General features: G+C 41.0%; 1 protein-coding gene across 6 annotated transcripts; it reads left to right on the top strand.

Annotated features, from left to right (window-relative positions):
• The first annotated feature begins 13,778 nt into the window (after window positions 1-13,778).
• LOC105934128 (A-kinase anchor protein 13) lies at window positions 13,779-131,276 on the top strand. Of its 6 annotated transcripts, none has more exons than XM_036136243.1 (39): window positions 13,779-13,822; window positions 23,539-23,695; window positions 30,507-30,670; window positions 31,143-31,314; window positions 39,778-39,961; window positions 41,931-42,126; window positions 42,371-44,492; window positions 46,811-46,896; window positions 63,198-63,252; window positions 74,768-74,913; window positions 81,485-81,858; window positions 84,748-84,795; window positions 87,489-87,666; window positions 88,041-88,143; window positions 88,798-88,923; window positions 91,691-91,733; window positions 91,915-92,026; window positions 97,634-97,793; window positions 101,450-101,517; window positions 101,641-101,716; window positions 104,923-105,073; window positions 105,188-105,297; window positions 106,534-106,680; window positions 108,208-108,464; window positions 108,631-108,756; window positions 108,927-109,044; window positions 111,335-111,583; window positions 111,678-111,754; window positions 114,812-114,993; window positions 115,899-115,981; window positions 116,077-116,265; window positions 119,121-119,267; window positions 121,455-121,528; window positions 122,149-122,193; window positions 123,732-123,782; window positions 124,008-124,280; window positions 125,493-125,672; window positions 126,013-126,310; window positions 128,574-131,276. In XM_036136243.1, exons 1-39 carry the CDS (start codon window positions 13,790-13,792, stop codon window positions 128,624-128,626), a joined length of 7,413 nt encoding a protein of 2,470 aa, XP_035992136.1. In that variant the 5' UTR covers window positions 13,779-13,789; the 3' UTR covers window positions 128,627-131,276. The 6 variants fall into 6 exon arrangements, with proteins under 6 accessions (XP_035992136.1, XP_035992138.1, XP_035992139.1 ...); XM_036136245.1 differs by having other exon boundaries at window positions 123,735-123,782; XM_036136246.1 differs by having other exon boundaries at window positions 106,540-106,680.
• The last annotated feature ends 157,082 nt before the right edge of the window (window positions 131,277-288,358 follow it).

Consider the following 288,358-nt stretch of genomic DNA (forward strand, 5'->3'; position numbering starts at 1 on the left):
TCGAACCACTCCCAATTTCTTTTTGTTCAAATTAGGGAAGCAAACAAATAATACTTACAATTAATTGTCCAATAATGGTTTAGATTAAAATATGCTCTGTCCGATTAACTGATAATATTTACTCAGACCTTCTTTTAATGTTGTTGTATGGTCATCCAGAAGATGCCGCCGCTGGTCACCTTTAAGCCGAGACAGACGTGCCAGTTGTAGGAGGATAATAATGGCGGAGGCATGCCAGAAGTGGAACGTTAAACGGTCCTGACAAAGTCTGGTGCAGGATTATTTTGTTGTTCTGTTTATTAACGACAAGGATGCTAAAAGCACCTTATGCGGTTCTGTTTTTAAATATGAACATTTGACGAGCTCCTTATGTTATCACCTAGAGCGCCCATTCAGCCATGCCACATGGTGGAACAGGCTGCGTCAACTTCACTGTAAACAAGACTTGCACACGACTCATACTAGACCACGTAAAACCTGCTGCTTTTCTAAAACAGATTTATTAGGATCATACAAAGAGGAATCTCAGTTTTTATATGAGAGAGCCTGTTTGTGTTCTTGCTTAGTGTGTAGTTGCCAGTACTATTAATGTATTCTTACCCATCCCACGAATATGTTAAGTTGTTATTTTTATGGTTTGTTTTTGAGTTTACCGTTTACCTAAGTGTTACCTTGTCTATGATCATTTTACATCTCTCTGATTAAATGGATTGAGTGTTTCACATGTATTCTATTCATCCAATATTTTTCTATTCAGTAATCTCACAGGTTCCTGTTGTTATATTTTTATAAATATGCCTATGTTTGTGTAAGAAAAAAACACATTTTAGGTTTATTTAGTGAGTATTTAATATAGGTGGCATAAAATGTGTGATGAGGTTCCCTTTTTTTAACAATCAGATTATTGTAAAATAAAATAGCCCTTTGTGTTACTGAAAGACCCTCTTAATACAGAACAAAACTCTTGATAAGTAGACATTGGCTATTGTACTATTGCCAATGGCTACTTATCCATTACTTGTTAGACAATTGATAACATCAATCAACTTTAGATTAACTTAATAATTGATAACTTGCATTCCTAGTTCAAACCACTCTGACCGTTGTCTTTGATGTTATGGTGATCGCTTTATGGCGGTTTAAGATCCTCCAGACATTGCTTTGGTGTTCACCGGTACCCGTAAACTGCCTTCAATGGATTCTGTGACCAACCAGTGATGCCCTAGCCAATCAGTGTCTCTTCTAACGTTGGATTTTCAACTCGGCTCAGCTCACTTGGAAGTCCGGCCAAGTGGGTACTAAAAAGAGCTGGTACCAAGTAACCCTTACTAATGGAAAACCCTCGTAGAGGGTTGAGTAGGTATGTGGAAAAAAGAGCTTCAAAAATTATGGATCTTTATTGTTATGTAACCATAATGAAATTGTGGCGAGACACCGACTCAGAATTCACACAGATTCACACACAACAAACAGACACAAATAATACATGTAGTTCATGCACCGACAACACTTCCTGAGAAGCTAATAAACGCGTGCAAATAGACCTTAGCATCGGATGAATGTTTGAGTCAAAAAAGACAAATAGCAGCCACTTTACAATGTCAATTACTGAGCTATTGCATGAATGCATCTGACAAGACACCCCTTGAGAAGTTGAAAGTGTGCAAAGGGTTGGATGATATGGCCAGAACTTATATCTGAATATGTTTCTTAATTTCGTCAATAGAATATAATTACTAAAATAAAGGTATTGGAAAAACTGCCAAGAATGCCCAGAACAGATGCCTGTACAAACACTTATTTATCCATGTTTACAAAAATCCTCCAATAACATATTCAAAATATTTGCTTTAAAAAAAAACACACATAACACTACATAAAACCCGGAACGTCAGTCAGTGACGAGTTGTAATCATGGACTGTAATGTATTTTGAAATATCGGAAATTTCATATCACCGTAATTGAATGAAGTTTTATTGTGATTTATATTGACATTGAATTATTGTCTATCCCTAAGTTTGCAACTAGTCATTAGCAAAAATTGAAATGTTCAAGTTATTTGATACTCATGTGAAAAAGACAGGTAGCAGTCAGTTTACAGGATGATTTAGAATACTGTGCAATTTGCATGGATGTATTAGCCAGACTTTAGTCATTAGCATGTGAGAGAGAGTGTAAATAATCGAGATACCAATACCGATTATTTTGAGATCAGTCTAACCGATTTGTGCTGCAGATTTTTAACATTATTATTATTATTTTTGTAGGCCGATTCTTGAGGCCGATATTGTTCTTTTTCCTTCCTCCATATACATTATAGAAATGACAATGATGGCAAATGTTACACAAGTCTCAAAACTTGAGTTTAAGCCATCTAATACTGATGATGAGCTTCAGACCACAGTTTGAAAGGTACACAGAAAAAAACACGCATCACGGCTCTTGTGCCAGTGCTTTGCTCACACTTTATGAACACGTCACAGTAAGAAAAGAGCTTCTTTAGTTCAATGGAGAGAAGGAAGAGAAAAACCCTCACCTCCGCTGTAGGCTATGGACATTATTTTATGTAAAGTTAGATGCTGTACTCGTAGTGACTGGTAATTATTTGTATGTGGATACATGATTCTCCAAGGGAACACACACACAGCGGTGGCAGCTGGCCAGCTGGAGATCAGACGTGGGGTTTCAGACACAGAAACAGACACACATCGCGGTTACCTTCCGCTCACAGTGAGACAGGTATAGACTTTCAAAGGCCAGAAACAGCTAAGTTAGACAGTTAAAACTACATCAAAAGTTTAAAACATACCCTCGTTGTTGGCAGCCAGTCTTAGAACATTACCAGCCGTTCTCTGCCAGGGAGGGAGTGGCAATTTATGCGCTTCACAGCTGCTGAATGTACTAATGGATCGGCGAACACATCCGTGCATTGGCCGATACCGTTACAAAAAATAATACACAAATATCGTTCGAAAATATTGACCGGCCGATGTATCAGTCGATCTCTAGCAAATAATTGTTCATTGGTTCAAGAACCTGTGGAACCAGCAGCATGTTTGGAAACATGTAAACAGGCTATCAAATGGGCTGGTGGTTTATTTGATTCTCAGCAGGATATGATGGCCCTCACATCTTTTGTAAATAAGCTAAGTTTTTAAGTCTATTCGTTTTTCATTCAATCTTCCTGAATCGTTTTCCTAAAAGCTGCCAGTCAGCTGCCCTGTAACAGAGTCATAGCTTTTCTTTTGGTTATGTTGCTATAGGTGGACCTTTGAAACCTAGCTCTGTCAAAAAAAAAAAAACGGCTTTATATGCTACTTCATATTTTCAAGTAAGTATTTACCAAGAGTAGAGTGTTTTTGTTATGTGAGGACATACTTTTTGCAACCCTACAAAATATTTTGTCTTCAGGTTTTAAAACATGCCTGTGTTTTTCTACAATGGTGGATGAGTCACAATTTTAAAACATGGTAACTCAGTTTTAATACATCTTGGTTTCATTCCGAAGTTTACTTGAAGCTTTTTCAAATTCGGTAATTTATTCTGACATAAAACTCTTGATAATGTTACTAACACACTAATGGGGAAGCACCACTTATTTCTGTTTCCAAGGTAATGGCGTTTTGAAACAAATGTTCACAACAGCTTGTGAGCGTTAACATGTCTAAGATTAACCTTTTTATACTGCCGTCTTCAGTTTAGGATCAGATGGCTGCGAAGGCCTAACATTATGAACTAGGGATGTAAACAAAATATTTACGATCATTTGTCAGTTAATGGTTTAATAGATTAAAGCTTTGTCCTTCCAGTTAAATAATAACGTCCACTTTAGAGGACGTCTTACAGTGTTGTAGTACGGCCTACATCCAGAAGAGGGCCCTGCTCCTCACCTTTAAGAGGAGCCAGACCACAGTAGTTGTAAAAGAAGAAGAATCGTGGCGCAGGCAAGCCAGAAAAGGAGCGAGAAGGATTCCAAACAGAATTTGGTGTGGGATTATTTTACACAGGCTAATGACTGAAAGGATGCAAAATGCAATTTATGCCGTTCTGTTTTTAAATATAAACATTCAACAAGCTCCTTAAGTTGTCAAATAAAGCCCATTCTGCCGTGTCGCATGGCAGAGCGACACCAACTTCTCAACCAATACTTACTGAAGTGATCCGAAGTGATCATTTCAGTAAGCAAAAAATTGTAACATGATAGAAGACATTATGCTAAAAGCACGGTTAATGGCGAGGGCCATTGTGAGGATTTTAAGTGTTTCACATATTTTATTCTGTTCATTTTATTTGTTTCAATTCAGTGATCTAATATGTTCCTGTTTAGTTATATGTCAGAAATATGGGGAAGTTTACTAATGTGTGAGAAAACCACAATTTTCTTTTGTTTATTCAGTCAATGTTTTAAACAGATGGCACAAATCTGTTTTTTAATCTGTTTAAATTAAGCTTATTGTTAAAAATAAAGTCAGCTTCTCATGGTTTGGAAAGACCCTCTTGATATAAGAGAAAACTTTATCAATTAATTGTTAGCCAAAAAATAAGATCAAGCAACTTGAGATAAACTCATTCATCAATAACTTGCGTCTCTATTTTAGATAATAATTAATTTTGCTCCATTAGATCAATTAATGATACTTGGTAATTTGTTTTTCTTTAGGTCAGCCACCATTCTATAAAAAAACGATCTTGTGGTATGGCTGACAGTGCTGAGTTTAAAGAAAGAGTGATTGTCTAACAGACTTCTGTCTTCGTATCATATGTGACAGTTGAATATTTCCTTTCAAAAGAAATAGATTTCTCTTCACAAACAAAATATTTACTAAACTATAGTCAAATATTAGCTGCTAAACAGCCACAGAGTGTTTGCTCCATGTGGCTGTATTAGGAAATCCTCAGCTGATTATTAGGGAGGGTCAGGAGACAGTCCGATTAATGACTTGTGAAGCTAATCCTATTCATTGTCCCATTCATGCTGTAGTCACGTGGCTGGAACGGTTTATTTTGATAGCCCAGTGAACTGGGAAAGACCTAACAGGTCCATATTACCCCTCTTACTACCTAAATCCCCATTTTTCTCTTGATTTATTGACCCATTTCTCACGTTCAAGCATTTTGAGTGTGGCTGTGCCTTTGATGCTTTTAGCTACAGAGGAAGAAAACGCTGTTATAGTGGCTGTTCGTGCCATAATGGAGACTCGTAAGAGGCTTGGCTGAAAGCTGGCTGCGCCCAGCAGTTTAGATGGAGTTAATGGCTTGTGTAATCTCTGTAAGCAGGTGTTGGGTAGCCGTAGGGGGAGTTTTAGGGATATTATTTCTCAAGGTTCTTCTATTACCAAAGAATGACTTTGGATAAAAAAAAGTGTGTTTTTTCTTTTTCCCCCTTAATGTCCTTCTTCTGCCGTTTTGAGGAACCGGGAGGGCTGAGATAAAGAAGTATGTTTAATAGACCGCTTTGGCACGTTTTTTGCCAATTGTCATGCATTTCACAAAAAAGGTTTTCAGCAGCTCCTCTGTTTCTCAAAGTATTGATGACTGTGGGACATAAAGTTGTTGTATTCCTTCTTTCTTGTGGTTGCAACACAAAAAGTCAGTAGAAAGGCTAGTTTCAGAGGTTTTCTTTTCAGTTTCAGAAGATATTATCTTACAGGCAGACTGTAACTTGACATCAAAGTCGACGTATAAGCGACGGCAGCAGGGTGTCCTGTAGCAGCCAATTGTCTTGAACTTGTTCACCCCTTCGTATTCAGGCCAAAGCTTTTGCAGTTTTCTGCAATACAAATCAAATTTGCACACGTGTCTCTATTTTAAAAGACCCCTGTGCTGTTTTTGGATGATAGTTGCCCAAGAGGAACTGCTAGACCGGATGAACTGTCACACCCGCCCCGCTGCTTGGAGACAGAAAAAGTGTCTGTGGCACTCGACGAGCAGATGTTCAGCAAGCACTCGGGAACATTTTTCCATTCTTGTAACACAGAATCAAGCGAGCCGCTGTCCTTCAGCTGAAAGAAGCTGTTGTGGACGTCGACCCACAGAAACGGGCTTGCCCCTCTCTGTTGCCTAATTTAGCTCATTGCTGTAATTGGCTCCGATTTATTCTGTAGTTGATTTCAACTTCGAAGATGAAGAACCAGAGGTAATAGCAGGGGTAAGTAATACTTTGAGATAATGTGTACTGGTGATATCAGGTGATTTACAACCTTGTGATGACTGATCAGGCAGGTGACTCCCTAGCTTGTTAGCTTTTCCAATTAGCTACATTTGCCTGAGTTCTCCTGTTCCCTCGTCTCGTCACAGCTGGCATTGTGCCACCGACTGTTCTCCTCACTAGTTTGCTGTGCACTAAACAGCTGTGTCTGACTCACGTGGACTTACAGTTGGAAAACAAGATATACAGAACAGATTGCAGGGTTTGACCCGCTAATTGTGATGTTGGCCAATTTTAGTTTGTCTTGCAGAACTCTAACCTAAGAAGATAAATGAACAGCATTGAGATTTTCTATTTTTTTTAATAAGATATTTTATTATCTTAATGCAAAAACGTAACAATCAGTTTACATGTTACTTTCAAACCTTATTTTAGTGGTTAGAACGGCTTGTAAGGAAGCATTACAGAAAAGTTGTTTTTGGTTGTATTCCCTAGGGAATGCAGACCCATACTTTCACTTTTATTACCAGAAGTCTCCCAGAAATCAGTAATCCGTCATACCCCATGACAGATGGAGGTTGAAAGCTCGGATCAAAAGAAATTTTTTGTACTTTGTTCAACCTTCCTGTTATCTGTTCAAAGTTCCACACTCTCTCAATCTCTTGCAGCCTGATTGACCCCACAGTCACGCATAATCAAATGGTAAAAAAACACAAGATTTCTTTGGATAGAACCTTACTTCTCTCTGCTTCTTCAGACTTCATATTTAAACATTTCACGGATACAGGAAATTACTCAGACGAGGTTTTTTGTTGTCATTTTTACGTAATTGGGCCTATTATGGTGTGTTCTCTAAATGAAGAAAGGGGAAGTTTGGATATTACAAAAGGCTGGTCAGCTTTAGGTTGAAAATCCCCCAGTTGTGGTCAGGGGCCAATTTTATTATTTTTTTAATTGGAACCAGTGATGTCAGGCATTTGCTGCAGCACAATCCAACGGATGTAATCAGTGTCTACAACGGTCTTGACAAAAACTGCACATCAGCTCATATCTGGACCTCCTCATAACGCAGGGATTATTAGTTTCAGGACAAAATCTACGCTGTTCTGTGAATCCTTTGAATCTAGCTCAGTGTACATTCACTGATGTAGCAGCCAGGCGTTCCTACTCTTTCATTTAAGCACAGAGATTTTAAAATATACCCAACTTAGCTTTTGAGTGAAACCTCACCTTGGGTGTAATGGAGATTTCAATTTACAGCCACATGCTACATTGACCAATGAGAGTTTGAGCTGCATGAAGTCTGTTCTCTATGACATTATGTGCTCTGTGTCAACTGTGAATGACCTGTGAGAAATTGTGTCATCAGTCAAACTCTGCAAATGAAAATCTGCCCTGTACATGTGTACCATTGAGCCCTGGACAAAGCCAAAAGGCTGCAGCAGTGACGTGTCAGGAAATGTGATGAGCAACACTTGTGCAGAGCGCTACATTTGGAGTAGGGCTGCGATATACCGTCAGAAAAACATTGATTCATCTGTGGTGGTGTTGCCGCATTTGTCCGATGCTCCAGGGTGCGTCTTCGCACGCTTTCACCTTTTCAACTTTCAACGTACCCTTCTGCACGCATCTGGTTATCGGAGAAACTCGGATGGATACTCTTGCTCTTCTGTTCAAGCTTCTGTTTAATCCCAGTGATGGAGCGATTCTAACCTTTTTGGGGCTACAGTATAGGCCCAAGTGTTAGACCTGTATGCGAGCAAGTTTTCCCAAATTTTGCATGACTTGCAGTTACAAGGAGGCCTCTGGGAAAACACCTGGACAAAAATGCTAGTGTAGCAGCACGGTCACAATGGCCATCTCAGGTGGCAGGACATCTTTGGTACTCGGGGCTGACTGGGAAGGTTAGCTCAATAGTCACACCCAAGAGGAAGTTGGGAAACTACAGCTGTGCAATGGTGTAACATGTCTGGTGAAACCGGTGTGGCAATGAAATGTACACACAATGTAATAGAGCTCAGTCCGTTTCCTTTGATTCAATAAGGAAATAAAACCGAAGTAGCAGCAATGAAAAGAGATGAACGAGCAAATGTTCATCCAGGGGTTGGAGAAGGTGGCTTGTTTTTAAGTGGTCCTAAATCCATAATGTGTTTCTTGCTCAAGTGTGTTGAACATTAGTCATTTGGTTTTCACCTTTGCACTCTCCACTATTCTGTCAACTTTGTAGCAACTAAACTTAATGTGTCTCATTAATACATTTCCTCATAGTTTGACCAAATAAAATGTTTTTTTCCCCCACTTCCTCTCGAAAAAAGAAAAAAGAAAAAAAAAGACAATTACTCAGCCTTGCTGTCATTGAAACTAGACATGCACCAATTGGTCGGCTGATCCGTTTTCTCTTTATTGGCTCTTATCAATGATTGGGCATTAATACTAAAATGGCAATTTATTTCCCTTTATTCCCTGCATCGACAAAAACCTGGGATCTGCCACCATTGTTGGTGTATAAAAGCCTCAACAGCAGTAGGTGCTAGTGCTGGTAAATAAACCAACTCCAGTAAATTATTGAAAATAACAATAAGGGTTGGCTTTAAAATTCAATGCGTCAGACAACGTGTAGTGTAACAGGCAGGGCGTGGGGCAACCGTCAAACCTATTTTGCCAAAACAGAGAAGGCAAACAATGGCGTAAGCTTAATTTGCAAGTTATTTTGCTCGTACTCAAATATATTTGCAATTGTTGACATCAATATGTTGCAAGTTGAGGAAGTGTCATTCTTTGCTTGTTGCTTTCCAATCCTTAATGTCTTCCGTTTCTTAAAGTAGATGGGCATTCATTAAATGCTTGAAGATATATCCCATTAATTATTAACGTTTATCATAATTTACTACTTTCTGTTTATATTTAAACAGATATTGTCTTAAATAAAGGACTTTGACATTAAAATGAAATCTAGATGAATTATTGAAACCGATCAATACAGAAAAATATTCTAATACATTTTGTCCATATGGGTCATCTCCATCCTTTACTTGTCTGAGTTTAATAAAAATAAGATATATCTTTGGACTCCTACATGGAATCACTTCATAAGTCGTTCATTTTCTGTAGGATTTAACTTGCACCAAGAAACGGGCGTCAGCTGGGAAAAGGCCGGACTGCTGCATTAAAACCCGTAAATAAATGCAGCGGCAGGGAAAACGACGAGTGTGGACGGATGTTTGGGACGGCTCCTTGTTTTTTTGTTTTTTTTGATGGTGCTGCAGATTTACCCGGCCTTGCTGAGGAAACTCTTCTCCCTTAACAACCGTGAAGAAATGACCATTACACCGGCAGTCTGAGCTGTTGTGAGCAGCTGCCAGGTGTGAATATGTCGGGGATGTAAAACAGGACGGGGGCCGATGAAGGACGCAGGAGCCTTCCTCGGGTGAATAAATATCGTCGGCTCCATCGACAGCAGCGAATCCTGCCAATGTGACGGTGTGTCCTGTAAATGTTTTCCCCCTTGTGCTGCAGGCTGGGTCACTCTGTGGTCTCCTAGATGCTGTCAAAGTAAAACAACAAGGACAAGAGAACCAGCCGGCGACAGAGGGACTGAACTGTAAAAGCCGTAACAGAACCGGTGGACATGAGAGTCCTCTAAGTCAATATGGTGTGTGTAGTGAGCGAGCTGGTCCTTGGCCCAGTGCACTTAAGGCAAGAGGATTAGACTCCAGAGTATTATTAGAGCTGCTGATTATCCCCTTACCTGATCCGCCTAATTCGAGCTCAGGCCTGTATATTTAGCAGAAAATTGGAAAAATGTTTGGACTGGGCTGCAGAAAGTGATTTGGCTGGGCTGTGTTTTGCTCTGGTGCTCTGTTGACTCCAGCATTGACTCTCCCAGAGCTCTCCCTCTCTCTCTTTCTGCAGAACCCATTAGGTCCTGGCCTTTTGTCGCCGCCTCCCCCGCTGTGGGGTTGATGTGATTAATGCACCGCTAACCACCGAGGCCAGAAGCAAGGACTTGTTTTAGTGCCAGGGAACAGCAAACAAAAGAAAATTGTCTCTGCAAATAACAGAGGAGAACACGGGGGCTCGGCGCTGAACAGATCCTTGACTCTTCGATGAAGGCGAGCTCGCCAAGATCTCTTCAAGAGAGCTCAGCGGAAAGGTTTCCAATCCATTTGTCATCAAGTATATAGCTGTAACACCTTTTGTTTTCTAAATAATTAAACACCCACTACCTCTGACATTGTGTCCAGAAACTGGCTTTAGGGGCCTTCTTTCCAGACTGGGAGTAGAAGAATCAAACATGAGCTGTGTAGTCTTGCCAAGTGATCCCAGGGCTGTGTAAGCTCCTCTAGAAGAGGCAAGCTAGTGATTTTGTTGCTTTATCTCGACTCTGATTGCTGCCTGATGAACCAGTTGGTGACTGGAGAAGGCAGGAGATGTAGAGCCCCTAAAATGTTTCTGTAAAAGACCCCAGAAAAACACAGATAGGGGACTGACAGCATTGTTGGTGTGTGTGCACGTGTGAGAGAGTGTAGGCGGATGGGGTTTGCTCCCACTGTTTTGCACCCATGCTCTATTAACCCCCCTCCCCCCTGAGGAGAGTGGGGGATTTCTGCCAGGTGCGATCTTAGCTGTTCACCCAGCTGTACGTTCTGTGCACTCTCATACTGCTCATTTACAGAAATATCTGTTACAGTTTTAAAGAAAATAAAACTGAATTATTTAGTTTGCAGTTTAAAAAAAACACTCTATGTTAAATACCTGAGGGAGCTGATAGGTTGGATATTTTTAAAGTGTAACGCACCCCGTACCAGAGCCTTTTTATGCCCAATCTCATACTTCGAATGTGCCAAGAGGAGGTGGTGCCAGGCCGACCGGGAAGTAAGTGTGTGTGTGTGTGTGTGTGTGTGGGTGGGGGTGGGGGGGGGGGGGGGGATCAGGGCTACTAGTACAAGCTAAATAAATCGAGAATACTCACTTTTAGAAACTCCACCTCTCTACAGAGGTGTATGAGACAGAGCTGTTTTTATACCTCACAGCAGCAGCTCTACCAACATCAGTTCTTCTGGGTGACGTGGCTAAATCTCTTGAGCCAAGAACATAACTGATTCAAAATTTAATGCAAGACACTCGTTACACCAGGATTTCAACTCGTGCAGTAAATTGTCAAAGTAATGACCAGGATATGTAGACAGAATTGTAAGACATCCATGTTTACAGTTTATCAGCAAAAAAAGTACATTTGGAGGCGAGTTACCCTTTAAGTAGCAAACTCAAGATACATCCAGTCAGTTTGGCTTTTAGCTGAAATTTATGGGATATTGGTTTTATTACAATTTTGACTAGTGACTATTTTAGGAAGTTATGTATTCCCCATTTCTGGTTTATTATTTTATTTCTATGTTAATTATAAGCTGTTGCAGCAATCTGAATATTATTATTATTTATTATTATTATACCCAGATTTTTGTATGTTTACTGATTTTGTTTCTAGAAATGTTTTAGATTTATCTAACATGTATTTATTCACTTAATAATTTGCGGTGTGTGTGTGTGTGTGTGTGTTTGTAGACTTACTGTCTGTGTAAAGCATAGTGTGTTACATCTGGCTGTATGAAATGTGCTGAAATAAAAAGTTTGATTGAAGGTTCTTTGATGATATTTTCCCCATCATCCACTAAACGGGTAACAAAATGTGCAGTACTGCTGCAGCATTTCCTAGCTGCCTGGTTTTATTGATCTTATCTGTCTTTACTTCACAGTCACTCCCTGATAGATGAGTGTTTTGCACGTCCTGTTGTATCAATCTCACATCTGCATTTCATTTATTGCTTTGCTCCTGCAGATTTTGCTCTACTCGCTCAATTTCAAACCTTGGCAGAACTGGTGTCACACTCAGGAAAAACTCCAACCTTCCCCTGATTGTAATGCATCTAGAATGCTTAGGATCATCTGATATCTTGACGTCATGAGACGAGAAGTTATTGAAGTGTGAGTGTACAATCTGATAAAGCTGGGAACAGTGAAGCCATCTGTTGAATAATGCGCAGCGGCACATTACATTAAAAGTGTGGTTTTCTCTGCTGCTGAAAATATTTGCTGCTAGTGCTACAAAGTTGCTAATATCAAGTTAGCTGGACAGTTCTCAGACTCTCTTGTAGATTCCTGGGTGCTGTGTTCTTACTACTTAGCATCATACTGGAACTATCTTTGCTTCACTGTAGTATCAAAGAAATCTTTGATGTTTTTTTTTTTTTTAGGTTTTCTTCCTGTTATTTATTCCTTTTACTTGCAAGGACTTGAGTGTCTGAGCTCTGCATTCTATTGATTAAGCTCTTTCTACTGATCAGAAGGACAAAGCCTGTTCGGTGTAGCAGTTGCATACATATAAAGACATTTGTAGAAGATGGTAGTATTCAGACATTTCAATGTCGGTCAGGAAGAGCTTAACGTGTGTGTGTTTGTGATGCCACTGTTCCTGTGTATATAGAAAATATGCAGCGAAACATGATTGGTTTTGCTTGTTGAAGGACAAGTCTTCTTCCATTGGCTGCTGAAGAATCACTCGTCACTTGCCAAGCAAATCAGTGCAACTCTTTGGTCAGCGATGTCTCTCTTTCAGCCTGCATTCAGTCTCCGTGGTGACAGACTGCTGTATTGGATGGGGATGTCATATGGCATACTCTGAGCACAATAAATGACTATAAAGTGTTTAAAAGCAGAGAGACTACTGTTCAGAATTTTGTGTCACATCTTTGATGTGCCAGTATAGATTTTAGCCAATGCAGTTCCTCTTTAAGAGCTGTAACACAGAGAGAGAAATGAACAGCATTGCAAGTATATTCTTCAGGTCCATGTAGCTTCAGCTTGCACTTAGCCTTTCTACCTAGAAACTGAATGGTTGCCATGTGTATATTTCAGCCTCCTGGTTTCTGCTGGAAGTCTTGTGCTCCCTCGCAGTCTGTGTCGTGCCCCAACAAAAGATGAAACATCTTTTCCCCTTCAGTGACTTCCCACATCTTTGTTTCCTCTGGCCTGACACCTCACTGACACCAAGAGCAGATAGCTTTGAGTTAGTCATTAACAACGTCCACAACAAAGAGTGTTGCCATCGCGACCTGGTGGCACCCGAGTATGGTGCGTTCGCCGATAACGAAACAATTTCTTGTTCTCACAAAACTGTAGAATGAGAACGGGTTACGGCAAAACAAATATGTTGTTGAGGGGGGAAGATTACACATCTTACTTTAATTCTGTCTACATTGTGTGTTCGGCGGCCACTTTCAATGCCATGTCTGGATAACTGATAGCAAGTGTTACAGGAAAGGTGACTGACGTCCAAGTGACTGAATCGTTTTACCTTCTGAAATGAATAAAGGCACTGAATTTATTCCTATTTTGTCTCTCCTTGACTTTTAGAGCTGTGTTGATGTCAATCTAAAACTTTGAATAGTTTAACCAGAGAGAAGGCTCATTTTGTGCGTCAACAAAATGTACGAGGTGATAAAGGATGATACCGCCTTTGCAGCTCGATGCTTATTGATACTTGGAGAATTTCTGTTGTTTTGAAGCAGAACATGGACAATAACAAGAGTCCCACAACCACTAACCTATAATTTGCTCTTTTCTTTTCAGTGTCCAGGGACATGAAACTCAATCCACAGCAGGCTCCTTTGTATGTAAGTATCACCAATTACAATAGCTCTTGTGTGCTCTTGAGGCAGTTTGTCTAGTGCGCCCAGTCATTTTTCCTCCTCACACACAAATTAACAGCAGTTGTTTACGTATTTAAGTGCTTTCACTTTCCCGGCCAGCGCGGCTGCTGAGTAATGTGTGAATGGAAGCCTGTTTGCTGAACCTGTCCGGTCAGCGTAGCGTAAACCTTACCGGCTCTGCTTGTGTATTCAGCGTAATGACCTCCATTTTTCTCTGAGTAGCTTTGTGCAGCGACAGCGTGCAAACTAACAGGAATAACTGGAAGGTTTGTGGGGGTGCAGTGGAATTCCACCTGCAGTTTAATTTCACCTGACTGACATTTGTTGTGGGTTAAGAACTCAGGTGTAATTCAGTGCTCATATCCCAACATGTAAAGTTTATTCCTTTTAATCTATTTTCCCGTGACCTGTCCTGTGCCAGGGCAGCTTCGGTCTACAGAAAAGATGTTTGGAGATGGTTTTCTAATTGCTTGATTGACTTTATTAAATCAGAGCTGCAACTGACAGAGTGTTATGAAAAAATGTGAACTTGTGTTTGTATGATCTTCAAAATTTGGAGTTGCTTGGATGGGCGTGTCAGTGTGAACGTAGGTGTGAGCAATCAACTCCAACAGGAGCCAAGAATCGGTAGCCTCGGCTCATGGACGCTCCATCTGCCCCTGGCATACAGACACCAGGAATCCCCCACAGAGTAGCTTTACGGCCCACATGGGGGGGCAGGTTGGCAGCAGGGCACACGAGCAGCAGCCCCCACGATAGAGAACCACAGAGAGGGACACGGGGTTCCAAACCCCCCTACCAAACCCTGTCCCCATGTCCCCCAATGCAGCTTAAGCCTTCTACCCCACCGGCAGGGCAGGCATGGTCTATCCCAAGCAGCTGGGACTCAGAAAGACCAAAGGAATGTAGCATGTCATCCCACCTGATGGACAGCTACAGGGAGTTTAATGGAGCAGCACCCCTACCAGGGCCCAGCTCAATCCCCGCCGTGGCTCGGCCCTGGTCTCATTAGGGACACGGCCCGTATCCCAAAGAAACACAAACGTCCCTAATATTATTGCAGAAATGAACATAAAGACTGAAGATGAGAAAATGTAAGACCTAAGCTCCGGAACTCCATCCCCACCAAGAGCGAGGCTGTCGACACACCCTGGTAGTGCTTGTTGGTGTGTTTTGATATCAGAAATTAACAGATTAACACGATCAGCTTGTTACTTCTCAGGGTCGATCAAGCTGATAATTGGTCGCTTTCCTGCTCTGAATGGTGTAGAAGAAGAAATGTTCAATCACAATTTATCTCAGTTGGACAAGCTACCTGACTCGGTCAAACAGAATGTGGTGCAAACCCCGCAGAGTTTCTAATAGCCACTTACAGCCTGTTTTAGACTGCTAATTATTTTTGGTCACACATTTGGTGCCTTAGCTGTTCTTACATTCAGTGTTTTAGTTTGATCTCCTTACAAATTACTCCAAAATATATGCAGTTGCTCTTGTGGCTCCTGGATAATTTGATACATATTTAATGATTTATGTGTGTGTGCGCGCGCATGTGTGCATATATTTGTGCTTGCAGCTGAGAGAACATATTTTTCATATTTTTACCACCGAAGTGAGGACTTTGATGTAAAGGGAGGACTTCTTTTTGGTCCTCACTTTTTTGAGCTAGGGGTTAAGTTTAGGAATAAGGTGCCAAATGGATTTAGGTTTAGGCCATAGAAAGGGTTGGAAATGAATGGAAGTCAATTGTAGTTAAGGCAAGTAAGTATTTAAAACAAGTATTTGTGCGCACACGCGCGTGTGTGTTTGTGTGTGTACTTGAGTGTAAAAGATCTTTTCCTCATTTTACTAGTAAAGTGAGGACTTTGATAGGTTAGGTTTAGTACTAAGGTGGCAATTAGGTTTAGGGTTTGGGTGACGTCATAGAAAGGGTTGAAAATGAATGGAAGTCAAGGAGCGGCTCTCAGTACTTATTTTAAACAAGGGTGTGTGTGTGTGTGTGTGTGTGTGTGTGTGTGTGTGTGTGTGTGTGTGTACGAGGGATCAGGGCCTTTGTGGTTCCACTGCTCTCCTTATCACTAGCAGGGAGAAAAAGGTACACACCGGAAGCAGATTTAGGTTATGGAAGTGTGTGTGTCAGTACTTAAAGCGTTGACTTGCTATCTCATTTACCAGCCAGATAACCTTATCTCTGATTTACAATCGGACTCTTCGTTGAGACCAGGCAGATGGTTAGGCCTCATTAGGCATGCCATTTTTAGCAACTTATGGTGTTTGACAATGAGATGACTATCTGTGGTCTGTCTGTCTGTATGTATCTCCGTTAAAACCAAAAATCAAAGGATTTATTCATCTAAATTTAGGGAAGATGGACCTCTGCATGCTGAGTATGTTCTTGTTTTCTAATTGTTGAAGCGAGCAGTTTTTAAAAGGTTATGGGTCAGGACCTTAATGCTGTTTGGTTGTTACTTTAGCCGCAGACGGGATTTTAGATAGTCAGTGACAATGGATTCTGAAACGGCGTTAAGGCTTGAGTTTATGTATTCAAGGAAAATAATGTGCTTCCCTAAGCGAGGGAAGACCTGAAGAAAAAGGGGTTGTTTTCAGTGGCGAGAGCTGCTGCTGTTCTTGGCTTTCATTAAACATGTTGTTTACATTGTCGGCATTCAGTGGATACTTTCCAGAGTTTAATGAGCAGGTAGGGAAACACAGCCTCCTGCATGACTGCAGGCATGCAGGAGGCGTGTGCTTACAGGGCCTGGCGCTGCATTTGTGTTGAATCAACACGTCGGAGAAGCACTTTTTGCTGCGGTTGGAGCTGCAGGTCTACAGCGCAGTTAGACTGAGAACGTCTGGAATATTGTTGTCCAAACTAACCCCGTGCTCCTTGGTCTTCACAATGCTGTTTGTTCACCGGTCCTCTGAAGCCAGAACCAGAACAGCTGGATTTAGACAGATTAAATAACACAGAGACACTATGTTTACTAAGTGGGAACTTCTGGAGGCAAATTGTTGCGCTGGATTTTTAAAAGTATATCAGAATAAAGGTGGCCTGAAGACATAGGCGCATCATACTTTTCCCACAGCTTCACAGTTCTGCACACCTGTGTGTTGGTCTGTCTCGCATGAAATCCTAAATAGAATACATAAAAATGTGTGGCTGTAATTTTAGAAAAGGTGAAAAAGCTCAAGAAGCACGAATAATATCACACTCTATATAAACTGTGAACGTTGCAGGGACCGTCCATTTACTGCATTGACAGGTGATTCAGGGTGTGATTAAAACTGGTCTCTAGCGGGTTCTGAATTGATTTTCTAATCCCAGGGTGCTAAAACACACAGCAGACTTCACAGTGTCCCTAATTATTCGGTTTACTCACTTAGCATTTCAGGTCTTTAAAGTTATTGTCAGGAAAATGTAACGCTAGATGAAAAAGTTTGGTAGTTTGGATCTCTGTCAGAGAAGCATTGCTGCACAATTCAGACGGCACAGTTTACAGGGTTGTACCTAGACCTCTTGAACAAGGTTGTTCAGAGAGATGAACTCAAAGTACAGATGTTTTAACCAGGATTTGCAGCAGCAGGTCTGGTGTAACGCAAATGTTCGCTGCACACTGTCATGCACGGCGGTGGAGGGATGATGGTTTTAGCTAGATCCGCCGAGTCGTTGAACTGACAAGGAGCTTTTGGGGACAGCGTGAGATCGTCTGTGTGAGAGCTAGATCTGGGAACACCCCGTGTCATCGGTCTCCAACAGAATGGCTGGAAAAAGCAAAGGGTATTCAGTGGCCTAGTCAAAGTCTAGACCTCAGCGTGAGGAGAGCTGTTCACAAAGCAACGCCTCCACCACACAGGCCCAAAGAGTCTCAGAGAAAACCTCTATTTCAAATGTAATTAGTGGTTTTAGCACCGACACCATTTCCACTATGGCTTCATCTCTGTAATAAATGAGTTTGTAATCTGTTATTTACATTTTTTTCCCCATTCGATGAATTAGAGTGGACCGTACCCTGATGCTGTGTAGGTTCAGCTCACACCGTTAATCCTGAATGAATTCATGTTCAGAGTTCGGAGTTACATTCGCAGGCAGCTTGTTTATCAGCCATAATATTAAGTATTTGAAACATGAATTTTAAACATGTCTAGGTCATGATGTCATGTGCCTGTTAGCATTTTAATGATATTATCAGCTAGCATTTTCTCTTCTGCTTTCATCACAGAACCAGGATTCCTGTCTGGCCCGAATTCTCAATAAATCTGTTCTGATTTGCATATTTCTTTTGCTTTAGTAGTCAGAAAACTGCATGAGGTTGAAATTTAGGTCAACATGTACCTATTATTAAGGCTGTGTTGCGACCTTGTACAGTGCACTGTGAGCTCTTTGACTACCTTGTGTTTAAACAGCAGACGAGCTCATCTGCTATGGAAATGAAAGCGAATGTTTGTGCTGCCGTTTCAGCTCCACCGGTAGAGAAGAGCCAAAAGTGACGGGACGCATTAAGCCGCTGCCTTAATCCTCTCCTGGTCTCTGCCGTAGCTGCAGACCCAGAGGTGAACCCCCCCTGGGTCTGCAGGGACATGGCCGCCAGCAGGCTCCCCCACATTTACAGAGACAGGTTGCAGCCACGGTTTGGCCTAATCTAGGAGATCTGTTGGATATGAGCTGTGAGTCCGTATCAAGTGTAAAATAAGTGGGTCATAGATGTGTGTGCTTACCTGCCTGAACCTCACCTGGACACCACACACCAGTCACCAAGCTCTTATCTTCAACGGGAAACGCTGCAAGTCTTTTCTACATAACACGCCACCGTTTGGCCTGAAACCTTCTCGGTTTACTCTCCCACGTAGCGCTCCGCTTAACGCGGCCTGGGAGAGCTGCTCTCAGTTCCAGTCTGGGTGTAAAACCTGCTTGAGGTTGACGCCGCACATGAACACGCTTATTTGAACGCATGCTTGCACAGCACCGGTCATTTTTACCAGCACTTTTTACACAAACATTTGGAATAAATGACGGTGTACTTTCTGTTGTCTATGACTGTATTATTATTTCTATGTAACCATCAGCTGGGTCAGCTTTTATAACACGCTAGACTAGGGCTGAATGATTTTGGAAAATAATCTTATTGCGATTTTGTATCTCAATAATGCGATTTAATGCCATTTTCTTTCGGTTTAATTTATGTCTTTTTAAACCTATACAAATAACAAATCAATCTGTTTCATCGCTGTGCAGATTAGGTGCTAAAAGATCCGCTACGTCTCAACTCTGATTGTGTTCTGCCTACCATATATTTCAACCAAAATTGCAATTTGATTGACTTTTCCCTGCATTAACCACAAGCAACAACAATGGCCTCTAGATAAAGATGTTTGTAAACAAGGACTATTTAGAACAAGAACTTATAGTGTTTTTATTAATCACAATATCATTCAAGAGAGCAGCTTTTAATTGATTAGGACATCAATCCTTGTTGAATATAAAGTACAACCAACAAGCAAGTCTATGTATTAAACTGATTGACCGGTACTTAATGCTATGGTGAGATTCCTGAAAGTTTCTGGTAAAACAGCATGATTATATAAACTCTAAAACAAGTAATAAAATTAGTTTATCTCACTGCTGCAACTGTCTTCTCTTCTATGTGGAGGCAAACCCACTTTAAACATATTACGGACACCTAAAGGACGCGTCTGATTCACTAATTGTTACATAGCCAAAAATTGCATACCTCTGCGATTTGGAAATTGCATTTTTTTTATTTATTTATTTTCTTTTACTTTTTTTTTAGGTATCACATTACACATGTCAGCTTAAATAATAATACATATGGTTTAGCAATGGTATCAAGGTGTTACACGATTGTATCTGTTGCTTTATGTCTGTTGGTTGTGCTGTTCTTTTTGTGTCTCTTTCCAGGTGATGGAGCAAACAGAGGAAGTTTTATCATTCTCTTCCTTTTATCTCTTCTTTCTTTCACCTCTTCTTTCTCTTTTTTTTTTCTCTTCTTGTTTTTCTTTTATTCTCCTACTTTCCCATTGTAGTGTCCATATAATTTGAAATTCTCCCTGCAGGAATCACAATAAAGCTATTTACACGCACAAATCAAGCTGAGCATTATGGTGAAAGCTGTTTGCTCCACTTGTGAAAGTAAAATCTGTCGAGCTCTATTTGGCATTAAGATATCAATTTTTATTGCCACATTGCTAGACAGGACACTGGGAGAAAAAAAAAAAAGAAAAAAAAAAAAAAAGGAAATTGCATTTTTTCAAATTGCGATTGTATTGCAAATGCGATTAATTGTTCAGCCCTACGCTAGACTGGAAAAAGGAAACCTTACTGAGCTTCCCCACCGGCACGCTGACTGCCCGGTTAACGTGGGTCACAGCACCGGATTGCCGGTATTCTATCAAAAGTCAGTTTGTGTGCTGATGATTTAAACTCCACCTCCAGCTCACCTGGACACACGGCAGCTGGATGTTGGGGGAAACGGCTCGGCTCATACACGCATACTTCAGAAGCGGGGTGGGTTGGCTTTGTGGCGTCCAGCTGTGCTTTTCATGTTGCCAAAGAGCTGCTTGCTTCTTGCTGAAGCTTCATGATTAGCGGGTCAATACCTCAGCAGGTCACCTCGCTCTCCGCTGCTTTGGAAGTACTTAACACGGTAATGCACACATCCGTTTACACACACGTGGGCTTTGCACAGCGTGTGAACTTATTCCGTTTGTTTCGATCAAGCTCGAAAATGGACTCGTTAAAAGGTTCTTTTCTGCCCATTGGTTATTGCTGTTTAGATATGGTAGTGCGCGTGTGCTGGTTTGCATGTTTTGCAAAGATGGCTGCGTATGGAGCTCTGTTTCCTGCCGTCTGCAGCAGATGTTTCACATCTCTTGACTCTTGGCCTCCACCCGTACGCCTGCCAACGCGTTTGCCTCCAAAAGGTCCCTCAACGATCGGATTCAGCTGACTTTCCTTTCTGCTTTCACTTCTGTTTCCTTCAGCTCCAGCCGAGGCCCAGCTCTTCTTACCCAATATTGATTTCGTGAACGTTACTTGTTGAATCGGTTTTCACGTGTTTCCCTGGCAGAGAGAATTCCTGCGCGGCGTTTATTTATCACGGGTCAGTGGTGATTTGGACGAAAGGCGAGACTATTGAGTCGCCGCAAGAGGTGCGAGCAGCCATTGCGCCAGGAGGTAACGAGTGAGTCGGTATTCTGTCTGAAGTGATTTGGCATGCACTTTGAGCGGAAGGGAGAAAATCATTTCTCCTTTTGCTTCTCCTTTGTTCGTGGCAAAAATGTGGAACTTATTTCACACCAATGTATTTTCATTTTCCTACGGAGCGCAAAACTGCCAAAGTCACTGAGGGAGCAATTCACTCTGAAGCAGCAAGCTCTAATTTCCAGTCGGAGCTAAGGATAAGAGATGAGTTTTTAATAGAGAGAATGTCATGCCTGCTGGCTTCCACCGGGCCACAACTCATTTACTCCAGTTCCTCATCTCTCCTTGTTAAAGCCGACACGCTCGGAGCACTGCTAAACATGCACCTCCATGCTGCAAGTGGGTTTTCACCGTGCCGGCTCTCTGAAGGTTACTCCAGGCTGCCTCTCTGTCCGTGGCCCCTGGCTCCACTTTGAACACGTTTCCTCCACTCTCAAACTGTTCAGCGGCATTTCTGGCTCGCCAGAGAGAGAGAGAGAGAGAGAAAGAGAGAGAGAGGGAGAGAGAGAGAGGCCTGCAGCTCCCAAGGCTGCTGGTTAGCCTCGCTGCTGTCTGCAGACTGTACTCCCCCTGTAAGAAACAAGGCCCTGAAGCTAGCACTTTATGAGAGGAGGGAGCACCTTTAACCCCCTGTAGCCCAGGCCGCCTTGTCGAGCTGCTCATGTCGGGGGTAAAAAGTTGCAACTGAGCTCAGAGCAAGCGGTGAGACATGTCCCAAGCTGTTGTCCCTCCACTGGGGGGAAAAAAGCTAATTTGATCAATATCTCCAGTTTTCAGTCCTCCACTCCGTCCATGTCTGTCCCCAGATGACACCACCTCATTCCGCTTATTGTGCAACCTCCGCCTGGGCCTTTGTCACTCGAGAAATAAAGCGGGCAGCATTAATGCATAATTATGCTTTGGAATATTTGCACTCTGGCAATTCAACTATTATCTCGTTCATAGGATTTAACTGAACGTAGCTGAAATTCCTGCTGTTAAAGTGTTCCTGTTGTGCCCCAGACGCTCTTTATGCAGATGCACTCAGACAAATTAAGTAACTGGCTGTTCACTGCTATTCTAAATAGCCATCACTTCTATGGTGCCTGTTTAAAATGTATATGCTTTGTGTGGGTGTGAATGAACGTGGTGTCCACAAAGAGCTCTTTTTTTTTAATTAATTTTATTTTTATACTCTTAAGTCTAATTCTGGACTTTTTCATTGTGATCACACAACAACAAAAAAAGAAAACATAGGAATGGGATCAAGTGCTCTGCCCATGGAAACACTTTGAGGAGGGGCTGGGGAATAAATAAGGTTGTATTTGGAGGAAATGACCAAGAAAATAATTAAGAAAATTTTGTATATTTTTTTTTTTATCTTTTAACTTTACAGAATGTTCAAAAGCGTTTCTATTGCTGTTGTACGCTGAAGAATAATTAAAAGAATAGTAAACAAAATATTTCCTGGGTTTAGGGTGTCTTTTGTTTTGATGGGCCAGTATGGCAGTCAGCTGAGACTGTGCCATACACACTCTGGTAGCGAGGCTGTCAGACTTTTTCGACTCAAATATTGCAGGAATTACTTATTAAAGACATCATTAAAGCTCTAGCTGGGATTTGATCACATTCTGTTGGGTTCTGTTAATTACATTGTCGTGTTTTCAATGGACTGCAGATTTGGGTCTTTTTCTGGATACGACGTCGTCACATTTTGACGCAGTGCTCCATCATCCTGAAAAATTGGAAGATTGGAAAACTGGAATCAGAATCAAACAGTTTTCCCTAAATGGCTCTGATCAGTGATCAGCACGGCAGATAGTGAAATCCCCCCCCCCCCCCTAATTTTTAAATGACATCCAAACTTTGTAACTAAATCCAGTCATCCATCCCTCATCTAACACGTCTAACCCTTGTGGGATCGTGAGGGGTGCTGGTGTCTATCTCAAGCTGTCGATGGGCGAGAGGCGGGGTACACCCTGGACAGGTCGCCAGTCTATCACAGGACATTAATCCAGTCATGTTCTGTCTAACTTGGCTGGGTTAAGCTAAGATGAGTAAACTGACCTCTTGCATCAGAAAACAATCTGGCAAAACCCAAATCTGCATTCTTTTTTCATGTATTCCTTCAGCATCCATACCATTTTCTCTGCTTTGGTTTATTACCAGTAAAATATTAGCATTTTTAATTTAAGGGAATCGTTTATTTTCTGTTACAAACAATAGAGTTGTAAAGAGTATTAAAGGCCATACAGAACTTTCTACAATTCAGACCCGGTACCCAGTCGGTAACCAGATCAGGTATTAAAAGGATGCTGTGCACACCTGGGCCCACACCTGCCGTGGTCTTATTCTAACAACATAGTGTCATTTTCTTTGTTCTAATGTGAGGGAATATAATGAATTAAAATGTCAAATACATGTTTTTTTTTTTCTTCCTGTAATCCTCAGCTCATCCTTTCACCTTCTGTCCCATTTGTCTCAGCAGGGTCGATGTGTTGTCACGGTGCAGCTTTCCGATGAAGAGCTGGCTGCAGATGATAAAGGCCTGGACTACTTTCTGCTCTTTGCCGGCAGCACACAGAGACATCTAACCAGCACCCTAAGGAGCAGCCATGACACCTTGCAGGCATTGTGTCCCGGTGAGCCACCTCCGCAGCGATGTCTCCTGTTGCCGACATTCCTCGTTTTAATTGAGAAAACCTCCTTTGCTGCAGAATCATTTAGACACAATCGGTTTGGATGAAAATAAAACTGAACGGAGGATTATATGAAAGGATTTTTTTCAATATTCAATTTCCCTTGCATTGGAAAAAGTATTCACATGCTTAAAGCATTCTTATAATTTTGTCTCACCACAAAACCTTGATGTATTTTTTGGGGGATTTCATGTCACACAGGTAGTGGGTGGTTGCTAAATGAACAAAAGATTATACATAGTTTTCAGAAAGAAAATCTGAATTAAAATGTGAGGTGCATGTGAATTAAGCCCCCTTTACTGGGATGCCCCTGACTGCGGTCATTTGAAAATAACCATAATGTAAACCTACCAAGATTTAGCCCTCCACCTAAAATAATCTCTCAAGGACAAGGTGCATTTATGGATGAGTTGCAAAAACAAATTAATTGATCAAAGGAAACCATACGGCGACTTGCACGATGTCGGCCGCGATCCATGTAACACAGCAAACACGGTAGGAGGTGCTCTGGTCAGATGAGAGCAAAGTTCTCAAATCCTGCGTGGCTGCAAACAAACGGTGCATATCACCCTGAACGCACCACACCCGTGTTGGAGCGAGGTGGTAGGAGCTGCACCTGCAGCTGTGAGAAGGAAGGTTGTCAGTGTTTATAGGAAGATGGACGGAACTAAATGCAGGGCAACGGCAAAAGATGTGAGACATGGGAGGAGGTTCACCTTCTTCACCTAGCCAGAGCGAGAATGAAATGGTTTATATCACAATCAGGTTTTCTGGTTGTTTTTTTTTTTTTTTTTGTAAATTTTGAAAAGTATCCCTTTCCTTCCACTATCTACTATGCAATTCTAGTCTTTTTTTTTTTTACTATAAAATTTAAATACAAAGCATACTTCCATAAGATGCGTTGCAGTTTGTGGTTTGCAGCTTGATGATATGTAAAAGACATTAAACAATTAAAAATACATTTGCACAACTCCTTAAAAATCTTTAAAAGATATCTCTTCTCTACCAATCCCCTTTCTGAACATAAAACCTAACTTTACAGCAGACAAGTTGCATCATCTTTGATTGCAAAATCTACATTTAAATTATAATCACTAAAAAAACCTTAGTGTTATGTACTGTTTTATAGTGCAAGAAAATAATTAATAATATGGGTAGTATGGGATCACATTAGTTTGCCCTTATATTTTATTCCCACCAAACCATATTTCTAAGTTATTACGATAAAGGAAACAATCAGATATTTTCCACTATTGTCTTATTATTAGCTTCTGCTGGAATTAAGTAGGAAGTGAAATTTGCTCCTTTTCAGAGATCTCACAAATGAATTACCTCTGGCTGAGCCTATATTGAGTAAATCCGGCCAAAGTTTGTTTGAGCTACTGACTGCAGAGTCAGTCAATGATCAAGTTTTAAACAACACCCAGATCAAGGGGCAAAGTTCACTGTGCACACGAGAACTTGTCAAGGATGTGTTGTCTCTTCTTTTTAAGTAACAGGAGGTATGTTTTCCTGCGCATATTAACCAGGTTTCCTGATTGAAAAAGGGCAGATTCCTTTTTTCCCCCTACATGTCCAGTCTGGCTGTGTAACACTAAGAGTCGCTGTCTTAACGCCACAGAGAGCTAAACAGATTTACTTTCACAAGTGGAGCATTACTGCTTTTGCTATAGTGTTCAGCTTGATATATATGCAAAAAGCTTTATTGGACATTATTTTGGGATTGTTTCAAAGCAAGAAAGGAAGAGGGCGAGCCAGCCAACCAGAGACCACCCCATAAACCTGGAGGCAGGGGGGGTGGAGGCTTGACCACCTGGTCATCTCCACATGGCACACCCCTGCCACGAAGGCCGCACGCCACTCAACCCACCCCTCCATGGCAGAACCTCACACCCCAATCCCGGGGAGAGTAGAAGCCCCAATTGACCCACGAGACCCAACCCCAGCCCAGACCCCGGCTAGATGGCCTGCTCCTCTACTGGGCCTCAAATTCCAGATGGCAATCAGAGGACAAGGGTGGGAAAAGACCCCGAGCCTGCGTCTGCCTCCTCCAATATCATGTTGTTGTATGTTGATCTCAAGTGTATTTAAGACTGGGAGGGCTGAAAAGGGCAGATTACTAACACTGATGCACAGCCATTTTCCCTTTAGGTAGATCAGGATATCTTGGAATATTTCTACCATTGTTCCGATGTCGTCCCATCAGACATGGTCAACCGGTGCTCTTACAAAGTGTCCAACTAATATTTTTTCCCCTCACTTTTCTTCTAATCATTCCTGGATTCAATACACATATAAAAAAATACTGAATGTGACAAGAAACAAAACTGAAAAATCGTGAGTGGCAAAATGTGTGCAGCTGAGAAGAAAAAGGATGAAGGGGTTGTCTATAAAAAGGTTAACCTTTAAAAGTTATGTAGAAGCTGCTTAGTCTGGCATACTGGTTGTCAACTACTGGCATAAATCTGCTGACTGGGCTCTTCATTTTAGCACCATCTCCTCCCTATCCACTCTGCCTGCAGCTCTTTCAGAGGAAATAATAGTTTCTAATCAACATAATTTAACCAGTTGTACGGTAGCGTCTTTCTGGCTGGTGTCCATGTTAAGAAAAATATATATTTTTTTTACTTTTTTGCCCATCCAACCCATCTCTCTGAAGTGTTCAGTTATGTGCAGCTGAATTTGCTTTCCTCTGTCGCTCTTCCTGACAGGTGAAAAATAAATAAATAAACTGCGTTATCTTATTAAGAGCTCAGCTGAATTACAGCCGTCTGTTGGGGGGGTGAAGAGGTGTTACTTTCTTTTCACAGATTAGCTCCGCTGCGCCGCTTTTCCTCCGTCAGGCCGCTCTGGACTACAAAGGGCCGAGCTTGGAACTGGCTAGAATGTTGCTGGATAGATTTCCCAGACGTCTTGAAGAAAAATTGTTATGGATCCAGTGAATTTCTACTATTTAAACGCCCTTGAGCAAGGCAATAACACAAACCTGGCTTGGCGACAGCCACCTGAGTTTGTTTTGATGAGCGGTGAAGGTCTGACATGATAAATCATGCAGAGGAATTATTCTCTGCTGAGGCGCTCCTATATGTGATTACTATATAACAGAAAGAGGAAATCTGTCAGGATTGATGTATTTAAACTATTCCTGTATAAGAGCTGTCAGAAATGTCTTTGAAAAAAAAAAAAGGACTCTCCACTGCAGCGGGTGTTTTCTAACATATCTGGACATATTCAGTCTTATTTAACAACGCTGAGAAATGCAGGTAATGATAAAAACCAACAATCAAAACAGAGCAACAAAATCTAAGTATGAGGATTTTCTCGGTGTAACCTCCACCGTGACCGTATCAGGCCATCCCAGGATATTCAGCCTGAGTTCAGCCTGAGAGTAAGATTCCCAAAAATCCTAAGATTTCCTCACAGAAACTACAGCAAGTTGTTGCTATGAGAGTCCAGATTTGTTGGGAGAACTTTCAGATTGTCCTGGGAGTGGATTGGGCCAACAAAGCGCAAATGGCAAGGGCGAAGTGAGGGGGACATGTTTATTATTGTTTAAGGGTCAAATTCAATTATTCAAAGTAATTTGCAAAAAGGATGACCATCTTTTAATACGACAAATGAGCAAAACCCTTTTTTAATTTTACCTTTGTATCTACAATGATTTGACCAATTTATTTAATTAAAATTATCATATTTTATAGAGCAGGTAAAAAAAATTTACATAATTATTGTCTTGGTTTAAAATCTATTTATACATTTTCTGGCCCCTGTGTTCTTTTTGACTTGACAATTTTGGACCATGTTCTGAAAAGTTTGGACACCTCTAACGTAGACAAAGACCACGACCAGACAAGATTTCACATCTTCAGCTAAAATACTCATTTTGGTTGATATTGTTTGTCTAATGTGTAAAAAGAGATAACAACTTTTGTCTTGACCTGTAATCAGTTCACTTTTCTTGAGATAAATAAAAAAAGGATTAGGTGTTATGTGAACGTTTCGTTTGATATAACTATTTAATGGGATTTCCTAACATTTCATGCAACTCTAAGTCATTTCCATACACTGCAGTCCTTGTTTATTCCATTGTTGTGATAATTGTGCACTCATTTACATAAGCAGCATTTAACTGATAGCTCGGTACATCGTTAATTGGCTGGAGCCTGTTTGATTTGTCGGTGAAGAGGATTCATTTAAATTAGACAAATGTTTCTGTAAGATAAATAGTACTATAGTAATAATAGCACTATTTGTTTGATTATTTGTGACATTGGATTTCGTATTGAATAGTACAATTTAAATGGATAAAATGTTCCTCACATTGAGCTTGCAGAGTTTGCACGTTTCGTCTGTGCCTTTCTTTTTAGTTTTCTTCTATGTGCTCAGGTTTCCTCCACACAGCCTGGGAAAACGCGCGTCAGGTTAATCTGTGATACTGAGTGTCTTTAGGTTGACAAATCACATTAATAAGCTGACGTCGGTCGTCACTGGAACTGCACAAGTGTTGCCATCAAGGAAATGACTAAAGCATCCCTGAGAGCCCTGCGAGTGTGACAGGGAAGCAGCCTGAAACTGAGGCGCAGAGCTGTTTAATGAAAATCATCAGAGGATGTCATAAATTCAGTTTGATTCCCCTAATGTTTCCACATTTTGTCGACTAGCGTTATTGTAGAGGGAAATAAAGCAGGGTTGCTGCTTTACTATACCTTAAATCGGTGTCTACCTCATGTTCATCACTTTCATAACAATATAAAGCTGCAAATTCTAAAGGCTGCATAAAACGCACCGGCTTTCAGGAAAAAAAAATTCTTGTGATAGTACTCTTAAAAGTGCTGATGGCTGAAAGATTCCCATAGGGTCCAGTTTGTGTAAACTCATCATTGGAAGAAATTTCCTTGGCCCCTCTAACCCATTTCTCATCATTGTGGCCAGGTTGCTCAATCTGTCTCATCTAACCATAAACCGTTTCTTCTTCAGAGGACTTGTGGCTTGCATGTGTGCTGAAATGCAAATTTCAGCCCTGCTGGGGTTTTAGTTTTAAGCCAAGGTCTGTTTTTTAGAACCCTCTCAGGCCATGGTGACACAAATGGACTCTTCCCGTTTAAGACCATGCTCGAGCAGCAGGTTCATGGACTGTTCCTGATAGCCTCAGGCTACCTTCACACTGCAGGTCTTGATGCTCAATTCTGATTTTTTTTTATTTTTATTTTTCTTCTCGGTGTGGCCGTTCATATTAATGTTAAATACAACCACTATCAGACTTCTGTCTGAAAGATTCAAGATGGCAAAGTGACCCGCATGCACAGATAACAGGAGGAGACGGCACAGAGCAGGACACTGTTAATGGAAATAATGGTGAATTGAAGTGTTTCTAGAAGTGTTTAATAAAGATTTGTTAAAAAAAAACAACAACTACCTAAAAAAACCCACGGATACTTGCTGGCATCTCTCCTAGCAATCAGTAGAAAGTGTTGAGCAACAAGAGCTGACAATATTAAGACTACATAATAGCGAGACTAAATAAGAAGAAAGCACAGCTACTAATGGTCTTCTATGGAGCGCTAACTACTACTACTGTGTGTAGATGTAGTGAGAGACAGGAGAGAGACGTGAAAGACAGATAAAATGCGACATGACCGTTCAGACTGCAGACATGTATATCTGATATGTATCCGACTTAGTACCACATGGTAGTCGCACAGATCGGATTTATTTGGGGGTGAAAAGATCAGAATTGGGCCGTTCACACTGGCGCGGAAAAGACAGATATGGGCAAAAAGATCGGATTTGGGTCGCATTTCCCAGCGGTGTGAACGTGGCCTTAGATAATTTTTACACATCTCAAGGTGAAAGCGTGGGTGGGATGGTTAAAATTTGGACGTTCCAAAACACATCTAAACTGGTTTTGCAATGCATAAAGCGGGCTGGCGTTACGTCTCTGAAATAGCCTCAACCTCAGCCCTATGTAAGTCGTGAATTATGTTAAACAGCCAGGTCTGTGCCATGAGATCACCAAATATGGATGAGCTCTACCATTTCTGATAAGAAGAGTGGTCAAATCTCCAGCTAGAATTATGCCAGCAGCCTGTTGTGATTTCATCTGCATTTAAACAAATGTTAGCAGAAGTTTATATAAAGCCTAATATATAGTCTATAAACATCCTTTTTCATAAACATTTTGATCATGTGGTGAGTGAAAAGTAACCCCTCTTTGTGCACTTGGTCTGCTCTGTGTACAGACAGCGGACTGGCTTGTGAGAATTGATGTATGAGTGCAAACACAGAGGTTGAAGTCCATCATTAAAAACCCAGAACCAAACGCATGCATGCCCATAATAGGACTACATAAACGTCTGAACAGAACTGCCTATACGGACACAATATTTACATCCCTTGATGTTTTTTAATGTTGTTCAATTGCATCTTATAATTTCAAATGATTTTTTTTTTAGGGTTTCCATGTAAGGAGAATTAGGATGATTGTGCATAAAATGGCCAAAAGGACTAAAAATGAAGGTTCAGTTGGCTAGGTTTGCTTTAACAATAAAATTATTTTAAAATGCTGTAGATCAAATGTTTATAATTGTATTCCCAGCTGGAGGGGAAAAACAATAGAAAGAGTGGAGTTTTTCTAAGATATGTGGCAGATTTGATCCTGAATGATATCGATACAGTGGTGTAAAGGCCTCTCCAGGCTCGTCCTCTGTCCACTTTTCCCCTCTGATCCCTCTGTTTCTCTCTCCTTGTATTATAGCTCATGACTGCTGTGAGGTGGTGTTGGTCACCTTGTGTTCAGCCACCCAGACTACCTCTGGGGACTCGGAGGACACGCCGTCCTGCCTGGGTTGCGTGGCTCTAGTGGCCGAGCAGCGGTTCAGCTTTGTCCAGGATTTGGCTTTTGACATGGCCCAGTTCTTGGTGAGCATTCCTTTTAACTCCATAAAAGTAACTTGTGCAGCATTCTTAGCTCGGGACAGGGAATCCAAATAGTACATTTCTTTGTTGCTGCCTGTCTGACGTTAATATTCAGTTACTGGATTATTTTTTTGTTTGTTTGTTCAGTTCAGAGTCATGTCGTAATGGGTGTATTTTCACTGAAAAGAGGAGGACATCTTATTCGGATTTCAGCTTTCATGCACCTCTAATGGAGCAGCATTTGTCTTTACTTCTGAACATTTTCAAAGCAGAACCCAGTTTGTTTTTTAATAACACCACTGCAGCTCCAAACGGCACTTCTGATGCAAATATGACTCCCTACTTTTACATGCTCCATTATTTATCGCCGTGTGGTTAATGCTCTTATGCTCAACATTTTCAAAGGAGCTGAATTAAAGCTCAGTTCTCTCCCCTGCTAAAACTCGACTCATATCTGTATTCACCCGCCGTACAGGTGAGCACAGCGGGCCGGGCCGATGGCCTGGACGGGGCCCTGATCCTGGATGAGTGTCAGATTCCCCTGCAAGAGTGTGAGCGCTTGGATGAGAGCCTCGCGCTGGCCCTCCACCACCTCACGTTGCCTTCGGGATGGAGCCTACTGGGAAGCAATCCGGCCAACAGCCCCGGTGAGCCCGCAATACCATTACATTAAGAGCCTTACTAAAGAATTTATTTATCTGTTTTACTTTTTTTGATGTTTGAAGCACAAAGCATCTTATTAGACTTTTGTAGTAAACCAACAAAGTTTTGTGCATGGTCGATGTACGGTCTTCCAAAAGCGTTGCAGATAGAAATCGGTTTGATGTGCATATATATATATGTATACATTCAGCCCCCCTGAATATCGCTGCAATAAGATCTGCAAAACAAACTTTAGGATTATGTCTATCAGATTTGGACAACTAGGGCCTGATATTATAGCATATTTGCTTAATTGTTTAAAAGTGAGATTGGAATTGAAACGATCTGTCTTTGACTAAGTCATCCTTAGACGTGAATCGGCTTTGATCTAGGCGCCAGCCGTTTTCAGCCTGGATTGTTCTCTTTGGCTCATTCCATTTTTTTCCATAATCTCTAAACATGATACCTGTCCCTGCAGATGAAAAGCACCCCCACAAAGGGATGCTGCCATCACCACAGTACACCAGGAGATGGCAGGTTTAGGTTGATATGCAGCAAACATGTTAAAAACCACATGTCGCCTTCTCTCCAATCAACATGTACTATCTACTTCCTCTTGGTCTAGCTCTAATAAAACACTTTGAAGTGTATGGTTGGGCAGTTCAACACATTTCGTTGCTATGTATTGTCTCAGTGTGTGTGATGATTTACAGTGTGGTCTGTTTGAAGGAATTCCCATTTAGCTTCCAGCTTTATGAAAGAATGTGGCTGTTCATTTACAGATTGCACTCTCACTCACAAGCACCATTGCTGTAGTAGCAGAAGGATTTTAAACTATTTGATGTTACAGCAGCCAGAGCAAGGATGTCTGGGTTAATTCTTGCCTGAATGGGCTTGCATGCATTTATATATATATATATATATATATATATATATATATATATATATATATATATATATATATATATATATATATATATATATATATATATATATATATATATATAAAAATTATTAGATCTAATCAATTAGAAACCTGTGTTCTCTCCAAAAAACAAACATCCACTTTACATGCAAAGTCTATGGTGGATGCGCCTTGGGGGAATTCGAGAGGTCATGCGCATGTTATGCCACGTGTTTTGAAGCTTTCGGGGCGTTTTGTGCTGCAAATTGTGTTTGACGAGTGTTGAGCGCCTGTAGAGCTGAAGCTGAAGTGGAGCGCCTGTATTTGGTGTCCTGGTAGTAGACGCGGACACCAATTCCGGGTCAGCAGGTTGTCCCACCGGGCTGGGCTGGGGGAGAATAAATAGCACTGACAGCGACTCTTGCCAGCGCGCAGGTCCTGCATTAGTTGGTGAAACTCGCCAAACTCAAAACGCCTCTGAGTTATCTGGTGAATTCAGACATGGCGCAGATTATATTATTTTATTCAGCCAATCAGAAAGAGAGGTGAGGGATTCCCCGAGAGAGGAAAAAAAAAAACAACTCACCTCCATTTCACAGTGCAGCAAGCGTAGAGCCCCTGTCTTTGCTTCTTTAACCAACACCTTTTCTTTTTGTAATGTTTTTTTTTCTCTGTTAAAATTAGACCACAGACTATCAGCATTATTCTTCCTGGTCTTCCATGTTCATTTACTCTGAATTCACGTTTGATCTTAAGAGGATTGGCAAGATTTCCCATCTATGTGACTGATCTTAAGTGAAATCTATTCGTATGTGGTGTATTGTGCTTGCCGTCTGACCGAACACCACAAACTGCACAGATTTATGTTTTATCTAGGATTTTTTATTTTTACGTCTGGTGTCTCTCAGGCTTTGAAAATCGGCCAACTATTTTAAAATCCTGCCGTGTGGACCAGCCTTTAGCAGTAATGCCACACTTAAAAACAGATGTATTTTTTTAGCCAAGTATTCTCTGTCTTTTTTGGCCCACTATTTGCAATGTGATCACGCTTAAAAAAAGATATGCAGGCTGCTACGTTAGTACTGGATCTAAAGGGTTTTGCTCTAGTAATTTTAGTGGGGGGCAGGTCGGTGACTAAAACTTATAGGCCAGGTCTATTTTAGACCATTAAAAGCAGATGGGAAATGTGCAACAACATAAAGATTGCTGTCAGTTCACATACTGTAACATGGATCACATGACTACATCGGCATTGAAGCTGGTCCAAACCCAAAACATCAGCTTTTATTTATTTTTCACAAACACTGAGGTTCGGTGTAATGCATAAGAAGCTGTAAAGTTTCCCAAAATGACAAGAGAAAAAGATGTGTGGAATTTACTGGAAGGAACCACTGGCAGAACAAAACCAGTACGCAGAGAGGATGCCTCAGAGCCAAACCCCATACAGTCTGTGTTCGGCTCCTGCATAGCTGACATGCTTCTCAGTAATGCAACTACAAAACAATGAGTCTACAGAGCTGCTGCACATGGGCAGGATGGTGCTAGAAGAAGGAGAATGCTGGCTGGAAAACCTAAAAAATATATTGTTCATGTTGTACCTAGTAGAGTAGCTGTCTTTTCTGAGCATCCGTGCTAGAGACCAGCAGTTGTTGATAGCTTAAGGTTTATATAGCTGATACAGGGTCAGTGAAAGGCTCCATTAGCAAGACGATTGTGCTAATTTTGAGCTTTTAAACATGCATTTATACAATTGTTTTAGGGGTGAAAGGATCAAGCACCAGACGCATTCAGTTCATTCTCAAAACAATAATTAGATTTGAATTTATTGTGAATTTTCTCTCATTCACAATATCAAAGACATTTGATATATGGAGAAAATTCCCTAGGATGATGCATAAAAACTCTGCCTTTCCTTGCTTATCAACATGATCCTGGTTTGATTCTAGCTGGATATTTAAACACTCTTCTAATAACCAGAGCTAAAGCTAATTAAAATAATTTGCTGACACAGACTTGGCTTTCATACATAGATGATATGTTTCATAGGGTGCAGTCCGTGCCATTCCAGAAGCTCATCGTTTGCCCTCTTGTTCTTATTCAAAGCCAGTTTTCATGTCCGTTTGGGACACAAAGATTGAACCACTGGGAATCTTTAGTGAATTCATGATTTGATTGAATTATTAAACAAAAGGCTATGATGCAATTATAAATTCAACATTGACATCATCTGACAGCCCAAACCCTCTCACCCATACACAAACAATCCCACCTTGAGATTAAATATCTCAGAATCTGAGAGTACTTTATTAATCCCCGTAGGGAAATTCTACTTGTCATAGCAAGCTTCAAAATCAAGAAGAAAACATCTCTTGGAGGAGAAGAAAAAAAATCAAATAAAATATAATTAAATTGAGACTAGAAAATAAACATCCATAGCAGTTGTAGGTGATTGTTGTCATCCAATTTTCATCTTCTTGTTCATCCAGCTTTTCCCTTTCAGGGGACACTACAGCAAATCATCTGTCTCCATCTAATCCCATCTTCTGTATCTTCTCTGAAATCAACTAGCTCCATGTCCTCTTTAACTCCTTCCACAAATCTCTTCTTTGGTCTTCCTCCAAGCCTCCTGCTTGGCAGTTCCAGCCTCAGCATCCTTGATAGTAAGTACATCCCACCGATGTACTTACTATCCCTCCCCTGTGTATGTCCACACCAGCTCAGTCTGGCCTCCCTGGCTTTATCTCCAATACATCTAACACAAGTTGTCCTTCTAATGTGCTCATTCCTGATCCTATCCATCTCCTGCTACCTCCAGGTCTGCCTCCTACCTCTTCCTCAGTGCCACTGTCTCTAACCTTTACGATATCGCTGGTCTCACCACTGTCTTGTACACCTTTTTTTTTTTTTAATTCTTACCAATACCCTTTTATCACACAACATACCCAATACTTTTCTCCATCTGTTCCAACCTGTTTGGACATGTTTCTTCACCTCTTTTCCAGACTCTCTGTTGCTCTGGACAGATGACCCTAAGTACTTAAAATCATCCACCTTTATTTCTGCTCCATGTAACCTCACAGTTGCACTTGGGTCCTTCTCATTCTGTCCTGCTACGACTAACCTTTCTTTCCTTTCCGGGGCAAACCTACATCTCTCTAGATTTTCCTCCACCTGTTCTCTGCTCTCACCACAGATCACGATATCATCCACAAACATCATAGTCCATGGAGATTCCAGTCTAACCTTGTCAACCTGTCCATCACCACAACAAACAAAAAGTGGCTCAGAGCTGATCCTTTATGCAGTCCCACCTCCACCATGAACTTCTCTGTCAGACCTACAGCACACCTCACCACTGTCTTACAGCTCTCATTCATGTCCTGCACCTCTCTAACCTACTTGTCAGCTACACCAGACTTCCTTATACAACACCGCAGCAAATACTGCATCTGTAGTACTTCTTATTGACATGAAACCACACCGCTGCTTACAGATGCTACATTCTGACTTCCGTCAAGTTTCTGCTACTCTTTTCCATAACTTCATTGTGTGTCTCATCAAATGTATTCCTCTGTAGTTGCCACAACTCTGCACATCTCCCTTGCTCTTGCAAATTAATACCAGCACACTTTTTCATTCCTCAGGATACATCCTTTAGATCTCCAAGCTCTCATTGAACAGCCTAGTCAAAAACTCTACCACTGTCACTCTTAGATACGTCCATACCTGCGCACAGGCACCATCAGGACCGACTGTCTTTCCACTTTTCATCCTTTTCAATTCCTTCCATACTTCACTTACTAATCTTTGCTACTTTCTGATCCACAATGGTTGTTTCTTCTGTTTTTTTATTCTCTCTCATGTTCCGCATTCAACGTACTGCTTCCATCTTCCTATCACACTTGTTGCCCCTGTCAGTACACTTCCATCTCGATCCTTAATCACCCCAACCTGCTTCCCTTCCCCTCTCTGTCTCTCTGCCTCGCCAACCTCTATAAATCCTTCTCTCCCTCCTTACTGGCCAACCTATCATACAAGTCACTGTCTGCACTATTTGGCCTTAGCTACCCCTACCTTCTCTTTACGCTGCATCTCTCTGTACTCCTGACAACTCCTCTGTGTCCCAATTCTTCTTGGCTGATTTCTTTCTCCAAACACACTCCTGTACTTTTTCACTCCACCACCAATTCTCCTAGTCCAATACATCCAATTTGTCTCCCATTAAAGTATGCGCAGTGCATCTCAATATCTCTTGAACTGTACATCGATGATAAAGATGAAAAATTCTTTTTCTCTGACCCTTAACCTCCTTGCCATCGCCCTCACATATTGCCTTGGAACAACTTTTACCAACATTATTTTGTTGCTGTGGAGGTGGCAGTAACTATGTAAAGCATCTAAAACACCTTTCTGTGTGAACCCTAATCTAACTTGTCATCTTCTCTGGGCCACAGGCAGCAGTTTGGCATGTGAGAAGTGGATGTATCAGCGCAAACTAAGACACAGTTTTATCGAAATGAAAGTGGCAATTTTCTCCGCCCGTTGACTCGTTTCACTTTAATCAGTTAAAGGAAGCTAAATGAGCTGATGTGGATGATAAACTCTGCGAGGTAATTGCTCTGTGTGAAGCAGCATAAATAAGACTTCTGGGAGTAGTTAGTGTGCTGCCTCTGCCTCTGGCTATTGCTAAGATAATATCTTATGGTTCAACTCAAATTCAGACATTGGACCAAGCCAAAAGAACCGGTAAAATATTTCAACATGACTGACAAAAATGGGCTGACACGACACAGGAAGTGCGCCGTTGGGATTGAGAGCCTACACACGTCTTAAAAGATTTTATTTGCTGTTGGTGTTCACTCAGAGAAATAAACTGATGACATTTTCAGTAATAGGTTTCCTCTCAATTAGATTAGATCCACTTGTTACTGTAATAAGTCCTTAGATTCTACAGCTGAACACACATAGACACACCCTCTCTCCTTTGCTTTGAAATCAATTGTCCCAGTTCGGATGTGGAAGGCTGCTTCCAGCTGTGGTGAGTGATGTGTGCTCTAATAGGCTTTGCTGCGCAATATGTCACCTCTTCAACACAAGACGTTCTGCAACGGTGAACCGCGGGGAGGGGAGAGGAGCGCAGCCCTGCTCTCCATTTATCAGATCTGTCAGATGATGGATAGCGACGGAATGTAGGTGGAGGTGACGGTGGTTTATCTCAGTCATCCTTCACGCTGTGGGCCCACAGCAGTCACTGATCTCACACCACCGCCAGCTATTTATTGTTGTCAGGGATGTTCATCTCACCTGGGAAATCTTGCATGTCATTAAAACTGTTAGCAGTTCCCAGTTTGCTCACCAGGTCTGAACAGGCTGCTGCAGCAAGGTTCAAATTATCTTTGGACAGTGAGTTACACATCACAACGAAATCAATATCAGTCTGAAGGATACGCAGCCTCACTCAACTTAGTGTTGTAAAGTTGATCTTGTACAATGTCTATGCTGTTCATAATACCAATACATATACGGGACAGACTGGTTTTGTGCTTCCAGTGGAAATATTGCTCTGTTTTTTAACACGAAGTAAAGTGCCGTGCTTTTATCAACATACTACTTTTTTTGGAGCAGCTGATTGTAGGGCTCATCAGCTTGTCTGTCCTATTTATGATACATGTATACAATACATATACAGGAGACTGAGACCTTACAACATCCGTATGGTCCAGGTATCGCCTCATGCTACCAGCAGTGACATTGTCGCTGGTCTGAAACGCATTCAAAACGAATGATGGAAAAAGGTTTGTGGCATCCACCTGCATTGCTGAACCATTCCTGTTTTTGGGGTCGTCTCGTTGTTTGCCCTTTTAGTGCCCCTGTTGTTAATTGCATTAACGCCAAAATAGCAGACACTGATTAACTACCCCTTCTACTACTGAACCGATTAGATAGTATAACTGACCTGACATTTATGCTGAATAAATGTTCCTTTTAATGTTTTTAATGTAAGGAAACCTTCTCATTTAATGTTTTGTCTTCATTTTTTACTACCTCTGGGAAGTCCTTCATGACTGATGGGAAATCGTTTCAGGTGACTAACCTCATGAAGCTCATTGAGAGAATGCCAAGTCTGTACAAAACGGTTATCTAAACTAAGGGGGACAGTTTTGAAGAATCTGAAACATAAAAGATTTTTTGAGTTATTTCAACATTTTCCATTTGCTTTATAATTCTATATACTTCTTGCTTGTTTTGTTGTCCTCACATGTGTATCTTTAATGTAGGAAGTAATAATCAAGGAAAACCATTGGCTGTTATATTTTTGATTCCTCCCTGACAGCCATTACTGCATGCGTTTCCACTGCCGTTCTCTCTGCCTGAAAATGGCATGGCTAAACCGCCAACAAACCCACCAGCCAAGAATTTCCTGCCGCTGTTTGGCATCTCACATTCCAGTCCGGCCCGGCTCGACCAACTGGAGCATTACATTTCGGCAATTATATTAAAAGTTCATCAGGGCAGGGTGGTTGGGACTGCCCAGGGTAAATGGACTGTAACCAGTCATCTGCAGACATTTCTGATTATATAGATGGTGCTTGATAATTATTCAGGTGCTGATAAGTTTCCCCTTTTTCTTGCCAAATTTGGTCTTATCTGGTCCCCTGAAGCCGAGCTACACGGTAACACGTTTCCTGTTTTTGTCACACAAATAAACACACAGATGAAGTGCAACAACTTCAATTATGTCTGGCAGGCTGGAACTCATGTCACAGAGGAGATTATTAAGAGGGCCTGGATTTTTCTTTTTAAAGTTTAGAACGCAGACGTGCGATCAGCTCCCTTTTTAGAAGCAGAACTGTTTTCATCACCCAAAGCGGGGAAATGGAGAGATGTTTATTTACTCAGACTCAGTATGACCTGGGTTGCGGTACAGCCAGTTTGGTCTTTAAGGCTGGAGGCAACCTTTCTCAGAACCTGTTGCCTTGGCACACATGGCGAGGTTTGTGTGCACATGTGCGTGGACATAAATCACCATTGTCTCTGTGGGAATTTAAAGGGAGCATCTCAGCACTTTCTGGTGTTATTAGGAGGTCGACGGAGGGCAGAGTGGGCTAAATTAAAACTGGGAATCTGGTGCACTTGGATGTGGTTCACCTCTGCTGAGATGAAACCGTGTGCAGAGGTTTAGTGGCTTCGGTGATTTTTATGTGCTGGTGGAGTTTCTCGTGTGACACACAGCGTCAGAGTGTTTTTCCACAGGCCGGATACTTCTCTCTTGCTTTTTCTTCTAACCTTTTCCCAGAAGAGGCTGCATCTGGATCAGTTCATTTAGGAGGAAAGCTGGAGAGCTGTGGCCTTATCATTGTGTAAATGTCCAAAGGTCCGCTGTTTACCAGGCCGCCGGTTTCACTTGGCAGAGTTTGTGTGTTGCCGAGCTGCTTCAGGTGATGCTATGTGGCTCCAACAAATGGCTTCCCTGGCTCGCTGCATGCGTTTCTGTGCCTCTCTTTGTTTTGTCGAGTTTGTATTTATTTGGGCATTTGTCATCTTCTTGTCTCTTCCTCTGCAGGCCTGAGCCCTCAGGAGACTCTACTGCATTTCTCAGCGCGCCGCGGCCTCTCTCGGGTGACACGCTTTCTGCTGCGGCAACCCGGAGCCAGGGAAGCTCTTCAGTTGGTCAACAGAGAAGGCCACACCCCAGCTGCTATAGCGGCACTGCGAGGACACAAACATCTCCTTGAGCTCCTCGAAAAGTGAGTCCGGTTTAGGCAGAGAGCCAGTAGGACATTTTCATGCTATCATAACCTTCAGGTAAAAATAGCAGTTTCTCTGTGTATACATAAATACTCAAAGCAAGGAAAGTATAACATGGTCAATTTATTCTTTTTAAAATCAAAATGCAATAATTATTCAAGCTGTATAAGTTCTTATTACAAAGACTATGCTGTTTATTTTTACCTGATACATCAAACTCTAATCTTTTACTGCTTGGTTAATTTTAATAATCCGATCCTTTTGAGTCACTCATAGAGCGCTGACATTTCATTTCCAGATAGTCATTTGGCCTGCCAGCTGGAATAAAGTAATCTACCTGGTTCTGATGCAGTTGAACTCTGTAATTTTCACACTATTGATCTCAGTCTAGATGTACTATTCACACAATTTGAAATCATTTATTGCAGATATATGACTCCCATAAATAATATCTACCAGCAGGGGCCACTGGGAGATTTGTTTTGTTTTGATAAGCAGCCCTAATCTGCCATATTCTATGGGATCAGTATCAAAATGAATAGGAAATAATAGAGTTTTCAGATAATAAACGCATTACTTAAAGGAGCAATAAGCAAAATTTCACCACTAGGTGGGCTGTTGAGTACTGTCCATCCATCATCTAACACGTCTGTCCCTTGTGGGGTCATGAGGGGGTGCTGGTGCCTGTCTGTCACCAGCTGTCAATGGGTGAGAGGCGGGGGCGCGCTCACCGGCATTATTTGCTCCTACGCTACACTGCTGTGGCGGTGGCATTTTATGGGCCGTGGCAACTTTTAAGATGGACGTACACGCACGCACTGCCGTCCCAGCTTTATAAACAAGAGACTGGAAAACAACACAGAGTGATGGTGGGTGACGTCATATCGTACTATGTCTATAAAGATACCTTTAGTTCTTCACATAAAACTATTTCTATCTAAAATCAATTTTACTTATTGCTCCTTTTAAACGATCTGTGAAACATAAAAATGTTTTACAACCATTTAACCCCCAACAATTATAGAAAAAAACTGATACACCATGGCTTAGGTGCACAGGTAATAATTGAACAAATCTATTTATGTGTACAAAATTGGTCAAATTAAGGTGGAAGGAGTGAATTGACAAAGAGTCCAACAACTGCAGCAGATCAGACATTCGGTGATCATCACTCTCTTCCCTGTGCAAACACGTGCATGCCAGCGTATCAGAAGGCGGATGATTTGGTTCCTCTGTCCTTTGTTGCCATGATGTCTGTTGTCTTCACCGAACAATGGAAGAATCCAAAGAACATGTCCACAAAGCCCCCGCTGCAAATGCTGCCTAACACGTTCAGCTGAGGGCATACAGTGGCCGTCCTCAGGCCCGTCCCAGTGACGGGAAATAGCTCGGGAATACTCAATGTGCTCTGTTTGAAAATAATACCTCCTTACTGAGAGACTAATAATGTCAAACTATGTCGTTCCTCTGTAGAAAATCATTGAAGTACAAATGGCAAGAATAAATAGACCGAGGTGCACCATATAGTGGGACGTCCTGCACCTTTTCTGGCTGTGTGTTTATGGCAGAAAAGGTTGCACTTAACTTAAAATGAGGATGCAGATAACTGACCAACAAACTGCCACTTAGAGAGCTTCCCTGTAGCCGGGTGTAGTTTTAAAGCCTCCAACCCTCCCGTTATGTGTTGATAATTACTATTGGCTCGTGAAAAGTGACTTCAGCTGGCGGGCCCCGGTGTTGATGCGATCCACCCAGGATTACGCAATCAGATCCGCCTGACAGGGAGGTGTTTCCCCCTTTACGGGAATTTTTCTGCCAGAGGAAAAAAAAAGCTGAACGTGTGCTAACCTTTAATACTTAAAAGCAAGCTTAAGAGAAGGATATGGGTTGTCATTGAAAGCCCATCAACCAGGAGTGGCCTTTTGAGTAAGTTATCACAGCCTTTCCACGGCGTTTATGTCACGGCAGGACAGAGACCGATGCAGGGACGGACGAGGCGTCTGAAGCTCTCCAGCTGGTGTCTGCGGACTGTCGAGTGTGCTGCAACTCCCCCACGTTGAACACACACACGCTGACGGTGAGCCTCCGTCCCGGCCGCAGCGCTCCAACCTTGCAGGAGAGCGTGGAGTATCTTCTTCACCTGTCAGGCCACCTCCACGCCAAGGTGAGTCGCCTTTATCTCCTGGCCGGCTGGTTCTGCTCCTGGTCATTGCTGTTTGTTTGTCTTTTGGCTGGCTTTGCTTTTTTTTTTTTTTTTTTTTTTTTTAACCTTTAGGCTGAGTTTGTTTAAGCAGCGGAACACCTTATGTAATCAGAGAGCTGCCTGCTGATAAGGGCGAGAGAGCTGTTCTGTTGCTTTCTCTACTAAAACTAAAAGCAGGAATGTAACGTTTTCCTCTGATCTGCAGGGACTCTCTGTATTGGAGCTAACGTTGGACTCTCTTCACACCGCCGCTGAATGTCGTGACGGCGAGAAAGCAGACTCAACCTGTCAGGAGCAAGTCCAGCAGCCCGCTTCAACGTCAGCGTCAGCGTGCCTGCTCGCAGAAACTGAAGGGAGCCAGGGAGAAAGCATCAAAGAGGAGGGCGGCTACTTTGTTTGTGAACTTGGCGAGGCTTGTGACTTGGAGAAAGACGAAAGTTTGCCTCCAGAGTCAGAAGTCCCTCCCCAGCAGCACGGCCTCGACCCCCAGGAGGACGGGGCGGGTCCCGATTCGAAATCTGAGGGCGAGGGCTGCCAAACGGACCAGGAGGGGAGGGTTGTTTCCAGTCCCAGTTTGAGTTTGTGTGACAGGAGTGAAAGGGCGCAGGGTGAGGCTGAAGGGGAAAACGTCACTGTGGGAAATGTCCCAGCAGAAGGCTGCCGTAAACAGGGAGAGGAAGCTGACACAGAGGACGCTGTGATCCGGGAAGAACCGCGGGCCGAGGAGGGAGAGGAGCAGCCTGAGCAGGAAGCAGGAGACGGCGCAGCCACGAGGAGGAAGAAGGAGGAGGAGGAGGAGGAGAGCACATCAGAGCTGACGGTCCCAACAACAGCCAGCGGAGACACGAACTCCTCCGTCATGGGCCAGTCTGCGTTGTCGGGGAGCTCTGAGCATTTAAACACCTGCGAGTCAGAAACCCAGCTGAGATCTCAGGAAGGACAGGGAGAACACCCAGAACCTACGCGGGACCTCTTTGACGGGCCAGATCCAGATAAGGAGGAGGTTGGGAGGGAAGAGTTAACAGAGCCCGTATCAACCCCAGGAGACCTTCCCAGCCCTGCGCTGATAGTCTGCGGTGATGTAATCGAGCAGCATGAGTCTGCTGTTCCATGTCTCGTGATAGAAGGCCTCCATGAGGGGGAACCTCCGCCAGACATAAACAGCCCAGAACAAAACCAGGAAACAGCTGGTGGGGATTATGTAGCCGAGCAGGAGCGGGGCTCAGCTCCAGAAGCTGCTCGTCATGCTGGGAATGGTGCTGGAGCCGCCAGCGACGAGGAGCCAGACGGCAAAGACGCAGCAGAACCCAGAGGCGTCGGTTCGGAAGAACCTGAGAATGTGGATTTTGGGGTCGTCACCTGCTCCAAAGAGGAAACCCAGATTGACCGCTTAGACTGTGAGGCGTCACTAGGAGACATGCTCACTAAAAGGAAGGCTGAGCAGGATTCAGGCGTGGTACGCCTCATCTCCAGCGATGACGAAGGCAGTTTTAGATCATTTGGAAGCTCTACAACGGAAATCTTTCACCCCGCTCGGGACAACGGCTCCATGGAGGAGGGAGAGTTACTTCAAACCATGACCACAGAAACGTCCTCTACCGGACCTGTGGAGGACCCAAGTGATCTGAAAGCCGGTGTAAGCCATGAACGTTCGTTAGGTGAAGACGCTGAGCTCCCTGTGGACCCTAACACTGCCACTTCCCTCCCTCCCCCAGAGGGCAGCGGAGATGGCACGGAGCCTGAACCCCAGCGGTTACTCATCCTCCAGACAATGGAGGGTGGGATTCCCGAGGGCAGCCAGGAACTGCTTCCAGAACCTCCTGAACAGGAGTCGGCGTTGGATCCAATTCTTTCATTTGGGGAGGACGCTCCAACAATGGAAGAGGGTGAAGGAGACATCAGGGAGTCCTGCAGCTCTGATGTGAATGCTGAGCCTGAGCCTGGTGCCACCATCCAGCCTGAATCAGGTCAGTCCGCTGGAGAGGAGAACAGAGTCAATGATCCTGTTGAAGATGATCACCAGACGGACGCCGATGATGGATTAGAGGCAGTAGCAGAAAGTGGGAATGTGCGTACAGAACCTGAGCAGGACGACTCAAAGAAGACTGTGGACAATGTCTCAGCTGAGAATCAGCTCGCCGCCTCGTCATCACAGGACGCCGGTCCACCGTCGCACACCCTGGATGTCAGCGCCTCGGACCTGGAACCCCCTGCTGCTGTCGCTGAGGCATCTCTGGGCCCGGGCACCGAGGAGCAGACGGCTGACAGCCCAAATGCCGGAGACGCTGTGGACGGAGCGCTGGGGAGCGGCGCTGCTGCAGACCGAGGTGGGAAACTGATTTATTTACTTTCCTCATCAGGGTTATTTCAGGATCGCAGCCTCATGCATCACAGGGTGACGTGTTTGTCAACGTCTCATTCCCAAGCTAATATTCCAGATCTGATTCAGTGCTTTTCTCGTGATTAATGGGAAAACTTCCGCTTCGTTAAATGCCATGTAGCTCACTTTAATTGTGGTCAGAGAGGGTTTTAGCTTTTCTCTGACATCTTGCTGATGTATTGCTGTTGCAAAGACCTGCTAGCCTTGCTTCTTGAGCTTCTCAGATCTAATCAGGCACCAGATGGAATGTAGCATCGAGGCCATATATTTAGTTTGACGGTTTGCTTTTAAAATTAGAGCAACTTTATGTAATCCAGGGTCTTGCCAAATCTTCAACACCCCTCAAACTTTCAACATTACAACCACAAACTCAAACATGTTTTATATGACCGACCAATTCAGAGTAGTGCAGAGCTCAGAAGTGGAGGAAAGGGGAAAAGAAAGGAAAAAGTCTGGTCTTTACGCTCTGATATGCCTAAATAAAGTCCAACGCACCCAGTTCCCTAAGAAGTCAGAGTCCATCTATATGTCATTTAATCTGGGGACAGTACCTCACACTAGTGAGTCCACCCCTCACTTAAATGTTTTCTTTTATCTTTTAATGGGACAACAGTGAAGATATGATGCAAAGTAGTCATTGAACAGCATCAGAGTAAATCTGCTGTCTCCTCAAAACAGCTCAACACACAGCCATTAGTGTCTAAACCACTGGCTACACCCCGACTGAAAATGTCCAGATTGTGCCCGAAGTGTCGATATTTTCCAGCTCTGCCTCAACCATCTTGGGCGTGGAGTTCACTTCCACTCCTCCATGACGGCATCACAGAGCCGCCGCCGATGTAAGGTTTCACAGAAAACGGTGAACTCACAACATCAGGAGAACAAGGAACGCACTGCACCACACACAGGATTGTCCCTGCGATACACGTTAATCAGAGAGGCAGGGCCATGGTGACTCTGGAGGAGCCGAGAGAGATCTACAAGTGAAAGAATCCATTGCCAGGACCACAATTAGTCGTGTCCTCCTCAAATCTGACCCTGATGGTGGTGGTGGTGGGGTAAGAATGGCATGGATGGAGCTAAACAGATTGAAATCCAATTGAGCATCTCTCTAGACTTTTCAGTGTTGTCATTTCTGTTTAGTTGTATCTCAAGTCTCCCCTCGTGTTGCTTTGCAGCCCTGGAGCATATCCATGTGCTGGAGTGAAGTCAAAGACCAGACCTAAATCAAATCGCCGACATTTTCCCAGACACCCGCCATCCCATGGGCCTGAGCTCGAGCTGTTCTGTGGACAAAATGGACAACAATTTCAGTCTCCAGCTGTGAAAAACTGCTGGAGACATACCCCAAAGGACCTAACGCTGTAGCTGCGAGGAATAGTGCTCCTACGAAGTTTTCCCCTTCCTCTTATGCGCGGCTTTGAGCTGCACTTCGTCAGCGAGGTGTCGCGTGTCACAAGCACATCGAAATGCTTGGTTGCTACGTTACAGAATGTTGAAAGGGCATCAATACTCTTGATGGACCCTGCGTTCACACGCTCCATATGCTTGTTTGAAGCGATTGCGTGCATGTTCTGCCTGCAGAGCGTCACCTATGTCAGCATGCAGCAGTCACATTAGCCCTGCACGTGACCAGCCAGGAGGCAGGCTTCTGCAGAGCAAACACTCCCAGGCCAGCTGGTCTGTGTGTGTGTGTGTGTGTGTGTGTGTGTGTGTGTGTGTGTGTGTGTGAGACTCTCCCATCTTGAGCTGAGCTTCCAACACTTCTCTCTCTTCAGTTTTCTCTCATGTGAAATAATTGTGTGGGCCCCAGGTTCAGTAAAGGTAGGCAGAGGGCACGGCTAGCACTGTGCTCCACTCCCACAGCGGCGTGTCGTCATGAAGCTGGAGGGTTTATTTCCTCCATGACAGCGGTCTCCGTGTCTTTTCAGACAGGTTTTCTGATTCTTCTCAGGCTGTATATCAGTGTGGAGACATCTGATTGTGGCCAGTTCCCCTTTTGGTTTTTACTTCCTCTTATATCACACCATGTTTACCTGTGGAATATGAGCAAAGGTTGTTTTTTTTTTGACCTTCTTATAAGCGTATTTTCTTTTCTAAATCTTTAGTCTTCCGTTTTACAGAAGAGTTTAATGTTTTTCTTAAATGAATAACTGCCAGAAATGTGCCCTTTTAGATGCTTTTTCCCTTTAAAACAAGCGCTCTCTGTGTGTATTTCGAAGATGTGCTGTAGGACTGATGCCGTGTTTGCGTGCTTTTCTCCAGAGGTGGACGCCGTCAGATCTGAAGACGCTGTAGGGAACGCGGCGGAGGAAGAAAATGGCCCAGCAGAGGGACCGGACTCCTCTACGGTACGATGAGAATCTTTGGTCTTTCTGCTTTGTCGTAAATGTGGATTTGATGATAAAGCGTCCTCGATGAGGCGGTGTTTGTCGAAGCTTTAAACGCATCAGGTAACATTTGGCAGCAGGATTTCTCTGAACAAAGCCTGAGTAAACATGCAGGGGAAGAAAAAAAAAAGTCAATTTATGCAAAGACAGCTGGTGTATTTATGTTGATTTGATAGGTTATTATTGGATAGGTGTTGAATAAACAAGCCAAGTTTATTGTAGTTGATTGTGTTTTATTCCTGTTTCTGTTGAGAATTTGCAGTTAATTGCTTATTATACATCAGTAAATGTAAAAGTTACAAATCCCTACACAGCTTATCGTCTACGTCGTTGGTTAAAGGTAACATCCAGTGGTGTGTTTTCTAACAACAAAGGCACAGCTACGTAATGAAATGCAGTTTTTTTTGTTTCTTTAAGATTTCATATAAACACTAAGTTTCTTAAAAGCTCCTCGAAGAAAGAAACGACTAAGTCTGCTTTGCGTGTATTTGGGCTCGACGTCTCAAGAGGCGCTAGAATTAGCTGGCATTGGTCAACGCTATCGTTAGCAGGTAGCGTTACTGAAACATCCAGAGCTGCCATTCTGCTAACAATCCAGTTTGAATTTGTCCGTCTCACAGCTTTTCTTTCTTATTTGCCAGTTGTGTAAAACGAGCCAATGCCGTATTCTGCTCTTATCACGGTAAATAGTTACCATGCCAGCGGCCCTGCTTGCAGTCTGACCTGCCCCTACATCAGCTTACCCCAGCAACTCTCTTTGTGACTGCAGAACGATGGGAAATCGCTCCTAATTCTTCCCACCGGCACTAACTGGAATGATGGAGATGGTATGGGGTGAACTGCTAGAGCAGACATGTTGGGGTCAGCTGGTACGGCAGGGCCAATTACCAGCCGTTCTGCCCGGTGGTCAGTTTCACTGGCTGTTGTGGGTTCCGGGTTTTTTTATTGCTCCCACATCCTGAAATGCATGCTGGGTTCTTAAATGTGGCTCAGATGTTCAGCTGCAGTCCTACGAAATACAAGGAAACACCTTTAAATGAGGAATTTAAGTCTAAGAATAGAAATAATTAAGAAGAAACAAGAAACGTTAAAAAAAAAGTTGGCTCATGTGACGTTACTGGAGACATGTGGGACTTGTTTCTGGAAGAGTGCAGCTCATCTCCATTAAATAACGATTTGCAGCAAAACAGCAGAACGAGCAGAAAGCGCGTTGTTCTCTAAGTGACAAACTATCTCTAAAGTGAGTTTGATTGATTTTACAGAGGAGTGAGGCTTGCCAGCTTTCCGTTCAGCCAGGCTCCATCATCAGGATCGCTGCGTGGAGTATGATTTCAGGAAGCTGAAGTGCTTATTACACTTTTTCTGCTTAAACGTCGACAACGTTTGGACTTGAGAAAAGTCAGAGTTTCCAACCTCTGGCCAGTGGAAAACCGAACACCAAATATTTGGGTGGGGGGAGAGAGAGAATCCGGAGCGTTCCTCAAGGTTGAGTTGTTCTCTGACTTGCATTAGCTTCTTGAAGCGTGTTGAAGACGCCTGTACGGCTGTTGGAGTTATCGTATGATCGTGGAGCTCTCCCCGCTCCGTCCGCTGAAACTGCTTCTCCCTTCCTGTCTGCTGCGCCTCCGAGCACATGGATGCAATCTTCAGTTAGACGAAGCTTTGCTCTGAAATGTTGCTGACTGACAGATTCCTCTGCAGCTATAGACTGGAGCGACTCTGCTTATTCCGGGGCTGTGGTCTGGGTCAGAGGCTTGTGCTGAATGCCAGATGTTTGGGGGAGAACCGAGGCGCGTGCAGGGTGGCGGGGTCGCCAGCAGAGGGAGATGTAACCTCAGTGGCAGAAGCTTCTCCCCATGATGGAGTTAACAAACAGCCATTTGATTTTGGACTGAATAACGAGCAGCAGAGCTGCAGGCACGTGGAGTTGGATCCAAGATTAATGCAGTAATCAAAAATCCTGCACAGTAAATTTGCCCTTAATGGATAGTCTCCCATTCTGATTTTTTTGCTTTTGTATTTGTCAACCTCTGTGTGTATCTGCATGCTTCCATCTCGCCTTTGGCTTTGCCGCTGGTCCACCAGAACGTCCCCACAGTGGAAAAATAAAGATCTAAATTTCTATTCCTACTCCTCTATTCTTAGCTTTGCTTAATTCAGCATGCCTAGCATTCTTGTGCGTGTGTGTGTGTGTCGTTGCTGAGGGGCAAAATCCCTGTCTCACCAGATTTAGTCATTTTTTGTTTTTATGTGAACATCAACTATATTGATCAGCGTCCACATCTGTCTGGGCTTTCGTTGATACATTTCCAGTTAAAGGATCAAGAAGAGCACGCACCTTTGAGCAAGCAGCGTGAATTTACATTTAGAAGCAAGAGGTCTTTTTTTTTCATGTCCTGAAAGGATCCATTTGGAAGATCCGTGGTTCGTGTCTGACGGCAGCAATATTAGATTTCAGGCTTTAGCTACTTGCAGTTTGCCAGTCTGCTGCTTACCCACACCTTGACCCGTAAAGCTTAACGCACGTTTTTATTACCAGCAGCGAGTCCCGCGGGACTGATGGATAAACCTGAGATAAATCCAGATCAGCTTTTTCAATGTGAGTTGCTTGGGAGGGGAGGGTTAGTGGGCGACTGTTAAAAGAACTAAGAATAAAATGTGGATGAGAGGGCAGCAGCTACTTAGGCTCTTTCCTCTATAGCTGGAAACTTAACAATCCAAAGAGCCGTTTTTGCTTTCACTCATACTAAAGCTGCAAAACCTGCTTGACCCTGTAGAAAAAGGAATGGAGAAGTTTTATAAATGTTTAATATGTAGCATTGTTTTCTGTAAGTGAGGAGCCACAGTTTCTTTTAATAAAAAGAGTGTAGTTAGCCAGAGGTTATGTTGCCACATTCTCACGCTATGATGACCTCCGGGGTAAAAGCACCCTGGAGAAGCCGGAAACATCATGTTCATTTTGTTTTTAGTTATACATTCAACTCTATTTTCATTATTGCTAAGCTTTGTTGTGCATTTCACAGGTATTTGCTACCTTTTCACTATAGCTTGATTTAAGCAAATTGTGTATACTGTCATATTTCGTGCAGAGTTGCCGGTCCTTTTATACTCATGGGCTCATTGTTTTGCACGGGAAGGTCAGTAGAAATCTTGTCATTCAGCGCCTCTTTTTAGTAATTTCAAGATCCTTTTAGTATAAATAAATATTTCACATTTTTATCTAAAATACTATTTTTTGGTCAGCTATATCTCTCGCTTCCTGTAAAACATTTTTTTGCCCAGATTAGTGCATATTTTCACATTCAAGCAAACAGGCTGCAGCTCCAACTGTTTCATACTCACCGCTGTATTTTTCGTTCAATTAGGGAAGAGTTGTGTTGAAACTGCACACCAGTCTGATGGATTCTAACTGTGACTACAAAATGTCTTTTGAGTGAAACGTAGTTGTTGTGATCCCTCAGAGATTTACCTGTCCAAAACAAAAAAGTCCCCTCTGAAAAATAATTATTGATCACATTTTAAACATTAAAATTATAGAAAAGAAAAATCCGGTATCAACTCCCTACTTGAATACCTTTTAGCTGCCTGTTAGTGGGCTACATGCTCTGGTCAAGCCTGCAATGGAAGCGCATGATGGAAAACTTTTGCCTTAGTATGCCTTGATATTGGTAACTAACCTAGCATATCTTTTCTGCTGAAAGATATGAAAGCAGTGGAAACAATATTCCTTTTACCAGTAGTACCATTCGGTTCTAGATATTATATGATAGAAAACTGTTTAATCATCAGCTTTAGTTGTCTGTTTTTCTACTTTTCTGTTAAAGAGTCATTGTGAAGGGTATTTTAGAGCCACATGTGTCCCTGGAGCTTCAATTCACAGACCCAGGCTGCATAATGAGAAAAAAGGGCTTAAAGTTTAAGAAATCCATCATGTCAAGTTAAGAACAGTGAAATAAAATGTCTGTTCAGTTATTTACATTTAAAAAAATTTTTTTATGGGTTCATTCAACAGAAAAAGGTGATGGTTTATTTAAATAAGCCTCAATCAAAATGTTTCTTGAATAACCAAAAAAATAAACAAAACACAGGATTATAACCGTCATTGTCTGCTGTCATAACAATATTGTGTGTTCTGAGTTTATGTATATAGGTTATAAGAAACAAAGTTATTTTTCACCAAAATGGGTTTTAGAAGGCAACTAAGCTAATACCGATCTGCACCTGCTCTGGGTCCCTCCTTTTTCCAATGCAAGATGGAAACCGTTTCTGCTAGTATGAAGGTAAAACATGGCTTCCATTAGGGCTGGACGATATAGGAAAAAAGCTTATCGATAAAAAAAAAATGCATATTGATCGATACCGATAATTATCAAAAAGATTTAAAACCTGGCTCTTATATTGCTAAATGACTTACTTTTAATAAAGAACACATAAACACTAAATCTCAATAAAATCCTTATTTAACCAACATTTTTACCCATAACTGATTTTTTTCAAGAAAAATAACTCAACTTAAGAGACCTGGGTGATGTTATTAAATACTGACAAAGAATAAACTAAAGTGACCAGTAAAATGACCAAAATAAATATAACAAATAATTAAATAGAATAGCCTATTTAGGTGGGAATAGTACACTAGTTACTCCTCAGGTTTCATTCTCTGTCTATATAGTTAATTGAGAGGCTGACGCAGGGCTGAGGTCTGAGGTTGTGGCGTGGGAAGACGCAGACTGCAGCTCATTTTGCACTGATTCTCTGCAGTAGTTGCACAATTTAGGGAGCGCTGTTGGAGAAAAACTTTATATCGCGGATCAAGAGTGGCGAGTAATTGTTTGAAGCCAGGTTTTTCATGTCCATCACTATGAAGCATTTTACTGCATGCGTGATGTCCTTATGCCGCCAGGATGCTTTGCCATTTTATCACAAAGAAGGGAGCCCAGTTTAGTTGCTATACCTGCTTTGTTTTGGAAGAACTTCCAGAAGATTCCTACGAAGACCCGCAGCAGCGCGGGGCTGACACAGCTCACGCTGCTGCGGGTGTGAGTGGCTTATGCGATGAAACAAGTTGGTTGCGTTACCAGACTTTGTTTTTAGCGGTTCCTTACAAGTTTTCCAAATCACTGGTTTATTTCTTTCAGACTGGCGAACTAGTAAAACCCCGTTTTGGGACCGTTTCCCCCGCCGCTCCGTGCTGCGACATATTCACGTGCTCTGTGTTGTGGTTTGAGAGGGCGGGGCTTTGTGACGGCGTGCCTGGGTCCGCGATTATGATTGGTCGAGAGGAAGTAGTGACTGTAGCATCAACTAATATGATAGGCTGAAAGGAAGGAAGGAAAACTGTCTCTATATCGAACTTTTATTGACCCTTTTTTTTTTATTCTATTGCACCACACGTCTGTCGATCGACATTGTTATTGAATTATCGTCCAGCCCTAGCTTCCATTACTGGTGGAGGTGATCTGTGATCAGTCCCTGCAGGCCACAGCCGAGCTGTTAAAGACGCAGCAGTGTGCTGTAGAGAGACGTTACCATCCGACAGCATGACAGCAGGTTATGTGATGAGACAGCTTTGTAATTGACTCTGATTCTTCTCGACCCCATGTCTTGGCTGTGTGCTGTTTATACTTGTTATATTTGGGAGTTTTGATACTCTGCTCGCGTGAAGTGTGTGTTCAGGTTCTTCTTACACATCATGAGGTGAAATTTATAGTATACATCGGACATTTACTGTTATCACGGTAACACAAAAAGGTCCGGTTTGAAAATGTACAAACATCTCTGTCACTGTCCAGAGCAAGCTGGAGCGCAGGGAGTTTGCTGTGGCTTCATCAAGCATCGATTTTAACAGCGCTGCCCCTCTCCCACCTGTTGCTAGGCACTGCTAGTGAGCTTGCTGAAAAAAAGTTCTTACACTTTTTCAACCTATAGAGCATTTTTTCACGTAGAGTCTGGGTATGGAATGTGTGTGTGTGTGTTGGTGAGTGTGACTGGGTGCTTTTTCTAGTGTGTATGACCAGAAAAGTGCTATATAAATTCAGTCTGTCAACGTATAAAAATCAATATGGAATATTTTGGCAGCATTAGTTGTAGTTGTTGCTTTTTTAATTTGACACAAATATGTTTAGACCATGTTTTTGTCCAAATTGTAAGAACTCAAGGCTATAACAAAATAAGAATCTCATACCAGACCATGTCTCCTGAAACGCAGTAGCTAGCTTGTCCAATATCAAGGTAGTTTTGTTTGAATGAATTCTATTTTTTTTTTTTTTTTTTTTTAGTTTTGTGTGTTGCGCATCCAGGCTCAATGTCTATCAAACTCAATGACATTTTCTTAGGTTTACAGAAAAATGGTAGGATGGTGAAGAGTGAAAAAAGGGGCTTTCCTAGGAAATAACTAGCATCTTTAAAAAAAAAACTGTAACTACTACTCCTCCCCTTCCAGGACCATACATTCTTCATCGTTGAAATCTGTCAGCTTCCTGATGCCTTCAGGGTCAGCTTTCACTATACACCTCTCAGTGATCATCGTTTTCTGTTATATTGTAATTCTGTCAAATGGGCAGAAGGAAGATGGAAAGAAAAACTCTCTCTCTCTCTCTCTCTCTCTCTCTCTCTCTCTCTCTCTCCATATATATATATATATATATATATATATATATATATATATATATATATATATATATATATATATATATATATTATATCTGTCTGACTTAAATAAATGAAAAAATTATGCTGTTTGTGTCATTTTAAATGGGGCCATATCTGTAAAGAAAATAATTTGTGGGTTGAGCTGCAGAGCCAGGGAAAACTTGCCCAGCCTTCTCTATGCCAGGGTTTTGGTGGAGGCAGTGTGATGGGATGGTGCCAATGATTTAAGTTTGGATTTTTATATATGATTTTCAAAAATGTATGGTAAATTTTTACCATTGCAGATTTGGGTCTGACAGGGGTCTCTTGTTGGCCTGGTAACGGGTTAGGGCTTTATAATTGTAGAGGAAGCGTTGAACGAGGGTGATTTAATCACATTAACTAAGTCAATAATGGCCTTTTGTAATCTGTCATAGGGTAACAATGCAGTACTTCTGATGGCTGCTTCACACGATGTGAGAGAGGCATTCACAGCCGCACTGAGCGAGAGAGAGCAAAGGCATGAGTCAGACAGTCTAGAGAAGTTGAGAGACGACAGTACGAGGGGAAAAAAAAAAAGGAGGGAAGAAAAGGAGGGTGGGACTGGAGCTGGAGTCTGGGTAGGAGGCTGCCTCTGTGGCAGCCAGAGGTGAGGCTTAGCAGACAGCTTCAGCTCTCCTCAAGAGTGTTCCTCCTGGATTTTTACACTTCGACCAGCAAACCCCTCTGTGGATATTTATAGGAAAATGTACGAACGACACAAGCGGCGGTACAGCCTCTGTGCTAAAGGAGAGCGAACACTAGACGTGGTTCTGATAAAGGTAGGCTACTTCTCCACACTCTCAAACAAAGTTGTTTGGTGTTATAATACAGCCAGTGCCCCAGTAATAACAGTCATTTGAGCCGAAGCTTTGAACACAGACCAGTGAAGTGCTGCAGACAGATAAAACGTAATGGCAAAAGCAATAAAAGGCAAGGCAGAAATTTGAAAGTGGGACCCAATTGGTAAAAGTGAACCATAAAAAAGGTCAGCGATGAGTAATGTTCATCATTACATTAAGTCAGTTTAATGGAGCTTCATGAAGTAAATTTGCACCTTTAGTTTCTGAGACCGGTTGCTATCACAGGCCTGGTAACACTAAGCCATAAAAGCTCTCCCAAAAAAAAAAAGAAAAAAGTTTCTCTCTTAAAGAAAGCATGACCAGAATTACCAAAAAATGCTTCATTGTGCTTAGACAAACCTGCGGGGGTCCACCATGGGTGTTTCAAGGGCTTTTGTTGCTGTGTTGGACACTGGAGCGTGATTGCATGTTTGTTGATAGTGGCCCTTCAGACACAGAGTGCTTATTATTTGGGGTGGAGTGTGGTTTCTTGCATGGAGGCGCATGGGTACGCTTTCTGTGACACCACGGCAGACGCCTGCTCTCTGTCCCATCTCTGTGGAGCAACTGTGCATAAAACTTAATGAGGCTGAGGCTGTAAAAGGTCTTCCCGGGGTTATTTGGTCAGCGCAGCGGGTACTTGTGTGACAAACTCCGCAGCTTAAACAGTGTATAAACTCTGAAAACGGTGGCCATACTGTAATTATATCCTCTCAAAGGGCCAGCTACTGAACTGTAATGATTTTATGTCAAATCAGTTGAAATGAGAGCTAAGTGGAGTCTTTGTAAATGGGGGTCTGTATGGCTCCCAAAAGGGGAATGCTATTTAAAGCCCAAATGGCTCCTTGTCAATACATATACTACATACACAGAGGTCTTTATAGCATGTTTCCACTGTGGACTTTTATTTGGCTCTGACCTTCCTTGATTGTTGGTCTAAAACTAGTTTAACATTAATCGCAATCCATTAATTTTCACAGCGCCGAACCTGCTCCAAGCCAGAATTTGATTTTGGGAGCATGTTGCATCGTTTGTGACAAACAAAGTCGTAGGAAAATCATCTGGTGATCCAAACAGGATGTTCCAGAGGATAATCCACCACCTGATTGAGTCGTAATACCGCTTTTACTCTCACTTAGCCTTGGAAAACCTGCCTGTCATCTGTTGTACAATGCTGGTCCCGACTGAAATCTAAACAAGCATATTTAGCTTCGATAAAATGTAGTCTGTAAAAGTGGCGTCAGACTCTTCCTCCCCAGGTCTGCAACAAAGTTACACTGAGCCCAAAGATCCAGTATAAAGTAAACTTATCTCAAGACTTTGGGTGACATACAGCATGTCCAGTGGGTTTTCTAAGTTGTTCTTGGCATATAAACTCAGTAAACCATGCATATGTTCAAGGTATGGTCTGATTTCTGTTTCAAGCTATACCAAGGTTTAAATCGTTATGGTTTCAAAACTGCCTCCATCTTCTGTCCTTGTTGCCCCACTCTTTAAAGCTCGTATGAGAGGATGTTAAAGAAAGGGGTTGTGTAAGTATAGTATTTTCTGGCTGTATGGGGCATAGGGTAATGCTGCACACCAGCTGTCAGCTGGCTGAAACACATTTTCTGTCATGCAAAATAAGACTGTCATGGTGTAGCAATCAAACAAACCTTCAGTCTGTCAATTTGCCCTGATAGATGCTGAGATTGGAGCTAAGATTGACCGAAGTGCTGATGGTACGGGCATAAAGTGGATTACGTCCTTCAGTAGTTACAACAACTATGAAATTATTCTTACATGGACGAAAAAAAAAATCCTCAAGTGGAAGTGTGTCAATAAATAGTTGAATATCCATCCGTCTCTCCCTGAAAGAGTGTTTCCCAGGCCAAAAGGACAATGTAGTCTCACCCAGTGACATGTGAGTCTCCTCCCACTTTAAGTTTAGCTAAGAAACTTCCTAAGGAAGAAGCTTAAAGGGAGCTGATCAGCCTCAAGTGTGTACTTTCGATATGGAGGAGCATCAGTTTGTTTTTCTGCTTCCCCCAGGGGAAGTGTCTCTTTACACTGTCTCCAAGGATGTGCTTGGCTGCCCTTCTTCAGCTGCTTGTTTCCAGGATCTCAGATACCAGGGATATCTGGTGTGAGAATCTTGTGGCATGGGATTGTTTTTCAGAGATGATGCACTTTGTTTTGCGTCTTCAAGCCATCACCTTCAGCAGACACTGGAGTGCTTTTCTTCTGAATGTGAATCAGGCAGGATGTGAGCGAGTTCCTGTTTGAGTTTCACAGCTGGAAGACGGTGGACAGCTCCCTCTGAGCTGGAGCTGATTCTCATTTCAACTAGCTGGGGGTTTCTGCTCACAAGTGATTGTAGGACCAGAGCAAGTTTGAAGTGGAGATCAGTTCAGATTAAGGTGATGTCTTCAAAGAAACAAGTACCCACACTTCTAATATTAAGAACCTTATATAAAGTGCACTTTAAGCAGTACTGGGCTTGTCTACATTAGCCTGATGCTGCTGGTTTTGACATTCATGAACACCACACAGCAAGGAGTATGAGGGCGTGTTTCCCTGCCATGAAAAAGTATTCACGCCCCGTGGCATTGTTCATGTTTTGTAGCCTCACAGTCTGGAGCCAAAGTGGGTTGTTTGAGAGTTTGCACCATTTCACTTACAGAACATGCCTGCAAGTTTGAAGATGTATTATTTTGTTGTTGTTGTGAAGCAAAAACGTCAGACAAAATAACAAAACTTCAACAAGCATAACCCTCAAAAATCAGTACTTTGTTGATCCTCCTTTTGCAGCAATTCTAACAACTAGTGGTTTTGGATCAGTCTCTCTGAGCTCACCACATCTTCCCTCTGGGATTTCTGTCCATTCTTCAAGGCTAAACTGCTCCAGCTCCTTCATGTTGGAGGGTTTTCACTTGTGAACAGTGATCTTTAAGTCTAATCACAGATTCTCAATTGGACTGAGGTCTGGACTTTGACTAGGCCATTCCAACCCATTTATATGTTTCCCCTTAAACCAGTGCAGTGTTGCTTCAGCAGTCTGCTTCAGGTCATTGTCCTGCTGGAAGGTGAACCTTCGTCCCAGTCTGAAATCACAGGCAGACTGAAAGGTTCTGCTCCAGACTATTCCTCTATCTAGTACCATCCATCTTTCCTTCAACTCAGACCAGTTCCCAGTCCCTGCTGTTGAAAAACATCCCACAGCATGATGCTGCCACCACCATGTTCCACTGTGGGGATGATGGGATGTGTTGAGTTTACGCCAGACAGAAGGTTTTCCTAGGTGGCCAAAAGGTTTTTATTTTAGTCTCATCTGACCAGAGCATCTTCCTCCATACATTGGGGAAGCTGCCCTCGTGCCCTTTGGCAAACTCAAAATGTGTCTTGTTGTTTTTAACACTAGGGCCCAGTCCACACAGAGACACGTGGAGATAATATATATTAGTTATTTTGTCATTTAGGCTGCGCCTCTACACAGGTCCGGCATTTTGGGCGGCCATAAACAGTGATTTATGAAACTGGGTCTCAGAGGGAAACATTTCAAATTTCTGTTTCCTTATATACATGCCAGTTGTGTCTTTTCTTAAACGATGATGCTGTAGCTTCATCTCTCTCTCTGTAACCCGCATACGCCTCACTCTCACAAAAAACAAACATGCCGCCAATGGATGTTGCACTTATGCTAAGGCAAATATTAGCTTTGTAATGACTGCTAGTAGCGTCCTTGGGTTCCTCCTTTAAGACAAGCCTGCTCTACACGGCATGTCTCCTGCATATGCATATAAAGGTTACGTTGAACATGTGTACGTTTGTGTCTGATCCACCGCCATCTTGCTGTGTTTGTGCACACGCCAGGTGTTTGTTGCATATTTCTGTGGGAGTGTCACAGTGCCACCAAAAGACCCGCCATACCTACTGCAGTGTGTTCAGTGGTGCCGACGCACATTTTTTCTTAGTCGTTGGTGAAAATTTCATCTTTAGCTAAGCTTAAGAAATGTCTTTATTCTGGCCACTCCTCCATAAAGCCCAGTATGGAGTGCACAGCTTATTGTGGTCCTATGGACAGATCCTCCAGTCTCTGCAGCTCCTTCATGGTTACCTCTGGTCTCTCTGCTGCCTCTCTGATCAATGCCGTCCTGGCCCGGTCAGTGAGTTCTGAGGAGGTCATTTAGGCATTTGAGTCAGGTAAGTTGGACCTGGACACTGGACCGCTTTTTTTTTACTTCACCAGCTAAAATTAATCTGTGTAGATCCATCACATGAAATAAGATTAAAATAATTTACAGGTTGGAATGTAGCAAAAACAGATCAATAGCCAAGGAGGGTGAATACTTTTGGAGAGCATTGTACATGTAACACCTCATGTTTTTCCGTTCTTGTCTTTCTGCATTTGTTCTGATATCCTGTTTTACAGCATGTAAAAAAAGCAATGTTTTGTGTGTCTGCGTGAGAGAGAAAGAGAGAGCAGGAGACAGACAGCAGGAACAGAGAGAAACAGGGAGATATGGTGGTGTGGGAAAAGGCAGTGGCTGGTTAGCGGCTTCCTCTGCCCTCGGATGGAAACAGGCGTTTGGCCAAATGACTTCATTCCAGCCAGCGTTTAACATCCCAGCGACTCTCCTGGCCGGGAGTCACAGAACACATCATTACTCCATTTACCAAGTACAGTCACCGTGAATGAGCCTTTATGCTCCACTAACTAACTGCACTACATTAATGTGTAAATATTACATGCAGGTCAATAGACACTGTAGATGGGAAAGGCCCAATAGGCTCGGAAAGCTATTCAGTAAATCTCCCTTTCCTTCTTTAGGCACTTATTTCCTGATAAACATTCCGTGTGTTAATATATATATATAAATATTTTTACTCCACTGGAAGGCAGGGATGTGTTGCTGCCGCCCGTTTAGTTTTAAATATAAAAAAAACGAAAAACAGAGCATGGACAAAATATTTCTCAACTTTCTTAACTGTCCCGTATTCGACATGACAAATTTAAGAATTTCTAAGAGAATTTGCTCTGGCGAGTGTGTTTTTTCCCCCCTGATGGTTTTTGAATTAAATAAGGACATAGAAGAGTCGTATTACTCTGACAGTGCGTCCATCCATCTCTCTGTTCTGTTTGTCCATCTGTCAGTCTTGGTAATGCTGATTGTTGTTGTTCATTTCAGAAAAAAAAAACAAATCTGCATAGAATAATTGAAATGCAAGTGGGTTTCCCAGGATCACCTGAGAAGAGCTGCATCGTCGGGCCTGCGGCTCGCCCGTCTCTCAGATCAAAGCGTGCCACGTAAACATGCCTGGCTGGGAACAGTCGTTCTGTCAGCCGTGGCATCCTTCAGTGCTGCACAACCTCTCTGGCTGCACGCCTGTTTGAAAACAAGGCAGCGGTCCAACTTCTTCATGCCCCGCCACACACACACACACACACACGCTCTCACTCAGCAGCCCGTCTTTTATTTTTAAACCAGATGTGTTTTTACTGGGTCCAGTTTAGATTCCCCCGATACTACAAATATGCACAGGACTTTTCAGAATCTGGGCTGGCAGCTCTCAGACGGGCTGATCGGCTCCACCACTGTCACGCCGACTGACTCACTAGTTCGCGGGCCTCACTGGCTTGCACCTACTGACTCTATTGATCAGAACTTCCTGAAAACAAGCATGTTTACCTCCCTCTTCTGTTTCTGATGGTTATTGCCAGATTCATGCTATGATTTAAGAAGTTCTATCCAAAGGAAAAGTAGCAATAACTGTGAAATCGGAGAGGCTCCATTTATTGCATTCTCAGCTTTATCCTTTAATTCTTCTTTCCGTCACCATCCATTATTTTTCCAGTAACGCAGCCAACACAGAGTGGCCTTATTTCTTGCTATTTCCACGCTCTGATCCGTTCGTAAGCGTCCCGTCTCTCCTGAGAGTTCAGGTCATTCAAACCTCAGTGTGAAAATGTTTGTTTGGTAAACGGCTTCTATTTGAGCTGGAAATTTGTCGTTTGTGTCGGTTTCTAACGTTCCACTGCCGCGTTCCCTGATGAGGTTAATGCAAGGTGGGCCCTTGTAAAAAAGATGCAACCAGAACCTGTGCAAGCATTTACAGTATGCCTTCACGTTTGTGTGTGTGTGTGTGTAAGGAAGCCCTCTGTGACCGGCTAATCTTTCCTCGTCAGCGTGTTTGTTCTCTCTCAGCGGGCCCGGTTTGATATCTGAACACAGCTGCGAGGGAGAGAAAAAGAGCATGCGTGCATCTGTATGTGTGGGATTTGTTGTGTGCACGCGAGACTCGATGAAGGAGCTCAGGCAACATAAGTAAGCGTTTATCATGTGGGTGCACGCATGGGGTTTTGCTGAATGCGTTTGGGCATGCAGGTAGCTGAGTTTTGGCTGGATCTGAAGCGAAGCTGGAGTGCACAGGCACAGCCACTCACTCCCAGGCATGGACAACAGAGCTCTGTGTTTCTCTGGGTCAGTGGGCTAGTCAATAGTGTGCGCTGGGAGAGCAGAGGGTTAGTTTCTTAAACCCCCGCTGGAGTTGACCCCGCTGGTGTTACGGAGTCTCTCATCCGATCTTGGGTATTTCCTGCATCTTGAGTTTTGCTTAGTTTTTTTTTTCCCTGCTGTTTTTAGTGCTAGCTGATGAAAGACTATCAGAGGTCCACGGCAAACCCTCTATAACATGAAAACCGCAGTTTATGCAATGCGATGTTAAAAGTAACCCTGTAAATAAGTCCTTGTCATCATTAGAAAAGACACTGTAAAGTAGGTTTGCAAACATAAGAATGTTTGAATAATTACACACAGTTCTCACACCATTACATAAACGTATTACTTTAAAGGCATTATGTTTTTTTTTTTTTTGGCACAAGTTGTGAAAAGAGCTTTTGTGCAATCAGTGTCTTGCCTGCAGCAGACAGCACTTGGAGCCAGCGAAGTCTTCCAAAACTGGAATATTTCTCATGGAAGAGAACATTTAGCGGCCGCTCATCTAAGAGCAGGTTTCTGCCATTCAAAGGTCTGTCGGTGGGGAAAAGCATGACAGCTGAACAGTATGCAGGTACATTAAATAAAGCATAGATTCAGAACTTAACTGGAAGACGGGCCCCCAATTAATCTCTTCTTCGGGGCCCTTGAACATCTAGGGCCGGCTGTGAATAAACACCAAAGAATCCATTAAAGTCCTTGGCAAGCCAACAGTCAGGGAGGGAAACTTGATCTGACACATGTTGGATCAACACCTTTGTTTTCCAGATGAAAACAGGACGCTGTCTTCAGATCATAAACCAGTTTCCGCCCACTCAGGGCTCCTTTTGCACTGATCTTACACAGCCAAGTTTAAAGGCTTGTTGATCTGGGCCAGAGTTAGCTTGGGCTTACTGGGGGTGGAAGTTAAATAGGGTGAAATAAGGAGGGGTGAGAACAAGCTAAAGAGAGACTGGAACAGAGCAAAGCGAAAACACCATAATAAACATAGAACACACGGTTAAAGGAGTCGCTCTTCTCAGATATCAGATTAGCAGGCCATGCTTTTGTTGTGTGGTTTCCAGCTCAACAACCTGCGGCGATGTGTCTTTTAATAAACCGAAAAAAGCCAGTTTCATATTTATTTGACGGAGAGGTGTAGAGGGGGAGCAGTTTTATCTCCGTCTCTTTGAAGGCCTTCGTTAAAACTCAGGGAGCTTCTCTGAGGCTCTGGCAGGTTCCCATCTGCACGGCTTCGGTCGAACTGGTGAGACTCTCTCTCTCTCTCTCTCTCTCTCTCTCTCTCTCTCTCTCTCTCTCATATGTTGGTGTACACATACAGTTGGGAGGACATTACATTGACATAGGGCTGGGCGATATGGCTTAAAAATATAATCTCCGATTTTACTTTACCAAATCCAATTAATCAATTTCTTTTTCCTCCTTTTCTTTTCATAAAAATAAATGAAAGAAATTAATTTAAAAACTTGCTTTTAAGAGCAGGCTTCACATCACTTGTGTAACTTCAACTTTAAGTTTAAAAAAATAAGTAAATGAGTAAATTAAAATGCCTCGCATTGCGGTAAAAAAAAAAGGTTTCCTTTTACACTATTTTGACAATATATTTTCCCAAACATATATTTAGCATTGCGTGCTGATTTCTTCACGGAAGCCCAATGATTAATTTGGAAAAATAAAATCCCGATTTTCCAAAAATTTATTCTTAAAAAAATGTAAACTCGAATTAATCGATTAAATCGATTTATCGCCCAGCCCTACATTGACATCCATTCATTTTCTGTTGATTTCTATGCCCTAAACCTAAGAATTAGCCCAATTTGCATTGTGAGGACCTTGCAAAATGTACTCACCACGCATAAAAATAGCTATACACACACACACACACAAGCAGCCTGTAAAGGTTGCGTGCTCGGCTCTGAACTCACAACACTGTTGCTCTGCTTCCTCTGTGGCCTAAATGTCTACACAACAGCTGTGTGTGTGTGTGTGTGTGTGTGTGTGTGTGTGTGTGTGTGTGTGTGTAGTCGTGTTTGAGTGGAGAACAAAGTTAGATCTTCTTAAGTAACTTCCTCTGTGGGCAAGAGATGAAGCCTGAGAGGAGCTCCAAATCCCCACAAACACTCCCAGCATTTACAGGAGCAGTCTTGTTGCTGCCTCTCGTTCTGGACTCGGACCAGCACGTCTTAACAGACATGTCGTTCTGCATCATTATTCCTCTGTGGGTGACGATCACATGTTGATGAGGCTGATTCAGTGTCTTCCTGTTTCTCTGCAGATCCACCGAGACAGAGAGGCGTCGTTCCATCAGACTTGTAACCCTCAGCACTCAGGTAAGAGATACCGGCAGCTGCTTCTCTGATCTGTGCCATCACGTCAGAAGGAGTGGGTATAGACAACGTTTTAGGATTGTTCTCCTTTGTTATGTGCTGGTTTGTTTATTGTGAAGCTTTAGATATATCTGTAAGCTGGCTGCTTACAGAAACAGAAGGTGTTTCTGCTCGGTGCTGTCTTATAATTCATCCTCTGAAACTCGGTGAACTGATGTCTGACGTGCATTTTTGAGTCTAGCAGGACTTTAACAAAGTAACAAACTAGTAACAAAGTGCTTTGTTTTAGAAAACAGCACCCGATCAACGCTTGCCTCAGCCTTTACTGAAAGAACAAAAAAACAAAATGAGAAGCCCCAGACTGTATGGCCATTTTTTTCATCTCAGAAGAGGAAATGAAGACGGTTAAATATAAAATAGATGTTCTGAAACCCTCAGTCGAGTCTTGGTTGTAATTTTCCCACGTCCTATTGTTTTCTGGATGCTTAAATCCCATGAATGCATCTCAGCTTTAACCTTTGAGCGAGTTAAACATCGAAAGATTGTCTGATGTGCACAGTTACGGAGATTGACTTGGGTTCTTTTTTTCGTGTGACTTGTAACCTCGCTACACCGCCTCGACGTTCTTAAACATCCGAACTGGACCTGGCTGCTAGTTTTTCTCTTCTAGCTGGCTGCAGATTTGGATAATCAGCGTTTGGTTTGTTTCTTCGTGTTTCGTAGCAGTGGAACGATACAGCCAACTCACAAGACAAGATCATATGTCATAGTGGGTTCATAGCAAGGAGATGGGACAAGACTTGAGAAATAATCTCAAAAATCAAGACATTCCCCACTATTTTGTTTCTACAAATCGTAGGAAGGGGTCAGAATTCACAAACCATCTTTTTAAAGAATCTGTTTAGCAGGTTCATGTAGCGTTTATGCTGATCTAATTCTAAACTAGTCTTAATAACATTGGATTTCTTTCCTTTTTTGTGTGTTTTGCAAATAGAATAAAGCTTTTAAAACTCTGTTCACCGTCGGTTTGATAAGACTAAGTATTTTACATCTTGGACTAGAGATGATGAAATGCAGTCCGAACCCCTAGAAAACAGGGGAAATAGGCCTTTAGTTAGCATCTGATGGTTAGCCAGTTGTACTACAACTCTTGGGTTTCTCAAGTCTGTCACCCTGGGTTTTGTTTTGCTGCAACATAAACTTTATATCAAATATGAATACGATACTATCAGCTAAAGTGGCGGCCTGTTCTGCCCTGCTTTGGTCACCACCTATTATCAGTTTTTAATTTATTTTACTTTATTCAACACAACTCAATAACTGCTTCCTTTCTTTTTGTCAAAATAAGAGTCCTAACCACAGATACAGGGTGTGAAGCTTAAAGCACCTAACTTCCTATCTGTGGTTTGTAGTACCAGCGCAGCCTTGGTTCACCAGACAGAATCATGTGCTGACAGGACTTAGACGCTATGAGTGTGAGGTATCCTTCCATTTTAATGTGGCCTTTGCTATCGGCAGATCTTGTTGCTTCTCCAGTGTTGTGTCATGTGAAGGTACATCTTTTGATAAGTACAGTGAGTTTTTGTGTTGAACTCGGCATTTATTTGTCTTTTCGACAAAAATGTGTTATGCCAAAGTCGATGTGTTGTTTGCTGCCTGCAACAAGCATGAGGAGAGTGTGCTCCACAGGGTGATAGTGTCTGGATCATTTAGGCACAGACTTTAGTCGGGCAGAATTTCATTAGTTTCAGAGAAACCTGAAGATGATGTAGGACTTTTGGAACAGACGTGGATATGAACGCGACAGAAGATCGAGGCAATAGCTGAGGCAACAGCAGGTGGCTCATGGGGAAACATTTCTCTACAGTGACTTGACTTCTTTTGCATTCACAGGTTCATTTAAAGTGACACTTCCTATTTCTCACTGTTGGGTTTTTTTTTTCTACTCACTTGGGGTTTTATAACGAATGCATCAACTTTTAGCTAAACACTGCTCTGAATAGACCAGTATGAAATTCCCTGAGCAAAAATACCACAGTTTAATGGTATTACAGCATAAACACAAAACCTAAATCAACAATATATACCATGACCTGTTTTAGTTAAAGCGGAAAATGTCTGTGCTGCTAAAATAATATGACATATTAATCAGAATAATTAACTCCCTAATCTGTTCGTATAACATTTGCTACTAAAGACTGAGCAAGTGTGAAATATTTAGAAGGTCGTTGAAAGTTCTTGCTCTGTTTGGCATCGTGGCTTAGATCAACAAAGCTATGTCTGGACAACCCGGTGTTTTCTTTAAAACGTGCCCTTTATTGGACAAATGACACTGAATTAGAGAAGTTTGAGCAGAACGCTAAGCAGGCAGTGGGCCAGTATAAAATATTTATGGTTTGATAACTAGGCGCAAAGTACATATCCTGAATAAAGTAGTATATTTTACGGGTTTTACTTCTACACAGTGATTCATATAATTTTCAGTTGGTGTTAAATAAAGTAACAAATCAGCTGGCCTGAAATGCTTTGCATATCTTATCAGTGGTGTTAGAAACTCCCCTTTATTTAATAATACTCTTAAGAATATAACATATTTTAAAGATATATAGCCACATAATATGCTTATAAAAAAAGAGCAAAAACCGTTAGATCATGATAAAATAGGGTTATATACACCAAGCCTCCATCTTGATAGTGTATTAATGGTCCTTTTTGAGCCTGAAAATAATTCTCTCTCAGGCGTGATTAACGAATATAAACAGACATGGCGACAACTAGCAACAGTATCGCAGAACTATCATAATGCTGGTTTGCTTCATTTATAAATCACTTGTAAATAATGCCAGACCGAGCCTGACCCTCTGCAATGCCTCGCAGTAAAGCGGCAGCACGGTTGGATCCAAGACCAACGATCTACAGCAACTTTAAGAGCCTTATATCAGAACATTTACTCACGTCAGTCATCTCTGTGGTCACATCTGAGCCTCAGCAGGTTTAGCATCCGCTTCAGTGAACACCAACATTCATACTGTATTTCCAGCGACATTCCAGTCTTTTCCCTCTTGGAATCACTTTTTTTCCACTGGATCTTGGACCTTTCTTCATTGTTTCCCTGGGAGATGCTAATAGCCGTTAGCCGCTTCCTTGTTTTAACTCCTGCTGCACATGCTTAGTACATCTGTTAAAATCGTAAATAAACACAAAAGGCTTTATTTACTAACAAGTCAAGCAAAAAAGGCTTAAAGCAACAAAATAACAACTAATACGCCAGCAGAACGTGATAATCCTTCATTAAAACCAGAGCGAGCTACTGACGTATAAATGAACAAAAAGTCAAATATCGTGGCTATGCACCTTTTTAAAAGGCTTTTTTTAAATTTGTGATCTACTCACGTCCTGGTTACCCGCACCAAGGAATACCAGGGTTTTAAAAACATTTTCCCTCATCCCCTTTCCTACCCTTTTGAACACATTTAATGGCGGGGCACCAGAAAGCGGCAGCTGAATAGTGCATAAAGTAACAACACAACACGGATCCTTCCTCATTTTACTTCTACACACTGCCAGACAGCTGGCTGAACAAATGCTGCTGAAGTTTTCCCTTACTCACAACAGAGACAAATTCAGGAGTTTTAAAACTACAGCCTGAGACAGACTGGCTTTTATTTGTTGCACCAATGGTCGTTTAATTTTAAAAAGAGCAAGAAGTGCTGCTGGTATATATTGAAAATAAAAACAGTCCCATGCCCTGTCCCACATTCTGGTCGGAAGCAAGCAAAATCACCTCAGATTTTACTGAAGTATTCTAGCATCAAATGTGAGATGTGACCAGCTGCTGCAGCAGATCAATGTTCTTAAGCTTAGCAACAGATCCACTAACATATCCCTGCAGCGAAAAAAGTCATTTAGGGGTTTCAGTGGCAGAAAGTCTGTCTTTAAGCAAATTGAAATGCTGTGGCGGGACTATTAGAAATGTGTGAGTACAATTATGACACCAATCATCAATGAACTGAAGCCCCACCCACAGAATGGGTGAAAATTCATCCTCAATGGTGAGGCTAGTTATTTTTGCTAAAGGTGGTTTGACAAGCTTATGAATCATTGGGTGGACCTAAGTTTTCTGCACACTGTTGCTGCATTTTGGCTTAATTTTGTTGCAATAATAAAGACGATCTAATCCTACTTGTACCAGTGTTGCTTTGTGAAAAGATTTCAATAAGATATGAAGCATTCGAAAACTAGAAAACAGACAAAAATATGTTTTGGACTTGAGAATATGTTTTCCCGCTGAGTCTGAATTGCAAAAAAGAGGACAAACTAAGGACAAACTGTATTTTATCTTTGATAGAAAAACAATTGAATTGAGAGCCAGTCTAATAGAGGAAAGAGAAAAAGAATAGTGGGAAAGGGCAGCAGCGAGAGGAGAAAGGTAAAGAGAGCAGTAGAGCTAAAATAGAAGGGATGATGAGGTCTGATTTCCTCTGCAGCAGCTGGACAACTACACCCCCTTTCTGGTGGAAGCCTCTCCCTCTGTCTGTCTGTCTGTCTGTCTGTCTGTCTGTCTGTCTGTCTGTCTGTCTGTCTGTCTGTCTGTCTGTCTGTCTGTCTGTCTGTCTGTCTGTCTGTCTGTCTGTCTGTCTTATTTAGTGATGCTACAACACACAGGACCCCCATTGCCTGCTAGGATCTAATCCACAATCTACCAAAGTTGCCAGAGTGAGAAACAATAGCACAAAAGAAATCAGTCCTCCTTTAAGTTATCTGTTTTGTAGTACAACAGTGACTCATTTGCCAAAATATCTAGTACTCTGTTAAGTAGAGGATGTTTTCATGGGGTTGTATCATTCAGCCCAGCCTTAATGATGTTATAGTGGCATTGATCATTCATAGCTATAACAAATGCAACATCTTTGAGTACGCAAACGGAGGCAGTACTGAAATCCTTTTACTCAGGCAGCAGTTAGGTGCGTGCACCACTGACTGATGTCGTCTGTGTAGGTGCAAGCACGTTCTCATCTGTTAAGTTAAAGATTAAAATACCGTGGCACATAAAATCGATGGCGTACATAAGATATGGTGTACCTGGAGCACACAAATTATTAGAGAGAATGCGAGGTGTTTTTATTACATTTTCTTCCATGTCTACAGTGCTCTGCTGTCTCCAGTCGTTTTCTTTTTTTCTTTACATTGTAGGCAAGGAAAGGAGTCCCTGTCATAATTGCTTAGTGGTGATGGTCGCTAATAGGCAGAAGCAGCATTCGCTTTTTATATCTTCCATTTTAATCCCCTCATTTCATTGCATCCCCAAAAGCATGTTTAGACGATTGTGCAGCACTACATCTACAAATGTATGATCATTAAAGACGCTTGGTTTGGAGCAAAGACAAAGTTTTACTTAACTTTCATTTTGGTGGTATAGTGCAAATTCACTGAATCGCCATTTATCAGTGTCAGGGTTTGTGTAATTGACTCTGGAAAAGTAATTTGTGGGGTGTCCTGATTCAAGATTAAGGTTTAGATATTAGTTGTTTTTTTTTAAACACTAAAACAAATTGGCACTAAGCTACATTTATTTAGAACTGTTAAAAGACTTTGTGTGCAGCAGTGATTATAGGAGAGGTTCTATGTGTGATTTATGGAACATTAAATTTCATTACATGTTCGTTCGGGGGCCAGTCCTAGTGTATGAACATTAATGATCTGCTGGAAACAATGGTAATTTTTCTTTATCCATTTCTTCATTGTTTTTGTGACATCGGCTCCTCCATTTTTGGCTTAGATGAACAAAAGACAGTAGTAATGCATATTTCTCTAATATGTTTTATTGGTAAATGGCCTGCTCTTGTATACCCCTTCATCATGTCCTGAGGGCCCAAAGCGCTGTATGCTACATTCAATCCAGGGTCTACATGCATTTGATCGTGTCGTGACGCCACACCTTCAGAATGAATAAATAAAAAAATGTTAAAACAATGTAAAGCATATGATAAGGCATAGCTACTGTATGTTTGTGCATTTATTCTAATTATTATCAAAGTTTGTAATGAATTTAAATATCATGAAATGTTAAAATTTACTTTATTTTGAAAAACCAGCACTGTTGGCTCTTCTCTGTCTGGCTGCGGAGGCTTTGGCCGAATTTATCACGAAGAGTTTCAACCCAGCTGTCTCGTGCGATATTGAGCAGAACTGCACTACAGGGTGTCACATACTTATTCCTCAATCAGCGAGGGTTGTAGAAGTCAGTCCGCCTCCATTGCAGCTCACATCACCTGACTTGTTTGTGGACACGCAGAGTTGCCGACTCGAACGAGGGATGTAGTGATGACGTATCCTCTGTGTGACGAGCCAGACTGACCTAACAGCCCAAAGTGCTGCATCCAGGAAACCCTCACCTTCAGCGCCTTGTTATGCATGAGAGCTCAGCAACACTGGCTGTTTAAATCTGCTTACATGCTGATCATGATCCTACTGTATTTATTGTTCCCTGCAAGTCAGCAATTCATCACAGGCAGTCTAGATTCATACAACATCGTGTTAGGTAGAGCGGCGATACTCCTGAGAATCCCTGAGCCCAGTTACAGCAATCAAAACGCATTTCCTATTTTCATCAAGATAAATGAAGTCTTTAGGTTTTGTTTTTTTTTCTGCTCATCTTCCATCCAGTCACAAAGGTAGACAAGTGATCAATTTTAATATTTGCTGATTAAGATTCCCATGATATTTAGGCTCCTGCAGTGGCACAACTTTGTGTAGTCTGTAGAACGTCGATGCCATCAGTTTTTATAATCTCTAATTGATGAAGAAAAATCATTCATCAAATATAAACGTACCACCTGAAATCTGGTGCTGCTACACACCATTTCTCTCTAATGTTAGCTACATATTGTCCAGCACAGCTACATTTCCTCCGTTGCTCTGCAAGTCCACACAGACATGAACCCGAGGAGAGAGCCGGTGTGGGCTTTGAGGAGAAATAAAAACTTCCTGGTTGGATAAAAATTACTTTAAATCCGATTCTCCCAGGGTTATGGTTAATTTTGGGCTCAGCTTTGATAAATGATTGGCTATTGTGTATATTAGTGTGTGGATTGTTAAATAAAGTTGGATCTTCTTGTTCTTTTCAACAAATGCAACAAAAAGTGGAGTTCATTGAAAACGTGATTTTGATGGCAACGAAGTTCCTTGAACTCCATAAACTCCGTTCTGCAAACAGATAAACAAAGAAAGAGGAACACAGAACCGAGGTCTCTTCATTTCTGTGCAGGACAGGTTGTGTTTGTGGTGTGGGACGTTTGAGGAAGAACGTGGAGCAGCGTCCCCACACTCTGGGTTTGTTTGCCGGAGCAGCAGAGGCTGGGAGGCTGCCAGGTTTGCGGCTCCATGTTGAGTCATGCCGCTGTTACGCTGCTGATCTGCATGTTCCATGATATTCTTTCTTCCCTGGGTGAGGCTGTGTCCTCTTCTGCTCTTCTTAATTCAGCGGTACTATTTGTACAGGATCAGAGATTCTGCCTCTGGATGAGGATCAAAGTGAAAAAAGATACATTGAAGACTTAAAACACACTGTTGTACATGATTCATAGTTAAGCTTTACATTATCTTCTGTTGGTCATGTGCCATTACCCTCACATTTCATGCTGCTTTCAATAATCCTCCAACTTAACATTTTCTAAATGGTGGTTAAACTTGTGAGTTGCCACAGACCGATTTCTGGTATCAAGGTGTACCAAAGTTATGGTTTCAGTCCTCCTCAAATCTTTTATCACACCTTTGGCTGGCTGAAAGAAGACTACTATGCTTTTCTCTTACTCTCAAGAAAGAGACTTTGCTTTTCAGAAATATTTCTTGCTACAAATCACTTTAAAAAAATTTATTATTAATGTAACCGATTTAAAACCACTGTTTTTGCCAATTGCAAACTATGAGCAGCACGTCGGCAGTATCGTTACAAGCTGACCACCCAGTCGGATTACCACAGTATTATGTGCAATAAGCGCCTCAGAACTACTACTAAATGTAGGACATTTTAATTGTACGTTTTTGTTTGAAGGCTATTAATAATTAATTAATAAAATCAGGAATGAAGAATACATGTTCCAGATATCGTCATAACTGTAAAAAGCAGTCATTATTTTAAATGTATCTATCTACTGCCAGTTCTGTTTTTTACACATCTAATGATACTTACTAGTAAGTAGTACAGTTAGAATCTCTTACTGACTCGTACCTGTATATGTATAACAAAGCAGATTCTGCAGCAGCCGGGAGACTTTCAGCAGATTACGATCTGATTCTTATCAATATTTTCCCCAGAAAGCATCTGGGCTTTTTTAAAAGAAAAATTCTGTCTGGTCTCTAAATGTCAATGGATATAACAGGAAATACCAGCTTGCTGCTTGTTGATTATGGTTTTAAAACCGAATTTAAATGATGATTGGTATTGTTTTAGTTTCCAGGGCTTGAGTGATCGAGTTTTTCATGAAGTAAAATATGTCCATCCAGCCAAATCTCTTTGTTGGAAGCAAGGTGCAAAGTGTTGGCTTTCTGTCAGCTAGTTTACTGACAGTGTGCAGCCACAGGTGGGGTGTGTTAGGGGCGGCATTGTATGGAGCACAGTGCAGTCCAGCTCTCTGCACCCCCATCCACCTGCTCTTGCAAAGCATAGTAACTTTCTTCCATCCAGCTGGCTGGCAGTGGGCAGCCCCAGGTGGTGGGAAGCTGAGCTGTGTTACTCTTTACATGCAGTGGAAGAAGACTCCAGTCAGTCTGGCACTTTCCCTGACATCTCCTTTTAAAAGAAATCGTTGAGTTTTTGACACTTTTTAAAACCGTAATACTTTGACCATGCCAGCACACGTTCATATTGCACCATAGTGACTCAGTGCAATCCCCACAGCTGGACGAGCAGCTTCACATTCAGCACCACCCACAGAGCCATCTAAGCGTGCTCCACCTGTTCTCTGTGTGGTTTGGTTGACTGTGTTTGTAACAGCGGGAGGAAGACAGCTGTCAGGGATCACAGTCCTCTGCTAGTTTTGGTGAACAGGCGTGAGGGGGTGGAGTCTGTAACCAACGCTGCATCCTCCTGCGTCCCCTCCAGCTTTCTCTCAATAAAGGCCAAAAAGGCTTTCAAATGAGCAGCTCTGTTCAAATTTGTTTCTGAACACGGACTTGCTGGTCAGAGTAAGGTTTCTCATGATCATAAGAGAAGTTGTGGAAGTTAACAGAGACCTTGCTGTCGGTCTGCACATAATATCAAGCTTTCTCAATTTAATCAGTGGGTTAATAAAAAGGATTGCTTTCTTTTAAAATAATGTATTGTGTCAAACACAATATTATGCTTCAAAGGTCTTTGCCCACTTTGTGTTGAAAGAATATATGTTTGTGTGATAAATGTTTGAGCAGCTTTGGTCTACAGCGGGATGTTAAGCACAACGCTGACTTCTCCGTTCCTCTTATCTTCACCTCTCTGTAGTCAGGCCTGCATGTTTAAGGCTATGTAGGCGCTGCTTGTCAGTCTGCAATTTTAAGCATTCATGAGAGCAGGCAGAGAGCATATTTCAGACATTCTTATTGCTGAAAGTTGCTTCTTTTGTTCCCTATTTTGCTTGCTTGCAAAGACAGTTTATCAGCTTGCTGTGTGTTTTCAGCTCGTGACCTCGGAGCTTTAAAGGTACTATTCAGTTGTGTAATCTTCTTTACCCAACACATGTTGGCTGCCAATAAAAAGACATTTGGGCACAAAATTCCCCAAAATCCGAAAATGGAGGAAGTAGAGTGAATTGTCTTTGTATTTGTCTGAGTTGATGACATTTCAATAGGCGGAGGAGTTGAGAAAATCAGTGTGTATTGCTGTGGCGGACGGGAATCTTTTGACAGACTTTGATGTAGAGTCTGCAAAAATAAAGCAAAAATAAAGCAAAAATAAAGAAATAGAAACTTTATTCTTTATTTTTAAAAATCCAAGCAGCACTCATGTGAAGCCACCATAGAGATGTGAGCATGGAAGCTAGATTGTGGGCAGGGAAAGTTATTATGATTGTCTTGATTAAACATACATTTATAAAAGGTTATTATTATGATTGTCTTGATTAAACATACATTTATAACAAAGCAGTGAAACACATAGAACAACTGACCATAGGTGACAAACTGTATCTAAAGTGAGCTTGACTTAATAAAAAATAAAATAAAAGCCTGGCTAGTGGCTTTAGGCCCACTCCCTTTCAGAAAAATCCCAGATGTAAGCATCTTGAAGGATGAGCGCGCAGATGCATTTTTTGAAAAAACCTACTTCCTCTTGCTCTCATGAGTGCAGTGAATGCAAAAATGTTCCTCAGGGACAAAGTTCCGCATTTCGGGGCCCAAACAGGCATCTGGAATAACGCAAAACTATGAACTGGGTGGATGATCTCATCCAGTTGTTCCTGGCAGCTGGCTAAAGAAAGCCCGCTGCTATATCAAGCTTCCTCTTCTAGCTTGGCCTGGAATATTATCAGTACATGTCCCTACATGCACAGGAACCCTGCAAACCCACTCCCCATCCAGCCTCCAGGGCCGTGTTGCTGTAGGAGCTGTGAATTGGGTGCTGACTTTAGACGTGCTTATTTGTGGTTCAATAAGGGGTTAGGAGTAATGGTGGGCGTAAACCTAAAAACACTGCTTTCTGTGGCCTGCTGTTAAAAAGCCATGTTGGTTCAAGGCCACTGTAGCCTAATGAGAGCAGCTGAATGTGGGGTTTGAAGTGGGAGAAATGGTTTTAAAATGTGCGACTTTTAAACTGTTTACTGTGATGAGTTAAATTAGATGGACAAGTGTGAGTTGGGTTAGTGGCTGTGGGCACCATCATTTCTCCATTACATGGCTTTTTCCCCCCCGACCAATTAACTGCAAACTGAAATGGACTTTTACCTAGAGGCTTTATGAAAACACTACAGAAAGCTTAATAAGCGCTCTGATGTCGCTCTGCTTTTCAGATCGTTGTCGGTTTTTCTCTGACTTAGATTTTGCTTGAAGTTTTGGCCTCCGAGCTTTTAAGGAGCACAAACGGTGGTGGTTAGCGGTGCGGCACAGACGGCTTCATTTAGGACAGCTAGCCGTCAGTCCTCAAGGCTTTTCACACCTCCTCAGCTTCCAAGAAACATTTTCACCGATGTCTAACACACATGCTTACTCTAGATACTAACAACAACAAAAAAACTGTTTTGACAGGTTTGTTGAACTGCTTAAGGCTCATCCAGCTCTAACTTTTCCTCCTCAAATGCCAAAACATGCATATTTGTTTCTTCTGTGTTTTCAGTATCAGAATGATTTTTACTGCCTAATAGTGTTTTACACGTATGAGGAAATTGCTTTGGTGATGAGGTGCTGTGCACAGACAAACTTACTGTTGACAAGTAGATGTAGACATATATCATGTGGAATGAAACTATTCCCCACATTTCAAGCATGAAGCATTTCTCTGGCTTTACTGTCATCCTGCGAGGTGTTGATTTTTTGATGTTGTGTGTTTCAGATTCCTCCTCGTCTTCAGCATTTCCTGGTTTGCCCAGCAGAACCAGCAGCTCCACCAGCTGTCCCTCATCCACTCACAGAGATTCTGGCAGTGACATTGAAAGCCTCCTGAATGCAGAGCCAGGATATGACAGCATCTTTAGCAAGGTCTGTAAAATGACAAGAGGGTTGTGGTGAGCGGCGCATTTTCCTCCGATGTGGAATATATGAAATAAACCCTGTGTGGATGTGTTACTTTATTAGTTTATGTTGCACAAACATGTAACTGTGAAAGAGCTCCAAATACGGAGCCTTACAAAAGTATCCATACTGTTTAAAATCCGCCCATAGTTTTATGTCGAAATCACAAACTTCAATGTATTTTAAAAGGATTTTTTTAATGCAATAGACCCTCACAGAGTAGAATATAATTTGCTGCAAAATTTCATTTGGTTAAATAAAGCATCCCCATTTCATGATATTACCACCAACATGTTACACTGTGGGGATGGGGTAGTGAGGTTGATGTTTTATGTTAGTTTTCCACAGATTGCTCCTTCAGAGCTGTTGATCTCTGCAGCTCCTCCAGAGTCACCATGGCCCTTCTCCTATTAGTTCAATCCTAGCTCTGCCGGTGAGTTTAGGTTATGTTGTGGTAGGTCTGGAGTTGGGCTGTACTCGCTGTTGTTGGGTAATGGATTCAACAGTGCTCCACTTTAAACTTCTCAGCTTTCTGTCTGCCTTTATCTTCATGACGCTGTTCCTTCACTCGTGTTCTCCAACAAACCTCTGAGACCTTCACTAAACAGTTGGGTTTATACGAACACCTAGGCCTGGACAATATATAAAAAAATTGTATCCATAGAATGGAAATGATATTGATTGATATAGATAATTATCAAAAAATTCATGACATATATTTTAAGTGCAGCCCTGACCATTTTATGATTTTATGCTGTTGCTTAATGACTTATTCTTAAATAAAGAACACTGAATTTAAACACAACCCTTTGTTCAACCAACATTTTACTAAACTCCTAGTTTAAAAAAAAGAAAAAACAACACGTGCTCTCTGAACTCTTTGAAGAGGGTGGGTCTTGTCTATTGCTCGATATATAGTCTGTTTTGTTTTGTCTGTTTTGCACTTACAGTCTACGACTGTAAGTGCAAAACAGACAATCAAAAAATAGAGACGCATTACAAACGGGTTACGTCTGAAGAGACACTAAGAGCTCTAGAAGCCGAGTTGTTGGCCTATGATTGGAGATTAATATATAAAATGAATGATGTGAATTCAGCATATGATGAATTTTTAAAAATATTTAAAATATTATATAACAAGCACTGCCCAATCAAACAATATAACAGGAAAAGCAATCAAAAAAATGAACAGTGGATCACAAAAGGAATACAAAAGGCATGTAAAAAGAAAAACAAACTTTATAGAGAATTTCTAAAACATAGAACGTCTGAATCAGAAAACAAATATAAGAAATATAAAAATAAGTTAACTAATATTATAAAAACATGTAAAAAGGACTATTATTATAAATTACTGGATAGGAATAAAAACAACATTAAGGAAACATGGAATATTTTAAATAGAGTCATTAGAAAAGTTAACAATAACAAATATCCAGACTATTTTATAGATAATGAACAGAATATAACTGATTTGAAAAGTGTCGTCAATAAATTTAATAGATTTTTTGTTAATATAGGACCTCAATTAGCAGAAAAAATACCGACTACAAAAACTGCAACTCAGCAATATCTAATTGAGAATAATCCCAGCTCCTTATATCTCAACCCTGTACTAGAAGAAGAAATCATAAACATTGTGAATAACTGTACAAATAAGACTTCCACTGACTGTGATGATCTGGACATGAAAACTATTAAAATAGTAATTAAAGGAATCTCTAAACCACTAACTTATATTTGCAATTTATCATTTCAGACAGGATCATTTCCCAACAAAATGAAAATAGCAAAGGTCAAACCAATGTATAAAACTGGCAACAAACACCTCTTCACTAACTACAGGCCTGTTTCTCTTCTCCCACAATTTTCTAAAATCCTGGAAAAACTCTTTAAGAAAAGACTGGAACAATTCATAGAAAAACATTCGCTACTTATCAGCAGTCAATATGGATTCAGAGCAAACCGGTCAACATCGCTGGCCGTAACTGACTTAATAGAAGAAATAACCAACGCAATAGATAGTAAGAAACTGGCAGTAGGGATATTTATAGATTTAAAGAAAGCTTTTGATACAATAAATCATGAAAGCCTACTTAAAAAATTAGAACGCTATGGAATTAGGGGAGTAGTTTCTGACTGGATGAGGAGTTATTTAAAGAGCCGGAAACAATTTGTGAAATTGGGAGATGTGGAATCTGATTGGCAGGAGACTGTCTGTGGAGTACCACAAGGATCAGTATTGGGACCAATTTTATTTAATCTTTATATAAATGATATCAGTAAAGTGTCCAATGTATTAAAATTTATCTTATTCGCTGATGACACAAATATTCTAGCCTCAGGAGATAATTTAGAGCATCTTCTCTCAACAGTCACTTCAGAGATTAGTAAGTTAAAGATATGGTTTGACCATAACAAATTATCCCTAAATTTGGACAAGACGAAATTCATGGTCTTTGGGAACTGTTATAAAAATATTGAAATTCAAGTTCAAATAGAGGACGTAACTCTAGAAAGGGTTTTTGCTAATAAGTTCCTCGGTTTAATAATAGATGACAAAATCAGTTGGAAACCTCATATTCAACACTTACAGAGTAAACTCAGTAGAAGTATATCCATATTGGCCAGAGCTAGACATGTATTGAATGCTAAATCACTTCATACTCTATATAACTCTCTGATTTTACCATATTTATCATATTGCTGTGAAGTGTGGGGAGTTAATTACAAGAGCTCTTTACATCCGGTAACCGTCCTACAGAAACGAGCCATTAGAATCATCCATAATGTCGGTTATTATGAGCATACAAACCCGCTCTTCATAATATCCAGAATTCTCAAATTTGACGACCTTGTAGAATTTAAAATGGCTCAATTTATGTTCAAGGTATCAAAGAAGTTGTTACCTGAGCACATACAGAGCACGTTTTCTGAAAGAGAAGGGGGGTATAACTTAAGGGGTCACTTAATCTTCAAGATCCGCAATTTTAGAACAACAAGGAAAAGCTTCTGTATTTCAATTAAAGGTGTAAAGTTATGGAATAAGTTACATGAAGATTTAAAACAAAGCAATAGTTTAACACAATTCAAAAGAAGGTACAAAGAGGTAATTTTCAATAGATATACACATGGGGACAGAAAGCAATAAGGTGTGTATTGAAGATAATAACTTGGTGTAAGGGTTTAGAAAGATAAACCAGCATAAAATGGGAAAATGTATAGGTAAATATTAGTAACTGTTACTTCAAACTGCCACTTTGATTTTGATTTATTTTTTTATTTTTTTAATGACAGTAGGACTCTAAAATCTCAAGTGTTTAGGGGTAGGAGTTTATAAGTTCTCACTTCTTCCTACCCCGTTTTGAGCATGATATGTTAACTGAAACAAAAATCTGTATTTTCTCTTCTTTCTTATGCACTTCTTGTTACTGTGCACTATTTTATTTTTATATTTGTATCATGTTCGAATAAATAAATAAATAAAAATAAATAAATATTGTAATTCAATTATCGATCAGTCCTACTAATACCGAAATATTTCTCTGTATTCTTTAATTATGTAACTTCTGAAATCAGTCAATTAGATTGTATTTAATATTGAGCAATATTGTAGCGCAGTGGGTTTTAAAATCCAGTATCATTTTCCTTCATAGTTACGAACAGCTTTGAGTTGGAGCAGCTCAGAAAATCCCAATAAAATACATGAAGTTAGTTGTTGTAATGAGATGCAAAAAATGAATACTCCTCCAATGCTCTGTTCATTTCAAAATGAGAGGAAATCCGATTTGATTTGGCAGCAGACTCTTTATGCCTCGCTGGCTGCGCTCCAAACATCAGGTTCACTCATGTCGAACAGCAGGAATATATTTTTGTTTGCCTCTGCAACTGCGCCTATAGGGAATATTTCCCATGTATAACCTAGCTGTTTTTCCCTCAGTCTGAGCTCAGTTTTATTTATCAGCAGCCTGAGGCTGAGACCCCAGACATCAACCAGGCATTTTCTGACGCCAGCAGCTCTGCTCTGCTGCTGGGGAAAGTGCAAACCGTGGTCCCCGCTGTCACTCTGCTGCCGCTGAAAGGCTGTGTGAAGCCAGGGAAGCCTTTGGTCGTTGTTAAAGTGCACGCATCTCTCCGCGTCGCATCCTTCTGCTGCGTCGAGCACTCGAAACGCGCTCGCTGCATTTGGAACCATATGTTCTGTTAGTCGTAAACAGCAGCGGACAATGACGTCTGCCCAGTGATTATCAGCTGCCTGCCAGTGTTTGCTGGGATGCTGAGGGTGAGTGATGGGTGAAATGTGGCATGAGGCTCGCAGGCTTTGATTTCAAACAAAGGCCACAGAAGCTAAATACTGAAAGAGAGGATTAGCGCGTTGGCTTCTCTCTGAAGAGAAAATGTCCTTTCTTTAGCAAGCTGCAGTTCTGCAGTTGTAGAAAAGGGATAAAAAAAAAAATGGTCTGTTTCATAACTCTAAAGGCCACGGCGTCGATCTCATTAACACGTGAGCTCAGCATGTATCATGCGCCCTTGCGGAAAGAAAGCGTAACATTAATTGTTGTGTGTGAGGGCATGAGAAAGCTGAAAGAGCCTGAAATGTAAAATATTTAATCCTGTCTGAATCGTCCTCCCGACTCCACAGCCAGCCTGGGCTGCAGTCACGTGCGCCCACATACACAAGCTCACACGTTCCCTCACTCCCAGAGGAAGTTGTTCCTGCAGCATAAAGCAGATCTTTCTTTCCCAGCCCTCCAACAGAAGCCGCTCTATGCTGGCGCTAACACTGCAGCTGGCAGCACAATAGGCCCAGTTAAAGCTCACACCTACGAATTAGCTCCCAGAGAACCTCCCTAAACCTGTGAGTGTCCGTGCAGGAGCCCGTTCCCACCCATCTCCACTCAGGAGTTTAGCAGGGAGACACAGAACAACTGCACGCAGAGTCTCTTTCCTGGCCCGCGCAGCCTAGTGACTTGTGACAGTGTTTGAAAAGTGTGTGTGCGCCGGAGCAACATCTGCGAAAGCTTTGTTTCCCCCATCATCTAATGGCGTTTGTTATAATGTCAGTGTTGCTATAAAGTGGCTGTTGCTCGTTATGCTTAAGCCCTGCCATTTGGTCCTCATTAAGCTCCATTCCTGTGGGTTAAATAGTCTCCCAGCCTTCTCCAAATGCATAACATGCTTCAGAGAAGAAATGCTGATGTATATATAATGTGATAGCCCAGGTGATTAACAGCGCTTTGATGCACATCTGTTCTATTATTCCATTTTAGCTCGTTTTGTTGTTTTCTGCATGGTAATCTCTGCTGTTTTGTTAGGTTCTGTGGTAAAGTTGATTTGACATATTCCTCCATTGATGCTGTGCTTACGCAAGCAGAGCAAGAATCTTCCCACCCTCGACTCTAGGTCACTCCCACTAGCTTGTCTGCTACGCTGGAGAAAAAAAAAATCAGCAAAAGAAGTACAACCCTTGTAGGAATCTTGGTTTTTCTTAACTTTTTTTTTTTTAACAGACACAAGCAGAAAGAAAAGGATTTGCATGTTGTCGTCTTCACTGACGGGGTTATTCTGTTAAAAAAAGGTTAACGAGTTTGTCACCACCAAGAAGCTGTAAAGGGAAATGGGTAATTAACGCACAGAAAGACAGAAATGTGTCGTTCTACACTCAACACTGTTTGGTCTGAGGAGTCGGTGTCAGCTTTGAGGGTAAATATAGGTCCCACACATAGACTTGGTTGTCCTCGTGTGTCGGAGTTCCCCCTGTAAGCTGTCTCAGTTTCACAGTGTGAAGTTGATCATACGGGCCCACGCCATGCTGTGCACTGCTGGTACTACTGGCTGAAAGATGCACTCTGCACTTTTCTCTTGATTTGGGGAGAGAGAAAAAAAGACTAAGCTAAATTTGCTGTTTGGAAATATTTCTGGTTGCACAAAACAAAGCGATTCATAATCTGGAGACTAAATGAGCACCACTTGTGCTTAATAAGGCAATGCTGTTTTTAAATAGCCGTCTGGGAGCTCAGAGCAGCATGTCTTTGAAGGAGCTGACTACAGCTTGCTACAGGCCTGCTCATCTGGACTTAAGCTCTTGTCAGATGGACTGAATCCATGTTTCAATCGCGTATGTTGGGTAGAGAGCTGACATAAGGCGTTACATAGCCAGAATCAGAAAAGATGCGCAGGCTCTTATCAGCAAAAGGGGCAAAAGCCAGTTTCTGTGAAATGGCGAGGGGGCTTTTGTGAGCAAAAGAATTAACATAAACCCAAACAATAAAAACAATTTCTCAAGAAATTTCTCAAGAAATTGGTGTGCTTTAAATCATGATCCATAAATTGACCAATTAAATACTGAAGTTTGTTATTATTGGTTTACGGGCCACTTTTTATTGGGAGAAAATCTTTAAAGTTATTAAACAAAGTTTTTCTTGTAGGACCCAGCAAACCTTTCCCTTTCAGGCGTGGCCTCTTCTGTTGAGACTTAGGGAGCGAGGCAGGGATGTTTCCGTAATACTAACGTCTAACTTGGCTTGGATGTCTGCAGAGCGATGAACCGGTGACGGGAGGAGACAGCACCAGCGAGGTCTCCGTCTCCTGCTCCTCCACAGACGACACGGCCAGCGTCGGCCCGTCCAGCTCCAGTCCTGAAGGCAGCCAGGGCCTGAGCTGCAGCTGGAGCCCAGAGGAGGGCATCCATCCTGAGGCTGCTAACACAGAGGGCCAGGATACTGCTGCCGGGGTAGAAGGAGGAGGAGGAGGAGGAGCGGACGCTGACGAGGAAGCAAAAGACAGAGTGACGGAGGTGCCGCGGCGTTCCTGCCTCCTCCGGAGCAGCCAGCGCTCTCTGTCGCCCCTTCGCCGCCACAGCTGGGGTCCAGGAAAGAACAACGGAGGAGAATCAGAGATGAACCAGAGGAGGTGAGAGCTGGAAGCAACGTTTTATTTTATTATAGACGCACCGATGGGCCTTTTCTCACCCGTCTGGCTTGACGATTCAGGTTTCCACCTGATTCTGGGTTTGAAACAAATTCTGACAAAAGAAAACCCAAAAGCACCTGTCCCTAATCTTCATCTGATTGTTATTATTTTTCAATCTATTTATAGATTAAATATGGTGAGAGCTGTTAGCTCTGATGCATTAAATAAACGATAAAACAACTTTTTTCTCTTTTATTAGTGCAGATCTTGGATCAGGCCCAATCAAGGAAAACTTAGTCAGTTCCAATCTGTGGTGCATCAATATTTATTATGTCAACCTGTTGATGTTACAGAAGGCATGGGGAAAGCGGGGTAGTTACTCCTTTATCCTAGACATCAGGGTAGGTGTCAGGAGACCGGATGTCTCCAGGATCAAATGCCGCCGTTATTAAAGCTCGCTGATGTCATCCTCTCTGCACCATTGCAGCACTTTGATGCCCTCTCTTTGAGCAGCTGTGTTGCCATTTGTCAGGAGGCTGTTGGAGTATCACAAACGTGTACACAGACCGGGAGCAGACACAAGAGCGCCGACATGTTCCTCAAACTAAGCACATGAAAGCTGCCCTCTTAACCCGAATCACAGGCACGTGGAAAGCAACTGTTTCCAGTCAACAGAAGTCACTTCACAATAAAATGCAGGCGGGATAAAAATCCCCGTCAGCTGATTTCTGTCATAGAAAAAGTATGTGCCTTTTTCATTACATTTTTGGGTTATTTGTAATTTGTAGGGATAAAAAAAAAATAAATCACCTTTTGATACAATCCTTTTGTAATGCAGACTCAGCAGGACTTCAATCAGGAAATAAAAAGCAGAGGCTGTTCTCCGAACTTTAAAGTTTGGTAAATCTGTATGGTCGCTAAAGAGAGCTAGACAAAATGTTTTTTCTTCGTGGGAACGGATGAACACCAAACACCCAGATCAAACTTATTGAATGTAGGCAGGCTTGAATCGGTGAGGTAAAGGTATCATTTGTACATCCTGCTGGCTTTGCCTCCACTTATCTTGTGTTTGGTCAAATCTTAGATGAACGTTTTCTTGCGAAGCGTTTCAAGAGTGACACACTTTCAGAAGGGTTAACACTGGCACGGCGTGATGTTGATAAGCATCAACGTGCTCACACCGGCCGGCTGTCTGCGGGTCTGCACGCATACGCTGACAGCAGAGCAGCGAGTGGAGCTGGCCTCACCTAGCAGAGAGACGGCGGCAGGAAGAGATGCTGCTGCTGCTGCTGCTGCTGATAAACACCCAGCAGGGAAGAAATCAACAGTGCGCTTTTGTTTGAATTCTAATTTTGTGTTAAAATTCACAAAAGCCACCCCTGTATTTCTCTGTATTTGGAGGAAGGAAGGAGGAACCTTCTTGTATTTTTTTTATAGCTGCCTTTAATAGTTTGAAGCTCTTAAAGTGATTCTTTGAGCAATGGCTGCATGTGCATCCCTTTTAGTGCGTTCCAATTTCTTTAACCATAGTTTTTGGAGCATTTTGAGCCACCTAACTGACCTAAGACCTATTTAGGAATTAAAGCACCCAACTTAAAGCACAAACTAATGTTAACACATGACAAACAGATCCCATTCAATCTGGTTTCTGAGAAACGCTTTGCGCATCGCTGGGGTTAGAATCTCCTGCTTCTTCAGTTCCTGTTTTTACAGCTTTGCTTAAACATGCCGGATCAAAGTTTTCTGTCGCTACTTATTGGGGAATCTATTTAGAATAGATTAAAATTCATTAGAAGTGCGTGGGGGCTTAGGACTTAACAAACTGCATCAGGCGTGCGAGGATACGCGAGGATTGATACATTGTGAAGAGCAGGGGTCTGCCTCTTCCTGTGAGGCAGCATTAGAGTGTCACTTAGATAAATATGAAGGTTTCACCGGCAGCATATTAGTTTTACATAAAGAGCAGAAATCTACCCACAAGCACCTCTAAAGCTCATTAATTCTAGATTAAAGGTATTTGTGCTATGACAAGGGGTCATGCTTGTAGCTCTTTAATGGCTTTATGCAGCAAGTCTCCTCCCCGCGTTAGAAGTTGGCATTTGGGAGAGATTTCAGAGAGCCACTGCTCTTGGCATGGACATGTTTCAGACTTTCCCAGCTGTTTCCAGGCTAATTGAAGTGTTTCCTGGCTTCAGCTTGTTGTGTATCTAGCAGATGTGAGGATGGTAGAAGTAGAGATGCACCAATTAATCAGCCAGAGGTTGAAATAGTCCTAATTTTCCTTGATTGCTGGAAAATTTAATCCCCCCTCCCCATCTATTCATAGGATCAAAATTAAGAAATCAACATAAACATATCAACCCACAGGATGCAATACTTTGATCCAGTTTTTTCACTTTAGTAAAAAAATCTGATAATTACCACTAGGTTTGATGCATAAATGGTAATAGTCTTATAAGTCCTTCATACTTTGAGTATTCCTACATATTTTCTCTTTTTCTAAGTCTTAGACCTTAAAATAGGACTCGGCTAAAATTGTAATTGACAGGTTAGACTTCAGCGAAGCTCTCAAATCAATGTCAGCTGAAAAAAAACGGCCACTCGGTGCGTCTGTAGGTAGAAAACTTCTGAACTCTTTGGAAGAAATCAAACAATCATTTCTAAAGAAGTGTCCATTTAAGAGTGTTATTGTTAACAAACAGCAACAGCGCTGGCACTCCAGCACATCCCACCCTTCAGTTCAGCAGTAAAACTCTGACTTAGACCGATGGTCCCATCCTCAACACAAACAGTTCATTCATCATGTTGTTTCTTACATGCTGTCCTCTCAAACCACCATTCATCTCTCCCACCATGCACCACTTCCTGTCTGTGCTTCATCACCGCCAGTTCCATCCGTAGCCCTGGTGAGGGGAAGCTGGCCTTTCACAGGAGAAGGTATTGATAACGTGTTGTTGGGATTGATTTGTTGTCTTGGTGAGATGCAGCGTGGACTATGTGATGCTCCTGCTTTTTAACATCTGCTCGCTGCGCTGCTCCTGCTTTATGCTGCATCCCTGCAGGCGACTGTGCCCCAGAGTGTTGCTGTCTTTTCACCCCTACTGGAATGTGCATAAAGCACCGTGGAGGAAAATGTGGCCGAGCCTCGTCTCTTTTCTGTGGAAAGAGTGAAGTGTAACTCTGCAGGCTCAGCTGCATGGCTACAGATGGAGAACTGAGTGTTTTTTCCTCTTTTTCTTTTTTTTTTTTTTTCTTTTTACAAAGATCCTGTAGGGATTTTGAGTGCAGCCCTGGAGGAGAAGAGTCTGTGCCACAGCAATAAAACCCGAATAAAAGTTGTTCAAACTGTAAAATATCTTTGTTGATTCTCTAACCTGCACTTCTACCCAGAAGGGGGATAGGAGGAAGCAACAATGAAGGAACCTGCTTCTTCCTTCATTAATATTGATGGCATGAACCAGAGTAGAGTTGTTTCAAATCTGTTGGTTTGTGCTGGGCTCGTGAAGGCTGATTTAAAAACACAAGGTCTTGTGTTTTGTTGTTTTTCACCAGCGTTCACTCATCCTTAATGTAGGAATTTTCTAGAAGGGACTTAGGGTGGAACTGTGTTTTTCAAAGTGGGAAATGTGGATAAAAATTATCTGAGTTGGAGGTTTTGTCAGACTGTAGGTTGATACTTTTTTATTTGGGCTTAAAGATTTTTTTTTTTATATCTGTTCTGGAATTTTGCCATTTAGTTTTGCCTCCTGCAGAATGCCGTAGACCCTGATACAGATACTCAATGGCTCAGATTGACGACACCGTCAGCCATCCTTTGCGTTTGCCCGGCTCTAATTAAGACACGTCTCACATTGTGACGGGGCGCTACTGCATGTTTGTCGCTGAAGAAAGCAGCAGATCCAGCAGCTGGGGTTCTGGTGGTGCTCCTGGCGTAACGAGGCGGTGTTACCGCAGACACCGTCACAGGAACTACACTACCACTCAAAAGTTTGGCCTCACCCAAAAACGGGTCACATTTTTCCAAGAAAACTCACATGTCAATAACCAAATGAGTTGCAAAATGAATAGAAAATTTAGTCCAGACGTTGACAAGGTTGGAAATAATGATTTGTATTTGAAATGGTAATTCTGTCCCTCAAACGTGGCTTTCATCAAAGAATGCTCCATTTGCAGCAGCTGCAGCCTTGCAGAGCGTTGACAGTCTAGCTGTCAGTCTGACGAGGTGATCTGAGGAAATGTCCCCCATGCTTCCTGCTTGATGGGCCCTTCTCACGGTCCAGTTTCTCCCACCACAGCTCAATAGGTGGAGATCTGGGGACTGTGCCATTATGGACAGAATACCTCACTGACCTCGTCTGGACTGTATTTCTGATTCATTTAATGTTGTTTTATTTGAAGAAAATAGTGCTCGTCATCAAAAAATATAAGGACGTTTCTAAGTGACGCCAAACTTTTGAGCGGCAGTGAACCTGTTTCCAGTCTTTAGTAGCAGCGGGGGACGGGTTGTGATGCTACACTGACACGCTGTCTCCTCCCTGTCTAACCTTAGAAATGTCTCATCTCCTGCATCTTCCTCTGTGTGCTTCACTGGTATTTTCCCACTTGCCTGTTCCTCCTTATCCCCAAAACGTCTACTATCCCGTCTGCTACTTATGAGCTCTTGAGGCTCTCTCCATCAACGGTGCGGTCTTAGTCCGTCCCTGCAGGTACAATGTTTTGATCTTCTCCTTTTTTGTTCCGAGCACATGACCATTTTTGAATGATGCATGTTTACGAGCCACCTGATTTGCATTAGCCGTTGTTGTAGGTGTGTTTCCTCGTGTGTGTGTGTGTTTGTGATTTGGGTGAGCCAGTCAGTTGCTTCCCATTGCACAGCAGAGAGCTGCAGCCTCTGCGGGTGTTATTCAGGATGAAGGAGCGTCTGGCTCTGTAGGGTGAGTATGCCGTGCCAGGGAAGAGGTTTTAATATGACAGATATAGCCGTCTGCGTTCCCAACCCTGAGGATTGCTGAGTGCTGCGCCAGGCTGGTCACTGATGATGATTCTTTTAGTCCAGCCTCGGCTAGTGATGCTTGAAAGTGTTGGACTGATGATTTGCTGGAGAACGGGGGGAAACCACAGCCCCCCAGAGGCCGGGGGAAAGGGAGATTTACGGCGGGAGCCTCCAAGCGTCGGAGAGCCCGTCCTGAAGCCGACTGAGCTGCAGCTCGCTAGCATAGCTCATTCTGAAATGTAGCTGTAGTTTTCCTCCCCATAATCATTGCATTGGATTTTTTTTCAGGGCCTCTTATTCCCAGTCATAGATCGATGTAATTGGGGTTGTAAATCACAGATGCGGGGCCCTCTCTGCTGATGCTGATGTTGGAAGTTATTTGCAGCTGCTTCAGCTGTAAATCTGTCCCAGAGGCCGCCGATAACTCAGCTGACTAAACACTGTGCAGAGCCAGCTTTGTGTGTGTGTGTGTGTGTGTGTGTGTGTGTGTGTCTACCAACAGGTGAATGCATGGATTTGGCTGTGTCTCGTGGCAGCAACAGTTGTATGCGTCCAGAGGGCTGTGATGGATAGTTCAGACAGGCCTAGCGGGGTGTGTTTACAGTCCAGTCCAATGTATTTCTGTTTGTCCGCGCAGCTACAGCTTGGAAGGGCTCAGCGGGATCCAGGAAGAGCTGAGGGGCTCCGCCATCCAGGAGCCCCGCGTCCTGGCCCAATCGAGGATGCCCCGGTACAACAGTGACGACAGGGGCTCCCTGGTGTCCCTGACGGAGGAGCAGGAGGAGCGGGAGGAGGACACCAGACTGCACGAACAGGTCAGCTGAGAGACAAATGAATAACTTTAGATCCTTGTGATGTAAACCAGGAAGGGTCCTCAACAACATCCTCTGCCTGATTCATCTGGACAGAAGTGGATTTCCTAAACAGGGAGGAGAAACGTCACTTAGGGGATTAGTGAGAATTACTAATCATCATTGTCCGCAGGTCGCTTGATTCCCCTCGTTCTCAGTGACTTTTAAACAGATCGTGAACATACCATCACAAGTCAAACATCCAGTTTCCCCTTTTAGTTCATTGTTCCTGTTTCCAGTTAATCGGCTGCTGTCATGTTCCACATCATCTCTGCCTGCCTCTCTAACATTCTCATGCAGCAGATCATCTGATGCCAACTTTGTCTTTCATGGCGCAGAAATTACGGCGGTATCGGCCGCTGAGAAACAGCTGCTCCTCCATGACCCTTCCCCTCACCAAGTCTGTGTCCATGGTCACCATCAACCATAAAGACAGCGATGGTGAGTGTCTGTGCTAGCCTCTGGTTCACACCTCAGCTACTATTTCAGCTCATTTCTTTAAACTTACAGGCTCTTTGGACCTATTAGAAGAGTATTTCTTCTTTTTTACCATCACTGAAGGACCTGTGTCTTTAAATCATACAGTGTCTCGGTTTCAAAACCACTACTTCTATCAAAGTATGCACAACTTTACAACTTTGCAACATTTTGTCTGTTTAAAACCCACAAACCTCAAAGTATTTATTAGAATTTTATCCCAAAAATCGACACAAATTGGAGCATAACTGATGTAGCAGGATACCTGATACAATCTACAATGTTTTACAAATTATTGTGATGGTAACGATTGTTTCTAAAATGGGAGAGGCCAAGGCTATACGGAGAGGATGAGGTTATTTGAGAAGTTGATGAGAATCTGTAGGTTTTTTTTTAGTCTTATAAAGAAACTGAGAAATACCTACAAGAGAAGGTGAATATGATGCTTTAAAGTAAAAAGTAGCAACAGGTGCTGTTAAAGAGCCTGATTTATACCAGGAGGTGCTGGGACAAAGCTATTTATCATCCTTAGTGTCGCTTATTCTCAGTTACTTGGTTTAAACAAATGATGAGTGCCTGTTGTGGCTCTTCCCTCCCTGCCGCCGCTCCGCCTCCCAGCGGTGGGACGCCTGAGACGTAAGAGGCGCATTTCCTTCTCTTTCAACCTTTCCCCCATCCTCACCAAATCTAAGTCTCAGTTCGTTTACGGGGACTATTCGTCAAGCGATGATGACGACGACTCGAGTGAGTACCGAACAGAAAACAAGGTTGCAGTAGAAAGTAGCAGTCATATCCCAAACCACGGCGGTTGCGGTTCCCAGTAGAGCCCTAGAAGCCCACCTCCCCCGTCTGTCCAGATAGTAGCTACACCCGAGTGTAATGGACTGATAATAAAACTGTTGTTCCCAGCTGTGGTAGTGCAGGGTTAGGGATGCCTCTCCTCTTCAGGGGAGGCATAACGTTCTTTAGAATCAGAAGGGCTGAGACTACAGAGAAAAAAACAATCCCATTTTAATATAAACCTGTGTTAACTCCTCTGAGTTTAAACATTTTCCCATTCAGCACAGGACTGGCTCAGCCGAACAATGCTGAAGGCAAAATGGAGGCTGATTGAGTTGCAGCACTAAACATTAATCAAAAGGCGAATGCTGATTACTGCTCACATTAATCCACTGGCAGCTTGATGGCGGATTTAAAGAATATGCTGTGAAGCAAAGCTATTCCTTTTTTCTTAACTTTGTTCTGAATTCATTATTCTGGTAAACTCTGTTTGCCATGTTGAATTGGACCTTGGCTTCTCTTGTCATATACAGGGCAGCGTGACCTTTGCATTAACTGGCCTTTCTGTAGTTCTATCTGCAAAAACTTGAACAAAATCAAGAGAGAAAGAGGAAACACATCATCAGAGGTGCTGCAGGTAATCTGAGGATAAATGCGGGCTTGTCATCTTTAGTCAAAGACAGCGAACCTTGTTCTCCCTCCTCTATTCCCTAAGATATTTCCATTTGTGATTTCTGTCTCATTTTGCTCGTGTTATCCTCTTTGACTGGCGAGCAGCGCTCTGCACACTTTCATGTTTTTCTCAATATTGAGCAGAAGTGATGATTTGGTGAGAAGCTGAATGTTCAAAGTTAAAAATGACTGGTTGCTATAATAATAGACTTTATATTGTATAGATTTATACAGATACAGGAATAATTGTTAGCACTTCTGTTAAAGATATTAAAAATGGCTTAAAATACATCTCTAATTGCAAAAGCATAACCCTTTCACAGAAACATTTAGAGAAATCTAGCATTTAATTTGAGTACATTTATTCCAGAAGGAAACAACATAACCTGTAGGAATATTATTACTCACACAACCCTTCATAATAGCATTTTTTATTTTGATTTTATTTTAAGTGCTGAGAATTTCTCAGAACCTTTAATTAGTAATCCATGTGTGTCTGTTACCTGGGGTTAAAATAAGATCCTACATAGAAGCCCATTTCTTTTAGCCCCTGGCCACTGGCTAAGAACTGATGCTCCTCCTGATGCCGCACAGTGAGCCGGATGGTTAGGAAGGAGAAAAGAGTAACCAAAGAACACAGCGGGGATGAGTGGTATTTTGAGGTTCTCAACTCTCCGCTACTTTGAGACACTATCTACATGTCAAGGTGTTATTTGGCCAAACATCAGCCTTTCTATGTCTTAGGGTGACACGTGTAAACATGTGGAGTTTGCTAGACTCTGCTGGCACCCAACAGGAACTATGTCCTCTAGCTTTTCAGCTACAAATACTTCAGGTGGGATTGACCTGTAAGAAATTAGGAATATCTGGAAAAGTACCTCACGCCCCTCTTAAGTAAGGTATGTTTCTTTTCTGAAGGCCCTGGGAGTCTTTGTGCATCACATCAGAAGCTCCAAAGAACATCAGGAGATTTTAAATGAAGATCTGTTGTACTCTTAAACCACAATCGTCTGATTTCCGATTTATTTATATAAAACCGATGTAATACACACTAATGAACAATTCCAGAGTGTTTGCCAGACTACATCCTAAGGCTAATTCCAGTCTTTGACCTTCGACAACTTGATGTTCACTTGTGTATATATACAAAGGGCACTATAGCAAAACACCATTTAAAAGTGCACACGATAGATGACAACCATGTAGGATTAAACGAGACACACATACAGCTGTCACTAAGCAGAGCACATTAGGGGAAGACCAGAATAGACTTGTCCAAAAAGCTGTCGCACATATAAAACATGATGAATCTGTCATCATTTGGTCTTTCAATCACAAACATGGATCTGAATTCTACAGAAAAAAGTAGGTGCTGTGATGTAGGCGAAAATTGGGTCGACACAAAGTAATACCGGCTCAGGTACCGACAATTGTGCCACTGATGATTTTGTTAAAAACAGATGATTATTGAACAGGTTTTTCTTTTCGTCCATGAATACATGTGCTCAAATTTATCTTGATGGGCATTCAACTGTGTAGACCGCTTCCTCTAGATCTTTGTGTGATAGTCTCAACAGCCAAGAATAAATATCAAATTATGTAATGATGACATATTTAATGTGGGTAAAATACGTATTCTGAATTACATTTTGAAGCTGTTGCTCTTCTAAGCAGCCAAAGACCTTTTGGAGTCAGCAGTCGTTTAGGATTGAATGTCCCTGATTGGAAGGGTGGACTGCTTGCAGCTTTCAGCCTTTCAGTCTCTTCATTAGCGCTTTGCCTCACTTCTACAGTGGTTCCTAAAGGCTAAATAGCTTTTAGGCATTAGAAGTAGCTCAGTCCCGTCCTTGCCAAATCCTCGCAGCTGGGACACAACCTGACAACCTTCAGCTCCAGTGAATATAAAACGTTTTACTAGTGAGCCAGTATACTCAGTGAAAGGTTAAGCCTGCTATGCCCTGCACACATTTCTACCACCTTAGTTTGTACCTGACACCTCAGAGAACATGATTTCAACGAAAAAGTTCTCCTCCTCACTTCCTGTCCTCTTTTCTTCCAGGCACAAGGTTGTTTTCCAGCACCTCTGGGTCCGTAGCATACAGGTTAGTTCAAATGTGCTCACATTATTTTCCACAGCCACAATGACCTTTGAACTCTTTTAAAGAAGAGTGTAGAGAAGCAGTGGGCACTGGGCCCTTTATGGTGTTATAAAGACGTGTTTGAGTGAACGTGTGAAGCGGGTATGCTGCGGCTGTAGCAGAGTAATGCTGACTTGTGTTTCAGTATATCTGAGGAGGAGCCGGGGCCACTGCGCAGCGACTCAGAGGGAAGAAACTCAACGAAAGTCAGCCGGACCTTCAGCTACCTCAAGAGCAAGATGTACAAAAAGACACGGGTGAGCTTTCAAATGAATACTTTCTGTACTTCACTGAATATACGTGGCTTATCTTTAGTGTGAAGGCTGCTGGTGTGTGTTTGGGTTAACGGTAGCCACCTCTCCATATTAACATTCATCCCTTTAAGCTAAAACGACGGTGCACCAGGTTGCCTTGCAGGTTCTCTCTGCTCCAATGCGGTGCATCTACAGTCACCCAGGGATCGGCATCTTCCTCTGCTAACCTCAGCGCAGCCCCCGCTGAACAGCTGGTGGTTACGTGCCACGCTTCAGGGCTCTTAACTTCCCATATTCAGACTTCCCCAGCAGGCCAGCTTTGGAGTTCACAATACGCTTGGTCCCAGTCATGAATATGTGAAGTGAGATGAGCTCTGTGTTACCGTTCTATGCCGTGGAGAGAGATAACTACCAGCGTATGAGGAGTACCAGCTATAGTTTCCTGCAAGTGTAGTTGTAGCACATGAACTTTTCCACTTTTTGTCACGCTACAACCATAAACTGCAATGTATTTTATTGGGATTTTATGTGGCAGAACAACACAGAGGAGAAGATAACGACGAATGGTCTGCTGAGTTTTTAACAGGTTTTACAAGTGGAAGTCTAAAAAGAGTGACATTAAGCTCTCTTTACAGTTGTTCTCCTAAATTAAATCCAGTACAACAGCTTGCCCTAACAAAATGTTGGAATGTGTTAAAAATAAATTTACAAATGCACCGCCTGTCTGCATATGTTGGATGCTCTCTATCAGGGAGCATTATGGTTCATAACGGGGCACCAATCTCTCACTCATCGCTCTAAGTTACATTCTCAGGTCAGGTCTCAGTTCATGGACAGTCCAGCCACACGCTTCGTTTCTCAGGACTTTAACTCCTTCAGTTTTCTGCTAGAAAAATCTGCCTATGAAACTCACTCTTGTTTTAAACTCATATTTTCTTGACTTATTTAATTTGAAACATGTTTCAGTTATTTTTGTTAATTTGTCTGGCTTTTTTTGTTTTTATTTACACGTGTCTTTCTTGTAAATCAGACAGCATCATGAAGGAACACAGCCCACAGGCCAAGGATATACTTGTGGAGACGTTTAAAGTATGGTTTCCCTATAAAACCTTAGCTCATGCTTTAAACATCTCCCAGAGCTCTTTTCAGTCTGTCATCTAAAAGCGAAAGGAGTGTGGTACAATTATACCAAGACATAGCCGTCCACCTAAACCCATTGGCCTGGAGAGGAGTTACTCACAGAAGCGGCAAAGGTAACTCTGTAGGAGCTGCAGCAACAGCTAATAGAGATGTACTCCAATAATGGTCATAACGAGCGCTGTTTAAGAGTTGTTGCAAAACATCTAGCGTGTTCTTTCAGATGAGGCAAAGACATTTTTGGAAGTTGTGCAAAGCTCTGCATGCTGAGAAACATTACATCACACTTTTCACAGTGAAACATGGTGGTGACCGTATGCTGTGAGGATGCCTTTCTTCTACAGAGACAGGGAAGAGGGTAAACGGAAGATGTAGGGACCTACATAAAGGTCAATCCTGGAAGGAAGCAGACGGTGTACAAAGCTGTGGTGGATTTTCACTGTCTAGCAGGACAATTAGACTGACCTAACAGCAAGAGCTGCAATGGAGCGGATTGGATCCAAGCTTATTCATGTTAGAATAACCACGTCAAAGTCCAGACCCAAATCCAATTGTACATCTGTGGCACGACTTGGAAATTGATGTTCACAAACTGTACGTCCAATATGACTGAGCTTGAGCTGTTTTGTCAGGAAGAATGGGTGATGTGCAAAGCTGGTAAATTTGTCCTCATACCAAGCATTGATCCAGGAGGGCTGCATACGTTTCCTCAACACCTTTTATATATGCATTTGTAAAATTACCACAAACCATGTCCCTTCCACTTCACAAATATGCAAACTTTGTTTTAGTCTGTCTCAAACTAATTCCATTTAAAAACCCATTCAAGGTGAGGTCAGAACATCAGAAAAAAAATCCAAGTTTTGGTCATTTTTTGTGAGGCACTGTGTGTCACCCTTCAGCCTGTATTATGAAAATCATTTTATCTAAATCATTACTGAAGCATTATTTTCTGAACTGAAGTGTGTTATTCCATTTTTAGACTTTTAAAACTGCTTGATATTGAGGGAGCTCTTTGACACACACTGTAGGGTTTTTTTTAACCATCAATAATCTCCTGCTCTGCTCTGACTACACAGAATAAGAGTTATCAGTGTAGAGGTATAATCCCCAACAGGAAGTGCCGTTTCTTGCCTCCGTGACGTTTGAAAATGCTGTAACTATAAATAAGCGTAATCCACATAACTCCTGTTGCCCACATCTCGGCCGATCTGATGTAATCGTGAAACAGCAACAACATCGGTTCAAATGTGGTGTCAAAATGAGCACAGTCCAGATTGGCTTTCCTGTTGTGGAAATAAAACAGACGGTTTCTGCAATGCCTTGGTCAACGTCTCTGTGAAACGGGCCGCCCCTGCAGATAGACGCCGAGGGGTGAACGGGAAGTAAAACAGGAAGGCAGGCCTTGGCATTGGTTTTCTGATCTGTCCTCTGCTCTGTGGCTGAACAGGAGCCTGAAAGAGATTTTCACAACCTGTGTTCAGCTGATATTGCAACAGGCCAAACCTCGGTGTTTAGACAGTTTTGACAGTCAGTGCTATCGTCTGTGGTTGTCACAAGCAGCGATGACCACAGACCGCTCTGCTCCGCGAAAGCCAGACTTCTTTCTCGTACTGTATGTTGACCATTCTCCTCTTGTTGGTCGTCGTTAGTCTCCCAGTCTTCATGCCTGGAGTCTCTCAGCTCTGCTTTCTCAAAGCGTGATACTGAAAGTGAGAATGTTGTGGAAGAGGATCTAGTTGGTGCCGTCTGCCGTACTGAAGGGTTGTTGCAGAAATAGCACCTCCTGTTGCGCTGCAGTCACTTCCTCTTCGCAGAGTTCCTGATGGAGCCTCTGCACTGGCTGTAGATTCTGCCCCTCGGCCATAACCAGGGATGTTATACGGGAGGTTCTCAGGGAGCCGTGGCTTCTCGCTGAGAAGGAAAGGTTGCCTGGAGGTAGGCTGAGAGACTGCTCTGCTTTTCCAGTCACATTGCAGTAAAAGTTTAGTGGCTGTCAGAAGATCATGTTTAAAGAGTTCTGTTCTGGGCTGCTGTCTTTTTTCCAGTGAAGTCATAGTCTGTTAGACTTTCTTACACTAGAATGTCTCTTTGTTTCAATCTGAGTTTTGGACGTCACAAGCTATTATGTCTCCCATGGAGATTTCTTGTAGCCAAAGACGACTCACGTTCCCTTGTCTTATCTAAATTTTCTGTCCTGGTATTTAGATTTTTTTTGTGTGGATTTCCTTGATGAAAGATATCAAAAAGAGATTCTAGATGCTTTGAAAGTTACTTAAAAAAAAAAAAAACTCCTGTGCTGTCTTCGAAGATTGTTAGAACATTTCAGTTTTGATCAGACGGTTGTTGCAGGAAGTGAGAATGAAAGCATTGTGTTGTAACAGCTTTGAAACGCGGCGTGGCTCATTTAGCCTTCTGGCATCTTAAAACTGAGCAAAATGAGCCCCACTATGCCAGAGCTTTGTGGTCCTCACAAACCAAGAGGCCTAGGGCTGGCCCATTAAAAACAAGCTGGAAAACTCCAGTTTCCCATTTCCTCTGGGTTTGGGTGGAGGCTCTGTGATGCAAATCCAAAAGAATGAAAGCTCTGTTCTTGTCTGCATCACTTTATAGGATTGTGATTCAGTTTAGTGTGTGTGTGTGTGTGTGTGTGTGTGTGTGTGTGTGTGTGTGTGTGTGTGTGTGTGTGTGTGTGTTTGTGTGTGTGTAAGAGAGAGAATGGATGACCAACTGCTGAGGATGAGCTCGTCCATTAATGCAGAAAGAGCAGCCTGTTGTGGAAAGGTCAGAGATGTCCCAGTCTGGGTGTCCACAAACCCTGCAGATCTGCCTGCTTCTCGCTCAGTTACCTTATACAAGTATTTATCCCCTCTGTTCTCTTTTGCCTTGTTTTCAGATTACAAACGACAACATTTAGTTTATTTTTGGTCGGATCTTATGTGTTGGATCAAAACATAGTGCACAATTGTTAAATGGAGGCAAAATTATACAATTGTAACTAATATAAATCTGAAAAGCAGAATTTGTGTTTGTATGAAGCCCCTTTACAGTAACACCCCTAAATAAAATCCACTTCAGAAGTCACATAATTCGTAGATTGGATGCTCTAGTTTGTAGTCTGTCACCGTGACAGCAGATGTTTTATGAAGGCCTCGGAGGTTTGTTACAGAACATTATAGAACAAATAGCCTCACGAAGACTGAGCAACATAGCTGACATTTCTGGATAATGTTTAAAGTTTAAAACCATATTGCAAGTCACTTCTCATATGTAAGTAGCCCAACAGCAAACATAGCAAGAGATGGTTGTTCACCTAGACTGAAAGGCTGGGCAAGGAGAGCATTAATTAGAGAACCACCCAGGGTTACCCTTGAGGAGCTGCAGATGTCCATAGATCAGGTGGGATAATCTGGTGACAGGACTACCGTTAGTTCTGTAGTTAAAAAACGTGGCGTAAAGAAAGCCACTGTTGGAAGAAATTCACGAGACGTCCAGTTTACAGCTTGCACCATGTGATGTAGGAGATGGGGCGTCATGTGGAAGAATTTGTTCTGATCATTCTACTTCCTGGAAGGATTGACAGTCCCTGAACCAGCATCCCCACAGTGAAGCCTGGGAGCTGGCAGCATCATCCTGTGGTCCACACCTAAATCCAGTAGAGAATCTGAGGCGACACGTGACAATGAATGACCACAGTGGGCATCTGTGTATTCTGACAGCGGTGGAAATATTTATCCAAGAACGGGGGAAAGGTTTAGTCTCTAGATGTGGAAAGCTGGTAGAGACCAGAAGTGGGAAAAGAAGGATCTGCACTTAATAATTCAGATTGGCTGAATACAAGTGCACACAACTCTTTGCAGATGTTTTATTTGTTTTAAAAGCCTTTTGTTGCTCTATCACATGAAATCTCAATGAAAGCGTTGAGTTTTGGGGTTTTATCAAGACAAAATGTGATAACATTAGAGATCTGAACAAGTGACGTTCCAGCTGTTTCCCAGATAGTGTCAGTGCTTCTACTGCATTAATACTCATGTAAACATGTACTGTGTGTCTAGCTCATGTACATTTCCCAAATATTAAAGACGCGGACCTGGATTATTGCAGAAACAATTTATTTCAGTCCCAGCAAAACAGTCATTTTAGAAGTCTATTAATGAGACATGTTGTTGTCTGCATAAAATTGCGTCACTTAATATGCAACCCCGCCTGCCACCTTCCCTGCTGGGAGGCACATCAGAGTAATCATGTCGCTCCGTGGGGTTTAGATTGAAATTTAACACAAGCCACCGGCCAAGCAGTGGAACATTTTGTCAGCGTCTGGGACGTGAGTCCTCTCCGCATGCAACCTGGGCCTCACTCGGAGTCTCACTCTTCCCTAAAATTTCCAATTTGACGGTGAAAGTGTCCAAGTAATTATTGAAGTAAAGTTAGAGATGAGTCATGTTCTTAACTCTTGCCATTTTCCTCACTCAGGAAAAAGATCGAGACAAAAAGGACAAGGACAAAGAAATCAAGGAGAAGGACAAAAAGACTGTGAATGGACATCTCTTTACATCTTCCAGCTCGAACCAGTCCATCCAGTGCTCCCAGTGCAATAAAGCTTTTAACGGCAAAGAGGCGTTCTGTTGCACATGTGAGTACCTTCTCTGTCCGTTTGATTGGTTTCATGATGCTGCGATGCTTTATCCTAGATCTTGCTTCTGTGCCATTAACTGCTAGAAATGTGGCAATTAATTGACAAGAGATCGGAGTCAGCCAAATTTTATATAATCTGATCAGAAATCAGATTTATTTTCCTTTGAATTTAATGCAGCAAAACTAAGAAATTTCACCATTTCACATCCATAATTTTTATTAACTATTTAAGATTTTTAAAAACCAAGCAAAGGTTGGGGATATACAGCACCTCAGTTAAGGTTAGCGTTTATAGTTCACTAATAAAAAAGAGACTGGGAAAAAAACACAAAAAAAAAACACAGGGGCTCATTTGACTTCTGTTTAAAAATCAATCTTGATCTGAAAGACAAAAAGTAACTTTTAGGGCTGATCAATTTAGGCTCAGGCCGTCTGTGCCATACATCTTGATCACAAAGTGATCAAAGCCCTCTGCTGGAGCACGCCTTCAGACAAACACTGTGGTGGTTATGTGTTGGTCTGGTCCTGTTCCAGGAACTGAACAACTTACTGTAATTGATGGACCCATGAATTCTGCTCTCTCGCACAAAATTTAAGACCTTAAAAAGTCTTCAAAATAGCCAGATTTTCATCTAAGGTCTTAAATTTACAGCCGTGTTCAGAGTCACTGACTGTTTACCGTCTAAAAGAAGAGAGCGCGCTCCCTTTCAGACAAGGATGGGCCGGGGTATCCCCCACTCATGTTGTACTTCGTTCTTCTCCTTCAAGGAACCGTAGTTCGCATAACATTACGTTTTCAACCAGACTTGGCTTGAAATCGCAGATTCTCACACTTGATGCATGCGGCCCCCAACAAATGCTGTTCATTGAACATCCTGAGACTGAACAATAGTCAGTGCCAAGTAAGATGTATTAAGTAAGCAAGGGAATTAGTGGGGTTTTTTTTTGTTTTTTTTAAGAAAGGTAAAAATAATTTTCCATGTTCAGGTGCAATGTGATTTACATTGTACAAGAATCAGTGAAGGTGCCAGTTTATTCGTGAAACTTTGAGATTTATCAAGGCAATACTATACCTTTAATATTTGTTCTCTTTCCCTGTCTGGGTCTTGTAAGAAAAGAAAAAAAAGTAATTGGGAAAATCTTTGACATTTGTTTAACTGTAACAGTAATGGTTTCTCAGTAAAAACGAGCTAAGTAGATACTTTTAGAAATAGCGGTTAGTACGTTTCTGCTAATTCAGCAGCTTGCAACAGATTTTCAGGATGACGATCAGAATCAGCCGTAGTTTTTCATCCTAATGGGAACAAACTCCATGGAGGAGTTGAGAACCCAAACTTTAGTGATATTCTGGACACAGCTAGTGTCTTATGAAACGAGATCTCTAACTGTAAAATGAATATATGTCAATGTTGTTCAATCAACAATGTTATACCAATTATACATATTAGCCATACTATCCATTGAAACTGAGATTGGCGCTAAAGGGGATGAGCTTTGACACGTGTAGGGTGAGGTTGAGTGTAGACATGTATTAGTGTTGGGTTGAGAAGATAACCCTTTTATAGTTTTTAATACCAAGATAATCTAATCTTTTTTTATTTAGCAAATCAAATCTTCCTTGATAAATAAAACATTCCTTATTAAAATGTCTTGCATCATTCAAAGTTTTCTGGTGATGTGTCATGTTGGTCTTGAAGTTGATTCATAATAGTCTTACAAGGTCTTAAATTCAACGTAACGAAACTTGCAGGAACAATATTAAATGTAAATGAGATGCCCGACCATGTATTAGGGCACCAGTTGATTTGGATCATTTTTATCACTGCCTGAGTTTAAGATTAGTTTGATGAGCTGAAACATTTGATATCATATGTGATTTAAAAAAACAAAAACAGAAGTGTAAGGCGACAGGTATTTGTTCAGAGCACTGTAAGCTTTCACGTACTTGGGTAATATGGTAATTCCTTAATTTTTCCAGAAGATTCAAAATTATTGCCTTTATCAAACAACACGTTTTTATCTTTTTATGTTTTAGTCCTCAAGGAAAAAGAAACCCCTTATATGCAGATCAGGCTATAAAGAAAACCCAAAATATTGGTATCGGGTAGGGAAATGTGATCAGTGCATCTAAATTTATTACCAGTAAATGATTTACATGAAAATTAAAACTAATTTGTTGCTGTTGTCCTCTACTAAACACATTTCATTTTACATATATTGTAATAAAATGTGCAGCTGTGAAAACGGTACAACAGCGACCAAGTCTGAGTCATTAAATTTAGCCAACAACGGCAAATGACAGATATAATTACGCTGTTGGCATCTGCATTCATGGAGCAGGGCAAAACTATCATGGAAACAAGTACCGTGTTTCTCATTTGGCCATAGTCAGTAGTACCCTTCTTGCATCTCATATTTGTGATTGGCTAAATTGCCGCTGTATCCTCATACTTGTCTCATGAAAGACTCCTTCAAAATCAGCCCCATCACAGTGTCAGCGCAGAGAACAAAGCCATTTTTAATTTTCTTTTTTACTGGAGCACCAGAAGAGGATGTTGCTTATTGTGCAAGAGGGAGAGAAAAAAAAAAAAGAAGCTCAAAAAAGGAGAAATGAGCTCTCCGATGGATTACAGCCATCCTCTGAATGGTCGCTTTCTGCCTCAGATACTCAACAGACAAGAAACAGCCCTTTTTGTTTTTCAGGCAGACTGCTTCAGAGCCTTGTGAGGGTGATTTTCAGGAGGTTTATACTCGCAGATGTCTGGCTGGTTTCCACCCAGCAGACAAATACAGTGTTTCTTTGTCTTCGATTTTCTGGATCTACTTAGATGTCCACAAAATGAAAAGGGAAATGCCAAATAGCGCAGTGAGGGGAAGAGGAAAAAGATCTGAAAAACATGTATATAAAAATCCCTGGTAATCAGGCAGTGTGTGAAGCTGCCGCGTTTGGCGTTGTTGCTTTTTTCAAACGGACAGCTTTATTATTTCTCACCCTCGCTGAGAGCATATGTTTACTGATGTAATCGTCGGAGCGGAAATGTCGCATGCTTCTCAGCATGGATGACAATGCTGTGGTGGCGAGTCCGTGGGTTCAACTTGTGCACCGCGCCTGATAAAGTATTCAGTGGAAGTCCTTCGGTAGGAAAATGAGTGGAAATTGTGAAGCGAGTGAAACGATCAGCTTCTCCCTGATGGAGCGCTGCAGCTGTTTTCAGAGTTCAGCTGGAAGTATGAAACACAAACGCCTTGAGGTAGTTTCCCAGAGAATCTGGGCGGATCGGAGTCCCAGCCGGACTGAACAGGATCGGATTACACTGCTCGTCTTATTTTAGCAGTCATGAATTATGACTTTTGTTGCTAAATGATGAATATGGGAATGTTTACAAAACAGAGCGTTTTCCCATGCAGCGCAGTATATGTGTGTGCGTCAAAGCTAATCCTTTTTTTTTTTTTTTTTCTTTCACAAGCAGTATTGCCCCTCAGTTGCATCACACACACTGCTCCAGTCTGGCTTTCATTAGCGGGCTGGTGGAGTTTCCTGGCTGACTTTGAAAACCAGTCAGAATTTCTAGCCCCCACCTTCCCGCACACAGTCACCGGCCCCAGCACCGCCGCCACCGTCACCGGGCTCACTGTGTTGCTTTTTCTTTCCAGACTGTAATGCATCCGTCCACAAGGGCTGCAGGGACAGCTTGCCTGTTTGTGCCAACGTGAAGATGAAGGTAAAAACTTTTTTTCCCCGCCCGCCTGCTTCTCCACTTCTGACCCTTGTTACATTGTGTTGTCCCGCAGCCAAAATTTATTTTCCTTTCGTTTGCGCCTTTGTTCCCCGTTTCTCTGTTTAGTTCCCCAAACAACCGTTTACAGTGCCAGATTCTGGCTCTCCGCGCTCTGTTCCTGCCGTCACAATGAGGAACAAAGGTGAGTGTCAGACCAAACTGGACTTGCATGTATAATCATCACCATGAGTAGTTGGAGTGCACAACACAGAGGGAGCGCTGTGCTCTGCAGAATCACATAAATGTTCAGTAAAGAGTAAGAATATAGTAGCAGAATTTTATTTACAACAAAAATGAGTTGTCGTACTTTCATTAAGTTCGTTTATCTGTACACAGCTTAATTTTGTAATAAATGTAACGCAGCTGTCCTTCCACAGGAAGGATATCAGCTTTGCACACATTTCTGAGAAAATCTGCTGCTTTTGATTTTTCTTTCACATTCGTTTTTACTGTGAATGTGTTTTTTTTACATTGTAATTAACTCATGCATCAGAATTATATCTAAATGGTCAGCAATCACAGCATATAGGATTCTCGCAACATGATTAACTTGAGTAATAATAGCAGCATGGTTTTATTTATTTATTTTTTTAATAGTGTCTGGCAATATGGTATTAAGAATTATTGTCTTAATGCCAAAAACCTATTATTAAAATTTGTTTTAACAATTATATTCCTCCTGTTGGTAAACTAAAATCATGTTATATTAAAATGCATAATATTATGTTTTATTTATCAATTTCATTGGTTATTTGTATTTTTGAAAGACATAAGTACCTGAATTTGTCTTTGTTGTAAGTGATTGAAAAGTTTCTTGGCCATCTTTCAGCCAGCTGACAGGCCTTGTGCAGCAATAAGGGGAAAAAGGGGGCAGGAAAAAAAGCAGTTTGAAAAGTAGGAACGGTATGGCTGAAGAGTTTAGGTTTTTATAATCTTCCATTTAAGGCCTTGGTATACGTTGATACTGCTAACCAGCCTCTACGTTATCATGACTGGCCCCTGGTAATAGGGCTGACTTTGTTTTTAGACTTTCATGTTACCATCTTTACCACAACCTTTCACATAAGCATCATCATCAGAGCCTTACAAAAGTATTTAACCCCCCCAGCCACACACACATTGAGTGTGTATGATAATGATTTTAGGGTACCAAACTTTATTTGGATCCTCCAGCCTCTGCTGTGGAGCTGGGCAGCAGGCGGGGGGGGGGGGGGGGGGGGGGGGGGGGGTGGGGGGGGGGGGGGGGGGTGGGGGCGTAATTTTGCATGACACTGCAAGTGTTCCAATTTCTTTTAGCTCTGCAAGTTAGGACCAAATTCAAGACAAATATTGCGGATTAGATTTAAGCCAACCAATTTCATCTTGGTGTCATTTCACCAGAGAAACACGCTTGCAATTATTGTGAGGCGATACCGAACGAGGATTTGCTAAAGAAGGGAGCGGCTGTTAAATCCTGACGTGATGCTTCTTGTTTTTATGCTGCAAGGCCGGAACTACAGATATGAGCCACCGTGAGCTGCAGACCGGCTGAGGCTTTGGAGATGCAGTATATAACGCTGCTCACTTTCACTATACCAGAAGTAGCTGTTTGTCTTTGACATTTTGCCACAGACCTTTGTGTATTTTAATGGGATTTTATGTGATGGATCCACACAAAGTAGTGCAGAATTGTGAAGTGGAAGGAAATTGATTGTCTTTTCAAATATTTTAATGCGGGGGGAAAAAATCAGGAAAGTTTATTGTGCATCTGTTTAGATGGCCGAGTCAATACCTTCCAGCACCTTTTATTTATTTTAATTACTACTGCAAGTCTTTTGAGATTTCTCTTTCAGCTTTGCACATCTCACCATTGAAATGTTTGTCCATTCTTCTTTGGAAAATAGCTGAAAGTGACTCAGAATGGATGCAGAGCCTTTTATACAGTCATATTCAATGAATTAGAACACAGCGTCCCGATAAGGCTGGCTTGTCAGATCAAAGTACCTTTTGAAAATAACACTGTTTAGGCAGGAATTAAACATACTTTTCATTAAGCCCACATTTCTGTATTCAAAATGATTTTTATTGGTCTGATGTAATATTCTAATCTTAAAAGTGGTGTTTTTCATTAGCTGTAAGGAGAAAATCATCAGAATTAACAGAATCTGAAGGTTTGAAACCATCAGTTTGCCATTCATTTGTAGAATTTTTTTCACTTAGTGAATAGAGCTACTGAAATAAAGTAACTTTTCAACAATGTGTAGATTTGCGTATGTGGTTCTGACATGACAAAATGTGAAAAACTCTCTAGGTGCACAATTGATCACCATTTAGCCTAAAGTGGCATGAAAAGGATCCCACGGCGAACTGGTTTAAAAATCTCTGTGTAATGGGACAGCGTTTAAATTTCTTTTTGTTAAGTCTCGGTCTGTTCCCACAGCCCATGGTTCCTTTCACTTCCTTCGCCACCTACATTCTTGTGCTGTGTTAAGGCTCACTTAAAGTTATCAGATGATGTTTTGTTTCTATAAAATGGCTGCTAGTGTTTGTGTGTGTGGTTTAAAAGATGTCAAAGGATCACAGATGCTGTCAGCTTCCTCTGTACAAGGGTCTCATCTTTTTTTAACCAACATGTATATTTTTCTTTGTGCACCACCTGCTCGGTTATTTCATCTAATTTGTTGACACTTTGGTAAATGGGTCCTTTATCGTTTGAAGCTTGGTATAACTGGGTATTTTAGGGAAGTCTAATTCTAAATTTAAGGGAAATGGTACCCTAAAATCATTATCATAATGTTAGTGTGACTGGAAATAACATAGATGCTCATTTCCTTTCTAGAAGATTTTTTTTTTTTTTTTTGTAGAATTGGTGCTTAGGATGGAGAACATACTTGACCTGTCAGCCTTAAAAAAATCAGGGTTTTAAAGGTGAGATACTTGTGAAGTGATACATTACAGAAGTGTGTTTACTTCCTTTGTATATAGTATTGGCTGGTTCACTGCCCATGCCTCTTGAACCTCTTAGCAGAGAACATGGGATTTTTTCGGTTTTGCCTTTTGTTATGACAGCCCCGAGCTGCAAAGTTGCAGCAGCAGGAAGTGTGCTTTCTGCCTGTGCGTTATAAAAACTCAGTGTTACTCATCAAACGTGATGTCTTGAATGTAAGCAGATACAGTCAGGTGCGATGAACAGTTTAGTCTGTTTTTTAGAAAGCTCCTTCAGCTCATCAGTGTTATTTGGATAAGCTGCATGAACTTTGTGAAAAAACATGGAAATGGAGCTGGGTTCCTTCTTTAGGTCAGTTGTGTTGGCATAATTTATTCCAGTTTTTTGGGGTCTAACCGTAATATTAACTGTTTCTCCTCCAGCTGGTGGGACGAGGGATCGTCCTCGGTCGGCCATCTTGAGCCCCGAAGACAACGTTCCTCTAATGATCCCAGCATCACGGAGACACACCAGCATCATGGCATTCCCTGGAAACAATCTGTCAAAGAGTCTCTCAATAAGCAACATCGCAGGGTGAGCCGCAGTCCTTTGTGTGACGCGAAGATTCGCATTCCTGTTTAAAGGAATTTCATGTTTATATCCACATCTTAGCGAGCATTTGAACAGATTATCTTTTCTCCCTTTTAGCCCATTTGAAGAGATTCCCATTAAAGGCCTGCGGTACCTTTCTCAGTCCACTGACTCGCTCAACAGAACCAACCAGGTCACAGAATCCATGGAGTCTCTCACTGATGAAGGTCAACACACACACACACACGTATACACTTTGTTCCCTTTTTAGTCTTTCAGACATAGACAAATATAATTAGACTCAACATTTCGACATAAACCTGACTCTGAGAAGGTGTGCTGAATAATAGATCTAAGCTCTGCTGGGCTGCTGTTTCGTCTCGCACAAAGCCATCAGTAGCGGATTCTCTCATCTTCATGAATCAGGTCGGGGTGAATCCCATTTCAAACCTCGCAGCTCATTAACTCCTAAACCTGTGTTTGTAGTGTATTTAATATAACGTTTAAATAAAATGCATGGCTGTTTGTGTGGCAACAGACTATAAATCCTCTCCTTTGAGAATTTATTGAAAACTCAGGTCAACTTGTCACACTAAGGCACCCCCAATATCCCAGAAGAAGAGCTCCCATCATGCTTTGCATACATGTTTTATACAATGTGTGACGATCCCCTTTCTTGGAGATGAAGCTCCGCTTCTGTCTGTTGCTTAGGTTGTCCTTATCCCTGCTGGTCACACTGTCTTTTTCTCGTTATTCAGAGAGTTTATTTTTTTTTTACATCAACAAATTATCATTATTCAGATAGTTTGGGGCAAATGAGGCTCAGAGCCTGCGTCAGAGTAAGCACCTGTCAATCTGGGTCAGAATGCAGCTGGCTGTTTTTCTTTGGCCCAGAACGAGTATTTAAAAGGTGCTCCACCTACCATTAAGCATCTTTGGAGATTACTATGCTACAAGTTTGCTATTTTGAGACAGCTATACACCATGTTGCATATTAGGTTGTTAGTTCATGGGCAATAAATGATCAGACAGCTAAAAACAGTTAAAATACATCAACCACTAGTTTATTGACGTACGTACAAAGGGATAGAGGAGAGAGGGGTAAGGCGAGCAGCAGCCCAGGGGAAAAATGGGATCTGTCTTCATTTGTGAGGACATCCCAAAGCTGCTCAGTGTGATCAAGATGTGGAGAATCTAGAGACCATGTCAACACCTCAGACCCTTCGCCATGTTTCTTAGACACTTCATCAATCATATTGTACCAAACAAATCACATAAAAAATCTTTCTTAGTGTTTATTTTTTCTTTTTTTTTGCTGAAATTGCCTTAACTTGAATAGAAGAAAAATCCTGTGGTCATATAATTGTACTTGCGTACGTTAAGCTGAGGCCTTGGCTTGGTATATCAGTCAGTAAGCAGAAGTGGGAGGAAGTGTTGTGAATGTAAGCTGTGCTCTTGTTCAGGAACAGAGATGATGGACGCGCAGCTGCTGGGGGAGTTTGAGAACCATGCCAAAGAGTTGGAAGCCGACTCCTGGAGTCTGTGTGTGGAGCAGCAGTACCTGCAGCAGCAAAACAAGGAGGTGGTCAAGAGACAAGATGTCATCTACGGTACATCATCAAATAATACATGTCAGAACACATTACAGCCACGTTTACCCCCCGGTTCTGCTGTACGTGGAAGCACTGTGATGTCAGTCAGAGCATTTCCACCCGGTGCGCCGCAGCCCATTTCTGAAACGTCCCAGAAACGCCGGCATGCGCTGCTTCTCTGAAATATGCGTTCTGTTCTAGTTTTGCCGCGCCCACTCCACGTCAACCTGGAACAGAGCGGCTCGTTCAGGCAGGAAGTCAGTTGATGAAAAGCAAAGTGGATCCTGTCAAGTTTACAAGTAAAAGACAACATGTGCAGACTTTGGATCACATTTTTTTTGACAAACCAAATATTTGAACTCAGTCACCCCTGATAGATCCAATGACGACCAGGTAAGGTGATTAGATAAAGAGCAGACAAGACGTGGGTACTACTGGCCTACTAATAATAATAACCACAAATAACCGCTTCAGTGGTTTATTGTTCTATTTACAAGTACACTACTATCGCGCAATAACATGATCCGTGTCCAAACCATGCAGAGGCGCCCTGCTCTTCTCACACTCCCGGTGGAATAAGGTGCCTGGCAGAAAGCACACAGCCCCGCACCACTTCCACATTCAGGGGAACCCCGGGGTTAGGAACATTTCCAGAAATTTGTGGTCAGACCTTTATGTCTGCATCATAAGATCAAACTAGGTTGGAATTGTTCAATTGCACTTTAGTTTAGTCGTTATGTTTCTTGAGTGGAGATACAGTCCCTCGCAAGATGCTAGTTACTTCTTGAACTTTCTCACATTTAGTCACATTGCAGCCACAAACGTCAATGGATTTTATAGGATGCATAGGAATTTTTTAAGGGTGTCAGAGTAAAGTGGGCTGAACATAAAAGCAAGACCAACCTATCAGAATTTTCTAATGAAAAAACTATTTAAAACTTTGCCTCATTTTCCTTCCAGCTGCAGAGTTCTACAATTCTTTATGCTGGTCTGTCACTTAAAAATGCCCAAATTACATCTAAACTTGTGGTTGTGATGTGACAATATGCAAAAGTTCAAGGGAGAATAAACTATACACATTGTTTGCTGCTTTATGTTTCATTTTGAACTGCATCTGTCAAAGTGGTTTGTGGCTCCTATCAGTATTTTTATTTTGTGCCTCGAACATTAAAATCTTATCAGATGTTAAGGACTCTTTGCACGCTATTAGCTTCTCAGGAAGTGCTGTCAGTGCATTCAACTTGAACATTATGTCTCGTTTGCGTCTGTGTGTTATGTGTAAATCTGTGAATTCTGAGCCGATGTTGCACCAAAATTTCCTAATGGTTACATAATGACAACAAAGATTCTTGATTCTCTCACTGGCAAACTTCATCCCTGGTTATTGAGCATTTGTTTTGTGATAAGCAAACCGATTTAATGAACTGGAGGTTCTAGCTCTTTGCAGAGCTCTGTAACAGAACACGTGCGTCTGCAGACCCGGGAAGGCTGTGGACTCTGCTGTCTGTGTCTTTGAATGAGAATAGCTTGTTTTGCTTTGTGCAGAGCTGATGCAGACGGAGATGCATCACATCCGGACGTTGCGCATCATGTCTGAGGTGTACAGCAAAGGCCTGCTGAAAGAGGTTCCACTGGACCAACACACGGTCGAGAAGATGTTTCCGGCGCTAGACGATCTCCTGGACCTACACTCGCAGCTCCTCCAACGGCTCTTCGACCGAAAGAAGGAGAGCCAGCTGGAGGCGGGAGTGGCGGAGGGAGGCTTCGTCATCAACAGGATAGGAGACATTCTGGTCACCCAGGTGAGAGCAAGCAGAGGCTCGGCTGCTGAGTAGTTCACAGTAAAGTGGGAGGCCTGATGGTGCGCTGAATGGAGCGATAAGATTTGAACTATTTACTCTTTTATTTTATTGTCTTTGATGTTACTGTGGCTTTTGCAAATTCATTTCTGTCACATTCTACTCTTAGTTCTCGGGATCCATTGGTGAAAGTATGAAGAGGGTTTATGGGAAATTCTGCAGCCGCCACAATGAAGCCGTCAACTTCTACAAGGACCTCATGAACAAAAACAAAAACTTTAAAACGTTTATGAAAGTAAGGATCAGCCGTCTGTCACACAGATAGCAATTATTCTTCTTTAGACTGATGATGTGGGTTATTCCAATCTGTCTAATAATGCAAAGCCTCTGTTTATGTGAAGCCCTGCCAATTGTTCTGTGGGCGTTCTTCTATAAAAGCACCTCTTGTTCTTTGTTTTCTTTCAGAAAAAGAGAAGTAGCAGCACTGTGCGGAGGCTTGATATCCCAGAATGCATCCTGCTGGTGACCCAGCGGATTACTAAGTACCCTGTGCTGATTCAGAGATTGCTGTTGCACACGCGAGGTGGGTTACTCGTCAGTCTCATCTAACCCTGCAGACATAACTCTGACATGCTGGGAAGAGGAAGTCGGATTTGATTAGGAAGATGTTTTATAGTCAAAGGATTTCAAGAACTTTGCTTTCAAAATACCAAACAATATGTAAACATCCAGTCAATTACGTTATTTCTTTTCCCGACCGACTGATTTCTGATTTTCTTTGAGGTCTGACCTGCGGATCGATTCATGTTTTTCCCCCTAATGACAAAAACAAATGAAAGACAACAATGTGCTGCAGAGTTTTTAATAGAGGTAGACGTTTAGAATCTAAGAGCAAATCTTTTATTCATGAAAGTACAAGTATCATTAATATTTATCAGAATTTTAGGGATTATCACAGTACATGCTGTGTTTACAGGTCAAGCATGGTCTTAATTTCGATACATTTATATACAAATGACATTTTTCCATAACTGACCTGCAAATTGCCTGATTGATTGATGCTTCTCTTATTCAAAGTTAATAAAGACACAGCACACATTCTTTTCTCTGAAGTCATGAGTTGGATTTTCCTTTAATTGTATGTTGAAAATATTTGATCATCCAGAAAAAAAAATGAAGTACCTGCAAATCATTTCACATTATGATCAACATAAAAGGATGCTGGTCATAAGGAGTTCAATAATAGGTCGATTTTTTTCTGGTCATACCTGTTCTCGTTTGGGTTATTTGTTTTAAGCACAGTGATGTAGATGTTGAATCCTACACAAGCTTAGCATTAATTATCAAAAAGGGTATTATTACCCACCTCGTTATCACTTTTCCTGTAAGGTTTCAGCCTTTTGTTGTTACTGTGAAGCAACTGCAACTTGTCACATCCTTTAGGAAATGAAAGCAAACCACATCTTATCTGTGATCTCGATGTAAGCTCATTTATTTTGGGGGAAATTAGGTAGCTCTTTCTGGTGCTCTAAGAATGACTGCTCAGGCAGAACTGTGAAGAGCTGAAATATTTGCCACCGTATTTCTATCTGATTTAGACGAGTTCCCGTCAGCCGGCCTCCTACTGTGTACATTCTCTCTAATCCTTCCCTAGAGCCTCTTTACTGTTCCATGTGGGATGTTGCAGCTCCGGCTTAATCCCCAAGGTGATTTAAGGAGACTCCTTTTTGGACAACTCTTGTATATATTAAAAGGAAGCAACAGAATATCCTCAAAGATTATATATTTTTTTGCTTTGGTTCTCTGAAGTATAAAAACAGAAAGAGAAGAATATCCAAGCTGTGCTTATAAGTGTCCAAAGCCAAGTGCTCAAAAGAAGGGACCAGTGTTGACAATGTTGACAAGGGATGTTTTTCCCCAATTTGCAGAACTATTACAAGTTAACATCTGGGCTTTACCCTGATCTTAGACCTCCCTGGTATTACAATTAAACAATAAGATACCATACTATGCAAAAGTGTTCATACCCATTAGACAGATTACAACAAAAAACTTCAGCGACTTGTGTTGGAATTTTAGACGGTTTTCTGGGCTTTTGTTTCGGTTTAGAAATCCAAGTGTAAAAAGACTCCAAATGTGTGTAATTTAATCCCCGTGTAAATCCAGCTCTTCTGTGAACTGTTACAGGGTTGTTAGAGAACAGTAGTGAACAAACCCCATCAAACAGATACAACTGAAGACTAGGTTTAGGCCGCATTATCTAGAGAAGTAGCCAAAATCTCAGTGGGGAAATTTTGAGGAGCTCCACAGTTCAGGTTGAAGAATCTGTCTGCATCAGGACCATCATGTGTCCACTTGATCTTTTGAGCTACAATGGACAATTTGCATTGCGTATCACCTTGAAAATGCCCCCCCCCCCCCCCCCCCTCCCCACGTGCTATAAAACGTTAGTGGTAGCATTGTGCAGTGGAGGTACCTTTCTTCTAAAGCAGGTGAGGATTGGTGAGGATTTGTGTTCAGCATCCATCAGTCAGCACTTTGTTGAACCGACTTTCAATGCAGTCACAGCTGTCAGTCGCTTTGGATGTGGTTACTCCTGCTTTCAACAGATGAAAACCAATTTAAAAAAGAGATCTTGCCCAAATTAAGTCCTGACTGAAAGAAACTGCAGGTTGGACAAACGCATACTTTATAACAAGAAATGCAGCTTTATGTATCAAACTACAGGTGTGAAAATATACTCGCCTAAGCATATTGAACCTGCGTCAGTGTCTCTGCTTATTTAAACTGTGATTGCCATTAAAAGGTCAGGCGACGTCTGTCTCTCCTCTACGCTCTTGCCCTTCTAACCTGTCGCCTCATCCCCTCCGCAGACACAGACGAAGACTACGAGGACCTGAATGAGGCCATTCGGCTGGTGAAAGACGTGATCGCGGCAGTCGACAGCAAGGTGAACGAGCATGAAAAGAAGGGACGCCTGAAGGATTTCCACAGCCGCATGGACAGCAAGTCCATCATGATGTTGAAGAGCGGCCAGATTTTTGCCAGAGAGGACCTGCTGAGGCGGAGGCTGATCCACGATGGAGCGCTGCAGTTGAAGAACACACAGGGAAGACTTAAGGGTGACTATAAACCTGCATATTCTTTCTTTTCGTATTTAGAAAATAAAAGATTGAAGTCTTAGCTTACCGTTTTATTTACCTGTTGGCCTTCCAGATGTTCAAGCTCTGCTGCTGTCAGATGTCTTGGTCTTCCTTCAGGAGAAGGACCAGAAATATGTCTTTGCCATGCTGGTAGGTTCTCGCTGTCACCTCGCATGCTTCTCGCATCTTTTATCTCTTTCATCTCCTCTTCCTGCTACCCCCCCTGCCTCCAGTGATAAACATCAGATGTTGTCATGCTTTCTCAATGCAGTGATCTTGCTGTTAGCAGAAGCTGCCCTGTTTATTTTCCCCACTGAGCGGGAACGTCTGCCTCTCGCTTGCACGCTAGCTGAACCTCATAAAGCCGATCTGGCCCTGGGCTCCCGACCCAGCTGTGATAAATCCAGTGGGTTTCTGTTGGGACTCATTCCATGTTTACAGGACTCCCAGCTTCATGGCGTGGCTCATGCTTTTTTTTGTGGCACATTAGAGGGATGAAAACAGTGGCAAGCCTGCAGCTGGATAATCACATCCATCAGGACAGCCTGGAATGTTTGAGCTGGGGCGGATGGCACTGCGAGGGAAATATGCTGAACCGAGTGGCAGTTCTGAGATCAGAGTTGTGTTTCAGATGCAGATAAAACAATTAGAAGCACACAACAGGACCAATAAAAACATATCAGAATCAGTACATGTGGGTAATAAATCCTGGCAGTCATTCCACAAATAAGAAGCAGGTAAAGCATTTTTACCCAACTCTGTGCCTAACTGAGGAGGAACCAGAAGAACGTTCTCTGAAAACTGGGTGTTTTATTCTCTAAAATTAAATTTCAACATATTTGAAGTATTAACTTGCTCATCCTCATTTAAACAATGCAAGTTTAAGTAGCATTTTTCTTTTCTCTACCAAAACAAGATACAGAGGTCCAATTGACATGACGGCGCCTGTCAGTCAATCCTGGAGGCTCGTCAGTAGCTGACCAATCAGCAATCGCAATTTGTCCCAAAGTGAAACGCCCCTTACCTACAGAAGCTGCTCCCTCTTTCTCCCTGAAAAGATCACAGGATGTTACTTTACCAACGCATTGTGGTCAGAGTGATTCGTTAAAGAAGAAAGAAAGAGTTCTATAGGGGTTTTATGTATTTTGGATGTCTGTAAGTAGCAACTTCTGGTTCCCTGAGTTTTTTGTTGTCAGCTATGATCAGTTACCAGGACTCTGATTTTGGACAAAGCATTTAATTTGTAAAGTAAAATTTGCATTCCTAATATAGAATTTCACTATAAACTCTTGCCATGGATAGCTTGATGGCAGCTTGAAAACATCTGCTGTGGTCTGCAGTAAGCATTGGAAGTCATATTATTTGTTTTAATTTGGGTACAAGTTTGCTATTTTAAGTTGGGCTTTAACATTGATTTGTCTGTGGTTACCTTGAAATAACTTCACAGACATGATTCACCATTTGTTTAGAAAGTTTTTCCCCTCTTTTTGCTTTAATGTTGGTAGATAAGAAAAAAAAATGCCTATTATAAGGCTGTGGGCTTCACTATCACCACCATTACGTCGTCTTTTTTGGACGGGGGTTAGAGCAGCAATAGTTGGTGTCACGTCAATTGACCAACACGTAAAGTTAGAAATGGTAAATCGCTGATTTTATACTTTTAACAAGGAACAGAGAAGAACAGAGAAGCATGATATTTCCTTTAAAGGATAGTGTACATGCATTTGTGTAAATATCATCGCCTTAGTTTAAAACTGAAACTGAAAAGTGGATCTTTTCTTAGCAACAAGTAGTGACTGCAATGTGAGAACCATCTCTTTTGGTATTACGGACAAATTTTAACTTTGCAAAAGGCTAAATGCAGACTGATAAGAGTTTATTAATACTTAGAGTAACTAAACCCCAAACTTATTTTTGTGTAAACTTGTTTAATTCTGAAATATTTGGCCTAAAACTGTGTTAGTGTTGGATACTGAGGTTGATTTTCCCTATTGATTAAAATGGTACAGCTTGGCCCGATTTTAAAGGCGGGACTAACAGGGTCAGCTTCATCAGGTTAGAACCAATCAGACAACTACGGATGTGACGCAAAAAACTCCAAGCGTCACGCTTTGTTTTTTCAATTTGTAGATGGTGAAACATGTCAAGCCATCGAGCAAACTTGTCTAAAACCTCAGAGGATACATGTTGTACTCACATGCACTTTCTTAATCTTCCAAAGCACCAAGCAACAAACTCTCTGTATGTATCTTGATGGTTATGGTAACAGAATAGCACTGCTGCATTATGGGTAATTCTGCCACTGGGAGTGACACATCTTAAAGTGATTGGTTCGGTCTGTTTTGGTGCTGGACTCCACGTAGCGTCCCCCAACCTCCAGTGACGAGGGGGTGGAACATCCTCCACCTGATAAGACCCATCGCTCTGGTCACTTTCCATGTTTCAATGAGTCAAATAAGATAGCTGTCACTTCCCCTGATCCTCTACGCACCACCGCTTGACCCCCTCTGCTCACCTCCACTGATGGACCATGTCCCTCAGTGTCTTGGCACGGCCCACTTTGGTGGATTTCCCCCCCCCTATTTGTCTGGGGGTGGGGTTAGTCTTTTACATCAGGGTTAGTTACACTTTTAATGATGTCTCTCTATGAATTGCATCTACATAAAAGTAAGCCACAGCTGGATCTGGACCTGTCCCAGGCTTATTTATTTGGGTATAGATGTATTTTTTCTGAATCTTGACCCTTGAGGTACACCCATCTTTCTTCTGACAGAGCATCGCTAGATGAACAAGCAGCATGATTAGGACCAGGAACCAGTGAGCGGCTGCAGGATAAAGCCGTAGAGCAGCAAGGTTTTGGTTAGCAGAAGTCAGGCAGCAGATTTTGGCGTTGAGGATCTTTTACTAAGATCCCTTATGATCTAATAAAAAAAACAATTTTTTTCCTTTTTCATGAATCTGTAAAATGTTCTTCCATTTATCAACCGCCTCCTCCCTGATTGGAAACACTTGACCTTTTCTTCCCTCTTCGCTGCACTTGTTTTTCCTGCACAAATAATTACCCCCCCTCCCCTATTGTCTTTCCTTGGTGTTTTTCCCATCCTCTCTCCTCTTGACCCTCCCACTGCCTCCTTTCTTTTCTTGCACTCTCCTCCCACGCCGGCTTCCTCAAACCCTCCATTCTTACCCTCCCCTGTCTCCCCGTAGGACCAGCGCTCCACGGTCATCTCCCTCCAGAAGCTGATTGTCAGGGAGGTCGCCAACAAAGAGCGCGGCCTCTTCCTCATCACGGCGGGCACTGAGAAGCCGGAGATGATGGAGGTCCTGGCCAGCTCGAAGGAGGAACGCAACACATGGATGCAGCTCATCCAGACAGCCATGCAGTCCATGTGAGTGGGATTTATTCTGGTCTCCAGCGTGGCGCCAGTGCTTTTTATGTTTTTCTTTTTTTTTTTTTATCCCACCATCCAATTCCTTTTTAAAGCGTTGTTGTTGCCAAAGAAGTTTCCCCCCCTTTTTTTAACTGTTTACTGTACTTTACTTGTAGCTCTGCTGTGAACAAGCTCAGGTTTGGCCTCTCCTCTGTGCTGTAAAGCTGGGGTTAGACCTTTCTCAGTTTTTCTATGATAATGTTCGTGAAGTTGGGACAAAGCACTGCGCTGCCAGGAGGATTAGCTGCACTCTACCTGCGGATGGGATGTACTCAGGGAGCATCTAATGCTGGATTGGCTGTGAGGGCAGCTCGCCTATAAGCAGAGGATTATTCGAATGCAGCCAGTGGGAAGAAGGAAGAGATTTAGCACTCTGTCTCACTCCCTCCTGGTCTGACTTCTGTCAGAATACAAAACTGAAATCAAGCTGTTGGCAGGAGATGAGAACAAAACGCAACGCACACGCTATCTTCTCTCTGAATTATACATATGAATGGGCTCTTCATAAGATACGGCCAGAGCTCATTTTTATAAATCCTCTGTGGGAGGAAAAGAAGTTTGGGAAATGTCAGAAATTAGAGAAGTTATTAAGAAATTTCTCAGAGGTGAAGGCGGCGGTTTTAATTCTGTCTCCATGAATTTTGTAATGTCTTGTTTATGTTCTTTAATAAGGGTTTCTATTGTGCTTCTGTTTTTGCTTTTTCATCATCCTGCTTGATAATTCATCTTGATTAATACCCTAATTAAATAAATAGGTGACCTTTTGTTGATTATCTCTGTAACTCAGGAGGCTTTTAAAGCATAAATGCTGCCTTTTTTCCCCTCCATTCCGTGGTACATCTTTGCTCTTCCCATCTGTGCAGGGAGAAAGACGAGGACGAGGGGATCCCCAGTGAGACGGAGGACGACAAAAGACAATTAGAGAGCAAAGCCAAAGAGATCAGAGGTGAAAAGAACACATCAAACCTGCTTTTGTTAAAAGAGCCGAATTGCAAGTTTCTCCTTCAGATACCGTTACCGTTGTCTGTTTCTGCTGGCCAGATATGTTGAAGCAGAAAGATACGGAGATTAAGTCTCTGCTGGAGGAGAAGGTGCGGCTCTTCAGGGAGATGTGGGAGGGTTTGAGCCCCGGTGAAGAGGCCTGCAGGCAGGTGGAGCCTTTCTTCAGGTCAGCCTGCAGCCAGGAGCCGCCTCAGGGGGCGACTATCATGAAAGATGCCCTGCAGGAAGGTAAGACGGAGGAAGTGAAGTTTGTAGTGTTTGTGGTATAATGCATCTTTCATTTAGGTTTCCTGGCTCCGAAGCAACACTCACACGAACACTGTGGGAGGAAGACAGACAGCGCTGCAGCTCAGCTCCTAGTCATTGGCTTTTATCGTAGATGAGAAACACCGTAACGAAAATTAAGATCAAAGGATTTTTTTTTTTTTGTTTGGAACAAACAAACAAACCATTTCTATAATCTTCCACTACTGTCACACATATTCAGCCTCTTGTGTTTCAGCTTTATGTGCACAAATATGGTTGCTAGACCGTATGTCATGAACTGTTTTAACTAAAATAACACAATCATCTGTAAGGTTGCCACATCTGACCCCAGGTCCTCATTTACAACCTGCATGCTGCAGTTTAGGCTCTAAACTCTGTCAAGTAGCATGACTCACTGAGAATCTGCAGTCAAGTGCTTATTTATACAGTGTCTGCTTCCGAAATCTGGATCAGGCGTCACACTTCCATTTTGCCGGACCAAGAGACAATTTTAGATGAAGTACGTTAATACTGTGTGAACATTTTCACATTTTGTCACATCAAACCACAAACTTCAGTGTCTTTGTTGGATTTTATGCGATGGACCAACAGATAAAGAGGAGGTAAAATAATAATATATGGATCTCAATAACATTGTTGTAATAATAAGAAGCTAAAAAAGAAGCTGTATATTTGTGTTCTATCCCCCTGAGTCAAGGCTTTCTAGAAGAGTCACCCCTTGCTGCATTTACAGGAGCATCGTCTCTGCCACCTCTGCACGTCTAGATGGAACAACATTTTCACATTCTTGTTGCTAAATAGCTCAAGTTGGATACATGTTTTACTTTCCTGTCAGGGTTTTGGGTTACGGTGTTAGGGGTGTGTGTTGTGTTTTCTGCCACACATGGAAATTTGCACGTAGAGCAAAAGTTAGATTATAGTTTCATGTCACAAAACCACATCTGTGTCCTCTGCCTGGCTTCCAGCAGACTGCAAACAGGACTTCTTCTGGCTTTCTTGTAAGAATATCCTTCTTCTTGCCCTCTCTTCCATAAAGGCTAGATTTGTGGAGTGCATGAGTAAAAATGATCGCGTCCCCAGATTCTCCCAACTGAACAGCTCAAGAGTCGGCTTAGGTAGACGGCCATAGCTTAGCACATTTGCAGGAGAGCCGTAGTCTTTCCACTTTGGGATGATGGATTGAATGGAGCTCTGTGAGAAGTTCAAAGCTTGTGGTATTGTTTTATAACCTAACCCTGTTCTAAACCTCTCCGTTTTCTAGCAAACCTCTGATGCCTGCAGAAAACAGCTGGATTCATATGGAGATTTAGTCACACAGAAGGACCTTATCTATTAATTATGCTACTTCTAAAGGCAATTTGGTACACTGAACTAATTTAGGGGCATCAGAGTAAATAGCCTAACTAAAAATGTATGCATAAGTTTTCAGATCATTGATTTTGGGGGGAAAAAAGCCATGTACCGTTTTTCTTCTGCTTTATGATCAAGGCTTCTACAGTATGTGTTGAGGTTTCACATAATATCTCAAGTTTGTGTTGGGAACGTTTCAAAATCTGCCAAAGTTTGAGGGGTTTGAATACTTTTGCATGGCACAGCAAAGAAAACCTGTTTATCCACAAGAATCCTTCAGATAATTGCTCATCCTGTTTCTGAGATAATTGTGTCGGTCTCATCAGAGCTTGAGCGCGAGCAGAAAGCGAGCGATGTTTGTGTTCTGGGAAGGCTTCTTTTCAAAAAGTGCGCTGAGAACATAAAAGGAGTCGGGATGAGTTTTGAGATTGTGTTCGAGCTAGGCTTTGTGCTTCTGCCGCCCTGTTCATCAAATGTGCATGAGAAGAAAGCAGCACGAGTTGATCACTGAACTCCGAGAGATGCTGAACTGCATGTTGTGACAAAGAAATGGAAATATGGAAGAAGACGGAGATGCTCAGCACATTCTCTGCCCATTAAGATCACTTTATCTGGGGAAGACTTCACTATAGAAATGCTGCATTTTTTCCCCCTGCATGTATTCAGTAAAGTTAGTAATAATAACTTGTTTACTTTTTAAAAATTCTTCCTGGAGATGCACATTTTCTGGAGCATCCAGTGTGTTTTACTCTAAAAATCTACAGAGTTTTGTTTAATTTATTAAGAAAGAGTAATAGATTATTGTCAGATCTGAGGTGTGTGTGTTGTAGGAATAGCACAGGTTCAGTTGCCTGAAGGTTTCTTGTGTTACCGACATCTCAAACTGCACGTGGAGCTGAGTTGGTTGGAGCTGCAGTGATCGGAGCTGTTGGTTAGATAAGAAAGTCTCACACTGCTCTAGATTTTTAAGCATCGCTGCAGGCAGAAAAGACTCACAAACAAACACGAAGTCGATTAGAGCACCATGTCAGTGTTTTCCAGCTTGCGTCTTTGGTAACCAGGCACAATTTGAGGGAAATCAGTGATGCATTTTTCACCTCTATAGCCTTTCTACTATTGATGGATTTTTCTTTTATTCAGTTCAGTTCTCCTATTTTTACCTCGGGTCTCTTCCACATGCAATTTCTCTTTCCACAATTCATATCATTTTCACATTGCAAATATATTGAAACTTTTAGTGAAGAAGCTCTCTGGATCAAACAGGTTGCTGGTAGTTGCTCAGCAACAGGAGCCAGGAGTGCCTGGCTGGATTCTTGGGTGCAGAACTGAGCTGTAACACAGTTAGCTGGGATAATCCACTTACTGACCTGCACATTAATGTTTCCGTGTGTGTGTGTGTGTGTGTGTGTGTGTGTGTGTGTGTGTGTGTGTGTGTGTGTGTGTGTGTGTGTGTGTGTGTGTGGCAGTGGAGACGTTGCAGGCACTGGTGAACGGCAGCCTGGGGGGAGCGATGGCCAGCGTGCACGAGGGAGGAGGCGCCGGGCCGGTGTGTCTGCCCCGCCGGGCCGAGACCTTTGGAGGTTTCGATAGTCACCAGATGCACAGCGGCAAAAGTAAGCCCACTTTCTGCGTGCTTGCTGACGTCAGACTGTCTAATCAGATTCCGGTGCCGGGAAATGCTCGAAACACATCCACCTGCTTGTCCAAATGGCCGTTCTGATTCGGACTGGATAAGTCCTGATGCTGCTGTAAAAGCCCACGTTTAAATTTTCATCCTCAGAGTTGGAGGTGCTATGGCAGCAGGAGCCACACCCAACACTTCCCACAATGCACCTGTGCAGTGCAGCAGATGAGATATTTTAGAAGCGTCTCAGCCGAGCAGAGCCTCGGCTTCCTGAGGGAGACGTGGCCTGAAGCGATCCATCTCAACTCATGGCTTCTAAGCTGGGAGTTCCCCAGCAGCAGTGTTAGGGAACCAAAAACACCGCAAGTTATATTAACGCTAATCTAATATGAATGTGAGAGCAGAGAGGGAGAAGAAAGCAACAAAGAATATAACTGCTACACTATGACAAAAATCAAAGATGGTTGCAAATATTTTTCCAATTTCAGTGGATGGGGGAGTCAAGTAACCTTTCAAAATAATGATGCAGACTGAATCAAATAATACTCTACCCATACAAATGCTGCCTTGGTATGTTTCACTCCTCTATGGCTGACAGGCTGAAAGCGCCCATGCTCCAGCTCTTTTTTCATCTTTTCTATTTTATGAATTCATTGGAAATGTGACTCCCTCATGAACATATAGTCGCCATGCCTTGGATGATAGCAAAAATGCACAGGCATAAAACACAAAGTCACAAAACTTTACACAAATGATGTTGTTTATTTTTTAAGCAAGCTCAGAGTAACTCCACAGGCTTGGCATAATTTTCCCGTGGGATGCCTTACCTGATGCTAACGGGAGCTAGCTGCTGAAAATCACTGACACTTGTGTATATGTTGCAACACAAATTAAATGTTGTTACATAAAAATGGAAAGGAGATGGTTTTAAAAAAAAAGGCTTAATAGTGTGACTTGTCTTTCATTCATCCACTCTGGGTGACTACTTTGTTGATCCAGAATTTAATGCAAATCCTTTGAGGTTTATCTTTCTACTGGTTTTGCTAATGTAGAGGTGGACAATTTTGTCCATTCTTTGCATAAATTTAAACTCAGTCAGATTGCTTGGAGAGCATCTGTGAAGAGCCATTTTCATGTCATGCCACAAATTTAAATTGGCCTTTGACTAGGCCATTGTTTTACATGATAATGCTGAGATCTAAACCAAGGGTTCCCACATTTCTCGCCCTACAGCCCCCAAAATAACAGTGCCAGAGAATTGCATCCCCTTTTTTGCGGGTGGGATTTCTTTTTCTTCTTTTTTGGGTATGATGAGAATAAAGTTGTATTTTTATAAGAACTCTTAGTCTTGCAGTCTTCCCCCTGTGTTAAAATTAGGAATGTTGAGCATCTTGTAAAGTTTTACTTTTGGCGTCGGTTTCACAAATAAGGAAATACTAAATGTTTTTAGCACATCAACAACAAATCATCTGACCGTCCCCCTGATCTAAACTATTTCATCTTAGCTCTGCCTGCGGTTTGTGTCATTGTCTTGTTGAAACAGGAACCTCCACTGCAGTCATATGTGTTTCGCTGCCTACAGTCTTTATGTTCCTCCACCTTTCCATCAGTTCTGACCAGTTTCCCTGTACTTGTGGAAACAAAGCTCAACATGATGCTGCCGCCACCAAAAGTGATGAGACCGGTCCAAAGACGGGAGCGTTTTCCCTCTAAGAGCCGTTGACGGATTTGATTCCCATCAGTAAAAAAATGATTTACATGTAGAGGGTATGACTCGGTACGTCGTATGAGAGTCATTTCCGTTTGTTTTTAATTAAAAAGAAGGAAGTTTAAACATAAAAAAAAATCTTTTATTAATGGTTTCAGATGTTCTGTCTGAAATGTAATAAGGGGAAAAACGACAAAACTAGCATTTCTGAGAAGACAGGATTGATTTTTTTTTTCTTCTTCCCCCCTCCAAGCTGGTGGGCGATCAGCAGCTTGATGCTGCAGCTGCAGAGCGCTTATCGACTCCCCCTGCTGTGTCATCTCTAAAATGTGATCGCCTCCATAGCCTTACTATGACGATACCTGACACAAAATGAATGCTTTAAATGAGCACATTACTTCTTTTCATCAGCGCAGCCTCCCCAAATGTGCTGACTGCTCCGTCTTGCTTGTCTCCCTTTCCCGGCAGGTGGAGAAAGAGACGAGAGCGAGGATGCAGCGGGAGACCTGCGCAGGACGGAGTCTGACAGCGTTTTGAAGAAGGTCTGCGTCTCAACATTCAGCTTCTCTTGACTCAGACAGCCCGAGGCCATGTGTCCTCCTACATTAGCAACAGCATTTAGATAAATGTTGCTGCCCTCACCCCACCCCTCTGTTGGATTAGCCTCTTGACTCTTCCTGCCAGGTCTTGTTGCCACTGACGACCATCAGCTGGATATCTATCAGATGCGGGAAGAAAGAATCATGTTTATTACAATGCTGCTGGCATCGTCTGGTCCCGTATGCAGTCATCCTGCATATAATCATTTTTGGGATGTTTTATTAAAGCTGAGCTATTTTGTGCTGCTTGACAAAATAATTTCTGGCCCTTCAAGCAGAAAGACCTCATAAGTAATGTTCTGTGAACAGAGCAGGAGGAAAACAGCTGTGCAGCGTTTCAAAAATAGTCGGTGTGAAGTAAAAATTGAAACTCAAAAGGCTGCAGGAGTGCTGTGTTTTCACTCCTACACAGTTAGGTTTTACTGCAAAGCAACACGAACAGCATTAATCACCCTCTCATTGGCTCAAAACAGCCCAGCGGTGCGCTGGGGTACACAGGCAAAGACTCGGCGGTCGATGCATGCATGTGACTTCACTCAGTCTGTGTTCCTGTTTGCGTGCAGGGAGGAAACGCCAACCTGCTGCAGCTGCTGAAGAGGAACAGTGAGGTAAGAATGCCTTCCTGTCTCTGAACTCACTTAGAGAAGCTGTTGGCGTGGAAACGTTCAAAACAAAAGGCTGAAACTGCAGCCCAGCCCGTACATAAGGCTGCTGCAGCTGTGGGTATTGCATCAAGTGCTTTTTGAAAGTCGTGAGTTATAAAATGAACTAAGTGTAAGTGCCTTGCTTAAAAATAGAAAAAAATAAGCTTGGTAAAGTAAGCTTTTCAGCAGAAATAATTAACAGAGAAGCTTGTGAACAGTTAATACCAAGCTACAAATCTGGGATGCTGCTGCTGTGTGCTCCAGCTTTTACTGGCAGTGTTTTAAAGGGTTTACGAGTTGGGTTTCACAGCTCCTTGTAACATCACATGGATCATATTTGTAGGTTGGCAAACACTCAGCAAAGTAAAGGTCAGTGGCCTGGTCTTATTTAGAGTGTTTAAAAAGAAGAAAATGTCACGTCCAGAACACACTTGTATAAAACACAGCTTCTGTAAATACTGCAGGACAGAGCCTTGTACAGCTATTCCTGTCGCTTGAACTCTTTCACATTTTGGCAGCTTAGAAACGCGTGAAAGTATATTTATGGGATTTTATGTGATCGATCAATACAAAGTGGAAATAAGGACAAGGATATATGATTTTCAACACTTATATATCTGGAAACTGAGACGTCTACTTGTACGGAGTTGCATTAGGCAGTATTTTGTAGAAGCACCTCATGCTGTAAGTTAGAGTCCAGTTCAGCTTTGCACATACATTTTCTTTCAAGTGTTCTTTGCAACATACCTTAAACTCAGCCCGATTGGATGACTTAATATCTGTGTGTCTGCAGTTTTCCAGTCCTGCCACAGAATCTGAACTGGATGTAGGTCTTTAACTGAGCCATTCTAGCACATGAATGTTGTAGCTCTGGCTGTACGTTGGTGGACCTGTGACTCTCTACAAAGTCTTTTGCAGCCTCTAACCTAGCCTGTCCTCCAGCATTGTCCTGTATTTAGCTGTATCAGTCTTCCTATTACCTCTGTCCAGCTTTCTGCTAAAGAAAATCATTTTCAGAGCATGATGCAGCCTCGTCTGTGTTGATTCCAGGAGGGTTTGCCATCATAGTTTCCTGTCACAAATATCATATTTCATGGCCAAAGTTATAGTTGTCCCCTACATCGCAAACTGCAAACACGACTTGTTATGGCTTTCGTCTTCTTCCATCAATAGTAGATTTACAAAGTAGTTGTTCTGTTGGTTGTTTCCCCCACGTGAGCTGCTGATGGCTGCAGCTCATCCAGAGTTACCCTGTGCCTCTTGGCTGCTCCTCTGTATTGTGCTCTTCATGGCCTGTCTGTGTGTTTCATGATTTACCAGCTCATGATTTACCAGCTTTGCTGTTGTGCGATCCACTTTCTAAGATATCGTTTTAAAATGTCTACCAAGGGATAGAAATAATTTTGCAAGGCACTCTAAGCGGTTTGACATCAAGCTCGGTTATGATAACAGCAGGATGTTTTAAGTCGTATGGCGCTCATGGTTTTCACGTTCTCTAACAGCAGGTCCTCCACAGTGTCTCCAACCTGCATCTCCTGCTCAGCACTCTGCAGGTAGGCCACCTCCTGAAGCCTGCCTCCGTATGCTCCAGATCAGAACTGGAAAGATGAAAGATTGTGAAGTTTTATGCTGTTAAAGAATTTTTTTTTTTTTTTTTTTTTGAAAGTTTCTCTTCATGTGAAAGATCTGAGCATCAATTTTAGATTATGGTGAAAGTCATCTTAAAAATCCAAATAGTTGTGTGTCTGATGTGATCAGTATGACTCTCTTGGTCGCAGGCGGTGGTGGTCCAGCAGGACAGCTACATCGAGGACCAGCGGCAGGCCCTCAGCGAGCGCTCCTCCTCGTGCACGTCGCTGTCGCGGCAGTCGTCCCGGCCCAGCTCGCTGATTGAGCAGGAGAAGCAGCGCAGCCTGGAGAAGCAGCGGCAGGAGCTGGCCTCCCTGCAGAGACAACAGGCAGCTCTCGCCGAGGAGAGGCGGAAGAGGGAGAAGGAGTGGGAGCTGAGGGAGCAGCGGCTCTCCGAGAGAGAGTCGGCGGTGCACTTACAGGTAACCATGCATCATCTTCTCCAGCTTCGGTCCCCATTAGGCTTAGCAGCTGTAATTCTTAATATAACCGCTGGCATTTATTTTCCAGCAGTGGGATCATTTCATGCTGGAGTAGTTCACAAGTCCACATAATACAATAAGGTGAAAAGGATTTTGGATAAACTAGCTTTCTTCAGTGCTTTGTTGTTTATCTGAGACAACCTTAGTTCCTTGAAGTTGTAGCACTATATTATTAAACTTTTACTTTTCATCATAGAATGATGAGCGATACCATACCATACCGCACCATTTTTATTTCTAAAGCACTTAAAATACAAAATTGCAGCTGACCAAAGTGCTGATACATATATTAACATATGAAAGACACACAATTCAGTGATTTTGTGTGGAAATAGGATTTCTTAAAGATGATAGGATGTCGCTTTTTTGAGTTTGAGTGTTTCTAAAGAAGACTCACACAGACATACGACATAAAAACAGCTTCATTGCTCAAGTTCTTGAGACAACATTCATACCTCGATACTGATAGAAATCCTGTCAGAAAGGCACTAGAAACTAGGGTGGTTGTCCTGTAAACATACAACCAGAGCTACAGTGGAATGGTTTAGATCAAAGCATATTCATTTTTATAATTATTGTGCGCTATTTTGAGTTGTTATATTAAATAAAATACTCATAAGTCAATGAAGCTTGTTGTAAGTTGATCTAATGTGACAGTTCATGGGGCATGAGCATTTCTGCTAGGAGCCGTGCTGTATTTTACGTACATGCTGATAAACGGCCTAAATATGAGAGGAAAAAAAACAAACCTGAGTTCAATATTCTCTTAGAAATGTCATTAATCTTTCTCTCTATAGGTAAAGCTTACTGTAGCAGAAACTAGATATAATCAAGTGAATTCAACATATTAAAGAACAGCTTATCTTCTACAAAGCTTTCTGTTTACTGACTTTTTATACTTTTAACAAAACCAAGATGGTTTTCTGTAAGCGTGTAGCTTTCCAGGAATTGCGTTTGGTTCTTTATTGTGAATTGGATAAATAGAAATGGGATCAGACATAGGTTTGAATGAGTCAGACGGTGATTTCCTCTATGTTGCCGCGTGCCATTCAATCCAGCTTTGTTCATGTCTTAGGAGCTGAAAAAAGCCTCTGAAACATTTGAGCACTTTTGTTTCAATAAATCAATGGCAATGCCTCTCAACCACTGCAGGAGGAGGAGGTGCAAAAACAGCACAAGCATCTAGAGGAGGAGAGGTTGGATCTGCAGAGCAAGAAGGAAGAGTACCAACGAGACCTGGAGAGGCTGAGAGACGCCCAGAGGAAGCTGGAGAAGGAGAGGGAGGCTGTTCAGAGGCAGATCCACAGGATGGAGGAGTTGCGCCCGTCTGAGGTGAGCTGGGATGTGTCAGAAGAAATTATCAGTGTAACCATAACAGGAATCCTGCTGGAGAGCAGCCTCTTCTGCTGGCTCAAAGGAAAGCTGGATAACTCAGCAGAGGAAACGGAGGCTTGAACTCACATCCTCTTTGAATTGTATTAAAAATGCTGTCGCTGCTCGAGGCGCTCCCAACAGATTACCATTTACTTTAGCTGATAGTCTTCTGGAGGACGCCATTATTCTCCCCGTTAATCAACATTAACCCTTCAAAATACACACCCCTCATGCATATTCCCTCCCAGATGTCAGACAGCATCAACTCATGTGTCCGACCTCCTTCCTGTGCTTCCAGAGGACGCCCTCCACAACGTCCGACGAGTCCCTCCTCCTCCTCGGCAGCTCCCAGTCCCTGGAGCTGGACCCACTGGAACTCTCCCCTTCCTCGTCCTCCTCCACGCTGCCCAGGCTGCCGCCCCAACGCTCCAAGACCAGCAGGAAGGGCCTGAATCCCTTCACCTCATCCTCCGGCAGCCTCAAGGGCAGCGAGGCCAACAGCCAGATCTCCAAGGGCTTCCTGCAGCTGACCAAGACCAAAAGTAAAGACGGGAAGAAAAAGAAAAAGAGCAAAGGCGGTAGCGCGCAGGCAACAGGTAAGAAATGCTGAGGGATTCAATTATTAAGCGTCTTGCAGTGAGTCGGTGGGTTGAAGTGGAGTGTTTTACTGTCAAGGGCACTTCAAGTCAGATGCAGTGTTTGGATAGATAAGCGTTGTGGTTGGCTAGATAGCAGGAGATACAAATGATGAATGAATATTGTAGCTTTTCAGTTTTTCTTGGATATACAGAATATCACAAAAGGGAGTCCACCCCTCACATTTTCTACACAATTTATTCTATTTTTCCATTAGCCAACAGTGAAGATAGCACGCTTTGATAGAATGTAAAGTAGCCAGTGTACCGCACATCAGGGTAAATTTGCTGTCCCGTCAAAATAACCCAACACACGGCCATTAATGTCTAAACCGCTGGCAACAAAAGTCAGCACCCTTCACTGAAAATGTCTAAATTGTGCTCAGAGTTCACTAGAGCTTGACAGGTCACCGCCAGAGTCAGAGCTGGAGGATGTCAGAGACCTTGAGGGTCTTCCACAGACACTCAATAAGGTTAAAGTCTGGAGTTATACTTGGCCAGTCTGGCACCTTTACCCTAAGTCTTTTAAGCAAGGCATTGTTGGTCTTGGAGGTGTGTTCAGGGTCATCATCGTGATGGAATAATGCCCTGTGAGCTAGTTTCCAAAGAGAAGGGCTCATACTCTACTTCAGTATGTGACAGTAGAAGCTGGTTCCTGTAGGCTGGTGACTGTAAACGAGATGCACTCCTCTGGATGCTGCCACGCCCACTTGACACCACCTGAACAAGATCGGTTTAGCTTAGTCTCATCAGCACCACAGTCTTTGGTTTGTTCCATTGTATCAAAGCGGCATATCTTCAGTGTTGTCCCATGAAAATACATAAAATATGAATATAAAAAATGTGTTATACTGCAAGGTTTCAAGGTTTCCTGGACTTTTTTTATTATTTTTTTTGCAGTTTAGTGCAGCAGTACAGGCAGTAAAAATATCCCTGAAAAAGATCCGCATTTCTCTGCCGTATCTGTAAATATGTCTGGGTATAACATTTAATTTGTTGGTTCTAAAGTGGTTCTGATACCCCTGAGAAACTGTAAAAATGATTGCATTTGTATCATTTTAGCTGAAATAACTAGCAGGTGAATGGACTCTTTAAAGTACGTTAGTTTTGACGGAGAAACTCACAAGTTGACTCCCTGTCAGCTCTTTGTCTTTAAATGCAGCAACGGCTTTATCTGGAGCTAACAGGTGGCAAGTCTAAAGAAAAAAAAAGGTTTTATGGAGTAAATCCTTTTGTTTCTCCAAGGCATTCCTTAAACTGCGCGAGTCATAGTACTACTTGGGATGATGTATAAAAACCCTTAAAGTTATTTAATCTACTGAGAGATCATCTACTTAGTTGTTATGCGATTGTAAAGGTAATCTGGCAGTCGGGGTTTCAGGGTTTCCAGGAAGCGTGCAACCTCCTCCATGTCAACCTGACTTACATTTAAGATTCGCTGCTTCGTCGTCAGTTTCAGCCTCCAGCTGCCATCTGTGACCAGTGCTGATCAGAATCAGCACCGCAGCGGCTCTAACGCCATTCATCCTTTAAAGGAGGATGAACGGGGGATTTCTGCGAGCAAACAGGGAGGAAGGCTGCATCAAAGGAGAGCTTCATCAGTGTTCATATGAGAGGTTGTTTTATCCATCACTGAGACGCAGACAACGTGAACTACACGGACATTTATCACTGAGGGGTTCTGGGATTCAGCTCCGTCAGCGTGATGACAGCCACCGCAGCGTGCCCGTGCCTCAGCCGCACACCTTTCCCTCCCTGTTCTTATGGAGACCTGATTAGTATTTCATACGGGTCGCTAAGGCGCTGCACAGATTTGTTGCAGGAGTAAATTAGTCAGGAAAGTAAATTATTCAGCTGTCCTACATTTCAGGGGGAGTTGCAGCACCCTTTGAGCCTGAGCAAGTCTTTAAAACGAGCTGATCCCCCCCATCCCCCCGGTTCCCATATTCAACATCCTTCCTGTGTTTACAGATCAGACACAGACAATATCACTGACACAGCAGAGAGAAACATTTTGTATTAAAAGCACCGAGACATGTGTGAGCACAAATACATTTGGAGATGCTGCAGTGGCTGTGATATGAGCAGTGAACATACAGCACATTAGGCAGCTCCCTGAGGCAGCCTGTTGACACTTCTTTAATGGAGCTCTGTGACAGTGCAGGCAGAGGGAGGGCTCGGCAATCCCAGTCCTGACACTGACTCCTCTCTTCTCCTCTCTCAGAGCCCCAGCACGTTCCAGAGCCCCCCATGGATGGAGAGATCTTCTTCTGCTAAGACACCGCTCCGTCGCCTCGTCCGGCCTCTCCCTCTTCATCACGGCAATGGATCTGCCGCATCACTCTGGCACCCGGAGAGGACTGTGTTCCCGCACATTTTACAGGATAGCTCGTAGCACAGGCTGGTGGAATTATCTTTTATTGGATTTTCTCTAGAGATGCACCAATAAGCCTTTTCCAGGCTGGTACCGCTTCTCGTTTTTGGACCGATTCCCATATTATTTTTGGAGTAGAAGACATGAAAGAAATAAAATATGCTGCAGGTTCTGTGGTGGAGGTAGTAGTTTTGAATCCCGTAGAAAATAAGGAAATGACAAGATTATTCGCCTTTATTCATCAAAGCAGATGTCCCAAACGTTTAGCAGGTTTTTTTATTTAAACTTCACCAAACTGCATCCTGTTGGGAGATGCACTTATAGTCCGAACATAATGGGATCACTTAGTTTTCATGGAGTTAATGTGCAGTAAAAAATGACCGGATGATTACTGATCAGACCTAGTGGAGGGAAAAATCGGACGATTCCAATATGTGGCTGACCGATCAGTGCGTCTCTGATTTTAATTTTACATGTGAAGACACGGGGGACAACTGAACATAACATGCAGCAAAAGCGTTTTTTAAAGTGAAAACCACTGCTTTCATTCAGTGGAGCGATGATTTTAGCAGCTCTGTAATGTTGAAGTGTGAGCTTTCTCTTTCCAGCAAACATCTAGAATCTGTCCATTTGCAGAGTTTAGGCGGCTCACTGGGAGCATTTCACGGCGCCCCGGCTGAACTAAGAACGCCGGAAGCTTCTCTGTCTCTTGTCAGCGCCTCTGTTTCCAGCGCCGCGTGCTGGGATGACAGAGGCTACCCGTTTCCACAAGCGAGACCCGTCTCCATGCGGCTTCCGCTGCGTTCAGGGACACCCAGCCGGCTCCAAAAGCCACTCAGAAACAGATTAGAATTTCACCGGACTCTGTGTGGCGCCGGAACGTCCTCGACGCTAATCATATTCATTAACCGTTAATTGAAGACTGAAACCACTGAAGGGACTCTGTGTTGTCCTGGCAACATTTTTTTTTTTTTTCATCACAGGAGCTCAGTGGCTGTCTCTGTGTTTCACTCCAACATCCAGAGTTACACAAACAGACTGAAAAGCATTGGATTGCAACCTCTCATTTTTGTCAGCACCAGATTTTAGGCTAAATGGATTTGGCGAATGATGAGTTAAGTAATCCTCAGCGATGGCTTTACGCCATCCATCACGATTCCTGATGATGTTTTAATTTATTTAAATTAGGGATGTCTGCATTTTGGAGTGAAACTCTTAAAGACTCCACTGTAATGAAAGGATTGAGACACGCACTATCTCTCCATGTCAAATGGCTCAATTCATATCCTTTTAGTGTGTTGTAGAACCTTGGATGGATATTAGCTTGATCCTCGCGTTATCCGCCTGTCAATGAGCTTTTATGCAGCCCTCATCTTTCATCAGAGCCCAGACAACGGGGGGGGGGGGGGGGGGGGGGGGGTTTGTGTTTTAATTGCATGTAACTCTGCAGGTAGCATACTAATGGCTGCTGGTAAAGAGTTCAGCGTGCTCTTTCTTTTTGCTGCTTTCGGCTCTGGTTCTGCAGACGTGAAATCTGTTGATAAAGAGAAGGGGGGGGGGGTGCCACATGTTGATTTTAATGACATCTCATAACTTCATATAGTCCACTCAGTGTTTTTAAGCACTTTGGTCCCGAAACATTGATACATCTTTTTTTTTTTTTTATACCAATATTGTTTTTATTTTTTATTCTAAATCCAAGTCAACGGTGATCCAAAGAGAGAAGATGTGTTCAAGTGCATAAAATATGCAGTTTTGTTGACGTTTGGATGTAAAGATGAGGATGTTAGGTTTTATAGAGCGTTTTCAGTCCAGATTGCCCTCATGTTTATTCCTGTGGTTTATAGCCTCTAAGCCTATATTTTAGGCAGCACAGTTACCTGCTGGACAGGTAGGAAGCGAAAACATTAGGTTGTTAGAACAACAACAAAAAAAACAATGATAAAATAATATTTTAATTAGTTTAATCGGGTGAGCAGAGTCGACGCTTTGCTTCCTCGCTGCCTCTTTTGTCTTGTGTTTAAGTGCTTGTTTGTATCTGGCCTGTGTGTGCGTGCAGGGTCTGACTTCACGTCCAGGCGGGGCTGTTATAGTACGTCTTGTAAGAGGCTCACGGTGCTTGCCAATTATTTGCTTCACGTCCTTTTGTTTATGGATTTGGTGTAATCCTGTCGCAGAAAACAGAGGAAAGGGCTTTTTTTTGTCCCCCTTCAAATTAGGCGCTCGTGTGTTCTGACCACTAGGGTGCGCTGCACCTATAACTAAACAAACTCCCTCCCTCACCGAACCAAAACAAAAACGAACACAACAAAGAAAAGAACAAATGCGCTCCTCCCCGTGTGTCTGTACTGTCCCTGCTGTGAGAAATTGACACATTTTCCTCAGCGGGTCATCGGCGTACAGAACAGAATGACGGCTCTCACGCTCTGTGACATTTTCCCCTACGGCATTTGTAACTGACTGAAGGAACAAATAAGTTGTCAGATTGTAATTGGTTATTCAACGCAGGCAGTCAGCAACAGCTTTAACGTTGTGTGTGTGTGTGTGGGGGGGGACAATCAACAGATGTAATTCAGGAAAATGAGCTCCCTCCCTGATGACAACGAACCTGTCCGCGAGACGGGGGGGCGCATCAGGGGAAGCCCGCGTAGCCTTAAATCTCGACGATAAAATGCACTAGAAGTAGAAGCCAGCGTCTTCTCAGGACAGAGAGGAGAGCTTTTATACCTCTGCTTTCAATCGAAGGAAATGTTTGTACTATGAAAATGGTACACTGTTCATTCTCACCATTGTAAAAAGAAAAGGGCAAAAATGTAAATATGATCTATGTATAAAACTAATCAACTGTACAAAAAAAGAAAAAAAAAAAAGAAAAGCAAAACAAAAAATAGTTGGATTTGTGATTTATTGCAGCATTTTGTAAGAATGTTTTATTTATGTATGACCCTCATCCTCGAGGGGGGGAGGGGGTGAACAATGTAAAAGCATATTTCTCTCACAAAGATAATAATAAAAAAAAACATAACACAGTAAATGATTTGGTGTGTTATTTTTGTATGGATGCAGGATGCTCTACGTTTTGTCTCTAAGCTCATCTGGTGTCATCACAAAGACAAAGTCTAGATCAAGTGAACTAAAGCCTTACGTTCTAACTCACTTTGAGCTGTGAGCTTAGTAACGAAGCAGAGTAAAAACTTCTAGCTGTAGTAGAGGTGGCCTGGCATGAGATTCTCACGGTTTTATAACCTGGGCCAAAAAAAGCCCAGCTGTTCCACACCATTAAATCTAGCAAATATTTATAATACAATTTTAAATCAATCTAATTTTGTTGTTTCTAAGAGACAGAGTTCACACTGAACGCCAGTGGCTTTCCACATTAAATAAAGCACGTGCCTCGTTCGGTAAAATCGAGGTCCACCATGGAGAGTTGAACAAGCAAAAGAACGTGCCTCCTATTTGATGATGCCGTGGAGCAAGCATCCACGCAAATTGTTTGTGGGAGGGAGGTGAAATGTCCATCAACCAATGGCAGGCAAAAAACTAAATTAAATTCGCCCTGTTCGCATTTGGTGTGAACGCATTTTTAAACATGACACCATCATCTACAGAGGACATCCCAGCAGTTATGGTAAGCAGTCGTAGATCCCTTAGAATGGAGCAAGGATTTTAATCCTCCAGTGTCATCCACACCAAAGATCAGAGAAGGAATGCATCTTCAGGTGAGAAACGCTAAACTAAACTGCAGAAAGAAAAGGCTGCACTGAAAAAGAAGATTTTAATTCTGAAGAAATCAGTTAAAAGAGATGAAGAGAGAAAAAGATAAGTTTAGAAAGTGCAGAGGTTAAGGACAAGAGTCAGCCCAGGTGAAAGGTAGACCAGGGACAGAAACGAGTGCATGAATGACACATGATAATATCCTTCTATTGGTTCACATATTTGTCAAGTTTTTCTTCTACATTAAAAAATATATATTTTGGAAATTTATTGTTTTGCTTTTTCATCTTTTCAAATGGAGTTTTAAAGGAAACAAAATTTCGTTCTGTACGCAATCTGTGCATACAAAACGACAAAGTTGTCTAAGTCTAAGTCTAAGATCATGTCTTTTGTCATTTGGAGTGACCACTCAATAAAGGTAATATTAAATTAATTCAAAATATAATATCTAATTTCTGTTGCAGATGTATTCGTCTCTGATGCAGAATTTTAGGATAAATTGTATTTAAAAATAGATTTGGATTAATTTTACGCAATTCACAGAAAAAATTAGTTCATTGCTAACAAAAACTGACAAACTCAAATATTGTAATTCATAACCCTTTTAACTACACATAGCGTGCCAAAAAGTATTTAGGTATATTATTTTTTTATTATTAATTTTAAAGATAAATTACAGTTGCACCAGATGACATTTTTAAGGCCATGGCCAATTCCCTGACCCAAATAAACACTAAAATCACTTAATTTCAAGAATTAATTTGGGTTCATAGATAAAAAACATTCTTGGTGTTTGTAAAATTGCATTGGATATTCACATTTTTCAAATTTTAAAATCTAGAAAATCCTTATACATGGATTCATGCATACATGCCTTTAAAAACTCACGTTTTTACCACTAGTTCTTGGTTTCCAGGTGGTGTACAGCACAGGTTCAGCTGTTTCCCCATGACGTCCAGCTTCTACATTGTGCTCAACAAAGTGCAGATACCTAATCCACAATACATCCAGTAACCTAGGACCATGTATATTGCAATGTGTGTACAGGGAAAATAAATATCCCACTGATGATAGACAAGTTATTGTTTAAAAAAAAAAAAGAAGTTCCAAAGTAAACTTGGTATATATTCTTCAATGATCAGACTCCAATCTCACACGGTGTTGAAGCAGGAGCACAGAGCTTAAGGTCTGTAGCTGTTAGCTTTCCCAGAACATATTTCCTGACTGGACAGCAGCTTGTGAAAGGGATGATTCACTCATCAATGCAGACCTCCTCAAACCTCTGGAGGCTGAGGCAGCCTCTATCTCCCACAGCCAGGTAATGACCTGACTTTCCAAAGGCAGCCTTTGTTTCCTCTGACACAGCTAGGACGTTGACAAAGAAGATGTCCTCTTGGTGTGGGGAAGAATTCAGAAGCTCACCTTTGGTTTGGAGCTTTCTTTGATTTGTATGCTGAAAAATCTCCGAGGAGTGTGGGGGGTAAGGAGCAGAACTGGACCTCCGTCAGCAGAGGCTGTATAGGGTCATCGTAATGGAGAGGAAGTTCAGGTGGAAATGCCAAGAACAAGAAACTAGAAAAATCTGGGCCAGATTCAACACCTTGTCCATTCTCCAACGAGGACAATCCTAGTGCTGTAAATGAGTAGGTCTCTGAAGCATCGTGCTTCCATTACACCTCCTCCTCAAGAATCAATAGTAGATTTTATTTTACCCTGCAGTAGGTATGTTATAGAGAAACACGTCTTGTTTGTTTAGATACAACACATAATATGTAGTTTTGCCTCCAAAGCTAAAAACTGTAGCAACATTTTTTTTTCCTGGAGTTAAATAGAAATGCTGCAGGTGTACAGAGGAGTAGATGTTTACTTTCTTACCTCCGTTTGTCTGCTGCATCTTTTTTTTTTTTCATTTAATCATCAAAATGTCTGAAACAGAATCCTTTCCTATTCCGTTTTATCTACTATAACAATGTGGTTTATGTTATGACTCTATTATCCATAATATGTACCCATTTGGCTCTTATCCTTTGGACAGCAAAGCACTTTGATGCCAACAGCTGAAGCACTTATCTGCTGTGCAGAAATATTCAAGCAACTGGATATGTTTTCACTCAGACTTTTCTTGCCTCGTGTTGCAACGTGTTTGAGTTGTGAATCAAAGAGTCCCGAGCTTTCATCCAAAACTTTTTAAGGGGAATTTCTTAGGACAGAGGCTGAGGGAATAAGTGAGAATGCTATACAGCATTCTCACTTATTCCCTTTGTAACTCACCAGTCTACAGCAAAAGTCATTTTCATGCCTTTCGAGTCCATTCCGATGTTGCCAAATGCATACAGCCAAATTCAACTCAGACCCCCAGTCCAAACACGCATTGTTGGGTGTCATCACAGGAAGAAGAGCCACCTGGACCACAGATGTACGAGACCAGGAGTACTAGGTATGGGTTAAAACTGATTCAAATCAAACATCAGGGGATTGCGTTTAAATTAAATAGTACTTTTGGCCTACATGCAGAGCACTATGTAAGAAAACTAACGCTGCATATCACCCTAAACACATCACCCCCACAGAATCATGCTGATGCCATGATCTTTCTGTGGGGCTGCTTGGTTTATAGCAGGGCCAGAGAAGACGAGTTGATGGAAAGACGGATGGAGCTAAACACAGAGCACTCTTGCAAGAACACCTGATAGAGGCTGCGAAAGACTTGGGAGTGGAGCAGAGGTTCACCTTCCAGCCACAACACAGTCTGGTCCAGCTCCAACAGAATGGTTCGCATCCAAACTATTGATGTGGTAGCACGGCCCGGTTAGAGCTCAGACCTTGATTCCAGACTGCACTCAGAACCTTAAAGGGGCCATGACAACAAATTTAATTTTTCTGAGGCTTGGGGGTATAATATTTGGTCTGTTGTGCACTAATGAGGCCGTGTCAATGTCTAAACTGAATACCAAAGGACGTATTCAGGGGCGGTCAGCTTTGTTAATTTGCTCAAAACCTGTCAGACCAGAAAATGGGTTGTCTTTCTACATAATTTATATTGTCCAATCACAGCACACCATCAAGCAAGCAGCATTTCCCCACCCCTCCTGATGCACCATCTGACTTGAGAGGAGGAAGGCGGAGCAGTGGCCAGACGGCTGCCCCAGATCAGCCTCCCTGTTCGGCTCAAATCGGAGGCAGTCACCGCTGAAGCCACGGAGTGCAAATATCCCATATTCAACAACAAGCTAGCTTCACAGCGGTTACTAAAAAGGGGAGCTGATATGTCCGAGGGTGCTTTGATATGCATGAAGTTTCCACTTACTCCTGCAGGACAAGAGAATCACAGAAGAGTTTATGGGGACTTTACTGAAGACTGTTTCCTGTGGAGGGATTCAAGTCGGCGTTTAATGGATTAAAAAACAACTTCTGTACCAACATGGTTTGTTTAATTTCTAAATGCTGTCAAATGTAAGGAAGTTGTGTTTGTAACTGAAAAATCCGTCTGACTGACGCAATTATCAGGATATGCTGGCAGCCAGTTCTCCGCTGAGGCGCTGCAGGAAAGAACAGGATCCCAGCTGCATAATCCTGGGGTGTGTGAGCGCCATGTTTGACCGGTTTCCAAATATGGTTGTAGCCAATCAGAATCAAGTCAACTGGGTTGCATATCATAACCCTTTTACTGATAAAGCACATTTGGCCTCATAAAATAAGTTGAAGTCATATTTTTATGAAATTCTTTGGAAAAGTTACATATGCAGCAATATCAACTACATAAAAGATTGATACAGTAATCTCATGGTACCTTTAAAAACTGAGGTCCTCAGACACTTTCAGAGTCTAGTCTTAAAAGCAGAAAGCCTTTTTTTCCCAACCAAAATTAGAAAATGGTTTAATAATAGGAGGCTGATGACTGAACCCCTGCCTCCCATTCTACTTCAATATACTGTATGACCCACAAGCAAACCTGCAGTCTGAGAGTAATAATGAGCTATTTGAGTGTAAATGCAGTACATGATGGAGTTGAACATGGGAGAAAAATTATTTTAAATACTTAAACCAAATGAAAAGAGACTAACACGGACACGTTTCCTGCGCCTCTAGAGGTGATGATCACTGGCACCTAATCTGTTTAAAGGATTCTATTTAGATGTGGGATTTGTTAACTCATAGTGAGCTAATTTTAACAAATCAGTTTTTAAAGAGGATATTTGCTTGTTCATGTATCGTAAAATAGTAGCCATTATATTAGGGTCTTTGAGCCTCACTGTAAGCATCTATTTGATGATTTTTCACAACTTATTTTGCTTTAATCAACGGTCAAAAGAAACTTTTTTTAATCTTTATTGTCTATGTAGTCTCGCCATCTTCAGGTCAGCATCCACAGCCTTCAATATCTCATATTCCTCTCTTAAGCAGTGCTGTGGTCTGTCTGTGTGTGTGGATCCATTTTAATGTTTTAAAAAGCTAATGACAGCTATCTGGTTAACAGAACTGCCATGAAGTAACTGCAACAAAATCTTTAAAGGTCTTTGACAGGTTCCTCTTTCTCCTGTCCTCCTAGTCTGTATTCAAAGACCAGGAGATTTGTTATGAGATTTGTTTTATTTGCAATTCATGTCTAGGGAATGATAACGAAAAACAATAATACTTATTTTGTTTTGGAGGCGATTCAATTTCAAATGCCAAACTGGGTTAATGCTTGATTTCCAGTTTCTGTTTGACGCAGGCTGAGCAGAACTGTTGCAGAGGAGCTTCTGGCAGATGCTCTGATGGATGGACTGGAGCGCTGGTTTCTTTGGATAGATACACAGCAAGCTGCTTTCATCTCCTCCATGTAGTATTTAGCCCCAGGTAACCTTTGCTGTAAAGGTTTATCTTCCCCTTAAATGTGAGATCTCAGATAAAAAATCAGGCTTGTGATTTTTCATCCATATACGTTGTATCTATCTTATGTTATCTATGATAAATGCTTCTTTTGGACCAAAATGCTCTATCTCACTTTAGAACCCCTGTGTTCAGCAGCAGTGTGAAGTGATTCAACAAATTAATTTAGTGTAACAACTTGCATACATTTACCTTGGGTAGATTTTCATCAATATTTCTGAGACTGAATTATGCAAGTAGCAGCTAAAAGCCGAATAAATCAGTTAAAATGCACTTAACAAAATTAGGTGATTCATAATTTCTAAAATACCATAACTCAAATTAATTTATCTAATATAAATTAGTTAGGTTTTAATACTTAGTCTTGTATTGACTAAGAGTTTGGGAAAAAGTAAAGATGAAACCAAATATTTACATACTGTACAAAGTATAAAAAGCCTCAACCATTTTTTTCTCATAGTAAATCAGTGTAAACTTTTCTGTTGAGCGACATACTTTGTCTTTTGTTCTTTTAAACTGTATAACAAGTGAAACATTTTGGATAGCTATCCACAAGATTCTCACCATACATAGTTTGATGGAAATGTGGCCCATTCCTCCTAATGGGGTTGGTGTAACAGAGTCCGGGTTGTAGGTTACTATAGTTACATACACCTTCTCAGCTCTGCCCACATACTTTTATGTGGCTAAGATCAGGACCTTCTAATGGCTACTTCAAGGCATGGATTTGTGATTCTTAAGCACTTTAGTAACTAATTTGATGGTAAATTAGAGCCATTGTTTGTTTGGAAGATACCTTGCACCCAGGTTTAGACTTTCTGTCTGATGTCTTGAGATATTGCTTCAATAGTTTTACATAATGTTCTTTCCTCATGATGCCATGATGTATTACATGGAGTGTACCAGTCACTCCTCTATCAAAACACCCACATGACATGATGCAGCAATCATCGTATTTAAAGGTAGAGTCTGCAATTTTTCCAGAAGTTTCCACAAGTCCCTTTTTGAATAACTGTGCAGCGCAGGAGCGTCTTAAGTGTTCCTCAAAGGGATGGTGTGAACGAATCTCCCAAATCCACTCTGGTCTTATTTCTTTCTACTGAGGCCTTCCTCTTCTTCTCATTGACATGTACGTGTCTTTTTTCTTGCTTCTCTCAGCCATGTTCAAAGTATATGTGTGAGCAGTATATATCGAGGTAACTATAGAGGAATACAGTTGATGAGTCATTCAATGCAGTTTTTATAGATCTAGAGAAAGTATTTGACAGGGTGCTGAGAGAGGAGTATTGTATGAAGAAGTTTGGTGTAGCTGACAAGTAGGCTAGAGAGGTGCAGGACATGTATGAGAGCTGTAAGACAGTGGTGAGGTGTGCTTTAGGTCTGACAGAGGAGTTCAAGGTGGAGGTGGGACTGCATAAAGGATCAGCTCTGAGCCACTTTTTGTTTGTTGTGGTGATGGACTAGTTGACAGGTGAAGTTAGACTGGAATCTCCATGGACTATGATGTTTGTGGATGATATTGTGATTTGTGTAGAAAGCAGAGAACAGGTGGAGGAAAATCTAGAGTGATGGAAGTTTGCCCTGGGAAGGAGAGGGATGAAGGTTAGCCATAGCAGGACACAATACATGTGTGTGAAGCAATTGGAGCTGTGAAGTTACAGGGAGCAGAAATAAAGAAGGTGGAGGATTTTAAGTACTTAGGGACAACAGTTCAGAGCAAGGGTGAAAGTGGGAAAGAGGTGAAGAAACGTGTCCAAGTAAGTGGAAATGGGTGGAGAAATGTGTCAGGTGCATTTTGTGATAAAGAGTATCAGCAAGAATGAAAGGAAGTTGTAGAAGATTGTGGCGAGACCAACGGTGTTGTCTTGGTTAGAGACAGCGGCACGGAGGAAGAGACAGGCAGATCTGGAGGTAGCAGAGATGAAGGTGTTGAGATTCCCTTTGGGAGTGATGAGGATGGTTAGGATAAGGAATGTGTTCACCAGAGGGACAACTCGTGTTAGATCTATGTACAGAGGAGGAATAGTGAGTATACGGGTAGATGGATGCTGAAGGTAGAGCTGCCAGGCAGGAGACCTAGAGGAAGACCAAAGAGGAGATTCATGGATGGAGTTAAAGAGTTCATGGAGGTAGTTGCTGTGAGATAAGAAGATGCAGAAGGTAGGGTTAGATCTAGACAGATGTGGTGACCTCTGAAAGGGAAAAGCTGAAAGAAGAAAAAGAAGTGAGGAAGACAACCTTACAATATACATGTTGTAACACTCAATGATTTAACATATACCCCCAGATTATTGTTGGGTGAAAACCAAAGACAAATTTCTATAACTGTAGAAAATAAAGTATTTGTATTCATATTCACTGTAGATAATGGTTAAATCTACCAGCTTCAGTCAGTATCTCCTCAAGGTATTTTGCTTTTCTTCTGCCGTAGAGTCACACATTTTCCATGATGTCACACAAGGAAACGGTGGGTTTGAAGTGTTTCCTTATAATACATCTATAGGTGTGCATCTATTTAATTAAAATGTTGTGAATTAACCTCTTAGAAGCTTATAAAAGCTGTGAACCCAGTCTTTTCCCAGGTCACTTAAAGCCATGTAAGCTTAATGTGTGTAAATGGCGAGAAATTAATAAAATCGATCAATATTCTGCCGTTTAGCTAATAGAAATATTAGTACCAATCCTAACCAACTTAAAAAGGCAAAATTTGGTCAGTATTATTGTCAGAAAGTGATTTTAATTAAATCAACTTCAGTTCATTTTATCACCTATTTACACGTCTTTTCAAGGCACTTTGCGAAGGTGATTCAATCAATTCATACAGACAGATTGGTAAACATTTTTCCTATCTAAGAAAACCAGGCATATTAAAATATATCATTGACCTTGCATCAATCCTTCATACCAGCCATGCATGAAGCGACAGTAGAGAGGAAAACGTCCCTCTAACAGGAAGAAATTTGCAGAACTAAGCTCAGTGTGAAAGGCCACGATCTGGCGAGACCAACTGGAGATTAGAGAAGACAGCGCAAACACAAAAAAAAAACACATACACTCTGATCCAGGAGTACTTTCTATGTGGAAGAAAAGTAAAAATATAATGGCAGTACTATCTCCTTTTGGAGGAAAGCCAAAATAGGATAAATATGATCTCTCTTTTAAATTTTCATCAGAACTCTTCCTGCAACGTTTTGGATCATCTCAACACTTTGAACTGCTTTTTGTGGACTTCCTGGTAGTAAAGAATTACAATAGTCCAGCCTTGAAGTAACAAATGCATGGACTAGTTTTACAGCATCGCTCCTGGACAGAATGTTTCTAATTTTGGCAATATTCACTAGGTGAAAAAGGAAGACCTAGAAACCTGTGTAATAAGAGATTTAAAATGACATGTCCCGGTCAAAAATGACACCAAGGTTTTTTTTTTTACTTTATCACCAGAGGCCAATTTAATGCCATCCATATTATGACTGACTAAGCAGTTTCTTATTCAAATACTCTGATCAAAACTAAATGGCTTCTATCCCACCTGAAATTACAAGCAGAAAATATGAAGTCATCCAGTTTTTTATGTCTTCAAGTCATACATGCAGTCTATCTAAGTGATTGGATTCATCAGGAGTGTCATCAGCATAACAGTAAAAATTAATCCAATGCCACCTAATAAATTTTTTAACATGAACACACTGGAATCTCTCAGATAAATAAGATTTAAATCAGCCTAATGCTTTCCTCTTAATCTCTACAGCAGTTCAAGTCTTTCTAGAAGAATATTGTGATCAACTGTATCAAATGCAGCACTGAGATCTAACAGGACAAGTATAGACACAAGTCTATTATCTGAGGCCATGAGAATATCATTAGTGACCTTCACCAGAGCCGTTTCAGTGCTATGATGAGCTCTGAAGCCTGACTGAAACTCTTCAAACAGGTCATTACTTTGTAAATGTTTACATAATTGATTAGCAACTACTTTCTCAAGAATTTTAGATAGAAAAATAAGATTAGATATTGATCTGTAATTTATTAAGTCATCTTGATCAAGAGGAGGGTTTCCTAAGTAAAGGTTTAATAACAGCTACTTTAATGGCCTGTGGTACATATCCGTTTACTAAAAAAATAGATTAATCATATCTAAAATGGGGGCAGTGATCAAAGGGAATACAGTACTAACAAACAACTAAACCCAAATAAACATCTCCACCCAGCTGTTCTGTAATGCACATTGTACATGACAGATAACAGACATTGTACATGATGAGATTAACAGTTGACTGAACCAATGTTTTAGGCTGCGTTCTTATGAAAAATTTACATAGCTGTTTTTTTGTTTGTTTTTAATTAACCAATAAAATGTGTTACATCTTTAGAACTCAACAACAAGTGAACTTTAAATGAACAAATCCATATGCTTGATTTCAATTTAAATAATTTATATAAGTACAATTTCACATCTTCCAAAATTCCTTAGTATAGTTTGCCTGTCAGTGAGCTGCAAAGAGAAAACTGGATAGCCTCTTCTGGTTCCAACTGTCATGGTGACAAGAATATTGAGACATGTGGCATCAGTGCTGCAAAGCAACATGTAAAAACCAAGATGTGAAGAAGAGAGTCTGCTAAATAAATAAATATTCTGAACTGATGATTCCATCATACCCTGGAGGAAGATGGAGAAATGAAGCTGCTGCACTAATCTTGGAGATAAGTCTGTGGGCCTTTAGTGAACAATGAGAAACAGCTGAGAGTTCACGGTGCATTCTCAGCTTTACACATTATCTGTTGCAGATGGGATAAATTTAGCATTGTGGGGCTTAATTACTGGCGTGCGATAACTGTCTAAATCTGTTTAATTGATACTTTTGACGGTAGCTTTGAGTCACATCATAATAAAACAATCAGATTAATCAAAGCATTAGTTCTTTTAAAAATGACTGATCTCTAACAGGGAAAACTGCCATTTAAGTTTGCTGCTGCTTCACCCTGAGGACCATCATCAGTCTGGTCATGATCCCCATAGTTAAATACTATTCCTAATCTTTATCAGCATGAGGACAAAAATCAAGTTACATCTTGTTTATCTAAATCTTTATTAAAGCTACTTGAAAAGCACATTATGCTGTGTATCAGTATTATCATAAGTCCTCTAATTAGCTAATGAGAAAATATCAAATCAAGTCCACTCTTTTTAATTAATAGCTTGTTCATGAGTGTCATTAGATTTATCTCGATGCCTTTTTGTGTTTAAAGTTATACTATGCATTAATCTGCAAACTTCCTCCAAACAGTGAAAGGTTGTGCTGTAGGCCTATAATGTGTTTGCCTCAAAATGGACTGGATTTAAAATAATAATCCTGTGTAAGGCATTGTTGCAGTGCAGGAGTTTATGAGAATCCAATCTCGTCCTAAAGATTAAAGTTGCAATGTCACTTTAGAAAGGTTATGTTTCTTACTAAAGCTTAAATAGAGAGAACAACAACAACAACAACAAAACTCAATCTAAGTTGAAAGAAGTTGATGTAGTTCATGGAATCTGACTGTGGCCTAACAGCAATTTAGCATTCAGTATTCAGCTGCAATGATAGCTGCAGGTCCTTCATAATATATGTATTTATCATCTGTTCACATTCTGATATTGAAATATGGCCCATTTTGTTTCTTTCTTTTTTTTGCCCATTAGCTGAAGCTTGTCAGATTTGATTGAGTGAGTCTTTAAACATCAGTTTTCATGTTGTGACAATGGTTTTTACTTAGATTTAGCTCTGGACTTTGACTGGACTGTTCTAGTACATGAACATGTTTGGATCTAAGATGTTCCCTTGAAACTCTGGTCGTACGTGGCGGGACACGGTCCTGCTGGTAGGTGAACCTCCACCTCAGTCTCCCAGTATTTTCCCAGCATCTATAAGGGTTTTCTTCCAGGATTGCCTTGTGTTTAGTTCCATTCATCTTCCATTCATCTCCGAACAGGCTATCTGGTTCTGCAGAAGAAAAGCATCTCCACAACAGGACACTGCCACCATCGGGTTTCACAACTGGAGTAGTGTGTTCAGGGTGACGGGAATGTTTTCTGCAACACAGCAGGCATCTACTTTCAGATGTAGAGTAAAGTCCCTGCATGGTTTGTTCCAAACCACAAACAGGACCTCTTGTCTGTTATCTTTTAACAATGGCTTTCTTGTGCTCACTCTTCTGTTCAAACCAGATTGGTTGATAGTTTCTCTCAACAAATTCTTCCACCTAAGTTGTGCATCTCCTCCAAGTTATGGTCCTTTTGGCAGCTTTTCTGTTCAACGTTCTCCTCGCCCATCCAGTTACTGTAGATGGACGGCCATGTCTGGGTAAATTAGGTTCCTGTTCTCAGATGCTGCATTGAACGCTCCATGAATGTTGGGAAGCTTAGGACACGCTTTAAAATCCTGAACACCATGCATCCCTCCCCTTCTGCCTCACAATTTCATGCTACTCTGTTGGTCTGCATCGTTAAACCCTAATACAACACATTGTGTTTGTTAATAGGGTTGGAGCACCTTTGCACAGCAATGTCTCTGTAAGGATGATCAGGTAGATAACTCTGTCTTAGTCTCCAACCACCAAAGGTCTGAGAGGACCCCAATGAATGGGTCATCAAAGGGTCTGTGTGTTGAGGAGGACATTTGATCATTTGAATCTCAAGTTCTGGGGGAGAGGCACATGTAAATCACGTTGTTGGTGTCTGGAGTTCAGGGTTAGGTCCTATTGTAAAGGACATGAAGGTTTGTTTCCACCAATGAAAGGGAATGTGCCCTTTTGCTTCAGGCACTCCACAATGGCTTCTTCTCAGCCCTCCCTAACTCTGTTGCTTGTGTTTGGTTCCACTGTAGATCATATTTCAGTCTATTTGATTATAGTTCAGCCACAAACACTGACACCCGCTTTTGTTTACTTGTCTCATTGCTCATTTCCCATTTCTTTCGTTCAGTTTTTTTTTATTTTGGTCCTGACACTTTGACGTGATACTTTGCACGTTTACCTTTTGCGAGTTTCATATTTTTAATGAATTTGCTCAACATTCTTGACAATGCCGACAGAGGGTGGGGGAGAAAAAGTGGTTGTTTTTCATTGAATTTCCCTCTTAATGAACTTTTAGAATCCTTCCCATTGCTTCAGCTGACAGCTCTCTGGTTGCGGCCATGTTTCCCGTCAGTCACTCAGCAGTATCAGCTCATTAAGGTCTGCAGGCTCTCTTTTAAAAGCACACTCATTTGCATATAATAGAACTTTGCAGGTGTTTATTCAAGAAGCACAAAACAAAAGAGTATTTAAAATGTTTTTTTTTTATTTTTTTTTACATTTTGTCCTGAAAATATATTTTCCATTAATTGTGATGGTACTAATATGTCTGATTTATCTAGAGGTGTGTTATAGGGACTCCAGGGAGGTCAGTCGGGCAGTTTTGTCATGTCTGTGAATTTTGTTCATTTATTTCAGCAAAATGAAACTCCTCAGCCGGTGCTGGTTCTGTATGGGGTAGGTGATGTACCTGGATGACTGCAGAAACCTTAACAACACATCTCAAACTAAAACACATGCAGGGAGAGTAAATATTTCACAGCTTCTGTACATCATCATAATACAAATACTGCTTACTGCAACCATCAACCTTTTGTATATTTATATGAAGTCCCTCCAAAGTATTTGCACATGTCTTTAGCCTATTCATGGTCTATACCAACTATAGACTTCAATGTATCATACTGGCATTTTCTGTGATAGATCAACACAAAATACTGCATAATGGAGGTTAACTAATCAGTAAAAGGGGTCCAGCTGCGAGGAATCTGTTAGAGAAATGTTATTGGAGAACATTGGAGAACAAACAGTGAACAGGTCTAAAATAAAGTTGTAGAGAGGTTTAATGCAGGGTGAGGTTGCAAAACCATAATTAAAGGGTTGACCACCTCGCGCAGAATGTGGACATGATCAGGAAATGGTACAACTGCAAACCTATCAAGACATTCCCCTCCACCTAAAGTGACAGGCCGAGGAAAAAGAGGATTATGCTTAGACAAGCAGCCAGAAGGCCCATAGTAACTGAGTGGAAAGAAACAGACAGCTCAAGTGGAATAATCTGTTGACAGACCAAATTATTAGTCTCCACAAATCTGGCTTTTTATGACAGGAGGTGGTAAGAAGAGAGCCATTGTTGAAAATAATGCATTTGGAAGTTCCATTTGCAGTTTAAAACCATCCGTGTCAGGGACCCAATGAACAGACGGTGGAATCTGGTCAGATGAGAACAAAATCAAACTCTTTGGGCTACATCCAGAACGGTATGGCTGGAAGAAATTCCAACTCTGCACATCACCTTGAACACACCATCCCCACACTGAAACACGGTGGCGGTGGCATCATGCAGTGGGACTTATTTCTTCAGCAGGTACAGCCAAACTGGTCAGACTTAAAGGGAACACGAATGATGCTAATTGCAGGACAGCTCTGAAGGAAAATCTGTTAGAGGGCTGCACTGATGCTGAGATGTTCTTCTTTCCTTTTTAAACACATATGGGTGAAAATGTTCAGATGAGCAGAACTGGAGGAGATGACTGCAAAAAGACTTGGAGCTGTTACTGCAGTGAAAGGAGGGGCACAAAACTACTGACTCTGGGACTTTTTAATCGTAGAAAAACTTAGAACACCATATAAATGTTATGAAAAATTTAAAGGGGGCTGAACAGTAATGGGTGTATTTCTACGTCTTAGTTGTATACCTTAGATTTGTCTGTTGCAGACAGGATATACAGTCGGGTTCTTCTTTAAAAATATGATAGCAAGGTATTTGCATACATGCATGAATACACAAGACCTTCAGAGCACAGTTATAAGGTGAAATACCTAAGAAGTATAAGAAAAAAAATGCAGATCAGTAGACAAGCCTTTGAAATAGAAACCGTGGCACAGCTGTGGTGAACTGGGGTACAGTTTCTCTGTGGATATTTACAGAATGCTGACTAGATATTATTTCATTCCTCCAGGAGGCTGAGGGGAAATCGTGGCCGTGAGCAATATCTGCACCCCATTTGGACGAGCGGTTGCGGCTCCAGCAAGGAGAGAGGGCGGGCAGAGGCGACGTCTGGCGACGCCAGGTCCTCCATCTTGCTCAGAGACGTGGGGATGATTTAGGAGGCCTGTCTTTGCCGGAGTGTCCAGAGAAGGAGTAAGGCCAAGCAATCCTATTACTCCTCCATGACCCTGTCTCATAATGGCCGTACACACACACACACACATGCACACACACACACACACACACACACACACACACACACACACACACACACACACACACACACACACACCAACCTTCAGAGCAGCTAGAACTGGGCTCGTGCGTGGTGCAGAAAGTCATGTCCACGCTCGCAGACCACATTGCAGACAAAAAGCAGCTGACAGTGGACTCCAACAATAACGTTTTGGGCGGTGTAACAGTAAAGAAAACCTGAATAATCCTAAATGTTCATATTTTAGTTCACATTCTCTGCTAGGCTGGGGTCCAAACTCAGTGTGGTAAATGCTTGACTCTGCACCATTCCCCTTCAGAACAGTATGTGGGTACTGTGGGGGCTGCAGTCCCTTATGTAGTGGGGAAAAATGTCGCAACTTAACAGTAGTGACAGAAAATATATTATTAGATAAGAACCTCAGAGCACCATATGTTGACCCTTCTCAGTGAACAGATCCGCCTTGGAGAGGACAGTATTTGTAGAGACCCAGCAGAACTCTCCAGTCTAACACCTGAAATAGTGAACTGATTGTTAACTAAGGTAAGATAAGTTTATTTATATAGGACTTTTCAGTAACGAGACGATTCAAAGTGCTATACATGAATAGAAAAACATTACAGACATAGAAAAAACAGAGAAATCACTGGTATCCATATCATAGCTAGAAGCTAAATAAATCCATGACTAGAATTTTTTCACACATTAATAAACATACAGAAAGACTTACTTGTTTCTACTACAATACTAAATAAGCTAAGTATATTCTTGGGGATTTCCGATCTAAAGTAATTTTGTCCAACCTTTCCAAAGCTACAAATACAATATCTTCTTTTTTTTCATTGTTTCAATGGAACAAGCTTCATCACTAAAAATTCAAAGCTTAATTTTTTCTATTCATACATTCCTCAAAGCTACAGCGTAAGGTCTTTGATCTGACCTTTGTAAACAGCTAAAATGGGAGAACTGTTTCTATTCATAATACATTTTCACTGGAATGAGCTTCATCACTACAAATTCTAAGATTAATTGTTTATATTCATAACGTTAAGGCTTGAGGTGTCTGATCTGACCTTTCTGACACTACAGCTAAAACAGAAAGCAGCATAGTAAAGGACGACAGCACAGTAGAGGTGGTGTGTGTGTGTCTGTGCCTGTGTGTTTTTAGTGTAATCATGTGTTTGTGTGTGTGTTAGTCTGTGAACTGCCCCAGATAGCATTTGCAGCCATTAGTTTTTGATAGTGATGGAACATTATCAGGCAGTTCAGTGCGCCCTGTTCCAGGTCACAGATGTCACAGAGGATCTTGTTTACATAATATCCGGGAGAAATTAAGATTTCAGGGGAGCCAGTTTAGATAGCAGCATTTGTTTTGGGGCAAGCAGACTCTTGTTTTTTTCTGTCTCCCTTTAAAGACTCACTGGTTCTTCTCAATGGTGATTCCAAAAAAGCCAAAATTGTAGTCATTCTGACAGGGTCCAGCTTGCAGCTTTGTCCAAGATCATTCCCATTCTACCAGAAAGTTCAGAAACCACAGCTGGTCTGCAGTTCTGCTTACACAGCATTTCAGTCCGAGTGCTGGTAGAGGACATATCCCTCACATAGTTCAGGCAGCCTTGATATGGGCCGAAAAAACTGCTGATGTTTTCACAATTTCTCGATATTCCACGTAAACCCTAGCCCCAAAAAGCAGAAATCTTGTTAACATAAATCCAATTCTGAACGCATTTTTAACATCCTCGACTGACAAAATGGACAGGCACACGATCCTCCTCCGACCGTGTGTCCAGCTGCACAAGGGCTCTCCTTCGCCCAGTCTTCTCGTTGACAAAATTTGATCAATTGCGTTGAGAGTCCAGCTGACCAGATCCATAATTTATAGTTTGGAAGATATGTAAAAAGAGGCTCCAAAAGTTTGATAGAAGCAGGCAGGGAAATGGGGCAGGGAGAGGAAGAGAGGAGAGTAAATGATGCACAACCTGGTCCAGGAAACAACCCAACATAGAAAGGGCTAGGGTTAAAAGACACACACACACACACACACACACACACACACACACACACACACACACACACACACACACACACACACACACACACACACACACACACACACACACACACACACACACACACACACACACACACAACACACAACACACACACACACACACACACACACACACACACTGATTTTTTTTCTTATTCTTCCAATATTTACCTTACAAATAAAAAAAGCTGGCAAAAATAGACCATCAGTGATTTTCACATCAATCAGTCTTTATATATTCCCAGTTATATTAGTTTTAATAACTTAGTCCAGCAGGGCTTTAGTGTCTCTCTCTTTTTTTTTGTTAAATGATAATATCACATGGCACTGAGCCTGAGCAATGTGTTGTGAACAGACTGTCATTTAGAGAAATGGTCTGGATGGATTTTCTGGATAAAAAGACTTTAATAGAGACCAATTTGCTGTCACTTCTACTTTTGCACTAAATGACACAAAAACGAGCCATAATGCTGCAGTTACGGCTATAAAAGGAAAAGCTAGAGAGCCCAGACAGCAAGACAATAAGCAGCCGCACATTCACATAAAACAGGCTTCACTAAAAAATAAACATAAAAGAAAAAAAATCAGATCTAAACATTAAAATGTGCAGCCATACACACTTGTGCACGTCCACATTGTCTGGGGGTCTCAGGGCTGCTCATCAGTGTAGCCTGTTGCCGGGGTAACGGTCAGCCTGTCTCATTTAGAAAAGCTCTTGATGACCTCAGTGCTGCTTACTGAGCTGTGATCAACATGTTTTCCTGTGTCACCTCGACTCCCCGCAGGTCTCAGAGAGAGAGACAGGACAGAGACAGGAAATACAGCCTTTGTTGCTCCTTTTACCCCCAGTCTCTACTACGACACAGGTCTTAGTTCATTTGCTCGTTTCTAAACTTTATTGACCAAAATCTGAGAGAAGCAAGAAGTCATTCTTTTTTTCATGTACTTCAGAAACCATCAGGAGTATTTATGAAGCATATAAAGCCTTAAAAGTGCTTTGAATCGTAATCTAAGGGAGGCTGGTGCAAGGTCTTCAGGCTGTCCTTTTGCTACAAAGAAAAGCTCTGAAAGACAAAAACAAACTGGTTTGAGAAGATGGAGGCATTAAAATACAAAATTATGTCAGAGCAATAAGGTCTACTCTCTGTTGTGCTCTCTTTTAGTCGATGTTATGTCCAAGTGAAAAGTGTACGTTATGCATCTCAAAGGGCAGCAGCTTTCTGAGATCTTGAATGCACCTTCAGCCATTTCCAACTCTGTCTGTTCTGTAACAGCAGGGATGGAAAACTGTGTGGATTAAAGGCCTAAAGCACAAAACAGGTGCTTTATACAACAAATACACCTTTATAATGTTAGGTTCACTGCAGCTTTTATAAACTACACACATCTTACTGTGATATGGGCTATAATGAGATCCTTCTAATATAACCTTAAATGTTTTATCCAGAACAGAAAGGCATCAACTATCCCTGCTGTTACTCACACATGATTTATTAGTTAGATTAACGTTATCGAACGTTTTAATACCATATAAATATAACTTGCAGTCATCTTGATTTTTACACAAACTTTAAAATTAACTGCTAAATTTGGCAGGTTGCTTACTGCAGAAAGAGTTATCCCTTTGAAGAAGTCCTCAGACAGGTGTAAAGCCCATGGTGGAGTTGAACACTGACAGACTTTTTTTTAGCTTATAAGTGTGTAAGACCCTCTTACCTTGCTCTTCCGCTCCTCAGGGGGATCGCATGAAAAAAATCTCCCAAATCCACTCTGGTCTTATTTGTTTCTACTGAGGCCTTCCTCTTCTTCTCATAAATTTGTAAGTGGTTTGCTTCTTGAGACTCTCAGCCATGTTCAAAGCAGCGGCGCTGCAGTAAACGACTAATACCAAAGCTAACTGCTAAGCTAACCGGATACATAAACACCAGCAGTGTGCATGCGCAGCCGGCAAGCGGTCACTAAACAGGAATGTGCATGCACACTGGTGTTACGTGAGCGCGTCAGAATGATTGGCATGTGGGACAACCAATAGATAAGGTAATTCCCCCGGAACTCGAGGGACTGAGGGGGGCGTGGGAAGACAAGACATGAGAGCACGTGATTGGTTCTTTCCATTCGGACCGAATGACAGGATTGGCTAGAGTTTTTACAGGCCTGCAGCTCTCACAGTGGTCTAATTTTCTAACCTCTTTTTTTTTAAGAAATACATAATGTATTGACTACTGTCAGGACTGAAGGACCATTTCTCCCCGTATACCAAAAAGTGTTTTTGAACAGGATTACCAACGTTAGCTTTAAAGCGCTTCTTTTATCATTACTCGCATCCTTTGGCTAACATAGCAATTATGATTTGTGTGTTGAAAAGAATTTTATTATTCAAATTTTTTTCACTATTGTTTTTACTAATTTTATTTCTAAATGCTACCTTGACTGCTTGTGGGACCGCAGGTACATTCACACTAGGAAGTATTTTGGTCGGGGCCAAAGGTGGACTTTATTTTTTTCTAGGTTTTGGTTCTGACCCATGTTACAGTTGTTGCTCCCATTGGACAGAAACGAGACACTTGCGTTTAATTTCATCTCTCTGTGTAACTTTACAATACTCTTGCTTTTGACCGCCCGTACCCTCTATCTTTTAAATAATGGTGTGAAATTAGGGAAGTCTGAAATTTGGGCCTTACAGACGGCTCAATCTCAAAACATAACCTCTCTGTAACAGATAGTGTTGCATTACCTTAGAAACAGCAATAGGTGGTGTGCCTTAGGTTTCCACACAGTATATTTGAGACCACGGATACTTCCTTATAAATCAATTTGTCTAGCTTGTGATTAATTGAACAGCGCAGTAGGCCTCTTTCAGCCATTTTACCAGCAGTGTACAGAAACAGGTGGGGGAGGAGCAGAGCTTTCATTACTTTATGCTCTAGAAAACTAGAGAAAGCTCTGAAAACATATTTTCGACATCTGATTAAAAGGACAGGTTGATGGAAAATGTTAGTAATTTTGAAAGCACAGCAGCTAAAATCATCAGTGTGCCTTGGTGTGGCAGGTACTAGCCCACACCTGGGTTACCGTAGCCTCTTTTGAATGTGGGTGCTGTTGTGTCCAGTTAGTTGGTCCTGTTGGTGGGAAAGGCACTGTTTAGTTGTCAACACACTCAGCGTGAATGTAACTTTGCTTAGTGAACCCAGATGACATTTCCAATTTCAGGCTGTCTGCACAGAGCTGCAGCATTGAATCTAATCTAATGTCTGGTTCACTGCTCACGGAAGCTCTGTTGTCCCCGCCACAGACAGACTAACTTACCTGAAGGGCCGTCTACTGTATGAGGTACTATCGTAGGAAGCATCTTCAACGTTGCATGCCCTTCCTAAGAAAGTTTGGTCCAACACAACCTGTTGACATGGCGTGTTGTAGCCTAAAGATTTACTTCTGGCAGTGGCAACACAAGTTTATTTATATAACACCATTCAAGTGTAAGGAAATCCATAATGTCTTGCAGGGACTTAACAAAAAAAAAAGAAACATTTAAGTTTTAAATTACAGCCGAAGTGAATATATCAAACACAAACTGCATACACACATTTTAAACAGCAGATTTAACATGCAGTCTTATGTAAATTGTTAGTAAACACCCAGATTGTTCATTATTCGGAATATTTGATCAAAAGCTGCTGTAAATTAAAACAAAATGTTTTCAGGCCTGATTTGAAGGAACGGTCAGTATCCGCAGATCTCAGGTTTTGAGAAAGTTTCTTCAAGAGCTTAGGAGAATAGAAACTAATATCGGTGCCTCACTATCCGTTCTTGACCAGCAATGGACAGAAATGGATTTTGTTCTAAGATTATTTAGACTGCATTACTAACCCATAACACAACTCAAAATATATTTCTTAACAAACGGGGAGACAGTGCGGCGAATAACTGATTTGTTTGTCCTGATCCATTTTCCTGGTGTTGGTCAGGACTCAGGCAACAGCATTTTGAATGAGCTGCGGCTGCCTCACCAGTTTTTTTACAGACCAGCGAAGACACTGTTGCAGCAATCTACCTGTAACATGAAAAAGAAAACATGCACCAGATTTTTTTTGTGTTGGATTTTGACAGGAAGAGCAGTTGGTGGTAAGCTGATCTGGTTGTCAGTCATGAGAAATAGGAAGACCGCTCTCATGTTCAGGGTTTGTTGTGTTCCATTGGAAGCAGAGTAAAGTGGATATTGACTTTACCATTAAAATCAGCTGCTTGTGTGTGAGAAGAATGAGCCCACTGAAGACAATAGAGATAGCACACCGCTGGTGGGATTGGTCTAAGCAGCTAAGAATACTGATTGACTTAGCCCTCCTGGATGCAGCTTCTCATCTGGTTGGCCAGTTCCATCGAGACCCCACTGGGCAGCAAGTGCAGTCAGAGGTTTCAGTTCAGTTTGAATAAAAAGCAAATCTCCCTCGAAGGACTTCTGCTGTGGCTTAGTGGAGGTGGTTTTCTTCTGAACACAAAACGCTTTAGCTCCATCCGAATACCCTTAATAACAGCTTCTAGCTCCTGTTCCTCGACCTCTCACAGGGTCAACAGTAAGAAATCTACCATGGGGAGGAAAGGAGCTTCGGACTGCTGTGCCGATTTTGTACAGCCTTTAACTCTGACATTATCTGACGGAAACGCACATGGATGATGCGAGTCAAATCTGGGTCCACAGCCTTCTGAAAATGTACAACAAAGTGATTGCCCTCTTCTCTTTGGACATTTTCGTTGATTTCCGTGAGGTGGCTGTGCTTATAAGTCATGTCACACAAAGGATTGTGGGATACTTTACGGGGTCTTAGCACAGGTAAAGGACGTTGCGGGGTTCCTAGACAAAGCTAGCCATGGGAGGAAGCATACAGGCTTCTTTTCCTACTTCCTTTCTTACTGACTGCACTATTCAGACAGCAATTATCATGGAGACAGTTGATGCACTTCCGCTTTGACTATAAACTCCTTACTCAATAAAGGTATTCGAAATCAGCCTGAGTATACTCTTTCTTCCTTTAAATTTGAGGGAGGACAGAGCCCTAGCTATTTGAGCACCAAACAGAGAACATATACTCCACATGTAATTTCTCCACCACATTTTTATTATTTCATACCATATAAAACTTTCTAATTTTGTTATCATTTTTGCCCTTATTACAAAACCACCTTTAAAAGTACTCGAGAACTGCTTAATTCGAATTTGGCAGAACTATTTACCTGTTCTTGATGGTATATACACACTCTTATGGCACAGCTTTTCTGAAACACCATAGGAGGAGAAATTCTGTTTTATTCATTGAATAACAGGCAAAAGTCAATAGAGCGATCAATGCACAGAAGCTCGCCATCCCTTCACTGTGCAGATGATCTCATTTAAGTTACACAGACCATTGGCCTGCACTGACTGGTATCCATATCATAGCTAAAAGTTTGGCAATGTTTTTCTGCATAGACATTAGTCTTTGTCTTTCAGGGTTACAGTTTGTTTTGGACAGCAGTGGGTGATTATCAGTGATTACACGTCGGGGTGGTTTTGGATTTGGACGGTATGGCACACTGCCCAGGGCAGCATGGCATGAGGCTCATGCAGTCAGAAAAAATAAATGAGTTTTCTATTGCTTATTTGCTGGCTAAACGGCACAGGCAGTGCAAACTGAGGGGCCTTTTCAGTTTTTATCTACTTGTCATTTACCTGTTTTTTCCCCCTAAATCACCTAATCAATTATGACTTGTTTATTTCCCAATAGGTCACAAAAGTTCTATAATTAGACTAGATTATAGATAGTTTTTTGTTTTGCAAAATAGGGTTTGTTGGCATAGCTTGTATGGTGGTATTTTGTAAGATGGGGTAAAGAAGGAGCGAAGCAGCACTCACTCAGGGCAGCATTCAAACCAGAACTCTGGTCACTTGTGAAGATGTTCAGAGGAATTGTAAAGAAAGTCAGTGGTGCAATATCTACTTGAACCCCGTAGGTACACATGAGGAGGGCCCACTTTACAGCCTCACAGCTAAAATGTTTACAATGAAAGAGAAAATTGATCTACAGCTGATAAAGAAGAAAAACTGTTCCTACATGTTTCAGCTGTTAAATATGTTGGAGTTTTAAAATGTCAGAGATGGTTAAGCAAGTGAAATAAATCACAGTAGCTTCTGTCTTTTTCTTTTGGACAGTAATGGAAGCCAACAACAACAAAATTCAGGGTAAAAGGGGATTTAAAATGCTGAAAAATGACTGTGCTCAAAACATGGTAAAACAACCTCAGATGCTGCTCCAATTATAATTGTTAATGTACTGTTTCCATATGAAATGTCTTTATATGAGGGCCAGGACAATCTGGCTCCACAATCTAACAAATCTGCAAATATTAAATCTGTCCAAACCTGTGTCCCCTCGATAATTAGTGGGACATCTTCTAACATTCACAATCTAATGCACCAGTGCAGCCGGGACTCACGGTTGCCTGTGCCAGAGTAGGACACAGAAGTTGGCTCATTTTGCTATTAAATGGAGCTAACAAGGTCCGCTGGGATCAAGCCAGCACAGCAATTGGTGTCAGTTTAGAATAGTTAAGGAGCGCTGATAATGCTCACAGGACCTTTCCCAGAGGTCCAATGGTCTTGTTTTTTCCACACTGGAGTGGAACTGGACTCCATGGATCCAGCATTCTCTTTGCCTCCTAAATGAAAATGGCTTTTATTGGATTGTGTCCTGAAGTCATTAACACTTCATCTGCTATGTAGCACGCTTTTAAGCCAGAAATGCTTTTGACACCAAGATATTCCACCATGAAGAATTATTGTTTTGGCAGTCATTAGTATATGAATAGAGTGGATTAATCTTGATCCATGGTGCGACTTGGAGTCGCCCCAGTGTGATAAAGAAATTTAGTTCAAACACAATGTTTGAATTCTGCCTCTTCAAGGCTCATTAAGCGTAGTGTACCCATGTATGCAGTTATGTTTAGATCTGAGAACTGATGTTACAGAACTGTTCCTTGAAGTCATCATCCTTGGGGCACTTGCAAGCGTGAACCTGTTTTTTTTTTTTTTTTGTCAGATCTATCACTGAGCTCATTGTTAGGGAAATAAGTCAGCAGCAAAGTTTAACTGGATTCACCTCGTAGATGGTGGCACTGTCTGGAAGGCAGTGGGGATGTAGAGCACCTTTCCTGAATGGAAAAACATCATCCTTTAAACCTTCTTGCTGCTCGGTGTCCCTATTGGTTGGAGTTACCAGAAAATGTAAACTAAATCTGAACCCCATGTTCAGTCAGATGAGCTTCCAATTAAAGTTTTGCATTGGAACAGGGTTGCTTAACTCCTAGAAGAGTTTAGATTCTGTGATGTAGGGTAATGAGGAGAGGTTATATGCAGTTAACAATACAGTGCTGTGAAAATCTATTTGGCCTATGATATGTATCTTGTTTTTTTTCTCTGTCACCTTAACATCTTTCTGGTCATCACACAAAAGAAAGACAAAAAGTACAAGAGTACCTGCGAAATGGTGGTTCAAAATAAGGATTTCATTACTAAAGGGAAAAAAAAGCTGTCCACACCCTAAGAGATAAACTAACAATCCCCTTGCTGGCAGTTTTACACTGGGCTGTCACAGAATACGGTGCAGATATGGTTCTGGCACCGCAGGGAACCCAAATAATTAAAAACCAACGGGTACACTCACATCAGCCATGTGCGGTTGTGCGTCTGGTTGCCGCAGCGATCCTCGGATCAAGCTCCCAAATTTCACGAGCCAAACAGGAAACGTCGGGTGCTAGACAGGAGAAAGTTTGGGTAAATTTCAGAATAAAATCCCCCCACCAACTTAGGTAGCTTGACTAGTGTAAACAAAATGGCAACACAGAAACACAGGGAAACAGAGGGGCTATAGCAGAATTAAATAGGATATTTATGTGCATGGATAAAGAGTTTTGCCCAAGAAAACGACAACCATGGCTGTTTTTAAAGGCATACTATGCAACATTTTTCAGTTAATTAATGTGTTCCATACCGTTTTGGATGATTAAATGAGTCATTTCAGGTTGAACTAAGGTTTTCTTGGCCGCCCTGGTGGTCTGTGAGGGAAATACCGCACTTGCAATTGCAGGAGCAGTCGGCCCGCACTCACAGGCTCAGTAGTCTCGTGTGCATCGTGAGAGTCGGTCTTGCTTTACGGCGAGAACTGCTACACGGCAGTGAAAGGTGTGCTCGTTGGTAGCGCAGTGGCGATATTTGTGCAGTTATCATGGCGGAACCAGCGAGAAAACAGTGAAAGCCCATGTTGGACCAGGCAAGAAAGAGGAAAAGGGCTCTGGACAGAGAGAGGAGTCGTACACGGGTGAACATAGAAGGCTGCAAGGCTGACGCGGACCTCGCGTTTCTGCTGATGCGATTGTAAGTAACATTGTAGGGTTCGACATTCCAAAAAAATAATAATAAAAAAAATAAAACTAACTCGATATGCGCGTAAAGCCTGTCCCCCCCATGGTGGTCAGAGGGACCATTCTTCACATAAACTATTGCAGTTTTGCTGGCTCTGAGATATTTCTGCAGGGTTCCTTCCTATGGACCAACATGTTCTGATGAAACAGGACAGACAAAACCACGGTTGTGTCTTACAAAAACACAAAAGGGGGCACTCAGTCCTTTCCCTTGCTAAAGCTTTCTCACAGACTCTTGCAATAGTGTAACTTTAATTTTCTGTCTGTCAGAGCAGCTTATGTCCCTGGGTGCTTAAATTCTGGGGCTGGTTTGCGTTCCAGGCAGGGTCCTATCGTGAAAGAGTGGAGGCACCCGTCAGTAACTACTCCGATTTCGCAATGGTTTTTCAGAGCTACCCAAGGCCAACAAACGTTGTCCCATTCCTTCAACAATGCATCAGAACCATCCGCTGAGAAACTACCCAGATCGGTCTGTCCTTGCTTCTGGTGGCCCCTTGCTGGCCAGCAAAGTCAAAAGCGTAAAGAAATAATCAGCTTGCTGTTAGCAGAGCCCCAGAAACTCCCCGTCTCCTGGGATATGCCCTCCTAGGTAGAGGGAGAAATGCTTCATCCACAACCAGAACTGTGGTTGCTCCATGCCTACCTGCTAAGAGGTCCAGCTTGTTAGCCAGAGGCCTTCCCTTGGCATCTTCCACTAGGGGCTATTAAGTCTATAAATGGCAGGCTTTTGAGCATAAATATTTCTCCTTTCTAGTGCTGCATTGTGGTTATTTTAATGTTTTCACAAGAGCTACTGGATAAAGGTCTATTTTTTGCCTCAATTAAGCTTTGCCTGGATGCTGTCTCAGCTCCGTTGGAGTGACAGCAGGTGCTCATGCGTTGGCTGGGCGTTTTTAAAAACGGGTCTGTACGGCTGAGACCAGGTATGAAGCCTAGTGTTCCTTCCTGGCATGTGAATGTTGTGATGGAAGCTCTTTGTCGCGCTCCATTTGAGCCTGTCTGGCTTTGGCATCTACAAAGCAGGTTAAGGAACTGCCCCCTTCTTGTGTTCAGTTTTCAGCTGATGATTTCAAGGTCACTTTGCGGCCAAATGCCATATATGGCCCTAAAGTGATCCCATCAGGCAACAGATCTATGACTATTGAGCTTTTTGCCATTTCTCCAGCTTCCTTTTGTGTCTGAAGATTAAAGGAGGCTTCATCTTCTGTGCCCATTACATGCACTGCAAAGTTACATTGACCGCACTCAGGGTGTGTGATCAGCTGTTTGTGTGCTTTGCCGATCCAGCTTGGGGCACGGCTCTGTCCAGACAGAGGCTCTCTCATTGTGTTGTGGAGGGCGATTTCTCTCGCTCACAGCAGCAGGGGTCTTCCTTTACCTCACAGCGGAAGAGCATGTTCGGTCAGGGGCGTGACAGCGTCCTGGGCTCTGTTCAGAGGGGTCCCTGTGAGTGATATCTGTGCTGCAGCCAGTTGGTTTTCACCGCATCTGTTTGTGCGGTTTTATGGTTAGGATGTGATAGCCCCTGTGGCTCACTCCCCGCTGTTCAGCCTGGCTCGGTGAAGGTTAGCAATCGAACTGAATAGTTGAGTGCAGGTGTGGCCGTCCACCTGTCATGATACATCATTTGCTAAAAGGCGTGATCAACGGTGTCTTCAGTCAGGCCTGCGGAGCCATGATATCCCTTACATTGTGTTGTACCTCGTTCCTCTCCTTCAGGGAACAGTAGTGATAGGCGTAACACAATGGATTTCTATAATTGTGATAAGTCACAAAACACATTGAAGATAATATACGTATTTTTTGGCCCTTAGTTAAGATCAAAAGTAAGCATTGCATTTTTTTCAGGTTTCATCGTTGAACAAATGACAGGAGTTATTGAAATAAAAGGGGAAATTCTGAGGTTTCTTCGTAATCACGTTTTCAAAATCCAACATGACTGTCACATTCAAAACAGTTTATTTCAGCTCCTACAGATTTTCATCCTTATGTAATATTTCACGCCCATCGTATTGTGCATTAGACTGTAGTGACCATATTGCTGTTTGAAAATGCAAGAGGCAAGGTGTTATTTGCTTGTATTGCTAACAGTGGTTAGCCTGCTGACTGACCATATCAATTAGCAGATCCCACTGATTTTCCAGCTTGGAGCTGGAACATGGTTAACTGGGGTTGCATTCCCAGATCCAACTGCAGAGATGAGTATTTGCATCAATAAAACAGGAACATTATTTTTTTTATTAATAATGCATGTTTTGACATGTTTATGGTGAAGCAAAGATCTCTGTGCCTTAACAACATACTTGGTTTTAGACTTTTGGTGTTCAGGAGCTGTACATGACTCATAACCATCATGTCTTCACTGATTAAACAATTGATCTCAACATTCCTCTGAGTACCAATAAAGGTGGCTCAATTACTACTGCTGCCAATTGTATCACAGTTGGAAAACCCTGGCCTTAGTTCATCTGACAATTACCTACTGTATTCTTCACTTTTATAACGCTACAATGGTGCATCATGTAAAACTGGCTCTTGATTGATATGTGGATATTAGATTTTTAATAACTCACTTAATGCGTTGCATCTTTCTCACAGATGATAGCAAATGCTTGACGGCTGTAACAAGCTTAACAGACAAAAAGCAGGAGACTAATCAAAATAGAAAATATGATGTAGAAGACAACTGAAGAGAAATTAAAATTAGATACATAAACCGATCATGCATAACATTATGACCACTGAGAGGTGAAGTGATCACAACTGATTATTTTCTCATAAAGGCTCCTTTTTATTGGATTGGATGGATTGGGCTTAAGGTAAACTTTGTCCTGTGTGTGTCAGAAGTAGGAAAGTTGACAATTCTGAGGATTTGAGCAAGTTTGACAAAAGCCAACTAGTGATGGTCTCACAACTGGGTCAGAGCATCTCCAAAAACAGCAGTTTCAGCCAAAGGTGTTTCAAGGAAGGAAAACGCAGGCGTCAAAATCAGCAATCAAAGAAAACCTCATCTTTACACATGGGGAGCAAAAGCTGGCTCATGTGGTCCAGTCCGACAGCCAAGATGCCGTAGCTGGTTCTGAACGCTGTTAGAGTACACAAAGTATCACACTTGGATGAGGCGGCAATACTGAATACCAGTCTGGTTAAAAAGAATATTCCCTGATAGCAGCCGCCTCTTTTATGCAGGTAAGTTATTAAACAATGAAAAGAGGCTAACACCAAGTCTGAGGTGCTAAATTGTCCTTTAAGTTCCGCTGCTCAGTCGATCATCTTTGCAACGTGCTGGGCGAGTCAGATTTAGGAAGGCCCTGATCATCAGTTTCCTCTAACATCTTGGCGTTAGAAACCACAGCACAATTTCAGGGCTCTAGTGGGCCCCTTTCCTTGATGGGTAAGGCTTTCTATTTTACTCTACACAGTATTGGACAGGATGATCATAATGCTGGTAATGTAAAGTGATTCATGAAGAAAGCTGAATTGGATTATTCTTGATAGCTGGATAAAATGCTGACGAGGACAGAGTGAACAAGTAAAACAATAGTAACAATAGTATTTCTAGCCAGATTAGCTGAAGGACTTTATAATGTTTGAGGTTACCACCAAGCATCGGTGGTTACGGCCCTGGTGGATCTATGAAACATGCCACTATGTTGTTGTGTGAATCCTTGGTAATTTCACAGAAAAGCTATAGTCTTGCAGAGCAACCCCCCCCATTACCCAGCAGCCCCCCTTGCCACAGAAGAAGGCCCACCGTTTCTCTGTGGCTGACAGTAGCAGGCCGTGGTTGTCTACCAGCGTGAGTGTGTGGAAGTATATGAGCGTGAAGCAAGGCGACGCTGGCAAGCAGCGTGGAGCTCAGCCGACGCTCTCTGAATAATTACAGCCAGCTCTAAAGAAGGCTGCTGCTGCTGCTGGGACTTATCTGTGTCTCTCCGTGTTGCCTCAACTACTAAGTGCACCATCTGTTTTTGCATTGAGTCTGGCTGAACTGTGACACTCTGTCTGAGTAAACTCGTGTGCTTCTGCTCCCACTCAGCAGGTCACGCTGCAGCTAGCAGATGCCTTTTTTCAGCCCTTGATTTGTTACTGTAGCGAGGCTGTGTGCTGTGGAAGCTTAAACACATACAGTGCACTACGAGGGTTTGTAAAATATTAATATTCACTGCTGCTTGTTATTGCAACAAAGACCTATTAAACCTCAATTATATATCATTTAAATCTCTACGGGGGCGTGTGTGAAATTTTTTTTCCCCCTCTCTCTGTTAAACAAAACAAAACAAAAATCACTCTCTATGAGATTGCATTGAGACAAATTGTAGTTTTTTTTCGTAGGGTGAAGTTAATTGCTGAGTTGTAAAGAAAATGGCAACAGATTACTGCAAAGACCTTCTGTTCTCCCTGCTCACTGCAGGGAAGTTGGATGGCGTCCATGTGAACCTGCCGACTGGAACGAACATACAGAGGAGAAGCGGCGCTCCTCCTTTAGCCCCACAAACAGAAGGTGAGAGAGAACAGGGGAGTCATCTGTTAGATCCTTGTTGCTTTGTTGGCTGCTCAAGAATACGCTGTGTTACTCATGAAACATTGCCATCTTAACCAACCATTCTGCTGTTCAGGGTGTAAAAATACATCCAAGTCATCTCTCATAGTCGTAGAAGAGTATTGTCAAGTATTAACTTAACTTTAGAATTTATAAAAGGGCAATAGTGCACTCTAAGGTGCCCTTAGAGTGCATTATTGCCCTTTTTTTAATATATATATATGATAAAGCAAGTGTTTCTTTATCATAAACCATATTTCCCAAAAATAAAGTATTCCCAAAAACATATCAGCGAAAAGTTAATTTACTAGTAATTTTAACCAAAATATGAAACTCTGATTATTTCTGATTATTTCTGATGACAATGGGTTATAGCTGATGAAAATCCCAAAATCTGGTTTTGTCAGAAAATGTCAATAGAACGTGTCAAATTTTATCCCGGCAATGTCGATTCACAGAAAAGTGTGTCCATTTACTGTACAGTGTAAGCACTAATTACTTAAACAGGCCTCCCTTTACATGAATTACTGCATCAATTACCCCGTTCACACTACCCCTTTTTAACCGTGCTGAGACCGGTTCCGAGCTCAGTAACTGAGATAACTTTTGAGTGTAAATGGATCGCAAACTGAACTGAACCGAGCCAGACACAACCGGACCGCGCTAAATGCAGACCAGTTCCATGTGTGGGTTCGGCTCGGTTTTTCAGTAGCCCGGTTCTCAGATAACATAGAGCACATTAGCAGACCGCGTCATCTCCTTACAGTCAGCTGACTAATTTTGCGGTTTCAGACATTCATAATAATACTAGCTTCCTTACCGTGCCATACGGTTTCCAGTGATGATTCTGCTTAGCAGTGTGATGAACCTCAACGTCTGTCGTTGTTTCCTGCGTCTGTAAATCCTTATTAGATGTTCGTTTGTCTTATCCACTTCCCAAAAGCCGATTCTGTCAAGTAAATTCACGAAAGGTTGCCTTCTTCGCCTGACTCTCCCCAAACAACGAAATATTACAATTGTAACCAAGCATAACTTCCTGAATGTTACGGGCGCCGCCATTTTGATTTGCTTGAGTCCCTCCTTCAGTCCTAGAGAGCAGTAGTACCGCAGATCGTCACTAGGAGGCGAGGAACCGTGCTAGCGTGATGTGTAAATGGTCGTCAGAACCAGGCTTGGCATGGTTAACTGATCCAAGCTCGGGCCAAGCTCGGCATGGATCAGTTTAACAAGGGTAGTGTAAATGGGGCTTATGTGGCGTAGCATGAAGGCTAGCAGCCCGTTGTTCCTGCTCTGGTGTCACAGAAGCCCAGGTTATTTTGATGGCAGCCATCAGGTCATCTGCATTGTTGGATCTGGTGTCTCTCATCTTCCTCTTGGCAATGCCCCATAACTTATCTAATTCACGTCAGACCGGTCATCTACAGAGATACCGTGTGCTTTGAACCAGGTATTGGTACTTTTGTGGGAATTTATCAAGTCCTGATGGGAAATGAGACCAGCCTCTCCATGACGCTTGTGAGCAGAGGAAAGCATGAAATGCTCCAAATGTCCTGCTAAACCACTGCTCTGATGTTGAACTTGGTAAAACACAGAGGACCAACTGTCACGTCCCCTAAGACCCTCAGTAACAGTGGAGACTTTGCACTGTGCGTCTTTGCTCTTCCTCCACACTCTGGGACCATGAGTTCACTGTTAAAGGCAAAATTTACTTTCACCTTTGGACTTTTGAGCAAAAGTCCAGTCCTTTTTCTCCTTAGTGCGGGCAAGCTGTTTCTGACACTTTCTCCAGTTCAGGAATTGCTTAACAGAAGGAATAGATCCTAGATCCATCTGTGTGGGACTCTGAATGCTCTGACTCCAGCCACGTACCACAGCCCATACCTTGTCTCTCAAGGCTGTACTTACCCCTGTTGCATATGCACCCTACAACTGTTTTTCCTTCCACTTAATTACCTGTTAAAATGTTTGGTTACAGCCCTCCATGGACAGCCGGGTTCTTTAACAGGACCTTTTGTTGCTTACCATCCTTGTGGAGGTTTTCTGTGACTATCTCTTTAACACAGTCTTCAGTATGATTGTATAAACCATAACTTGGCTGTACCATAACATTATTAGAGTCAATATTTGTTTATCTTATGAGCAGGAGGTGGCCTCTATAGAGGTCACCAGGTCTTCATAGGGCTCTACGTACTATGTTTTATTTTTTTAACTCAATTGCTAAAATGAATTAAGTTTTGGATGTTATTCTAATTTATTGAGCTGCACAGGTTTCACAATTCCTAATGATAACCAAACATCAAGTGAAAACCTAATGTAAACAAGCCACACATTAAGAACCAAGACATAAACTGATCAATATATGATCTGATATTTATAAAAATGTTTGTGAATCCCTGTGTTTTTTCCAAAACGTATTCCTCCAACCTATGAAGTTTGGTATTTTCTGTGCTTTGTAGGTTTTCAGAAATCCACAATATCTGAATCAGTTGAATGAACTTCTATATAAAACAGGAGAGCACTCCAAAAGTTCAGAGAGCTTTACAAGTTTGTCAGAGATTTTCCTAAAGTAGCGTTTTGGTAGATAAAAAAAAAAATCAGCATCAGTAAGAATAACCTATAATTTATTTTGTGCATGATCTCTTCTATTTTTCTTTAGCAATTGAAAGATTCTGTTTTGAGTTCTGGCCGTCTGCTCTGTTTTACAAAGTACACACTGATCATCAAAAAAAAAGTTCACATATTTTAATGTTCTAGGGTTTTATGTATTTCGTCCGGTGTTTTTGAGGTGTACTTAAATCTTTACACCCTGGAGGTGTATTTTCTTTTTACAGTGCCTTTGGATTTGGAAATGTGAGATAATTAACAAACAATTACCCTAATCCAAGTCCTTTGCAAAAAACGTGAAGTATTGGTGTTTTTGTTCACCACACAGACCTGCTGTTTCAACTCACATTTCTTATCACCATACACACAGCCAGTATTGCCAAGAGACATCATGGAAAGTAAACTTTCTACTATAATGACTCACTTTCAACAATGCCTTTCTTCTTGCCTCGTTTTGATAAAGTCCAGATTCGTGCTGTACATTATCTGTCAATAGATTTTCCACCTGAGCTGTAGCTCTTGGGAGCTCCTCCAGAGATACTCGGTACCTGTTTCCTTCTTCTCTCATTAAGGCTCTCCTTAGGGTGGCCATGTCTTCTAGTTGTGCAATATGTCACTTTTCAGGTAATGTTTATTGGTTCTGAGGTTGGAAGATTTTTTTAAAACCAAATTCTGGTATAAACCACCAAGCAATTTTATTGGTTTGTTGTGTTTTTTGTACTATGCTGTTTGTTTGCTACTGTTGTCTAACAATCCTATATTTACTAATTAGGTGTCTTCTGAATGCTAGGTGACTTCTTGGGCTGATTTTTTTTTCAGGGCCCTCACATTGAAGGGGGCTGAATACAAAGGAATCCAAGACATTTAAAATGTTTTGGCTGTAAAAATCTCAAAAACCATGTAGCCTTTTCTTTCTACTTTACAATTATCTACACTTTGTTTTGGTCTATCACATAAAATTCTTTCTAAAATGTATTGGAGGTTAAACAAAATTACAAAATGTGAAAAAGGACAGAGTGTTAATACTTTTGTGAGGCTCTCTCCACTTTTAGGTTCTTACTCCACAGCAAACTCATCTTGCAGCATTTTCCACCACACAGTGGTCTAAACCCAAAGGGTCACACTTATCATGGCTGCAGAAAGAAGCAAGGAGCAGACTGGCTGCCCCAGGATGTTGGCCTGGCTCGATCATGTTTGCAGAGAGGCTCGGGCATGAATGCTGGGGACATATGCTCTGCCCTCTTCAGCCATATGCTCCTTCTGCTGCTGCTGTTTTCCAACAAACCACATCGCTTTAGCACAACAAGTCTGTTTCTGGCACGCCTGCGTCAAGTAGCATTAATACAGAGAGTCATGGCATTGGAAACCTAGCCTGGGAGCTTGGAGTGTATAAAAGGAGACAAAAACATGTCCTTAAAGCAGAAATTAATACAGCTCCACAGGGAAATCAAAATGCACAGACTAAAATCTTCAGAGCGTGACAGCCATTACATAGCTGAGCTTATTTCTTGTAATTCAAGGTGATTTCTTTTCTGACTTGTTGCATCACAGAGTATCTGTTCAGGACATTGAATCCAGTTCTGTGTGACAGCTGCTTCCAAGTTTGAGTCAGACAGTATCCTAAGATGTAAGAGAAAGCCTTATTGCAGCTGCCAAGAAGCAGTTTGTCCCTACAATGGTTGCATTAGTCAGAGTGTATGGATCCGTTTTAGCTTTTAGTCTCCAGAGGACCTGACAGCAGCGTCTCTCCCTCTTTCTCTGTTGCTCAATTTGAATACGCAAAAAAAAATGTGTAAATCCTGATTAAGGAGGGATCCTGTCACCACAGTGCAGTATTGTAGCAAATGTCAACTCTAGCTAGACTGCATTATGGAAACGTTGCTAGAAATATCTATTTATTCAGTCTAAAAATAAATGAGACTGCGGGCATCCGTATCAATCCCCACATTGTGTGTTCTGCAGCATACAAAATGCCCGACATGGAAAGCTGAATATTTTCCATCTCAATGGTAAACATTCACATCCCACTATCATGTAAAGCTGTTTGCTATCAAATGCAGCCCTGAAATTGGGTATGCATGAGCACAGCACGGACTGACAAACACTTGGTCGGAAATCCTTTTCATATTCTGACGGGATCCCATCTCTGGGGGTCCCATGGCTCCGTGAACGAATGCCCACCATCCCCCCCATTTCCCTGGATGTTTCCTGCTGGATGGCGTTCCAGGGGTGATGCTCCCTCAGGGTGTCGATGCTGCCTGAGCCAGTAGGGGGCACTGTGACTTTGCAGCAAAAGGCCTTGCCTGTTGCTTTCCACCTGCAGTGGCTGGGTGGATAGTGGCCTCAGCTACATTATATCTGTCTTCTCTCAGAAGCTTTCATGGCGGGGAGAAAATCACTGTGTTTGCTGATGATAATGCAATTAATTAAAGAGCCAATCATTTTGGCCCTGCATGTCTAAATTTGAATGGAACTTGTGACATATTGCCGCGTGTCGAACATGCCGCTGCCGGGCTCTGCTACTGCTCATCAACAACAAACTTGCTTTGTTTTCTTCAATAACTGACCACAATAATGCAAATCACATATTTCTATTAATTTTGATATTTGACGCGCGGCATAACAAGGAGGGAGGAGACACTGATGCATGCACAACAAACCCGCGCTCTTATCTATCCGTGAGCTGCTCTTTGAATTGGCTTTTCTCTTTCGGGGGCAGTGATGAGGCTTTCTGTATGTGTGTCTCTGTGTGTGTGCTGCAGCCCTGTAGATTAGCTTCTGCTCCCCCCGCTATTGTTCAGGTGGAGTCAGTAGACCGCTTACTCACTGAGAAAAGAGACTAGGAACAAGACATGTGAGGATTTTAACTAAGGTGCCAGCTGAGGGAATGAGGGAAGACAGCCTGGTCCCAGATCTGCTGTAATGCCCCCATTACTACACTCTCTGTACTCGTGTACCAGATGGATTGCATGACAATGCACATCACATGTGGTTATGTGCGAGGTTACGGGTGTCTGTGACGACAGCCGCTCGTTGTGTGATGTGGCCACAGGCATGAGATCCAGTCAGTCAGCATTACCGCCTGGCTCTGTGGTGAGGCTGCTCTGATGTCAGAGGACAGAGAGGAGGAGAGAGGGAGATCATGGCAGTCTGAGCAAAGGGGAGAACGGAGGGGAGTGGTAGTACCGTCAGCAGGAAATGCTAGTGGGGGTTTTCTATTTTCCTTGCCTTCCAGCTAGTGGAAAGTAGAGTGAGGCAAAAAAAAAAAAAAAAAAAAAAAATCATGTAAGGTACTCTGGCACAGCCTGTAATATGAACTTTGTGTGCGAGCAATTTTTCTTTCTCCCGGCCCACAGGGATCCGATTGGCTCTGCACTGAAGCACGGAGCAGGCTGTTTGTAAGCCGTGTACAGACCCTCTATGCCGCGATGTAAACCCGCATAATGTTCTTCTGAATGACTGATTATCTGCAAACTAAAAATACTCACATTTGCACACTGTATTTACGCAGAGAAATTACCGTTTGCTCTGAAGAGGGGAAAAAAAAAACACACACACTATCCGAACGTGCTGGATGAGCAGCAGCTGTGCACAGATCAGTGAAGGGGCTGGGCGTGTTTCTGCAGGTGCATCACTGGCCTCTTGCTGATGTCTGGGTGCAGATTATGATCTGGTGATTACTGATATAGAACCTGGTTGTTAGCTCATTATTATCAAGTCTTCATGAGGTGGGTTGGGAAACACTTTCTATCAGGAGAAAAAACACATATTTGGATGAAAATAATGCAAACACCAACACAGATTTTCCAAAAGTGTCTGTGCTAAGCCGTTTTAAAACTCTTTGTGACATATGTGACGTGCAAAGAATTACCAATCCTACTTTATTTTTTACATACATATAAAAAAACTGCAGTAAATTGGTTGCAAAACTGTGCCTACACACCCTTGATACATTGCTGAAGCTCCTTTTGATTTAAATTCAGCGTTCAGTCTTCTTTAAAAGAGACCTGTCAGCATCAGCCATCTATCATTTTTTGTCCACTCTACCTTGCAAAAGTTCTCCAAATCTATCAGATTGCTAGGCTATCTCCTCAGGCGAGGTCACATATTTATTTCTGTTGGATTTATCTCTGACCTTTGGTTGAGCCATTCCAAAAAATGTTTTTTTCTGCTCCTGAAGTCTTCTGTAAATTTGGATGTATGCTTGAACTCACTGTGATGCCGAAACAGGAAGTCAAACTTCATCACCAGGTTTCTAGCAGACAGCTAAAGGTTTTGTTATGTTTTGGAATGTGGCCCAAAATTCACCTTTAAAATCGTCAGGTATTAGATTAACCTGGACTTGTGCTCTACTGAATGTCTGTTTTACAACCTTACTCCTTTGTCCAGACATTGCCAATGAAAAAAAAATGGAGATTCTTACAGCTCCTTCATTGTTGCCACAGGCTTCTTGGCAGCATTTTCTGTCACGTCTTTTCATTGATTTTGCAGAAACTTCTACTTGATTTTGCATTGTCACTGATTTTCGGTATTTAAATTATTGGTGACAATAATTACTGTTCCATGTTATATATTATGCCGCAAAAAAGAAAAGGTTGCACCAAAGGAAACACATTTTGAAAGGATTTATAATGGTCTTATTTTTTACCATCACAACAGGGGAGTGTAGACTTTTTAGTGCCACTGTGTAACAGAGAATTTGCATTTTGACCTGTGATAAACTGTGATAAATCTGGCTGCTGTCTGTCTGACAGCCTCCTCTTCTTCCCCTGTCTAGATCTTATGGTGTCCCATCTGTCAGCTTCACTTATCATCCTCCACTCCTCTTGCTCTCGTTTCCTCTCTACAGTCCTGCTCCTGACGAGAATTTAGCTTTCCTGCATCCAAAATCGAATTAAATGTTTAAATCTTTGAAATAAAATAAATGCTAAAGAACCCGTATTTTATATGCTCACTGATCAGATACCAGACCACTTTGGACCAGCAGACTGAGAAGTCATGGTGTTAGACATGGCCACGTTATACTCAGTCTCCCACTGAAACACGGAGAGGACGAGGCAGAGCCAGGGGGAGAGGGAGAGGAAGTTGACAGCAGGCTCAATCATCTCATTATGGAAAACTATTTGTACTGTATTTTGTTATTAGAAGGAGAAAAGAAGAAACATGCAAAGCTAGCTCTCGTGTTTAAGGGGAGCTCAGACTGCCATAAAGTGGCGCTTTAGGTCACATGACCCATTCAGAGCCAGGGCCGACCCTTTCGAGTTACATAGGCACGTTTTTGAGAAGGGCAGCCTGCACAGAGCATTCATACCCACCAAGTGTTATATATTGATCTGAAAACTCATTTGATGTATCCCAAATTAAGCTAATACTTGGGTCAAAACCTACATGGGGCTGCTTTAATTTTTATCTAATGATTCTATCTATATAGGCTTTAAATACAGTAGTTATTAAATCGCTGATTAAAAAAAGAGCAATCTGGACAAATCATATCTGCAGAATTACAGGCATATCTCCAACCTGCCATTTATCAGTAAAATGATTGAAAAAGCTGTGTTTCAACAGTTAGATGGCTTCCTTACAATGACCAACCACTTTGATGTTTTTTTAGTCCGGTTTCCATATTCACCACAGTACTGAGACCGCCCTTGTCAGTGTTCAATGACACCCACTCAAATACAGACTGTGGAAGAACCACAGTGCTGGTTCTGCTGGACCTCAGTGGAGCATTTGACACCATTGACCTTGATATATCATCAAAGTGACAGGAGAGCTGGGTCGGACTTTCTGATAAAGCACTCGAATGGTTCAAATACTACGTAAAAGACAGGGACTTCTTTGGTAAGACTCTCTGGTAAAGCACTCAATTCATTTGTTAGGATATCAACAAGGTCAAGTGGAACGAGCTGTTTATCCCAGAACTGCATGGCACACTTAGATGGCACTGACCCAAAAGATTGGCACATATCTATCAGATACCACCCTGGAGGTGACACAGCTTCCCTGCTGATGTCACAGTTTGGATGTGTACCGCCCTTGTATGGGTGTGTCCCGAGATCCCTTTATAATGTTTGCGTGATGAGCACTCGAGGCCTCCTGCCGATCAGGGGCCCATCAGCGCTGGTGTGACTGTAACTATTTCTCTGTCTTTACTTAGATAAAATATAACTAAAAGCATACTTGTCTGTTTTATGCGTCCTACATTCAAGGTAAAAAGTAAGTGGGAGTCGCCTGACTGGGTAAAACGAACTGGGTCCACCGAGGGTGCTTCACCGTAGTCACGGCACGGTGAAATCAGTAACAAAATGGTGTTTCCACCCGGACCCAAAGGACGACATACCACCTTCCGTTTTTTTCGGTCAGGACGTCATTCCGGAAGAAAAACACACAGCTTGCGGCCGCAAAAAAGGTAAGGAGATTTCATTCATCTCCTAGTGTCTTTTTCTTCCTGGAGGGCCGACTTTTTGTATTTCTAAAGGCAGAGAAAAGTTGAGGATAATTGTTTGCAAACGTGTCGATAATCGATGAGAATTTGGGATTTGCGTGCGGTCACAGAGGTGAGAGTCCGGGAATCCTTGGCCAGGGTTCCGAAAATACTGTGCACCTTGAGAATTTAGGGTTTAAAAGGTCCCCTTGTTAGGCACAGAGGAAAATACGTGTTCCTCTGTGCGTAGCATAAAAGCGGCCATTCTGACAGACACGCCTGTACGCGTGGCTTCTTAAACATTGTGTAGCCTAGAAAATGTGGGTTTAGAGCTCCCTTATTTTCCGCAGGGACGAACATAAAAATCTTCGTCTTTGCGGTAATATAAAAGCAGCCTTTTTCGAAAAACGAGCGCGTATGAGACTGAGAACACGCGTGGCTTCTTAAACATCGTGTAGCCTAGAAATTGTGGGTTTAGAGCTCCCTTATTTTCCGCGAGGACGAACATAAAAACCTTCGTTTTTGCGGTAATATAAAAGCAGCCTTTTTCGAAAAACGAGCGCGTATGAGATTGAGACCGGAGGTACCTACAGAGTTAACTAAAGATTGGCCAGAGAGACTGCTTGGATCCGCGGATATTGAGTGTGTCTGTGTGTGTGTGTGTGCAAATGGGTCTTTGTGTGTAAGTGAGGTTACAGATAAATGTATTTGTGTTTTGTTTTGTTTTGGGGGTTTTTGGCGCAGGGGGGTGTTCAAAGTGCAACCAGTTGGTCGGGGCAGTTGGATTAATAAGAAAAAGAAAAGCGAAAGTCTTTAATAAAATAAAAAATAAAAAGGAAACGGAAACGGAACTAAAAGGGCGTTGCACCGGGGAAGCGTTTACGTGGGGACCGACTGGGACTTCCGTTGTGGATAAAATTGTTCGTAACTATTAAATGCAACGTATAACTTTCAAAAAGGGGTAAGCGTCCAGGTGTCTGCGAGACACAGAGTTGTATCCTTGCGGGGCTGAAGAGTAAAACCGTGTTTGGACGAAACATTCGGGGGTCGTAGCCAGCGCAAGCTCTCCACTTTTAAACTAAGCGGGAACTTAACATGTTGAAAATACATCTTTCGGCGTTGCTATAGACGTTTAAAAACTATGAAAAACATAGAACTATTTAAGACAGTCAGAAAAAGCAGGCCTGCACGTGTTTGTCTGTCTGAATGTCATCTTTGTATGTAAATGTATGTATTTGTGTATCGTATGTAACTAAACGTTCGTCTGTGTGATGTTCATGGTTTCAGAATGTTCATTTGTTTTGGGAGAACTGCAGCTCCGTAATTCAAATGACATTTTAAGCATGGACTAGGTTAACAAAAAGGTAAAAGTAAAAGAGAGATTTAAATAACAAAGTTTTTTTAACATTTAATATCTGGCCAAATTAAATTGTTACACTGAGATATGCTAACGTGTCTTAAACAGAAAATATCCCAGGGCTGTAAGAAATACTTGGGACTGGGGATAAAAGTTTTTGTTGTTTGGAGCTTAAATATGCAGTACAGCAACCAGAGGCGTTAGGGCTGTATTCAGTTATGCTATTAGATTGTGCTTGGCTTGTGTTTGTCAATGAATTCATGACAACTGAAATAATAACAGAGAAAAAGCTTTTATATTGTAATTTTAGAACATTAATAAAATGGCAAACAGCATATGGGGAGCATATGGGAGAATGTTTGGGAGAAAAGGATTTTACAGCTGCCTAAAAAGAAGAATTTAAGAGCATTAAGATATACATGATTTTTGATTTAAATAGATGAGACAAACTGCTTTAAACAAACTGTATGGGACTAAATATGGTTGCTTTTCTAAGGGTTCTGTATTAATCTATTTTATTTCTTTTTACTGGGGATTTGAATGCAGCTAATGAGAAATTTTGAGAAGTCTCAAGATATCACAAGGCCACATTAAGCATGTCATCGGTTACAAAAGCATCTGATGTTATTAGTTATGCTGAGCAGAGGCAAGCCTCAGAGGGTCAGTTTAATCTGAAACAGGACAATAGATATGATAAACAAATCTGACCATGATGTAAACATCTGAATGTTATGGCAAGGCTGGGTCTGTGTGTTCTGGCCTGGGGGCACGAAAACTATGTCAGAGGGAAAGAATGAAATAAAGCCAGCTTGTGAAGAGTTAGATTCTACTTCTAATCTCTTTGTTTTTGGGTAAGCTTTCTCAATGTGCTGAATTACGGGGAAAACTCTTATCATGTATAGAAAAACACCAGAAGCTCAAAAGCCTGAAAGAGAAAATGGTTGCTTTAAAGTTTCACCCTTGACCATTTAAGATTGAAAAGCACTAATAACTAAGTTTGCATGATCAAAAGAGCTAGAAAGAAATCAAAAGAATGCTATAAGATATTGGAATACACATAATGCACGCTTTGGGAGACTTTTTACTTTCGGGTTTTTATTGTTTTGTGTATTTTGATTATTTCTTTGTTAAATGATTCCTTTGCTTTAATTTTTGCATCACCAGTGACAAAGAAGTGACAATATTCAAGGTTGTTCGGCAGATAATTTAAGAAGAGGAGAAGTTTTAATATAAAATGATGAAAGTAAAGGAACGAGAGATTCCTACCTCCCCTGGACCAACCAAGAACTTAGACACATCACGTTAAGAACCAGGACACTAGAAAGACCAGGTTTTCTTTTGTCACCTAATACACTAACAGAATTGTTTTTCTCTGAGTTACTTCTTTCAGATGATGTGAGATGAAACTGTAAAGCCACCTTGTTCCAACAGAAGTCTCTGGAAAGTGAGCTCTTTCAGGCCGTATGGTAAGAAGTCATGATCTAAAATGGACGTGCAGGGATTGACAAAAGTGACCAAATTATGCTAAGTTTAACAAACTTATGACAGGTAATATCGAGACCTTCTAGGCAAGGCAAGGCAAATTTATTTATAAAGTACAATTCAGTATTCAGTATCCTTCTAGAGGTAAGAAGGTGGCTTTGGAAATTGTTCATGTACCTCTTCCAACTGTTCCACTCTCCACTGACTCACATTAACATTTCTATCCTGTTCTCTGCTTTTTCTTGCAAGGAAACCTGGTCATATATAATTGGAATGTGCTAACGGAGAGATTTTAGTCTCTTTTTAGGCATTCTCAGAGACAAGTTAGTACGGTGCCACAGTGGTCCAGGGGACGGAGAAAAAGGTGATGTACTTGACTCCTGCCTAATCCAGTTTTTAATCAAAAAAAAAAAAAAAAAATCAGTAATTTTTGCAGAAGCTGCATAGAGGTTTAATGGGGAATGTGATGCTACAAGGTTAAGAGAAATGCTTTTTATTAATGAACTTATACAAAGAGGTTGAACTGTCTGTAAAATATTTTGCTTGGATAAATTTTAAGGGATCAAGATATGGGATAAAGGTGAAAAACTTCAAGAATAATTTTGTTTTAGAGGGAACGATGTGGTTGATTTTGTTTTGAGACAGTTTTCTTGTAATTTTTGTTTTGATTTTTCTTTTCAACTTAATTACACTACACTACGGATGAAGATGGACAATTCTTGTATTAGACAATTTGATTTTGGACAAAATCCATATTGGCAAAATGCTGGCAGAATTCCTTGTGGTTTCAGACACAACGATGGGAGAAAGAAGATTCATGGACAATGCTCGTCCTGGAACGATGTTGTGCTGTTGAACTGAGACATGAGGACTGAAAATGGACAACTAATTGCGGGGGAAAAGACAGAGGCATCGGATAACCTTCAATGGACCGCAACACGAAACAAAGATGAGTTGGCAGACACCCCTTCTGCATTTCACATCAGATTTTCCTGCACATAATTAAAACACGAAACACACATTAGAAACATACACATTGGCGGATGCGCTTAGAAGAAAACTTTCAGATTAAAAGCAATCAAGATTATTATTAAACCCCTAGGATGTTAATTGTTTTAAGTCAGAGCTGTTATTAGCGAGCGATAAGAGGGTCAAACGCATTCGAACAAGTGGTACTGGTCTGGAAACAAAGCTGGTAGAGATTTTGGGCCGCTAATAAGAGGGATTTTCTTTTACTTTTCTAACAAAGTTTTTATTTAAATCATTTAAAGTACATATAGATATGTTTTGGAATTTTATTAACCCCACAGGGGGTTTTGAAGTAGATTCAAAGAGGCACCTTTAAGATACAATAAGCTTCATACAATACATCATGCATGAGAAGAAATAGGGGGGAACCGGTAAAAGACATCCATTTTGCACCAAAATATTAAGTTACGGTATGAGAGCATAGAGCAGCTTAAGTAATTATGCTAAACCTAAAAGGTTTGACAACTTATTTTGGGGATTACAGTAAGGGGATTACATAGAGGGGCCGTTTAAATGTAAAAGTAAAGTGGATAAGAACAATGTATGCTATAACATCAATGGGCGATAATTAGGATCACGAAAAAACTAGTGGGCGAAAAAGTTAAAGTAGGCATTACAGCAACAGTTAATAGCATAAACGAATGACCTAACGAGTGAGCAAGCTAATTTTTCAATATAAGCAGAATAAACTCTAAACCTTTTAACCTTGTTCAACCGAAGGATAAATTGTGAGCACAACATTTACTGGGTATCTTAAAGTAAGCAGAGGCGCAACTAAGAAATTAATTATTAGGATGTAAAGCAACACAAAGGTTAAGGACTTGAATGGGTAAAACTGCAAGTTTAGAATAATGCCTTATTCTAGTAAATACCTTGGGTAAATTAGGATTAAAGCACCAGTGTAAATAGTTTGGAATTGTACGCAGTTACCTAAAAGGTGTGAGGAGACTTAACAACTATCTGTTTGAACACAAAATAGCACAATAATTGTTCTTTAACTAAATGTTAAAACATCCAGAAGAAATAAACCCACATAAATATAGTTTAGCCATCTATTAACCTAGTGGTCTTTTAGACCAGGATAATCTAACGATCGTCCTCTTGTACATGCAGAAAAGTAATGAGGTCAATTAGATTAGTTGGACGTTTGGTATCTGGTCAGGACAGCAGAAGCACTCCTGGACACAAGATGAGGATAACAGCTCCAACATGATATCAATGCATGAAGGTTGGCTCTGAGGAACATCAGAGCTGCAATGGCATCAGACAGTGACACTACTGCTGTGATAAAGAAAATCTTGAAAAGAACTATGCATGACTGCTTTGCTTCACAGGTGATGGAATTCAACTACAAGGTTTCACGAACATGACATGGAGAGGTTGGCGTTCGGGAAACGTACCTAGAACACACTTTTGGACTCTTTGGGGTAGATGGGCTCTAAAGGGGGACACTTAACAGGAGATGAACTGAAAGCCTGGGCTTACGACGAGAGACATTTCAGACAGGGGGTGTGGACACCCAGGAATTGCTGCTGTGGTTTGAAAATGTCAGAAATTTGTCGCAGGTGGTGGAGTGTTTCGATGACCCAGGCGCTTGGAACAAAGGAGACGACGTCGTGTTCCCACAGGGATTACCTATAACCTAACACTGACAGTGAACATTTTTGTTTTTGGGTTTGCTGGGGTTGCCAAAAGGAGCATCGGAGATGACTTTCTCTATCCTGACCAGGTTCACACTTAAAATGCAAAGAACAAAATTATAGAGGCCAAAACAAATAAGGACATAGAGAAGTGTTTATACAAAGAATTCCACAATTCGTCAATTTAAGGTGCAGATACTAAGGCTAAACAAAGAATTAGAAGAAGGGCAAAACTTAAAGCTGATCATTTACCAACGGGTGGTCAATATTTAAGAGGGTTTAAAGGAACTGCACAATTTCTTCAATGATCACAACAGACAGTGATTGATGAAACAAAAAAGCAAATTCTAAAATGGGAATTTTTAATCTGCTGGGACAAGACGGTGCAAACATAAAATAAGGATTTATAGATCACTGGGTGATATAAGATCACAAAGGTAATAATAATAAATGTATGAAAATGTAAGAAAATCACTCGGAGTAATGTCTGCTTAAAGTTTTTCAAGGATAAACTAAACACATGAGAACAAGAACTAGATACTTGTTAAAGGGTTGATTTACTTGGGGATATAATTATACTTGGATGTATTATCAATTAAACTAATGTTGAATGACTGAAAAAGGTTTAAAGACCTAGAGCAGTATGGAGCTTCTTACATGGTCAGGGGGCGATGTGTCTAATAAGCAACAATGAGTTACTGCTGACAGCATACTACAGTTTAAAGGTTTGTTTCAAACAAGATTCAAACAGGGGGACATAAGATAAAACTAGGGTCGCTTACAAAAGCGGTCTGTTAAAACAAGCAGAAGGGATTAAAATATCAAGAATTAATGGGGTTAGAATTGCTCTTCGCTTCAGGTGGAGGGCGCATTCAATTACAAGTCTTTTGGGTTGATGCACGTCAAGCTGAAAGTGATTCACAGAACTACTTCCTGTCTCCGCCCTGGGCTACACCCACTTCCTGAATAGCAACCGATCACAACTCCGTGTGGGCGAGGGGCATGCACACACTTCCTTTCTCTTAGCTGAGTTTTTCAAAATAAGACAAGAAGTACATAGGGCTGCTTCTTATTAACATCACAACATTATTCTGCAAATATATATAGTGGAGCTTTCTTTTACAAACTTAAGGGTTTTTCTGTTGGACCTTTTAGAAAAATGTGAAGTATTTTGGAGCTGGTTCAGTAAGAAGTTTCTGAAAGGTTTTAATACAATTCCTTGTGTGCTAGATAAATTAAGATGAACCGTGTCACAGTAGCCATGAAACATATGATGATAAATTTCTATTGCAGAGATCTTTTCAACTGTTGGACAATTGTAAGGTGAGACACACATGGGAAAGAATTATAGAGAAATGCTGCTGTAGATAACGTTGAACTTTCAGATTTCTCTTTTATATAAGAGTAATGCAAGATCTAATGATTACAGTAAAGGAGGTAAAGCTAAGAGCATAATAATTGTGAACGGAAATATCTGGATGTGAAAGTGTTTGAAGAAGGTAAATGAAAGAAGGATTGGGAGTCTTGATGAGAACACTAATTACACCTTGTTTCTGTTATCCAACAGTAAACAAGGCTTGGTGTCTGCCAACCATCTCAACAGAGCATTTTCCTGGGGATAAAATGCTTATTGCCTGAAAAAGGACAGGACACTCATTACCATCCAACTAAATCGTTTTTGTCCATGCGGAGGAACAAAGAAGAGGACTGGGGATGAAGAAGCCAGTGAACTCTGATTCCTTATTCTTCAACGGGAGGAGTTGCCTGAAGAGACCCTAAGCGCGATTAGATTATTTTCTGCCTTGTGCCTGAATGGCCTGAAGGCTTCCTTAACTTTGCGTTATTGACGTACAGACTCTTTTTATATCACAAACCTGATTTTTTCCTTTCTCTTCTCCACTGACTTCCATCACCATGTTTGATTTTATGTGTTATGATGTTTATACTGTGATGTTGCATTATGATGATCGCTATGGCTTTATGACTAAGAATGGAAACTCTCTGTTACAGACACACACACCAAGACCTGCAGTTCTTGCTAACTTTTTGCTTTGTAATATAGAGAACCAGGATCTGATGGCTATCACAGATCCATAAGTTACTCGGTAAGGCTAATTTCTAGATTCAATACAGGGTGTCTTCTCGCTCAGATTGGCCCAGAGTGGGAGTGCCCTTGACTGGGGCTCCATCACTTTTTTGCCATTTCTTAGAGATGGTTTTTTGTGATGAAGACTCAGCCTGCCCTCTGATGCCCCCTACTGGTACTCTTGGATTTGTGAGGACTGAAGGTGTTGGATGATTGTCCATAGGAATGGAGAGTGGAGGACCAAGTAGGAGGTTTCTTGGGGTGGGGGTAGAGTAGACGAATTTGGCCTTGATTAAGGTACACCTTTAGCTTATATAGTCTAAAGTAAACTTAAAATAATGTGCGCATAGGAACCTAAAACAGGCCTAGCTTGAATAGTTGAACCCTAAATTGTAGATAAAATGCTTGGACTGTGGGCTTGAGTAAAAAAGGCTGAATTATGAAGTATTCATGCTGATTAATGCTAAGATGTTTCCATTGTGGTTTGTCCGGCCCTTTTCTTGGAACTGTTTTCGTTGTGATGTGCCTTTGGGGCACACCAACAGGGGGGGCTAACGGACAACTGGACTGTTTTTACAAAGTGCTTTTCAGTCACACCAGCAGAGATTGTGTGACCCCAGAGACTGAACCGCACTATCGACTGCCATGGAGATCACAGATGGATGGACTCTGGAAGCCGGAAGCTGACGTGATTGGATTGCTTGGACTGGACGGAATGACCGACTGTTCTGGGAGAGGGACAGACTGAGAGCTGTCGTTCCACTGGTTGATCATCTTTGGTGATGTGCCATAATGACACATCATCAGGGGGTCTGTTAGGATATCAACAAGGTCAAGTGGAACGAGCTGTTTATCCCAGAACTGCATGGCACACTTAGATGGCACTGACCCAAAAGATTGGCACATATCTATCAGATACCACCCCGGAGGTGACACAGCTTCCCTGCTGATGTCACAGTTTGGATGTGTACCGCCCTTGTATGGGTGTGTCCCGAGATCCCTTTATAATGTTTGCGTGATGAGCACTCGAGGCCTCCTGCCGATCAGGGGCCCATCAGCGCTGGTGTGACTGTAACTATTTCTCTGTCTTTACTTAGATAAAATATAACTAAAAGCATACTTGTCTGTTTTATGCGTCCTACATTCAAGGTAAAAAGTAAGTGGGAGTCGCCTGACTGGGTAAAACGAACTGGGTCCACCGAGGGTGCTTCACCGTAGTCACGGCACGGTGAAATCAGTAACACATTCAAATACTATCTAAAAGATAGGGACTTCTTTGTGTTAATAGGTAACTTCTCATCAGAGTGGTCAAAGGTCCCATGTGAGGTACCCCAAGGTTCAATCCTGGAACCCCTTCTATTAAATATCTTTATACTCCCATTAGCTGAATTTAAAATAAGAAACAAGATTAGTTACCATAACTATGCAGATGATACACAGCTCTACATTACAATGTTACCAGATGACTATGAACTCATTAATGCACTGAATGGATGCTAAGAACAAATCAATGCATGTATGTGCCAAAACGTTCTCTAGCTGAATAGAAACAAAACTGAAGTTATTGTCTTTGGACCTAAAGAGAAACGAACTAGTCAGCACGCAGCTTTAGTTATTACAACTACAAACTAGTGAGTGATCAGGTCTGAAATCTGGGTGTAACAATAAACTCAGGCCTGAACTTTCAAGGACACATAAAGACAGTTACAAAGTCAGTCCTCTATCACCTGAAGAACATTTTGAGGATTAAAAGACTGGTGTCCTAGAGAAACTCATCCATCTGTTTATCTTTAGATTACTGCAACAGTATCTTCACAGGTTTGCCCAAAAAATCAATCAGACAACTGCAGCTCATCCAGAATGCTGCTGCTTGCGTTTTCACTAAAACCAGGAAGATGGAGCACATCACCCTAATTCTAAGGTCCTTACACTGGCTCCCTGTATCTCAGAGAATAGACTTTAAAATACTCCTGTTAGTTTATAAATCAGTGAATGGCTTAGCACCTAAAATACATTAAAGACCTGTTGTTGCTGTATCAACCCTCCAGACCACTTAGATCTTCTGGTTCTGGTCTATTCTTCATACCCAGAACCAGAATCAAACATGGAGAGGCAGCATTTAGTTCCTCTGCTCCACAAATCTAAAACAAACTCCCAGAAAATTGCAGATCAGCCAAAAAAATTTGTTCCTTTACATCAAGACTGAAAACCCACCTGCTTAGGGTTGCGTTCGATCCATAATAACAGGAACATTGACCAACATATTCCATGTGTTTTGATGTTTTCACCTGATACAGATTTTTATACTTGACAAAACATGTCTAATTCCCTTTCCACTTTACAATTATGCTCTAGTTTGTCTATGTGTATCACATGAAATCTCATTAAAATACATTCACGCTTGTGGTTTGAGAAAAATCCTCTGATGTCCACAACAGAACAGGAGAGTGGCTCTTCATAGCAGCAACAATCACTCTGTGTTTCTTTCTGTAAATGTAACGAACAACGTGCAGCTTTTCAGGTGTTGGCCATTTTAAAGACAGTGTGAAGGAGATTAGGTTGGTTGAAGGAACTAAACATAGGCTGTTTGTTTATCAAAATTATTACATTTGCGGTTTAATGTATGACTGAAATACATCTACTTTCAGAAAATTCTTAGGGTGCACTGCAAAATGCTCGGGCCCAGCAGCACCTGTGTAAGTAGCTTATTGTTTTTTTCAGTTTTAATAAAAAGCACTGCTAGACACATAGTTTAACTTCTATAAGCGCAGAAAAGTTTCCTGACTATTACTGTATAAATTAAACTAAAGTGAGTTGAAAATATGGGTTTAAGGGTTTTTCATCATCAGAATGTGGACTTTGTCATATTAGTGTGTGTTTAGTTGTCTAGATAAAAGCAGAACCTATGGGACATGTTACCTTACATATGGTTCTTTTGTTTTCTAATTGCTTTTAGACAAGCAAATGTCAGGTGGAAAGACTGTGAGAAAATAAATTGACAGACCTTTGATATCAGGATAAATCACCTCATTTAATTAGAGTAAATTATTCATGTTGGTATTTTTACCAAACAGATGTCACAGAATAATCTTGAAAAGCATAAAATGTTAAACATAACACAGAGGGAAAACACCCTGCTTCAGTAAAACCCCTTTTAATGCTGGTGCCAAACTGTAGAATAGAATAAAAATACTTTTATTGTCCCAGAATGGGAAGAGCAGATAGGCAGGGAACCACTGAAGAGGTAGGAGCTGTGTGAACTGACTGTGGATGGCTTTTCAGGACATTTTTGTCATGGAGGTTCTCTAGTAAGCTGACCCAAAGTAGGTGAGGAAACCAAACGAGGAGCAGCGACAGGATAGCTTGATCATCAGGCAAAGAGTGGGTCAGGATAGACTTTTATTTTTTGGTTCTAGAGCAGAAATGCAAGCACTAGTCTTGATGCAGCCTTTCAGGAAAAAACACATGTTTTGTATGTCTCAGTTGAAAAAAATGCTTCACAAAGCATGAAAAAGAGGCAAAGAATGAGTGCTGACAGCAGCGTCTTAATAAATATGCACCTGATGGCTCAGTGCTCTCATGGTGGAAGCTAAAGCCACATCATCCCACATCTGGCTTCCGTATTGTGAAGGATTCAGGCAAAGGATGAAGGCAAGAATCTGCATTTTTGTTGTACTGGAAATTTATATTTTCACATGGAGAAAATGTGATTATTGTGAGTATGTTGTTGTGCTGTATAAGAGTTTTGCTCGAAGGCCTAGAACTGACTAGACAGGCCACGTTTGTATGTATTAATATTAATGTAACAAGAGGATGATGAGTAACTGGTTTGGCTGAGGATCAACACAAGTGCATTACAGAGTAACTAAATTTTGCATTTGACATTGTAGTGTCCAGCTCTAAGTTACAGACTTAATTGTAATTGTCAGCACTAATGCGTAATTTATGATGGTATAATGAACACAAGGGGTAAATTACACCACTTAGGCAGTTCCCCATGGCATTTACAAGGTAAAGTTAGCTCTTGTGAGCAGAACTGCCAAGAAACTAACCCTGATTATTGTACAAAAAATGTGTTTCTTAATCTACCTTGTAAACTAATGCCAAGCTTTTCATCTCTGCTTTCTCTTGCAGTAAAAAGTTACTTTTTAAAGGAAAACAATAACAAATCCACAATTTTATTGGATGATTATTTGAAGATTCTTTTTAACAAATATAATCAAGGATTAAATGCATTAATGATCACATTACCTGACTAAAAAAAACAACAATGTACAAACATGAAAGCTAGCACCTACTTAACGAGATAGTTTTGTGCCTGGTAATGGAACATCCAGAATGTTGGCTGAGCTGATTAAAGGTTTAACTTAATCAAACTTTCTGGTCTCTTTCTGGCGTTTAAAGAAATGGCTTGTAGCCTACATTTTGAGTAATTCTAGCTAGTTGGTAATTGAAGAGTAAAGTGTTTGGGGGAAGGATATTTGGTTCCCAAGAAGAATCAGAACACCTTACTTTGAGCATAGGATTTCAGTCATCAGAGCTGGGTTTAATGGCTTGCAGTTCTCATCATCTTGTTTCTAAACTAAGCCAACTGGGGAAATCTGAGCGCACAGCTTTTCTCTGGCCTGAGCATCATTCTGTTTTAAGGGAAATAGCAGCTAGGTTATCTGGAGTAGGTTGTTGGGTGATTTCTCCAATTGAACCGCTCTAGAATCAAACTGTTGTTGTCAGGAATACTAAATGGTCTTGGAAAGTTTGGAACTTTATTTCATTATATTACAGGGCTGGAAAAGATGTTTAAATTTCTGTTATTTGTTTAAGTAGGCCTATTCATTCTCTAAAGAGTGTTTTCCCCACATTGAATTATTAAATTAAAATTATCTTTACTTTTTCTTCGCAACACCAAAGTTCCAGCTTGGGTCCAACTCATAGATCATTTTGATTTCTGAGTTACTGATACAAGAACAAAAAGTTAAAAAAGCGTAATTTCACAGGACCCTAGATCCTTTATTAACTAGGTTTTAAACCTGGTTTCTTTAATGTAGTTTGAATCGGAATGCCAAACAAAGACCTGAATTTCCCATTTTATGGGGGATGATTGTTTTTATTAAGATATTCCTGATCACAAAATATGATTTAAATGATTTTCACTCAACATAAGCTAACTTAGTCCAGATTTGTTTCTGAATAAAGTCGGTCCAGGTGAAATAATTTACTCACTGCAGTGTTGTTTCATGATTTGTTGAAGTAACTGAAAATAAAACCCACATTTGTATTTTTTAGTACTCAAATGTCCAAAATGTCATAAAAACTCACAGCAAAGAAATTTTAATTAGGACTAAAAAACATGATATTTTAAAGGTCATATAGCTACAACTTTTTAAACAAAACAAATTTTTCAAAAATAATACATCCACAGAACATCTTGAGTGGTGCAGAATAAAAATCTGAATTTTACAGTGAAACCTATAATATTCAAGTAATTGTTTTATACATTTTGACCGGCCCAAATATATAAATATTTACTTCTGGTTATGATGCCAATGTCGACGCGAAAGGACTCTGCACCAATAGGAATAGTAGGTTGAAGTCCTGTGAGATGGAGCTCAGGCATTGCCAGATAATATTAGCCAATTGATAGTACTGAGAAATGGCTGCTCTTCTCTGCGTCACATTTCTCAGATTCAAGCGGACCAAAAAGAAGGAAATCGAGGGTGAACGTCGGTTAAGCTTATAAGTGTTGATGCCGACTTGAAGCCATGTGGAGGTTGCTGCTTTCCTCCTGGACAGGTAAGTTAAATGCTTGCTAATACTAAACAAAGGACCTGGCAACCGGCTGGCAAAGACTACAACAGAAGGTTGGAACGAGGGCCGGGGCGTTCGCCACCTACTGGCTGGGAGGAGTTAAATTTGTACTATCGCCTTAAAGATAGCAAACCGTCTCCCCAGTTCAATGGATGAGGAAAACCAAATTCTTTGCCAGAAATTAACAAAGAATCAGGCAAATGTAAAAACATTTATAAAAAAAAATCTAAACAGCCGCATTGGACCCCGTTCATCTGTTCTGTGATTGGTTAAGCAGAGCTTCCAAATTCTTTTTTGAACATTTTTTTTGTTTCAGTTTTTTTTCTGGAAGAGGTCTGGAAGAGACTATATCACAAGCTAGTCAACAAATTAGAAATGGAATTTAGGAGTCATGTTTCAAGTCACATCAAGTGGTGGCTTGTCAGTTGGGGTGTGCGGGTGCAGTCCCGTTAAGATCGCAGGAAAGAAAGAAAACCATAAATTACAAGATAAAAAGTAATTATCCTGTCTGTTCTCTTATACAATGTGTCTGAGTTTTGATTTTTCAGCATTTGAAGTTATTTTTTAGTGTAAGTCAAAATTCATATCTTCCCATTGCGAGGGACATGGGCTAGATGGCCGTGTATGTCCTTAGGTTCTTAAACTTTTGGCTTCCATGTGACTCCATGCTGATCTCTAATTGGCTACCTAAAGATTCTCCTTGAGGTGCAACTCTCTGCGCCCATAGCCAATCAGCAATTTTGGTGTCATTCTTCATCCAATAGGATTAATTCATTATACCTGTCAAAGTCACACACCTGGCAGCTCAGATGCACAGGTGCAAATGGTGATGCAAACAGAGAGGTCAGACCACAACAACAAGACAGGAGAGAACAGCCCTACAAAAAAATTTGGTCGTTTATTTACAAAATTCTAATGCCATGAGGCTTTTACTGGAGGAAAGTGGATAAAGAAATTTGGACTGGAGTGACCAGACTGAAAAATCCAGTCACTGCGGATGGATTTATTTATAAGTAGAGTTTATTGTTGTGCTGTAATCTCTGACCTCTAATGCCCCACCCCCATCCCCCCCACACACACCCACATTTTTTTTATCATAAGCCACCACTGCCTCAGACAGCCAATAAGAGAAATTAAATCAACAATTTTTTATTTATCACCACCTGAACATTTAAGAGGGCAGAATGGAATTCAAGGAATCGTCAATCACTGCTGTTAATGATAAACTTTGTGTTGCATTTTAGAGTTTCACACTTTATTCAAAGTTATGACTGTGCTTATATTTGAAACTAGCAGAATACAATTCTTCATTGTAAATGAAACTTTGTCGTGATGCATCTTAACAAACAGCTTTTGATCACTACAGTATAGCAATTTCTTAATAACAATATCTTCAAGGTTTCCGTGGATCACATGTGGGAGTTAATTTGACCAGATCTAAAGTTTAAAGTTGTTTTGAAAAAGCCTTGATGAGAGTAATTAAATGTGTTCTAATGGCTTGGTCGGAGGTGTTTGTATCCACTACAATAACTATGTCAAGAAAGATGTAAGCAACATGTTTAGGGCTTTTGAATACATTTTCCTCCACTAATTTCAAACCTTTTACTTGTTATAATGTGTTTTAATGCAATGTTTTGCGTTTGAGTTTGTCTGATTTTTATTCTCAGGCTGATTCAGGTTTAATTCTCATTGACTATGAAATCGTTGGTGCATTGCAGAATAAAAATCACCGTGAAATGTGCTTTGGACTGCTGCAGTAGAAACAAACCAATATAAAATTTTCATTTGATGCTATGTGTCAGTGCAGGGATATATGCTGTATATAATAATCATAACCATAATGAGATTCTGGCTTCATTTCTCCGACAGGATACAAATGAAGGGAAATGCCGTCTGCTCCATCAGACAGCAGAATGAGTGGAAATAAATTATGCCTCAATTTCTTTTGAATGATCCCAGCAGTACAACATGATGCTAGCATTCACACAAGTAAGGTGCAGTCTGTTGTGGGAAACAGATGTGAAGTCTGCCGTATTCTCCGTTTTCTCTAGATGCATTTGCAACTCTAAGGCTGCTTCCAGGATTATCACGTAAAAGTGGTGCTTCACTTCTAAAATTAACTTTGGCAGAGACAGGGCTAAGGAATGGGAATTGGCCAAATGGTTGTGGAATTATCAAGAAAAATAACGCTTTTGTGTCCCTGTCTTGTTAAAATAGATTTTTAATTAACAAAAAGGAAAACCACATTAATCACATCCGCTGCTATGTTGTTGAGCAAACTTAAAACTTCTTACAGTACTAAATGGGTTTGGAAAGAGTTTTTTGAATAGGGGTACTACAAGGAGGTTATAAGCTGCCAATATCTTACCTGCCGGAGATGACTTTCTTGTTACATTTTTTTCTTTGTTTGTACAAATAAAGATTAGCTTGATCCTCCAGGTCTCAAGCTAATTCAGAGTGAAGTCAAACTAATTTTAATCATCTAAAACTAACTCGTTTTAGGCTAATCATTAAATATTTGAACCAAAGTCACATTTGCAATAAATGGCGGTTTACAAAGGTATAAACATGGTGGTGGGGCGACGTTCTTTGGCTTTGCTTCTGCAGGACCTTGATGATATGCCAATATTGATTTGGATTGCTACCAGAAAATCCTAAAGGAGACTGTCAGGACATTGAGTCATCACTTATGCCCTGTACACACTGTCCTATGTTTGGCCGTCGCAGAAGATAGACGAGGACAGAAGGAAAATCGTGGAGAAATCTTTGGTCATGGCTCTAAATCTGTGGTCTTACGTCGCACAGTGAGACAGCGCGGCCATTTTTAGCATCTTGTGACCAAAGATGACCTGCAATCAGTATCTGACAATGTCAGATATTTAGAAAGAACATCTCACAGTGGGACAGCTGCTACGACCTACATCTAATCAGAGCTGTTAGACTGGGCTGCTGTAACATGATATGCAAGACTGCGCAGGTTATGTAGTGATAGAGAAAAAAAAAAACGGAATAAGTTTTGGATTTGCAAATCAATTCCTGTCAGGGACAACCTGTCCTGTTTGCTCCGATCAGACAAGTTTGTTTAACCGGAGCAAACAAACCACACAGAGCATGGAGGGCTGTGAACAGCTGCTTCTTCATCGGCTGGGTGTATGGCAAATTGCACGGCAGGCACAAACCGGTGGCAGCTTTCATTATTGTTGTGTTTGTGGCAGCCGAGACCAAGATTGCTAAATAATTTGAGCCCCAACGCATTTTTTCTTCCTGTTGGAATTGCAGCAGTCTTTGATGTGCTGAACTGCAACAGTTTGCTGAACATATTTTTTTTAATTATTCATGAAAGGACATTGACACTTGATTAAACTGATTCATCCAAAGAGAACTGTTTAATGTATTACTGGACTATATTTATTATTAAACTTATTTGATTGTGGTTTTGCCTCGGATGGATTTGGGACTGAAGAGTAGAGCATGCGGCGGAACAGCGGACTTTTAAAAACATAATAAGCCCAGCCGATGCTGTAGATGGATGGCAGAAGCTACTTATTGTAAAACGTTGTAAGCGATTTAGGACTAACAGTGATCGTACAATGTGCACAAATAAAACTTGACGTCGTACAAAAGATTATTAAATCTGTGTCACACAGGACGTCATGGAGTAGTCTTAGAATATCACTAAAACTGCACAGTGTAAGAAGGCCATTAAGCTCAAGCACAGTTGGGTTATGCAGAAGGACAATTATCAAAAGCACACCAGCGGATTCTCCTCTGAATAGCTAAAAAAAAAAAACACAGAATGGAGGCAAAAGGCTGTTCATGCTTGAATCTCCAATGTGGCTTAATAAAAACTATTTTGCAAAGAAGAGTGGGCGAAAACTCTTCTTCCCTGGAGACGATTGCCAGTTATCATAAACGCTTTATTGCTGTTGTTGCTTCAGGAGTGTCACAACCAGTTTAGGGGGCAGGTGGCTTTGAATAGCTTTTGTGCCTTTAGGTATGTGTATTCACTCAGTTTATCTTTATTTACAGCTTATAGTTAGCTATTAATAAACAGGTAACTGTTATTAAAAACAAAGTTAAAAAACACTGTACTGTACTGCCCTCTTTATTAAAATGGTTGTCTGCCCTTTCTGCTGTGTGCTAACCTTTAGCAAATCAGCATTCAACTTGCGTATAGAGTCACTCTTAGTTGCAGTGAGTTGTTAGCGGTGTTTGAGACTGGATGTAAATCACTCTCCATGGGTTGAATATCAACTATCCCTCAGAGTGTGGAGGGCGAGAAGGAAACACACCGTACCTGTCTGCACCATGCCCCGGCCAGAAACTGGACAGTGTTCAGCTTCCACAGCCTAACACTTGAATTGTGCAGTCACCACCTGCATCAAAGGATCCGCACTACAGCAATACATGCAGGAATTACACATCAGATCCCACTGATCTTTGACGTTTTTCTTTTCGGCTTCAGACTTCTCTATATGTCTGTGGACCACACATATAAGATATTATAGTAGAATCCACAATGTTGTAGCTGTTGGTTGAAAATACCAGTGTAGCAGTCTTCTGTAAACCAGGCCAACAACGACCTTAACGACTCCTGTTTCGGTTCAATTTGCATGTTATCTAAACCATTACAAGGCCTTTGCTAGGCAGTAGTATAATGCTTGCTACTCCACATTACTCCAGACATTTTGAATTGAGAAAGCTTTCTGGATAGGAAGCGAAACGTCTTGAAAAAAGTCCAGTTGTTTTGTTTTTTAACTTTTTTGGAATGACCATGAACTGGATGACTGAGAATCTTCACCAGCAGTTGAGTCAATACTTTATAGAACTGCCTTTCACTGCTGCTGCAGTTGCAAGTCCTTTAGCATATCTACCGGAAACATAGACTATAGATGGAAACCTTCGTCCTTTTTTGCTTTTAAAACAGTTGAGCTTCAGTCAGATTGGTTGGAGAGTCTCTGTGAATATTAATTTCATGTGTTGCCACAGATTCTCAACTGGAGTTATGTGTGAACTTTGACTAGACCAGACGTGAGTAGTAACTAGTTACATTTACTCAGTTACATTTACCTGAGTAACTTTTTGAACAAAATGTACTTTTATGAGTAGTTTTACTGCACTGTACTTTTTACTTTTACTCAAGTATCACTACTGTTACTTGAGTAAAATGTCTGGCTATTCTACTTACTTTGAGTACAAACAAGGAACATACTCATTTTAAACAAAAATGCACCAGAGAGACAAAAACCTCGAGTTTATGTTAAAGTGAGACTTCTTATTTGTACACAAACTTTGTTATTTTAATGTTATTTTCTATCTGCTGAGATCATTGAGCCATTTGGAGGTTAAATGAACGTACAGTGTCGTCGGAAGTATGCCTGTGCAAATTCGCAGGTACCCGGGTCTTCGGAACAGCAAACAGGCTTAAATCGGAGGCAACCAGACTTTCATTCAGTTCTTTCTGAAAACGTTTCAACACATATCCAGGAGTCTTTTTTATATATATATATATATATATATATATATATATATATATATATATATATATATATATATATATATATATATATATATTCAAATTTAATGTTGAAAAACGATTTAGAAAAGTTTCTTCTGCTTGAATTTGTTGTTTTATAATTATGTTATTCATTTGCACGTAACCTCAAAATTTTAAATCATCAGTTGTTATGCTTAGTTACTCAGTGCTTGAGTAGCCTTCTTTCTGAATACTTTTTTACTCTTTCTTGAGTAATTTCTTGGCTGACAAATTTTTACTTTTACTTGAGTTAAAATATGTTGAAGTAGTGCTACTCTTACTTGAGTACATTTTGGCTACTCTACCCACCTCTGGACTAGACCATTTTAAAACATGATTATGCTCTATCCTAAACAGTTCCATTCTAACTGGTCGTATGTTTAGGGTTTTTGTTCTGGTAGAAGTGAACCTCCCCCTCAGCTACAAGTCTTTGTAGCTTTATATTTAGCCCTATCCATGTCCCAATCAAGCCAGACCCTCTCCTGCCTGATAACCAACTTCAAAAAGCACCCCACACAGAATGATGCTGACATTACCATGTTTCATCAAGGGAGTGGTGTATTTGAGATTATCAGCACTTTTCATTTTCCACCACACAATGTGTTTTAAATATAGACCAGAAAATTTAATTTTCTTTTCATCTGATCAGAGAACTATCCTCCATGTTTGTTGAGGAGGTAATGCAGTGATTTGACTCAGGTGTGCTGCAGGAGGGATGTATCTGAAACGTTTGCACCACTCTGTGTTCACTTAAGGCGCTCACATGAAATACATCAAAGTCAGTTGTTGTAACATAACAGAATGTCAAAAAAGTTGAAGGTGTATGAAAACTTTTACAAGACTCTGAATTGTACAGCTGACACATTGTTAAACTGGGTTTATTATCGGATGCTGTTACTTCTTTGCTTTAAAAGGCTCAGTGCTGGCTCTTTCATTTTCAGATGAACCACGCTGTCAGATATGATAACCAAGAAAGGGCTTCAGTTTAAAAAAAAAATAGCAACTTGTGTTGTATTACATGCAAATTTGATTTGGTGTCAACTCCCATTAGGTCAATAATCCATATTTAGTGCAAGTGGTAAGTCTGGAAACTTTGCAAGAACATAATCACAGAGTATCCATCTCGCCAGGTTCTAACTGCTTTATGACGCGTCAGTCTAATCAGCATCCAGCTGATTAGACTGAAGTGGACCTAGGTGGGATGACTTCTACAGCTCTCTGTAAGGTTGGCACCAATGCTGTTGAAATCAATCATATCACCGCTAGAGAGGTATGTTTTAATTAAAACAATAAATAACATAGAATACTAATCTGTTTTTGCTTGTTTTTCTTCAGAGAAAGTATGATTCTGCTGATAATGTTCTATCCCTTATTTGATCTGTTAAAGCCTGATGCCGTATGCAGAAATTTACCTACATTTAATGAAATATAAGTCCCTTTAAAAAGTATATGTACGCCTATAGATTTCCTGCAGATTTCTATTATCTGCAACATTTAAATGTGACAAAATAAGTGAAAAATTAATGTGTTAACTGTGACTTTTCTTTTGTTAAAAATCTAATCCAGGTGTGCTTACTGCTATAATATCAAGATACTATATAATGGGAGCTGTCTGACAAAACGAAGTAGGTTAAGAGATCTCAAACAGCAAATCATGTACATGTGAGAGTTTTTTGGCAAAAACCACAGCGGATCCAACAGAACCCAAAGGCCCATCTCACGTTTGCCTAAAATCCTAAGTCATCTGGTGCAAAGGTAATACAGAATTTCAGAAAAAGAACATCATACAAGCAGTCAGACATGGTGGAAGTAGTGTGATGAACTGAAGCTGGACAACATGATGTAATACATAAAATTTCTTTTTATGTATTCTTTTCATGTTGCACTCTACTAAAAAAAAAAAAAAAAATAGAAAACAAATATCTGGCCATGGGTTTTTGACCAAGTCCTTTTGAGTTATTCAGTAGAGTAATTATGAAAAAAATGAGGTTTTGGAGTAATCTAAGCATGGACTTAAATCCAGCCTTTCATGGTCAAAAAATTCTGTCCGATTTAAAAAATGCAAAGGTGATTTGGTCAAAATTCTCCCCAGCAACGTAAAAGACGATGGAAAGTCTCCAATGGTTAAAAAAAAAATCAGTAATTACTTTTTCATGAACATGATAGCATGTTTCCCTTAATATATTAAAGCAGTATTTTAAAATTGCATTCTGTATACACTATTTTTGCCTGAAACACAAAATTGTGACAAAAGATGCAAAAACTGCAGCAATCTGTAAGGGGGAACACATTTTCACAGCACTGTAGAAAGACTTCTGAGACGATTCCCTGAAAAATCAGCTGTTACTAGCGGCAGCTCTAAGTTAAAAAAAAATCCAAATAAGTTGTCAACCCCTACAAAACTGGAAGGGGGAGTTCAAATGCAAGCAAAAGTGATTTTCCTTATAACAAAATTCTGTTTCATCCAGTTATGCCTCTTGTTCATCACAGCTTTTTTTAATAGCTGCTTTCTAACTGCTGAAGTATATGACTCAAAAAGGCATTAAACATACATTCCCCATTAGACAACATGCTGGGCAGCTTCGTGCTACTTGGTGTTAAATCATGTAAAGTAGCATGATCCGGTGTAACCATTTAGACTTCTGAGCAGTGTAGGCTGTAATACAGCATGTTGTGAAATTAATGATATTAAACTACTTGCTAACATGTCAGAACATTAAAAAAATGCCCTTTCGGTTTGTCGAGAGTCTCAGAAAGCCTTAATTCAAATGTTAATTTGCCAAACTAATATTTTCCTGCAGTTGTTGGTAAAACAACAGGGTGACTTGTTGAGGTAAAGCTGTAACTACAGCATATTGTCAGTCATTTCTAGCTCCACTCCTTGAATTCTCCACCCGGCTTTCTCTGCAGAGATTTCTAACTTAGTGTGAGTGTCGCTGCTGTACTTTTCTGCACCACAGAAATTGCTATTGAAAGACTCTTTGCAGCTTAGCGCCTGGTTGCTTCTTTTACTTTTGCAGAAATGGTGTGCAATTTTCCACATGGAGACAGCCGGAGTGACATCCCTTCCACATTGTACCGAACAATTTTCCATATTGAAGAAAATTGTCCGGAGCACTAATCTATTACACCTTTAAAGAGTCTGCGCTGGTGGGCAGGTGTGATGCCTTGAGTGGACCCGTCTAAGTGACTTTAAAGAAGTGGGACCATTACAGATCTATATGTCAGTGCAGCCTCAGCTCACCGTTTGACAAACACAAATTGGCAAGCCATTTGGCGGCCCCTTTCCCCTCATTACATTTGTATTTATTTCAGCAGCTTCTTCCTTTTATGCCGCCTGCTTCTGTCAGAGGCTGAGCACCGATGTGCATCAATGAAAGGAACATTTCTGACTTGGTGCTGATAGCAATACTGCCAAATGAGGGGGAGAGAGAGACAGTGACAGAAAGATGGAAAGAAGGGCAAAGAAGATAACTGGCACAGACAAGGGTCATACATTTAACACACTGATAATAGTTTCATTGTATTGTAAAAATTTAATGTCTGCAATTTTTGCCCTGATTGAGTTAAATCACCCTCTTGCTGTGCGACCATTTCTATGCTATAATCATTACTAACAAGCCAATTTTGAGCTCATGGAGAGATTTGGCATGAGTGTGCAAAGAATTTTGAGTTGCAGTCAAGGAATATACCGTAAATGGCAAGAAAAAAAATGTTATGTTGCTTCTTCTGCTGTCGAAACTAAAGGGCAGATATTATCACTCTTACATTTCCCTTGGCTTGGAGAGCATGATAGTTACATACAATACCATGCTGCTTTGCCCAGTGAAGAAGAAGAATTTGGAAAAATGTTGCTGAAGAAAAGTAGGTTGGGCATCTAACAGACCAGCACTCTACTCAGGAATTTAAACACAATCTATACCGTAATGATGTTATGCCCCAAGCAGACAGCTCAACTTGGCATAACTCCTCAAAGTATCATGGCAAAATGGTCCAATGTCTCCCTTCACTGGGAAAATAATAATAAAAAAAGAACATGTGTCTCCCCACATGAAGCTTCACACACACAATGGTGACATGTTGCACCAGTTTTGAATTAAGGCCAGAGAGTGAGATGCAGGTCAGATAGCTTTAGATTAGACCAGGCAGGTCCAAAGTGTGGCCCCCGGGGCCATTCCTGGCCCTTGTGCTGTATTTGTGTGGCCCCCAAACTGCATTTCAAGAACGATTTGGGTGACAAGCACTGGTGGCTGGTGCAGATGGAAACCATCTGAGAGCAAAAATTATTACAGACAAGTTCAAATCTTACTGTTGAATGTTGAATTAAACACAAACACATTTGTCTTTTAATGACCATGCTTTTTTAAATTTCCTAGTAAGTAGGACCATGTCTATTTATGAAAATAAAATCTGATTGGAATTCATTTTTTAAAATTAGCTAAATACAGATAGTCTAATTTGTTTATTTCAAATTGTCATATTTTGTAGAGCAGGTAAATAAAATTCACAAAAAATGTCTGTGTTATTTTATTTATTTTATAATTTTTTTGGCCCTCATTGAGCGCTTTTGATTAGAAAATTTTGGCCCATGAGCCAAAAAGTTTTGACACCCCTGGATTAGACACAATGACATGCTGTATAATGACACTCATTAGCACAGACACATTCATTCATTAAACACATTTACATTCATTCCTACAAACATAACATATGAAATTTGAACACGTGGCGGCAACCCTCGAACCCGCTGGTGGACACCAGCGGTGAGGGAAGCCGTCAAGCTGAAGAAGGAGTCCTACCGGGCTTTTTTGGCCTGTGGGACTCCGGAAGCAGCTGATGTGTACCGGCAGTCGAAGCGGCAGGCGGCTCGGCTGGTCGCCGAGGCAAAAACTCGGGCGTGGGAAGAGTTCGGAGAGGCCATGGAGAAAGACTTCCGTACGGCTTCGAAGCGATTCTGGTCCACCATCCGGCGTCTCAGGAGGGGGAAGCAGTGCGGTACCAACACTGTTTACAGTGGGGGTGGTGTGCTGCTGACCTCGACTCGGGACGTCGTGCGTCGGTGGGCGGAATACTTCGAAGACCTCCTTAATCCCACCAACACGTCTTCCATTGAGGAAGCAGAGCCTGAGGACTCTGGGTCGGGTTCTCCCATCTCTGGTGCTGAGGTTGCCGAGGTTGTTAAAAAGCTCCTCGGTGGCAAGGCTCCGGGGGTGGATGAGATTCGCCCTGAGTACCTTAAGGCTCTGGATGTTGTGGGGCTGTGTTGGTTAACGCGGCTCTGCAACATTGCGTGGACATCGGGGGCAGTTCCCCTGGATTGGCAGACTGGGGTGGTGGTCCCCCTATTTAAAAAGGGGGACCGGAGGGTGTGTTCCAACTACAGAGGAATCACACTCTTAAGCCTCCCTGGTAAGGTCTATTCAGGGGTTCTGGAAAGGAGGGTCCGTCGGATAGTCGAATCTCGGATTCAGGAAGAGCAGTGTGGTTTTCGTCCTGGCCGTGGAACACTGGACCAGCTCTACACCCTCAGCAGGATTCTTGAGGGGGCATGGGAGTTTGCCCAACCAGTCTACATGTGCTTTGTGGATCTGGAGAAGGCATTCGACCGTGTCCCCCGGGGGATCCTGTGGGGGGTACTCCGGGAGTATGGAGTACCGGACCCTTTAATAAGGGCTGTCAGGTCTCTGTACGACCGGTGTCAGAGTCTGGTCCGCATTGCCGGCAGTAAGTCGGACTCGTTTCCGGTGAGAGTTGGACTCCGCCAAGGTTGCCCTTTGTCACCGATTCTGTTCATAACTTTTATGGACAGAATTTCTAGGCGCAGCCAAGGTGTTGAGGGGATCCGCTTTGGTGGCCTTAGGATTGCGTCTCTGCTATTCGCGGATGACGTGGTCCTATTGGCTTCATCAGGGCGTGATCTACAGCTCTCACTGGAGCGGTTCGCAGCCGAGTGCGAAGCGGCCGGGATGAAAATCAGTGCCTCCAAATCCGAGACCATGGTCTTGAACCGGAAAAGTGTAGAGTGCCTTCTCCGGGTTGGGGAGGATGTCCTGCCCCTAGTGGAGGAGTTCAAGTATCTTGGGGTCTTGTTCACGAATGAGGGGAAGATGGAGCGGGAGATCGACAGGCGGATTGGTGCAGCGTCTGCTGTGAAGCGGGCGCTGTACCGATCCGTTGTGGTGAAGAGAGAGCTGAGCCAAAAGGCGAAGCTCTCGATTTACCGGTCGATCTACGTTCCTACCCTCATCTATGGTCACGAGCTTTGGGTCGTGACCGAAAGAACGAGATCCCGGATACAAGCGGCTGAAATGAGTTTTCTCCGTAGTGTGTCTGGGCTCTCCCTTAGAGATAGGGTGAGGAGCTCAGTCATCCGGGGAGGACTCAGAGTAGAGCCGCTGCTCCTCCACGTCGAGAGGAGCCAGTTGAGGTGGCTCGGGCATCTGGTCAGGATGCCTCCTGGACGCCTCCCTGGAGAGGTGTTCCGGGCACGTCCCACCGGGAGGAGGCCCAGGGGAAGACCCAGGACACGCTGGAGGGACTATGTCTCCCGGCTGGCCTGGGAACGCCTTGGGATTCCTCCTGAGGAGCTGGCCCAAGTGGCTGGGGAGAGGGACGTCTGGGCCTCCCTACTGAAGCTGCTACCCCCGCGACCCGACCCCGGATAAGCGGAAGACAACGGACATTGAGCGCTTTTGATTAGAAAATTTTGGCCCATGAGCCAAAAAGTTTTGACACCCCTGGATTAGACACAATGACATGCTGTATAATGACACTCATTAGCACAGACACATTCATTCATTAAACACATTTACATTCATTCCTACAAACATAACATATGAAATTTGAACACTGATGAGGAATAAGAGTTTAGTTTGTAGATCAAATTATAAATAAATGTGAGAACATCAGGAAGCATTTGTGTGATACTCTGTCTATTGAGGGTTTAAGAAAGTGACATTTTTGTTTATAAAAACCTTCACTTCCAAGCCTCACCGCATTCAGTCATCAAAAGTCCCCAGTTGCACAAGAAACTGTATTCATTACTTTTGTTTTTGCAAAATCATTGTTACATACATTATTTTATGCTGGGATAATCACGCAGCACACAATATTTTGTTTCATGTCAGAAATTTCAAGCTGTCTATTGAGCCTTTATTAGTATCCTAACGCTGTCTTGCTGTTTCATTACATCTTGCCCTATATTGCTCCATGCAGGCGCGACATTGGGGGCTGACCAGATGATGTCCCAAATTTCTAATTACATTAAATGCAATGAAACCCTGAAGCGTATCAACATAATTACTTCTAATTGGTTTTGTGGTTCAGAAAGCCCCGGTTTCTCCATCCCGCCCTGCAGCAGTATTTCTGAAATTCACCACTCTCTATGCACACTAAACACTGCACATCTGCAAATCAGTCTGTGACACTACTGAAGTTTGTCGACCACTGTCACAGGTCTGACCCAGTAAGGTGATGAGGCTGCATACAGACAGGAGGTGGAGCGGCTGGTCCACTTGTGCACATGGAGCCACCTGGAGCTAAACCCACTAAAGGCAGTGGAGATGATGGTGGACTTCAGGGGAACCCCCCACACTCTGCTCCCGCTCACTGTTCTCAACAACAGTGTGTCTACAGTGGATCACCTCCGGTTCCTAGGAATATGCATTCATTTACAATGTAGAGTACAAGGCTCATATTAGTTTTGCTGAAACTCCATACATGACTGCTTAGGAAAACGCATCTTAAGAAAAAAATAGCACAGGGGTCACCCTTTGAGAAACAGTCCAATGGAGGACCAAATTGGGTCTCAGTTACACTTTTGAGTACAAAACTGAAATTCTGGTGGTATGAGAGGACTGAAGTCCTCATACCACCTTGCTTAAAAATGTAACTTAAGAAATGATAATCAATGGCACTTAAGCTTAAGAAGGGGTTAATCACCCCTGGGGTCAAAAATAGGTCAAATTACACTTTTCAGTAAAACACTGAAATTCAAAGAAGCGAGGCTTCTCATGTTAATGAGTGTAATGTTTCTAAGTGAGGAAAAATTACCATGAGGGTTCTGCTCTTTATAAAGGGTCGATAACATGCAACATGGTCTCCCTTTGGACCGTTTCTTAAAGGGAGACCACTGCGCTATTTTTTTCTTAAGATGCATTTTCCTAAGCAGTATGGATGTATGGAGTTTCAGTAAAACTAATATGAGCTTAGTACTCATCATTGTAAATGAATGCATATTTTAGGGGGCTTTGGTACCCCTCCAGCCCTTGGGGCCGGGGCTGACATGCTTAAGAAAAGGGTTTTGTACATCCCCAGAGTAGTGTTTACAAAATGAGCCCATCAAACCTTTTGTACTCAACTGTGTAAATAAACCCAGGCTAGCTCCCCTACTATACAGGCCGATGGTGGTAAGATTGAGCTGACATGAGAGAGTCACAGAAGGTTGAAGCGCAATATAGGTTAGTAACAGGTAAGATAAACTGGAAATTACATTGGGAGGCTTTCTTCTTGGAAGCCATCAAGAAGTTATGCAGAGGAGATCCTTGGAAAGCACAAAGAAAACATGAGGTAAGCACATGGAGATCAGATCGTAAGGACAATTTTGGCTTGTTACTTCTGCTGGAGGGTGACACTCAGGCGTTGCAGGAATGTCTGGCAGCTCTTTATCTAATCTCTTATGTCAGCCTGATGAGTCTGATGGACAACAGGTGTGTTGGTGGCAGCCCACTCATCACCATGTTCCTGGAGATAATCTACATCTCAAGGAAAAAAGACAGAGACACAGCAACACCCCAGAATCCTGATCAGCTGTGTCTTTACGTTTTAGAGAGGTGTGTCACTGAGAGTGTTTTAAAATTACTTCCACACTTTTTACAAAAATGGAAAAACTGAGTGTGATTTGTTTCAGTTTTAATATTTTTCAGTTTTTATGGTGCTATAAAATTTCTGTATGACTGTAGAGGAAAACACAAGTTAACACAGTAAATCATCATTTGTAAAGCATTATAATTCAACGTATTTCAGGACTTATACAAAATTGCTATTTATTTTGCAATCTTTTCATTTGTATATTTGATATTTTGCTCCTATATTAGTTTGTGATTGATAACAATCCCTAAAAATGTTATAACAGTCACTCATTTGAATTCAGCATCACATATTTTTTTATGTCATATCCCAATTAATTTCTTTTCCAATTCCAAATACCTTGCATTTGGTTTTGTTTAATATTAATACTATCCACAAAAATACTACATTTTAATAAGTTAAGGACATTACAGATTTAATCAGTTTTGGATCAGTCACAGATCCCTGGGCTACTCCACATCTGACTCTTCGGAATTGCAACATTGTTTTGTTCATTTCCCCACACTGCAATCTATTTACTAAGTAACTCTTTAGCCAAAAAATAGCCACACCTCTCTCAATAATACACTTTAATCTGTAGAATCAAAGGCTTTTTGTACTTCAATATAAATTAGAACAGAAAATTCCTTTTTATCGTATATTATTTCCTGGACCATACTCTTTACTGCATAGGTAGTGCTTCTATTTCCCTGAAGCAATGCTGGTGTTCACTTAACAGCTTTATATTTGTCAGTAAATAAATCCAGTTGTTTGACAAATAATGTCTCAAATATTTGTTTTTAGAATTAGGGAAGAAGGAAAACTGGTCTATATATTTTAAAGCACTGTTTGCCTCCATGGATAAATATTGGTATGACCTTTATTGTTTTCATGATCTTTGGAAACACGCCTTTTTGGAAAGACAGTTTGCATATACAAGTCAGAGGGCATATTATTTGACCAATGACTTCTTTGATTGAGTATCCTTCTTTGATATTAATTGAATTTATATCAGTTGATGTTTTAGTTTTGAAGGAACATAGTACATATGTTGTGGTCATTTATGATAAATTTTGTGGATTGTAATTTCTACCAATTTAGTTTTCTTCTTTGAGTAGTTAGAATGTATTTAAGTTAGTTTAGAACCAACATTTGCTATTAATTTTTATATTTGGAATTGTTTAGGTTATGTTGTTAATTGTTAGACCCTCCCATTAATTTGAGTAATTAAGAACACACCGGGTGCTTGGTGCAGGGCTATTGTTTGGTAAATGTCTGGTGTGTTGACGGGAGGTTTTGTAAATGATTTTTTGACCACTTTTTAGAGCTTCAAACATCAAATTAAGATTTTTTGTTTTCAACTATGTTGCAAGACATTTTTTTTGTAATTATTTGTCTCTACTTTTTCAAGAAATAAATCACATATATTTTTACAAAACAATGAAGTTGGAAGTGCATGCAAATCAAACCCCCTGTTACCACCCACGGCCTATGTTGGCAAATTTTTTTTTTTGGAACATAGAAGGCCGCGACATAGTATCAGTTATTTTCAATTAAATAATCAAACATATACATTTTTCATCAGACATTTTTATTCTTCTGGCCAAGTTACATCCAACCTCTAAAAATAACTATTAAACATTTCAGTTATGTTTTTTTAAACAATCTCCTGTATCCTGAATACCATTTAAAAATAGCTTGGATATTCTAATTTGTTCAATCTATTTCTAATAATATTACTGATTATTCTCCAAGTCCTTTGGATAGTATTTTTACTGTCATCTAATAACCCATTATACTCCATCTTTTGCCTTCTCACAATGGAAATTTGTGTTTTCTTGTATCACGTGTCTTGTATCCCACTTACTAATTTTTAATTGCAAAAAATTCTTCTATTTTTCTTTTAACATGCATTTTGTAAACACTTAGTCATTCAAGGTTGCCCATCATATTTTCCCCTAACCAGGCACTTTCTAAAAGGACAGTGTTTGTTATATAGCTCCAAAAACTTAAATAAGAATGTGCTATAGGCCTGAGTAGGGTCCTCATCATATACGTCATTCCAGTTGCAGTGTGTTAGGTCCATCATCATTAAAGCCTCAATTCCTTCCTGGGTCCTTATTCTTAATGATGCATAAGAAGTCTCACTTACAACAACAGAGGATTTTAACAATAAATAATGCAGAACCACAAAATGGTGGGATTATTAACAACACTTGGTGATATTAGAGTACCAACAGTGTTTTCCAGAGCTGAATAATAAATGGAATTTATGGATTTAGTGGAAAATATTAGCAGTGAATGTAACTCTCTGCTGTGTATTGATCTACTTAAACTTTGTGAGGGGTGAAATAAAAATAATCTGTAAGAAGATCAGAGAGCATAAGTTCATTGTTAGTCAGATGATAATATTAATTAATATGAAAGTAACATTCTACTTTTTAAATTTTTGTATCTTGTCTTACATTTGATCAAAATTTTAACTAATGCCTGAGGGTTGGAAGTGGCCCTCGCAATGTCTTTATTTGTCGTTGGTCTCAATGACCCTAGCCCTTGCTGCTGATGAAAATAGTTAAATCCTCTACCCTAGCTTTAAGTATTGGTTTAGAACACGTCTTAGCTAATATTAGCACCAGTTTAGCACCGGAACTGGTTTGGTGAAAATGGAGCTTTTGCTGATGGTTAATATGGTATACACATGTCAGATTGTCATCAATGATTTATTTAATCTTGTGTTGAAGATGACCATATTTTAAAGAATCTCATTTGCACCTCAAAAAAGCCATGTTAAGTTTATACCTATCAGAAATTTACAAGAAACATGGTACAATTGTTAAAAAAAAGTTTCAACATCACCTTCAAAAGCCTGACCAGTAATTTACTCACTGAATGGGCACACTGTCCTTGCTTGTATCTTACACATCATTCCAAAGATAAAAGTTCACATTGAAACTGTAAGCTCTCCCTCATAAACCAGCAGATAACAAACACATCAGAAAAACAGTATGGATTTTTTCTGCAGTAAAACTGCAGTAAGAGAAATCCTGATCTTTCTCTCTTCTCATTCTGAGGAAGAATGTGGGGGTGGGAATCAGAAACCAGTTCCACCAAAGTTACAAATAGCCACAATTAGACACAGACTTTAAGGCTTTGACTGATAGAGGTGAGTATGTAGATGCGGGCCAGTGGAGCGATGAGTCTGCCTGCTTCACCAATGTCACAGCTTTGACTAAATAAATGGGATGGACTTCTAACATTGCTCACACACTACTGAATACCGCACTTACTTAAGACAGATTGTAAATGTCTCAAACTTTCTGCAATAGGCAATACCAAAACTAAATCTAGAAGCAAGTAAAGGACATGTCACTTTTTGAATTGCACTATTTTATGTAAAGTATCTCTGTTTTTCTGCTATTTAGGCTTAGGCTGCAGACCAATAACCCTGCATGATGGCTTCTTTTTCCCCATAAAAGTACATATGTATGGGGTAAGATAACTGCCAATATAAATGTATGCATAGGTGTCTGAATTTGTAAACGTGAACCAATAATGTTCAATGATGTCTCCACCATCGACACTGTGGAGTCTTTCTGCTTCCTGGGAACTATCATCTCCCAGGACCTAAAGTGGGAGCTGAACATCAACTCCCTCATCCAAGAAAGCCCAGCAGAGGATGTACTTCCTGCGGCAGCTGAAGAGATTCAACCTGCCAAGGACAACAATGGTGCAATTCTACTCCTCCATCATTGAGTCCAACCTCACCTCCTCCATCACCATCTGGTACGCTGGTGCCACTGCTATGGACAAGGGCAGACTGCAGCGTGTCATCCGGTCTGCAGAGAAGTTGATTGGTTGCAATCTTCCATCTCTCCAGGACCTGTACACCTCCAGGACTCTGAGGCGTGCAGGGAAGATTGCGGCTAATCCCTCACACCCCAGTCACAGACTATTTCAGTCACTTCCCTCTGGCAGGAGGCTGCGGTCCATCAGGACCAAAACCTCACGTCACAACAGTTTTTTCCCATGTGCTACCAGCCTTATGAACAAGGCCAAGAGCCGCCCGTGAAACTGGACACTGTCTCTCTCCCCCGTTCAGGACTTACAAGCTTCTGCGTTACATTAACGCACAGTTTACTGAGTGTATATAGCTTCTGTATATATATCCTTTTTATTTTATTGTATTTTTTATTTTTTGTCTGCACCATCAACACCAAGTCAAATTTCTTGTAAATGCAAACCTACTTAGCGATTAAACTTCATTCTGATTCTGATTCTGATTCTAAACGTGGATAAATTTAAGATTTGTAATTGTTTCTTGTTATCAACTTATACATACATGTGACATAACATGTTTCATCTGTGATAATACAAGTTGAGAAGTTACAAATACAAGTTACAAAGTTACAACTTTTCACCAGTAAAAGTACAAATCACAAATATACGAGTAATAATAGCAAATTTTGGATTACATATCAGATTTACAAGTACAAATCCCAACTTTATGAGTAGAAATCCCAAATTTATGAGTACGGATTACAAATATACGAGTGCAAATCTTCAACCCCTGATTTGGCCGTTTTACAGTCCTTACCAGTTAGTGGCAGTAATGCATTTGAATATTTTTTTTTTACCAACCTCCATTAAACAAGAAGAGAACAAATAATAATAATAATAATAATAATAATAATAATAATAATAATAATAATAATAATAATAATAATAATAATAATAATAATAATAATAATAATAAAACAGCACTTGCATTCTCTCAGGTGAAACATCTGTTGTCACATGTCATTACTGCCACCAACTGGTAGCTTCATCAGGGGTTGTAGTTCATACTTTTAAATTTGTAATTTGTACTGGTAATTTTGCAAAGATGTAACTTTGTATCTTGTACTCTCACAGATGAAACATCTGATGTCACATGTGTATGCATGAGTTGACAACCAGGAACAAATACAAATCTTAAATGTATTCAAGTTTATTGACTTACATTTACAAATTCAGACACCTATGCATACATTTATATTGACAGTTATCTTACCCCATACCTCTGGACCAGCCCTTTGTGTCAAATGTGTCTGCCTGTTAAAAATTAGTGGTTATTTCTACTGTTGCCAGGTGGTTGATCGATGACAATCAGCTGGGCTTCCTCATCCAGATTAACGATCAGTAGAATTTGACAGAATTGTATCTTAGTTAGGATCACATTGTGTATTGGTCTATACTATGTGTATCTCTAAATTGTTTTGGATTGATGAATAAAATTTGAACCGCATTGGAGTCCATATACCTAGAAATAAACTGGACCTGTTTTCTTGTAAAGTGCCTTGAAATAGTGTTTGGTCTGCCCTGGTTCTATATGAATAAACTGAAATGAACAGAATAGTTTGTCTGTAAAAATGTCACACACACAAAAAAGCCAATTGTTCACTTTGAAATGTATCCTGTATTGTGTTCAGCTCGGAATCTTTCAACTACACACTGGGGAAAAATGTCTTCAAAACAAACAAACAAACAAACAAAAAAAAAAACAGCAGTTAAAATTGTACCTGGAGAAAAATCCGTCAGGCTGGTACACTCGCACTGATCTTAGTTTGTGTATTTCTGATCAGAATCAACTCTTGATCTTCAGTGCAATGCAACTCTGAAAGTAATGATGCTTTCAGCCAAGCATTAAAAAAAGCCTCTCTCTGAGTAATCACTTGCAAGACAAATGGTTGGCATTGAGACATCTTACATACCCGTCTAATTAATAGCTCCCTTCTTTGTCCCCTGTAATAATTCAAGATGAAGGACAATAAATAAATGGTGCTGCCATGACACTGGGTTTTATCTACACCAGGAGGAAGGATTCAATTAAAGGGAAGACTTTGAGAACATATTTACCCAAATTCCGGTATTTACGTCGTTATACCGAATCCTAAGGATAAGCAAGCACCTGTAAAAGAAGTGTTTGAATATTTACTAGATAGATATCATTGACTTTTAATAAAAGCTGTTCACTACTTCATAATAAGCAAAATTCTCAAGTTTTAAAATACACAAAAAATAGAGAACTGTTAAAGCTTCTAAAGACAGATAATGAGAAGAAAACAAACAGAAGCAGACTGAGTGGACAGAAAACATTAAAAGTCAGCACAAAGGGACTCTAAATGCAAAGTTAGAATACGGAGATTAAATTAAACAAATTTAGGTGTATATGGGTGGAGTTTGTGCTCATTCAAAGGAAGAAAAGCTTCAAGTGTGACAGCTGTGGCTGGGTTTTCAAACTGTTTGACTCACAAATATATAAGCCCTAAAGGATTCAGAACACTGATACTCTCTGAATATCTAAAGGACTTGATTTAATGTGACATACATTAGTACGGTCTGCAGCCTGCCATTGGACACTGTCCCATGCAAGAGTTTTATAATATATTTTCTTTCTTGGAGTTTACAGGTCAACAATCAGAATCAAAAGTCACAGGAAGCAAGTGATGCCGAAACGAGCAACAGCCTGAGAAGTGGAAAACTACTTTGAAAAAAGAAATTCAACCTTCTGCACAGATAAAATGTCCTACGGGTAGTGCACCCCCTGTGCCAAGGAACATGGGCTGCTATCTTCTTTGTTCAACGCGTTTTCTCAACCTCACCTCTCACCTTCTCTGAAGCTTCTGCCAATTAGGAGAAAAACAAGGTTAATATTTCATATCACATTTGCTGTGAGGAATCCTAACCAGATCCGCAGTCACAGCACACCTGTAGGAAATGACATTCATGGAGGTGACTTGACTTCAAATACGCATGAGGTTTTTATATGCTGTTTGAAAATTGGCTGCAGCAACACCATCATGCCAGACAGACAATCCTGGCCCGGAAAATGTGCTAAAGAGCTTTCAAGCAGCTAGAGTATGGCTTTCAATGTGTATTAATTTGCATACAGCATCAGAAACACACAGAAAGCAGGCCTTATTGAACTCAAATGTGCTTAAAGTGGAATATAAAGATGCAATACACCAGCATGAACCTCTGCAAATATTAATATTGCATTGCGCTGGAGTTTATGAGCCTAGTTTAAAAAAGGGAAAGGAGACAGGAGGTAAAACGCTTTGGGTGATGTCTGATATCGATCGGGGGCAAAGCTCTTTCAGACACACACAACCACACATGTAGGATGGTCAGTGAATATACTTTTCACTACTTCAGCTAAGGGGTTAGATGTGAATGCATTGGTTATGTGGGATGACCCCAAAAACAGTTATGCGCTATGAAAATGTTTTCTGATTACTACATTCATTTTACTGGGTAGCAAAAGGAGTCTGGAAGCTGTTAGTTTAGGGTAATCATAATAAGCCACTAACTAGATTTTGTTAGGTGGGTGCCGGTTTGTGTAATATGATTCGGGACTGACCAGTGCATTGTAATCAGGGAATTACTGTTTCTCGTGTTCAGCATGTGCAGTGTGTGTGTAGCCTGGCTTAAAACAACACAGTCTGGTCTGATCACTACATCCATTCATCGAAGCATAGTAGTGTTAAGTTGTTGCAAAAATGATTGCTTTAGAATCAGACATTTAAAACACTAATATTATGATGCTTTAAAAGAGTTAAGAAAAACAGACACTTATTTTAGAGCTTTATAAACCTGTGATTAATCAACCCCCTTTTAGTTAAATGGAAGTGCACCTGTGAATGTATTTTAGACTAACCCCCTAAAGTTTAACCCCACTGCATCCTTATGTGACATCATGGAGGAAATCAGCAACGTTATCGGAGAGAGAATTGTGAATCTCCGCAATTCAGTCTTTGGTGTGACTTCCAGATATCTGAAGGGGCCATGTTAAATCTTCCAACAACTACTGTATGTATAGAGACTGGCTGAAGCAGGAAAGTGACTATCATTACCCAAAGTGAAAAAAAGTACTTAATCAATATGGGCTGAAATGCCACTCAGCAAGGAAGAAGACATTACGTCAAAAGCAAAACAAAAAAGCCCAGATTACGGTTAGCAAATTCAAAGAGACAGCACTGTTTGTTTTGGAAGCATGTCATGTGAGCAGATTAAGCTAAAATTAAGTGTTGGACCCGTCTGGCCCGATCATCGGCCAAGTAGAGCCACGCCTATTTTATCAGGCTTTAAAAGTAGGTCAGAAACTTTTTCTTTCCTACATACCTACAAGGAGATAGCTTTAATGTTTAGAAAACAAGTCTCTAATTTTTTATCATAAATAATTTCTGTTTTACAGCATTTTAAAACACACAACATGCCATTTAACTATCAAACATTGCTGACTCTCTCAGAAAATTGCTTTGCTGCGCAGACATGCTTAACTCCACTCTCTCCAAGGTTGGTAGTGTTAAAAACTAGAGAGTCATACCTTTGAACCAAGATACAGCACGTCTCTCTCTCTCAGCTATTAGTTTTGTAATCTCTGTGTCCAACGGAGCAGACAAACTCTTCCTGGCTGCTGCTGTGCGCACAATGATGCATGGGCACTTTCTTACAAGCTGCAGCTATGACCATGTTAACAATGTAACGTTCTGCAGCAGAGTTTTTTCCTCCTCTCTCAATGTCTATCACCATGGCAATACAGAGGAGTGAACAAATAATTCTAGAAGTCTGAAATTTCTCTTAGTTTTATTGATTTATGCTGTGCACAATAATACATGTTGATGAAACACAGGGTACATCTTAATACCATAGGTTTTTCATGTGCATGAGTCCTAAAATGGAAATCAGCCCTTTTATTTGACCTGCTTCCTTTTTTTAAGGTGAAAAACACATTTGAAGCAGTTTTGACACGTTTGGATGAAACTGTGCCACAATCAAAGGTCCGCCTGTAACACTGTCTACTAAAACATTTGTGAAACAAATATGCTTCAGGTGATTCAGTTCAGATTTGCTGCAGCTGTTGTCAAGATGTGGATATACAAAGTCTGAGGCTTCTCTTTAATTTTCATAAGGGTTTTCATGTAGTTTTGAAGTGTTTTTTTTTTTCATTTAGGCGAGGCATAGAATTTTTTATTTTCCTTTGTGTAATCACCTATAAATGAGAAATGGACACATTTGCAATAGTGGTTTCACTTGAAAAATATAATGTCGTAGTGTCACACAAAAACTAAATTTTACATTTAAAATGTATAAATTTGAAGCTGTGCATAATGTATGTCAGAAGTTGCTCCTACAACCCTCTAGGCTTAAAGGGTTAAGAACATTGTTATGTAACGTTCCTGGTACTGGAGCTGATCTAATTACTACTCAGCACACCCGTTCAGTCTCCACCCTGCCTGCAATCAACCCTCAATGGTTTCACCTGGTCTCACCTCCATATAAACCCCGTTCTGAGCGCCATCCAGTGCCAGAACGTCTCAAGCCTTAGGTAAGAGCTTTCCAGCGTCTCAGTCTGCAAGCCTGTTTGTTGCCCGACCTGTTTTTTTTTTTTTTCTGTTCTCTGTTTCCGAGCCTACCTGATCCCAGTCTGTTTTTCGTCTGCCTGCCTGTAACCCGCCTGTTGCCTTCTGGATTCTGAACCTGCCTGTCCATGTTTAACTGGATCTCGGGTGCTGTTGAGGTCCTGCCAGTTACCCGGTTCTGGACTGACTTGTTGCTCCTTCCACCCTGTCAGTGCTGCGGCTGGAGCTCTGCCTGCCCACCCCAGTCCATCCCTCCGTCCATGCCTTCTCTCCTCTGTTTACCCTGCCTGGCTTATACTGGTCTCCATTCTGTTTCTGCTCCACTGGACTTTTGTTAATAAACCCTTTTGCATTAGCTCCTTTTTCCGGCTGAATATCGGGTTCATTCTAAGCAAAATCATTACATGTTATGCACAATATTATATTTAAAGAAAAATTAAACAACCCCTAAAGCAATTTGTCCATTTTCTATCACTGTGAATTATACAAAACTATACTATGTGTAGCAAAAAGTGAATATATTTACAGTTGCAATCAGAAAATTCCAACACCCTAAGCCTCAACAAAGATTTCAGCAGTGTGGATGACCGTAATGCACAAAAACAATGTATATTTTTACATATCTGAGATACTTTGACAACAAAAGCTGCCCTAACCTTGAAGTTTAAATGAAAACTGGAAGTATTTTAATACATCAGTGTGCAGTATTATTCAACCCCCAACTTTAATACTTTTTGAAGCATTCTTTAGCTTCTATAAGTATCAACAAACTGTTTTGATGAGTGCTGACGGGCTTCCTACATCTCTCGACTGGAATATTTGCCCTTCTTCATGTGGACAAGCTTCCAGCTTGTTGATGTTTGATGGCTTCCTTGCTGCAAGTGACTTATTTAAATCCCACCAAAGATTTTCAATTGGATTTAAAAGTAGTGACTGAAAAGGTCACTCCTGGACATTCCAGGACCATTTTCTCAACCTTTTTGGTTGACTTGGTGGTGTCCAGTGATCCCCAAGGTTTAATGTGTTGACAGAAGGCATTACGTTTCCCTTCAAAATGACTCAATATTTCTGGGAATCCGTGATGCCAGGTACAAGATCAAGGCTACCTGTTCCTGCTGCAGAAAACCAGCTCTGTATCATCAATGATCCACCTTCACACTTGACTTTAGGGCTGGTAGTCCTCTGATCATGTATCTGGTCTTTGACACACCACTGGTCATTATGTTTAGACAGTTCCAGTTTGGTTTCATCAGTCCATAAAACGGTCTCCCAAAACCCTGAAGACTTATCCAAATTCCTCCTTCCTTATCTAGTTTACCTTTGATGTTCCTTGTGGTCAGGAGTGGAGTGCCTTGTTTATGTAGTGAACACCTTACGGCTATCTCTGAAGTACTAACACCAGCCTCCACCATGTCATCCTGTAGGTGTTTTAAAGTCACATAATACATTTTCTCAGCTGTCTTAACTAATTTGCCAAGAGCTCCACAGATGTGCAGGTTTGCAGCAGTTCCATAAGGTTTGAACTTTATTATAGTAGTCCAAATGGTGTTTCTTGGAATAGTAAACCTTTCTGCAAATCTTCTTATCACCTTCATGGGTGGGGTTTATATAATCTACACATCACAGCTGAAGCAAATGACTTCTTAATGGCTTGATTATGGTTCAACTCCACTTAAGGCCAGAAAAGCTGTTGAACAACTTTAAAAAGAACAATATTATGTAGGGGTTTAATAATTGTGACATCGCTGTCCTGGGAAAATATTTTACAAATACTACATTTTGCATCTTTAATGTTGGTTTTCTAGAGTCACTAGACTCATTTGGAACTCGTCCAAACCAGAATCTCGCCCTTGCTCTCAACTGTGCAAATTCTTAAGATATTCACCATCAAATGCTATACAGATTTCAATATCTGACATTTTATTTTGTACACTCAATTGTGTCAATATATCAAATTATACCGATTTAATAAAATGTTCCTTTTTGGAAGCTTTTTTTTTTTTTTTTTTTTTTTTACAAAGTTGTCTTGAACAGCTCTCCAGGTTTCAGTGGGTCTTTCAAATATTTTTTTTTATTTGGAGTTGACCTGATTTTCTTTTTACTAATTTTCTATCCAGTTCTTAAAAAAAGTAATGATCTGCAGCTGCTGAACTTTGTTGAAGTCATGCCTTCAAGAAACAAAACCAACAAGGTGAAACTGGACCTGTGAGATGCATTATCAATATAACATTTTAATGTACAGGCACATCTAAAAAAAATGCATATTGTCCATAAATATTGCCCAAAAATCCATATTTTTTTTACTAATTTCAAAAAATGTAAACTCCAGCATTATATAGATTTATTAGACATGGAGTGAAATATGTCCACCTTGTAAACACACACACACACACACACACACACACACACACACACACACACACACACACACACACACACACACACACACACACACACACACACACACACACACACACACACACACACAGGGCATAGGGGTGACCGTGGTTCAGTCGATATAGTAGTTGGACTTAACTCCATTTTATTTTAACTTTCTGACGGAGCATGATGTACTGTTGACCTAAAAAGACTGAGCAAACAGTAGAATCGCTACCATTCCAGAAAACCTTCAAAAAGCCTGGAGATATGTTGATCAATAGTACTTCAAAAGATTGTAAGAAAGTCTGTCTCCTTGAAGAAATACATCTATATATTTGCAAAAGATTGTATATGCACATTTTACATCCTTCACTGACTGGACTGAACCTGAGCCAGATTCATGGCAGGACCCGAGCCTGGCTGTGTATAAGTAACATGCTTAGACAAAACCCTGAGGAGATTTTTTTTTTAATGTAATTTTGAAAATCCTCCACCCAGAATAAATGCCATTTGTATTTAATATTCATCCCAGTGCAGTCAATGGGTTGACCATGACCCCTGCTATTTATTGCATGTGAAGTGGGATGCAACATTTGGCAGCAAGCCAGAGGGTTAGAAACTTTTTTGGGCCATGCGCCAGGTGAGCAATTTCCATTCGTATGATTGGGCACCATCTTTGGGTCTGCTTTCATCTGAAGGGAGTCTGCTGCTGGACGATTGTTTCAGCTACTCTGTGTGCTTCAGTGTTTTGCACTAGGTTCACTAAAGAGATTGCAATAAATAAATGTAGATTTTAACATGGCCATCATGTCCAATATATGAGGAGTAGTTGCAATTGCGTTTGCGTCAGATCACAGCTGCCTTCCCAGCCACAAAAACAAGGGATTAAGAAAAAAACTTTCCTCACAGATAAACTAAACCCTGATGAGATCAAGGCATTTCTTCAAACTTTAAGAGCAACATATGTCTGTATCAGGGAGGAATTACATTTGTGACAGGGGAAAATCATGTGCAGGGATGTTTAATACGCTGCTGCAAACTGTTAAAAAACAATGGGCTGATTATTCCTCTGATTAACTCAAAACGTAAAAAAGCTTGGACTGAAGTTAACAATGCATCATCCTGTAATAGTCACAGTTAAGTTTTTTTGACCATGATGACCTTCATTTATGTTCTTTTAGTAAATTAAAACGGTGTCTTTTATTTTCCGTGGCGGGGAGCCATTGAGAATAAACTGCTCATTTATGAAACTTGTGCACACATGAAACACGGCCTGAAACTTGCATATGTCACTTTCCATGCAAAAGATGGGATCTATAAAAAAAAACAAAAAAAAAAAAACTTGACTGGTCCTCACAGCAACTCTGACTCAGGCATTTGCTCATTTTGGAAAGAGGAGAAACTGGCAATGCAGATGGTAAGTGGTGAATTGCAGCCAGACTGCATGGCGATTCCTCTCAGACGTTCAATTTCACTCCATATCAGACATTAATCATAGATTGACTTTATTATTAGCATTCAAAACTGTGGTGTTAATCATGCTTGCACTGGTAACACATAACTATACATAAGGACCTTTCAAATAATTGCACAATTATCCAATTAGCCAACTTAAATCTTGTATAAAAGTCTGCACAACATTTTATTGGGGTTTTCTACCATTACGTTCTTATCCTGATGATCACCAGAGTGACGTATTTCACAGATTACCAGATGAATTGTGACAAGATGTGAGGCAACTTTTCAATTGCTGTAAAAGGTCAAATACGCTCGTGCATAATGCTTGCTTGCTGGATTGGCACTGAAGACCTTGCAAATGGGAGAATTAGGAGGGAACGCAGTTTCAGGGGTCAAACATTTCCTGGCAAGGATGATAACTGGCCAAGATGCCGCTTTAGACTTCAAGCATTGCATTCAGTTATAACCTGCAGTGGTTACTGTCCGCCATTTCCCTTTTCTTGCCGTATGTAGCCTTTTAGTGTGGATTCTATGCAATGCTTTACAAATGAGACCCCTGGTCTTTCTGTGGCCAGTTATCGACTTTGGCTGTAATTCTTATAAATATACAAAAATGTGGATTAATTTTCTTCTGAATGCATATGTTAAACCTCATTTAATTGTGGACAAATTGCTTTTGCACAGACAGACGCTATGTCCTTGGTAGATTTTAGAAGGATATCTCCCTCTGAGTGTAGTGTGAGAACTAGACAAACACAAACGACGCAAGCATCTAAATTTAGTAATTTGACGTTGTTTGAAGAACGCCCTATTGGTAAGACTGGATTTTATTTAGAGCTACCAGGATAGGAAAGGTTAAAAAAAATGTTCACCACTGTTTAAGATTTTTGTTTGTTAAACAAATGTTGAAAACCATGGCTTCCTTTTCCTACACCTTTAAAGTTATTCACCACCTTGTGTTGGTAAATCACATTAAAGGGGCATACTATTTAATGCCTTCCTTTTCACACTGAAAATATCCAGCATACTACAGTAATGGTCGTTCGTAGTAGTACTGTGTTAATACACCGAACAACCGACCATTTTCACGTATCCATTTGTAGCTTCGGCATTAATCAGCTTGAATTACAAAATCACGATGAAAAAAACAAAAAAGGCGGTTTTGTGTAATTGGCAAGCCAGAAGTCCATGACCTTGTTTAGGAGCTCAGCAGCAAATACAGTGATGTAATTGTTCAATAAATATAATAACGGACAGAGAAAGCTGAATGGCTTGAAAAAATATGACTCAAACAGAATATAAAGATATCTGTGCAGCAGCTAGACAGAGTACATTTAAATGTTCTGCTCCTAGGACAAAGCATAACGTATTTAAGAGCTAAAAAAGTGAGTATTGCATGATATGTTCCATTTAAACCTTCGTAAAATATTTTGAAGTTTGTGATTGTAACATAATAAAATAAGGGGAAGTTCATTTTATCACATCATTCACGGTTCAATCTCCTGAAAAAAGCAGATTGTCCCTTAAGCAATCACATTTTTACACGTCAAAATCCAAGAATAACAATAAAATGTAGGCAAACAGCCACAAGGTATAAATCAGCCATCTGTTATTCATCACGCAGTTGCTCCAGGCTGGTTATGTGTCCTGTTAAAAGTCACATTCCCTGAGTAAATATTTCCAATGGTGTAACACCGCTTAATAGCCTGTGGAAAACATCCAACAGCATCGTCCATCTGTCCTGAATCACAGTTTGCCTGAATAAAAGATTAGGAGAATCCAGCTTGTTCTGGTTTGATTCTATAACGGTGTCAGCTGCAGTAAAAAGCAGTAGCTCCAAAGCTGAGTCAAGAGCTTCATTTAACTTTGCTATCGTTACAGCTCTACACCCAACAGCACACAGGAGGAGTCTGTGGGTTTGTTTGTGCTCCCCTGAGAACACGCACATATTCAGACATGCCAACATTGAGGCTTTTTGTGAGAGTATATATAAAGGAAAGGTTCTTAAATGTGGTCTCGATGAATGATCAAGCCGGTGAACACTGTGGTATACCAGTAGCTCTCAACTGATGCTCTATTTTTTTTTTCTAAATCAGCACTTTCTCTGATTCAAAGCTGACTCTTTTTTGTGGGACTCACAGAAGGAACAAGAATGCTCTTATTGTACATTTATGACATAATCTATTTGTGGAATGACAATAGCAACCTGTGTGGTAACAAGAAAGATGATTTCAGTATGTCACGTGATTGATCTGACTGTTTTAATCAGGAAATGAGTCAGGAAAGGGATCACAGGTTAGTTATTGAGCCTTCATTATGAAAGCCAAACGTTTAGCACTTTGCAACTCTCAAGATACCAGAATATTATAGGGAAACACTTATTTACTTCAGTTAGTGTAGTGTAGTTGCCTGTATCATCTCCAGAGCCTCATCTACCAACCACATCACTCCTTTCCTGCAGAGACTTCACCCAGGTCCTGGTCAAATATTGCATCAACTTCAAACTCAGTGTAGGGCTGCTGATCCGGATACCTGCCCGTTCTCTCCGCTCTTCCTACTCCTGCCATCTCACTGTGCACATCGCCCACCCGTCTATCATGGGTTCCATATGGTTCCGCTGGTGCTCCCCTCTGGTACTCTTCCTCCTGATATCAGCCCAATTAACTATGCCCCTTTTCAAATCCTTTCTAAAAACAATACTTTCAAAATTGCATTCTCTCTTTGATTCTACCACTATCTATTTAAATTGCATCTGTCCTTTTCAGATAACGTGCGTGTCGTTTTGCACTGTTGTAATTTGTTTTCATTATCTTCTTGGAAGGCGACAACGAGTGTTCTAAAAGACGCCTATAAGTAAAACACATTATTAACATTACAGTACTATCCATCGTCTTACACAAGGAAGGAAGTTGAGGCATGAATGCTGAATAGATTTTCAGAATTTTGTGCTGTGGGATAGCATTTTTTCTGTTATCTAAATCAAATCATTGCTTGAAAACGACATTTTGTATTTACTGTAGTATGAAATTTGTTTGAAATGAGACATTCTTGTCTAACAAAAGCTATAACAAAAGAAATCTGTAATGGAGTGAATGTTTTCATAGCACTGCATTTAACAGCTGGGGGTAGCTGGGGACAATGAGGTAATACGTTTTTTTTTTTCTCCACTTCAAGCACTGAGTTTAAGAAAAAGTCACCAATTTCCTAAAGCTGATCTACTTGAAGTTTTCCTTATCAAACCCCAAACGTACTAAAACAAACAGGCCAGCTGATGGCCTTGCTTTAGCCCAGAAAACAGACAATCTTAGATGGGCACTACCCCGTTCGGTAACTAGTAGAAAATAAATCCATCCATTTCTAACACGCTTATCCCTATTGGGGTCACAAGGGGTGCCTATCTCCAGCTGCCAATGGGCAAGAGGCAGGGTACCCAGGGGAAGGGTAGGATTCAAACCCAGAACCTTTCTGCTGCAAGGCAACAGTACTACCCACTGGTCCACTGTGCAGCCCTGTGACTAAATGGTTGATATGGTTTTCTTATTTCCTTTTCCCAAATAATATCCTCCTCTCTTTGTTAAATACTTTTGGATTTTTTGAGTTTTTCTCCCTAGAAAAGGTTCTAGGTGAGGTGAAAAGGTTCTAGATGAGGATACTTTATTAGGAAGCGGGGTTTCTTCACCATTGATCTGGTCTTCTCCTGGATCAACGACTTTCTCACACACTGCAAAATGGGAACTAAAAGTTAGTCAAATTCCCTTAAAATAAGTGTATTTTCCTTGATCTGAGCAGGTAAATAAGATGATCTGCCAATGGAATGAGTTTTTTTTCTCCCTCCTAAAACAAGATAATTAGATATACTGCTCTTTTAATAAGATGATGGAGATGAGTTCCTATTGTAAAGGATAACTCACCCCCAAATCAACTTTTTATTTTTTGGCAATAAACTGTTAACATGGTTGTCTTATAGTACAGTCTACATATATTGGTCATTACTTTATAAGATTGCATATTTGTAGAAATCCTGCTTTTGGGTCAAATCATAACTGTGGTGCTCTCCTGGGGTTAAACGGTGATCTTGCATTGAATTAATATTTCTTTCGGTGGCTGTGACGTAATTCTGAGACTATGACGTCGATAGCTCTGCCGCTGTGGGGTATGAAAGCAGCTCAGACTTAAAAAAGAAAAGAAAAACAAAACACAGCTGTATCTTGTGCCTCCACAGCAAGCACTGTTGCACTTTTCAAACCCTCTAGCGACTTTTTTTTTTGTTCATAAAAGTGATTACAAATCTAATAAATCTTTTTATGTGCTATTGGCAAATTTATGTGAAAGCATCCAATTGTTCTGCCGTTAGTGTCTTAAGGCAGCTGGGAAGGGGCTGGTGTGAGACTGCAGTGAAGTTGGTTTTGGGTTGGACATTGGACATTTGCACTAACACAGCTTCAACAGCCAGCCAGCAGAAAGACAGCGGCAGCCCCAGATCAGCCTCCCTGTATCGGGCTGAACAGGAGGCAGACGCTGCTGAAGCCGCGGGGCACGAATGTCCACTGTCCAACCTAGAACTAACTTCACTGCGGTGAAGGTTGCTGTGAACTTCCCTCTCTACCTTTATCAGCCCCACTGGGCTCCACAAAGCCTCCCTCAACCTCCGGTGATGAAGGAATCCTCCATCTCAAAAGACTGAACCATGGCATAAATACCAGCATAACTCTGCTCACTCTCCATGATTCAATAAGGCAAATCAAGCTAACAGCTGCTTCCCCCCCCCCCCCCCCCCCCCCATCCTGAACACAGCCCCCTCCCCTCTCTTTCCCACGTGTCCCTGCTCACTTTGATGGAGTTTTTCAAATTTGTCTGGGGCAGAAATATGCTTTTACATGGAGGTGAGTTACACGCTAAGTGTAAAAATGTGGTTCCATTGGCAGATCATCTTATTGTCAGCTCAAACCAAGGACAAATACGCTCATTTCAAGAGAATTTTACTTACTTTTAGTTCCCTTTTTGCAGTGCACCAAAATGGCCCGGGTGGTGAGGATTAGGAAACGCATATTCAATTTCCAATTTCAATTTTTCAATTTTATTTATATAGCGCCAAATCATGAAACATGTCATCTCAAGGCACTTTACAAAGTCAAGTTCAATCATATTATACAGATTGGGTCAGATTATACAGATTGGTCAAAAATGTCCTATATAAGGAAACCAGTTGATTGCATCAAAGTCCCGACAAGCAGCAGTCACTCCTGGGGAACCGTAGAGCCACAGGGAGAGTCGTCTACATTGTACATGGCTTTGCTGCAATCCCTCATACTGAGCAAGCATGAAGCGACAGTGGGAAGAAAAACCACCCATTAACGGGAAGGAAAAACCTCCGGCAGAACCGGGCTCAGTATGAACGGTCATCTGCCTCGACCGACTGGGGTTACAGAAGACAGAACAGAGACACAACAAGACAGACAAACAAGCACAGAAGCACACATTGATCTAGTAATCTGTTCTACATTAGATGGTAGTAGCGGGTGAGCCGTCTTCTCTGGATGATGTCACAGTTAACAGAACGCCAGACCAGGTGTACCTACTATGAAGAAAAAGAGAGAGAGCAAAAAGTTAAAAGCTGAAATGACGACAGTCATTTCAATGTAATACAATGCAAAACTGGAGAACAGTAGACTGAAGAACAGTAGAAATCAGTAGAGTGAGAAAATTAGACCCTGATGTCCTCCAGCAGCCTAGGCCTATCACAGCACAACTATAGAGATAGCTCAGGGTATGAGCCACTCTAACTATAAGCTTTGTCAAAAAGGAAAGTTTTAACATTAGTCTTAAAAATAGATAGGGTGTCTGCCTCACGGACCAAAACTGGGAGTTGGTTCCACAGGAGAGGAGCCTGATAGCTAAAGGATCTGCCTCCCATTCTACTTTTAGAGACTCTAGGAACCACCAGCAGACCTGCAGTCTGAGAGCGAAGTGCTCTGTTCGGAATATACGGGGTAATCAGAGCTCTGATATATGGTGGAGCTTGATTATTAAGGGCTTTATACGTTAGAAGGAGAATTTTAAATTCTATTCTTGATTTAACAGGAAGCCAATGAAGGGAAGCTAAAATTGGAGAAATATGATCCCTCTTGTTGATTTTCATCAGAACTCTTGCCGCAGCATTTTGAATCAGCTGAAGACTTCGAACTGCATTTTGTGGACTTCCTGATAGTAAAGAATTACAATAGTCCAGCCTTGAAGTAACAAATGCATGGACTAGTTTTTCAGCATCACTCCTGGACAGAATGTTTCTAATTTTGGCGATATTCCGGAGGTGAAAAAAGGAAACTCTGGAAACCTGTTTAATATGGGATTTAAATGACATGTCTTGGTCGAAAACAACACCAAGATTTTTAACTTTATTACCAGAGGCCAAGTTAATGCCATCCAGATTAAGGGATTGATTAAGAACTTTATTTTTTGAAGACTCTGGCCCAAAGATTACAACTTCTGTCTTGTCAGAATTTAATATCTGCTCCACTGATCCTCAACACTGGAACGCTTGCATGGTTGTGTCCCCAGTCCTGTTCTCCTAACCCTCTTCACCCAACACTGCTTTGCAAACATGATTGTGAAGTTTGCAGATGACACCACTATGGTGAGTCTCACTTCCAACAACGATGAGACCCACTACAGAGATGAGGTACACAATCTGACACAGTGGTGCTCCAGAGACAACCTGATCCTGAACACCAGCAAGATCAAGGAGGTCACAGTGGACTACAATGAGGTCCAGGAAGACTAAACACACTCCTTCCTCTCTGCATACATGCTGAGGTGGTGGAGTATGTGGACAGCATAAAGTTCCTGAGCATCAACAACAACTCGTCCTTCTCAAGACATTGAAACGGACTGGACTCTCCACTAAGCTGTTAGAAATGTTTACAGAACTACAATATAAGGCATTTTGTGTCTCAGCGTAACAATGTGGTATTGGAGCTGCACAGCACAGGGGAGGAAGGATTTCGCACAGTTGGTGAGGACAGCACAGGGCATTGTGGGATGTCCCCATTTGAAAAAAGACTAAAATAAAAATCAAATTCAAATGTGCTTATTGCTTCAGAGGTACACTCCGTGACAGCACAGTGAATATATATATATATATATATATATATATATATATATATATATATATATATATATATATATATATATATATATATATATATATACTCTTGGGTAGTAGTTTCTTTTAGTATTTCAATGCAACTCTTCCACACAAGGGATTCTTGTGTGCTCATTACTGTAAAACACTTCTGGAGCTGCAAATAATCTCATTACCAGAGGAGATGCATCTATTGTGCTTCTTAAGAACAGTAAAACCCTCGATCCTGGATTTATAAGCAACATAATAAACAATGACATAAATGAACATGTTTGTGATTCTTAAATTGTTCATGGGGTTTACCTATTTATGCTTTTTGATAAATTTCTCTGCCACATGCATTCAATTTCTCTGCTTATGTTTTTTAGGGTAATCCTATGTTTCTGGGCCAACACAATCCACACCACAGTTTCTTTCAAGGTTTATCCTGCTGTCGCTTTTGACTGTGTACTCTACTTGCTCTGTCGTCATTTGAGATTGAAGTGGATTTCATAGGTGAATCAAGCTGGGATCAGAGCTCACACCTGGATTCACCTGAGTGGCCTGACTGATGGAGAAAGTAGCTGGTCTTGATATTTTCATATTTAGTCCACTCTATATTTGCCCTTCTGGGTTCCAACCGCTGCTCTGCATGCTGGTTGTATTTTGACAGGGGGACTGACGGATGTTAGAAGTTTTCAACTGGGAGAAGAAAAGATGTGAGGACATGTGAGGAGGAGAAGGGGAAGAAGGACAAGAGGTCAGGGGAAAGCTGAGGGCATACAAGGTAGGCAAAGGCAAAAAAGCTAAGATAGTGCTGAAGCAACTGTTTTTGGATAATGTGAAAGCTGGTGTGTGCAATTTGTGTGTGTGTGCAATTTGGCCAGTATCCGGCTTCAACTACTACCTCCTCATCCCGGCTCTACCGCCTCCATCGCCACCCTCCCCATCAGGCTGATTAATTGTGAGCAGAGCCAGGTGCATTTCTCTCCCCACAGAGAGGTCAGGCATATGGCATATTGGAGAGCCAAGCAGTGGAATTATCATATCAAACCAGTTCCTCTCAAACACTCAAGGGAGCACGTGTCTAAGACGCTGATTCTGAAAAAAAAAAAAAAAAAAAAAGTATTACGAAGATCAAGGTGCTCAAGTCTATTCTGACAACCACTGTTAGCTTTGAGATTATGATGTTTTTTTGGAGCCAGGCTATGCAGGAGCTGCAGGACCTTTTCATCTTCCTGACTATATCTGTCCTCACTCTGTTCTGCTGTAAATTATGCATGGAGCAGCACAGCCAATTTCCCAAATGTTTAAGCCAGCAGCCTCCAAGGCATGGTCCTGACCTCTGCCGTACATGGGGACTGGCTGTAGATCTTCAGGAAGTGATAGCTTGTAGAATGTGAGATAGGTCTGTGCCAGGCGGTGGTGCTGATCAGACAAATCAGGACCTGGAGGTAAAAGTACAGTTTTGATCTTTGTGCCTCTCAAAGCTTTGTTGAAGGGGCACCAATATAACATAATGTGATCGATATCAGTGTTTTGTGGTATAACCATACATGCATCTCTGGAGATGAGGCTAAACATAATTTTGGGGGCGAGATGAGAACAGTGATTTTAAGACAACTAAAAATCACTTTTTATGTTCACAAAGCGAAGGCTTAGAGATTGAGAAACTGTGATTTCATTCAAGTATTCTGTAAACATTGTCAAAGTCATTCCAATATAAAAAAAAAAAAACATCAAAATCTTTTCACATTTGATACACTTGAATGTTTATCTTCATATGATTTCCTGGCTGAACACCTACATTTAGATTGAGCATTAACCTTGTTTAGACCACAATTCATAATCACCTAACTTCAAAAGCTTTTTGAACCAACATCTTATTTCTCCCTACCTTTCTCCTGCTTAAAGGCATCAAAAAAGACAGCCTTGTTTTTTCTATTCTTAAAGGTAAATCAACAAATTCAGTTTAGTTCTACGGGGTATGTTTAATTTATATCCTTCAGATAATGCAGCTCATGTCGTTGCCTTGCTAGTTTGTTATTCTGTCTTTGAAGAGCCTTTTCCTTCAAGAGGCCCTCTGCTCTCTCATCAGCACATCTCATTCAAATTGCATGTTGTCCAGAATCCCTTGTGATCACCAATGCAAAGATAAGAACATTCTGCATAAATCTGAGCAAGTAACTATTGGACGTCATTAATATATTTATTACAACAGCAAACTTCTTCTTTCATATGTTGGCTCTTTCTGGCGGCAAAAAACTCAAACATCATTAGAAAAGGGATCCTGCAATTTGTAGCAGCTAATTACACCTTTTTGCCTAAATGGGGAGGGTTAGCAAGGAGGTTTGTCGTCTCCCTCTGTGCTCAGTGGCAGTGTGAAGAAACTACAGTAGTGGTGTGAAGATAGATGTCAGGGAATGTCACTGATTGGAAAGCCTGTCATTGGCTCTGAACCTTGGAAACAGAGAAAACCAGTCTGTTATTGTTTGAAAAACAGGGAGTGCTGTTCTTCTTAAGTAAAAAAAAAGGTTATAGAGAGACAAGGATGCACTGAAAACATTTCCAGGATGAGATAAGAAAGAGCACCACGTTGTATACGAGGTAGTCCAATCTCAGCAGCAGTTTGGGGGGAATCTTTCCCCTTTTCTCTGTGCTCTGAGAAACACGCTTAATCTTTCAGTTTGTTTGGGCCTTTTATTCCCTGGAGGTCTAATTTAGAACGAAGTGATCTGATTAGCCGAGCTCTCCCAGAGCCCCTCTCATGGGAACCACCACCAAGGGCATCACTTGAATCACAATCACAAGATGCAGAGACAAACTACAGTTCTTATTAAAAAAGATGTCTTTTTTAATCTTTTTCCTTTCAGATTGATCTTTTCTTCAGCTCATACCTGTTTAATGGGGCATCTCTTTACAATGTATATTTTCTTCTTTTAATATCATAGATAGTTCCCAGAGACATGTCCACACAAGTACACTGCACCGTATTTTAACTGTACACTGTTAGAGTGCATTGTTGCTGTTGCATTTTATCATTTACCTTCAGTAAAGTTGCATGTTTTGCTGCCAGCATACAAAATAATTTGATCTCTTTTTCTTTGTAGTACCTTTGTCTTTATAAAATACTGTATATATGTACCTGCTATTTGAAAAACATTAAAACATTAATTAATTCAGTGGCATATTTAAAAAGCATGCATGCTTTTCATTTAAGCATTCATATGTACGTGGCCTACATTCATATTTTTTTTGCCTCTCTTCCTTAGCCAGTGGCATGCATTAGTGTGAAAATGCAACTTATTTTTAAATTTGATAGTAATGGTAAATGGCTTGTACTTGTACGTACAGTGCTTTAACTGGTCTGATGACCCCAAAGCACTTTACACTACAATCAGTCATTCACACACACATTTGCACCCTGAAGGTGGTAAGCTGCCATATTTTTCTAACCATAAAGCACACCGGATTCTAAGGTGCATAGTGAATTAACGTGTCTATGTGTGTCTTTGTCCACATATAAGGTGCACCAGATTATAAGACGCACTAAATATTCTTCCCAAGTGTGTAACATCACTCCGCCCCTTTACATAAACAGGTCTCTCCTGAGAGAGAGAAAGAGAGAGCTATCCGTCTCTGTCGAGAGGACAGAGTAGTTGGACTACACTGCCCTGTTTCTAACATAAGTCCAAAATAAAGTCGAGTTTTATATTGAATTAATTTACTAGGTTTATTGTTGCTAGCACATACTCTGGGCACGGGCTGCATAAAGGCTCCCACATACTCGTATTGTACTGTGCTCACACTGTGAGCTGCTCTGACTCTCCATGGACGTTTTACCCTTCATTGTCGAGCATACTTTGGAGCTGGGGACTGTTGCCTACGTTTCTTGGGGCAAATTCCTACAATTCCCACACTTTTTGCCAGTGGGACGAAGCCGGCAGAATGGATGGTAAAATGTGTAATTAGTTAGCTGAGCATCTGGAGCCGTTTCCTTTCCAGCAGACTCCCACTGCACACCTGTCGGTGAGAACAGAGAGGGACTGTGATGCCGCGCGTCCTTACGACTGCCTGCTTGGAGCAGCTCAGTGTATCAAGCTCGGTGTCACAGATAAAACAGTTTGATGTAAAGACTTCAAACTGTTGTAAAGCTGAGAAGTTGTAAAGAATTAGGTCTGCACATACCTGTACACGCGGACCTCCTCGGAGTGAAGTACGCCCGAGTATGTGGGGGCCTTTACATAAAGGCACTTCTAGTTTAGACATTACAGTCAGGCAGTCTTGTAGACAGCTCAGGGGTCCAATCAGGTAGTGACACAGTGTACGGTAATGCTCTGAATTTCCATTGAGCGGAGAGGCTTTGTTGTCGTACTTACACATTTTAGTAGATTTTTTAACACATTGTACCACATGAAATCAGTCAGTAAGCACAACGGTATTGATATATAAGGCGCACCTTCAATTTTTGAGAAAATTTAAGGATTTTAAGTGCGTCTTATAGTCCAAAAAATATGGTATGTTAGTAGCCACAGCTGCCCTGGGGCAGATTGACAGAGGTGAGGCTGCCATACATGAGCGCCACCGGGTTTGGTGGCTGGTGGATTGATACAAAACCTTAATTCACCTAAAGGTAGTTTTGTGTGTGTGTGTGTGTGTGTGTGTGTGTGTGTGTGTATACTTGTACTTGTAGCTGAGTTAGAAAATATTTTTTTTGTATCTGACCATCACAGTGAGGACTTTGATGTAAAGTGAGAATCTTTCTTTGGTTCTCACATTTTTGGGGTTAGGTTTAGGACTAAGGTGTCAGTTACGTTTAGGTTAGGGTTAGGTCACAGACAAGGTTGAAAGTGAATGCAAGTCAACGACAGTGAAGGCAAGGTCCCCAGTAAGTATGTAAAACACAGATGTGGATGAAGTCAAAAGTTCCAGAGGGGCCAAGACCAAATTAACTTCTGCTATCTCAAACCAACTCAAGTTTTAAGTTATTGAGCACTTTTGTAGTCATACTAACCACTCAAAGCACTTTATATTAGAGCCTCATTCACCCAATCACACTCACTTACACCTACACATTAGTACACTGATACACAGATCAATAGGCAACTTAATGGTACAGGGTAACATCAACACGTGACAAGGGGAATTTGGAATTGAATCTACAATCTTCCGATTGTAAAATGACTACCTGCTGAGACACAGGCGCCCCGTAAAATGTCATTACAGTTTCTTAAACTGTTAGCACATTTGAATTGGATGGTTATTTACAGAAAAGCCGTATGGCGTATAGTACAAAATTGCCAATGGAGCAATATTGTTCCTGTATTCAGACCCCTCTAGCAACTCCTTGTGAAAAAAGGCATGGTTACAAATGTTTGTATTGGAGACTTTCCCATGTTCTTTACTTGAACACACATGTGGTTCTTACTCTACTAAGCAAGCAGCTGGTGCTACACTGGTCCCCTCCTCATTACAACACAATTTTCCCAGTTTTTGTGGAGCAGTAGTCCCTCAAAGAATCCTGCATATGCAAAGCAACCAGCGGTTGGTTGTAGTTTTTGCCTGTGAACCCTAAGGTTAAAAATAAAACCCAACTTAAAAAGATTGAACTATAAAAATAAGTACCGTACATAAAAAATATAGCAAAATTTCCCAGAGTGTCTATTTTAGGTCAGTTTTTCCCGATCCCATCTTTAGGGTAGGATTGGACATTAATTCAATTACATGCACATGCTGATAATGCAGCTTAGATGATAAGATAATTTAGCAATTTCTAGTGACTTTAGGAGAGCCGATGCCTACTGTCCCTACTGAGGAGTTGGCAACACTGCAACGGAGGTAGAAGGTGGTATGACACCAATGACTTTTCTATATGAAACATTTTCTGAGAACAGTAATTGTCTGACATAAATTCAGTGAACAAATCAAAACTGTAAAAGCAAAAATATTACAGTGGTTTATTGATTTTAACTCTGTAATACTTTCAAATCAGCTAGGTGTTCTGAATGGTAATTCATCTCATGTTGTGTCCTGGATGTTTCAGATAGGAAGATCATAGGTGCTGCACAGTTTTATACCTCAATTTCTTGTGCAAAATCTAGGTTTGCACATAAGCCACCCAATACAATTGTGAAAACAGTTTAAATATTTATAAAATAGTGCTTACATAAACCAATATATTATTTTACTACTGTAAAACTTCACTTTAAAGCTAACTAGTCATTAGTACCATCCTTTGGGAACAACTAATGTGAAATTATATCACAAAACATTCCAAGAGAGTTATCCACAGCAGGTGAGATGTTAACTGCTTTAGCAATATTTATTAGAACCTCACTTTAGATATCCTGGAAATATACCCTTAATATCTCTGCAACCTACCAGGCATTCCTTTTGTTATATAAAAAAAGGCAATTTACCAGCCTGCATTTAATTAACAAAAATAGAAACTATTTTACTGCATTAAAACCATTTTAAACCACCACATAAACAAGGTCATTATCTGAAACCTGCACTTTGCATTGCTGGCTCCCAGCAGGGCCCTCGAGCTTTCAAAGGTATTACAGCTGAGCAGTCGCGTCAATGCAAATGTGTTTTTGTGCTCTGCCCCGTGGGAGTATTTGTGTGTTGTTGTCAAGTGATCTTAATGTCACCGTGCGTGGTTGAAGAGATTGTTTTCTACAGCAGTGTACATAGGGCCCACACAGGCACTGATATATATTTATGAGTAACAAGACGACAAGGACATAACTGACCGCACGTGACACGTTTTGCTTATTTTGCTGTGTTACTGCTTTCTGTAAAACACAATATGTCTTACAGAAAGCCGGAATAAGGCAAAGAGCAGACTGAGGCTGAATGTGGACTGCACTGCGATATGAACTGTGGCAGAGGCATGCGTCGTGTGGTTGGTGATGCATGATAGAGATGTCAACCAGCGGAGTGGCTATCAATCAATAGTCACGATTAATATGATGATGTTATACTTTGGAGCTAAACAGATTGAGGGACAGCGTTAATCTACCTGTCAGCTTCCTCTGGCTTTCCCCCCCGGCTACAACGGCGACTGACAGTTTGATATTTGTTTTGTTTTTTCTCTTCATCCTGTTACTGCTGAATCATTTAACTGAGTAACAACTGTATCGCCACCGTGAATCATTACGCTGGGTTCAGGGGGGTTAGTTATGCTCTCATGCTTTCTCTCCTCTCAGCCGGTCTCTCTTTTCCCCAGTCACTCACTCACACACACACACACACACACACACACACACACACACACACACACACACACACACACACACACACACACACACACACACACACACACACACACACACACACACACACACACACACACACACACACAGAATTTCTCCCACACACCTCTACGCACACAAGCCCATCCACTTTTCCACCTGCTATGGGAATATAAATGATCAATTTCCCAAGTTGAAGTAGAAATGCTCATAGAGGAAAATTAAATCCCATGCCTGAGGCTGATGGGATATTTATCTCTCCCGGTTTTATCTACTGCTCTCTTCTCTCTGTAGTTGGCACATTTTCCATCAGTGGCTTTCTCCTTCAAACAGTTTGGACTGTGTGTGTACACCAAGACACTTCCTCTCATAGCAAGTCAATGTTTCTTTTCTTTCTATACCAGATGCACCTCGGACCACTGATCTATTTAGGAACCGCAAAGTAGCAATTGCACAGCCTCCCATCCATACTGCAGGCGGAAAAGCAAGGTGTTTGTACATTTTTAAAGACATCTGCACTGATTGTTTTGAGGTGAAGACAGCTGAGTCCTAATCGGTTGGGTTGGTTTTAAGCACGTAAACAGTTGTTTATCTTCAGATGGAGTCTGCTTGCCGATTCCTGCAACTAATCAACTTCCAAGTAATTATATTCCTGGCTAATGGTAAACTTGACTACCTGATGTCTTAGGGGGGGGGATGGCGGATGTTCATCGTTATTGTTTTGTGCTCTTGATTTCATTGGTAAAGATTTTGACAGCTGCCGGTACCAGCAGGTAGTTCAGGTGATGAAACTGGTTTCTCCTTCCTCCCGTCAATAGAAAGTAGTATTGATTGAGGCAATGATGTGGAGGGAATTGAACTGCAGGAGGCTGCAGGAGTCAGTGGATGTCCACGGCCCCCTGGGTTTGTCAGCCTGCCTGACTTTCAGGAGTCTGGTGATTCTGCTGGCAATCAATGACTCCTTTAAGTAATGCCAGCATCCATGGAGACACTTACATATGACATGTTTAATACAGCATTAAAACAAGGTTTCTAATGACAAACCCTGAATGACTCCCACTTGTATGAAACTGCTTACCGTATTTTTCAGACTATAAGTCGTTTCGGTATATAAGTCGCATTAGTTAGAAAATGCGTCTTAAAGAGGAAAAAAACATATATAAATTGCACTGGATTACAAGTCACACCGGACTATGCACATTTATTTAGACATTTATTTCACACAATCCAAGACTAAAAACTGACATTTAAGCTGGTAAGGCAATTATTAAATTACACAGCTGCATCCACAATCGGCTGAATAACATGGAACATACCTGGGAGGATGAATGGGGTAAATTAGCTACTCCAACTAGCAAGGTTTTATCCAGCACATGACAAAGTTGTCGAAATTCCACCTAAATTCGACCGTAAGCGTAACAATGCTATGTGCTAAGCTAATAGTGTGACACAGATGTTTTAGAGCAACATAAAGCTGACGTGTATCAGCGAAGTTGTAACCCGCCTGGACAACAGACTTGTGAGCTAGTACTAGCTGTTCTTAGCTTCATGGACAGCCCGGTAACAGGGTTCTGTCTTGGTCTGGGTCCCTTGAGCTGAACCACGCAACGCTCCCCTACGTGTCTGTCTCCAGGAGAGTCTGGGTGACTCAGATTGCTACAGTACTGCATGAACAACTCATTCTGGAGTTCACAATAGAACCCAGAAAAACATGTAAAGCACTGCAGTCCTCAGTTAAAGACTAAAGACAGTTAAGGATTCAAAGACAGCTAAAGACAGGCTCACATTTAAGGTTTTACATATCAAAAAATCAACAATCAAGCTTTGATCACTTCTTATTTCAAACCTTTCTGGATTTTGAAATAATCAAAATACAAACACTCAAATTAGCCTAACAAAGTATTTTATTTGTTATGTCCAGCTTTTATGTGAACAAAGGGTACAACAATCAAGCAATGTTGTGCCTTCGTCATAATTGAGAGATTCCAAGACACCACCTGCATTGAATATAATTATTTAGACAACGTTAGGCATTGGTTGAGAATTGTTGAGCATTGACATTTTCTGAAGAAAAGGTGGTGTGCACCACATAGATCAAGACAGAACTGAACTTGAATTTAAAGTCGCTCACCTCATCTTGATATACCAAGTCTCAAACATAGTGAATTGAGGAAGGTTAATTTAAATTAGTTTAATCAAATATATATATTTTTTCTTTCTCGAGTAATGTTAGCTCACTAGATTAGTGGGAAAACACAGAAAATTGACCAAGTTAATTGAACCCCTCCAGGTTAATCCTTATTTCTTTGCTAATCTTAACCTGGGGAGGCATGGCTGTGCCATGATTAATGCCATTCAGATCCCTTACAACAATGGGATTGGTTGTTTAAATCCAGCCTTTTAAATCTCTGTTGAGGCATTTTTGTGGGACGTTAGCATATTCTGCTTATATTGATTTTCTCCAGATGTAGAGTTTTCAACACAAAGACAGGGATGAAGTTATCATTTATAGATTGTTAAATTTTTTTTAAAGCTGTCTGCTACTACGTAATTATTTTAATTAATGAGAATAGTTCCACATTCTCTGTGACATCTCAGAACGTCATCGTCAGCAAAGAAGCTCCCAGTCGTTCACTGTCAAAATACAGAACAAGTCCAATTTTCTGCCCCGCTATGGGCCGTTGGACTCCAGCCACGTCAAGCTCTACAAATGCAATCGTTTCAAACAGGAAAAATAACGGTAACAACATCCGGTTTGTCAAAGTAAAATAGGGTAACAAAATATTATCAAAATTAAAATATTCCCAATAAAGTTGACCGTTTTATTTAAATATTGGATGCAAACTACTGTTTTTTTCACCAAACAAGGAAGCAGATTTGTCATTTAATATTATAGGCTTTGTATATACATACAAAAACGGATATGTTTTTGGTGGCCAATGTACTCACTCATACTTGACGGAAGTAAAAATACGCCGAGTTGATGTATAATCAGCAACAGAGAACTTTTTGGATGCTGTTAAAAGGATGAATGAAAAGTTTGTTTTGTTTCCGGCTCCTTTATATCCCCTTTTTTATTGTGTGAACTTGTATAGACTGGCGACCTGTCCACAGCTGGAGACAGGCACCAGCACCCCTTGTGACCCCACAAGGGTTAGACGTGTTAGATGATGGATGGACAATAAGGTATGAACCACGTAGACCCATCAGGTCAACTGAGGCTCAGTGTTCATAACTAAAAGTAAACAGCATTTAGTTTCTATGCCCGTCAGCTCTGCAACAAACTCTCTGACAACCCTTGATGTGCAGAAACTGTAGGTTTCATTAAGGAGCCTATCGTTTCAGGATTGAAAACATTACCATTAAAGGCCATCACTTCTTTGTGATGTGTTTTTCCCGTTTTTCATGTGACTGGTGTTTTCAATGTATCTAATGTCTTTTTCATTATTCACCAAATAACCCTGTGTATGAATGGTGCGATACAAACAAACCTGTCTTGCCTGCAGAAATCACCCAATTAGTAAACAGAGTCCAACTGTGTTTAATTTAATCTCTCCATATATCCAGCTGCTCTGTGAAGGTTTGTTTGTCAGGTAAAATTAGAGAACAAACAGCATCATGAAGACCAAGAAATACAACAAATGGGTCAGGGATAACGTTGTGAGGATGTCATAATTAAGGGTGAGGTTACAAAACAATCTCCTAAACCTTTAACTCATTACAGAGCACTCTTTGATCCTTTATCCATTAACGTAAACAAAAATGAATAACTGAGCAATTTTCTTTCCACTTTACAATTATGTGCTACTTTGTGTGGGTTTATCACACAAGGTCACAATAAAATACACTGAAGTCTTAATGTGACAAAAGGTGAAAACACTCAGGAGGTATGAATACTTTTGCAAAGCACTGTAAACTCATATCATTTTCCTTATAATACATATGACAAAACATTTTAAAGATGACAGTAAGTCAGTAAGTAGGATCAGATATATAAGTACCAGATCAAATAATCAAATAGAAGTAGAAGATGACAAGAAATATCCAATTTAAAGGTCTGATACAACGTTTCCTGCCTGATCATCATCAAAATTTATAAGGTTTTATGTTATATATGTGAGATTTTCCTACTTATTTGCTGACATGCCACCAACATGCATCTCTCTGTACACTTTCTATATAATTTTATTCAAGAACAATCTGATACTAACTCCCTACCTCATTTATATGCAAATTCATTTTTATTCCATCACTGTTCTCTCAGTCAGACTTGGATGAGGATATATTTTCCGACTGTATTGTTTTCGGGTTATGATGGGCCTCTGGGATGTACCTGAGGGTGTGTGTTTGCTTTTTATGTTTATGATGATTGATTCTGCTGCTGCTGTTTGCTCTTCTTCATGTGACTTCATGAGTAGAACCAAGTGCTTAACTTGTATGTTTTTATTTTCAAGATTTATTAGTATTTCTTCTTGGTTTAATAGTTGTTGCTGGATTTTGCCTTTTTACACCTTAAAATACTCTCACCTAACCGGTGGTAAAATCGCCTGTCCCCAGTTGTGGCCCAACAGCTGCCTATGAGCTTCCGCAAATAAGATGTTACAGTGACAAAAATCAACTTGCCACATTATTTTTCCCTAAGTTGACAAAGGATGATTTAGTTCTGCTCCCTGACCTTTGCCTTGTAGCAGCTTGCCCCCAGCTTTTTCTCCTCGCTCTGCGGTCGGCTCAGGAACTTGTTCACACATCCCTCAGCCCACCACAGCTTCTCCCACATCAATGTCAATAAGCACAAACAAGGTGAACGGAACGAAGCAGCCATGGTGGAAGCTGCTGTGCCGTGCCTAGCCTTCCTCTCTGTGAAGTGACAAGAAAGGTTAAATTTCTCTGAGCAGACTCAGTAAACTATACCTAATGAGAAAGGATAAATACAGGAAGGGTTGAGCAATGTCATGTTACAGCACATAAATATGATCCCACTGTAAACAGGTAGGGATGGCATTCAGCTTGATACATCACATTTAATACATTTTTCATCTAAATATGAATACATTTTTTAATGTTTTGATGTACAGTTGTTTTAGAAATAATAAACTATATTTAAAAAAGTGAGTAAATCTCAAAATGCTTGTAATATCTTTCATTTCTTTTCTTTTCTTGTCTTGTGTTTGATGTTGCCCACCTTCTGCTCACTTACTGGTATGTTTCGGGTCACTGACTTGTTGAAACACGGACTTCAAGGACATTTTCTCTTCAGCAAAAAGCAAGACGACCCGTTCAAGTTTTTTGATATATTCAAATGCCTGTGCAAATTCTCAGTTATCCGGGTAACAGCAAACAGCAAACAGGCTTAAATCGGAGGCAAGCAGACTTTCACTACAGGTTGCTCAAGTGCGAGCTACCAGACTTGACAAAGGCTCCTGAATGGGTGTCAAAACTGTTTTCAGAAAAACTGAGCAGAAGTCCGCTTGCCTCCGACATATTCAAACTGATCCATGATACCTGGTATTTGATAAGTAGGCCTTACAACATAGAATGAGAGTCATCGACACATCATAATGCCTAAACTACCGTGCTTCACAGTGTACTGTAGCTTGAAGTCAGTTGTTGTGCCATCAAGCCATGAAGAAAAATCAGACTGAGTTGTAACCAAATAAGTTTGTTCCTTTTTACAGGCACACAAGTGCGGCTGTTCTGCTGCAGGAGAACCTAGTGATCGCCACAAAATACGTTGCATCAGGACAAAAGAACGACAGAAGAACACTATGAAGACATATTGACATGGTATCTCAAGACATAATGGATGCAGTTAAAGCTGTCAAATGAAAGTCAATTCAAAGGATACCAGTTAAAATAATTTAACTTATGCTGTCCATAAGTGCCAATGTTTTGGGGTTGCTATCACAGAATCCTGATCTTAATCCCACTGAAGGTTTGTGGGCAGAGCTTAATAAGTGTGTGAACAAGGTGAACTCCTGGAAACCTCTACTGTGTTTGTGGGAAAAAAGAGACTGTGTCATTAACCCAATATCGTATATCATCTTGTCTCATGAGCTGGATGTGTTATTATATTTCTGATAGTACATCATGAGACAACAGAACTTTTTACTACTCCAGGCAAATAATGGTCAATTAGGCATTTGCTAAACTACTTCCAGACAGTTCAGCTGTTTAATAGAGGTGGAGGCTGTGTAAGGACTGAATGCAATAAAGTTTAATTTAACCGCATATGCGTTTTATGCAAGTGAAATATTACGATTTACAGTTATGGTACCATTTTCAAAGCTTACACAGCTGTGGTAAATCTCACTGTTGTGAAAACATGGTAAAAAGAAGAGCACTGCTAAAAAAAAACCCCTGCTTTATTCTCTGCAGGAGGTGACAAAAAGTAATAAAATTTCAGAAAACTACTGAGAGAGGCTTATGGATACCCAGAATATTTGTCCACACAAACGCACACTAATATGCACCTAATAAGACAATACTGTATATACAGACCTATGAATTTAAAGTTAAAAATAGAAATAATTTTCAAAGAATTTTAATTTGATATTTATATAACAAAGTTTATATTTATGTTTATTTGTATGTAGTATATTTGTTCTAGGATACCAACCTGGCAAAAAAAGTTAAATGATCAACCTCTGCTATTATTATGAACTTTATAAGTCAACCAGTTTAATAAAATAAGGTTTTCAGATTTAGGCTTTAAGAATTTCCTCAGATTGTAGAGCCTCAGGAAGAAAGCTATTCCCAGCTGTGAGGCGCTGCAGAGGTCTTTCTCTCCCTTTCTTTTCTCTCTCTTATTTAAGTTCTTTTCAACCCTAATTCTTCATGAAGCATCGTCTTTACCCCTCTTTCACTATTTCTCCTGCTTATTCACCGTATGTCACCTTGGATGATAGTGCCAAATCCATGCCCAAACTGAGAACACCCTTCTCTTTTGAACCTCTATGCATTTATCTTCATAACACCACATTAGTGCGGGCTCTGCGGAAGTGACCTGTCTCTTATTAATTGTGTGCGACATGATCTGTGCCCTGTCTCTCCTGCAATTGAATTGTGTAAATATTATTTTTAGCAGCTGTCTGGGCGGTGGCAATACTGTTCAGTTTTAAAGGTTGGGTTTGGCTGATTGGGAGCATTAAAGGGCTTTGTTCGTGCAGCCGCAGGACTGATGGTGTTCCAGAGTCTTGTGTTTGGTGTGCATCCTTCCTCTTTGGTTTTATGGCACTTCGGCTGTATGTTTTTCAGGGGGATTCTTTGGCTCTCATTCACCGGCAGCTTTATGACAGCCACATAAAACAACTTAGGCTCGTTCTGTGAGGCGGTACGGGGAAAGAGGACATAATCCATATGTAGGTAAGCACCTCGGCTGCAGTTGTACGCTCTAAACAACCGGGAGAAAGCACTGGAGCGAGCGCAGATGATGACCTTGAGCTCAGCTCATTCAGAAATAGCTGAGCCGAGCCTCCCTAGTTCTGAGGAAAATATGGAGACCTGTCAACATGAACAATGTTGTCGTCCCTTTGTCTCAAAATAATAATAAAAAAAACGATCAGTCCCTTCAGAACATACTGTCCACCAGAAACGACCTACAAAGAATAACGACCCAGAGATATGTAATGAGCTATTTGACATTTATTAAACCAATATCAGAGAAATAAGTGAAATGTTGTATCTAGGGTTGTAATGAGATCTTGTGGAAGGAGGACTGATATTAAAACGGCACGTTTATTCTTGTCAATGGTAAATCTCTCACAAAAGTACAATCTAGTTGCAGTTTTAGTTTAAGCCGTTGTTATATGACTTGGCTTTTCATGTATGACAGGAAGTAGTTTGTGATTTGTCAGCTTTGTGACAAAGTCAACCAATTAAGACGATGACTGTACATTGAACTGGAACAAACCGTTTGAAACCCCCATCAACACAGGTACATTGTTGGCTTGTCTCTTTTTATTTGTTTATTTGTTTTGTTTTTCATACTCAACTTTTTCTCGTGAGGCATCGATGTGTGACTCATATCCCTTTCTTGTTATAAGCAATGTACTAAAATGCTTTTCTAGATAAAAAAATGGAACAAAAAAATGACCCGATATAGGAAGATACACCTTTCTTTAAATAAGACAAATGTGCCCTTTTATGTTTCATATCTGCAAAGATTTACAAATTCTGACCACCTTTTTTGTCTCATAAAAATATGTGATGTGATACAGAGTGATGCTTTTATTGGTAAACAGGAAAAAGCCTCAAATAAAATGATTTTTGTGTTTATGATTTTCTAAAAAAAAATTGTTTTTGTAAATTTGAGGTAAATTTGGTACATTTGGCAAAATGTTTGGACACCACAGATTTAATGTAAGAAGATGTGGTTACATGACTCCATAAAAAAGAGTCAAGAGTCTGGGAAGAAGGGAATCAGGACCACAATCACATTAATGGGCTTAACAAAAATATATATGGTATATGATAATATTGAATTAAATTAATTTATATGTCAGATTAGAGCATTTTTATGACCATTCATCTCCAGAATTTGTCAAAGATACTTAAATACAATAAAAAATCAACTAATAAGACATAGTTTATTTACAACTACAGATTTGAAGTAGGAAAGGATGCAATGGCATTGCATATGTATGAATGGGGATATGAATTAACACAATTCTTTTTTGAGAGCCTTTTGGGAACTCGGTACAAAACATAATTAGTGACAGAGCGGTAGGCAAGATACGACAGCTTGTAAGCACCGTAAGACTGGCTGAGCCTCTAACATGGATAAAGTTGGTATCTGCTTTGTAGCTTCCTGTTAGTTCTCAGGGGCTAGCTCAGTTTTTAGCGAATCTAGACCACAGCTTCAGTTCTTTGAATTGCTGTTCATGAAACAAACAAACAAAAAAAGGAACATTGCAGAGTATTCATCATTAGGACCACCTTAGAATTAGAGAATCAGGAAAATTACATTTAGACTGGTCAAACCTGATGTTTTCTTTACTGTTTACTGTTTTATACCCCTTGAAACCTGTACTGTGTTTGTGGGAAAAAAGAGACTGTCAGGTTTCCTGAAATATTCTCAAATCTCCTCCCTTCTTGTGTCATTAAACCCAATATCATATATCATCTTGTCTCATGAGCTGGATGTGTTATTATATTTCTGATAGTACATCATGAGACAACAGAACTTTTTACTACTCCGGGAAAATAATGGTTAATTAGGCATTTGCTAAACTACTTCCAGACAGTTCAGCTGTTTAATAGAGGTTGAGGCTGTGTAAGGACTGAATGCAATAGAGTTTAATTTAACCGCATATGCGTTTTATGCAAGTGAAAGATTACGATTTACAGTTATGGTACCATTTTCAAAGCTTACACAGCTGTGGTAAATCTCACTGTTGTGAAAACATGGTAAAAAGAAGAGCACTGCTAAAAAAAACCCTGCTTTATTCTCTGCAGGAGGTGAGAAAAAGTAATAACAAAAATCTGAAAAATGGTAAAACCATCAGACTCCATCAAACGTGAATCAAGATAACAGGCAGGGATAGTTTTCAGAATGTTCCGGTGAGGATGTGAAAAAGGGGGAAAATGTATCAGATGAAAAAAAGGCAATTTTACTATCATAATTTAGCTGTCAAAGTTTCTTTTTCTGTACAGAAAGAGTCAGGAATTGGACAGGAGATGAAATAAGAAAATCTATACCATTAAACAAATCAGTTGCAAAGCTAAAAAGAAAAAGAAGGAATAAAGAAAGAAAGTGCAAATCTCTTTGTAATTGAGTTGCTGAATTCAGTCAGACAGACCTTCAGGGCTACATGACACCGGGTAATTTATAAGGATCAGAGAAGTAGAGTAAGGATCTGCAGTGCAAGCACACGAGAGGTCAAACTGGTCCACAGCTGATAGAGGACAGGGAGAGGGTTAAACAGCATTAAAATGTTTGGATGCCTTTTTAGCCATGCAAGCTTTTGACATTGACTTATGGTGACACCTTCCAACCTGTTTTGCTTAGACAGATAAATGAAAAATGGTCCTGACTGTCAGCCAACATCTGTTATTCAGCTGCAGCATGGACGGACACTTGAATGCACGCACGCACGCACGCACGTACGCGTGCACAGCATTTTTTTCTGCGTTCTGGCACCAACCTTTAAAGCCAACCTTCCACAGCACAGTCATGCATTAGGGCCAATCGGTGATCAAATACCGTTATCTGGGCTGCTTCAAGTGCAATCACACACAAGTCCTCAATGGGTTTGGTTGCTTCTCCTTGTATCAGTGTGTGGTTACGTTGGATAACTTTGATTGAAAAGCATGGAGGGGGCTGATCTGTAATCTTTCCTTTGGGGAGGCTGTGTCAAAAAAGGTTAGAGAGGTACGATAAGAACAGATGGTGGAAAGGTACAACAGCCTGCCTTTCATATGATATATAGGAAGATAACGACTACATTTGACTTTAAAGCCTAGCAATCTAATTAGGCATAACATTATGACCTGCTGCCATATTGTGCATTGCCCCCCCCCCCCCCCCCCCCCTTTTTGCTTCAAGAATAGCTCTGACCAATTGATGGAATCCACAAGGCCCTGGAAAATGTGCCACGATATCGGAGACTAAAATTAGTTAGTAGAAGATTCCTTATGTCCTGTATGTGGAGAGATGGGCCTCCATGAATAGGACTTGTTTATACAGAACATCCCACAGGTAGAAGCATTGGTTCTTCTTTTCTTTTAGGAGCGTCAACACTCCTCAATAGAACATGAACACAAATAACACTACTTTCTGTCTCCCATAGCTGCGATGCTCTGCGCTCCTTCAGTAGATCTTCTATGATTGTATTGTATCACCTTTTCTGGTGTCAAAAACCAAAAACATACCTACAATTAAAATTCACAAAACTAGAGATTTCAGCACACTTCAGTGTTTTGTGTCCAATATGTGTTATGGCGTGACATGATTCTTTCAATGTGCTTTGCCCTTAAATGGACAGTGTGAAACTAATTTGGCTTGTAACTAGCAAAAATCAAGTATTGCTTTTATAAATACATATTCTGGCAAAGTTTAACAACATCACATCACAAATGAAAGCGCTCTCATAGCCTAGAATTAGCAGTTTATGAATACATACTCGTTGGTGCACCCACTGGGAGTCACCATGTTGTGTTGCTTTTTCTGATTTCTGAAGCCGAAAGGGGCCAAACTTGTCAGACTCATGTGTTTTCCCTCTCTGTCTTCTATATGAAGACGTGCTGTTGCGGAGGAGGAGTCTAAAAGAAGAAAAGACGAATAGAGATCATTCTATTTGCTGTTTTCTGTTGAAATGGAGAACCACCCATACTCTTTGCCCAGTGAAAGGGAAGAGAAAGCAACCAAGGAAAGAAAAAGAAGTAATAACCGGATAAAACAAGAGTCTATTTAATCGGTATTTCACAGGATGACCTTAGCTAATAGCAGTAGCTTGATACCAAATACATGGAGGACATGTTGACGTCACATTTATGATACTCTGCAGCTTCTGTAGTAGTTATTATGCGCTTAACGATGAGGATGCTTGTAATTCACTTAGCGCACCACTAGTGCACCAGTGTGAACATCTCGCACACTGGGGCTTTAAGTGTTAAACGTAGCTTTAGTTGGTACTTGATAACTGTGCAAAGACGTGATTTGGTTACGTTTAATTCTTCCTGTGTAGAGAAGGAAGCAACGCAAACGGTCCTCTGCCTGTCGCAGCCTAATGACAAATGTTAAGTACAGTAACTTTTAGGTGGATGTTTGCAATCTTAGGTTAGTGTGGTTTCAACTTGTGGCTAACCAATCAGATGTCTGTCAGCATTGCTGCAGAGAGTCAGTTTATACTTGGTAGGACAGCATTGCTTGTATCATTGCATCTGTCAGTCTGTCTGTCTTTCAAAATGCTTTTTAATTTTCTTAGCTGTGTGTGTGAAGACACATGCAACTCACAAAAACCAGATGACCCACATGATTCACAAGCATGAGACAGGGTGTTAGTAAATGTTTGTGATTTTTCACAAATCATAAACCATTTTCTGGAATCAATGTGAAACAATTTAGTTGTGACAAGTCCTTAAATACAATCATATTCGCTAAATAAGAAAATGCCTACAGAAGAGGCTTGTTTGTCAGATTTAAAATGTTTTTTTTTTTTTTAAATATTACCTTTAATGCAAGTAATAAACATACCTTTTCGTGAAGCCCACATTTCTGCACTAAAATGTTTTTTAATTGCCTGGATGTAATATTCTAATCTTAAATGTCTTGTTTTCAGTAACTGTAAATGGAAAATCATCGTAGTTAACAGAATTAAAGGCTTGAAATTTCAGTCTGGGTGTCATTAATCTATATAAAGGATTTCAATTAGTCAACTGAGTTACTGAACTACATGAACTGTTCAATATTATCTTAGTTTGTTGAATATGGATGTACATATGCTCTCATATTCTTCCAACAAATCAAATATGAGGACAAAATGTTCAGTTCACACCCACTAACAGTCGACATCATGAAGAGATAATCATTACTTCACCTGTCCTATACTATAATATTATTCCTGATTGACGAACCTTTCTTTTGACATAACACAACTTACTGGAAGAATGATGTTAAAATAAAGACAAGCTAGAATGTGATACCTGTATTATGATTTGCTGGTAAAATCAGCAGATTTAGATGAATAATGCCTGCCTGTGGTCTGGTCTGATAAACAGTCTGCTAAGAAAAAGAAGATCAAGAAAAAAAATCCTATCTTTAAATGATGCAATCCCCTACCCCATTCTGCTTCGCTCTCTACTTTATGCCATTGTTAATATCTATCCTCTCTAGGTGGAAGTTGACATTAAGTCAAGGTTAAATGGGCAGGTTTTTGAGCTGCATTGTGTTTAGAAGCTCTGTAATGTGCTGTTTCTTTAGTGATTATGTATAGCAGGAGAGGAGCAGCGGTGTTTAGGGACTGTTATCTGCAGCCGCTTTTCATTTATGATGCTTTTATAATGGTCTCTCCTTCATGGATCACACCCTCTAAGGCACTACACCTCACAATGATGCATTCTTTATTATATTTAACAACAGAGGTTAAGTACACAGTACACACCAGTGTCCTTGAGGAGCTCAAGTAAGCGGTGATGTCTGTTGTGGCTCCACAGAGAAATAAGCAAAATATCCTCACATTTTTCAGTATCCTGCTTGAAGCTCTATTTGACAGAATTAGGTTCAGGACAGAGAATGATGGGCTAATTATTTGAGACAGCAGATTATCCTCCTTTGACTGGATTCAGGTTAACAGTCTATCATTTTTACATTTCTCTAGTTGTGGTCTGGCCCAATTCCATGGGCACTTGGCTGAAAGGCGTCACACGGAATAATCCGCTGAACTGTTTTATTTTCGTTTCTACAGTACAGCGTTTCACCAGAATTTCCTGCAAATAAAGTAACCCAAAATGTCTGCTGTCCACCTATTTTTATCCAATTGTTGAGGAAGGAAACATTTGAAAACATATGTATTTCTACTTGTGTCTGATCCAAATTTACATCAGAGTATTCGCAAACACAGTTGCTTGGGAAGCATCCTGGTCAGATGCACATATAGCCTCATACAGATCTTTCTATGAGAGCAGCTTTATAAAAATAGTTTCTAAAACAAGCACGGTCATTTGGACCCTTGCCTTTTCTCCAGTTTAACGATCCTCAGAACAGAATAGTAGCATGAAGTATATATGCCTTTCAACAAGCTGTAAGATCCTCCAGCCCTCTAAAGCCGCACAACCCAAAATCCTTTCTGTTTCATGCATGTCATCATTTCCTGACATTTCCTGCTGGAGCATTTTCAAAGGAAAACACCCTCTTCCAGTGTGTCATTGCATATAGGATTTCAGAGCTTTTTAATGAGTAGTTTGTGTTTGAGGTCGGAGTTTGGCGGCAGGCTTGACTCTAGGTTTAGGCTTAAGGTTATTGAAATAAAAACATTTGGAACCTGGAAATAACTGAACTTTGTGGGATGTGAAAATGCAGGAGCATGATGAGAGTGGTGCCTGCAGATGGAAGTTTCCTGAACTTTCATCTCAAAAATTTCATTTCAAAAATGAAACAAAGAAGTTATATTTTTTTGGGGGAAAATCCCCTTGTTGTTCACGATTAGCGAAAAAAAACAAAAAAAAAACAGGAGCTAATTGAGCTGAGGTGACATAATTATTGATGTTGAGGTTTTGGGATGGAAAGCCAAACAGAACAGATCATGTCCACATTCACTTCCATGATTAACCTTTTCATATCCTTTTGGACTACATTCAAACTATTTAATATAAAAATCCATCATAAAGAAATGATCAAAACAATCCTTGTACAGAAGTGTGTATTTTAGCCATGTATTGTTTGGTTGTTACTGTAATGCTTTAGTTAATTTGGTGTTGTTGCAGCATTTGGATAGTAGGCTGGAAGCTGTTTTCAAGAAAATCACCTTAAAAGCTCCCTGATTATCTGCAAACAGCAGCATTTTTTGTGCTGCTAACTGATGGGAATTTTAGAGTATTTTTTAAATGAAAAAGCCAGACACTGCACTGCTGGATCTTTATCCAATATTTCTCCCAGATGCCTTTGAGACATTTGATGTGCGTGTAAACCACGAGTCTCTCAATGGATGTTTTTAATTGTTTGCACCTTGCAACTAAAGACAGTCATTTTAATTTTATCTCCAGCACAAGATACAGTACAGTACACTGGCTGAAATCATATTAGAACAACTCCATGCATTTAGCATGCTGAGGCTTTGGGTGTCACGAACGAGAGATTGAGGACCCAGTATTCAGCTAGACATGAAAGTACAAATAAAAAGGCTTTAATAAAGCTCAAAAATAAGTCAGACGGGGATAAGCAGGCTCGGTGGTCAAATAATAGTTCAGGGTCGATACACAAAAATAGCAGTCCAAAACCAGCAGAAGATACAGACAGGGATAAGGTAATCTCAGGTTATCCAAAAACAGAATCAGATCGGTCAGTAACAGCCAGGCAGTCAGAACAGGGCAGGAAAAAAACTGGATCAGGAATCAGGTTGGCTGAGATGTCAAAACAGGCACTTGGTTTAAATCAACAGGCAAAGGGAAATGCTGGACTAAACTCAGCAATGGCTTGATAGACAATGATCTGGCCCAGTGCAGGAGACAGAGGCAGGTATAAATAGGGGAGTGAGCAGGTGAACTGAGTAGAAACTAATTACAGGAAAACAGGTGAAACTAATCAGAGGCAGGGAAGTGACTGACAGAACCGAACTGATAGGTTGGTGACTGCTGACAGGGGAGTGACAAACAGATTGGGTGAAAACAGGGAGCTGAGCTGGCAGGTGAACAAAACTGAACTAAAAGCCTGCAGATAATATAAAATGAAGAACAAAAGCAAAGCCACAACAAAACTCAAACTATTCCATAAACCAAAACTAAGACAGAACCTAAACCTAAGACAGAATCGGTAGAATAGAAACAAGTACAAAATAAACCAATATCAAAACCCCAAATCATGACATTGGGCCCCTTCGCGCCACACTAACACTGCACTGCAGGATTAAAAATGAGCCAGAATATACATGGTTTCTGCCTTCTCTTGGAGGGGTCCATCAAGAATGAAGTGCCTTCTCTATTAGGTCTCAAGAAGGATGAATATTTATTGTTTTGAGCATGCATAAAGCTTCAATGGTGAGATTGTGCCAGCTGTAACCCAAAGGATCTCACCAAGCAGCCTTTGTGTTACTATGGTAAATCAGCCTTTGGTTTACCATAGTCATTTTTTAAAATGGAAAAAGGTTGAGTCTGGCCACGATACAGGCAGAAACCTATTTTAGCCACTTGTATCTTAAATGTCGTTCTCTCAGACATGATCCATTTCGCATGAACACTGGTAAAAGGTTGGAACGTATGTAGATGGACCAGTAAACTATGAGCTCTCTATTCATCTTCACTCTTGACCAAGACACAGAGATACTTGACCTCCCCACCGTGAGTCAAAGACTGACTCCTGAACTGGAGGGAGCAATCCACCTTTTTCAGTTGAGAAACACAACCTCAGACTTGGAGGAACTCATTCTCATCCTGACCAAACCCTATTGCACACTCGAGTTCATGGAGGATGCCATATGATCCACAAAATGTGGATCATATGGCATCCACATTTTGGTTCCAAAACAGACACACTCCTCTCCACAACTACGCCTTGAGGTCCGATCCACACAGAGGTGATGACAAGGGGTAGCCATGTCAGAATCCAATCTGCGTGTCCTGCTTTGTGCATAGAATGCTGGCACACACTTGTTTTTGGTTTTAAAGTACCAAATAGACACTAAAAGCAACCCAGGTACTCCCAAATCCCCCAGAGACTTCTATTAAGTACTTCAAGTGACACCAAACAGATACAGACTCTGGAACAAAACTGTCACAAACAGCTCCAAAATTGCACAATGAATAAATAACTACAGCCAGAATACTGCTCCCACTGGTTAAACACTTGGTCAAACAAAAGTCATAAAGGAATATTAAGTCTGTTAAGTCATACTAATCAAACATTTTTGCTGCTTTACTGTTGCATGACTGCCTGGTTCCTTTCTTTATTAATCAAGCTGTAAACAGCACAGTGTGTGGTCAAAAACACATTTAAACATGCCACTTAAGTTAAGATCAATCAGGCTTTGAAACATGACAGTTAACAGATAGTGTCTGGCAGCTGGGCTTCGGGTCCAATGGGCTGGTTAAGAAACACCAAAAAAAACATTCAAATCTTAACATGGAATGCACTGTGAGCATCCCGCAGAGTCTCAATCAAGAAACAAGCTCCAATGACATGTACTCAGTCCGATTAGCATTACAAACCAGCATGAATAGACTACAGTGAATTCCCAGTTTATGAACATCAATAATGAAAGAAAAAAAAAACTTAAATAGAGAAATGGATAATTTAAGCACAGTATGTTAATCTTTCTTAAGCATACATATTTGTGGGGAGATTTTAAAGTTATCAAAGTAGAATTTTATTTTGAAGCATTTTCCTTTTAATTTCCTAATGTGCAAAGACGGGGTTGAAGAAAGAAGGTGAGGCGTCATTTCTTTAGTCCAAATAACGTTGGCTGGAATGATAAAAGGTATTACGAAATGTCGATTGAAAACAAACCTTCAAAGTATGATACAGGTCCCTCACACACAGAAATAATTTTGATTTAGATTTGTCCTAAAGAAGAATATTTCCCCGATCTGTTTTCCAGCATGTCTGGTTGTTTGAGGCTGCTGGAGTTTTCAGCCTCGTTGACTCGTTAATGATGTGGTAAAGACACGTATAAAACCAGGCGGATGAACTATGCCAGACAGAAACATGGATATCATCTGCAGCCAAGAATCATTAGTATTATGTATCGCATGTTTAAAAGCTGGGTAGAAGGCTCATAGGGATTTTTTTTCTTCAGCATGATTAAAACATGAGTTTCTTCTCTGTCAAAACACAGCTGCGATTTGTTTTTTCCTCTCCCTAACACTAACAAGAGGAGACAAAGATAGGCCTGTTTAATCCCAGCATCGTGTTTTTTCGTTTAGTAAGAGAAAAAGTTCTATCATTAGGCATAAAATGAATCAGGTTTTGTCTGAAATGGCTCACAGTAGACATTATCAAATAGATCTTGTGATTTCGCAACAGACAAAACTAGATGGTGAGGTGGGAAAACCTGCTGCCTGAAAGTGGGGTGCAGAAAATCATAAAACTATGGATAATGGTGCATGCAGGGCTTAGAGCGAGGAAAATTTGGTGGACTGAAATGTGTTCCCCGGTTGAAAGAATCAAATAGAAAGCAAAAGAAAAAAAAAGATACGTGAAAATAGGCATTTTCAAGTTCATGCTTTTGTGGCTGGAAGTGCTGTTGCTTGATGAAAATGTTTTCTTATCACAAGAAAAACGAACACTACAGATATCTCAGTTAACTTAAAACGTTGAAGTGGCCCAAACCAAATGATCTGCACAAGGTTTTGTTCTTCTTACAAATGAATGCTTAAAAATTACTCATTTCTGGAATCAGATTTAAATATGATGCAGAATCTGTTATAATTAAATGTATTTATGTTTTTATATAATTGGAGTTCTAAAGGGGTGCGATATTATAAACTGGGGTTTCTTTACCTCAGTTGTCACAAATTTATGGAATTTACACACAAATGGTACAATTTAAACAGAGAATGTGATCTATTAGCTTTTGTTTAAAACAGAAAAGCAACCAATATGATCACTGCTACACTATCTGAATATATTTATTATTACAGTTATAACAAACCTACACACACACACACACACACACACACACACACACACACACACACACACACACACACACACACACACACACACACACACACACACACACACACACACACACACACACACACACACACACCTTCATAGTGACTGTGATATGCCTAATACAGAGCTTACTACACTGCTGGGTCTAGTAGAGTAAGTTCAGTGTACATAAAGGCATCATGTTGTATCTACATGCAAGCGCAGGCTCTGTGTTTTAGGTTCAGTGGCCATACCCAGTCAGTCCAGTACCATTCTTGCAATTAACAGCAACTGAGAAGTATTTAGTTTTAGCGTTTAACCTGGTGTGTCTGAATTATTGTAAATCAGTAGACATCACACAAACTAGAACCAGTCAGAACCAGTCAGAACACCAACAGAACCAGTCTGCCTGATGTCTCCTGAGGGAGGTTATTCTGCTCGAACATGACAAGGCAGCCAGTGAAGAGATGACAACACTGGGGTGATGTGCGCATATTTCCTAGTTTTAGTTAAAACACAGGCAGCCACATTCATAACTGTCTGCAATCCCCTAAAAGTTTTCCTTGGTAACCCAGAGAAAAGGACATTGCTGTAACCAATGTGTGAGGACAAAATGCATGGATAAGAATCTCAGCATTTTTGAAGGATAATGTTTGCCTCATTTCTGTGATGTTTCTGACATGATAAAAGGCAGTCTTAGTCACCTCCTTCAAATGAGGCTTATAGGTAAGCACAGGGTCAAACAACACTCCCAAGTTTTTAATCTTATCCCTACATTCTATTATGTGGTCGTAAATCTTAAGGGTAAGATTCAGAAATGATTGTTGCCGTTTCTGAGGTCCGATTACCATTAAGTCTGTCTTATCTGTGTTAAGAAGCAGGAAGTTATTAGACAACCAGCCCCTAATGGCTGCAAGGCAACAGTCTTACCAAGAGTACCACTGAGCAGCCCTTCTCTCTATTTCTCTTTATGTGAAGCCTAAATTTTACCATCATACTTTTAATATGTTTCATGTTATGAAAATGTCTTATCTCTGTTCCATTATTTCCCAGTCAAACTGTTTGAATTTCCCCGTGTATGAATGGTACTTTACAAATAACCTAGCCTTGCCTTTCTTGGTCATGTATAATCTATATGCAAACATACAACAGTTTTGTCTGACAATTTATTAGCCTAGTTCATACATAGAAAATGGAAGGCTGCATTTGTTTTAAAGAAACTATACTATGGAAGAACCACAGTGCTGGTACTACTGGACCTCACTCAGTGCAGCATTCGATACTGTCGATCACTCAATGCTGTTAGAGCACCTGGAAAACTGGGTCGGCCTTTAGGTTCATGTTTTTAACCTGAACCTGCCATCTTTGGTTCACCTGAAGAAAACCTGAATAAATTTCACTAAAGTGATCTCCGGCCTTGGCCAGTCATTTATGTTTGACCAAGTCATAGTAGAACCCCTTCACACTGGTACAGCTCTCAACTGGTTTAAATCCTACTTAAAGGACAGGGACTTTTTTGTGTCAGTAGGTAACTTTACATCAGAGATGACAAAAATCATATGTGAGGTTCCCCAAGGGTCCATCCTGGGTCCCCTCCTATTCAATATCTACATGCTCTCTCTAGCTCAGATCATAAAAAACAACAACATCAGCTACCATAACTATGCAGACGACACACAGCTCTACATCACTATGTCACCAGGTGACTATGAACCAATTCAGGCACTGAGTAAATGCCTAGAAGAAATCAATGCATGGATGTGCCAAGTTTTTCTTCAATTAAATAAAAACAAAACAGAAGTAATAATCTTTGGACCAATAGAGGAGAGATCAAAAGTTAGCACACAGCTTCAGCTGCTTCAGCTAAAAACCACCAATCAGGCCCAAAATCTGGGTGTAGTGATGGACTCAGACCTGAACCTCCAAAAGCATCTAAAGACAATTATAAAGTCAGCTTTCTATCACCTGAGGAACATTTCCAGGATTAAAGGACTGATGTCTCAGCATGATCTGGAAAAACTAATCCATGCATTTATTTTTAGTAGAATTGATTACTGCAATGGTGTTTTCACAGGTCTGCCTAAAAAGTGGATCAGACAGCTGCAGCTGATCCAGAACGCTGCTGTCCGCGTCCTCACTAAGACCAAGAAAGTAGAGCACATCACCCCAGTTCTAAAGTCCTTACACTGGCTCCCTGTATCTCAGAGAATAGACTTTAAAATACTTCTGTTAGTCTATAAATCCCTAAATGGATTAGCACTTACATACATCACAGAGTTGTCATCAGCTCCAGCCTACTCTGCCTACCTAAAACCAGAACTAAACACAGAGAGGCAGCATTTAGTTCCTATGCTTCACTTATCTGGAACAAACTGTAAAAGTGCTGAGAGCCTGAGTTTCTTTAAATCAAGATTAAAAATAAATTTGTTTAGAATTACCTTTGACTGTCCTACTTAAACTGTTTTACTGAAATATCATTAGTACAACTGTTGTTAATATTTGCTTTTAGTTTCTATGCTCCCATGTTTTATTTTGTTTTCACATTTTATTCCTACTTGCTTTTATTCTCTTTTATTTTCCTATATTTTAATCATGTAAAGCACTTTGCATTGTCTTTGTACTGAAATGTGCTATACAAATAAATGTGCCTTGCCTTACCTGAATTTGTTTTTGTCTGGTTAAGAAAAATACCCAGTGTCCTGTCTAGCAATATGGCAATAGGAATTGATGTCTCAATGCCAGATAGAGCTCGACAGATTTTGCTTTTACAAGTGGAGCAAACAGCTTTCGCCATAGTGCTCCACTTGATTTATGCTTGTAAATAGCTTTATTATGATTCCTGCAAGGAGAATTTCAAATTATATGGACATGACAATGGGACAGTAAAGGAAGAACAAAAAGTGAAAGAAAAGAAAAAAAAGAGTAGAGGTGAAAGAAAGAGGAGATAAAAGGGAGAGAATGATAAAACCTTCTTTGTCTGCTCCATCACCTGGAAAGAGACACAAAAAGAACAGCACAACCAACAGACATAAAGCAACAGATACACTCGAATAACACCTAGATGCCATTGCTAAATCATATATATTATTATGTAAGCTGACATGTGTAATGTGATATTTGAAAAAAGAAAGTGAAAGAACATAAATAAATAAATTTTAAGATTACTGTATATAAGTGAACACTTAATACCTGGGACCCAGCACCTGTGGGAGATGTGAAAGTGCACTAGTTTAGGTGAAGATTATCCAGAAATAGCTTGATAGTGATTGTGGAGAACCGAAGACCCACCTTCCCCGAGCACAGAGGCAGGCGTCAGGGGACCCGTAACCCCGGACTCCCAAAGGGGTCCCTAAAGCAGGTCGCCCAGGAGGGGCCGACACAGGATATCTGCAACCCCCCCCCAAGGAAGGAGCAGAGACGACCCCGAGGAAATCCCCCAGCCACCGCAATGCCGACGCCCTCAAGAGCCGCGGAGACGAGCCCGTGGGCTCCGCCGGCAGCTAGTCCCGCTGAAGTGGTCCCGGCCATGGGCCCTGAGGGCCAGAGGCCCCAGGGGCACCCCGCCCCCGCGACGGGGGCCCCGGCCGCCCCCCGGGGGGCCAGGCCCCGCGAAGAGGCCGCCGGGAGTGGGCCGGCGCACGCCCGGGAACCCGCCCCAAACCCGAAGCCAACCAATGCGCCAGGGGGCCAAGGCGCCAGCCAACGAAGTGGAGGAGGGCAGGACGTGGGGGGATGGGCTCCGCACCTAGCGGAGACTTGAGATGTTCTTGGGAGAGGGAGCGGACCACACCCATACCTGGGGAAAAAAAAAATAAAAAAATGGAAAACTCATTCACCCAATCCCTCCCTTGTGCCCCACTCACCACACACAGAAAAAAAAAAAAAAAAAAAAAGACGCTGTACACACATTCCCACATAACACTCACATCCAACACTGACAAAAGGGGGGGGGGGTCACCCCAAATCGACTATATGACTGCTTGTGCCCGACCCCCGGCCCCGGCCCCAGACCAGACGCCCCCCGGACCGGGCCCCCCCAAGAGGGCGGGCCAACACGACCCGCACGAGCCACCCGGCCAGAGCCCCCCCCCTCCCCCTAAATACCTAATAAACCCCCTCCCTCCCCCCACCTTACCCTTGCCATCCCTGCCCCCCGCCCCCTGGGGGGAGCGGAGGCATCAGCCCCAGACCTGGCAAGCCGCTGACTGCACACCGCAGCCCCCCGCCAAGACCCCGGACACAGTGGCCCGCACCTCCTCCAGGCCCCAGACTCCTTGCCGCCATCGGAGAACGGGGGTGTGCAGAAGACCCCGATTCTCCCTACGCCTGCTCAAATGTTGTGTTGTTGCATGTTGTTCTCAAGTGCGTTTAAAAACTGGGAGCGCCGAAGGGGATGCACGGCACAGCCCACCCCCCTTCCGGAAGGTAGCTGTTGCCAGCGCACCCCCTCCGGGCGACTGCCCAGAACCCTCAATGTCTAAGTGGGAGAGGAGGTGAAGGGAGCCGTCCGAGGTGAGGCCCACACAACATAAGCCCCCCCAAGACGTCTTCCCCCCCCCCCCCCCCCCCCCCCCCCCCCCTACCATGGCCTATATGAGTGTGCGATGTGAAAAATGTTTGAAGTGAAAGTGTCTAAGATGCATGATAAAATTGGGGAGAGGGGCGTCACCAGAAAGTGGCAACCTCCAGCAACGCCCCCTCCCTCAGGACCTACATGTGTGGCGGCGTGATGGAGCAGGCAGAGGGAGGAGTCCGGGGATGGGGAGCAAATGACTGGGAAGCCAACCCAGGGAGCCAGCTCCCCTACTGACTCCAATAGGCACCCCCGCTCCCCGAAAGCCCCACCCAGAGAAGGGGGCCTCGCCAGCGGCACCACCGTAGCCCGGGGGCCAGGGAGAGGCCGCAGGGCCCGCCAGCCAACCACCCACCAGGACCAACACCTCAACCCCCCCAGCCCACCCACCAAGCCTACTTAAAATAAATAAATAAATAAATAAATAAATAAATAATAATAATAATAATAATAATAATAATAATAATAATAATAATAATAATAATAATACTAAGAGGGGGGGGACACTGGCCAGCCGGCCCGCACGAGCCATCCCAAACCCCACCCCCCAGGTGAAACCCGCACCGGAAGACGACACGGACCAGGACCGGGACAGGGGGCCGGACACAAGCCCACCAGAACGTCAACCCCCCCCCCCCCCTCAAACCCCACACCCCCCTACTCATAGATTTAATCCCTCCCCAACACTAACGTTCAAACAGCTCACCATACATTCGACAGTAGACATCCAGGCTGGGTAGGTCCCTACTCCCCCTCCTTTCCCCCTCCCCCACTGGCAGAGTGCCTATCCAATGAAGGAGAAGAGCATCTGCCCAGAGATGTTAATGACCGTGCCCCCCTACCAGCTCAACGGGCCCCGAGGCCCCCCAGCGCACCAGAGGCCCCGTGCAGGGGCGGACACCCGGGCGCGCGCCGGCCCACACCAAAAGCGGCACACCCCCCGGAACTGGAACCCCCGAGGCCCCGCCGGGGCCCGCGCCCGAGGGCGGCGCGCCCCAGGGACCCCAGACCCCCAGACCCACCCCGGCCCCACCCAGCGGCAGCACAGCTACCAGGTCAGTAACCCACGTCCGTCAACACGCAGCTCCCAAAGAGCGCCGCAAGCGGCTGCTGTAGGCCACCCGTAGGCCTCCCAAACTCCTCCCAGATGGGGGCAACAGACCCCGGAGCTGGATCCACCAGGCGCCCTACTCCAAGTGCCCCCAGGGCCCCAGGAACCCCTCCATCCAGCCACTGCGCCCTGCAGGAAGCAACCCACCGCCCCCTATTCCACTAAGTGATGGTGTTGATCAGAGGAGCCCAAAGAGACCAATCAGATGTGGAAGCAGATGCTGTCTCTAGATTAATATGATCCAACAAAAGATCTCTATACTGATTGATACTGAGATTTTGTTTACTTTTCCAATTCATGAGGACAGTTTTCTTTGCGATACATAAAGCAGTAAAAACCATGTAAACTATTTCTTTTTTCAGAGGACTTTCCTCAAAATTACCGAGCAGGCAAACTGATGGGGAAGGTGTAATTTTACAGCTCAAGCACTTTGATAAGTCCTTACATATCTGTGTCCAGAACCTCTGGACTGGTGTGCATAACCATAACGCATGAAAATAATTATCAGGATGATTGCCTATGCAGTGTGGGCAGATATTAGATTGTGCCAGACCCATGTTGAATAATCTTTGTCCTGTGTAGTGTACTCTGTGAAGGATTTTGTATTGTATTAGTTGTAAGTTGGTGTTTCTAGTCAATTTGAAAGTTCTTAGACATGTCTGAGCCCAGAAATTTTGTTCAAAGGTGCCTGATAAATCCTTTTCCCACTTCATTATAGGAAGAGATATCGAATCATCTATTTTAGTCAGTGTCCTGTATGATTTAGACAGTAGTTTGGGGGGGGGTTAAATCTAAGAACTCTATTATATTAGTTAGGACTTGTAAACCACCATTAATATGCTTATATTTATTTTTAATTATAGATTTAAGTTGTTCATATTCCAAGAATTTATTTTTACTAATGCCATATTGCATATTTAGTTTAGCAAAATTGATGAACTCGGTTCCGTCAAGTAGATGTTCCAGATATTTAATACCTTTATTCTTCCAGTATGTAAAGTTTATCATTTTATTATTTTGTAGGATATCAGGGTTATTCCAGATAGGTGTACGACTGCATGGGATAAGGGATGACTTTGTCATTTTGAGGAACTCCCACCATGCTGTCAGAGTAGAACTAATGTTGATATTTTTGAAGCATGTATGCCGTTTTATATTTGAGCTAATAAACGGCAGATCTGAAATCATGATATTATTGCACATTTCCTGTTCTATATCTAACCAAGGCTCATCTAAAAGACTATTTTTTATCCATTTAGAGATGTATTGTAGCCTATTTGCTAAGTAATAGTTATGGACGTTAGGCAGATCTAATCCTCCCCTGTCTTTAGTCTTCTGTATTGTCTTTAAGCTAATACGTGGGGGTTTATTTTTCCAAAGAAATTTAGAAATGGCAGAGTCTAGAGATTTAAACCAGTCAGATGATGGTTTATTGGGGACCATTGAAAATAAATAATTAATTCTAGGTAGGACCATCATTTTTATTGAAGCTACCCTACCCATAAGTGTGATTGGAAGCGATTTCCATCTTTCAAGGTCCTCTTCTATCCTGTTTAAAAGTGGGGCATGGTTAAGTTTAAGTAAATCTGTTAATTTATTCGACACAGTAATACCTAAATATTTAATATTTCCTGATTGCATTTGTAAATTTAGGGAGTTTTCGAGAGAGCAATTAATTGACAGTACCGTAGATTTAGACCAGTTTAACGAGTAATCTGATACTTTAGAGAAAGATTCTAGTATTTTAATTTCTTGTAAAAGAGAATTATTTGAATGCTGGAGATAAAGTAATACATCATCCGTGTACAGACTAATCTTGTGCTCTATTTTCATGCATTTTATACCTTTTACAGCTTTTGTTTGTCTGATTGTTGCTGCTAGAGGTTCTATAAAGATGGCAAAAAGTGATGGAGAAAGAGGGCATCCTTGCCTGGTGCCCCTCTGTAGACAAAAACTGGAAGATATTTGATTATTTGTCCTGACACAGGCTGTTGGAGAATTGTATAGAATTTTTAACCAGTTTATGAATAAATCGCCAAAACCGAATTTATGAAGAGTAGCGAATAAAAATTTCCAATTTACTCTATCAAATGCTTTTTCTGCGTCTAAAGACAATATATTGGTTTTAATGTTTTTACTGTAGGAATAATCAATTAAATTAAGTAATCGGCGTGTATTTGTGGATGACTGCCTTCCTCTGATGAAACCAGTTTGATCTGGATGTATTATGAGAGGAGTTACTTTGTCTAATCTTTTTGCAAAAGCTTTACAGATTATCTTAATATCCACATTAATTAAGGATATGGGACGATAACTAGTGGGCAACACAGGATCTTTGTCTGGCTTGAGCAGAAGGCTGATGGTGGCAGAGTTCATATTAGCTGGAAATCTACCTTTTTCCTGTATTTCCTGCAACATTCTGTGGAACGTTGGGGCTAGAATATTCCAGAACTCTTTATAAAACTCAGTGGCGAATCCATCTGGACCTGGAGCCTTTTTATTAGGCATGCTTTTAAGAGCTTCCTGGGTTTCAGCTGTTGTCAGCGGGGAATCCAGTGTCATTCTTTGGTTATCTGATAATTTAGGAAGTGTAATTTTATCCAGAAATTGCTTAATATCCTTCTCTGATGGATTTATCTGTGGTGTGTATAAAGATTTGTAGAAATCGCGGAAGGTATTATTTATACACTCTGGTTCACTTACTGTATTACCAGTTGAATCTGTAACTGCAAATATAGTAGTTTTCTCCTTATTTATTTTAAGCTGATTAGCTAGAAAGCTTCCTGACTTATTGCCATGTTCAAAATTTTCTATTCGGAGTCTTTGTATTAGAAATCTATTTTGCTTTTCAATATAGTGGTTTAGTTCTAATTTTACTTCACGGATTTTACCTAACTTCCCTTCTTCTTGAGATAATTCTAGTAACTTAAGTTTTTCTTCTAATTCCTGAATCTTTTTGTTTTCTTTTTTCTTTTTATGAGATGAGAAAGAAATTATTTTACCTCTCATCACTGCTTTTCCAGCTTCCCACAATATCGATGCCGATGTACCTGGTTGATCATTGTATTCTAAGTATGAGGCCCACTGTTCTTTAATGAATTTTATAAATTCTTCATCTTTAAGCAGTGATGTATTAAATCTCCAGCTTTGTGTGGTTATTTTTTTATTAATTAAGGTGAGAGTAACAGGAGCGTGATCACTGATAGCAATAGGATGAATTACCGTCTCTGAAACAACCGACAGCAGTGAGCTACTTATTAGAAAGTAGTCCAGACGAGAGTACGAATGGTGAACATTTGAGAAAAAAGTGTATTCTTTACTAATAGGATGAAGAGAACGCCATGCATCGCAAAGACCAAAATCACTCATGTATTGTTTTACTACACTTACTGACTGCCAACTACGCTGAGTCCCTGTTTTATTCAACCTGTTTATATCGTTATTTAAACCAAAGTTGAAGTCCATCCATCCATTTTCTAAACCGCTTAATCCCTCATGGGGTCGCGGGGGGTGCTGGTGCCTATCTCCAGCGTTCACCGGGCGAGAGGCGGGGTACACCCTGGACAGGTCGCCAGTCTGTCGCAGGGCAACACAGACAGACAAACGGGACAAACAACCTTTCACGCACACACTCACACCCAAGGACAATTTGGAGAAGCCAATTAACCTAACAGTCATGTTTTTGGACTGTGGGAGGAAGCCGGAGTACCCGGAGAGAACCCACGCATGCACAGGGAGAACATGCAAACTCCATGCAGAAAGACCCAGGGGTGTACTCAAACCCAGGACCTTCTTGCTGCAAGGCAACAGCACTACCCACTGCGCCACTGTGCAAAGTTGAAGTCACCTCCTATAATTAGTGAACAATCCCCGTGTTTTGAAAGTGCAAGGAAGAATTGGTGGAAAAAAGAGGGGTCATCAACATTTGGACCATATATACTGACAATACATAGCTTCTGGTTATGGATAGCTATTTTAATTATTATGTATCTACCTTCAGGATCTATAGTTTTATCTAATATTTTAAAACTAACGTTTTTGTGGATTAAGATTGCTACACCTCTCTGTCTAGAGTTATAGCAGGCCGCAAACACATTAGGGAACTCAGGTGAATTAAGCTCACTTGCATTTGTAGCTGATTTGTGGGTTTCTTGCAATAATAGAACATCTGCCTTTAATCTAGCAGGCTGGTTAATAATCTTCATTTTTTTCTCTCTGGTGCCAGCCCCATGCACATTCCATGTCACAAACTTTACATTCGCCATAAATGTGAGTGAGAAGTTAGAAGGTGCTTGCCCTTGAGAAAATAGTCATACATAGACCCAGGTAGCATCATATGATGTGCTTGTGATTGACTCATGATCAGGAAAGAAGCAGACAAATAAGATAGAAATACACAAAAAAATAAAAAAGTGCAAAGAGTAAGAGAGTGTGAAAAGGGATAAACCATAGCCCGTGCCTTCTGTACCCAACCGTGAACACCAACGTGCTCTTGAGCTGTGCGTGTATTTAATTTATCACCGTGTACCGATCTGTGCGTCTTATTTATTTTAAGTCATTGAAACATGCTTTAAGTCCACCTGTGGTGTAACTAATAAAGCCAAGGGGTGATCTTCTGATCCCTGAACAACTGTCCATTAATATAAAGTCTGTCAACCGATATGGTGGCTTTAACGCCGTCCATCATGTATTTCTTCCTGATTGGGAACAGCACTCGCCTGCGATCTAGGATTTCCTTAGGAAACTGATCATTAACACTAAAGTCTGTCCCTCTCAGTTCCCTGCCGCAACTTCTAACAAATTCTTTTTGTTTATAATGCTCAAATTTAGCTATGATCGGGCGAGGACGGGTTTTGTCGGGTTTCTGACCTCCGAGCCAGTGGACTCGATGAAAAGTGATGTTTTTTACCTGATCCGCCGGGATTTTTTACACAACGTTTTATGAGTTAAAAGATGTAATTTGATGATAACAATGACTAATTGATTGCACGGTCGAGTGAGTCCAGCCATTTTTTTCTAAGAATAAGCAGCGAAATGGGGACAACCCAGGGCAACTTTTCTCTGTTAATGGCACAAAGAGGTGTGGAGCCCTTGCTAAGCACCAGCTCCTCCAGCGTATGCACGACAATGTATGTAAACAGAACAGCATGGTATCCACGTGTTGACCATTCACATAAGAAAACATAATTTACCTGAGACGTAGCCATTTATTTCAAGGTAAACGAAGAAAACTCCCTCTAGAAGCCTTGTGTCCTCTGAAAGATTGTGCATGAGCTTGAGGTGCATGTTTAGTCTCTTGCATGTCAACTGGGAGGAGAGACAAGGAAGGATTGAAGGAGGGTTTCTCATTGGGAAAAAAAACCAGTTGGCAGCAGTTCAAACTAAACTGTTCTTCTAACGCCTGGTTTAAATTTGTGCAGAATCAGGTACAGTTCCTTTAAGCACATGTAACAAATGCCGACTTGGATGCATACAATTTTATTAGTAGGAACAGTTAAACTTACAATGAAAAAACTATTTTAGCTTTAAAAAATAGCAAATGCTCAAATCAAGTAATTTTGTTGAATAAATCAGTAATGTCATGGACTCTGCCTAAGCAGTTTCTCTACTTTTTGCTTTCTCCTTTGTGTTCCTGATTACAGAAGCAGCTCTGGAGTGCGAGGGTCGGGTCACAGCTGCAATTCATCCATCACTGCTCCAGAAATACCTTGCTGCTGCACCCACACATCATCAGATCTAAAACTGCTTACAGGCCAAAGTCTTACCAATTGTGTCATCTTGTTTTTGCTTTTAACTTCTCTGATATTTCCTCATGGGGACCTGCACTTCTTTTGGCTTGTTCACAAATTTGAAAGTGTATGCCCATCAAGTCATGTTTAGCCTCCAACTTCTACTGTAGCAACAGCGGTAACTGACCGTGGCCATAACTTGGGGAAACATTTTACTAGTCTGCTGCTGATTTCAGGATGCTGATTGGTAATAACACGATGAAGCTCAATTAAATAACATTCTTATCTGCTTTGCAACATTAGAAAAGAAATCTGACATGACAACCAATCAGCACATGATTAAAAGTTGCTGCATGATTGCACTGTGCCCTCTATAAAAGGGTTTTTTAATATTCACTGTGTGAACTAGATACGAAGCATGTGAACAACATCCAAACTGGAACAAACAGCAGTGCGCGTAAAGTGACACAGAGTTTGTCATTTCATTTAACCTCATATTTAACTTGTGTAGACGTTATTTGACCTTGTTTAGCAATTTAGTGAGCCTGTTGAGATTAAAGCAGCTTTCCAGGGAGACCTGACATAGAAGAAAAAGCATCATAATAGCATGAAAAATACAGAAAATTAAAAGGAAAAAAGCAGAAAAGGTGTGTGCATCATAGTGTCTGAAATCTTACACACACACGCATGCACCTTATAACATTAAGTAGACTGAGCATTATCACTTTTGCATTAGATATTAAGAAGCAATAAAAATGATAAAAAGGATACCCCCACAGACACAGAACACTGTTAATTGGATAAAGGTTTTATATTTTCCCAATTTCCTGTGTTTTTAAACAGGACCTCTGCATATGAACACTTATTTTTTTAACAAGTGAAATACTTAACCTTCAAATCACCAGCTACGCCTATTTTTTAAAAAGGTTTTGAAAGGATAATTGATTTGCATCTGACTTAGAATGCGCTTAGGATGGTGGGTCCCCATGTCCTTTAAAAAACAGCAGTGCCCCAACTGTAGGTTGCTCAGATGCGAGCCACCAGAATTGACAAAGACTCCTGGATAGGTCTCGAAACATTTTCAGAAAGAACTGAATGAAAGTCTGGTTGCCTCCGATTTAAGCCTGTTTGCTATTGTGATGACCAGGATAACTGAGAATTGGCAATTCTCAGTTGTTTCAAACAACAAACATATATGTAGGGCATTAATTGGGAGACGAATAAGAACGTGGGGGGGGGGGGGGGGGGTGTTGTGAAGGCCTCACCCTGGTGGCTCCGTCTTCCCCCTTTCACATTTAGAGAAGTGTGCATGGGGGAGTGGGATGCTCCGGCTACTTCTGGAGGGGGCGTCGGCTGTGCCCTCCTGGAGGAGGTCCGGACCAACTGGCCGGGGTCTGGGCTGGGGATGGCCGTAGGCTTCCAGGGGTCGGATATGGCTGGCACTTCTGCTCTCCCCTGGAATATGGGAGTAGGCCTTAAGAATGGAGAGCAGGGTGTGGGGGAGGTAGCGCGTCAGGGTTTGTGGGGTGGGGCTCTTCTCGGCTGGTTTTTCTGCTATTAAGGCGGTAGTGTGGGTTTGAGCGCAGTATCTCTTCTAGGATTAGCTTTTCATCTGCCAGTAAATACCAGAGTACCTTCTCTACTTTTTCTAACAATAAACAATTTCAATAAAATCTAAGAATGTTGTTAGCTTACCTGTAAACATGAGCAGGACATGAAAATGAGACAAACAATATCCTGGTGACACTGAAATTCCTTTTTCCCCCATCACATGGTATAATTGAATTGATGCAACACTGTGACAAATACCTTTTCCCTACATGTTGCCACCACCTGTCATGATTGCAAAACCTTATACTTGATAAGATAATTATTTGCATGCTACCTGGCTTCATTTCATTTCATAGATTCAAAGTCCAAAACATTTTCCCACCTTTTTTTCAAAGACAACTTCAACTTTAAATATCTAGCAGTTAATCAGCATTAACTACACATTAACAGTTTAAAAGGAAGTACAAAAATGCATGGCCAAGTGGGTTGATAAATATGACATTTACTGCATAGTTCACACTATTATGTGATAGTAAATCACTCCACAATATTGAAAATTTTGCTTTCACTGGTTGAAATACATTACAAACTGATCCATTATAAATATTAACTGTCTCGTTATGTAGCAAATTTTACATAATCTTCTTAGCTTGATTAAGCATGGAAACTATAGCACTATACACAACTCTAATACTTTGTCAACTGACTGCAGTTACATATGCAAACAGGCACTCACATGTCAACATATGAAGTACAGGTACAGTTTCTGTTTTTCCTTAGATACTAACTGAAACTAATAATGATGTATTTGAACCTTCCCTTGCTGAGAAAAGCTATGATTTAATGAATTTATGATAAATTGGATTAGCTCATCAGGACATCTATCCCCTATCCAATCTAACATTAGCAAGATCAATTCTTTCACCTTGTCTTTCACTGACTGAGCTTCTACAAATGTCAAGACATTTGCAAAATTAGATTTTGATGATTGTAGATGGATGTTGCTCGGTGAGTGACAAAGAAAAGGGCCTTCCCCACCTACTGATGTGATCTTACCTTCAGCTTGGTATATTCTTGCACATACTATTCAAGGTGGAGAAACACAATCGCATGATCTCATTGAAGTGAGTTTAATAGACATCCACTGAAAATGTGTGTTCAAATGTATTTGTGAAATAGTCTCAAACATTGTGTGTGCATGTTTGTTTCAGGATTTGACAAAGCACCTGCACATTGAGAGCAAGAACCTGTATAAAAATAGGTTGCAGAGGTGTTAAACATGACACCCTTTTTCCATAGGGCATATCCCCTGTACTTTCTAAAGCCTTGTCTGCATGAATCCAAGTCTGAATCCCCTGCTGACAAGAATTATTTAACAGTCCTTCATTTTCAGTGCCTTGGGCTTTCTGCGTCAGCTCCTGTTGTATAGCAAAGCCTCAGTGTCAGGGGAGTTAGACCTAAATTCACTGTATAAAGGCAGATAAATCCATTTCAACTCAGTTTACTCACCTTTGCAAAAATGTGCATAACAAGGTTTTTCTTTGTTAGACATAATAGAACAAGAAATTTATTTATTTAATTTGCAACACAGAACGTCAGTGACACATCTGAGCTCCTAATTAGGGTTGGGCTGTATCTGTTTTGGATTCCATAAAACATTGTATAAATTAAAGTATGGTATATCTCTTAGGGCATTTCAAGAGGTTTCATTAGAGATCCAGCACAAAACAATATTTTCATCATGAAAACATAATGAAAAAAAATTATTGTATCTTAATAAACAAACATCTTCAAGGATGGGGTACTTGTAGTTTATATTATTTTGTGTAAGAAATAGATCTGCCAGTGTAATAAATCTATCAGTTTTAAGCAAGACAAGTTTCTGTAGCTTTATATTATAATCTAGGTTTTTTCATCTTCTGCTTAATGGCAACAGCATGATTATGAAAGACCGCTACTGTTAAATGGACTGGTGGTAAATAGACACATTGAATATTATGCTTTTGTAGTGATATCTATTTAGATTGGTATGCAACTTAAGGTTAAGTGTCTTGTTCAAGTACCAAATGACATATGACAGAGGAGGAAGCTAGAATCACACCCACAACTTTCTTTACCACAAGAGACCAGAGCAGTGCCCGCATTACTGCAGATGCCGGCCCAATCTGTCTGTCCATCTGTTGTTCCATCCAACCATCACTCGTAAACAAGACACCACAATACTTAAACCCCTCCGCTTGAGGCAGAGACTGACCCTCAAACCAGAGAGGATAATCCACCTTCTTCAGGCCGAGGACCATGGCCTCAGACTTAGAGGAGCTAATTTTCATCCCAGCCGCTTCACACTTACCAGTGAACCTCCCCAGTGTTCACTGGAGCTTGAGATTCTGCCCATAAACACCACCAACCGGGCTGGTCACAAGGGATAGCCCTGGTGGAGTCCAACACACTTTGGGAACAGGCCTGACTCTATGATGAGAATGCTGACACAGCTTTTAGCATACTCTCATGCTAATCTCAGCAATTACGCAATGGTCAAGATCCGGTTCACTGTTCCACGTGCAGGACTAAAGCCACGTTATTGAACCTCAGATCTTGAACAACGAAGATAAAGCCATCCTAGAGAGGCTGAAAAGTGTGATCCTTCTGCCACTCCAGCAGTGTTCTCCTGGTCCTCCACCTGATATTGTTGTGGTGTGTCAGCCATGGCAGCCCAACAATGTCCACAGCCTTTAGAAACTCATTGAAACCTGGCACCATGTTGCCAGGGACCTTTTCAACTACCTCTGCAACCTCTGTCACAGTGATGAAATTGCATTCCCACAATTCTTCAGGCTCTGCCTCCACCATGGCGGACATGGTAATAGAGCTGAGGAGATTCACCAAGGGCTCCTTCCACCAACCAATGATGTCCTCAGTCCCGGTCCACATTTCCTCTCCCAAAGCATACACAGATTGTGATGGTTACTGTTTCCCTTTTCTGAGTCGCTGAACAGTTTTCTAGAACTTCCTTGAGGCCAAAAAAAAAGTCTATCTCCATAGTCTCTCTAAATTCCTCTCATGTATGAGTTTTAGCTTCCATAACCAGAGATGTTGCAGTCCTTCTGGCTAGCCGGTACCTGTCATCTGCTTCAGGAACCCCCAAGGACAACCAAGCCCTAAAGGCCTCCTTCTTCAGCTGGACGGCTTTCATCTCCACAGGTATTCACCAGGAGGTCCCCTAGTTGCCGTCACAACAGGCACCAACAACCTTCAGGCCATAGCTCCTGGAAGCTGCATTAGCAATGGAGTTCCTTAAAGATGAAAGGCATTTCCCCAGAGGTGTGAATTGAAGATCATTCGGACATGTTCTTCAGCCAGACATTCCCATTTTACCCTCACCCATTGTTTGGGTTTACCAGGTCTGTCTCATGGCCTCTCCTCCCACCGGACCCGACTCACTGCCAGGTAGGGATCGGTTGACAGCTCTGCCCCTCTTTTCACCCATGTTTCCAAGACATTACACTGCAGGTCTGATGAAATGTTTACAAAATCAATCATCAACCTTTGGCCTAGGGTGGCCTAGTACCAAGTACACTTATAGACCACGTTATGCTCGAACATGGTTTTTGCTATGGCCATTCCAAGCCTTGAAAAAAGGCCAAAAACAAAAAAAAACATTAATCAGGTTCAGATCAGGAAGGCCATTCCTCCCATTCACACCCCTCCAGGTAACATTGTTATTGCCTACATGCACGTTGAAGTCCCCCAGGAGCACCACTGAAACCCTAGATAGCACCCCATCCAGCACACCATCCAGAGACTCCAGGCAGGCCGGGTAATCTGAATTACTGTTTGGTACGTAAACAGAGACAATAGTCAGAGCCTTCCCTCATGCAATTGAACCTGGCCGAGCTACAGGAGCCAAGGCTCAACCACCAGGCACTTTCCGGCAAGCTCCGCCCCAGGTGTAGTTCCAAGAGGATGTCCCTGTCACCCTAATCTGGGTGAGGTTTAGCTCTATTGTGGTCTGGCAAGACTTGGAAATGAATGTTCATATAGGGTCGCCATCCAATCTAACTGACCATTACGCATATTTTACAAAAAAAAAAAACAAACAAAAAAAAAAAACACAAAAGTGCATTTTTTTTTTTATCTCTAGCTGTACAAAGCTGGTAGAATAATACTCTTAAAGACTTCAAGCTGTAATTGCCATGCTGTTAGTCATCATAAGGTGACAAAATGTGTAAAAGTTTGAGTGGGCAGTGCATAATTTTGCAAGTTGCTGTTTGTCAAGTGATATAATATATGCTGATACTTTGTCTTAGTTTACTTGTAATTATTGATTGATCACATTGTCAAGAGGAAAGGAAAGTACACTCCTACCATTCAAAATGAAAAACATTACATCTGGTAAATATGAATGTCAGCCTTCAAAATTCTGTTTCATGCCAAGCAAAACAATATTACTTTTCATTTAGAGCAGTTTTTTTTTATTTAACCCAGAAAGCATTTCAGTGTGCAGATACTACCTCTCATTGAATGTTCACAAAACAAGAATGTTGTATTGACATTTGTTTTCTACTTAATTCAACCCATGTTCCTTACAAATAAAATGAAAAATTAAAAAAACAGAAACAGAACTCTTTCTTCTGCCATAAACAAAACTCACCTGTCATATAATTGTTGCTAAAACCCCCTGGTATATGTAGCAATAATAGACTAAAAAGTAACAGATAAACCTTCTTCATTTTGAGAAAATTGCTGTTAAGAACTTAAAAAAAAAAAAAAACATGTATAATAATTTGGTCATCCTCCCTATTAATAGTCTGTGAGATTAAAGGTATTCTTCAGGATTTATGAAGTGAAGAACTGTAAAGTAATGGTAATAAGAAACCCATTATCTATAGTAGACAGATGTTATGTTACAGTGAGTTTAAAAAAAAAAAACTAAATGAAGTGACGCATCTCTCATTAAATTTGAATGAACTTTTTTAATATATACTTGAACAAAAGAAAAAATACCATCATTAGGTTTGTAATTGTTTTTCAGCCTAACAATCTCTGTTGCTATGCAGGGACAGATCTAATTAATTTTTTTTGGGTGGCAAGTCAGTTGATTTTGTGGGATTGAGCCATATGGCCTTAGGAAGTATATGTGCTGAGATAATCACCGTATTGTGTATTGTATATGTGTATTCCGATACCGAATATATATACATAGAAACGAAGTTTGAACAAGGTGAACCTGAGGAGACTATATCTAACGCTGCCCAAGACATAGAGCCCATGCTCCATTGTAAGTACCCCTCAAAATCTTCGCTCGTGAAGTATGAATTGCATAAAACACTTTTGTCACTGCCGGCAATCCAGTCCTTTCGCGTTTCTTTTACGAATTTATCCCATTTCTTTTAGACCTTTTGATCCTTTGGCCAAGTATGTAGCGCTACTTTCTGGCCTGCACTAGACCGCGGTGAAGTTGGTTTGACATTGGACATTCAAGCTCAGATCAGATTTGTTGACGGTCCCAGGGGAGCAGCTGAGAGACGCTGGCCGAAATCGGAGTCCTTCAACCGGATCAACCGTCAGCTAGATCCCGCTGACTCCGCAGAGCTTGAATGTCCAATGTCAAACCAACTTCACCGCGGCCTGCACTACAGCCACCCACTATGCACCTAGAAGGCATTTTATTGTGGGCTTAGTTCGGCGATTTTTTTTAAAAGCGCTTGCTCAAAGTAGACGTGGATCAGCAGATTTGGTGTGTGAAAGAAGATACTGGAAAACATCCATATATCCTTGTTCGCCGTACCAGTTGTACAATGTAAACAATGTGTGTTTCTATGCAAGTTCGCTTCGCGCATTCTCTGTGTGCTTGAACTGACGTCACACGTCGGAAATGGCCGATCGTAAATGGAGGCAGCACTCAAATGCGGAATACCATAATCGGTGTAAAAAATGCGCAATATTTCATATTTAAACTTAATTTGAACACTTTTGATACATGAATATTCATAGTTTACCTTGTTCTGGAAGTTATTCAACGGTTTTCAGGATTTTTTTTTAGTCCAAGAGTTAGACTTTAATGGATATTCAGAACATTACGGTACACTGTGTCACTACCTGATCAGACCCCTGAGCAGTCTACAAGACTGCCTGACTGTAATGTCTAAACTAGACGTGCATTCATGTAAAGGCCCCCACATACTCGGGTGTAGTTCACTCCGAGGAGGTTCGCGCGTACTCAAGACGGACTCCGCGTGAACTCCGCGCACACAGGTACGTGTCACACTATAAATGTCTCGGAGGCATGGAACTGTTTTATATGTGACACCGAGCGTGATACATTGAGCTGCTACAAGCAGGGAGTCGCAAGGACGCGCGGCATCACAGTCCCTCTCTGTTCTGTCTGACAGGTGGGAGCTTGCTGGAAAAGAAACGGCTCTGGGTGCTCAGCTAGCTAATCACACATTTTACCATCTGTTCCACCGTTTCGTCCCACTGGCAGAAAGTGTGTGAATTTTTGCAATATGTAGGCAACAGTATGCTCGACTATGAAGGGTAAGACGTCCGCAGACAGTCAAAAAAGCTCACAGTATGCGCACAGTACAAGTAGAGTATGTGGAAGCCTTTAGGCAGCCCATGCCCGAAGTATGCCCTAGCAATTATTAACCAAGTAAGTTAACTGAATATAAATGTTACCTTTATTTTAGTCTTATGTTAGAAACAGGGCAGTGTAGTCCAACTACGCTGTCCTCCCGACAGAGATGGATAGGTCTCTCTCTCTCTCTCTCTCTCTCTCTCTCTCTATCTCTCTCTCTCTCTCTCTCTCAGGAAAGAGCTGTGTACGTGAAGGGGCGGTGTGATGTTACACACTTGGGAAGAATATTTAGTGCGCATTATAATCAGGTGTGACTTATATGTGGACAAAGACACACAAAGACACATTAATTTATTGTGCGCCTTATAACCCGGTGTGCCTTATGGACCGAAAAATATGGTACTGTCATGGCCTCTGTTTATGTTTATCTTTCCTGCCAATACTTTTGTAAACTATAAAAACTGTGACTGTTTTTAAATAACGTTTACATTGTAAAACATGTGCGGCTGGGTGAAATTATTAAGTTATTACATCTAAACTGAAGTTACTATTATTTCCCTTTTACCTCGTGCAATTTTCAAAGTGTCCAGTGGGTGGCACTGTTACATGTTGCAGGGGTGTGTCCTTTCATGCAAGTATTCACACACCTGCAACATCACGACTACGCAACTGCCGTTGATCCGCACCTGACAAAGTAACAGTGCTGATGTGCACCAGCAAAAAAATTCTGAATTTGTTCGTGTGGCCTGAAAATAAATCTTAATGTTTGTAGAACGTTTTGTAACTGTCATGATTTTGTCTTGGATGAACCCGGACACAGCACACACACACACACAGAGCTGGTTTCCAGAGTTTATTAAAGTAGCAGGAAGTGGATGATGAGAACCAGAGTCCATTTACCAGACGAGGTTGAAGGGATGCAGGAACTGGCAGACAGGAACAGGAACAGGAACGTGACCAGAAGACAAACAGGAATGAGACAGGCATGGTGTACAGAGGACTGCAGACGAACCGGTGACTAAGGACAAACTGAGGTGAGTCTATATAGTGGTGAGTCCATGGTGATTGCAGCCTGACAGGTGTTCCTGATCAGGGCTGCACTGGGGAAGGAGCCAGAAAATGTTCAGAGTGCAGCCTTCAGGCTCCATCATGACAGTAACAAGCCTAATACTGTAAGATTATTAGTCAAGGATCATGTTTGTAAGAAGCGTGACATAGTTATGGAAGCAGTTGAGTATTTTGTTTTGTTTAACCAGTTTATGTACAGTACTTGAGTTGTTCACAGGGGAGAAAGACTGTCCAGAGTGTCCGCTCCTGTCTGGACAGTCTTTCGGCCATTTTCAAGCGAGTTCAATATTACCGATTTACTAAAAGGCTTAAATGAAATGTTATGTGTTTTCAAAGTAATGTTTTATACAATGCTGTATGGTTTTTGCACTAATGGAGATTGAATGCCTAATAAGTGGTTCTGTTTCTGTGTTTTTATTATAGGATAACATTTATGAGCCCACTACGGTGGTCTTTTCTGGCGTAAATCTCTTTGTTTTGCAGATCTCGTTTTGTATTTATTTTTAAAAGGAGCCTTGAATAAGCTTGAGAAGTTTTAGTTTAGGTTCATGGACACTAAAAACATGTTTCTGATCCTGACAAAGGGGAAACTCTATTTTGGTATTAAAATTATTATTTGAATTGAATCCTTGAAAAGCACTTGTCCACAAATATTTTCAAAATGCTCAATCAAAGCCAAAATTATTGCAGCTCTCATTCTGAGGGCAGTCAGGAAATAAAACCCACGTTCTTTTTGAAGTCGTTTGTGTCCGGCTCACTCTTCTACACCTGGCCACACATGGAATAAAGAAAATGAAATAAATTAAATTCAAACCAGCAAATAACTTATTGTATTCCATTAAATTGCATATAATTATTAGAATAATCTAAACTATTTAACTGATTGAGGACAAACAGAGTTGAATGCATTCTTTGTCAACATGATCTTCCTTTTGATTTATGCTTTAAATTTAGGTGTAATATAGTGTGAAAGAATGTAGCCTAGCTTGGCGGAAGGTAACCTTTGAGCCCCTTCCTCACTTAGGAAAAGCTAAGAATGAAACACTTTTTCTTCCATACTTCCATAAGATTCGAAGTAAAACAAATTTCAATCAATAGCAGCAATCTACGCATAAATAGTTGAAGAATGATGTGTGAATAGAAGTCATTGTGTTAAAGAGTTTTTCTGTTATAAGTTAGCAGGTATGTATGTATGGTGTGCTGTTAGGTTTTATATCTAACTTTGACATGTAAAATAACATTTGAAAATAAATGACGAGATGTTATGTGGTTACATTATACGGAATGGGATCTATGTTACACACACCTAATATCAGACATCCAGGAGCTACTGTTATGTCTATGCAATCTCCAAATCAGTATTACGGCTCCATTAGCTTTGTACTTTTCTTTATTAAAAAAATGATCTATTTTACACACACGGCTGCTCTGATTGATAACTTGAACATTTCTATTTTTGCTAATGACTACTTGCAAACTTTTATCTTCTAAGGGAGTGTTTGTTGTACATTTGTGCAATTGCACAGTAATTTACATAGTCCTGTATGTTAACAGTCTTTTTTTGACTTGAATAATATAATCAGATAATAGTGATGGTTGTGATGGACGGTTGTACTAGAACTGTAATTTCAATTACAATGCAAATTGTAGTTGACAATAAAGATTGATTGATTGATTGATTGACTGATTGATTGATTGATTGATTGATTGATTGATTGATATTCTAATATACGTCGCACCGGACTTTATGCATTTATTTAGACATTTATTTCACACAATTCAAGACTAAAAACTGACATTTAATCTGGGAAGCAAATTTATTAAATTACAAAGCTGCATCCACAATCGGCTGAATAACATGGAACATACCTGGGAGGATGAATGGGGTAAATTAGCTACTCCAACCAGAAAGGTTGTATCCATTTCAGCATTAGTTCATCAGTGAAGTTGTAACCCGCCCGGACAACAGAGCTGTATGCTAGCGTAAGCTGTTATTAGTTCACTGACAGCCCAGTAACAGGGTTCTGTCACGGTGTGGGCTCTTCGAGCTGCACCATGCAACGCTCCGCTGCGTGAATGCATCCTAAAACACAGAAAAACATACAAACATGTGAGTTAATGTTTCAGTTAATTAAGTCAAATTGACCAGATTTCTATAACAAAAACCAGGGATGTCTGAGTTTCTTGAGAATCTCTGTCTGGGGGTTGGTTTGTTTTGCATGATCTACAACACTGACGGGGCGGGGAAGGCGTGTTCCTCTCAGCTCTTCTACTACGTTGGGACAGTGGCAGGACCGGGTAAATACCTCTCGTTGCGCTAAACTTTTTTACTTCATCATGATACACTGAAATCCGGGACATTTCTAGAGACAGCTTTTGCCAGGGACAGGTCATCAAAAATGGGGATGTCTGGTAACCCTAGTTTAAGTGGTACAGGAGCAGGATAGTTTTCACAAGCCTAGCGAGCCCTCTTGTGGCGATAGACAGTAATGTTTACTCCTTGGTTCATGCTGGTCAATATGACCTACCATTTAAATTTGATACATAAGTCACACCTGATTATAAGTCGCAGAATCGGCCAAACTATGAAAAAAGTGTGACTTATAGTCCAAAAAATACGGTAATTATATTTTCACAGAATCTTACTTTAAAATGTACACTATTCATTTTTGAGGATCACAACAACAGCAGCATTTGAATACATTTCTTGAAATGTCTTCGGGCTACACGACACCACATTAACACTTTGACACCAGATGGACCAAATTATGACTTGGTTCTGAAATGATTTTTATGTCAGGATTGCCTATTAGGAGAGAAAGCCATAGAATGTGTAGTAATGGACCTCCAGTTGATGCTCCTCTTAGTTGAAAGTAGTTGCCATGAATGAAACCTTGAGATGAATAATGTGATTGAATTCTAAGTCATGTTTCCATCTGTCCAGTGTTAATTTCCTTTGTGCTATTATAGGCCAAACCTCGTGGACCATGTGATTGTTCTACACTCAGATATAAAATAGATTTTACAGTGTGTTAGCAGTTCAGTTGTGACTTCTCTTTTGCCCTTTTTGGATAATATGTTTGAATTTTGGCATGCCTCAGTGAAGATTATATAGTGGCAATGGAGAATTGTTTTACCTCTTACATATTTCTTACTTATTTTTGCCCACTGTCCGTTCCACAGTAAGGATTTTTTTATTACAACTATACATCTTGAATCCCTTGTATATGATTTATTACTTTTTTGCTGCAGAACATTTTCTTCTCCCATATTTCATGTGAGCAAAGCAAATAAGGGTTTCTCCATTTGACCTGACAAGTGCCTTTTGATGACGATGTCTTTGTTGGAGCTCTGTAATGTTCCTAGTATGTCACTGCCCAATGATTAGGTCAACAGCAACACTGACTGACACACAGCACTGTGCCAGTCGGATCTGAGGCTGGCGCTGAGGCTGACAGCCTGCAGCAAGTCAAGTAAATTAAATCCTGATTCATTTTCTGACAAAACACCCCAAGTGGAAGAGATTTTTTAAAAACACCATTATATTCTCCCATCATGTGTGCATTGCACAAAGAGAGAAAAAAAGAAGCTTGAAGAGCATCAGTACTTTCTGATTCTTACATCAAAAGCACTTCTTATCGTACACTAAAGTCATAGCTAACAATCACACTTGGTTTTTAAGAGCTATAAAGTGGGGAGACCTGGGTTATACTGCATTGATATCCTTGTGAGAAATTACCTTCTTCTTTCTTTTCATTTCATCTCTTCTGAGTAGACAGAGTCATACCACCACAGTATCTATGAGGCTGTAGAAAACGTGTCTGGCTGGAATTTTGCAGTTCAACTGTGTCAAAACTACTATGAAGACAGACATCTTTGTGGCCGTACACGGAAAAGCATGATGTTGTCTCATTGTGGCGTCCTATGGTAAAGCTGCAATAAAACTGTTTATATACCTTTCCAGGATCATTTCTCTATTTACAAGAGTTTGGTTGTGAAAAAACAGGAAAAGGTGAAGCAAAATATCTCTTCCTTTTCAAGCTTCCATTTAAGACTGACATTTTTCTAACTCCTGGCAGATTTTGATTTTTTTTTTACATTTTATATCTGTGTTTTATACTCTGTATTTGCTCCATTTGTAAATAACCAAAGTGCTTTTTTTTATATTTACCATAACAAGACCACGTGACCAGAAGTACAACTCTGTGCATGCATGCAATGAGTAAACAAGGAGAGGCAATGGAGCCTACAGACATATATAGATTGTTATAACATTATAATAAATAAATACAATCATAAGTATACGTTAATTTTTTATCAGTGAAGGGTGATCCCAGTAGATCTGGTTTGTACTGTGAACATTTGGTACAATTCCATGCTGCAAATGAAAGAGGCATCTTTTCGGCTTCGCTCCACTGTACCCCGACGTCAACATGCGATTCAAAAGGCATCTACGTATATATATCTGTGATGGAGCTGAGCAAGTCAGCAACGTCAAGTGGAGGTGCAAAATTGAGAGAGGTAAATTAACACTAACCTTGTAGATCAGGTTGGTCTTCGCCCGAGCTGTCACTTCACTGCAAGGCATTGCAGGGCGGCCTTCTGGCTCTTAGAGTTGCAGCGTTAATTATCGCCACCTTGCTTTCACATAGTTCCACGGTACTAGCAGTAGATGTTTGTCAATGTTCTTTTGAGGCTCAAAAAAGGACAACGTAAACAGGTAACGTAACTAGGCCCCTTTTAATTTTACAAAAGTTACATTATAATATTAACGTTTATGAGTGGCCAAGCAAATGTCATGACTACAGTCTAACAGAACTTCAAAGACTTGGCGCTCATCACCAAAGATAAATTGGCAAATACCAGTGAATAAATGTGAAAAGCTGGTTAGCAATTATAAACAGACCTTGATTGCTGTGTTGATTACTGAGAAGGGTTTCATAATGTTCAGCACTGCAGTTGTTTTATTAAAATGTAAAATAATAATAATAAGATAGACAGATATTTTGAATCTGATTGTTCTAAAGAGTTCTAGGACTAGGGTTCAGTTTGCTTTAGTAGTGATTGCAGAGCTTGCACTGGTTAGATGCATGTATGACCCAAGCATAATGATACATGGGGTTTAATAGGCAGATTTCTCTGTATGTATGCGTGGTTCTACAAAACAGAATAAACATCAGAACCAAAATTACAATCCAATGTAGACATTAATAACATATTACAGCTAAATACTTGTCTACTAAGCCTTACTATTGGCCCAAACGCCTTTACCTATAACCTAAGCCAAATTTGGAAACATAGAAAATAAAACAGTCTTTTCATTACTCCATTCTCGTGTTCTAAACACTTCTAATGCTAAATAAAGAAAAACAAGGCAACTAAATAAGATGAAAGCCATCATTTAAAGTGCAAGCTTAGCTTAGCTTAGCTTTGTTAAGTCATGTCTCTCATTAGACAAAATGAGCAAACAGAAAATGTCCAGAGCAATAGAGCTGACAAATTATACTTATCACATAGCAAATACACTGTAACTCGCCAGTCTTATGGTCGCACACTCCCACAGAAATCACGGAACCTGCTTCCAAACAAATCATTCCAAACATCATAACAAAACATTGCTCAAGAAATGTTTGGTCAAATTAAAATAAATTTAAATCTAAATTTAAAATTCTAAAGGGTAACAAAATTTTGGGCTTAACTTTACATAAAAGCTCTGTCGAAACTTAGTTCTAGGACCTCAGCACAAGTAAAGTTGCTTCAATAAGTCATTTTATTTCTTCTTCCTTTTGTCGGGAATGAAAATGATTGTATCTGGTCTTGCCTTTCATTCTGCTCCATAATAAAGAGCATTACCCTATTTTTACCTTCAACTTTGATGGAAAGCTGTTTAAAGCCCCTCTTAGCATTGCTGGAGCGTTTCTCTCCCTGTGACACCAAGTAGCTACAACTTAAAAAAGGTAGACAGTATAATTAGACACGGCGGATTTAGCCAAGAGAGGGCATCTGTCTTTTACAAATGAGCGACAGTGGATATATTTAAATAATGAGCCTTCCCTCTCTGACAAAGTTAAAAGGAATGATCTGAAAAAGAGACCACAGGAGCAAGTGTAACCACGAGCCTGGAAATCAGACACTATAATCGGACTGAGTAACACGGCTCATTCTGAAGTATCAACTGAAAGCTTTCTTCCTCCGATGAATACATATGGCCGAGGAAGAATGATGAATCCCTCTCTCCCTGACTGCAATACAGATGCCCAGTGAATGTGAAATAGAAGCAGATGGTAGCCTGCAAACCGACGACGCAGATGATACTGTCATGATGAAGCGGGAAAAAAATACATCAGATCTCAGAATGACGGAAACCATTTCTTCCTGAAATATTTACACAAAGTTTGATAGGAAGTACTTTCTGTGCATTAGCAACTAACTGTGAATATAACAAATGTGATTACATTTATTTAGGAACCTGTTATGGTCCAACTTGGTCATATTGAGGGACTGATAGCGGTTTCACAAAGTAAAAGCTTATGATACATTTGGACAGAATTATGGGGATAATGCACAAAGAAGGGATTATTGTGGTTCTCATTCAACTTCCTGGCTTCCGCATCGTCCATTCTTCCTGAAAGTGTTACTACTGGAGGATTTACTACATTAAAACATTCATTTTAAAACAAATGAAAATATAATCACGTTAGATGAAATAAAGCTGTGAAATACCCTGCATCTCATTTGCAAAACTACTTGCAAAATGACTTAACTTTTTCCTATTGAAGGGAGTGGCAAACTGTAAAACAAATTCAATCATTTCTGCTAGGATTCTGCTGGGGTTTGATTACAGCACTGTGCTGGGCCCGCAAGGCACTTCGCCATTTTGGTAACTTTACACAAAAAACGTGTCCAAACAAGATTAGTTTGCAAGAATGAAAGAACGTTAGCAGAGGTAGTGGACCACAATCAGTTTTCCACTCCTGCACTTTGTCACTCCAGATGTGTCACTTGTTAGATGGTGTGATAATTCGGCTCTTTTGTTATATTCTGTTTGTTGTTCCCTCTTTTGAGTCTCTCGCAGTCTAGAAACTTTTCCTTTTTTTGTCTGAAAGATAGAAATCTGAACTCTATGAAATAATTCCTATTTGAATTGCATCCTTTAATTTAGCACAACACAATTCAAGTTTCTGTCACACTTATTGATCATTTTGTTGTTGGCAGCATTGACAGAAACCATAGAATAATTTGGACCACACTTTAAACCCTACCAGTGTTTTTAATTTACCGGTAAGTGTGAAAAAAGGAAGATCAGAAATGGTGATAATGTTAGTTACTCTGTGCAGCAGTGTATAAGCAGGTATATGCGATGACTTGATTTATAGATTAATCTGACCCCATATCTTCATACGACTAAGCGCATCTGTGTCTGCCAGGCTGGTCTGTAGAATCTCAGGATTTCTTTCACTACAAATGAGGTCTGCTTTGATGCCAAGACGAGATCCAGTGTTAATGAGCTTTGCCGGCTTGTTCCACTCCATTGCCAAGATGATTGGAGAGGCTTTCCTGCATCACCTCATTCCATTGTAGACCTTCATATGTGCCTGAAAGACCAGCAGAGTATGTCAGAGGGATAGAGTTTGCTTCCAGGCTTGCAAAATTCAAGAGATGGCAGCAGTTTGGTGTCTTAGAGACCCAGTTTAATCTTTCTTTCTCCGTGCCCCCTGTTGAGTTGTGCATTTTTGTTAAGTCCCAGAGAAAAGGAATAGAGAACCGAGGCATGCATATTCACAGCAAGAGGTACCTCATGGTGTTCTCTGCTGTAACTAATTGTTACTCAGCAAATCCAGCCATTTCTGCTGAGATTCCCTTTGCATTTATGTAGCTTTTACAGCAACGCTGGTCTATTAAAAGATCAGGTTCTGCTTGTTAGGAAACACTTTTACTCAGGTTCGACTCTGTTGCCTCTATACTGAAGTGCATGGTGGATGGGAAAAGGAAAAGGAGATAAACAGCAGGGCAGAGGAAGGCATCAAGCACAAAGGAATGCAGGAATGCAGGTGTGGTTGTGTGTTGTAGCTCATGTGGAGGATGCTGCTGATCTGAAGAGAGTCTGAACAGCATACAAAACACCTGCCTGCTATGACAGATCTTCTGTGATCCTCAAGAGATACAGCAGCCTTTCAGTCCTGCTTTGAGGTGTCACAGAAGGTGGTTCTGGCTGAGTTTTTCTACAGATAAATTTAATTCATTTTACAAAGACATGAAAGATTGACCCTGGGTTGTGGCTTAAAATAGCCTTCTGAAGACATCTACAGCTTATAAAAGTGAGTATGAGCACTGTGGCAGAGAGGACCTGTAACAAGATCTCTTCCTATGTTAAAATGCTTAATGGGTGATTAATGCTCTGTAATTTCATCTCAGAATTTAGATTCATAAGTACCAATCAAATTTACAAATTGAAAGGAAAATTAGAAGAGGAATATCCACCTAACTTAAGAGACAGGCATTGTCAGAAGCCATTTCTGAAAATACAGAAAGCACTGATAGTACTGAGGAGCAAGACCAATAACACAGGGGCTTGTCACAAAAAAACATAGTGTTAATAAAATAATCTGAAGAAAATATAGTTTGCAAACAAATTACGTTTTGCTTGGAAGAGGCTTCTTTCTGTTAAGTAATAAGTATTACTATTATTAGTGTTGTATGGATTTAATGTTTTCTGTGATTCTATTGGCACAAATCTGAAGCTCCAAAGTGGATTACTATGACTCACTTAATATAATTTTGTGTGAAATAACCACAGTAAAAAAGCTTATGCTAAACCTTATGCTATAAACTTTGATTATACCCTTACTGGCCAAGGGTCTCATTTCTAAAACAGTGAGTAGGATCTATACTAAAATGTTGCATACGCCTGTGAGAATAGTGTACCCCCCCACCCCCCAAGAACATGCTGATTTCTAAAACCATCCAAGCAATCTCCCTTTATAAATCCCAGCTGCATCTAATTGTCTGTGTACCAGGTTCCACCTCATGTTCTGCCCTCTACATGTCCACATTCATTCATTTGGTGTGGTCAAACCAAAGCATCTCATGAATGGCAATGTATATTTAAATGAGTCAGCAAATCATTATTTTAAAGTCAATAATGGCAACCATGGAGAGAAGACAAATAAATAAATAAATAAATAAATAAAAACAACAAAAAAAAACAGAAAAAGTGTCCCAGAGAGGGCTTTATTAAATGTGTAAATCAGAAGTAAAAACACAGATGTCATCCACATTAAAAGAACTTGTTAAAAGGTGAATATTATTGCCGTCATAAAACGTCACATGACATTCTTAGGGAGCCGTGCTTCGTGTTGAGATTCCTCTGGTCTTGGAGTAGGCTGTGTCCGGATTGACATTTTGAGTTGAAGAGAGCACCCGAAAAAGAGAATCACTATATCAATGTAATCCATAAAAACAAAAATATCCACACAGTGTACATTCTTTTTTACCACAACTGGGTATGCACATTTTATACGTAGCAGCAACTTTCCCTCCCGAGGGTGTACTTAGTTTTACCAATGGTTTTGCTGTTATAGATGTGCACTGACAGTACAGGCAGAAACATGTTTGTTTCTTTTCCATGATTTTGTCCATATCATTATGTGTATTAGGTTTTCCCTAATGCATGTTTTTTAAAATGCATTTTTTTGGTGTGTGTTTAAAAGAAGACCGGCCTAAATACAATGCATTTTACAGGTCCCACTTTAGCAGTGAGGATGAAAGGCCTCTCCTTGTGTAGGTCACCCACCATGAGAGGTGTCACAGTCATTCAGATCCACACTGGGCTCTTATACACTAGAGGACAAATCATTTCATTGCCTTTCAAAAGCACCTCATAATCCTTGGGCATGCTACTTACAGTAATTGGGTAAAAACAAATTAAGTGCCAAAGCTGTTCAGGAGAAGAACATTCTGAAGTGTTGTCTTTGCTTTTGTTTTCCTTTTTTTTGTGTCTGTTCTTTATTGTGTCTGCCTCTCTTTGTTTCTGTTAGGCACATCTGAGGCGAAAAATGCTAAGAGCAAAGCATTACCTACGACAAATTGGGAAAAACAAGCTCATGTTAGATATTAAAAACAAGAATTGGTCCTTCAAAAATTATTTTATTCTTTAATGCACACAAGACCTACATTTTACATACAGACTCAGAAAATGTGAACAATCCATCAAATACAATTATTTATAGATATGTTTAAATATTGAGCAGTAACCTTATTTTTTAATCTATCTCAGGAGAACAGTGTGCTTTTAATTGCACTTGAACAACAGAATTAACGTTGTTTTACTATTAAAAACATCTATCCTCTCATAACTATTTGTTTGAGATAACATTAGCGGAGAGGCTTCTTCTACCAGTCTGTGGAAAGTTGCTATCCCTCATTTTGAGCTGTGAGCTGTTTTGAGGGTGTTATTTCAGATGTAGCCAGTTTCAAGTAATCTTATCTCATCTCAAAGACATCAACATGTGGGGTTTGAATCTGCTCAGGAATTTCTATTTGTTTCTCAGTTAGTCTATATTGGATTTACTTATATGTTTGAGTCATTGTCATGTTGCAGGGCCCAGTTCTTCGTCAGCTTTATGTTTAACTTGAATTCGTTGCATTTTCCTTAAACAACCTCTGATGCAGAATCCATGGTGGATTTAATAAAGAGAGCTGGCCAGGTCCTGCTGCAGCAAAGCACCCCAAAACCTGGAGGCTTCCACCTACATGCTTTACAGTTTGTATGTGGTTGCTTTTGTGGCATGCTTTGTTTGGTTTATGCCAAACATGTTCTCTTTATTGATGTCCCATTTTTTTCTCCGTTCTCAGGCTTTAACTTTGGTCTGAACTGTTTTTTTTTCTTAGAGAGCAAAGCCTTTCTTCTTGCACACCTCCCCTTTAAAGTTAAACTTGTGCAGTCTCTTCCTGATTGAATAGGTATGCACTTTCACATCAACAGTAACAAGAGCCTGCTGTAGCTTCTGTGATGACATTTTAGGGGTTTAGGAGACTTTTTTGGTTACATCACTTGAATTTATTTATATATTTAAAAGCAAAACTAAAAATTCGCAAGTTCCAACTATGCTAAAAACATTTTTTTTTTCATAGGCTGTCCTTAGGTGTTCATATGACTATGCAGTCTCACATATATCTGGATAAAAGTACTTTGCCAGGCTGCACAGAAAGTAATGGTGTATCTTCATAATTCTACACAGTTTGTGCAAAGCATCAGTACCACTTGTAGTTGTCAGTTTGGGCCAGATGTTGATAGTTTGACACAATTAATGGTTCCAAAAGGTCAACAGTCAAAATACAATTCAAAGCAGCTTTTTCATGATGATCCAGACTGACATTAGGCTTCTGAATTTGCCTTACCCCTATAGAAACATGATGGATAATATATAAAAGCTGGTTCCATGCTGGACAACCGATCAGTTTAGATGAGCGCTACCATTTCAGATAAGATCAGTTTTGTTAGTACAATAATGTATTAACCAGCCTGCTTCTTCTGATACCACAGGTCCTCAGTTGGATTCAGTGTCAGGACAACGTTGGCAAAAACGTTACCAGACATGACGATGGACTCTTGTTAGCATTACTGTCATGATCATATAATTAAACAACCCTTGTCTGTGAACCCCAAATAAAGACTTTCAAAACAGATCTTATTGACTGTATTGATAAAGAAAAAAATTAGGGGGCCCTGCAAGGGAAATCAGTGGTGTAGCTTCTTGAGTTAAAAAGCAGCACTTTCCTCAAAATTGTGCATCCCCAAATGGGGGATCAATCTACATCCCAGCCCTTCTCACCGTTCTCCAAATATTCCCTTAGCATATTGTTAAACATCACATGTATCTCATGGGAACCAATATTATGAAATACTGAGGGGAAACTATCAGGAGCCTTACTGTGTGGATTAGACAAGGTTGAGTTCATGGGAATGTGCACTTGAGTGGTTAAACCGAGTGCTGAAGAAGGACTATGCCACATGGGTGGGTGAATGCAGCTCCTAATCTGCAGCACATCCCAGAGCAGAGTCATCTCTGGAGAGTCCATCTTACAATTTATGACAGATTCTCTGACCATTTGTTCCATTCAGGCATTCAGCAGTGTGACACGGAGGGTATGGGAGGAAAGGAGGCACGGAGGAAGGTTAAGTGCTCTGGTGCTTCTGATGTCTACATATAGGGCCTTGCAGCTATTCAGACAAGTGTCACAATGTCATTTTCATTATGTCAGATCTAAAAGAGAAAATAAAACACAGCATAGGACTGCTCTCTACATCTCTCCATCTTAATTTACCAGCATTTTGTCTCCATTTCTAATTGTGGTCTTTTGTGTTTACTGTGTGGGTGCCAGAGCTTTCTTGAGCCTGACAGCTTGCATCTGACATTGTAGAACGATGGCATTCGGCCCGATTGGGCTGAAGTTTGGACAGCTACCCTGACAGATGTTTTGAGGCCCAAGTTTCAAACAGGAAGCCAGCCAAGCGCTATATTCACTATGCCATAGACTTGTCTGAAAAAAGTATTTGAATTTGTTTACGCTGACAAATGGCAAAATATTCTGCACAATGGGCACAAACTACAGCTGTATTTTCCAGGTATCTGGTAAAACATGTATCTTTCTTTATTGCTGTTGAAATAAAGATCATGTTACACATTTTGTTTTACATTTTAAGCATTGTATTTCTACCGAAGGTTTTCTTATTCAGAGTATGTTATTACAGTTATCTTGCAATCTGAAAATTGCTGTTTCAACTCCTTTCACATTTCAATGTTCCCCTTGGCAAGCCCCTTGAAACTGAAGTAGGAAACTTTTGTATAAGTGTATTTTTTTAACATGTTTGTTACATCTGTCTCTATGTCCTAACAGTAAAATATGAGACACATAATCTGTAAATAAATTCAAGCTTCTCTGGCTCCTCCCAGCGGTCCTACTGCCATTTGCAGAAAAACCCAGCTACCGGTCAGAAACAACCAATCAGAGCAAGGAGGAATGTCTGGCTCTCATTGGTTGTTAGCAGTGTCAATCACTCTTGTTTATGCGCTGCTTTTGCCCCTTCCCCTGCATAACACTACCATCATTCAGGCTCAAGATTGCTGGTAGGCTGCAGCTCTGTGAAGAAATGGCAGAAAAACAACACGGTTTACTGGAAAACCGACAATTACCAGTGGCACCTGCTCAGAAAACAAAGACAGGTGGGGAGGAGCTGTGGAGGGAGGTCTGCAGCACAGCAGAGAGCAAGGGGGAGGGACCTGCAAGGTGTACATGTTCTAATTTTCAGGCAAGTCCATGGTTTTCTCAAAACTCCCGACTGCAGCTTTAACCCCAAGTTGCATACTAATCTGGGTGTCGGTGTATGAATGTGTATTTGCAACTTGGTGAATTTGGTTGTAGTGTAAAGCACATTGTATGACTAAAAACGCACTTTGTGAATTCAGTATATGTTTTGGTAAGACTTCAGCTCACAATTGATAGGAAAGACCCTGCACAGTGTCGCAGTGGGTAGCACTGCTGCCTTGCAGCAAGAAGGTTCTGGGTTCAAATCCAACCCTGGGTCTTTCTGCATGGAGTTTGCATGTTCTCCCTGTGCATGCGTGGGTTCTCTCTGGGTACTCTGGCTTCCTGCCACAGTCCAAAAACATGACTGTTAGGTTAATTGGCTTCTCTAAATTGTCCTTATGTGTGAATGGTTGTTTGTCCTGTCTGTCTCTGTGTTGCCCTGCGACAGACTGGAGACCTGTTCAGGTTGAACCCCGCCTCTCGCCCAGTGAATGCTGGAGATAGGCACCAGCAACCCCTGCGACCCCATGAGGGATTAAGTGGGTCAGAAAATGGATGGATGGATAGACCCTCATAAATACAGAAACACAATATAAAAATAACCTACATTTAAAGTTTAGCTTTAAGAGAGAAACACTTTAACACTTTAAACTACTGTGCAATTATTAATAGATAAGAAGGCATATTCAGATAAAATTTAAATTTACAAGTTAAAGCAAAGAAAAACAGCAGTCGATTTCCAGAATGATGTCAGAAAATATTCAATTTGAATGAATGCACCAATCAAACACTTCCTAAGAAGCTAAGAGGTGTGCAAATAGTCATTAGTATCTGATGAAAATGAGATGTTCAAGATACAAAAAGAAAAAACAACAGTTAATTTACATAACAATGTAAAAAGGGTGCAATTTGCATGAATGTACAGTTTAGTATTACCTTAAAATACCTGCATATGGATGTGTGGCAGATCTGCTGACTCAAGACCTGAACTCAAATGGCATCATATTCATAAAAACAAACAAACAACAAAAAACAAGGAAATCATTTGGACTTGACTTAGACATCAAGGATTCAAGGTCTTGGACCTCAAGTCTCACCTATACTTTTTTCATTATGTTTTTTATGTAAGCTGAATTCTAAAAAAAAAAAAAAAAAACATGGTAAATGTTACAATGCTTGATTTGAATTCATAACCTACAGGAATCTAGTGTTACAGACAGACTTGACAGACTGCTTCTGATGAGGGAATTTTACTTTCACTCTTTAGATTTTTGCCTGAGACTTGGGAAAAAATATGCGTGAACATCTTTGGGACGTGCAACCTAATAGCATATCCATTGTTTACCTTGTGTCTCTTTAGGCTAAGAAGTATTCTGTTAGTTATGAAGGATGATACTACATCAGCAAACTGGCTAAAATCGGATGACTCGGACAACTGAGAATTTGCGCAGGCATGACGATACTTATAATCATCTTACTCAAAAATATTTAAGAACATTAGTTTGAAACCCTTTCTTTCAAACCCTCACACCTAATGATTGCCTGTCATTACCAGACGGTATCCTTTGTTCCACAAGTCATTCCCAGCATGGATCATAGATTCTTTTGAAAGGTTATCCTGTGTTGGGGTTTGATTTAGCTCTACAGCAGCAATCATCCTGGTCACCTTCTGCAATCGAGGCTTTATCGTTTTTCTGCACTGAAGGAAAGTGAAGGATACTGTGTGCACTCAGTGGAGCCTGCAGCCTTTCTCCCCTCTATTAGAGTGGCAGATATTAACAGGCCACTGGTTCCAATAAACCTGAGTATGAGCTGTCAGTGACACGCTCAAAAGAGCAAATGAGCCGGTGATCACTGTCACCCGAGGCTGTGGTGTAAACACAAAATCCCCACAGTAAGGGGAAAAAAACATTTGTCCAGCCGCTCAGGGTTTAGACTCAGATTTTATGTCTCTGTTCTTCTTTTGATGGATGAGCTGGTTCGAAACTTAAAATAAAAAAAGATGTTTCTTGCACTCCTTGACCTATGAGAGGATTTAAACAGTCCTGTTGCAAGACATTGCAATTTACTATTAATAACCTCTAGGACTGGAGTGATTGAATGCAGTGAAAAGATGGCATAGTCAATTCCGATCGGAAATTGATATTGCATTTCTAAAATCTTGTTCCTGGAAGTAAAACGTAGTTTAAAAATCAATTACTTTTTTTAAAAACAAAGATGTATCACTGGTGTTTATGACATGTTTCTGTCATTACATTTACAATGTAACTCTGTGAACTCTGCTTTCATCTGGACTTTCAAAGATTTTTTGGGAATCAAACAGAACTGGTATGAGGCATTCCAATTTATTAAAGTATTTGTGGGTGTTGAATGGTGGCAAACCTGGATTTACGTGTCCTCTTGATTTTTAAATTAGACTCAAAAATGTATCTGCTGCTTCACAGAGAAAATAGGGTAACTTTATGTTGTTGCAGTTTGCCCACACTTAAATTAGGTTTAATGCATGCACTTGGGGGAAAACCTCCCTAAATTTAATATTAATGTAAATAATTGCCAAACAAAATTACTTTGTGTTTTTGAAGACCCATGTTGTCAGCATCACAGCCAAATAAAAGGGAAAAATAAACAGAAGGAAATGGAAAAAAGTGAAGTTCTTTGAAAAAATGATCAAAACTGAGTTTATCTTGTTGAACATTTTTTATACACAATCAAAAAATATTCCAACAGATGCTTCACATGCAGAGGTTAATAAACAGAACTGAAACAAATTGACCCTGAAAAGACGATTTGTCTGTTTTGTGAAATAAGGCTACCCTTGGGAAAGGTGTGTCGAGGATCTGCGCACAAACGTGTGCTGGGGCAGGGCCACTGACATGGGTGGGCCGTCAAATTATGAACTTTTTGTTTTTCAAAATGCACTTGTTTGTGAAGAAAATGTATACCTAAAACTTTATATCCATTTGTTGTTCTTAGATGTCCTTGCAATACTAGTCCAGTGTTACCAAAAGGTAACATTTTGAAGTTGGTATAGGTTCATGGTTGGGCTGTTTCATAAATTGCTTTAGACTGACATTTCTATCAGGTCCTCACTGCTGCACCTGAAAAGCAGATTTGTGGCTGGAGGTGAGTGGCCATGAAGACATTTGTTGCTGCTCCAAACAGAACTTTAACTGCTGAAATGAAGTTCCGCCCATGACATTTGGAGCTCAACTTTATACATGTTCATTTTGGCAAGCACATTGCAGTAGAATAGTAGCAGCAGGTCAAGATACAATATAAGACAAGCCGTATTACAAACTAAAACATTAACATCTAAAGGTAATTCTAAACAAATAGGTTTTAACCTTGATTTATAGTACCTCAGGGTTTCAGCACTTTTACAGTCCTCTGGGAATTTGTTCCAGATAAGTGGAGCAAAGGAACTAAATTCTGCTTCTCAGTGTTTGGTTCTGGTTCTAGGTATGTACAGAAGGCCGGAGCCAGAATACCTGAGTGGCCTGGAGGGTTGATACACTGATAACAAGTCAGTGATGTATTTAGGTGCTAAGCCATTTAGGGATTTATAGACTAACAGAAGTATTTTAAAGTCTATTCTCTAAGATACAGGGAGTCAGTGTAGGGACTTTAGAACTGGGGTGATGTGCTCTACTTTCTTAGTCTTAGTGAGGACGCCGGCAGCAGCGTTCTCGATCAGCTGCAGCTGTCTGATCCACTTTTTGGGTGACCTGTAAAAACGTTGTTGCGGTAATCAGTTTGACTAGAGATAAACGCATGGATTTGTTTTTCCAGATCCTGCTGAGACGTCAGTCCTTTAATCCTGGAAATGTTCTTCAGGTGATAGAAGGCCAACCTTGTAATTGTCTTTAGATGCTTTTGAAGGTTCAGGTCTGAGTCCATCACTACTCACAGATTTCAGGCCTGATCAGTGGTTTCTAGCTGAAGCAGCTGAAGCTACGAGCTAACTTTTGATCTCTCCTCTATTGGTCCAAACATAATTACTTCAGTTTTGTTTTTATTCAATTGAAGACATTTTTGGCACATCCATGCATTGATTTTTCCTCAGCATTTACTCAGTGCTTGAATGACGTCACAGTCACCTGGTGACATAGAGCTGTGTGTCGTCTGCATAGTTATGATAGCTGATGTTGTTGTTTTTTAATGATCTGAGCTAGAGGGAGCACGTAGATATTGAATATGAGGGGAACCAGGACGGATCCTTGGGGAACCCCACATGTGATTTTTGTCGTCTCTGATGTCAAGTTACCTACTGACTCAAAAAAGTCCCTGTCCTTTAACTAAGATTTAAACATGTTGAGTGCTATACCGGAAAGGCCAACCTGGTTTTCCGGGTGCTCTAACAAAATAGAGTGATCGACAGTATTGAATGCTGAGGTCCAATAATACCAGCACTGTGGTTCTTCCACAGTCTGTATTTATATGGATGTCATTAAACACCTTGACAAAGGCAGTCTCTGTACTGTGGTGAGCACGGAAACTTGACTGGAAAACATCAAATCGACTGGTCATGGTTAAGAAGGTATTTCATTTCTGAAATACAGCCTTTTCAATAATCTTACTGATATGGGCCTGCAGTTCTGGAGTAGTAATTTGTCTAAATTGTTCTTTTTCCAACAGTGGTTTGATAATTGCTCTTTTTAGGGACTAGAAGAAAACACCTGACAGAAGGGACCTGTTTATTATCAGAGTCAAATCAGAAATTATGACAGGTGAAACTTTCCTAAAGAAAGCTGTGAGTAGAACAATCATTTCATAGTAATCATTTAAAAAATATTTTTACTTCATGGGCATGTACAGCAGCACACCATAAAGTTATTTTCTCTCTGCCTAACTCAGCAGGGCCAGCACAGCTAACATAGGAAAGGAGACAGTTTTGCAGCCGAGTAGCTGTTCAGGTTAACTGATCCGATGGTAGGGGTTATTTAGTAAGAAGCAGCTTTAATTGTTTCATGATGTACTCTATTGCATTCAAAAGTAATTAAAAAAAAATCATGTGTAATTTACATATTTGATTGAAATTGCAACATTGGACATATTGTCATGTTTTGTTTTTCCATGATGACTCCAAGACAACAAACACAGAGGTAGAGAAGCAGTTTAAGAGTTTTATTGAAGGAAATAAATTGGTGGTGGTGGTGGTGGGGAACTGGGAACTGGTGGCAGGGGTAACTGGAAAGGCTCTGGTCACCTACTGTGTAGAAGAGAGTGAACAAGGCTGAGCACGAACAGCAAGCAGGAAGGCAGACTTGGTCAAGCAGAGGCTGATTTATGGTTTGAGTGAGTAAAGGATTCCAAGGGGTTGGCGGCACACAGAGAACTGAGGTCGACATACTGTCGGATGGCTTGTGGTGGTTTGCTGATGGTGGAGCACGTTGAGGGCTGACAGGTAGATGGTGGTCTAGCGGTATGCCAAGGGCATCTTCGGACTTTATGGAGCAGAGGACGAGAGGAGAGCCAGAAAGGCTCTTGAGATCTTGAACTGGAAGCAAAGCTTGGGTTCTTCCACAGAGGCTTGAACGGAGAAAAGCCCTTGTTGGGATCCAGAATTTAATGGGTACCTTGAGGAGGAGCACAGACAGGGATGAGTCATGGCACATGAGTTCAGGAAGAACAACGGTAGGGTTAGGTTTGGTCAAGTACCACTCTGAGTGAGCAAACCCTCTGAAGCCTTCCATCATTTCTCCTGCTGCCTACAATGCTCCTGTTGATTGGACACACCAGAGGCTGCCGTCCAGCTGTTGCACCCTACTGGAGAGAGGTGAGAATACACCACCCAGACCACCAGACAGACTGTGCACAGATCTGAATCTCTGACAAATATATTTTAAATAATTTATTTATTTGATGAATATATATCTAAATTCATTCAAATTATCAAATATAATTGTGTATTTAATAACTTGTTAATTTTGGGGATTTATGATGGGGTTAGTTGTCACCTGGGAGCTAGTTCAAGCAGTCATGTCCCGCTGTACCCCTGCTTCACAAAACAATTCTCACCAGAGCTCACTGTGCAGTCTGTTTGTAAAAGTGTGCCATTAGTTGCTCTGATTGATAGACTTCAATACAAGCTGTTTTGTGATGACCCTTATGAAGATCGCATGCCACGATTCTTTGGTGAGATTATAAAATTATTTCCTCAATGCTACATTTGCTGGAAACCTCACCTATTTGAAATGTTTAAAGAACTTTTTAAAAGTGCTTACTGAGCACTGTAAATGCCAAACAGCAACATTCTGCCACAAGAGATGAATCAAAGAGTTGATGCACAGCCAAATGTTCCCAGAAAACGAAAATGAGCCAATCGGATTAGTGAAACGAGCATCTGGTCATCCAGATGCTACAGGCATGTGTGTTAAGGTGGAGCCATAAGCTTCGGTGTCTTTGATTAAAAAGTCAGTAGTTATTTACCTAAAAACTCCTCTGCTGGCTGGCAGCGCAGAGACAATCTCACAGTAAGCGGGAAATTAAGTCAAGTCACATTTCCCTTTAAAATGCCTGTGGCAAGAAGGATGGTCAAAAAAGCAAATTGATTAAAAAATGGCATTTTTGTGTGTGTTTGTGTGTGTGTGTGTGTGTGTGTGTGTGTGTGTGTGTGTGTGTGTGTGTGTGTGTGTGAGAGAGAGAGAGAGAACATTCCAGTTAGGTTTCTTCTGGTTTGTTATTTCAATCCAAAGACAGCCATTATACTGTGATATCTGACATGGACAGATTAACCTTTATCAGAGCAATGCAGCTAACTGGACAAACGCAGACAGCTCACCAATACAGAACAAGGAGAAAGGGCATTTAAAGTGCTGTTTCAAATACCACCATCCTAGTGATTAAGCCCTTTCCTGTTGAGCCTCGCGGCTAGCCTTTTCAAATCAAGGCAATGTTAGTTAAATATTTTGCAGTCCCTTTCTTCCTACCTGTGTTAGCTTAAGTGCTCATGTAAGCTCTCAGGACTTGACAATACTTCAAACGCAGCACCGGAGCAGCCGTGAAGGTCAGTCTCTTTGGAAGCAGGTTCCTTTTAATACAATATTCATCAAAGCCTAATTTCATATGAAAGAGACATGACATGTAGGGTCTGGGAGTGTCGAATGGAAGAGGATGGAAAAACACTTCCTGGACTCTGGAGAATCCCACAAAGTGAACACTGCTATCACACAATGCAGATATACGGACATAAACCCCTTTACTTAGTGCGATTCATCTGGTTGGTCTAAAATTAAGAATAGCCTACTGTACAATATATGAAAACTGTGCATTGCAAAGGTTTTTATTCCATTTGATCACTTTCGCTTTTTGTGACTCTACAACCACAAACGTTAATGTATTTCACTGAGAGCTTATGTGATGCACCAATAGAACAGTACATAATTGTAAGTGGGAAGGAAGATGATATGTTTTTTTTTTTTAGAATCCCTCACAACAATAACATCTGGAACGTGTGGTGTGCATTTGTATTCAGAACCCCTGAGTTACCACTTAATAGTTCTGCTTAGTTCTGCTGAAATTATAAAATGTATTTGATTGTATTTTAGTTTTGTTGTGGCAGGTTCCAGACCTGCTGCTGCATACAGATGTAAGATGGCAAAGCAGAGGTAAAATTTTTGAAATATTCTGTGAGTTGTTGCCTGAAATCAGGGACTTTCTGAAGCAGTCACATTTTGTGCTACTACACACTGTTTAAAGTTATTTAATCCATCCATCCATTTTGCAAACTGCTTAATATCTCATGGGGTCGCGGGGGGGGGGTTTGGGTGCTGGTGCCTATCTCCAGCATTCACCGTGCGAGAGGCGGGGTACACCTGGACAGGTCGCCAGTCTGTCGCAGGGCAACACAGAGAGACAGACAGGACAAACAACCATTCACACCTAAGGACAATTTGGAGAAGCCAATTAACCTAACAATCATGATTTTGGACTGTGGGAGGAAGCTGGAGTACCTGGAGAGAACCCACGCATGCACAGGGAGAACATGCAAACTCCATGCAGAAAGACCCAGGGGTGTACTTGAACCCAGGACCTTCTTGCTGCAAGGCAATAGCGCTACCCACTGCCCCACTGTGCAACCCCAAGTTATTTAATGTTTAATAAATAACTCTAGGTCTGTTAGGTATTGTCTGGTGAATATCAGCCCAAACAGCTGATATTAGGACAATAGTTGAAAGAGTGACTTGAGCACTGGCGTTCTTTTAACAGCAACACATATAGCCTAAAGGAGTGACAACTTCTCTTCAAGTTTCTGAATTTATTAATATAAATAAAATGAACATCCAGAGAACACCACTATAAAATGCGGTTTATCTGAATTAACACTATATTTCAATCAACATATCCTCTCTACTAGGCTAATGAAACTTAACTAAAACTATTAAGCAACATTAAGATAAAAAGAAGCTAAATACCTATGTATAAAGAAACAAAAAGGACAAAATAAAATAATTGAAAACCATCATCACAATAATTCAGTGAATCCTCGTTCACTGCTGATCTAAGTTAGAGAACCAAAGTTCATCTTAAAGAATGTGAAATTAGATTCACAAATTAGAACAACATTTTGTATGTTTCAACCCACTCACAATGCTAATCCTGAGTTAAACAAAACATTATTTGAGGAAATAACATGTTAAAGAATGATTTGCTCAGTAAAAATCAATAACCTTTAGGACACTTGATTTTATTAATGCAATTATTTATCTGGGAAGTTAGGGTCATTCTGGTGGTTGGTCATTAGCTTGAGGGGTAATCCTAAAGTTACATAAAACACTATTAAATCAAAATTATTCTTCCATATTAATGATGTACCAACACTCTTGAACTATTGAACAATGTCAGAGCGAAACGATAACAAACATGTTTTTATTATTATTATTATTATTATTATTTTTTTATAAATCTGATGACAATTTATTAAGTGGAGCAAAACAAAAAAAATGTAAAAGTAAATATCTGAAAAGTGTGGCATGCACTTACATTCAGACCCCTTCCCTCTTTATCCCCTAAATATAATCCAGTGATTTTGACTAAACATTTCAATAATTATTATCGTACAAATAAATCTAATTAATACCCCAAAATATAAAGTAACACAAGAACTAAATTTAAAATCAGAGGAATTCAGAATAAAAAGCTCCAAGATTCTGTTTCAAATCACTGAGTTTCAATCATATCATCAAGGTTTCATCTGGACTTTGTGTTCTTCATGCTGAGAACATCAGAGCTGCTGTTTGCTCACTGAGATCTTCATCGGTAGGATTTTTACTTTACCCCCAGTGAGGAAGCATGGAAACATCTTGTCAGTGAAGGTGTGTGTGAAGGTGTGTATGTGTGAGTTAGTGTCCAGATCAGAGAAGGACAGCTTTCCTCTGTCCCAGTCCAGATTCACTCTGATCCTCTGAGGCTTCTTCTGGACTGAGAGATCCATGAGAGGAGATGGATGACACCATGCTGAGTATTTACCTTTATTGAACCCTATAACCAACCATCCAGACTCTATGAATCTTTTCCTCTGGACAGACTCTGCTAACACACCAAGTGCCCAGCCTTCACTGTCTCCAACATCAACATCCCAGCTGTGGTTCCCTGAGTTGAAGCCCTCAGAACACACATGTTTAAAACGAATGGTAGTTATGTTTACTTGGAGGTAATACTACTCAGTGGTAGCACTAATGAGTGGACCGAAAAACACAAACATTAATATCCCATCGATGTATAAAACCCTTATGGAAATAAAGTTTGTTACACTGCAAAAACAGATCTAAAAATAAGAAATATGATCTTAAAATTGGTGTTTTTGTCCTAGATTTGAGCAGGTAAATAAGATTATCTGCCAATGGAATGAGTATTTTCACCCCTAAAATAAGATAATTAGACACCCTGCACTTGAAAAGGGATGATGGAGATGAATTGTTCTTATTTCAAGTGTAAAAATCTTATTCCATTGGCAGATCATCCTATTTACCTGCTCAAATCAAGGACAGATACACTTTTTCAAGACAATATTACTTATTTTTAGTTCCGTTTTTGCAGTGTATATCTATAAAAACACACTCAACCATATCAGCATTGCAATGTTTCAAAGGTCGCTAACGGGT

Source organism: Fundulus heteroclitus, chromosome 4, assembly GCF_011125445.2.
Source record: "Fundulus heteroclitus isolate FHET01 chromosome 4, MU-UCD_Fhet_4.1, whole genome shotgun sequence".
Classification (NCBI taxonomy): domain Eukaryota; kingdom Metazoa; phylum Chordata; class Actinopteri; order Cyprinodontiformes; family Fundulidae; genus Fundulus; species Fundulus heteroclitus.

Excerpts from the sequence above, each read along its gene's own strand:
- LOC105934128 (XM_036136243.1), top strand. The coding sequence starts at position 13,790 with ATGAAACTCAATCCACAGCAGGCTCCTTTGTAT. Across the intron at positions 13,823-23,538 it reads CACAGCAGGCTCCTTTGTAT|CAGGGTCGATGTGTTGTCAC; the intron begins GTAAGTATCACC and ends CATTTGTCTCAG. Across the intron at positions 39,962-41,930 it reads CTCCTTGAGCTCCTCGAAAA|GACAGAGACCGATGCAGGGA; the intron begins GTGAGTCCGGTT and ends ATGTCACGGCAG.